Raw genomic sequence first — 232,500 nt, forward strand, 5'->3', positions numbered from 1 at the left:
GCGATTGCAGTTGAGTACAGCCTCACCGGCGCCGCTCACCGTCTGTCCTGACCCGCCCCGCCAGCGATATGTGGCGCTGCTTGTAAACAAGTCAATCCAGGTATTTGTAAGCAAGAGTGAGTACAGTAATCAAGAGTGTTGGTACGGAACACAAAATTTCGGGTACGGAACACAAGAGTGCGGGTACGGAACACAAAATTTCGGGTATGGAACACAAGAGTGCGGGTACGGAACACAAAATTTCGGGTATGGAACACGGGTACGGAACACAAAATTTCGGGTACGGAGCACAATACTGCTGGTACGGAACACAAGAGTGCAAGTACAGGCTATCTATAACCTTTCTAGAGAGCATAGGTTATGTTGATGAACGAGTCACATATGTAACCCATGAGTCACACATGTCTCATGCCTGCATAGTAAAGATACCCAGCATGTGGCATCATGGCAGACACTGCAGTGAATACGGATCTTTCTCACAGAGAATACCTGGACCTTCTTCTCTAAGTTTAGGTACTCCGCAAAAAGACACATTTGATACGTGACTGTACCCAGGTGTCGCACAGGTGTCCTGTTGATCAACACGTTGGCACTGTATACCTTTAATTTAATAGCAGAGGCTATGTTAGATCCAAACAGCTATTTGAGCTACAGTAGTAAAAGGACACATGCACCAATACAAGTTTTTATCTAGAGAACGTTTCGATCTATTAAGATCTTGATAAAGATCTTAACAGGCTGAAACGTTGTAAGAACATAAGAACATAAGAAAGAAGGAACACTGAGGCAGGCCTACTGGCCCATACGAGGCAGGTCCAAGTCTCCTACCGGTTTAAGCCAATGCCCCAACCTAGTCAGGTCAGGTCACATTCACTTAAGGAAGGAACACGGCAATTGACCTAGTAGCACAAGCTAGTCAGGTCCAACTCACACCCACCCACACCCACTCATGTATTTATCTAACCTATTTTTAAAACTACACAACGTTTTAGCCTCTATAACTGTACTTGGGAGTTTGTTCCACTCATCCACAACTCTATTACCAAACCAGTGCTTTCCTATATCCTTCCTGAATCTGAATTTTTCCAACTTAAAACCATTGCTACGAGTTCTCTCTAGGTTAGATATTTTCAGCACGTTATTTACATCCCCTTTATTTATTCCTGTCTTTCATTTATACACCTCAATCATATCTCCCCTAATTCTACGCCTTTCTAGAGAGTGCAGATTCAGGGCCCTCAGTCTATCCTCATAAGGAAGATTTCTGATACATGGGATCAACTTTGTCATCCTCCTTTGTATGTTTTCCAGAACATTTATATCCATTCTGTAATACGGTGACCAAAACTGAGCAGCATAATCTAAATAAGGTCTAACCAAGGATATATAGAGTTAAAGAACAACCCGAGTTGTCGCGATAAAAACTACCGGGACAATATTTCGCTCTATGTAGAGCTTTATCACGTCTACACTGAGCTAAACGTTGTATTAATCAAAACTTGTACTGTAACGTGTGTATTTTTTCTTCTCTACTATTCTCCAGAGTACACCAGTGGAATACATCTACTGGACTGCCGTTCAACCGGAAGATTACGCCAGGGGCTCTGGTGGCCTGGTGGTTAACTCTCTCGCTTCACACGGTGAGGGCCTGGGTTCGATTCCCAGCCAGAGTAGAAACATTGGACGTGTTTCTTTCCACCTGTTGTCTATGTTCCCCATCAGTAAAATGGGTACCTGGGTGTTAGTCGACTGGTGTGGGTCGCATCCTGGGACACTGACCTAAGGAGGCCTGGTCACAGACCGGGCCGCGGGGGCGTTGACCCCCGGAACTCTCTCCAGATAAACTCCAGAAACTCTCTCCAGCTACAGTTGCGTCACTTGTAACCCATGAGAATGTTAACATGTCACTTTCCCACATCGTAGATCGTCTAATCGTAGGGCGGACAACGATCCGTGAGAGTGAACAAACTAATATACATGAACATAATGTGCTGATCCACTTGGATATTATATTCTAACTGCTTGGTATAAAGTCGTGGTGCGGGAGGCGAGGTCACGGTTGAGGTAAGAGGTCAGGTAGAGGGAGGTGAGGTCGGGGTGAGGTAAAGTGCATTTAGAGTGAATATGATAATGGTATACAATGAGGGCCGGATTTAGACCTTGGGGGGCCCGGGGCACTTTAGGTTTGGGGGCCCTCAACATGGAAAGTAAATTGAAATGCAAATAAGAAACTAACTAAAATGAGTGAAAAACAGCAGTTTTTGAAAAAAAAATATGTTAGGTTTCAAAGAAAACGTCTAATTTTATTTTTCTCAATTTTAATGCTTTAAGAATAACTGACTATAATTTTCAGTTTGTAATATATTCCATCACACTATACATTATTTACCAATGTGTATTTATTTACATCTTTGGTGTCACGTTTTCGGTATCTATCTATATGGTGACAGTTGACCAAAAGGACACATGGGAACTACATGGCTGCGTCTGAATCACATGGCGGCGCTTCACTCTCCATGTCTACACAAGCATCTTTAGAATGTGGTTGTGGTGATACATCACCTTTACTATCTTGATCTGGTGTGTTCTTTTTATTTTCTGCAGATGTACTTGGGAATGCGGGTGTGTCCTCAGAAGAAACATCATCTGGTAGTGGTACTGGTTCTTCATTAGTAGCTTCTAATGTTTTCCACTATGGAAAGATGTTTTGTCTTTGCCAAGACTGCAGCATTTATTTCGTGTGATTCTTTGGAAATCTTTCTTTACTGAGCTCCTGACAGCTAAATTTTCCGTGGCATACTGGGTCTTCTGAAAAAACAAATATTCAGATTTTTTTGACATTTAAAGACAATGTAGTTAATGACACACACACACACACACACACACACATATATATATATATATATATATATATATATATATATATATATATATATATATATATATATATATATATATATATATATATATATATATATATATATATATATATATATATATATATATGTAATGTGTGTATGTGTGTGTGTGTGTGTGTGTTTGTGTGTACTCACCTAATTGTGGTTGCAGGGGTCGAGACTCATCTCCTGGCCCCGCCTCCGTGTGTGTGTGTGTGTGTGTGTGTGTGTGTGTGTGTGTGTGTGTGTGTGTGTGTGTGTGTGTGTGTGTGTGTGTGTGCATGTGTGTGTGTGTTTGTGGATTTGTGTGCATGTGTAAGATGTAATTGCAAAACGATGATATATCGCAAACTTTTGTGAGCAGCACACTGATCTTAAGCACAGACACCACTGCCCCACACCATTGCCTAACACACTTTGGTCATTGACCTCTACACTGACACTAACCAGAAATAGTCCTTCTGAGGTTGACATAGCCACTCAAACCCATACACGCAATAGCTACCTCACACACACAGACAGACACAAAGGGTACAAAGGGTACAAAGATGCAAGGAGGAAGAAGAGGCAATGAAAGAGATAAGCAAGAGAACCCAGACTCAGGAGGAAGAGCAAACACAACCTCCCTCAGAAGCTCCTACAGAAGGACCCCATCCATTACAACCCCAAAGCAACAAAACAATCTAAACCAAAACCTACACACTGTACCCTCTGCTCCCACCCCCTTCATCACAAACTCCACCCCCACAGCAGCCCCCCATAGGTCCCCGCCAGGGCTCCCACTCCCCAACCCAAACATTCTCCCTGGACCAGTTTTAGAAAAGAAGTTGAAAGTTTGATATAAGAATGCAGATGGAATAACAAATGAATGTGAGGAGTGGCATGAAAGAATCTTTCCACTCACCGGAATAACAGACACAATCTTCCCACTCGGATACCAGGTCCCAAGGAAAGATAGAAGGAGCAGAGGGGGAGTAGGAGTTGCACTGTTCATTAAAAACCGATGGGGGGTTGAGGAAATGAAAGGAATGGATGAAATTCGTGAAAGAGATTACATAGTAGTTACACTTTAATCTGGGGGACATAAGGTAGTCATTGCAGTGATGTATAACCTGCCATAGAACTGCAGGAGGCCAAGAGAAGAATATGAAAAGAGCAACAGAGCAATGGTGGACACACTAGATGAGGTGGTCAGAAGAGCTAACATGGGCAGAGCAAAGTTACTAATTGTGGGTGATTTCAATCACAAGGAGAGTGATTGGCAAAACCTAGAGTCACATGGGAGCCCCGAAACATTGAGAGCCAAGATGATGGATGTGGTACTGGAAAACCTCATGCATCAACATGTTAGGGACACTACCAAAGAGAGAGGGGAGAATGAACCAGCAAGACTGGACCTCATGTTCACCCTGAGTAGCTCAGACATTGAGGATATAACATGAAAGGCCCCTTGGAGCTAGCAATCAAGTGGTTCTGAGCTTTGAATACATAGAGTTACAAGTGGAGAGGGTAACAGGAGTAGGATGGGAAAAGCCAAACTACAAAAGGGGGTGCTACACAGGTATGAGGAACTGCCTGCAGGAGGTTCAGTGGGAAAGAAAACTGGTAGGAAAGTCAGTAAACGAAACATTGGCCTACATAACAACAAAATGCAAGGTGCGGAGGAAAGGTTTGCTTCCATGGACAACAGAAATAATGGGAAGACCAGAACGAGCCCTTGGTTTACCCAAAGGTGTTGGGAGGCAAAAACAAAATGCACTAGAGAATGGAAAAGGTATAGGAGAGATAAGTCAAAGAGCTAGAAATGAGTATGCACAGATAAGGAGGGAGGCCCAGCAACAGTACAACAACGACATAGCATCGAAAGTCAAGTCTCACCTGAAGCTGTTGTATAGACACATCAGGAGGAAGACAACAGTCAAGGACCAGGTAATCAGGCTGAGGAAAGAAGGTGGGGAGCTCACAAGAAACGACCATGAGATATGTGAGGAGCTCAACATGAGATTCAAGGATGTGTTAAAAGTGGAGACAGGAAGGCCTCTGGGATGTCAAAACAGAGGGGTACACCAACAAAGGTTATGCCAACAAGTGGTAGATGAAATACACACAACCAAGGAGGAGGTGAAGAGCCTGCTAAGTGATCTTGATACCTCAAAAGTGGTTGGCCCAGACATCTCTCCATGGATCCTTAGAGAGGGAGCAGAGACACTGTGTGTGGCATTAACCAGGATTTTCAACTCATCCACTGAAACTGGGCAACTACCTGAGGAATGGAATATGGAAAATGTGGTCCCCATTTTTGAGAAAGGAGACAGAAGCAAGGCACTAAACTATAGACCAGTGTCACTGATGTGTATAGTATGCAAAGCCATGGAGAAGATTATCAGGAGGAGAGTGCTGGAGCACCTAGAACTGAACAAGTTTATTAACAACAACCAGCACGGATTCAGGGAGGGCAAATCTTGAGTCACAAACCTACGGGAGTTTTATAACAAGATCATGGAAGTAAGACATGAGAGAGGGAGGAGGGTAGATTGCATTTTTTTTTGACTGCAAGAAAGCCCTCGACACAGTTCCTCACAAGAGGTTCATGTAAAAGCTAGAGGATCAGAGATATTTAACAGGAAGGGCACTGCAATGGATCAGAGAATACCTGACAGGGAGACAACAACGAGTCATGGTACATAACGAGGTATCACTGTGGGTGACTGTGATGAGTGGGGTTCCACAGGGGTCAGTCCTAGGACTAGTGTTATTTCTGGTATATGTGAATGACATGACAGAAGGGATAGACTCAGAAGTGTCCCTGTTTGCAGATGATGTGAAGTTAATGAGGAAAATTAAATCAGATGAGGACCAGGCAGGACTACAAAGAGACCTGTACAAGCTGCAAGCCTGGTCCAGCAACTGACTCCTTGAATTTAACCCCGCCAAACGCAAAGTCATGAAGATTGGGGAAGGGCAAAGAGTACCGCACACGGAGTATAGGCTAGGTGGCCAATGACAATAAGCCTCACACATCAACCAGATTTACTGCTGCAGCATATGGGTGCCTGGCAAACCTGAGAATAGCATTCTGATATCTCAGTAAGGAATCGTTCAAGACACTGTACACTGTGTACATCAGGCCCATATTGGAGTATGCAGCACTAGTTTAGAACCCACACCTGGTCAACCACATCAAGCAATTAAAGAAAGTGCAAAAGTTTGCAACAAGGCTGGTTCCAGAGCTAAGGGGAATGTCATACAAAGATAGGTTAAGGGAAGTTGGCCTGATGATACTAGAGGACAGGAGGGTTAGGGGAGACATGATAACGACATACAAAATACTGCGAGGAATTGACAAGGTGGACAGAGACAGGATGTTCCAGAGATGGGACACAGAAACAAGGGGTCACAATTGGAAGCTGAAGACTCTAATGAGTCAATGATATGTTAGGAAGTATTTCTTTAGTTACAGAATTGTCAGGAAGTGGAATAGTCTGGCAGATGATGTAGTAAAGGCAGGAACCATACATAGTTTTAAGACGAGGTATGATAAAGCTCATGGAGCAGGGAAAGAGAGGACCTAGTAGCAATCAGTGAAGAGGCAGGGCTAGGAGCTATGTCTCAATCCCTGCAACCACAATTAGGTAAGTACAAATAGGTGAGTACACACACACACACACACGTGCGTGCACACCCTGGTCACCTCTGACCTCATGGTCTGGTCATTTACCTCTAAACTGACACTAACTAGAAATAGTTAAGTCAAGTTATTCAAAGAGAGAGAGGGTTTTGGGCACCCTTTCTTTCTATTTTCTGATACCCCCACACACTTTACTTGTTAATTTTTTTTATTAGTTTTAATTAAACTAATTTTTATTACATTTTGTTATAAAGGAAGCCCTTTGTCTGGGGGCCTTCTGGCAGGGGGGCCTGGGACTGTTGCCCCCTTTGCCCCCTTATGAATCCGGTCCTGGTACTAGTGGTGCAATAGTAGTGGAGTTTAGCACCTCTGGTGGTGAGAGTGGTGGCTTTGAGAGAGGTTCCTTGAAGGTGGTGGTGGCATAGATCACATCCAAGGAATGTGATCTATGCCACCTGGGAGTGAACTTATCCTCCCAGGTGGTCCATGACCCCCACGGTTTGAGCGCTCCACCATGAGTAGTACTGATAGTGATGGTGTAGTAGTGCCATCTAGTGGTGGTAATCAGAATTAGTCAAGTTATCAGTGATGGTGTTATAGTGAAGGTCGGGACAGTGACCAACCTCAAGGGCACTAAAGGTCAGTTGAAATTCAGTGGCCTTACTGTTTCCTCATCCTTTTAATACACCTAAATAACGTAAGTATTGTCTAGTGACGTATTTGTCAGTACAACAGCAGAGCTGAGCTACAGTTCCTGGTTCTCACCACAAGTTTGGTCACCAAATTATTAATATTTTAGTAGTCTTAATTTTCTTTGGGGTCTAATGTTTTAGAGGGGAGAGGGGGGTTTAGTGCTTTGTTTAGATCATGGCCGGATTTAGACTTTGGGGGATGTGGGGAGAGAACCTTTAGTTTTTCCTGAGGTACATTTATTGTCTTTGAAGATGTGGGTCCCCAGTAAAGCTCTAGAGGTGGTACCTTCCTATATTATACATATGCAATAAGATCACAGTAAACAGGTGATATCACAATATATATAACAATCACTATGAAAAACAGCGAAATTCCAAGGGTAAGATGTAATTACAAAATGATGATATATCGCAAACCTTTGTGAGCAACACGTAGATCTATAACAGACACCACTGTCCCACATTAAAAGCAGTCGATTAACACACACACAGACACGTATATAGCCCTAGGCCACCAACTGACACTAACCAGAAATAGCCCTTCTGAGGTCGACATAACCAATCAAAGCCATACATGCAATAGCTACCTCACACACACAGATGCACGCGTGCGCGCACACACGTGCATGCACACCCTGGTCACTTCTGACCTCATGGTCTGGTCATTTACCTCTAAACTGACAGTAACTAGAAATAGTTAATTTAAGTTATTCAAAGGTTGAGGAGGTTGGGGACACCCTTTCTTTTTATTTTCTGATGCCCCCACACACTTTTTGTTAATTCCTTTTATTAATTAAATAAAATTTTTATTACATTTTGTTATGAAATAAGTCCTTATTCTGGGGGCCTTTCTGGCATGGGGGGGGCCAGGGGCAGTTGCCCCCTTATAAATCTGGCCATGTATACAATGCTGACAAGTTGGTAAGTAAGACACGTGTGCAACAGTCAAGCATCTTTATTTCGAAACTTTTTGCCTGCACAATAGGCTTCTTCCCTCGAATATAGACCTACGGGTTTAGCACCCCCCCCCCCCATTGATTATAATAACTCGGATATAGAAGAGGCAGCAAAATTAGCAGAGATGTAGAGTCCATCACCCTCGAAGACGTAGTACCTGACAAGTAGTTATGAGTAGTAAAGACTGGATTTGAGAAGGACCTACCCAGTAGGTTTGCTACACTTCCTCTCAATGATTACTTCTACAGATATCAGTAGTAGAACTCAACACACAACTCAGGATATAAATAACCATAATTTAAACCTAGAAGATGATTGATCACGTTGACCCTGATCTAAACCTCCATAATCTGACACCCAATCAAAACCTATTGGAAAGTAACTGCCTTTATTACACAGCATCACAAGCCACCACTATCCTAAACAATGCTAAAAGTCTATCAGTACTTAACTACAACATCAGGTCCTTAAGCAAACACTATGATGACCTCCTAGCACTCCTTGAATCACTAAAGACACCCTTCTCCTGGCTTAAGCAGGACACAATAGATATCTACCCTCTACCAGGATACACAGCAATTCACAACTGCAGAACAAACCAAGTTGGGGGTGGTATTGCAATCTATTACTCTAACCAATTATCTTGTCTTAGCACCACTTGCTTTAGTGATGAATATGGGGAATACATTTTTGCTAATTTTACTGTAAAAAACCTTAAGACGCCTATAACAATCGGTGCCATTTACCGGATACCTCACACAAACATCCCAAATTTCAGTGAGAAATTAAAGTCACTAATAACAAACAGGCAAATGAATAAGCACCACCTTCTCTTAGCTGCAGACTTCAACATCAACCTTGGCTTACTAGATGATCAGCCTGTAACTGATTTCATCAACAATATGAACAACACACTTCTCATACCAACAATAACTAAACCAACCAGGCTCACTGAGACAAGTGCAACCATAATAGACCACATATGGACCAATATACTATCCCCCCTTAAATCAGGGATAATCACAGATAGCACTACAGACCACTACCCTACCTTCCTCCTGACAAACATTAGTAAACCACCACTTGAATACAACAAAGTCTCATTTAGACTCCATGACGAGGCCTCAGTAAGGAAGTTCACAGCTGACCTAGAGACTGTTGATTGGCCTACAGAATTCTCCAAGGCCAATGGTATTGATGACTGGACAGACATTTTTCTTAACAAATTACTTAGACTATACAACAAACATTGTCCTATAAAAACAAAACAGATCACAAACAAACGGCTTGGTTGCCCATGGCTAACCAGCACCATTCTGAAATCCATTGACAAGAAACACCAATATGAAAAGCAATATAGACAGGGCTTAATACACAAAGATACTCTTAAACACTATTCATCAGCTCTCACCAAAGTGATAAAAAAAGCCAAACAACTATACTACTCCAGTAGATTCACAGACACTAGAGGAGATATAAAAAAGACCTGGAAAACACTCTCTCAGATTCTAGGGACCCACAAACTGAGAAAAACCAAGAATATTGTCCTAACTAAACCTAATGAAACACCACTACATCCCACTGACACAGCTAACAAGATAAACGACTTCTTCTCAAACATAGGATCTAATCTCGCCAGTAAAATCCCACATACCAATGCCCATGCCGGGGACTACCTAGATGGAAATTTCCCTAATTCCTTCTATCTTGCACCAACTGAGCCCACGGAAGTCATTGAGATCATAAAGTCACTTAAAAATAACTCGGGGAATCTGTCTCATGTCCCACCATTACTGTACAAGCGAGCGGCCCATGTCCTTTCGCATGCTATTTCATTACTTTTTAACAAGTCAATAGAGACTAGCACCTTCCCGAAACTACTCAAGATGGCAAGGGTTACACCAATACATAAGTTAGACAGTCCTCGATGACGCACTGACTTTCTTGGGTTATCCTGGGTGGCTAACCCTCCGGGGTTAAAAATCCGAACGAAATCTATCTCTCTCTTACATAAAGGTGGTGACCCTACAGACTTAAACAACTATAGGCCAATATCTAACTTACCATTGCTATCCAAAATCTTTGAGAAACTCGTGCACAGGAGACTGTATTCATTTATAACGGCTCAAAACATACTCAACCCCTGCCAGTTTGGATTCAGGAAAAATAAAAGCACTAATGATGCAATCATAAAAATGCTAGTTCTGCTTTACACAGCATTGGAAAATAAGGAATATCCACTAGGAATTTTTATTGACCTAAGAAAAGCTTTTGACACAGTAGACCACGACATCCTACTCCACAAACTTGATCACTACGGTATAAGAGGCCATGCGCTTGCTTATTTCAAATCTTACATTACTAATAGGTATCAGTACGTCACCATTAAAGACACAGCATCAGCAACACGGCCACTTGATACTGGAGTTCCGCAGGGAAGTGTCCTTGGTCCCCTGCTCTTCCTCATATACATCAATGACCTTCCAAACGTATCCCAACACCTGAAACCCATTCTCTTTGCTGATGACACGACTTATGTCATCTCTCACCCTAATCTTGCCACCCTCAACACCATTGTGAATGAGGAGCTGATTAAAATATCGACTTGGATGACAGCCAATAAACTTACGCTTAACACTGACAAAACCTACTATATTATGTTTGGTAGCAGAGCAGGAGATGCACAAATTAACATTAAGATTGACAACACTCTAATTACCAGAAATAATGGGGGAAAATTCCTAGGCTTATACCTTGACAACAACCTGAATTTCAGCACCCATATCCAGCATATAGCCAAAAAAGTATCCAAAACGGTTGGGATCCTCTCCAAGATACGATACTACGTGCCGCAAAATGCCCTTCTCACACTATACCACTCACTTATTTATCCATACCTCACCTATGCTATTTGTGCTTGGGGATCAACTGCAGCAACACACCTAAAGCCAATAATAACCCAACAAAAAGCTGCAGTAAGAATAATCACTAAATCCCATCCCTGGCAACACACCCCCCCCACTCTTCATAGATCTAAACTTAATCCCAGTTCAGTACATCCACACTTACTACTGTGCAATCTACATCTACAGGGCCTTAAACTCTAATATCAACCTTGACCTAAAACGCTTTCTTGATAGTTGTGACAGAACCCACAGGCATAACACCAGACACAAACATCTCTACGACATTCCCCGTGTCCGACTAAACCTTTACAAAAATTCAATGTATGTCAAAGGCCCTAAAATCTGGAATACCCTACCTGAGAACTCTAGAACTGCAGACACATTCATCACCTTCAAAACCACCATTAGAAAACATCTTATCTCCCTGATACACCCCGTCAACTAACTACACGAATACCACCTGGTGGTTCACACTTACACTCACTCACTCATTTGACCATAAACAGAAATATTAATCTCAGTCTTAAAATAATGAATCCTGTGATACTCCAATACTGAAACTATGTACTGTGCCAAAACAAAAGCATTCATATTGCTAAACTCACAAACTAGTATTTAGTCACTTAGCCATAATACCAACTTACCTCATAATTTGTAATATTTTACAATTAAGAATAAAACTAAGTATGCCCGAAATGCCTAGCCATGCTAAGCGTTCTAGTGGTACACTCTGTAATCACAATTTTACTACATGTAAACCAAACAATAACCAAATTTCTGTAAACTCAGCATTGTAATCCTTATAGAGAATAAACTTTGAATTTGAATTTGAATTTGAACATGTGGGCCCAGTCTCTTCTGTCGTCAAGATTTTCTCCGCCTCACCTTGATAGTATACAAGTCACCATTAGGTTAGGTAAGATTTGTCAGGAAACAGGACAAGTGTTTCCTGATGCTCATCTTTGTCATATGATGACCTGCAGTTGGAGCTATTGGTCATCTGACCAAGGTCTCCCGCTGGCTTACTGGTCCACCCCTTATAAAATTATGTTTATGATTATAACCATTTTGCCCTTTCTGTCGCTTCAGCTTCTCATTATTCCAGACTATGGAGCAGAACTCTTCTCCAAGCTGAGAGAATGACCACCTTGTAACTAGGTTTTCGAGGGTGAAGGACTGGTTACAACGTCTTCTCTACTGATTCTGCTGAGTCCTGTGTATGTTGAGGCTGGGGTAGGTAAGTGAGATCAGAGTGGAAGTAGAGGTCGGAAGGGGGATTTTTTTATTTAGCAAAACTGAACACATTAGCAGTATGTTACTAAGTTACTCTGTCTGATAGTTACACAGTGGAAACAAAAGATAGCTATGTTTCGCCTAGCATATTCCATCACACAAGATTATTTTGTACATACATAGTGTAAAAATGTCAGCCTGAATTAGACTTCAGTAGAGCAACGAGGATACTGTCAAGTATTCCAGGAAAGGCTCATCAGTCACAATGAGATTTAAGTTTCGTTCCAGAGGAGTTGGAGTTACTATCAGTTGGGATTGATCATCTCTCAAGACATCCAATGCTATGGAGAAATGGAATTTCCATGAGGATATCTCCAACATCACATTATCTTTACCAGGCAAGGAGGGATTAATACTTAGTATGTTTCATTAAATACCTGGAGAGTTTACCTGGAGAGTGTTCCGGGGGTCAACGCCCCCGCGGTTCGGTCTGTGACCAGGCCTCATGGTGGATCAGAGCCTGATCAACCAGGCTGTTACTGCTGGCTGCACGCAATCCAACGTGTACGAGCCACAGCCCGGCTGGTCAGGTACCGACTTTAGGTGCTTGTCCAGTGCTAGCTTGAAGACAGCCAGGGGTCTATTGGTAATCCCCCTTATGTATGCTGGGAGGCAGTTGAACAGTCTCGGGTCCCTGACACTTACTGTATTGTCTTTTAACGTGCTAGTGACACCCCTGCTTTTCATTGGGGGGATGTTGCATCGTCTGCCGAGTCTTTTGCTTTCGTTGTGAGTGATTTTCGTGTGCAAGTTCGGTACTAGTCCCTCTAGGGTTTACCAGGTGTATATAATCATGTATCTCTCCCGCCTGCATTCCAGGGAGTACAGGTTCAGGAACATCAAGCGCTCCCAGTAATTGAGGTGTTTTATCTCCGTTATGCGCGCCGTGAAGGTTCTCTGTACATTTTCTAGGTCAGCAATTTCACCTGCCTTGAAAGGTGCTGTTAGTGTGCAGCAATATTCCAGCCTAGATAGAACAAGCGACCTGACGAGTGTCATCATGGGCTTGGCATCCCTAGTTTTGAAGGTTCTCATTATCCATCCTGTCATTTTTCTAGCAGATGCGAGTGATACAATGTTATGGTCCTTGGAGTAATATTTGCTTTTAGTTGTGTATATTGCGACCGCTGGTAACTACAGGTTATATGAATTTCCACTGTATACGTCTAGTATTTCAAGAATGAAGAAAAAAATAATTACATGAAATTACATGAAAAAAAGTTATAAGAATGCAGATAGAAGCCTGAGTAGATCTATCACCCACTGATAACCTGAAAGTAAATAAGTACACTTATGGAGCAACTTACAACGTGAACAGACTAACTGATGTTGTAGTAGCCAGGCTTAGGCTTGGTTACAAGTACTTCTGGCAGTTTGGCAAACACATATGATAATCAAACCAAATGAAAGTATGTGGCCAGCCCTATGGACACTTTCTCATTAATAAAAATAAGATTTCAGAAATATTAAGCTAATTTCCTAAATTTCCTTGCAAGAGATTAGTCAACTGTAGATGCAGATCCAGATAAACTCCCGTTAACTCTTTTGGGGCATAGTTCCCAGGACTTGCGTATCCATGCGCTACCCTCCACTGTAAGTTTACGAGGTGCATAATAAACTAGCTGCTTCGGTGGAGGCAAAAATCTATATGTATTCTAAATTTAAAGTTTTATGTTATATTGTAATCCTCGTACTTGAATATAGATTCTAAATACGTCTATATGAGATGATTATATAAATTAGCATAAGACTATCTGGTTACTGGTGCCCAAATGAAGAGATTCGCTTGTTATATATATATATATATATATATATATATATATATATATATATATATATATATATATATATATATATATATATATATATATATATATATGTCGTGGGGGTTCGTAGGAGATATGAAGGTTGGAGATAAACACACTTGTTGGATGGTAACACTATATTGCAGAGTGTGTAGGGAGAGAGCCCAAACTGCCCTGTTGCCTGTTGTAGACCTATGCGTGGACTGAGGCCGATGCAGCGTGTCCCACGCACTCATGCCGCATCACGTGACATCATACAAACTAGTCACTAGGCCTAGCAAAGGGGTCGTGTATGTAAAACATATGGATGGTACTAACTATGATACTCAGATAAGCTATACAACACATGTAGGGGATCAGCAACTATGCTGACATATATACATAAATTATATAATGTCATATACCGTTCTCTGATCACTCCAACTATCTTATAAATAACCTTAATATATAGATGGGCTCCACCTCTAGTGCAGATTGTGGGGACCCATAGCCTGGGAGAACTAAAGAGGCTCCCGAGACAAATATTTGGAGTCTCTCTGAGGTATGTTATTGTATATCCATATGCCTAAAGTGCTGTATTATGCAAAATAATCACAGAGGTAGTTGAATGATTGCTCTAGTCCTTTCGTGTTGCAATCAACACATCAGGTGTTTTCAATGTTGCAAAAATAGAACCGCAAATCCAGGAAGATCGTTTATGTGAATGAGCCATTCACAACGGATCTTTCTAAATTTTCTGTTCTATTTCTGCAACACTGCAAGCTCCTTATGTGTTAATTGCTACACGAAAAGCCTAGAACAATCATTCAACTCTCCCTGTGGTTATTTTGTATCTTGTGTCGCTCGTCTGTAATTATGGCATATTGTATTATATACGTAAAAATCAATATAAAAATACTTTATTTTTCTCGTCTGAGGAATAGCAGGTAATCAAGTCTATTGCAAGGAAGGGGATCCTAATTCATGGGATCAAAAGCCCTTCACCAGCTCCAAGGAACCCTGCCCCTTGAAGAGTGAGGCGGAGAGAAAGCTGTGAATACAAACCACTTGTCAGAATATGGTAATTATCACCAACAATTACATGAAAATGGCAAGTGTGCAATTATAATTGTCTTGATAACTGCATACGTGTGTTTTCACGTGAGACTCATGTGCAGCAGTTAGGTGTATTTAGTTCTCAACGTTTCCATTTCACAGTAGGTTTCATCGGTTGAGACAGCCGATGTGATCAGCCTTGAGAAGTGCTCGTCTCCATAGTCTTGAACAATGTTGAACATTTGTCTCACTCACATACTTGTCGATATTGCACACCATCATCATAGCAATGTACAATACCGATGTGTACACACATCATTGCTACGCATATCACAACTACACACTCCACAACTACACACATCACAACTACACACATCACAACTACACACAACACTATGTTGAAGGAGAAAAATTGAGTCGTAACAAAGAAGGAGAAGGTCCGGAAGTCAGTACTTCATCAGGTGGTTATCAGAAGGAAGAGTGTAGCTTCGTAAGCGGTTGAATCAGCACAGTATTTATTAAAAGAGTGAACAATTATCTTATCTTATAGTGCGGGTGGTAGTGTTGTAATAATAATGGTATGTGTTATGGTAGTGGTAGCGGTGGTTATCGTGGTTGCATCATAACAACACATCAATATAGCCATACCATACCATACCAAGGTGGTTGAGATCCGGGGAAAAGGTCACAGAAAAAAGGTCACAAAAAAAAAGTCACAGTATAACGTAACCTAAATAAAAACCTTTTTTTCCAGTGACTTTTTTTCTAGCCCAAAATTGACATATTTTCTGTGACCTTTTTTTTCCTGTGACTTTTCAGACCGTCTCTCGAGCCCAACACGCCACCATAGCCACCATTGACTACAGGTAACCTACTAGTAACCATCTTGACCTCAACGTGCCACCATAGCCAACAGTGGCTACAGATAACCTGCTAGTAACTATCTTGAGCTCAACACCTCACAACACTCCACCATAACCACCACCATACCTTGAAAGAGCTCAACAAGAGGTGGCCCCTAGCTGGCGGTGTGCTCCGTGTAAACACCACGGGCTGGGTGATCTCAACACACAAGCATGTCCACTTACCTACCCACTACTCCCTTCCTGTTGCCTTCAAGGGTGATCTCAGCACACAAAAATGTTCACTCCATTGTTAAAAGTTTGAAACCGACCAGAAGAGACGTTCTATAGTTATCGCATGTAGTCCAACAATTACTGTGTTAGAAACTTCAAATTTTCTCGAAGCATTTCCTCGAAGGATGAAATGACTGGATGAGTGTCCGGTCCTACAGGAGTCTTGCCAGTCAATACTTGTTCTCGGTAGCATTGATCACTCATAATGAGGAACACTTAGGTATCTTTATTCTGGAAACGTTTCGCCAGCCAGTGACTTCATCAGTACATTACAGAGAAAAACGGTGAAAGATGAGGAGTTTGAGGTAATCAGTCCCTCAGCATGGAGATGTGTTCTGTCTATCATCTCCAGGCTTAGGGACTGAATAGCTCTAGCTCCATCTCACCTTCCATCGTTTTTCTCTGTATCGGACTGATAAAGCCACTTGTTGGCCATACGTTTCCAGACTGAAGATACCTAAGTATTGTTCAAATGTCTCATTTATCAATTTGTCGATTTCTAAATCATTTATATAATAACTCGTAATGACCCTATTAGAGGTAAACCGTTTAAGGTGAAGAGAGAATGACCACCAACCATCCCACTCAAACAACCCTGTCACTGAAGACTTAACACGTAATTACTTGAAGATTAAGACACATGTACAGCAGTTGGGTATCCTTATTGATGAAAGTTTTCGCCTACACAGTAGGCTTCTTCAGTCAAATACGGAAGGAGCAGTAGTAATGAAATAAAGATGATATAATCAGTCAATCATGGAGAAAAAAGTATTTGAGGTGGTTAGTCCCTCAACCTGGAGAAGAGATCAGATCCATGATCTATCGGTATTTTATACCATTTTCAACGTAATTAATTGTTACAAATAGAGTAGAACAATGTTAGTGGAGTTTGTAACTTATTCTTAAATTTCTATTAGTTGCGCTTACTATTTCCTCGTTTAATTCATTTCATTGAGTTACCACTAGGTTTGCGAGAAAATATTACTTAGTATCGCTTCAACTCCGATTTGTTCCCTCAATTTACACTTGTGGTCTCTTGTTATTCCTTTTGCAGGTGCGACAAAATCCTTTTTATCTAATCTTTCATGTTCTTTTATGGCCTTACATTAGCTTATCAACACTCCTCTCTTCCCATCAGCCAACCTGAGTATGCTGTGTTTTTTTCCCCCATCTTTTATCATAACGCAGATATTTGAACTCTGTAGCTCTTTCTTGGCCGTCACACACTCGCACAACCCACCTCTTCAAGGAGAGCTCCTTGGTGTGGTAAACAGGCTCTTGGTCCGAGGAATTAGACCTTTTGGTCTCCTTCCTCAGACCGAACCTAATTACCCCTGAATCCCCCCTACCCTACCCCTTCCTCCCTTTTTCCCTTTCCTCCTCCTCCTCCCTCCCCTACTCCCTTCCTCTTTTCGGCCTTTGGGATTCTTCCCACAGGCAATCTAGTTCCTAGATAGGGGAAAGGGTACCGGGGTTCATCCCATTCTGTTGAGGTCATTGGTGGTGGTGTAGTTTGCCGTGGAATCTGGATCACCTAGGGATGTCCCGTTCCCTCTCCAGTCTCCCAGGGAGGGGGGGGGTGGCTTTGGGTGTCTTCTGGGTGATGGGTGCATCTCTGGAGGCTGCCTGTTTGATTCCAGGGGGTTGTGGCAGGTATCCGGCCGCCCTCTCTTTCGTCCATCGTCCACTGAGCCACCTCGGTGGATGTGAGATTGCTATTCTGGATTGCTGGTTTACTGGCATGAAGGGTAGGGTATTGAACGGGTTCCATGCTGCATCTGCACTGCTTGCGGTGCTGAGGTCCTCTTGGGTGCAGAGGGGGATTTACGGCCCCTTTTTTTTTGCCTCCTAGGAGCTATTCCTCCATGTTCCCCCTTTTTTTCTTTCTTATTTTCTAAAAAACAAACAAAGAAGCGATCTAACTATGGAGTCCCCAATCCATGAACCTGCTCCCCCTGGGCCCTTTCTTGATACCACACCCTGTTCTGACCCTGCCTTATTTTTTGACCACTCTTCAGACACTTCTAATGCCCTTGTACCTCTTGTTGGTGCTGTTTCATCACCCACTTCAGGTACCGGGGTTTTTGACTGACTCCTTTGATACATCTGACCTCCGCTCTTCTTTGACTATGTTTCCGGCCTCTCCCTCTAAGGTGTGGCAATTTTTGAATCGCCAGCCCGTCCCACGTTAAACCCACTCCTAAACACCCATGACACCTGCCTGATAGTACTACTTCGCTTCCTTCTTGTTCTACTCAGAAAAGACTGGCATATCAGGCACACCCTTTCCACACTCAGTTTCGGAAAGCACAATGGACTAAATTCTTTACTTTATGTCCGACTTCCTCTACTACCTATCTTTCCGACCATAGGCACTCCTACGCCATGTTGGTAGAGATGTATCCTTTCATGCTCATAGTGGTACACACATCATCACTGTCCTGAATGCTAACCAAGCTCATGACCTTTCTCTTCTTTCAAGTATCAATACTATTCCTGTCACAATCAAAAAACATCATTCCCTCAATTCTTGTAGTGGTACTGTCATTCTGCCCCAAACCATTGTCCAACATCTGGCAATGACATTCTAGAATAGCTGGAACTCCAAGACCTCCCAACCCTCAAAGTAAACATTTATGTCCTCCTTGCCCATGGGCAGAGATGATACCCCTGCAATGTAGCTCAATTAACTTTTGACTGCCGTGAACTCCCATCCTCTGTTTATATAGTGGAACATCATTTACAAGTTCAAAAGGTGATCCCTACACTACAACAGTATAGAAATTGCTGGTGTTTTAGTTATCCAGCAAAATATTGCAGGTCTATAGCCGAATGCCCAGTCTGTGGCACCGATGACCATTCCAATACGTCTTGTATTCTACCTCCCTCTTGCCTTAATTGTCATGAGGCTCACCCATCTTACTCTCACCGTTGCCAAGTTTACCTAAATGAACGAGAAATCTGTTGCCTCAAAGAGGAAGAAGGTTTCCCCTATGCTATGGTAGTTTCTCATCTACGCCTCCAAGGAGACTACCCCATATTTCTTATTCTCGTGTTTCTGAACGTCCCCCACCTCTGGGGTCCCATCTTCTCAAGCCTTCTCTGTTGTTACCCCTTCCATAGTCACACCTGTCTCTAATTCTTTTGCTGTCCAGGACTCAGAAGTCCCTACCTCAACAACTCAGTCTGTTCTCGCTTCTTTGTGTTCTCCCTCACAAGTTCCGGTATCGACAAGTCCTCATACAACACCACCTCCCCATTGCCCCTCTACTTCTCAGAAGTCCAAAAAATCCCCATTGCTCAAATCTCCTTTAACCCCTCCTTTCCTTCTCCTGCCTCCACATTTTACCTTTCCAGTCTCTGTACCTGATTCTTCACCTCTCACTGGCTCTGTTACAAGTGTGGAGGTTCACCCTCCTCCTCATATTGTACCTTCCTTCCCTGTCCCTTCCCAAGTTTCCTCTTTTTCTGCCTCCTCCCAGGTTTCTTCCTCTTCTGTCTCCTCCCACACTTCTCCAGTTCCCTCTACCCTTTCATCTCCCCCTACTTTGGTACAGTTCATTGCTGTCCCAGTCTTTACTTACCTTCCTCCTTCCATCTCCAATATTGTCTCCCATACAATGTCTTCCAAAACACTTGAAGCTATCTCAGAATATATTGAAGAGACTAGACCATCAATGGACACTAATCCACCTTCTGTTCCTCCTCTTCCCTCTCCTCCATCTGCACAGCTCCTATCTTCACAGCGTCCCATTCCTTCCCTGCTTGAATGCTTTCTGCTGCCGCCACATGTGAACTTTTCTGACTCCTCTAGTCTATAAATATCTTTACTTGTAGATTTCTTATATCTTTCTCGTTACCAATCATGGCCTATTTACAGTGGAATATCCGCAGCTTAAGAGGTAATTGGGGTGAGCTTCAGATGTTGCTCTCCCAGTTTTCCCTGTTTGTGTTTGCTTACAAGAACGAAAATTACACTCCGCTGTTATCCATCCCATCTCAGGCTATGATTTATTGTATTCTTCGGATCCTTTTTCTGATGGAACCTTTAATGAAAGTGCCCTTCTTATACGCACTGATATTCTGTACTGTCGGCTATTTGTTCATACTTCGCTGCATTACACTGCAGCCCATATCCACTTGAATAAGTGGTATACAATCTGTTCTTTGTATCTCTCCTTCTTGGGCATTATCTATCCCAGATGTTGCCTTTCTTGTTTCATCCTTACTGCCACCACTTCTGTTACTTGGCAATTTTAATGCCCACCATTTCCTCGGGGGAGTGGGGTTTCACTGTGACACTGTGGCATTCAGTTAGAGGATTTTCTCGCTTCTTGTCCCCTCCACGTTTTAAATACAGGTACTCTCACCCATTTTGATCCTCATACTCATACTCATTCTCTTGCATCGATCTCTCTGCTCTCCCTCCACTACACTAGACTTCACCTTGTCTGTCTTCCTGGACTTACATGACAGTGATCATTTTCCAATCATTCTTTCTTCTTCATAATCACCACCTCTTTGTAGCCCACACTGGCAATTTGATCGAGCAAATTGGGACCTTAACCCACAACTAGCTGCTTTTAGTGAGGTTCCTTCTTTGTCCTCCATTGATGAGCTTTTACACTTCTTCTCGACCTTAGTTTTAACCGCAGCTTCTCATTTCATATCCCAAACCTCAGACAGGCATTCTCAGAAGTGCGTGCCTTGGTGGTCTCCCGCTTGTGTTTGGGCAGTACATTTGAAATGCACTGCATGGGGCAGGTACCAGTACAATAGAACCACAGAGAGACTTCTTGATTTTAAGCAGAAGTGAGTGGTTGCTCGCCGTGTCATCCGTGACGCTAAAGGCACTTGCTGGCGAGATTGTTTCCACCATCACCTCTGCTTCCTCTGTGAGTGCAGTCTGGAAAAAAGTACTGAATCCTGACCCGGTTGCCAGTGTTGATATAGCAAACCCTCTTGACGTTGCCATTGAAATTGGTAATCATCTGGTCCGGCTCCATCTGTGCCCCTTGTTTCTTTCCTCAAAGTCTGCCAGAGAGTTAGTGCCCTTAGCCTTTTCTTATCTCAAAGAAGAATCTTATGTGCCTTTTACACTTCTGGAACTGGAGGCAACACTCTCAGCTTGCCAGTCATCAGCAGCTGGGCCTGACAGCATTCATATTCGGATGTTGCAACATTTACATCAGTCAGCCCTTGCAGTCCTCTTATGACTCTTTAATTTTATTTGGTCACAAGGAGTTCTTCCCCAGCTGTGGAAATCTGCCATTGTTCTCCCTTTCCACAAACTGGGTACTACGGGACATGCCTTCCATTATCGTCCCATTGTTCTTACCAGTGCAGTTTGCAAGGTGATGGAACGTCTAGTAGATCGATGTTCAATGTGGTATTTAGAGACAACAGTCTCGCCACTAGTCAATATGGCTTTCGTAAGGGCCCTTCTACCATTGACCCCTTACTATGCTTGGATATGTATGTTTGTAATGCTTTTGCGAATAACCACTCAGTTATTGCCATATTTTTTGACCTTGAGAAGGCATATGACACAACTTGGAGGTATAATATTTTGGCCCAAGCCCACTCCTTAGGCCTCCGAGGCACTCTACCATCTTTCCTTAAGAACTTCTTAACTGACAGACATTTCTGTGTTCTGGTTAATAATATGATCTCCCTGGACTTTGTTCTAGCTGAAGGTGTCCCTCAAGGATGTGTTCTGAGCACAACACTTTCTCCTTGCTATAAATGATTTGGCCTCTCTTCTTCCATCCAATATTTGGTCATCACTCTATGTTGATGACTTTGCTATAGCTTGTGTAGGCACTGACTGTCACCTCATGGCAATTTCTCTCCAACATGCACCAACCGTGTTTTCAATTGGGCCACCATGCATGGATTTAAATTTTCCAGCACTAAAACTCGCCAAATTACTTTCACTAGACACTCTGTCATCTCTGATCATCCATCGTACCTCTATGGCTCACGTACCCCAAAACGTGATACAGTCAGGTTTCTAGGCCTTCTGTTTGACCATAGGTTATCCTGGAAACCTCACATTACCTCTCTGAAGGCAACTTGTCACAGCCGGCTGATCCTTCATGGAGAGCTGATCGTAATACTCTCCTTCGCCTACATTCAGCCCTAATTTTATTGAAACTCGATTATGGTGACCAGATCTATTCGGCGGCCTCTCCTACTACTCTCTCTAGCCTGAATCCCATCCATCACCAGGGATTATGCTTATGCCTTGGTGCTTTTCGTTCTTCACCTGTTGAGAGTCTATGCAGAAGCGAATATTCCATCCTTGTCCAATCGCCGTGGTGCTCATTGCCTTCGTTATTATGTTTGCTCTCATGATCTCTGCAATACTTCCATATATAGAATAGTCACTGATGTTAGTAGACCTTCTTTATTTGTTCATTGCCCCTGTTTACTCTGTCCCTTTTCTCTTTGCCTACATTCGCTCTTGCCTTCCCTTCAGTTACTACCTTTCTATGTTCATGTAGCATCTCACTTTTCCCTACCCCTTTGGGAAGTTCCAGCTGTTCATGTCTGTTCCTTCTCACTGCCATGCGCAAAAGCCCAACTTCCCACTCTCTTTTTCTTGACCACTTCCGCTCTCATTCTCATGCCATCGCAGTGTACACAGATGGTTCTAAGTCTTCTGACGGCGTCAGATTCACAGCACTGTTTCTGGACAGTGTCATGCAAGGGCATTTACTATCCTTGGCTAGCATTTTTACTGATGAATTGTATGCCATTCTTGCAGCACTTATCTGTATTGCATCTATGCCTGTGTCACCATTTGTGGTTGTTTCAGATTCCCTTAGTGCTTTATAGGCTATATGAAAATTTGATACACCTCACCCCCTAGTTCTTTGTATTCAACTTTTGTTATGCCGTATCTCTACCAAGCACAAATATATTGTTTTTTGTTAGGTCCCTGGTCATGTTGACATACAAGGCAATGAACAGGCAGACACTGCTGTGCGGTCAGCAGTACATGACCTCCCAGTTTCATATAGAGGTGTTCCATTCATGGACACTTTTGCTGTAACTGCTAGCCACCTGCACACCCATTGGCAACAACGTTGGTCTGATCTGCTCTATAACAAACTTCATTCTATTACACCGAGTATAGGTTACTGGCCATCTTCTTGTCAGCAATGTTGAGGTTGGGAGACTACTCTCTCCTGTCTTCGCATTGGCCACACTCGTCTTACTCATGGGTATCTCATGGAGAGGCGCCCTGTTCCTCTCTGTGAGAATTGTCAGGTTCCAGTATCTTAGCCACATTCTGTTGGATTGCCCACTGTATCAACGAGCACGCAGAATTTACCTCCGTTGTCGTTTCCGCTCTGCTGCCCTTTCTTTACCTTCCCTTCTTCCTGATGGACCCTCCTTTAATCTGGACTCTCTCATTGACTTTTTGACATCAACTGATTTATTCCACTATGATGGTGATACTTTTAGCACTCCCCTCAGCCCTTTCTACCTCAATTTCTTGCTACCCTCTACCCCTGTACTATCCACTGCCCAGCTGTACTCCATAACCTACTAATCATCCCTCCCCCCCCTTGCTACCCGATACCCTCACATCCTTCCCTGCCCTGCAGCGCTGTATAACCCTTGTGGTTTAGAGCTTCTTTTTTATTATAATAATCACACAACCCTGGCTCAGGTCTTCACACGTATGGTCCGTCACACACCGAAACAGGTTTTCCAACCAGTAATTGTCAAGATTATTTAAACATTGGAGGGCGAGGGAATGACTGCTCGAATTGGAGCTGGCATTTCCACGACCGGTAAGCACTGGTTTACCGGTCGTGGCCTTCCACAAGGCTGGCAGCTGCCTCAATCGAATAGGTTAATACATTCCCCTCTGATACTATTGCTGGGTCCTGACACTACACTCCCGCCTGGGATGTTGGAGGATCGAGCCTCCAGTGTTACACTTACACACTCCGATATGTACAGCACTGCACGCCAGCGAATGTGTTAACAGTGTAATACTTGTGTAATATTATATAAGTGATAGTAACATGGTATGCTTCTTGCCTTGTCCCCACAGAACGGTTCACCAAGTCACAGAGACGTGTCAGGTGATTTTCCTAACGTATAGAAAATTAACAGCATAACTTAGCGTGACAGGAGAGGCGAGGATTCTGTGACTCGACACATCCGCTCATTGTTATGGGAAATAATGCTTGGTTCCGCCACAGTAACTGTGTTAGTGAGAGTTGCCGTGAGGTTGTAGAGCAGTTGTGGCCTCAGTGACAGAAAATAAGCTGATACCATTATCATATTCAAGACGTAGTGAGCATACGCGTGGATGAAAGGAATACGCAAAACAGCATAAGCTGACGTGGCTTCCCTTGAGCGAAACTTTGTTAAAATAAAAGCTAACAATGTTTCATGTCTCTTCATCCAGATAACAAGGTGTATTAAACGCATCAAGCCAGCGTTCACACCAACAGGTGATTTTGTTTTCTAATTAACAAATTTGGTAACTATGCCCAGCTAATTTATTCTATGTGATAGCTACATTGTGAGAAGAAAAGCCATATTCCTACACAAGATGGATATCACTCATGAGATAATGAAATGTCAGCCTGAGCTGGGGAGACTTCAGGAGAGTGATAAAGACGTGAAGTATTTCACTTTGGGTTCACTGAAGAAAGAAAAAAGTATCAATATTATGTCTGGAACAATTCTTGAATAACCCTTGGCATGATGGTCTTATATACAAACTCATTGACCTACCAGACCATAACTGGACTTTTCTCAGATTAATATATAATTTCTTAACTCAAAGAAAAATCATTCCCACCTTTCATGGCAGGTCGACAGAGCCTTTTATACCGACAGCTGGTGTCCCACAAGGTTCTTGTCTCAGTCCAATTCTGTTCAACATTTATGTGAATGACCTTCCTCAACCAGAGTTTAATGATACAATTGTGACACAGTTTGCAGATGATGTTATTCATGTCGTCTCATCAACTCCGGTAACAGGAAAATACAAGTATGAGAGAGTCATAGAAAAAATGAATATTGAACTTCGTAGAACATCTAATTGGGAAAAGAAATGGAGAATTACGACTAATCCTGACAAAGTCCTTGTTAGCACGATAGGATGTTTTGCATCAACCATCGAAGATAAAGGGGGTATCTCCATCAGAGGTACACCTGTAGCCATTAGAAACCCTAACAAGATCTTGGGATATGAAATAGACAGGCTGCTCCACTCAACATCTCATGTAACTAAAAAGATCAACATAGCCAAAGCCGGTCTTAGCAGTCTCTTTCGATTCAATCAAGCCCCTCAACATGTCAAAAAAACATCTGTATAAAATGATAATAAGACCTATACTCGAATACCCTTGTGTCCCAATGTCATTAACAACAAAGACCAACATGCTACGGTTACAAAGGGTCCAGAATAGAGCTCTTCGCTTCATTACGGATACCAGGAGGAGAGACAGAGTTAAAATGGCAGATTTACACGTACAAGATATTACTGCAATAAATGTACGCCTTGACACCCTGAAAAAGAAACAACTCTATACAATGCAAGAACTATACATGCCAGATAGAGAACATCCTATACAAGTGGTAAATACCACGGATTATATCATCTATACTCCTCCTCACAGGACTCAAAGAATGACTCTCCCACAGAGGGTCCGTCGTTTTATCCATAAAGATGTTTACCATCGACCCATGATATTGAGTAACCTTCCTGATGAAGAAGATTGGGTAACACCAGAACCCTTCTATGTGTACTGAGAAAATCATCGCCCCCAGTTAGGGAGACATCTTATATAACAATCTAATGTAAAAATTATGCTATTTACTATGGCTGGACCACCTGTAAGAAGCCATTGTCACGTAATTCTATAAACTGGCCAGAAAATTATTGCCTTCATTGTCGCATAAATATCCGTTGTGCAATCGCATAAAAAAAAACGCAATTGCAACTTGTATAATTACTACCAATTCAGAGTCATGTACTTATATATCTGTTATATCTATGTGACTCTGATGGGTTAGTATTATACCCCTTAAAGAATATCTTATCCTTTCACATACACTTTTTAAATTACACCAAAGTGGTTGTGTCACTTACCTTTTATATCCTACCTCTCTCCCCCCTCCCACCCTTTTCCAATATTTCTATCCTTACCCATCCTTCTTCCTTACCCATCTTACCAAAGCTCTGGTCATAAAAAGAAGACCGGATTACTATTGCTGCTGCCGCTACTATTGCTGCTGCTGCTACTACTACTACTACTGCTGCTACTACTGCTGCTACTACTGCTGCTACTACTGCTGCTACTACTGTTGCTACTGCTGCTACTGCTACTACTACTACTACTACTACTACTACTACTACTACTACTACTACTACTACTACTACTACTACTACTATTTTCTTCCCTTTCCCGCTCGCAATATCGTCTGGCCTTCTCCATTTTTTCCTCATCTCTGATGTGACTTGACATTGGTCCAGGGCGGACCGAAACGTCGTCATAAGTACGAGTTATCCGTCAACGGGTTCAGTAGCTACGGCAATTTCAGTCGTTTCGTTTCAGCTGAGTTGGAGCTAATGTTACTTGGGGATTACCATCACTGATGAAGGCAATGGTCAGGAGATAGTCGTATTAACGCAGGAGAGAGAGAGAGAGATTGCGGAGATGTGCAGACCAGCTAGCAGCACCTCTGCACCTCTAAATAACAAAAAAAAAAAGGCACAATACCGTGACTGGAAAATGTACACAAATAACCCGCACATAAAAGAGAGAAGCTTACGACGACGTTTCGGTCCGATTTGGACCATTGACAAAGTCACACTGTGTGACTTTGTCAATGGTTCAAGTCTGACCGAAACGTCGTCGTAAGCTTCTCTCTTTTATGTGCGGGTTATTTGTGTACTCTGCACCTCTATCTTGCATCTTTCAGCACTGCCTAGTACAGTGTAAATGGCCTTCTTTGTGGAAAGAGGCAAATGTAGTCCCTGTTTACAAAAAGAAGAGAAGAGCAGAAATCAGCAACTACAGACCAGTGTCACTCCTGTCAATCACTGGCAAGATCCTTGAGACAATAGTCTCAAGACAAATGACAGAGTTATTTGACTACCACTCACTACTTTGTGACCGTCAACATGGCTTCAGGAAAGGTTACTCCGCTGATGATCTGTTGTTAAACACCTCCACTAACTGGCACCAGTCACTGGATGAATCCAAAGTCAGCTGTGTGGTAGCACTGGACATTGCTGGTGCTTGCGACCGAGTTTGGCACCAGGGCCTCTTGGCAAAACTGCAAGCACTGGGAATTGCACTCTCTACGCTACGTCTCCTCAGTGATTACCTTCATGGTAGATCTCTAAGGGTAGTTCTCAATGAAACACAATCAGCAAGGCATCCCATTGGGGCAAGTGTTCCACAAGAAAATGTGCTGGGACCATTGTTATGGAATGTCTACTTCAATGACCTTCATCTCCTCCCAGAATCCCATGCATATGCAGACGACTGTACTCTGACATTTACTTATCCAGGAGATGAAATGCCAGCTGCTCTAAGCTACATCAATCACCTGCTAAGAGCTATATCAGCTCTTAGCAGGTGATGTAACATTTGCACCTGAGAAAACACAAATGATGATGGTCTCTTGGCACCATGATGGTAATGCCAGAGCAGTAGTAAGTATGAATGGGAGTGTGTTGGTACCTGGGGAAGAAGTTGATATCCTTGGAGTGAAATCTGACTCCAAACTGACCATGAAGAACCACGTTGTAAATCTTGCAAACAAGGCAGCCAGGAAGCTTACAGCACTTCGACGTATCTCACATCTGCTTGACAGTAGAGGTTACAAGATTCTGCATGAGGCACAAGTACGCTCACTGGTACGCTCTACTTTCTTGGTTTGCCTGCAACTCCCTCCCTCTGATCTGCGACTGCTAGACAGAGTAGAGGACAGAGCAAGACGTCTCATCTCTCTCCTGGACTCATCTTGGATAGATCTGTTATTTCAGCAGAGCCTTCAACACAGGAGGGATGTGTGCAGCCTTACTGTTATGTGCAAGGCCAACATTGTCAAAGTACCACACTTGGATCCACTTCGAGGACAGCGAGAAGCAAGCTTCCATACAACAAGATGGGCAGGAAGCAGCAACTTAACTCTGGCTGTACCCTTCTCCAGAACATCACTTCATCTGAGATCATTTATCATTGGGATGACTCGAGTCGGGAACACATTCGTACAGTATTATGATGTCAACGAGATAGTCAGTTGATCAAATGAAAATGCTGGCCCACAGATGGCTTCAACTTCATCCTGTTCCCTACTTGTATGTTTCATAATAAAAATACTCTCAAATGAGTTGATGAGAGAGGGAGAGGGAGGGAGAGAGGGAGGGAGGGAGGGAGGGAGGGAGGGTGCTTTCGACCAGGTGTGGCACCAGGGCCTCTTAGCAAAACTTCAAGCACTGGGAATTGCAGGCTCTACGCTATGCTTCCTCAGTGATTACCTTCATGGTAGATCTCTAAGGGTAGTTCTCAATGGAACGGAATCAGCAAGACATCCTATTGGGGCAAGTGTTCCACAAGGAAGCGTTCTGGGACCATTGTTATGGAATGTCTACTTCAACGACCTTTTTCATCTCATCCCACAATCCCATGCATATGCACACGACTGTACACTGACATTCACTTACCCAAGAGAAGAAATGCCAGCTGCTCTAAGCTACATCAATCACCAGCTAAGAACTATATCAGCTTGGGGAAATAGATGGCAAGTAACATTTGCACCTGAGAAAACGCATATGATGGTCTCTAGGCACCATGATGGTAATACTGGTGCAGTAGTAAGGATGAATGGGAGGGTGTTGGCACCTGGAGAAGAAGTTGATATCCTTGGGGTGAAATTTGACTCCAAACTAACCATGAAGAACCATGTTGCAAATCTTGCAAACAAGGCAGCCAGGAAGCTTACAGCACTTCGCCGTATATCGCATCTGCTTGACAGAAGGGGTTGCAAGATTCTGTACCAGGCACAAGTACGCTCACACCTTGAGTATGCTCCACTTTCTTGGTTTTTGCCTGCCCCCCCCCCCTCTCATCTGCGACTGCTTGACAGAGTAGAGAACAGAGCAAGACGTCTCATCTCTCGCCTGGACCCATCCTGGATAGAACTGTCATTTCAGCAGAGCCTTCAACATAGGAGGGATGTGGGTGGCCTTACTGTTATGTACAAGGCCAATATTGTTAAAGTACCACACTTGGATCCACTTCGAGGACAGCGTGAAACAAGCTTTTATGCCACAAGACGGACAGAAAGCAGCAACTTCACTCTGGCTGTACCCTTCTCCAGAACATCACTCCATCTGAGATCATACATACCCAGGATGACTCGAGTATGGAACACATTCGTACAGCATAATGATGTCAACGAGATAAAGTCAGTTGATCAAATGAAAATGCTGGCCCACAGATGGCTCCAACTTCATCCTGTTCCCTACTTGTATGTCTCATAACAATAAAAATGCTTTCAAATGAGCTGATGTAGGTAACAGCTCTTAGCTTACCAATAAAGTTAGGAATCCTTAACCTGTAAATAGCTTGCCAATAAAGCTAGGGATCCTTAACCTAACCTTGTCAAACCCTATGTAGAAAAAAAAAAGAGAGGGAAGGAGAGGGAGGGAGGAAGGGTGGGGGTGTGCGTGTGTGGTCGTCACTTAACGTCTGGTCAAACATTAACTCCCAGGTCGTCATCATAGCCTCCCTCACCCTGTGATCTGCCCCGCCGGTCCTACCTGACAATTTCTTCATTGAGATCTTTGATTCTGCCGCAGCACCTGCAGAGCGCAGACTTCTCCTGGGCATGCCGCAGCACCTGCCTAGCAGAGCCATCTCTCGGACATAAATAACATCACCTGCATATCATCCCGTCTCATAGACAATTAACACTATATCCTGTTTTTTTTTTTAATGTACCTGCTGGCAGTGCAAGAGCTGGCGGCGACAAGAACATACACCAAGCGTGAAATTACAGCTGAAATTGCAAGCTACATACACCAACAGCTTGATTGGACAAAGACCAGGCCACAGCAGACAGAGGCTCAAGTCTCGACCACTTTTTGAGCTAGAACTACCCCCACGGGTTTACCGCTTCATAAAAGTAACAGTTACAAGTCTCAATGATTTTTCTGTAAGTAGTTAATTTTTTTATACAGATTTTTTTCCACTGTGGAGATGAGCGTTGCCTTGCACTGTCAACCTCAGCATCAGTGCTACACTGATCTCATTCACATACTACAGAGAAAGGTATACACTAAGTGATACACGCCTATTAGTGTATAGTACATACGTGCTTGCCATGGCAAGCTAGTCCTAAAACTCGGAGACCACAGGTTCGATCCCCACCCGTTCTGTGATTTGCTTGCTATCGTGGTATTACGAGTCACCATATGTTGGTCTGCACACAGTCATGCACTGTGACATACACAGACATACACACAGGACATGCATACATATAAATACAGATATGCTTATAGATAAATACACAAACATATAAACAGACGTATACACAGAAATACACACAAACATGTATACAGATATGCACAGATAGACATACCAAGGTCTCGTAATATTAATAGCATACTTTACAAATAGATAAAGAAGACATATCAACAACAGTTTATCTTCACTGATGAGACGTTTCTTCTGTCTCTTCTGTATGTCAAGTGAAGCAGCCTAATGAGCATGCGAAACATCATGTTAATAAAGATACCTGTTGCATACATGTGTTATACACAGAGGTCTCTCCAAGGCACTGACGTTGGGGGAGCGTGTCAGGGCGTCGACAAGCTGGTCCCAGCTTCTCCAAACATCACCTTCTTTGCTCCAGCACCGCGATTACCCCAGGCGCGGTGCTGGGGCTTCATGCTTAACGGGATAATTGGCAGCTTCACCACCTATATCATGAAGCAATTTCGACAGGCGCTTCGTGCTTGTGAGAGGCGAGAAGCCTCGGGTGCAGCGAGTCATTCCCAGCCCTGTGTTCCAGACCCTGACGTGAGTCTGGTAAAAAAAAATTGGACCTCATCACGGCAACGAAGTGGGTGGCCTAACAAGCAGTAGCGCCTTTGTACATCTCTCTTGGTATGTATGTTCTGAGTGTAGCAGTGTATATATACATGTGTATATAATGTTAGAGAAGTGTGTATCTCAGTTTAACACTTGGAGGTTACTTGAATATATCTATTAGCAACAAAAATATTCTTGACTGTTGGTGTGCGGGCGACATGTAATCTTAATGGTAACCCACACCCATCTCCTTTCTCTGTGAACTCTGGTGTATAGTCTAAACGTTCTGTCTGTTGGTAACTGATGGTATATTTTCGTACTCATTTTCTAGCAGTTTATCAAGGCACTGAGTTCACAAAATGGATGCCAGGAGAGGTTATTAAGCCACGATGGGCTCCAGATGACGTACTCCCGGCAATGATGAAGAAAAGACAGAACAAGGTTTTATTGTGACCGATCTGAGTTTACTTGTAGGGTCAACGCCCCTGCGGTCCGGTCCATGACCAGGCCTCCCGTGAACCAGTGCCTTATCAACCAGGCTGTTTCTGCTGGTCGCACACAGTCCATCGTACGACCCACATCCCGGCTGGTCAGGAACTGACTTTAGGAATCTATCCAGTTCCTTCTTGAAGACAGCTAGGATGTCTATTGGTAATCCCCCTTATGCATGATGGGAGGCTGTCGAACAGTCTTGGGCTCCTTACTTTTATTGCGTTGTCTCTCAGTATACTCATGGCATCCTTGCTTTTCATTTCAATGAGCGAAACGATGTCCTAATAAGAACTTGTTCTGTAACCTGTCTTTTTAACTTAGGATAACACAGGAAAGACAAGTACTGTAACTTGTCAACGACGAGGTTCTTCCCAAGGATCTTTCTGATTATAATAATAATAATCTTCCCAAGGAGAGACCCACGATAGCTGACTAGCTCCAGGGTACCTATTTACTGTAAGCTGGTTGATCATGGACAGAAGATATTGGGGGATTCTCCCATGTGATGTCTTAAGACTGGCTCTTCAGTATCTGATACAGTAGTATCAGTAGTGCTAATTCCCCTATACCTTCACACACTACTACTCTCAGGGGCTTCTAGCCTCCACGGAGACCACCTGGTTAATTTTCCCATGGGCGCTGACCTTTAGCTAGAAGTTATGAGAGGTGTGGAGGCCTTCACATGTGAGGTCTAGAGACCTGGGGGTAGTGGTCTGGCTGGTCTTCTAGGAGTGATCTACTAAGGGCTATTTTATTCTGTAAGTGAATACTCAGGTTCTTCAGCTAATTGTATTCCCCTATCTGAATTTTCTTTTCTTTCCCCAGTTTTCTTAGCATCATATTCCTTTCTCTCTGACGAATTATATTTTTGTAATAATTAAGTATAAATAAATTATAACAGTGTAAAATATAGTATACACTTTCCTTATCTTTTATTTGTTGTTGTGTATAAGACGGATTAGTGTGCGCCTACCTACCTGGAGTCTACCTGTACGGTAGGTAGGTAAACACTAATCAGTGGATGATAAATTAGACACATGTGCAACTCATGGGGCTTCATAGAACTTTATTGAGGAAACGTTTCGCCACACAGTGGCTTCATCAGTCCATACACAGGTGAAGCATGATGAACAGGAGAAGAATGAGGTAATCAGCCCCTCAACCTTGAGTCGATGTGGTCAGTCCATCAATCTTGAATAGAATGATTGATGGACTGACCACATCGACTCAAGGTTGAGAGACTGATTACCTCATTCTCCTCCTGTTCTTCATGCTTCTCCTGTGTATGGACTGATGAAGCCACTGTGTGACGAAACGTTTCCTTAATAAAGTTACCCAAGAGTTGCACATGTGTCTAATTTATCAACGTGTCGGTTCTGTGAACCATTCATCTACTAATCAGTGGACTTGAGTCGAGTCCTTGATAGTGTCGTGAAGCGAGATGGTGTACCAGTCTTGTCTCATTACTTCCCCACATAGAGGGTAAGAAGAATCCACCTTCTTTGCCGTGATATTACACTCATAGGTAGGGACCCATCTGGGAATTGAGCCCGGGTTCTTTTGGTTGTGAGCAGGACGCTCTGCGACTGAGCTGAAAGTCACCTTGAGGTGACCTAGAGATGGCCTTGAGGGAGAATTGTCTATTTTAAGGCACCCTTCATGGAAGTATACTGTATTACCCGAGTTGTGCTTCCGGGGATCACCTCTCCTCTCCAGGTCCAGCCTCTTCACCTATAACTGACCGTCATTATTGGTTCCTGGCTTTTTGATCAGTCATACATAATCTTGAAACTGTAACTGGAAATTACCTTCAACACAAATTGGATTCTCTAGTTCATTCTACTCATTACCCTGAGATTGAAGAAATATTTCCTAACATCTCTAATGGCCTATCTGTTTCTTTTCAGTTTTCATCTGTACCTTCTCGCTCATATCTCTCTTATTTCCAACAGCAAGTTTTAATCCGCCCTACCAAATTCTCCGAATATCTTGTACGTCATAATTATGTCTTTCTCTCTACTAAGGTTGTCAGGTTTAGTTCCTTTAGTGTCTCCTCGTGTTTGGGCTCCATACTCACACATCATGCTTTATAATAAGCTTTACAAACAGTATGTCGAGGAAAAGAAAGAATTCTGCATTAAGGTATCTGACAACAATACCAAGATTGCCTTACCTAGCATATCATGCATATCTTAAGTTCTTCGTGTGCATCTCTCATATGGTCAACGTAGTATTTACCACCACACCTTTTTCTTCGTGCAATATTTGTTCTCTCTCACCTTTTAGACTGTATTTCGTTTCTGATCTCCTTCCCCACCATTTACATTTTATATTTAATTTGGTTTAACTCAAGTAACTTGCCTCTTTCTTCTTTATACTCTTCTTATTAGCCTCCAGTCATCAGAACGAGATAGGATATTGGTGAATTCTCATAGGCTTAGGCACGAACAACAGTGTTTGGGAAAGCATAAAAGAAAGAGGAGATAAACATTCGCCTTCATTTGTTACAGAATTGCTATTTGCCTGATTTTCCTGATAACCGGTTGTGTTATTATCCGTTTGGCACCAGGGAAAACAGTGTGAGCACCCAGATGTTGACTTTGTTCCCTGATGTTACATAAAATTCCCGTTCCATGTTGGTTTCGTTGATGAGAAGCGTGTGTCCCTTTAACTGATGATTTGTTTCTGTAAATATAATGAAATGAGAGAATATGTGTACGTTCTTGGAGAGAATGTGGGTCTCAGCTTACCCACTGAAACGTATTCTGTGGTGTCAAGTGGATAAGGACACAGACAGACAGGTAGACAGCGCGCGCGCGCACGCGACTGCGAATGTTGGCAGTAACCTTAAATTAGTGACCCACTTGATTATGTACAACATCAGAGCTTCGTGACTAAACTTGTAATGAACCTGTAAATGTAATCAAGAGTAATTAGTGCGAACCGGCTGCAACTTGATTTATGGCCCATATATAGCAATAAAACATTTAATAAATTGCTAGGAACTAGTCAAAGTCCTAAATATGTATTCAGTGGAGCGAAGGAGATAGATAGATATGCAGGGCCTAGTCCCATACCTGCATATTGATATAATAGCATACTGAAGTGAGAGAGACGGGAGGAGACGCAAAATAAACCCAGTAAAAAGCTAGCGCGCAGTGAGCACAATATGAGAACATCGTATCAACATCCGTGGTCCCTGACCTTGCTAGAAGATATCAGAAACATTTCTAGGAGAAGTGTTGAGTCTATAAGAGGAAACTCCACAAGTATCTCGGCTAAGTGTCGAATCATCCAAGCTGTGATGGATATGTAGGCCAGCAGGCCGCCTGCAACAGCAGCCTGATTGACCCAGGTGAGCACCAGGCAAACTTGGCCCAGGACTGAGCCTCGGGAGCAGGAAAACCTCTCGAAACCCATCGAAGGTATAGGGCACTAATCTGAGAGAGAGAGTGAGAGAGTGAGAGAGTGAGAGAGAGTGAAAGATAGTGAGGGATAGTGAGAGTGAGAGAGTGTGAGAGAGAGAGAGAGAGAGAGAGAGAGAGAGAGAGAGAGAGAGAGAGAGAGAGAGAGAGAGAGAGAGAGAGAGAGAGAGAGAGAGAGAGAGGCAGGGAGGGATGAAGGACTGATCCAGCAATGATAGAACTCCATTAAGGCCTTTTATCCACTTGACTGTGTAGTGGTGTGACTGTCGAGGCTGGGGTAGAGGGAAGAGCATATCTCTGTTACCCCTCTCACGCGCACGCACGCACACGCACGCACACGCACGCACACGCACGCACACGCATGCACACGCACGCACACACACAAGCCACCTACTTTTCAGACACATAATAAACTCACACATAATTCGACACATAATTACACACACATACACAAACGCACACACACACACACACACACACACACACACACACACACACACACACACACACACACACACACACACACATATATACACACACATATACACACACATACACAAACACACACACACACACACACACACACACACACACACACACACACACACACACACACACATACATACACACACATACACACAGGAGCTCGGACTCGACCCCCGCAACCTCAACTAGGTGAGTACACACACACATACACACATACACACAAACACACACACACACACACACACACACACACACACACACACACACACACACACACACACACACACACACACACACACACACACACTGTAAGTAAGTGCGGTAAGTCCCAGGAGGTTGGGGGTCAGGTCACAAGAAGGTGTGGGCAGCCAAGGACCACTGAGACTTACATTACAATGCACAAGCCACCTACCTTTCAGTACATAATAAACCCACACATAATTCCACACAAAATTACACACAAAATTACACACACACACACACACACACACACACACACACACACCACACACACACACACACACACACACACACACACACACACACACACACACACACACACACACACATATATCCAGACACACATACACTCCCCCCTCACCACCGACATCTCACTACTTCCCCTGATCCCTCCCCTCCCTCGATCACCCTCCCCTTCCCCGTTCACCCTAAACCCTCCCCACCCCTTCCCACTCTGCTCCCACATAGCCACAGTTCCTCCACTACTTCCCCCCCCCACACTCTGACATACACACTACTAACCTAACATACAGAACTACATAGGTTTCCCACTCTGAGACAATCAGGATAAAACAAAAATGGGTTGCCAGAGAGCAACAAGAAAAACCAAGGGACAGGAGGAGAAAACTGCAAAGGAAGATTGGGCAGCAGAGCTCATAAAAAGGGATCATGAATGGGAAAAGAAACTAGAAGAACTTAGCATGAGAATGGAAGAGAGGATAGATATGGAAAGCAGGAGGTGGGAGGTGCATGTCAAAGCAGCAGAAGCTAGGATACAGAGTTTAGAAGAGGAATTGAAAAATCTGAAACAGCCTAAAGAACTAAAGAACATTTTGGGATTGACAACAGAGACTGCTACCTCAGCTACAAATAAGGGGACTGTAGGGAAAGAAGGGGCACAACTGCATGGAGAAGCTCTATCAGAGGAGACTGTAGCAAATGAGAGAGCTAAGCTTTATGTGGAGGCCCTAACAGACAACAACAGAGCCCAAGGAAAGCCGAGAAGGGGAAATAACAGTCCACCGAGCCCAAGTACATTAGCCAGTGAAACTGATGAAAGGAAAGCTGCAGTGGAGGAAACCAAATTAAATGAGGGGATACACAGGGATATGCAGTGGGAGAATGAAAGGGTGAGGTCAGTCTTTGTGTATGGGCTCCAGGAAGTCGAATTGGAAACATATGAAGCAAGAAAACAAGGGAAAAAAAAAGCAATTGAAAGCATCATGAAAGCAATAGGAGAAGATGATATGACCCAGCTGGAAAATTTTCGGAGAATAGGGGGGTTTGTAAAAAAAAGAACCCGGCCAGTGAGAGTGACCTTCAAGGCAGAAGCAACTCGGACCAGGATCCTGCAGGAGAAAGCACGATTAAGGGACATGACGGCATACAGGAAGGTGTATCTCGACCGCGACAGAACACAAGAAGAAAGGCAGAAACTGAGAGAGATGGTACAAAGGCGAAAGGAGGAAAGAGAGGGGATGGAGAAGACAGACAGGAGATCCCAGACCCAGGAAGAAGATCAAATACAGCCTCCCTCACAACTTCCTATAGAAGCCTCCCAACCAGGTCAACCCCAGTGCAACCAAACACTCTAAATCAAAACACCCATGCCACATCCAATGCCCCCACCCACTACATTACAAACTCCACCCCCACAGCAACAACCCATAGTTCCTTACCAGGTCTCCCACTTCCCCAACCCCAATATACCTCCCAGACCACAGTCTTAGAAAAGAAGTTGAAGGTGTGGTATACAAATGCAGATGGAATAACAAACAAGTATGAGGAGTGGCACGAAAGAATCAAAGAGACATCCCTAGACATAATAGCACTCACAGAAACAAAACTCGCCAGAATAATAACAGATTCAATCTTTCCATCCGGATATCAAATCCTCAGGAAAGACAGAGGGAGGAGAAGGGGAGGAGGAGTTGCACTGCTCATTAAAAACCAGTGGGGTTTTGAGAAAATGGAAGGAATGGATGGCACGGGCGAAAGGGATTACTTAGTAGGAACAATCCAGTCTGAGGGACATAAGGTGATAATTGCAGTAATGTATAACCAACCAAAGAAATGCAGGAGGCCAAGAGAAGAATACGATGAGAGCAACAGAGCAATGATCGACACACTAGCCGAGGTGGCCAGGAGAGCACACATGGGGGGAGCAAAGTTACTAGTTATGGGTGATTTCAATCACAAGGAGATTGACTGGGAAAACCTGGAGCCCCATGGGGGTCCCGAAACATGGAGAGCCAAGATGGTGGATGTGGTACTGGAAAACCTCATGCATCAACATGTTAGAGACACTACCAGAGAGAGAGGAGAGGATGAACCAGCAAGGTTGGACCTTGTATTCACCATGAGTAGTTCGGACATCGAGGGTATCATGTATGAAAGGCCCCTGGAAGCTAGTGATCATGTGGTTCTGTGCTTCGACTACATAGTTGAGCTCCAAGTGGAGAGAGTAGCAGGAATAGGCTGGGAAAAACCAAACTACAAAAGGGGGAACTACTCAGGCATGAGGAACTTCCTTCAAGACATTCAGTGGGAGAGGGAACTGACAGGAAAACCAGTACAAGAAATGATGGACTATGTAGCAACAAAATGCAAGGAGGCAGATGAGAGGTTTGTTCCCAAGGGAAACAGAAATAATGGGAAGAACATAACGAGTCCTTGGTTCACCCAAAGGTGTAGGGAGGCAAAAACTAGGTGTACTAGAGAATGGAAAAGGTACAGAAGACAGAGAACTCAGGAAAATAAAGAAATCAGCCGAAGAGCCAGAAACGAATATGCACAGATAAGAAGGGAGGCTCAGAGACAATATGAAAATGACATTGCATCAAAAGTAAAGACTGACCTGAAGCTGTTGTACAGCCACATCAGGAGGAAAACAACAGTCAAGGACCAGATAATCAGACTGAGGAAGGGTGATGGGGAATTCACAAGAAACGACCGAGAGGTTTGTCAGGAGCTCAACACAAGATTTAAAGAGGTATTTACAGTGGAAACCAGTAGGACTCCAAGAAATCAGAACAGGGGGGCACATCAGCAAGTGCTGGATGAGGTACATATAACCAAGGAGGAGGTGAAGAAGCTGCTATGCAAACTTGACACCTCAAAGGCGGTGGGACCAGACAACATCTCTCCATGGGTCCTTAAAGAGGGAGCAGAGATATTGTGTGAGCCATTAACTAAGATCTTCAACACATCATTTGAAACTGGGCAACTCCCTGAGGTATGGAAAATGGCAAATGTAGTCCCAATTTTTAAAAAGGAAGACAGACATGAGGCACTAAACTACAGACCTGTATCACTAACGTGTATAGAATGCAAGGTCATGGAGAAGATCATCAGGAGGAGAGTGGTGGGGCACCTGGAAAGAAACAAGTGTATAATTGACAACCAGCACGGTTTCAGGGAAGGAAAATCCTGTGTCACAAACCTACTAGAGTTTTATGACAAGGTGACAGAAGTAAGACAAGAGAGAGAGGGGTGGATCGACTGCATATTTTTGGACTGCAAGAAGGCCTTCAACACAGTTCCTCACAAGAGGTTACTGCAAAAGCTAGAGGACCAGGCACACATAACAGGAAAGGCACTGCAATGGATCAGAGAATATCTGACAGGGAGGCAACAACGAGTCATGGTACGCGACGAGGTGTCAGAGTGGGCGCCTGTGACAAGCGGGGTTCCACAGGGGTCAGTCCTAGGACCTGTGCTGTTCTTGGTATATGTGAACGACATAACGGAAGGGATAGACTCAGAAGTGTCCTTGTTTGCAGATGATGTGAAGTTAATGAGAAGAATCAAATCGGACGAGGATCAGGCAGGACTACAAAGAGACCTGGACAGGCTACAAGCCTGGTCCAGCAACTGGCTCCTTGAATTTAACCCTGCCAAATGCAAAGTCATGAAGATTGGGGAAGGGCAAAGAAGACCGCAGACACAATATAGTTTAGATGGCCAAAGACTGCAAACCTCACTCAAGGAAAAAGATCTGGGGGTGAGTATAACACCGAGCATATCTCCTGAGGTGCACATCAATCAGATAACTGCTGCAGCATACGGGCGCCTGGCAAACCTATGGATAGCGTTCCGATACCTCAGTAAGGATTCGTTTAAGACTCTGTATACCATCTACGTCAGGCCCATACTGGAGTATGCAGCACCAGTTTGGAATCCACACCTAGTCAAGCACGTCAAGAAATTAGAGAAAGTGCAAAGGTTTGCAACAAGACTAGTCCCAGAGCTACGGGGATTGTCCTATGAAGAAAGGTTGAGGGAAATCGGCCTGACGACACTGGAGGACAGGAGGGTCAGGGGAGACATGATAACGACATATAAAATACTGCGCGGTATAGACGAGGTGGACAAAGACGGGATGTTCCAGAGATGGGACACAGACACAAGAGGTCACAATTGGAAGTTGAAGACTCAGATGAATCAAAGGGATGTTAGGAAGTATTTCTTCAGTCATAGAGTAGTCAGGCCATGGAATAGCCTAGAAAGTGATGTAGTGGAGGCAGGAACCATACATAGTTTTAAGGCGAGGTATGATAGAGCTCATGGGGCAGGGAGAGAGAGGACCTAGTAGCAATCAGCGAAGAGGCGGGGCCAGGAGCTGTGACTCGACCCCTGCAACCACAAATAGGTGAGTACAAATAGGTGAGTACACACACACACACACACACACACACACACACACACACACACACACACACACACACACACACACACACACACACACACACACCATAGCTAGGGAAGGGACTGAAGGAAGGAACACTCCACGGGAAGGAACTAAAACACATCAGAGGATGCAATGGGAGTCACAGTGGGAGGTGGAAAGGGAGAGATCGGTGTTTGTCTATGGGCTAGACGAAGCTAAAGGGGAAACTTATGAGGAAAGAAAGCAGGAGGAGAAAAAAGCGATTGAAGGTATCATGAAGGTGATAGGCGAGGGGGAAATGACCCAGGTGGCAAATTTTCGGAGAATCGGGTGGTTCACAAAGAAAAGGAATCGGCCTCTCAAAGTAATTTTCAAAGGCAGAATCAACCCGAACCATGATCCTGCAGGAGAGAGCACAGCTGAGAGGCAGGCAGGAGTTCATGAGTGTGTACCTCGATCGAGACAGAACACAGGAGGAAAGGAAGACGATGAAAGAGAGAGTTCAGAAACGAAAGGAGAAATGGGAGGAAATGAAAAAGGAGAGCAGAATAACCCAGGAACAAGTGGAAGGACAAGCACACCCCCCAGAAACACCTGCAGAAGGACCCCAGCCACGACACCCCCAAGGCAACTGAACAATCCAAACCAACCTTCACACACCGATTCCTCTATTCCCACCCCCCGCACCACAGTTACAGTATTAGAACAGAAGTTGAAGGTTTGGTACACAAATGCAGATGGATTAACGAATAAACATGAGGAACGGCAAGAAAGAATTAATGAGAAGTCCCCAGACATCATAGCAGTTACAGAAACAAAACTCACGGGGACAATAACAGATGCAATCTTCCCACCAGGATACCAGATCACGAGGAAAGATAGAAGGGGCAGAGGGGGAGGTGGGGTTGCTCTGCTAGTAAAAAACAGAAGGAAATTCGAGAAAATGGAAGGCATAGATGAGATGGGAGAGAGACTACATAGTAGGTACACTTCAGTCTGGGGAACACAAGGTGGTCATTACAGTGATGTATAATCCACCACAGAACTGCAGGAGGCCAAGAGAGGAATATGAAGAGAGCAATAGAGCAATGGTGGACACACTTGCTGGGGTGGCAAGAAGAGCTCACTCCAGCAGAGCAAAGTTGCTGGTTACAGGGGATTTCAACCACAGGGAGATTGACTGGGAAAACCTGGAGCCACATGGGGGTCCCGAAACATGGAGAGCCAAGATGATGGACGTGGTGCTGGAAAACCTCATGCACCAACATGTTAAGGACACTACCAGAGTGAGAGGGGAGGATGAACCAAGAAGATTAGACCTTGTGTTCACCCTGGGCAGTTCAGACATTGAGGACATCACATATGAGAGTCCCTTAGGAGCTAGCGACCAAGTGGTTCTGTGCTTTGAATATACAGTAGAGCTGCAAGTGGAGAGAGTAACAGGAGTTGAATGGGAAAAGCCTGACTATAAAAGAGGGGACTACATAGGGTTGAGGAACTTCCTGCAGGAAGTCCCGTGGGACAGAGAACTGGCAGGAAAGCCAGTAAATGAAATGATGGAATATGTAACAACAAAATGCAAGGAGGCAGTGGGAAGGTTTGTTCCCAAGGGCAACAGAAACAACGGGAAGACCAGAACGAGCCCATGGTTTACCCGACGGTGTAAGGAGGCAAAAACAAAGTGCAATAGAGAATGGAAAAAGTACAGAAGGCAGAGAACACAAGAAAATAGGGAGATCAGTCGCAGAGCCATGAACGAGTATGCACAGGTAGGGAGGGAGGCCCAGCGACAGTATGATAATGACATAGCATCGAAAATCAAGACTGTCCCGACACTGTTGTATAGCCACATCAGGAGGAAGACAACAGTCAAAGACCAGGTGATCAGATTAAGGACAGAAGGGGGAGAACTCACAAGAAATGACCAGGAGGTATGTGAGGAGCTAAACAGGAGATTTAAGGAAGTTTTTACAGTAGAGACAGGAAGGGCTGTGGGAAGTCAGCACAGAAGGGAACATCAAGAGGAAATATACCACCAAGTGTTGGATGACATACGAACAACCGAGGAGGAGGTGAAGAAGCTGCTAAGTGACCTTGATACCTCAAAGGCGATGGGACTGGACATCTCCCCATGGGTCCTTAGAGAAGGAGCAGAGATGCTGTGCGTGCCTCTAACCACAATCTTCAACACGTCCCTTGAAACTGGGGAACTACCTGAGAAATGGAAGACAGCAAATGTAGTCCCCATATTTAAGAAAGAAAACAGAAACGAGGCGCTAAACTACAGACCTGTGTCTCTGATATGTATTGTGTGCAAAGTCATGGAGAAGATTATCAGGAGGAGAGTGGTCGAACACCTGGAACGGAACAAGATTATAAATGAAAACCAGCATGGGTTCATGGAAGGCAAATCTTGTATCACAAACCTCCTGGAGTTTTATGACAAGGTAACAGAAGTAAGACACGAGAGAGAGGGGTGGGTTGATTGCGTTTTCCTAGACTGCAGGAAGGCCTTTGACACAGTTCCCCACAAGAGATTAGTGCAGAAGCTGGAGGATCAGGCGCATGTAACAGGGAGGGCACTGCATGGATCAGGGAATTCCTGACAGGGAGGCATCAGCGAGTCATGGTACGTGAAGAGGTATCACAGTGGGCGCCTGTGACGAGCAGGGTCCCACAGGGGTCAGTTCTAGGGCCAGTGCTATTTTTGATATACGCAAACGACATGATGGAAGGAATAGACTCTGGAGTGTCCCTATACGCAGATGATGTGAAGTTGATGAGAAGAATTAAATCAGATGAGGATGAGGCAGGACTGCAAAGAGACCTGGACAGGCTGGACATGTGGTCCAGAAACTGGCTTCTCGAATTCAATCCTGCCAAATGCAAAGTCATGAAGATTGGGGAGGGGAAAAGAAGACCGCAGACAGAGTATAGGCTAGGTGGACAAAGACTACAGACCTCACTCAGGGAGAAAGACCTCGTGGTGACCATAACACCGAGCACGTCACCGGAGGCACACATCAACCAAATAACTGCTGCAGCATACGGGCGCCTGGCAAACCTGAGAATAGCGTTCCGATACCTTAATAAGGAATCGTTCAAGACACTGTACACTGTGTATGTTAGGCCCATACTGGAGTATGCAGCACCAGTCTGGAACCCACACCTGGTCAAGCACGTCAAGAAGTTAGAGAAAGTACAAAGGTTTGCAACAAGGCTAGTCCCAGAGCTCAGGGGAATGTCGTACGAGGAAAGGTTGAGGGAAATCGGACTGACGACACTGGAGGACAGAAGGGTCAGGGGAGACATGATAACGACATACAAGATACTGCGGGGAATAGACAAGGTGGACAGAGATAGGATGTTCCAGAGAGGGGACACAGGAACAAGGGGTCACAACTGGAAGCTGAAGACTCAGACGAGTCACAGGGACGTTAGGAAGTATTTCTTCAGTCATAGAGTCGTCAGGAAGTGGAATAGCCTAGCAAGTGAAGTAGTGGAGGCAGGAACCATACATAGTTTTAAGAAGAGGTATGATAAAGCTCAGGAAGCAGAGAGAGAGAGGACCTAGTAGCAATCAGTGAAGAGGCGGGGCCAGGAGCTGAGTCTCGACCCCTGCAACCACAATTAGGTGAGTACAATTAGGTGAGTACACACGCGCGCGCACGCACATACACACACATACACACGCACACACACACATGCACACAATGCAACCTATCGGAACATCATCTCAGAGTTTTACCAGCCTGTGAGGAGCACAAAGGAATCTCCACAATAAAATACCAAACACCAGTTTTGTATGCAAATTAATTGGCCCCGAAAAATCCTATTCTGTGGCAGACACTTTCGTCACCAGGTACTGAAGATAAACAATATATGGTAATGTGTAACGCAGTGCTGGAGTCCTCAGCTCACAACACTGCTTTCTGGCCTTATTCACTTCAGGTTTGAATCATCCCATTAATTTTTTTACTTAGTTCACCTCAGAGCGTTGCCTCATATAACGAATATTACCAACCTTAGGATTCTACCCACGGCAGCTAGCTAACTCCTAAGTATTTATTTACTGCTAGGCGAACAGGGGCAGGGGGTGTTAGAAGACTTGCGCATGATTGAGCCCAGGTTCTTTTGGTTGTGAAATGAAGGCTCAAACTTTTTTTTTTTTAGGTTCTTTCGCCGAAGCGGCTAGTTATTTGCTCATCCCATATTCATCCTGTGGACGGTAGTGGAGGATCGTATTTATACTCAGAAAGTTTAGGAATTAAGTCCTAAAAGTGTTAACAAGAGTACATTTGGATTTAGCTCTATAGTTGTTAGGTAAGACACATATGCGACAGTTAGGTATCTTTATTTCGAAACGTTTCGCCTACACAGTAGGCTTCTTCAGTCGAGTACAGAAAAGTTGATAGAAGCAGAAGAGACTTGAAGACGATGTAATCAGTCCATCACCCTTAAAGTTTTGAGGTGGTCAGTCCCTCAGTCTGGAGAAGAGCATTGTTCCATAGTATGAAACAATATAGAGTAGAAGTGACAGGATGGAGCCTTATATAGCGCCAGGAGGTGAGACGTAGGTCACTTTGGGAGGTCAGGTCCCTCTCAAATCCAGCCGTTCTCACTAGTAGAGGTTGTCGAAGTTGATTTCAGGTCTGTACCAAGATACCCTTGTGTTGCAGTGTCTGACAGATTGATCATTAAAATGGTATAAAATACCGACAGGTTGTTAGGTAAGACACATATGCGACAGTTAGGTATCTTTATTTCGAAACGTTTCGCCTACACAGTAGGCTTCTTCATATGTGTCTTACCTAACAACCTGTCGGTATTTTATACCATTTTAATGTTCAGCTCTATAGTTATGTGTTGCAAGAAAATATAGGAAATTTTCTCAGTATGTCTGGTATCTTGTTTTCATTATTATAAGTGACCTTAAGTGAATGTGACCTGACCTGACTAGGCTGGGGCATTGGCCGATAGTAGACTTGGACCTGCCTCGCATGGGTCAGTAGGCCTGCTGCAGTGTTCCCTCTTTATGTTCTTAAGATATCGTGACATATCTCTATATTCCTCAATACCTTTCAATTGGTTCGATCAACATCTGTGCCAAACAAATTGCCGGAAGTACTTGTAACCATGCCTAAGCCTATCTACTACAACAACAGTAAGTCTGTTCAGTGCTCACATTACAGGTTGCTCCACAAACGTACTTATCTACGTTCATATTATCATAGCATGTGACAGATCTACTCAGGCTTCTAACTGCATATCTATAACATTCAGTGTCATTATTTACTTCTCTCCTGATATTGTTCGTGATGCTAGACACAGACACACCAAAGTTATATTATACGTTGTCATTCAGGGTACTCAACCAGTGAGCTATAAAATACTGTACCCTAAATAAGACCTCAATGTGCAGTGCTCGTTGTACCTGTTAGTTTGTTGTTTCCAGGTGGGTTTGCTGATTCCATTAATCCGTTTATCACTTTATTTTAACTCCCTGTATCAAGAATGCATTAAGGTAAAAATAAGGGGATATCTTAGTATAGTGTAGTCGTATGGAAGTCCTCTAACACCTACTGTCCATGTTCACCTAAAAGCAAATGAAGAACCTGGATGTTAGCCGACTCTTGCTGGTTGCATATATATATATATATATATATATATATATATATATATATATATATATATATATATATATATATATATATATATATATATATATATATATATATATATATATATATGTCGTGCCGAATAGGCAGAACTTGCGATCTTGGCTTAAATAGCAACGTTCATCTTGCCATATAGGACAAGCGAAAATTTGTGTATGCAATAATTTCGCCAAAGCCATTCTGAACCTAACGAAAAAAATATATTTCGTTGTGTTTGTTTAGTATTAAATTATTGTAAACAAATCTAAAATATATTTGGTTGGGTTAGGCTAAAATAAATTGCTCTTGTTATAATAAGGTTAGGTAAGTTTTCAAAGTTCCTTTTGGTTCACAATTAAAAAATTTACATTAACATTAATGAAAAAAAATATATCTTTAAACGTATAAGAGAAAATTTCAGAAAGGACTTAATTTTAAATGAGTTCTTGCTAATTGACCAGTTTTACATATTCGGCACGACATATATATATATATATATATATATATATATATATATATATATATATATATATATATATATATATATATATATATATATATATATATATATATATATATATATATATGTCGTGCCTAATAGGCAGAACTTGCGATCTTGGCTTAAATAGCAACGCTCATCTTGCCATATAGGACAAGCGAAAATTTGTGTATGCAATAATTTCGCCAAAATCATTCTGAACCTAATGAAAAAAAATATTTAACTGTGTTTGTTTAGTATTAAATTATTGTAAACAAATCTAAAATATATTTAGTTGGGTTAGGCTAAAATAAATTGTGCTTGTTATAATAAGGTTAGGTAAGTTTTCTAAGTTCATTTTGGTGCAAAATTATAAATTTTTACATCAACATTAATGAAAAAAAATGTATCTTTAAACGTAAAGGAGAAAATTTTAGAAAGGACTTAATTTTAAATGAGTTCTTGCTAATTGACCAGTTTTACATATTCGGCACATTTATATATATATATATATATATATATATATATATATATATATATATATATATATATATATATATATATATATATATATATATTATATCACATCATATATATCATATATATGTTATATTCTCACTCCACTTAATATATCTGACATAGATAAGGACATAAATCATAGTACTCTATCAACCTCTGAAGACGACATTAGAATTTGTATGCAAGTGGCGTCCACAGAGGGAACAGCGAGCCTCCAAGCTGGTGTAAACCAAGTCCTCCAATATGATTTTCAGTGAAGACAAATTTCAGTTACTACATTACGGAAGAATGGAGGAAATATAAACAAGACCGGAGTACAAAACAAACTAAAACCATTCAATGAAATGTAAGTCAGTTGTGAAAGACCTGGTGGTGATAATGTCAGAGGAATTCGCATTCAAAGTGCACAACATTGTTGGTATGACAACTGTAAGAATAATGATAGATTGGATAACTATAACTTTCAAAACAAGAAATAGCAAGCCAGTAATGATACTCTTCTGGTCGTGAATTCTCTCTGGGACATTGCTGTGTACTAATGATCTGGTAGCTAAAGTTCTCGCTTCGCACGGCGAGGGTCTGGGTTCGATTCCAGCCACGGTAGAAACATTGAGCGTGTTTCTTCACGCCTGTTGTCTATGTTCACCCATCAGTGAAATGGGTACCTGGGTGTTAGTCGACTGATGTGGGTCGCATCCTGGGACATTGACCTAATTTGCCCGAAATGCTCAGCATAACAAGGGGATTTCTATATAGTAGTATGTCATTGTTGTCAGCTAGGCCTATATACCATGTACATGTACTTGTAGTAAATAAAGATATTACATTATTCAAGGCAGGCGAAATTAACGAGCTGGAAAATGTACAGAGAACCTTCACAGCTTATGTAAACTGAGGCACCTAAATTGCTGGGAGTGCTTGAAGTCCCAAGAGCTGTACAAATTAGAATGACACTCAACGTCATAATAAAAAAAATACTTTTGAAAACTATAAAATAGGTTGGGATCTCGTGTTTGTAAACAAGAGCTGCTTCCCATGGGCCAGTAGGCCTACTGGCCTATTGTTTTCTAGAATATTATACAATAAGTATGATAGTTCATGGCAAACCTTGGTAGTAAATTACAGATTTAATCTCATTTCATTATATTTATCTGATCAGTTGGGCTGTGGTTCGTACGTTGGACTGCGTGCGCCTAGCAGTAACTGCTCGGCTGATCAGGCTTTGATCCATCTAGGAAACCTGTTCTGGGACTGAACCGCTGGGGCGTAGACCCCCGAAAATACCCTTCAAGCATTTATAGTATTACTATGATATATATTGTTACAATAACCCCATTTATGTGTATATATTCTCTTAAAATACTGTATCAACCTTATAGTCAAATTACTGTCAGGTATTGAGGAACAACACACGTGAACTAAGCCTATTTTCGAAGGCCTCCCTGGCAGTACTGACCACAAAAGTACTGTAACTACATTCCAAGAATACTCTGGTCCACGCCACAGACCTCGGCCCATATGGCTACTAGCACTCATCCGATTCCTCTTGTGAGGGGAAAACATTACTTCGTTACTTATTTTTTTATCAGTGGTGTTGCCAAGATTTTATATCATCTCGAAGATAAAAGGATTATTGAAAATATGTGACGAATTATAATGAGCGTTAATGTAAAAGGATATGTTACGGGTCAAAGGGAGAACAAAAAATCGTTGTTCCGGACACTAAGATGTTTTCTTAGTCCTGTTTACGTCTAATTCCATGTTTATAACAGGATTAACTACAAGCTGACCACGGCAGTGTTCTCACCCTCATTAGTGCCGTGTGTGACAATACTGACACAGGCGATGTCGCTCTCTCAGTGAATTATAACTAGGAAAAAGATGTCGCAAAATCCCGGTAGAGGCACCTCATACATACTCCCCTCATTCTCCTCCACCACCGCCCTCTCACACACCTCGGGCATATACACCGATTGGAGTAAGTAAATAAATAAATATCTTTATGTCTACAAGTACATGTACATGGTATACAGGCCTAGCTGACATCAATGGCATACTACTATGTAGAAAGCCGCTCGTTATACTGAGCATTTCGGGCAAATTAGGTCAGTTTTGCCCCAGGATGCGACCCACACCAGTCGACTGCACATCAGCGTAAACAGGAACACCAGGTGTCTTACGGAAACACGTCCCTAACCATTTTTCAGCCTTACCAGAGATTCAAACTCCGAACCTCAGTGTGTGAGCTGAGTGCACTAGCGATCGAGCTACGGGACACCGTGGCTGCAGGGGTCGATTTACAGCTCCTGGTCCCGTCTCTTCGTTGGCCGTTACTAGATCCACGCTCTCCTAGCTTCAAGAGCCTCATCGTGAGTGTGTGTGTGAACTTACCTATATTTGGTTGCAGGGGTCGATTCATAGCTCCTGGCCCCGAGTCAGCGTGCCAGAGTGTGTGTGTTATTTTTATACACTTGAATTTGCAGGCTAAGAGCTGTTATCCTGTCTCAGCTCATTTCAAAGCCTAGCCCTATCGAGTGAAAAGGGGCAAGAGGTGTAAGATGACTTATCACCCAGGTACCTACTTAATACTGAGTGAACAAGGGCAAGAGGTGTAAGGAAAGATTTCCAGTATTTCCACCCGTGCCAAGGATTGACCAACGGACCGTCATTGAGCTGAGGGCTATGTATTCACGTAAATGTGGTTGCAGGGGTAGATTCAAAACTCCTGACTCCTGTGTGTGTACACCCAGAGGCGTGTGTACCTCTCGGTGTATATACATCAACTTTAGGTTAATGTACTGTATATTTTAGGCATTAAACTACTGTAAGTGTTTAGATTAACTGCAGCCTAAATAGTCCTCTATTTTTTTAGTGTTTTCCCTCATTAAATCTGCATAGTTTAGTACCAGTGTATATTACGTGATTGTCGCAGCTATTTTATGTATAATAATAATATCTTTATTTCTACAAGCACATGTACAAGGTATACAGTCCTAGCTGACATCAATGACTTACTACTATATAGAAAGAATCTTGTTATGCAGAGCATTTCGGGCAAATTAAGTCAGTTTTGTCCCAGGATGCGATCCACACCAGTCGACTAACACCCAGGTACCCATTTTACTGATGGGTGAACATAGACAACCGGCGTAAGGAAACATGCCCGATGTTTCTACTCTCGCCGGGAATCGAACCCGGACGCTCGCTGTGTGAAGTGAGAGCTTTAGGCACCAGGCCACGGGGCACCATGAAACCTATATAGTGATGTTAAATATAACTTATCCTAAAATCATTTACTGTCACTTGAACTGTCTAGTCTCCGAAGGCGACTGGTCCAAGCAGCTTCATAGGGACCATCTGCTATACCAGCTTAGTATGTAAATAAGTTTATGCAGGTATACACAAACACAGTTACATAGATTATCATACAAAGCAGCATATGTAGAGAACCTAGGATAACCCAAAAAAGTCAGACAAATTGACTATCTGCCAAATCAGCTTATAGCGCGACCATCTGACAGAGCAGCTTAATGTCTGTGAAAATAACTCAATACGATCGTGACCGGATATAAACATGTACATAGTTCATTACCACTGTAACTAATTCAGCTATCAAAACCTTGCGGTCCAGTTCCCTGGACCCATTATGTACCTCAGTAATCCTTTGACTAGTGCCCACAGGATGGGTATGGGGTACAAAATAAAGATGCTAAACTACTAACAACGCGACCATATGACAAACTAGCTTCACAGTGACTATCATCCGCCAAAGTTAATTTTACTACAATGCCTTTTTCAAAATAGAGGAAGGAGAGGGAGGGATGATACATATACACACACTAACATGCTCATACACCTGGAAAACAAACTCCTTACCCAAGTGGACTGACCACTTTAAAGCCTCATCTCTATTCACGAAGCTGTAATAACACGACTGCAAACAAATCACGAAGCTTTACTAGGTTATCCTAGGTTAATTTATACATAATTTACTATATAAAACAACTGTAATGAACTTTCAAGCTTATTTCTCCTTCTACCGGGAAGGGCGAGACGTATGGGCAAGTGTCCTTACGGAGCCCAGTGGCCTGGTGGTTCAAGCTCTCACTTCACACTGTGAGTGTCCAGGTTCGATTCCCGGGGAGCGTAGAAAAATTGGGCGTGTTTCCTTACACTATGTCCCTGTTCGCCCATTAGTAGAATGAGTACCTGGGTATTAGTCGATTGATGTGTGTCGCATCCTGGGACAAAACTGACTTAATTTGCCCGAAATGCTCTGTATAATAAGCGGTTTTCTATGTAGTAGTATGTCATTAACGTCAACTAGGACTGTATACACAAATAACCCGCACATAGGAGAAAGAAGCTTACGACAACGTTTCGGTCCGACTTGGACCGAAACGTCGACTTTTGTAAATGGTCCAAGTCGGACCGAAACGCCGTCGTAAGTTCCTCTCTCCTATGTGCGGGTTATTTGTGTATTGTTCCAGTCACGGTATTGTGTCTTTTTGTTATTGAGGCCTGTATACCTTGTACATGTACTTGTAGAAATAAAGATATATAATAATAATAATATAATTATTATTATCATTATTATTATTATTACACTGCCTCAGTTACCCCAACAGTAAATACATGGTAGGTAGTACCTGAGTGTTAGGCGACAGTTTGTGGGTCGCTTCCTGGGGAATGGCTAAATGCTACAATAAACATCTGAGAAACTCCTATTACCTCAAAATGACCTAAGCACTACTTGCTCTATATGAAAACTATTAAAACTGTTCACTCAGTAAACAAAAAATACTGTCGCAAGGCAATACTGACATAATGAACTGATGCAAGGTAAGACCCGACTACTGTCAGCCAGAGTGGTGGTCAGGCCTACAGACCTAGAGCCACTACACAATTCACATTTCAGGCCTAGAGTCACTACGGCGTTCGAACTTCAACCCAAGGTCGGTGTTGGTCCTGAGAATGAAAACACCTGCATCGCACTTTACTAAGGCCATTCTACACAAACTGCTAACCGCTAGATTTCTATAACCTTGCAGGAACGTAGCCACGCTCACTACGAGGCCAGGAGCAATATCCGAGTTACCACTATTACCACTGCGCCAGTTGGGGACCTCACTAAGAATAGGTCCCCACTTAACACTTCCACTAGAGAATGGAGGGTACACCATCCTCTGTAGGTAGTGTAACGAAGTGTACGGGGGTAGGGGAGACTGGGAGGGACTTGTACACTACAATTTATGAACAGAGATATGCCTGCAGCAGGAATGACGCTAGTAACGCGTGTTATAACAGGTAACACTGAAGGACTTATATTACTGTCAAAGATGAGGCGCAGCCCACTAGTAGAAGAAAGAACGTAATCATTGAAGGTAATCATCAAGGGTGATGGACTGATTACATGTCTTTACATCTCTACTGCTTCTGCAGACTCTCGAACTCGACTGAAGAAGCCTACTATATAGGTGAAACGTTTCGGTATAAAGATAACTAACTATTGCACATGTTTCTTACTTATCAACGTGTCGATATTGTATACCAATATCACACAACACAACGGTATCTTGGTACAGAAAACGTCTTCGACAACTTTTTTTGCCCGACCACTAGGTACAAGTGAGAAGGGACCTGCCCTCTCAATGATTACAAGCTTTCTTTAACTAGTGGGCTGCTCCTCATCTTTAACAGTATATGTCTCCATACTGTTGCTTCAACTTCAACACCGAAGGACATTTCATGAGTTGGAAAGATGCTAAGCTGCAGGGAACCACCCCTCATGGAAGGTTCCTTGATGTTGGTGAGGGGCTCTTGATTTATGGAATTGGATCTGTGCTCCAGTTCCCCGAATTAAACCTGAATGCCTTCCACATCCCCCCCCAGGCGCTGTATAATCCTCCGGGTTTAGCGCTTCCCCCTTGATTATAATAATAATAATAATGCAGGGAACCAGATTTAAGACATCATTGCCTTAAACCAACTCCAACACCATCGTTCAAAACGTTGGCAATTATAACATTTCTTATGACTGCATCTCAGCAATAAAATAAATTCTTCTCCACTTATAATACAACCATACAGGGAAAACTGGGGAGAGTTCCAGGTGCTGATCTCCCAGTTTTTTCCTTTGAGTATTTCTCTCCCAGAAACTAAATTTCACCATGTTACTAGCTTTCCTATCACTGGCTGCCTTCTTTTACAGTTTGGCCATCCTTACCCCGATGCCTCCTATAATGAAAGTGCACCCTTAGTGTGGATAGATAATCCATATATTAGACTTTTTATCCAAAGTCCACTTAATTATAACGCGGTTGGCGTCTATTTACATGTTTACTCTACAATTTACTCACTGTACATTTCTCTTTCTCACCCGTTCGGACACCCTACGATACCTAGTGTCATCCTGACGTCAATTATTACTTATTTTATGATATTTTAATTGCTATCGTTTTCTTTGGGGTGAGCCCCACACTGGATTTTTTTTCTTTTCCCTTGACCTTCATATATCTTAATCATTGGGCCCACAACTCATGTAAATCTTCAAACTCGGACGCCTCTAAGTATTGATCTCTTAATCAATACTTGAAGGCGCTAGACTCCGGACAGTTGGAAATTATCTCCATTATGGCAACCACCTCCCTATCATTCTTGCTTCTCATTCCTACACCCGTCCTTATCACCACTCTCGGTGACAGTTTAAATTTGTGATTTTTTTTTTTAAACATTGCACCACTTTGTCTTTATGTCATCACAGATGCATCCATCACTGACGAGTACATATATTTATTTGTTACATCTCTTCCTTCAGCTGTTGGAATTGTTATTCCAACTTTGTCAAACATTTTAGTAAATGAGTACCTTGGTGGTTATCAGTTTGTGCCAAGGCAACAGGGGCCTGATGTCATTATAACCGTAGCATTACCGGCTTTTAAGATTTCAAACAAGCAAGAGTTCATGCTGACGTGTGAAACGAACAGCAAAGTGTGCTTTGTTGGTTTGCTTATGTTCATCCTTTAATTACCCTGCGATTTATAGAATAATCACAGATGTTAGTAAAACTGACAGTTTCAATCTCATTGTCCTTCTGTATTACGTATTTTTAATCTTTGCTTTCAGACTGGTGCTTCATCAGTCTGCCCTCCTTCTTTCTCTATTCATAATGGTCATTTATTTTCTATTCCTCCTAGGGAAGTACCGATGATTTGAGTATGTCACTCCTTCCTTTCCTGAGTCTTCTACCTCTGCTATGAATATGTGCTTCTTCCTTGGTCATCTTCAGGTGCACTCACGCGCTATTGCTGCCTACACCGGTGGCTCTGAATCCTCGGATGGTGAAAGAGACACGGCTGTTTTTCTGGATAGTGTAATACAGGGACGCTTGCAAGTTCCAGCTAATATTTTCAGATCAGTTATGAGCTTCTCTTGCAGTCACCATCCGTACCGTTTTTCCTCCTACTTCTTTGTTGAAATCTGATTCTCAAAGTGTATTACAAGCTCCGTTGAGAGCCTTGACTCAACGAATTCCATCGCCCTAGCATTCAGCACTGGAAACAAACCATACACGGGTGGGGATAGAACCCGCGATCAGAGAGTCTCAAAACTCCAGGCCGTCGCGTTAGCCACTGGACCAACTAGCCACAATAAGATTCGTCCAACTAGGTATATTTCTACACCATAGGAAGGATAGCATAGGCACCACTGTGACCACAAATGCAAGTTTTTACAGAATAAAATCTTGGCTTAACCCCCTCCCCAGATTAAAATCCTGGCTTAACCCCCTCCCCAGAATGAAATCCTGGCTTAACCCCCTCCCCAGAATGAAATCCTGGCTTAAACCCCTCCCCACAAAGAAAACCTGGCTTAACCCCCTCTCCAGAATGAAATCCTGGCTTAACCCCCTCCCCAGAATGAAATCCTGGCTTAACCCCCTCCCCAGAATGAAATCCTGGCTTAACCCCCTCCCCAGAATGAAATCCTGGCTTAACCCCCTCCCCAGAATGAAATCCTACTGCACTACATGACTCTTCCTCAGAATAGGTGCAGCTAGATTAACCTCCCATTCTCCAGGCGCAGTGTGATCCCTGTGGGCTTAGTTCATCATTAGCTTCATAAGAAGCGCTAAACTCGTAGGGGTCATACGGTGCCTGGGGGAAAATGGAAGGCATTCAGACTGGAAATTCAAGGAATTAGAGCTGATGTCCATTTTCTCAGATCGAGTTCCTCACCAGCACCAAGGAACCTTCGTCGAAGGAGCTGGTTTAGCCCAACCCCATGAAATTATTTTTATTTTGTGAGAGGTGATGTGTAGAGAAGTATTGTGTTGAGGAGTGTTGAGAGGCATGATAGATGAGTACTTGCCAGTGTTCATGCGAGGCTGGCCAAGCACTAAAGAGATGGCAATCTCTCTCAAGTGGCGCGCAGCAATACTATTTAAAATTCCACGTTCTTTCAATGTTTACGTTTGTCCTCGTTGAATCTATTTGAAAGTAAACCGTCGAATGTTGCGAGTTTCGTATCATTTGCTGCGTATATAATTCATGGCGACGGCACTGAGCGCTATCAATCAAAATAGATTAGAGAAAATTTCCCTCTTGCAGAGATGCTGCCTAGAAGATGGCGTATATTACATCGAAACAGTTGTATAAGTATTCAAGGATATTCGGAGGTGGTAATAGCAAAAGAATATTCGAAATAATGGAGTAAAACCGAGGGACTAGATTATGGTGCGGAGTGTGCACCTGAGCGTCGACTCAGTGGCTCGATCGATGCAGGAGTGTGAGGAGGTGTGGAGGTGGCGCTCAACCACTACATTCTTACTTATTACATATATTCCGTACACCATCGGGATTTTTCGCCAACAGAGGACTCGATAAACGTGCAGAGGAGGGTGAGTTGTGATTTGGTGTGGCTGGAGGCGCGAGGGGGGTCGGGTATATGCAGTACAAAGTGAAGTGAAGGAGTTTGTTGTTATGGATGTGAGGGGCTGCTGGATATCTCTACTTGTCCATTTCCCTTGTGACTCATCCAACTCTATGGCATTTCCTGCTGTTTGTGTCTTCCCGGTGGATGCCAGGAATGGTAGTCATGGTGCAGGATCTCGTAGGGTGTCCCTGAGTCACTAGATGAAGCAGTTTAGGGCCGTCTTAGCCACTTTCTTGGAGTGGTAAAGGCTGTTGGGTGTGGTGGGAGGGTGAGGCTCTAGGGCTGTTATCTACGTTATCTGGTTTATCATACTCTCTACCATGATAACACCCCAGCACCATGATAACCTCCCACCACCCTCCTCTCACTCCAGCAGCAAGGGTTTGCAGGAGAGAGTCACGGTGTGGGTGATGGATGTTAAACAAGCAGTGTTATCACCGTGATTGTTTGCTGTCACCAACTAGACTGTTTAATTGTTACCAGCTTGAGAGCGTGACTCTTTACTGTCACCAGATTGACTGTTTACTGTCGCCACCGTTATATTGTCGCCACCATTAGTCACCAACGTGTCACTGTCAAGAACGTGACCCAGTCACCAATGTGACTGCTCACAATCACTCTTGGACTGCTCGCAGTTGTCCTGCCCCTGGACTGCTCACTCACCCTTTATTTACTGTCACCTCCATGGATTGTAAAGGACCTGCCTAGTATGGGCCAACAGGCCTGCTGCAGTGATCCTCCTTTCTTATGTTCTTAATTGCTGTCACCACCATGGAGGGGTAGGCCAGTGGAAGGCCTCGGTCAGATGACCAAACAGTACAGTGGTGGGTCATCGTATGACTAAAACACGCGTCAGGAAACACTTGGTCTGTTTCCTGACGAATCTTATTCTTAACTTAAGGGTAGGTTAGGTTAGGTAAAATTCGTCAGTTAGCAAGTGTTTCCTGATTCGGATCTTAGTGTAGTGCAGTGTCACCCCATGTCACCCATGTTTACTATCACTCCCATGAGTTAATTTACTGTCACCTCGCAGTGTGTTTGTCACCACCCTGAGTGTTTATTTTTTGTCACCCCCAAGAGTGTTTACTGTCACCATCTGGAGCATTTGTTTACTGTCACCACCCTGAGTGTTTACTGTCATCACCCAGAGCATTTGTTTACCATCACCACCCGGACCATTTGTCTACTATCACCACCTGGAGCATTTGTTAACCATTACCACCCTGAGTGTTTACTGCCACCACTGTGATTGTGTACCTTCCCCATCTCGATTTGACTGCCCTCTCTGCCTTGACTGCCCTCTCTGCCTTGACTGCCCTCTCTGCCTTGACTGCCCTCTCTGCCTTGACTGCCCTCTCTGCCTTGACTGCCCTCTCTGCCTTGACTGCCCTCTCTGCCTTGACTGCCCTCTCTGCCTTGACTGCCCTCTCTGCCTTGACTGCCCTCTCTGCCTTGACTGCCCCCTCTGCCTTGACTGCCCCCTCTGCCTTGACTGCCCCCTCTGCCTTGACTGCCCTCTCTGCCTTGACTGCCCTCTCTGCCTTGACTGCCCTCTCTGCCTTGACTGCCCTCTCTGCCTTGACTGCCCTCTCTGCCTTGACTGCCCTCTCTGCCTTGACTGCCCTCTCTGCCTTGACTGCCCTCTCTGCCTTGACTGCCCTCTCTGCCTTGACTGCCCCCTCTGCCTTGACTGCCCCCTCTGCCTTGACTGCCCCCTCTGCCTTGACTGCCCCCTCTGCCTTGACTGACCCCTCTGCCTTGACTGCCCCCTCTGCCTTGACTTCCCCCTCTGCCTTGACTGCCCCCTCTGCCTTGACTGCCCCCTCTGCCTTGACTGCCCCCTCTGCCTTGACTGCCCCTTCTGCCTTGACTGCCCCCTCTGCCTTGACTGCCCCCTCTGCCTTGACTGCCCTCTCTGCCTTGACTGCCCTCTCTGCCTTGACTACCATCTCTACCTTGACTGCCCCCTCTGCCTTGACTGCCCACTCTGCCTTGACTGCCCTCTCTGCCTTGACTCCCATCTCTGCCTTGACTATTTTCTGTCACCCCTTGAAGTCATTCCCAAGAATGTGATCTGCAGTGGTCGACTTCTTTGATACCTTTGATGGGTTTCGAGAGTTCTCCTACTCCTGCAGCCAACCCCTAGGCCAGGCTTGGCAGCCTGCATAACCATCACAGCCTGGATGATCTGGCAAAATGCAGTTGGAATTGTCAGGTTTTCTGTCTTCTGCATTTGTTCTAGCAGCATTTTTGATGAAAATACCCAGGATTAGATATTCACAAATAACAAGGAACTACTCATAGATATACCAGTTACAAAAACAATATACTCTGACTACAACATCATAGAAGTACAAATGAGTATAAACTCAGGAATACAGCACTAATGTAAGGGATGGGATGTTCAGTAAGTTTAACTTCAACAACCATAGGGTTGCGATGAATGGTTTGAAAAACCGACAAGTTGAAGATTGAGAGACTTATGCAACATATGGGAATCTTTATTCAGGAAACGTTTCGCCACACAGTGGCTTAACGTTTCCTGAATAAAGATTCCCATATGTTGCATAAGTGTCTCAATCTTCAACCATAGGGTTGACTGGGACAAAATAAACCAAGAATTGTCAGACATATCCTGGGGAACACACATGAACATTCTAAATCCTCACTAGTACCTGGAGAAGCTGAGTACAAAAGCATAGAAGGTCTGTATTTATTACATACCATTGAGGAAACCCAAGAGAATATCGGTTATAGAGAGAGGGAGAGAGAGCGAGCGAGCATAGGAGATGGTACAACAGAAGAAGGCAGGTTACCAGATTTCTTAAAAACACAAATGTGTCACACCAAAGGAAAGATAATCTTAGCCAAGGGATAACTGATTTAGAACAAACACTTCAGAGGTCATACCGATCAGAAGAAGCACAAAGGGAACAAATAGCTATCCAGGATATTGCAAGAAACCCAAAATATTTTTATTCATATGCAGAATCCAAGCTAAGAACTACCTGTAAAATTGGAACAGGAAATGAGCAAAATTCTAAAGGAACAGTATGAGTAGGTGTTCAGCATTCCTCTAAATGACAGCATGATAGAGAATGCAGAAATGTTTTTCACTCCAGCAGAAGGCCGCACAGACTGACTGTCGGCACCAGTCCCATAATTTTGTTAAAAAAGAAAAACTTGAAATCATACCCACTCACTCAGCACCTGGACCAGATTCATAGAATGCCCAATTTATGAAGAGTGCAAAGCACTACTAGCAAGAGCCCTCATTATTCTCTGGAGAAAGAGCCTAGACATAGATGAAATACCAGAGTGCAGACATAGCTCCTGTGCACTAGCTAAAAGTTGCAGACCAGTAGCACTAACTTTCCACATCATAAAAGTCTTTGAAAAAGTGATAAGACAGCAGATTACAAATTTCGTGAAACAGCAGTCGGCATAGCCCAAACCAGTATGAGTTTTAGAGCAGGATGATCATACCTACAACAACTACTGAACCACTATGACAGAATTATGGAGGCTTTGGAAGACAACCAAAATGCAGATGTGATATACACAGACTTTGCAAAGGCATTTGACAAATGTGATCATGGTGTGATTGCACACAAAATAAGGGCCAAAGGCATTATGGGGAAGGTACACTGATGGATTTTCAGGTTCCTAACACGCACAACACAAAAAGTGGTTGTACATAAGCAGCAAAATCCAGCATCAGTGAAGTTTTAAAAAGCTCAGTTCCCCAAGGCACTGTTTTGGCACCTGTGCTGTTTCTTATCCTTATAGCAGACATAGATATCAACACCCATCACAGTTTTGTATCATTATTTGCAGAAAATACTAAAATAAGCATGAAAATTACTTTGGTAGAAGATAGTGAAAAAATTACAGGAACTTAATGTTCAGTAACACTTACAAAACTCAAGAGGATTGTCAAATAGAACGAAAGGAACGCTTGAAACATTTGGGAATAATTATGTCAAGTGACCTTGCTTTCAAAGAACAGAATAAGACAAAGGTTACTACAGCCAGGAGTATGACAGAGTGGGTAATGAGAACTTTCAGAAGAAGGGAAATAATGCCATGGTGACACTTTTCAAATTGCTAATTCTCCCTCGTTTGGAATATTGTTCAGTGTTGATGGCCCATTCAGGGCTGGAGAAATACCAGAGCTGGAACAAATACAGAGATCATTTATGGCCCACATAGAGCCAGTAAAGCATTTAAATTACTGGGAATACCTTAGTCTTAAAAATGTACTCACTGGTGTGGAGGAGAAAGAGAGACATGATAGTGTATACCTGGAAAATACTTGAGGGCCTGAGGGTGTGGTGGGCACAATAAGTAAAAGGACACAAATGCAACTAATGTGACATTTTATTGTGGCAACGTTTTGCTCTCCAGGAGCTTTATCAAGCCATTACAAACAATACATGGACACAGGGTATGTATATACCCTCTGTCCATTTTACTTAACATCTGTCCTTTTACTTAACATCTTTACCAGGTGCTGGATCAGCCAGGCTGTGTTGGATATGTGGGGCAGCAGGCCTCCAGCAGCAACAGCCTGGTTGATCAGGCTAGCACCAGACGAGCCTGGCCCATGGCCGGGGTCCAGGAGTAGAAAGACACTTGAAACTCATCAAAGGTAAATCATAGGTCGATATCTTCTGGTAAGATGTTATGTTCTCTTATTGTGCCCATGGCACTTCTGCCTTACACTGGGTTTATTCTACACATTCTTCCATATCTTATTTCTTAGTCCAGTATGTTATGGTTGTGTGTAGATTTGGGACCAGGCCCTCAAGCACCTTCCGTGTATATGTTGTCATGTATATCTCCTCCGCTTTAACAAGCACATATTTAAGATTTTGAGGTGTTTCCAGTAACTTAAAAGCTTTATTGGCTCTGTGTGGGCCATAAAGAATTTTTTAATCTATTCCTGCAATATCTCTTATGCCCTAAATGGAGCTGTCAACACTGACCAATATCCTAAGTGAGCTAGCACGAGCAATTTGAAAAATGTCACCATTGGGGCTATTTCTCCTTGCTCTGAAAAGTCTCAGTATCTACCGTCATGATATGCCTTACTGTATACGAGGGCCCCGCTTATACAGCAGGTTAGGTTCCAGGCTGCTGCTGTAAAGTGAGAATCACTGTAAAGTGAAACATAGCCTTTTTTTCTCTTTCAAATGTATACAAAAGCCTGATAACATGTTTACACTATCATATATTAAGTGAACAATAGAGCTAGGCCTAAAAAATACATATACATTACACATATTACAACACTTTGTAATTTTTTTTTATAGTATTAGTTTATACCTAGTTGTACTTTAGCTCATTCTAGTACAACACATAGACAATATCAATTTCATTATGTTTATTAGTGACTATACTCTATATGACCAAAGTGCTTTAGCGGTATACTTATCCAAACCTCCCACCACTACAGAAATCAGTATTAGAACTCACCACATAATACAGGATATAAATAACCACTATTTAAACCTAAAAGATGAATGATTACATTGACCCTGATCTAAACCTCCATAATCTAACACACAATCAAAACTTATTGGAAAGTAACTGCCTTTATTACACAGCATCACAAGCCAGCACTATCCTGAACACTGCTTAAAGTCTATCAGTTCTTAACTACAACATTAGGTCCTTAAGCAAACACTATGATGACCTCCTGGCACTCCTTGAGTCACTAAAGACACCCTTCTCCTGCATTATTCTTACTGAGACCTGGCTTAAGCAGGACACAATTGATATCTACCCACTACCAGGATACACAGCAATTCACAACTGCAGACCATACCAAGTTGGGGGTGGTACTGCAATTTATTACTCTAACCAACTATCTTGTATTAGCACTAATTGCTTTAGTGATGAATATGGCGAATACATTTTTGCTAATTTTACTGTAAAAAACCTCAAGACGCCTATAACAATCGGTGCCATATACCGGATACCCCACACAAACATCCCAAACTTCAGTGAGAATCTAAAGTCACTAATAACAAACAGACAAATGAACAAGCACCACCTTCTCTTAGCTGGAGACTTCAATATCAACCTTGGCCTACAACATGATCAGACTGTAACCGATTTCATCAACAATATGAACAACACACTTCTCATACCAACAATAACTAAACCAACCAGGCTGACTGAGACAAGTGCAACCATAATAGACCACATATGGACCAATATACTAGTCCCCCTTAAATCAGGGATAATCACAGACAGCACTGCTGACCACTACCCTACCTTCCTCCTGACAAACATTAGTAAACCACCACTTGAATACAACAAAGTCTCATTTAGACTCCATGATGAGGCCTCAATAAGGAAGTTCACAGCTGACCTAGAGACTGTTGACTGGCCTACAGAATTCTCCAAGGCCAATGGTATTGATGACTGGACAGACATTTTTCTTAACAAACTACAGTGGACCCCCGCATAACGATGGCATCACATAGCGATTAATCCGCTTACCGCTTGCTTTAATCGCAAAAATTTTGCCTCACATACCGCTTAAAAACCCGCTCACCGATTTTCGTCCGAGACGCGTCCAATGTGCGGCCTGAGCCACGCTCACATGTTCTGCCGGTGGCATTGTTTACCAGCCAGCCTCCGCGGTAACATCCAAGCATACAATCGGAATATTTCGTATTATTACAGTGTTTTCGGTTCTTTTTCTGGAAAATAAGTGACCATGGGCCCCAAGAAAGCTTCTAGTGCCAACCCTACAGCAATAAGGGTGAGAATTACAATAGAGATGAAGAAAAAGATCATTGATAAGTATGAAAGTGGAGTGCGTGTCTCCGAGCTGGCCAGGTTGTATAATAAACCCCAATCAACTATCGCTACTATTGGTGGTACAGCTGCTGCTGCACTGTCAGCTGCTGCTGCTGCTGTAGCATCGTCTGCTGCTGCTGCTGCTGTAGCATCGTCTGCTGCTGCTGTAACATCGTCTGTTGCTGCTGTAGCATCGTCTGCTGCTGCTGTAGCATCGTCTGTTGCTGCTGTACCACCATCAGCTGCTGCTGCTGCTGTAGCATCGTCTGCTGCTGCTGTAGCATCGTCTGCTGCTGCTGTAGCATCGTCTGTTGCTGCTGTACCACCGTCAGCTGCTGCTGCTGCTGTAGCACCGTTGTTGGTGTGGCTTATTTAGAATACCAAGAAACAATTAACCCCAGAGGATTTGCCACCCAGGATAACCCAAAAAAGTCAGTGTCATCGAAGACTGTCTAACTTATTTCCATTGGGGTCCTTAATCTTGTCTCCCAGGATGCAACCCACACAAGTCGACTAACACCCAGGTGAACAGGGAAAAATGCCTGGAACTAGTGCTCATATTGGTGAATTTAAAGCCAGCAAAGGTTGGTTTGAGAGATTTAAGAATCGTAATGGCATACACAGTGTGATAAGGCCTGTTCTGGAAGAAAATGCCAAACAGGACCTACAGTACTCAGGAGGAAAAGGCACTCCCAGGACACAGTGTCTCATCAGTCATTGCTGCATCTTCAATAAAGGTAAGTGTCATTTATTCTTCATTTAGTAGACTAGTACATGCACAATATATACTGTGCATGTACTACTCTACTATTGTGCATGTATCCTTCTCTTTGTGTGTAGGAAAATGTATATTTCATGTGGTAAAAATTTTTTTTTCATACTTTTGGGTGTCTTGCACGGATTAATTTTATTTCCATTATTTCTTATGGGGAAAATTCATTCACATACCGATTATTTCGCATAACAATTACCCCTCTTGCACGGATTAAAATCGTTATGCGGGGGTCCACTGTACTTAGACTATACAACAAACATTGTCCTATAAAAACGAAACAGATCACAAGCAAACGGCTTGGTTGCCCATGGCTAACCAGCACCATTCTGAAATCCATTGATAAGAAACACCAATATGAAAAGCAATATAGACAGGGCTCAATACACAAAGATATTCTTAAACTCTATTCATCAGTCCTCACCAAAGTAATAAAGAAAGCCAAACAACTATACTACTCCAGTAGATTCACTGACACAAGAGGAGATATAAAAAAGACCTGGAAAACACACTCTCAGATTCTAGGGACCCACAAACTAAAAAAAAAACAAGAACATTGTCCTAACTAAACCCAATGAAACACCACCGCAACCCACCGACACAGCTAACAAGATAAACGACTTCTTCTCAACCATAGGTTCTAATCTCGCCAATAAAATCCCATGTACCAATGCCCATGCCGGGGACTACCTAGATGGGAATTTCCCAAATTCCTTCTATCTTGCTCCAACTGAGCCCACGGAAGTCACCGAGATTATAAAGTCACTTAAAAATAACTCAGGGAATCTGTCTCATGTCCCACCATTATTGTACAAGAGAGTGGCCCATGTCCTCTCGCATACTATCTCATTGCTTTTTAACAATTCACTAGAAGCTAGCACCTTCCCGAAACTACTCAAGATGGCAAGGGTTACACCAATACATAAAGGTGGTGACCCTACAGATTTAAACAACTATAGGCCAATATCAAACTTACCATTGCTATCCAAAATCTTTGAGAAACTCGTGCACAGGAGACTATATTCATTTATAACGTCACAAAACATACTCAACCCCTGCCAGTTTGGATTCAGGAAAAATAAAAGCACTAACGATGCAATTATAAAAATGCTAGATCTGCTTTACACAGCATTGGAAAATAAGGAATATCCACTAGGAATTTTTATTGACCTAAGAAAAGCTTTTGACACAGTAGACCACGGCATCCTACTCCACAAACTTGACCATTATGGTATAAGAGGCCATGCGCTTGCATATTTCAAATCTTACCTTACTAATAGGTATCAGTATGTCACCATTAAAGACACAGCATCAACAACACAGCCACTTGATACTGGAGTTCTGCAGGGAAGTGTCCTTGGTCCCCTGCTCTTCCTCATATACATCAATGATCTTCCAAACGTATCTCGACACCTGAACCCCATTCTCTTTGCTGACGACACGACTTATATCATCTCTCACCCTAATCTTGCAACCCTCAACACCATTGTTAATGAGGAGCTGATCAAAATATCGACTTGGATGACAGCCAATAAACTTATGCTTAACGTTGACAAAACCTACTACATTATGTTTGGTAGCAGAGCAGGAGATGCGCAAATTAACATTAAGATCGACCACTCTAATTACCAGGCATAATGAGGGCAAATTCCTAGGCCTATACCTCGACAACAACCTGAACTTCAGCACCCATATCTAACACACAACCAAAAAAGTATCCAAAACGGTTGGGATCCTCTCCAAGATACGATACTACGTGCCGCAAACTGCCCTTTTCACACTATACCATTCACTTATATATCCATACCTCACCTATGCTATGTGTGCTTGGGGTTCAACTGCAGCAACACACCTAAAGCCAATAATAACCCAACAAAAAGCCGCAGTAAGAATAATCACTAAATCCCACCCCTGGCAACACACCCCCCCACTCTTCATAGATCTAAACTTACTCCCTGTTCAGTACATCCACACTTACTACTGTGCAATCTATATCTACAGGACCTTAAATTCCAATATTAACCTTGACCTAAAACGCTTTCTTGATAGTTGTGACAGAACCCACAGGCACAACACCAGACACAAACATCTCTATGACATTCCCAGTGTCCGACTAAACCTTTACAAAAATTCAATGTATGTCAAAGGCCCTAAAATCTGGAACACCCTACCTGAAAATTCCAAAACTGCAGACACATTCATCACCTTCAAAACTACCATCAGAAAACATCTTATCTCCCTGATACACCCTGTCAACTAATAATACGAATACCACCTGGTGGTTCACACTTACTCACCCATTTGACCATAAACAGAAATATCAGTCTCAATCTCAAAATAATGAATCTTAACTAGTCAAAAGTTGGCCTGTGATACTCCAATACTGAAACTATGTATAGTGCCAAAACAAAAGCATTCACATTGCTAAACTCACAACTAGTATTTAGTCACTTAGCCATAATACCAACTTATCTCATAATTTTGTAACATTTTAAACCTTAGATTTAATATAAGTCTGCCCGAAATGCCTAGCCTTGCTATGCGTTCTAGTGGTACACTCTGTAATTATTATTTTACTACATGTAAACCACACAATAACCAAATTCTGTAAACTCAGCATTGTAATACTTATAGAGAATAAAGTTTGAATTTGAATAATTGGGTACCCTTCCTGCAGCTGACTGGGTTGATAGGGTTCTTGCATCTGATCTAATATTAGGCAGAAATGCTGTATATTAGGCAGTACCATCTATTCATTATTTTCTTTTCTTCATGTAGATTTGTGTTATTGACCAATGTGTTCGGGCAATATGTATCTTGAATTCATTGAGGAAAACATGTGAAATATGGCAAGTACTATGAGCCTTAATAATTTTTATTTTAATTTAAACGTTCAGGTGGTCTATTTCAATGTTACTGTTTCTATGTAAGTATTGAAATTCTATTGAGAACTAATATCTAGGCATGGCTAGTGTCTATTTGTTTCATAATTCCTAGAGATTTCATTATTTGTTTAGCAGTCATGATGATTTTGGTTAACCGCTTGTGATTTGAATGACTAAAGCTTACTGCTGTTTTAGCTTAGCTGTAAATTACCAGCAGGCATCTTTTATTGGAATCCCTTGTTTTCTGTAAATCTGGTGTACAGGTTCTATGATATGCTTTCATGTAGGAACATTTTTTAACCCTTTCAGGGTTTTGGTCGTAATAGTACGGCTTACGCACCAGGGTTTTTGACGTACAGTGGACCCTCGCATAACACTATTAATCCGTTCCTGAGAGCTCAATGTTAGGCGAAATTATCGTTAGGCGAATGAATTTTCCCCATAAGAAATAATGGAAATCAAATTAATCTGTGCAAGACACCCCAAAGTATGAAAAAAAAAATTTACCACATGAAATATTAATTTTAATACACACAAACTGAAGAAGACATGCACAGTTACATGACACTCAACTTTATTGAAGATCTGGTGATGATTGATGGAATGGGAGGAGGGGAGAGTGTTGATGGGGAATCCCCTTCCATTACGACTTGAGGTGTCAAGTCCTTTTCCGGGGTTACTTCCCTTCTTTTAATGCCACTAGGACCAGCTTCAGAGTCACTGGACTTCTGTCGCACAACATATCTGTCCATAGAGGTCTGTACCTCTCGTTCCTTTATGACATTCCTAACTTATCTGTCCATAGAGGTCTGTACCTCTCGTTCCTTTATGACATTCCTAAAGTGTTTCACGACGTTGTCAGTGTAATAGTCACCAGCACGGCTTGCAATAGCTGTCTGAGGGTGATTTTCATCCATAAGGGTTTGCACTTTAAGTCACATTGTGCAGATTTCCTTAATCTTTGAAGTAGGCAACTTCTTCAATTTCTCTCTCCCCTCCTCCTCTTGCTGTTGAAGTTGATTTAGCAGCTCATCAGTGGTTAGTTCTTCATTGTCCTCCTCCACCAACTCTTCCACATCCTCCCCACTAACCTCCAACTCCAAGGACTTCCCCAGTGCCACAATTTATTCCTCAACTGGCATACACCTCTCAGGGTTAGCCTCAAATCCTTCAAAATCCCTTTTGTCTACACATTCTGGCCACAGTTTCTTCCAAGCAGAGTTCAAGGTCCTCTTAGTCACTCCCTCCCAAGCCTTACCTATAAGGTTTACACAATTGAGGATATTAAAGTGATCTCTCCAAAACTCTCTTAGAGTCAGTTGAGTTTCTGAGGTCACTACAAAGCACCTTTCAAACAGAGCTTTTGTGTACAGTTTTTTGAAGTTTGAAATGACCTGCTGGTCCATGGGCTGCAGGAGAGGAGTGATATTAGGAGGCAAAAACTTGACCTTAATGAAGCTCATGTCCCCACAAAGTCACTCTGCTAAGTCTGTAGGATGACCAGGCATTGTCTAACACCAGGAGGCACTTAAGGTCTAATTTCTTTTCAGTTAGGTAATTTTTCACATTGGGGGCAAATGCTTGGTGTAACCAGTCATAGAAAAAGTCCCTAGTGACCCATGCCTGTTTGCCCTCCACAGCACACACAAATTAGCCTTGAGGATATTCTTTTGCCTGAACGCTCTGGGAGTTTCAGAGTGATACATTAATAAAGGCTTCACTTTGCAATCACCACTAGCATTGGCACACATTAACAGAGTAAGCCTGTCTTTCATAGGCTTATGTCCTGGAAGTGCCTTTTCCTCCTCAGTAATGTAGGTCCTGCTTGGCATTTTCTTCCAAAACAGGCCTGTTTTGTCACAATTAAACACTTGTTCAGGTTTCAGTCCTTCACTGTCTATGTACTACTTGAATTCCTGCACATATTTTTCAGCTGCTTTGTGGTCCGAACTGGCAGCCTCACCATGCCTTATCACACTATGTATGCCATAACGCTTCTTAAATCTCTCAAACCAACCTTTGCTGGCCTTAAATTCACTCACATCATCACTAGTTGCAGGCATTTTTCTAATTAAATCCTGATACAACTTCCTAGCCTTTTCACTTATGATCGCTTGAGAGATGCTATCTCCTGCTATCTGTTTTTCGTTTATCCACACCAATAACAGTCTCTCAACATCTTCTGCCACTTGCGACCTCTGTTTCGAAAACAAAGTTGCACCTTTGGGAAGAACAGCTTCCTTGATTGCCGTTTTCTTGGACACAATAGTAGCGATGGTTGATTGGGGTTTACTATACAACCTGGCCAGCTCGGAGACACGTACTCCACTTTCATACTTAGCAATGATCTCTTTCTTCATCTCCATAGTAATTCTCACCCTTATTCCTGTAGGGTTGGCACTAGAAGCTTTCTTGGGGCCCATGGTCATTTATTTTGCAGGTGAAATCACTAAAAATGCTGTAATAATACGAAATGTTCCGATTGTATGCTTGGATGTTATCGCGGAGGCTGGCTTGTAAACAGTGCCACCGGCGGAACATGTGAGGCTGGCTCAGGCCGCACATAGATGCGTCTCGGACGAATCGCGTTGAGCGAGTTTTTTAGCGCTATGCGAGGCCAAATTTTAGCGATAAAATGTAACACTAGGCGGATTTAACGTTATGTGATGCCAACGTTAGGTGGGGGCCCACTGTACGTACTAGTATGCCTAAATTCTAGCGTCCTCAAATCTAATGAGAGAAAGCTGGTAGGCCTACATATGAAAGAATGGGTCTATGTGGTCAGTGTGCGTGGTATAAAAAAAATCCTGCAGCACATAGTGCAGTGTTATTCACTAATTTTTGCAAGAGAGCCACTTCGGTTAAACACATTGATTGAGAGAGCCGCAGCTACTGCAAGTTAGCGTAACTCAACTAAATTAAGTAGTACTGAGCTGCTAGTGCAATATAGTAAATGAGAAAAATTAGACATGGTAATATTAGCCTGCATATCTTGTTATTACGTAGGTAGTAGGTTGGTAGACAGCAACCACCCAGGGAAGTACTACCGTCCTGCCAGATGACTGTGAAACAGAAACCTGTAACTGTTTTGCATGATGGTAGGATTGCTGGTGTCTTTTTCTGTCTCATAAACACACTAGATAACAGGGATATCTTGCTACTCCAACTTAAGCTTTGGTCACACGTCACAGACATGCACATACATTTAGGTTTTTCTCCTTTTTCTACATAGCTCTTGTTCTTCTTTATTTCTTCTATTGTCCATGGGGAAGTGGAAAAGAATCTTTCCTCCGTAAGCCATGCGTGTCGTATGAGGCGACTAAAATGCCGGGAGCAATGGGCTAGTAACCCCTTCTCCTGTAGACATTTACTAAAAAAGAGAAGAAGAAAAACTTTATAAAATTGGGATGCTTGAATGTGTGTGGATGTAGTGCAGATGACAAGAAACAGATGATTGCTGATGTTATGAATGAAAAGAAGTTGGATGTTCTGGGCCTAAGCGAAACAAAGCTGAAGGGGGTAGGGGAGTTTCGGTGGGGGGAAATAAATGGGATTAAATCTGGAGTATCTGAGAGAGTTAGAGCAAAGGAAGGGGTAGCAGTAATGTTGAATGATCAGTTATGGAAGGAGAAAAGAGAATATGAATGTGTAAATGCAAGAATTATGTGGATTAAAGTAAAGGTTGGATGCGAGAAGTGGGTCATAATAAGCGTGTATGCACCTGGAGAAGAGAGGAATGCAGAGGAGAGAGAGAGATTTTGGGAGATGTTAAGTGAATGTATAGGAGCCTTTGAACCAAGTGAGAGAGTAATTGTGGTAGCGGACCTGAATGCTAAAGTAGGAGAAACTTTTAGAGAGGGTGTGGTAGGTAAGTTTGGGGTGCCAGGTGTAAATGATAATGGGAGCCCTTTGATTGAACTTTGTATAGAAAGGGGTTTAGTTATAGGTAATACATATTTTAAGAAAAAGAGGATAAATAAGTATACAAGATATGATGTAGGGCGAAATGACAGTAGTTTGTTGGATTATGTATTGGTAGATAAAAGACTGTTGAGTAGACTTCAGGATGTACATGTTTATAGAGGGGCCACAGATATATCAGATCACTTTCTAGTTGTAGCTACACTGAGAGTAAAAGGTAGATGGGATACAAGGAGAATAGAAGCATCAGGGAAGAGAGAGGTGAAGGTTTATAAACTAAAAGAGGAGGCAGTTAGGGAAAGATATAAACAGCTATTGGAGGATAGATGGGCTAATGAGAGCATAGGCAATGGGGTCGAAGAGGTATGGGGTAGGTTTAAAAATGTAGTGTTAGTGTGTTCAGCAGAAGTTTGTGGTTACAGGAAAGTGGGTGCGGGAGGGAAGAGGAGCGATTGGTGGAATGATGGTGTAAAGAGAGTAGTAAGGGAGAAAAAGTTAGCATATGAGAAGTTTTTACAAAGTAGAAGTGATGCAAGGAGGGAAGAGTATATGGAGAAAAAGAGAGAGGTTAAGAGAGTGGTGAAGCAATGTAAAAAGAGAGCAAATGAGAGAGTGGGTGAGATGTTATCAACAAATTTTGTTGAAAATAAGAAAAAGTTTTGGAGTGAGATTAACAAGTTAAGGAAGCCTAGAGAACAAATGGATTTGTCAGTTAAAAATAGGAGAGGAGAGTTATTAAATGGAGAGTTAGAGGTATTGGGAAGATGGAGGGAATATTTTGAGGAATTGTTAAATGTTGATGAAGATAGGGAAGCTGTGATTTCGTGTATAGGGCAAGGAGGAATAACATCTTGTAGGAGTGAGGAAGAGCCAGTTGTGAGTGTGGGGGAAGTTCGTGAGGCAGTAGGTAAAATGAAAGGGGGTAAGGCAGCCGGGATTGATGGGATAAAGATAGAAATGTTAAAAGCAGGTGGGGATATAGTTTTGGAGTGGTTGGTGCAATTATTTAATAAATGTATGGAAGAGGGTAAGGTACCTAGGGATTGGCAGAAAGCATGCATAGTTCCTTTGTATAAAGGCAAAGGGGACAAAAGAGAGTGCAAAAATTATAGGGGGATAAGTCTGTTGAGTATACCTGGTAAAGTGTATGGTCGAGTTATTATTGAAAGAATTAAAAGTAAGACTGAGAATAGGATAGCAGATGAACAAGGAGGCTTTAGGAAAGGTAGGGGGTGTGTGGACCAGGTGTTTACAGTGAAACATATAAGTGAACAGTATTTAGATAAGGCTAAAGAGGTCTTTGTGGCATTTATGGATTTGGAAAAGGCATATGACAGGGTGGATAGGGGGGCAATGTGGCAGATGTTGCAGGTGTATGGTGTAGGAGGTAGGTTACTGAAAGCAGTGAAGAGTTTTTACGAGGATAGTGAGGCTCAAGTTAGAGTCCATAGGAAAGAGGGAAATTATTTCCCAGTAAAAGTAGGCCTTAGACAGGGATGTGTGATGTCACCGTGGTTGTTTAATATATTTATAGATGGGGTTGTAAGAGAAGTAAATGCGAGGGTCTTGACAAGAGGCGTGGAGTTAAAAGATAAGGAATCACACATAAAGTGGGAGTTGTCACAGTTGCTCTTTGCTGATGACACTGTGCTCTTGGGAGATTCTGAAGAGAAGTTGCAGAGATTGGTGGATAAATTTGGTAGGGTGTGCAAAAGAAGAAAATTAAAAGTGAATACAGGAAAGAGTAAGGTTATGAGGATAACAAAAAGATTAGGTGATGAAAGATTGGATATCAGATTGGAGGGAGAGAGTATGGAGGAGGTGAATGTATTCAGATATTTGGGAGTGGATGTGTCCGCGGATGGGTCTATGAAGGATGAGGTGAATCATAGAATTGATGAGGGGAAAAGGGTGAGTGGTGCACTTTGGAGTCTGTGGAGACAAAGAAATTGAGCTCAAAGTAGCAAAAATGTTTGATTGGAGGCAAAGAGGGGAATGTATGAGAGTATAGTTTTACCAACACTCTTATATGGGTGTGAAGTATGGGTGATGAATGTTGCAGCAAGGAGAAGGCTGGAGGCAGTGGAGATGTCATGTCTGAGGGCAATGTGTGGTGTGAATATAATGCAGAGAATTCGTAGTTTGGAAGTTAGGAGGAGGTGCGGGATTACCAAAACTGTTGTCCAGAGGGCTGAGGAAGGGTTGTTGAGGTGGTTCGGACATGTAGAGAGAATGGAGTGAAACAGAATGACTTCAAGAGTGTATCAGTCTGTAGTAGAAGGAAGGCGGGGTAGGGGTCGGCCTAGGAAAGGTTGGAGGGAGGGGGTAAAGGAGGTTTTATGTGCGAGGGGCTTGGACTTCCAGCAGGCGTGCGTGAGCGTGTTTGATAGGAGTGAATGGAGACGAATGGTTTTTAATACTTGACGTGCTGTTGGAGTGTGAGCAAAGTAACATTTATGAAGGGGTTCAGGGAAACCGGCAGGCCGGACTTGAGTCCTGGAGATGGGAATTACAGTGCCTGCACTCTGAAGGAGGGGTGTTAATGTTGCAGTTTAAAAACTGTAGTGTAAAGCACCCTTCTGGCAAGACAGTGATGGAGTGAATGATGGTGAAAGTTTTTCTTTTTCGGGCCACCCTGCCTTGGTGGGAATCGGCCAGTGTGATAAAAAAAAAAAATAATCTTGTTATTAATAGCAAAATAAAGACCAAACTTACTTAATGCTCCTTTTCTACTGGTCGGGTCTGGGATGGCTGTTCATCACTATTGCGTTTTTGTTTAACCACAAATCGATCCATCATAACGGACACTACTTGACTGCACTTTGGTTTCAAGTAAAACTAGCCCATCGCAGCTAGCTTCCACAAGCAGCAATAGTTAAGTCGTTACTTTCATATATGTTGCCGCAGTCTCAAATATCTGTTGCCTATTTTCAAACACAAATCTCCAAGAGTAACGAAATACGAAAAGCTTGAACTCAACTGATTCAGTGAGACCACCGACGCCTAGAGCCAGACGTGTCCCTGATCAGTTTCCCGTAGTGGACACGTATGATTTCTGTACGACTAGGGTAGGGATGTTAGAATGTTATCTCTTACTGTGACTTCGTCTTCCATCTCACCTCATGAAAATATGTATCTTACTTGAAAAATTATTTTTCTATATATTTTTTTTATTAATTAATTTATATATTTTTTGAGAGCCGTGAATTCAGTCATCGCGAACCGCCAGCGGCTCGCGAGCCGCGCAGTGAATACCACTGACATAGTGCGTAATGAGAAAAAAACTTTGACCGTGTGTTTGGATTAAAACAGCGACTTTGCACTGTATTTTCGTTTGGTATTTATTGTTGTATTCTAGTTTTTCTGGTCTCATTTTATAGAATGGAAGACATATTGCAGAAATTGAGATGATTTTGACTGGTTTTACAATGAAAAATAACTTGAAATTGAGCTCAAAGTAGCAAAAATGTTTGATTTTTACCAAAGTTCAAAAGTAAACAAATCATGCTATGTGTCCAATACACATCAACTGGCGAGTCTAATATTCTTTCACAAGTGCACTGATATTATTTATACCATTTCTACACTAATGCAGTAGTATGCATAACAGTAAATCTTCTATTTTTTTTTTTTTTTTGTGAGAATAAAAATTCAAAGTGGAAAGCAAAAGAATGTAAGAGGGGCGTGGGGACGTGACTAATGAACAGAGGAAATGTTATTTTAGTGCCAGGAATGTCTCTTGTTTATTCTGGACACCCTATTCGGAAATTGGCAACTTTTGGAATTTGTGTGAAATTGGCAAAATTACTAAATTCTGACCACTGTATTGGATAGTTGAAATTGGTAAATGGGTGGTTTCTTGTATTCATTTAATAGAAAAAATGGAGTTCTAACAAAATAGTTATGATTTTTGTCGACTAGTACACTGGAATTGGCTGAAAATAGGGCTCAAATTGGGCAAAATCGCCGATGCGTAAACATCGTCGAGACAGCTAACTTTGCGAGAGCATAATCCCATATGTTTTCCATCAAATTTCATACTTTTGGTGTCATTATGATCGGGAAAAGATTCTCTCTTTTCATAAGAAAAAATAATAATTTTTTTTTTTTAAATTTGGCCGACCCTGAGAACAAGTCTCTGAAAGGGCCTGTTGACCCTGAAAGGGTTAAAATAATTCTGCACTATAGTTTAAAACATTTTTTGGCTTGTAAGTTGGAAACATCCTCTTTCATTTGTTCTTATGGTATTTTTTCTCATGTACATTATTGCTTTGGTTTTACCTAATATCTTGGCAGTCACAGTATATTAAAGTGCTGTGCAAGGGACATTACCGAACAGTTCTGATGTCGATTTTTTTTTGTTGCAGTGCCGAGCTGAGCCGGCGCCATGAGTTATCAGATGCCTCAGCAAGCACGGCCTTGTAAGTTGCCTGCCCAGTTATTCATATACCATAATAAAATTTATTTGTTATAAGAATTGTCATGGTCAGTTTGGTTTTGATGAATATTTTTAGTTAAAATTTGTTCATGTAGGATGGGGATCACAGTCATTGATTAGCAATTGTGTATAGTTATAGTGCAGTATATTATTGTGATTTTTCTTACCTGGACTACTTTTTCTTATTTTGTATTTATATAAAAACTGTTATTGACTTTAATCTTTATGCAGTACTAATGTATTTAAATTTTGAATTTCTTAATGTCAGTGTTAATTCTACAAAATCAATGTTTGTTACTTCTTTGGTAGAAGGTTAACAATCCAGAATAACTCAAGAAAACCAGCAGTGTGACTTATTTTGATAGGTTTTTTAAATCTTCTTCCCTAAAATGACTCACAACAGCCAACTAATTCCTAAATACTGTATCTACCTACTCATTGGTGAACAGGGGCAGCTGAGTAAGACTTGCCCATACATTTGAATTTGCTTTTGTACTGATTCTGAATCTTTCTGCTCTTGAGCTGTTTGCTCTACCATTTACTAGAATCACTTATGTATAAATTTGCATATTGTACTTCAGAATTATTAGTTACAGTAGACCTTTATATTACATGGTAGTTACGTTTCTGAAAACGCCATGTTAGGTAAAACAGTGTTAGATAAACTGAAGAACTTACGGGAAAAATAGGGTTATGTTCCTGGGAGCCCCCAAAAAGCCAAACAACTTTTTTTTAGACCAACAGATCTTACAAAAACAAAAGTGAATATGTAATTGTAGTTCATTGTCATGGTATATTATGTTTTTACTGCTTACGACTACACTTGAAACAAAAATAATAGTATTTATTACCTTAAATTGTGGTTGCTGGGATATGTCAGTGATTGTGAAGACAGTGGAGATGCATGGTTTGGTCCTACTGGGTTGAGGTGGATGGTTGTTGATTTTTCGGCAGAAGTGGATGGTAGAAGTTCTGGTACTGAAGTCGATCGTTGTATTGGAGTGTGCATAAATTCTGTAATGGATCTATGGGTTCTTTTACCCTGCAGTACATTATACAGTGTAAGGCATCATCAACTGGTCTAGACCTCATTTCAAAGCACTGCTTCTAGATTTGTCAGGGTCCTCTTCAGTGAAAAAAGTCTGCTAGTTTAGCCGTAACATGGAACTGCTCATGGAACTGCTGCAGTGTTAACTGTTCTTCAGGTTCTTAATCTTTTGTTATGTGGCTCCCTTGTATCTGTGCACCGAGCTCTGCCAACATTTCCTCGGAGCCCCTGTCTTCATCATCATCATCTTCTAAGAGTTCATTCACATCATCATCATTCGTATCTTCAGAACCACCACCTGGTACTCTCCTTGCCAGCTGAACAATTTCCTGAACCTGACTCAAGCAAGGGAAAAGAACTAACTAGAGAAGGCCATAACTTTCCCCAGCCTGCATTTAATGTTGATTGGGGCACTTCATTCCTTGCACTTCTAGCATAGCTGATGGCATCTGCTGTGTTAAATTTATTCCAGCAACTTGGTACTGCCAGGTTGGAGTCAGAGTCCATTGATGCAGCTAGTTTTTTCTTAACTCTTTTTGTGTAGTAACACTTGAATGACTTAATAACTCCCTGATCCAATGGCTGTATTAAAGATGTTGTATTTGGAGGTAAAAATACAACTTTTACATGTGGGGTCACATCCAGCAAAGCTTGTGGATGAGTACAGGAATTATCAAGAATGAAGAGAGCCTTGAATGCAGGTTCTTGCTGTGCAAGTAAAACTTGACTTCAGGAATAAAGTGATGCTTAAACCAATCAATAAATATTTCCTCTGTTATCCATGCTGACTGGTTTGACTTCCAGATTACTGGTAAGGTGTTTTTATCTACACCTTTCAAAGCACGAGGATTCATAGAGCAACAGTCCAAATTTTTTCCCCTCCTGCAAACCGAACCATGTTAAGTTAATTTTACAAAGTGTTACATAAAATAGTGCTGCAATTTTTCAATAGTTCGATAACCGAAACATGCCAAATAGAACCGTATAATATAACGGTCTACTGTACATTAAATATATTTAGAATGGATATACGTACATACTGTATTTTACTTTGTTTTAGGTAATACAGTGGAACACTAAAAATCTAGAACAATTAGGTTATGAGGAATTTTGAAACAAATAAAAATTCGGGTTTAAAAAAGAAACCAGGCTCAGATACCTGCACCAGCAAAACGGTAAATCTACAAATACATATATTGTTCTCTTTCAGGTACATTTGCTCAATACTGTATGTACATCATGTGGGGTAGTATTAGCAGACATAGGAAGCAAGTAATTGCAGTGTAACACAGTATATCTGTGCAACAATGGCTGCTGATCAGATAACTGATCACTACATCATTGTGTTGTCTGCATGTTTTATTTTTGTGGCATGACAGTCAATTGATACTTGATGCAACTTTTGCTGCTTTAACACTTACTTTCATTATGTGCCATACCAAGTATCAACATACAGATCAAGTGTAAAATTAAGGTTAAGTAAATATATGTGCGTGATACACTGAAATTCTTTGACAAGTATGCGACATTCAGACATAAATACTTGGTGTTAGAAACAATAAAGTTTGTTCAATTAGCACTAATTTTCTCACAATAATTATGTGCCTTACCAAGCACATACATTTTGATTAGGTGTAAATTAAGATTAAGCTTCTGTACCATACACTAGAATATTGCTTGTCAACTTATTGCTAGGATTGGTTTTATTATTACCTTGACCTGCAATGTTACAGTTTGGGGGAGACTTTCTAATTCTGATACATGCACACTTCTGGCAAGATAACTGTTCATGGAATGATGGTGAATGTGTTTTATTTAGTTTCCCCAACATTTTGGAAATTGGTTGACAGGATTGTAAAACAAAAAATAAACAAGCTCCTTTTATGTTCATATGTAATTTGTACATTATACTACAGTAGAATGTTCTATTCAAATTGAAAATAATGTTTTTAGCTTTCTTTGAAAGCAAGCATCCTTAGAAATTCTGCTAACAATCTTTCATTGTATTTGAAATATGAATATATTCACTGAGTGGATATACAGTACTCGTCCACTGAAATGTTTTGCACTAATTTTGTACGTGTCCAAATTTCTGCACCTGCTCATTATATTTTATTTGATGTTCTTTATTTAGTATATCTAGAAGACCTTGAACTAGTTACTTATTGTGTTTACACTTGCAGCTGGGTCACTGGTACTTTCCTGCTTTGCAAATGTAAGCTGTAGTATCTAGTTGTCTCAAAATGGAGTGATTAAATATATGTACTTGATAATCTTTGGAGTGAATGACAGCACCTCTAACACACTGTGCACTTGTATGGAACTTTGGTATTAATTTTGTGCACTTATTAATTTGAATATTTCTAACTGTGGAAATATGAAATAGGTAATCTACATTGTAATTTTTCCAATTGTAAAATTTTGGAATAATTTTCCTGTTGAATTACCTCATTTCAGTTTTGTATCATGCAGTTTGTTCTACTGTGTGAGTGTATGAGTAGCATGATAAAGCAACATTGTAGAAAATGCAAAAGATGAGTGAAGTTTTTATTAACAGTTCTATATCCAAGTTTTATTGAGGATGTAAGTAGCATTTTCTCAGTCTGCCTAACTATCCAGATACAGTGGTACCCTGAGTTTCGAACAGCTCCCAACTCGAACAATTATGTAAGTGTATTATTGTAAGTTCTTTAGTGAGTGTATTTTTGGGGGTCTGAAACGGGCTAATCTAATTTACATTATTCCTTATGGGAACAAATTCGTTTGGTAACGGCACTCGAACAGCCTTCTGGAACGAATTATGGCCAAATCTCTGGGTACCATTGTATCATATAGTGACACACATCCTTCAAACTTGGAAGGAGTAAAATACAGTGGAACCTCAGTACTCGAACAGCTCCATACTTGAACAGTTCGGTATTTGAATGCTTTGTTTGGTAAACAAATCGCTTGATAGTCGACTGTTTGCTCGGCACCTGACCAAACAAACACGACCTGCCAGAACTTCGATGTAAACTATTTTGTGTTTCTTCGCATTTTTTTTTTTTTATATTTTATAAATAAGTCACCATGGGGCATGAGAGGGTTAGTGATAACAGCCAACCAAAAAGAAAATTGGTTTGGAAAAATTTGTTCTATACTCGAACAGATTGGTACTCGAGCAGCCTTCTGGAACCAATTAAGTTCAAGTGCCGAGGTTCCACCGTAGTCATGCATTGAGAGACGTATGCAAGAGGTCCCAACTTAAAAACAAATTGCATTCCTGTTTTATTTTAACTGGCAAAAGTTGTATGTGTATGTTTTTTTTTATTTGTAAATTTTTGGGTCCTGAGTGATCAGTTTTTAAGTGAATGTGTGTGCATGGCTTGGGGCATTTGTAAATTTAGACCACCTGTATTGGAACTCGATACATCTTGTACATTGCCAGCAGTCAGTGTTTCCCGAGAAAATCTATAAATTGCCAATAAATTGGAAGTAATGATAATTATGGACTTAACAAAGGAGTTAACAAATTCCTACAATTATAAGATTTGCTTTACTGACACTGCATGTTAGGCCTTAAAATTGTGCTGTGAAGCTAACTGTTCTTTGAGTGTTATTGTTATTAATGAAAGCAAACTGATGTCCTAGCACTTACTGAAACAAAATTAAAAGTGTGTGGAGAGTTTGAATGGGATTAAATGTTTTATATCTGAGGGAATGAGATCTTAAGTAGGAGTGGTAGTAATACTGGCTAAGTCAGACTGTGCTTTCAACACTGGCAGTGTGTTGTGATGGTGAGGAAACCTGCCTGCTGAAATACAGTAATCACCTGCAGATTTGTGGCTGCAGGTAATGAATTAAGATCCCACTTCCAAAATGTCCACTAGATTAGATAAATGTGTACAGACTGGCGAAGTATCTGAAGGCTGCAAGGAAAAGGCCAACATTTGCAAATATAAGAATCATAGTGCTGTTATTAGACCAAAAGGCTCATTACTGAGGTAAGGAATGTTCATAACTCAGTATATCAAAACCAAAAGAATGGTCTTGTAGAGGTTAGTGGAAGTAGAATGACCGAGGGAAAACGCAAACTCCCAGTTAAGTCTTATCAGTAGCATGTACAAGCTGAGGGCTTTTAACTCCAGGAAATAAGATTTTCCATACTGCTGCATGAGAAAAGGCAGGAAAAGAATCTCTAAAAAGTTTAATCACTTGATGCTTTCATCATTAATGAGGTTTTGAAAAATCTGAGGTAGGCGAAAAGATAGACCTACTGGGATGATTGGGAGTGGCAAAAGGACGACGTGCCTTTTTTGAAGAACCATTAGATCTCTTGCACAGTTGAAAGGATATGGGAGTAGTTTAGAGCCTTCCCTGCTGACTGGTGGCCCATCAATCTTCTCTTCATGGGTATTTCATAACCTGTTTGTGAAAGCATGGTCTGGAACCACATGTAGAGCAGTCCCAGGAGGAATGGGGCAGAAACCAAGGATTGTCAGGCTGTGACTCATCCATTTTGGAAGGCTTAGGCCAGTTTAATAAGCAACTGGAACAGTCCTAGCAAAGAGTGGGAATGAGACCTATTAATCTGGTCGGTCCTGAGGCATGATTAGGAGTGGGTGGCCTTTTGATGCTGGTGATAGGCTCCATGAAGATGTGTTGATAGGCCTGGGGTGGGTACTCCTTTTCTGTAGGCAGCCAGAAATACCTGAGGACCTAAATCTTGCTGGCTGTGGCAGTTCTGAGGGTGCAGAAATGACATTGAGCAAAACCTGGACATCTGATTCAATGAAGGATGAGAGAATGGGTCCTCTTGTCCTATGCCAGTCTCATTAGTGCTGAATGCAATTGCTGGTCTCAGAGTAGTGCTAACCAACCTTGCTTGCAACTTAATTGAGGTGCTACCTTAGGTATTGACCTTCACTTTGTCATGCTTGGGATAAAGGATTTTATAAAGTAACAGCTGGTTTTTGTCTCCCTCAAAAATTATTTCACCACTGCGTCCACATAAGCTTGAAGGAATAAGCAAAGAAGGCATTCATGAAGGAAAGCACCTGAAGGTCAAATTGCAGAGCACTCATATCCTGGGACAGTTGTAACCTATGTGGGTTAACACTTGCAAACAGCCTTAAAGTCTAGGAATGATTCATTGACTTGCCATGAGAGTTGATTGATTGTGTGGGAACCCAAGCCCTCTACGGAATTGCAGGAGTGTGCATGCGAACTGCAGGTGCAATACATAGGCTTACATTAAGGAATGATGTAAGTGTTTTAAGTATTGCCTAAGATTACTCTGAGACTCCTTTCATTGCCAGCTGTTTGTTCAGCATCTGAGTTGTAGGTTGTTTGCTAAGCAGTGAAAATAGATGAAGGACTGCACACAGTTAAATGAGGACCCACATACAATACAGGGTCTGTCAAGCTCTCGGTGAATGGGGAAGTACATTGAGAAATGCCTGTCAATGACTTAGAATGTACTTTGCTTCCCTCTTGAAAAGTACACAAACTCCATCAGAGGAAGAGGTCACTTTATGCCTATGACTTTAGGAAAATCAAAATCACAAAGGATCCTTAAAACAAGGCAATTGTAGAATTCCTGCCTTGTACCAAACTTTTGGGTCTGCCAAGGTAGCCCTCATGACAGGCCAATTTGTGATCCCAAGAGAACATATGGCTATCACTATCAGGTACTGTTATGGGCAGGATGATCCACCACATGTCCTGCCTAAGGACAGACTCAACAGGGGACTGAGAAAATGAGATGCAGGCTATAGAGGTAACTCAAATAGTGAGTGGAAGGTGTTGACACTAGTGCTTCTGGATGAAAGCTAATGGTTCAGTTGACAGGTAACTACCTGATGGCTTTAGCCATAATAAGCAAAAAAAAAATATGAAAACAGAGATGAAACCGAGTGGAAAAGCAAGACTTTGTTTTCGTTTTACCGGCCTACCGATGTTAGTACGTATTTCTATTGTAGAATAAAATTAAAATTGAAAGTTGTAGTTTTCTTTTTTCTGCCACTGTAAACATTTTCTTGGTTATAGGAATTTTCCTTAGATATTTGGAAGTTTTTTACTAGGGATTAAAATTTCTGGAGAATTTGGTACTTTTCTAATTACGTTTGAAATATCAAATCTTTTCATATTTTATTAATGAGAGGCTTTTTCAAATGTTTGTTGAAAGGTTTTAAAAATGACCTAGCAATAAAACTTCCAAGAAAAAATTGAGTCCCATTTATACATATTTAAAATGTCTTTATATTGAATGTCTTAGATTTTGATATGATTCCCATCCTTGACTTTGAAATCTCGAAAAAAAAAAAAATTACTTGTAAAACATAAAAGAAGTGGCCTTTTTGAGTTATTGTTTGTGAACTGTATATATAATCTTGTAATGTAGGGAGCTACTCACACACACCTTTAGGAAAGTGTGTTAGTATACCACCACTGCTTTCACTACCACCAATACTACTTCCACTACCTCTACATAATGTCTTTTGATCTTTGTGTGTTATTAACATACTGAGTAGTCATAGCTATGAATCTGTATCAAGTCATTGTTATTGTTTGTGCATTGTCTTAAGCTATGTAAAATTCTATAGTGTATCACTGTTTTCTTCTCTATACACTTATGTAAACCCTGTCTCATTTCTTTAAATTTTTTGTAATCACTTGTACCAAGCTTTGTATTATCAAGCCTATATTTTTGTATTATAGTTCTGATCCAGATACTGTACTATATCACAGTCACATCCATTATTATTACTGTTTATTATTATAAATATTAATTATTATTAATTTTATTCTTATATTAGTTATTGTTATTAATTATTATTGTTGTTTAAACCTTGATATAACAGATGAAATATTTGGCCAGACAGATGTCCAGTGCAAGGGACTTGGATCATTGCATTGAAATTTTCTTTTAGTAGTAGTAGTACAGGTCCTCCATCACAAATCCGGCATCATTGGGACCTGTAGTGTGCCGGATTACTGAGCTTGCCGGATTACAGAGTTAATAAAATTAACCAACTTGACTGACGCAAAACTCGAACATTTCTGGTACTTTGAGCTCAATTTCAAGGTACTTTTCGTCATGAAAGCAATCAAAATCATGTCTATTTCTGTAATATATCTTCCATTCTATCAATGAGTCCAAAAAAATGAGAATACAACCATAAAAACCATACGAAAATATACTGCAAAGAGGCGGCTAATGGCTGAGAAGTGAACTCCCTTATTTATCATCCATCTTTTTTATTTTTGTTGTACGTTAAGAAGCATCTTTCCATCATACATTGCCCAAGTTTCAATGAGATAGCCCAACAAACAACTGAGAAAAAAAAATATTTACCAAAAATCATATATGGCAAGCCCAAGCCAGGTACTGGAAATAAGTCACTTTTTCTGACTTTTCTGGGTTATCCTAGGTTCTCTATACATACACTGCTATGTATGATAATCTATAACTGTGTGTATTCCTGAATAAACTTATTTACTTCTAGTCTGTCAACCGAGTACAAGAAACCGCCCATTCACTTATTTCAACTACCCAAAAAAGTGGTCAGAAATTGGCAGTTTGGCTGATTTCACACAAATTTCAACAGATGCCAATTTCAAAATAGGGTCCAGAATAAACAATGCAGACATTCCTGGCACTAAAATAACATTTTCTTTGTTCATTAGTCATGGCTCCAGGCCCCTCTTATATTCCTCTTGCTTACCATTTGGAATTTTTATTCACACAAAAAAATAGAAGATTTGCTGTTATGCAGACTACTGCATTATTGTAATAATTGTATAAATAATGTCAACCCAGACGATGTATTAGAATTTGGACTGGCAGGCGGACAGGTATTGGACGGTGACGTCATTTGTTAACTCTTGAGCTTCGCTAAAGAACAGAACATTTTCGCTACTGTGAGCGCAATTTCAAGGTACTTTTCGTCATGAAAGCAATCAAAATCATATCTATTTCTGTAATATATATTTCATTCTATCAAATGAGACCGAAAAAATGAGAATATAACCATAAAAACATACAAAAATATACCGCTTAGCGGCTGCTAATGGCTGAGAAGTGAACTCCGCTATTTATGGTCTGATTTCTTTCATTTTTGGTGTACGTTAAGAAGTATCTTTCCATCATACATTGCCCAAGTTTGAATAAGATAACCTAACAAACAACTGAGAAAATAATAATAATAATATAATATCTTTATTTACTACTCGTACATGTACAAGGTATACAGCCCTAGCTGACATCAGTGACATACTACTGTATAGAAAGCCGCTTGTTATGCAGAGTATTTCAAGAAAATTAGGTCAGTGTTCCAGGATAACACCCACACTAGTCGGCTAACACCCAGGTACCCATTTACTGATGGGTAAACATAGACAACAGGTGTAAAGAAACACGCCTAATGTTTCTACCCAGGCTGGGAATCGAATATTTACCAAAAATCACATATGGCTAACCCAAGCCATGTTGACTTTTTTGGGTTATCCTAGGTTCTCTACACATATGCTGCTATGTGTGATAATCTATATAGAGAAAATAACTTTTTTGTTTCAGTTTTATGGTGCAGTACGAGTGTATATCACAGTTAGCCCTGTGCTATACTCCGTTTTCTCTAATATAAGCCCCCAAGACAGGGATAGGAGAATGGTATTTGTATACCATATATCCTCTTCATACCTTCGTCGAACTGCTCGGTGTTATGCCAAACATTATTTATTCTGGAGTATTTAACATGTTTTATGTTATTTATATTGTTTATTATGTCATATTAGATCAATTGTGATAGGCAAATAAGCTGTAGTGTTGATATTAGCATAATAAAGCATATTCTCCTGCTTCGTGAGACTGAGCTCATGGCATCCGACAGTGGCTTCAAAGCCACCTTATCTTTAATGGATAATGTACTGTGTAGGTGCTTTACATAATGAGAAGCATTTCTTTTATTCATTGGAACCATGACTAGGGCTAAAAGTAAGCAGGTTAAAACAATAAATGGAGAAAAAGAAACTAGAATGACTTATGCAGCAAGTAGCACCACCAAACAGTACCAGCAGGTTGGTGTGGCGACCCTGGAAATTTGAAATTATGCTAGCCAAAATTAGTGCCGAATAACTGAAGGAACCGAATAACTGATTGCCGGATTTGTGATGGCGGACCCGTAGTAGTGTCTGGTTGGTTCTCCCTTCCAAACCTACTGCATTGAGGTTTTGTCTATTAGCAGTACAGGTTGGTCATCACTAATCCTGCAATCAGTTATCCGGTTCCATCAGTAATCCGACACTAATTTCGGCTAGCATAATTTCAAATTTCATCATTATACTGACTCAAATTTCATCATTATACTGACTCATAAATTGTGCAGATGGTTGTAAATCCACAGCAGGAAGCCAGTGGAGGAGAAAGCAGTGATGAAAATGAGGAAGAAGTGGCAGAAAGAGTCTCTATTGATAGGTTAATTAAGTGTATTCTAACCTAACCACTCTGTAATCCAGCAAACTCGCTAATCCGGCACACTACATGTCCCAGTGATGCCAGATTAGTGATGGCCGACCTGTATCATGTTTGTGTGTTTGATAAGCTCTCCATACAATGGACCATGTTTGTTGCATCAGAATTTTTTTTAAATGGCCACCCCCTGCCCTCTACTGGTGCATTTGTTATACCAGGTTTTACTGTTATTACTGATGTTTTGTTTTATGATTATTATTATTATACAGTATATTATACTGAAGTTTTATAATTTCTATTATTATTTTTACTGTTATTATTATTATAGCATTAGCTATTATTTTTATTTCTCTATTACATACCTGCTGTACTGTTTTTCAACCTTTTTAAACCATGTACTGTATAAGACAATTTTAGCTTTAGTTTTACCTAAAATGCTTTGCGTAATATAGGCTTAACAGATCATAGCTACCACAACATATTGTAGGTCTTCCAGAATTCGTAAGTCTTAATGATGTATTTTCTCTAAATATTTGTTATAATTGATGAAACTCTTGAAGTAAGTGGCAAAAACTTAACCAGGCTGACCACAGGAGGCTAGGTTTGAAATCATGCTGCAAGGGCAAATATCCCTGGAATCAACAGGTATGCAGGTAGATGCAGCATTAGAGCATAGCGACTATTTCTTAATTTTACAAGGTATAGTTTTACAGCGAGAAAAGTGAAGGTAGTTGACAGGCTTTGGCTTGAAGCATTATATATTAAGTGGACAAATACATTTCTAACATTCTTTAGCTAGTTCTTGCCATCCACAGTGTTAGTGTAACTTTTTTTTATGGAGTTTAATATAAAAGTTTTTATGAAAATACAGGTTTTTGGAAAGGAGTGAATGCCTTAGATATTAATGACTTCTTACATTATTTTCTTTTTCTCCGACAGTGTCACAGGGTGGTTACCACAACCCTGCAGATATGCCTATGCAGAACCCCAAAGAACAGATTGCCATGTGGCAACAGAATACCTATATGAGTGACTCTGGCATCCACTCTGGTGCCACCACAAATGCTCCGTCCCTCACTGGGAAAGAGGAGGAGATGGATGCTGAGTGGATGGAGGGCCAGGCACAGCAGGGCTTCAACCAGGCAGCATTCACTACAGAACAGGTAACAAAAGATTTCCTATATAAAATGTGAAATCTTGTGGGATAATTGACTTTATATAGAGCAGAAACTTTTTGTTAAAACTGGCTGTCTCCCACTGCAGTAGGATGACTCCAATGTCACAGTTCAGATGATCCCTTCCAACTGCAACAATTCCATCCTTCCTTCAGAGTGCAAGCACTCTACCTCCCTCTTCAGGATTCAAGTCTGGCTAGCTGGTTTCCATGAATTCCTTGATTCCTTGCTCTCACTCCAACAGCATGTCAAATCATAAAAACTACTTGGCCCCCACTCCTGTCTAGCACATTTACAGAAGTCTGTTGGATGTCCAAGCCCCTAGCACTCAAAACCTCCTTTACCCTCCTCCCTTCAACCTTTCCTAGGATGACCCCCACTCCTTATGGCCACCCCAAAGTCATCCTAGTCCTCATATTTTTGTCCATCCTTTCTAAATGTCCAAACCACATTGACAGCCCCTCCTCAACCCTCTGAATAATACTTTTGGTAACTCTACACCTCCTCCTAATCTTCAAACTTAGAATTCTCTTCAAAATATTTACACGACACAGCTCCCTCAAACACAATATCTCTGCTGTCTCCAGCCTTCTCCTTGCTGCAACATTCAAAACCCATGCTTCACACCTATACAACAGTGTTTGCACCACTGTACTTTGATAAATTTCCCTTTTTTCCTCTATATATAATGTTCTTTGTATCTAGGGTCACTCAATGCATCACCCACCTTTTTCCTATCATCATTTCTATGCTGCATCTCAGTTATCTGCTGACAAGCCCACTTCCAAATATTTGAAAACGTTTACTGCCTCCATATTTCCTTCCTCCAATCTGATATCCATTCTCTCATTGCCTATATTTTTTGATACTCTCATGCTTTTCCTGTGCTCGCTTTAAATTTCCTACTTTTACACATCCTCACAGAATCATTTACCAACCTTTGCAACTTCTCTTCATAATCCAAAAGAACCATGTTATTGACCCAAAGCAACTGTGATAACTCCCGTACCATACTAGATTTACACCCTAGCATTCACTTCTTTTACAAATTCCCCCTCTATAAATATGTTTAACAATCATGGTGACATCACACATCACTGTCTAAGGTCTACTTTTACTGAAACGTAATCTCCTTCTCTCTTATATGCCCTAACTTGTGCCTTGCTATCTACATAATAGTTGCTTGCATCTTTTCACATCCTAACCATTTTGCTCTTATGAACTTGTTTCAGTTTTATATATTTTGTCATCTACTGGCCATCTCATTTCAGTCTTTTATTTTTAACCTTTCATTAAATTAAAAATTATAATTGCAATAAAGCTCTCTATTTTTCTAGGTAGATGACATGAACCAACAACTGAACCAGACTCGATCCCAGCGAGTCCGAGCTGCCATGTTTCCCGAGACCCTGGATGAGGGTATGGAGATTCCCTCTACCCAGTTTGATCCTCAGCAACCCACTGCAGTACAGAGGTTGGCAGAACCCTCACAAATGCTCAAGCATGCAGTTGTGAACTTGATTAACTATCAGGTTAGTTTATAATGATGATAACTGTTGCTGATCATCAAGGCTTTCCTGAAATGTGCTTAATTTAGTCTTCTGTATATTGGTTTCATTATATGAATATATACCTAAATCTTCTCATTCATCAGACTAATGTTCAGGTTTTAATTTTTTTTTTCTTCACCAGAGGTTTTGATGTACATTAGTAAAAAATTTTTTTTTACAAGTTAGATTTTTTAACACATTTGTCATTCCCTGCCAAAGCAAATATAGCCAGGCAAGGAAAACACATGCCATATCACTGCTTCCCTTTAGTCTTTCAAAATGTACACAGAAATCACAGTCCATGTTATCTACTGAATTGTCACTTCCCAACCCATCCACGTAAAGGCACTGTAAGTCATTCATCCAAAATTGAAGTCTGGTTACCAAGCTTCCTAAATCATATATAAATATTACCTTTCTCACATTCAAATAACACTCCAAATCCCAAAAACCACTTGTCTGCATTCGGTCCAGTCTAACTCGCTCACACGTGCTTTCTGGATACTCAAGGTCCTGTTTAAAACCACCTGGGAAGGTCCTTACTCTGTCCATCACAGATTTATACACTTTGTTATTCTCTTTTTCTCAGTCATTTCTAAATGACCAGGCAGTGAAAACAAACTGTTATTTTGCTTCCTGAATTAGATTGTTTCCTGGTTTCTTCTTTCAATGTCTTGACACGTTTTCAGCTAAATAAATAATCTGCATATAATACAGGGTAAGGAATTGTATCCACTTAATGTTTTGTAAGTAAATATTTGAAGTAGAGTAGAATATTTGAGATAGTTCATTCGGAAATATTGCCTGTAGTATTGTGTATATATCTGTATATTTGATATAAAACAAATCTTTAGGAATGTCTTATGCTCTTTTAATTTTCAAATATTCATACCAAAAATATTTTGCGGCTATATTTTTTTTATGTATGTGGTGATTGCAAAATCATGCCGCTCACAATAATACAGAATTATGGCAGCATAAAGAAAAATGTTTGGTTTTCATAATTTTCAACACTGTAAATCTGCTGATCATAATTTTTCTCTGCATGCACTGTAAAATATAGTAATCCCTTGATTTAATAGACTTTGGCAATATGGGGGATAAAATTTGCTGTGTCAGTTGATTAAAAAAAGACTGATTGTCTGTTGGTTACAGAATTGTCTGTTGTTTGTCATGACAAACAATCTCATCACTGTTCACAATCACCACACAGTATTCAGTACATTGCTCGTATGTGGGTTGGGTAACTTTTTGATCATCTCTTTTAACACTTTCCAAGTAATCTTTTAACACTTCCTGCTTCATAACACATGATATAGGTTACTTAACTCAGCTGATAATGAGTTTAATTCTTAATAACTTTGTTCACAGGATGATGCTGACTTAGCTACACGAGCCATTCCTGAGTTAATTAAGCTTCTGAATGATGAGGATCAAGTTGTGGTGTCACAGGCTGCCATGATGGTGCACCGTCTCAGTAAGAAGGAAGCCTCACGCCATGCCATTATGAACTCTCAGCAAATGGTCGCAGCTCTTGTTCGTGCCCTCTCCAACTCGAATGACTTGGAGACTACTCGAGTGACTGTTGGAGCACTGCACAACTTGTCCCACCATCGTCAGGGTCTTCTTGCAATTTTCAAATCTGGCGGCATCCCTGCTCTGGTTAAATTGCTAAGGTAAAGCAAAATACATCTCTCTCTGTTTGCTACCTAAGATGTGACAAAAAATGAAACTCTTGGCATCCTCATAAACATGGATCTAGCCCTCCCTGTAATTCCTACTTCATTTATGGATTGTACTTTTGTTTGTTGTCTATATATAATGACTCTTCTTGATTGTTGCTCTCCAGCTTGCTATGTTATTTCTAGCTCACCAGTGGAGTCTGTCCTATTTTATGCCATCACTACTCTGCACAACTTATTATTGCACCAAGAAGGCTCAAAAACGGCAGTGCGTATGGCAGGCGGGCTTCAGAAAATGGTTGCTCTCCTCCAACGTAACAATGTCAAGTTTTTGGCCATTGTTACTGACTGCCTGCAGATTCTGGCTTATGGCAATCAAGAATCAAAGCTCATCATCCTAGCTTCTCAGGGACCACAGGAGTTGGTGCGCATCCTACGTTCTTACACATATGAAAAGCTTCTCTGGACAACCTCAAGAGTTCTGAAAGGTAATGCTTACATTTTTATAGGATATAATCAAATTATGCTGTCTGCAAGTAAAATGGTAGTACAAGTACATAATAACCACAGTAATAATAATAATAATAATAATAATAATAATAATGGTAATAATGCATTAATAATAAAAACTAAATAATTCTAACATACTGGTAGGTAGTCATAAGACTTAATTGCCATTACGACATAAAATAATCCTTAAGAAAGAAGTTGATGAATAAGTATAATTATATACTGTACCATGATTTATTTATCCATAAATATATAGACAGAGTAATGGCCAGTGAATTAATTTATTGTATATTTTTAATAAATTAGAAAATTAAGTAAGAGTTTAATAATTGAATTAAAGATGTTAGTTTTTATGTGGGTTGGTAGCCTGGAAGATTTCATATTTGCTTTTTAATTTGTTGCCACGGTTCTTGAAGTGCCATCTGAGTTCCATAAACTTTTATCCAGTTTTCTGGATCTATTGAAAAAATCTTGGTTAACATGTTTAACCCTTTGACTGTTTCTGACGTACATATACGTTTTACGAGCCATTATTTTTGATGTACTTATACTCCAAAATTCTAGTGGCTTCAAATCAAGCGGGAGAAAGCTGGTAGGCCCACACGTGAGAGAGTGGGTCTGTATGGTCAGTGTGCGCAGTATAAAAAAATCCTGCAGCACGCAGTGCATAATGAGAAAAAAAAACTGACTGTTTTTGGATTAAAAAGCTGACTATGAGGTGTATTTTTGTATAGTATTTATGGTTGCATTCTCATTTTCTTGGTCTCATTTGATAGAATGGAAAACATATTACAGAAATAGAGATGATTTTGATTGGTTTCACAATGAAAAGGACCTTGAAATTGAGCTCAGAGTAGTGGAAATGTTCGATTTTTGTCGATGTGCAAGAGTAAACAAATGATGTCATTGTCTAATAAGTGTCCAACTAACCATTCTGATATGCAGTCACAAATGGGTTGACATTATATATACAGTTATTACAATAATGCAGTAGTCTGCATAACAGTAGATCTTCTATTTTTTGTGTGAATAAAAATTCAAAATAGAAAACGAGTAATACAAAAGGGGCCTGGAGACATGACTGATGAACAGAGAAAATGTTATTCTAGTGCCAGGAATGTCTGCATTGTTCATTCTGGACCCTATTTTGAAATTGGCATCTTTTTTAATTTGTGTGAAATTGGCCAAATTGCCAATTTCTGACCACTTTATTGGGTAGTCGAAATCGGTAAATGGGCGGTTTCTTGTACTCAGTCGATAGAACAAATGGAGTTCTAAAGAAATAGCTATGAGTTTGGTTGACTGGAACAATGGAATTGGCTGAATATAGGGCTCAAAGTGGGCAAAATCACCAATGCATAAATATCGCATAGATCGCTAACTTCGCGAGAGCGTAATTCCATAAGTTTTCAATCAAATTTTGTACTTTTTGTGTCATTACCATCGGGAAAAGATCATCATTTCATAAGAATTTTTTTTTTTTTTTTTTTTTTTGAAATTCTTCGACACTGAGAGTAAGTTTGTGAGGAGGGGTCTCGACAGTCAAAGGGTTAATTAAGAAAAATACAATATACATTTTAATACAGGATGAAGGAAAAATTTTCTTAGTGTAGTGAGACAGGCTAAGAAGGCAAAAATTAAATTTTTGATAAGAATGAGACAGATTGTAAGATTATTAACATTTTGAAGATGCTTGCGAAGGATAAGTAAGTGTTGTTGAGCATTAAATTTCCCAACAGTTTTGTCTGTGTGCTCGAGCAACAAACCAGCCATCGTAGAGTCTGGGGGGATGCAGGCTCTTGCTATGCATCTAACTCACCAGTCAACTCGACTAGTGCAGAACTGCCTCTGGACTTTGCGTAATCTTTCTGATGCAGCTACTAAAGTTGTATGTTTTAATTAAGAGATTTACTTTATTGTAAATAGCTAATATTTTTTATATTTTTTGGAAAATTTTTATTTAAAAAAATTGAGCAAGAATGACATTGATATACATAATTATACATACAAAACTGAATTCTATTTACCATAAGGTTATATATACTACAAATTTATTTCTATTTTGTCAATAGCTTCTTAAAATTTATTGATATTGCAGGACAACATGGACCAGCTTCTTCAGAACTTGGTACACTTGCTGCGTGCCAGTGATATCAATGTGGTGACTTGCGCTGCTGGCATCCTGTCGAACTTGACATGTAACAACCAAAGGAACAAGATAACAGTTTGCCAGGTTGGTGGTGTCGAGGCACTCGTAGCCACGATCTACAATGCTGGGGAACGAGAAGAGATTACTGAGCCAGCGGTAAGTTAAAAACATCGAGAATTTGTTGTTTGCAATATTGTCTATTTTAGTCTTAACCATTCAATCTTTAAAGTAGCAGATGCATTGTTTCAGCCTGTAAATTGAGTGTTGAGGTGTTGTGTCAAGCTTTCTATAAGAACACATGCCAGTCTGATTTAGATTCTATACATGATAGTCGAGTCCTCTTCTAACCTCTTATGTCATCTGTGCTAATGTCATCAGTGAAATTTAGATCTTCATATTGTTGATTATTTTATATATGAAAAAATATGTGCACTTGGTGAAGGGCCAGATAATTTAACAAAAATGTAAATATTACCCCTTAACATTTGTTGAATATAGGGAAGAAATAATCTTTTATGTATAACAATATTAAGGTAACATGAAAGGGTGTACAATAACTAAAACTAATGGTAATTTTTTTTTTTTTTTACATAGGTATGTGCTCTGCGTCATTTAACTGCTCGGCATCCAGAAGCTGAAGTTGCCCAGAATGCAGCTCGCCTGAAGAATGGCATTCCTATAATAGTGAACCTACTCCATCCACCATCTCGCTGGCCATTAGTAAAGGCTGTGATTGGATTAATCCGCAACCTGGCACTATGCCCAGCCAACCATGCACCACTCAGGGAGTCAGGTGCTATTCCTAGGCTGGTGCAACTCCTCATAAGGGCTTTCCAGGACACTCAAAGGGTAAAGCTTAACTTTTTTTGATGTTAATTTTTCATCACTTTATTTCAGTAAAGTTCAATGGTTATATAATTTTGGTAAAACTACAGTGCTTGTAATTAAAGTATGTCAGGTGGAGATACCCAACATACATTAATGTCAAAATAATACCCAACTATGTTAGGGTGTTTTGGTGCAACAAAAATTAATACTTGCCTGGAAACACACAGCACGATGTCATTGGGTTCTCTAAGGCTGTTGGCTGCATTCTCTAGTCTCCCTGCACTGTGTGATCTTGAGTGCTGAGCTTGTTTCACATTTTTAGCTATAAACAAATTAATAAGGGAAAGAATAAGTTGCTGATACAACAGTTTCACAGATCATTGGATTACATAAGGCAGGCCATCAAACGAAGGAAATAGTAGTCATCGATGTGTATGAGCATTCAGTAATTGACTGGGTGCATTAGTTCTGTAACAATGATGGTGATGACATGTGCACACCATGAACATGTCCAGGGAAGCCTAGACAAACATCCTATGTACATTATCTGTAATAACGTATTACAGTTAACGTACATAGGGGCATTTGTCTAGGCTTCCCTGGACATGCTCTTGGTGTGGGCATGTCATTGCTGCTATCATGGAACTGGTGCAACAAGTTCCTTATTGAACACTAATGTCATTAGTCTTAAAAAATCCTGAGACATCATCCCTATAAGTTGCCAGGCCAAAATAACCTTTAGTCTCACCGAAACACCTACCAGGATAGGGTATTATTTTTAACATTAAAGTATGCTGGGTGTCTTACACATGGCACACTTCAGTGATGAGCACTGTAGGTGTGGGAGACATCCCAGAAAGAGTTGGAGGGAGGATGTGAAGAGTATTTGAAAGGTTGGTTCTTGTTAGATCATAATGATTGGGGACAAGTTGTATTTAGGATTGAACAGGTTGTTGGAGTGTGAGTAAAGTAACATCTATGAGGGGGTTCAAAAAACTATTTAGCTGAATTAGGTGTTCTGGAGATGGAAAGTTTCAGTGGCTGCACTTTAACCATTTTAGGGTTTCGGCCATACTAGTACGGCTTACGCACCAGGGTCCATGACGTACTAGTACTCATAAATTCTAGCGCCTTCAAATCTAGTGAGAGGAAAGCTGGTAGGCCTACATATGAAAGAATGGGTCTATGTGGTCAGAGTGTGCAGTATTAAAAAAATCCTGCACTTTAAAAAAATCCTGCAGCACACAGTGCGTAATGAGAAAAAAAGTGTTTTTGGATTAAAACAGCGACTTTGCACTGTATTTTCGTATGGTATTTATTGCTGTATTCTAGTTTTCCTGGTCTCATTGTATAGAATAGAAGACATATTACAGAAATTGAGATGATTTTGACTGGTTTTACAATGAAAAGTACCTTGAAATTGAGCTCAAAGTAGCAGAAATGTTCGATTTTTACCAAAGTTCAAAAGTAAACAAATCATGCTAAGCGTCCAATACACGTCAACTGGTGAGTCTAATATTCTTTCACAAGTGCGCTGATATTATTTATACCATTTCTACACTAATGCAGTAGTTTGCATAACAGTAAATCTTCTATTTTTTTGAGAATAAAAATTCAAAATGGAAAGCAAAAGAATGTAAGAGGGGCGTGGGGACGTGACTAATGAACAGAGGAAATGTTATTTTAGTGCCAGGAATGTCTTTCTTGTTTATTCTGGACCCTATTTGGAAACTGGCATCATTTGAAATTTGTGTGAAATTGGCAAAATTGCTAAATTCTGACCACTGTATTGGATAGTTGAAATCGGTAAATTGGTGGTTTCTTGTGCTCATTCGATAGAAAAAAACGGAGTTCTAGCGAAATCGTTATGATTTTTGTTGACTAGTACATTGGAATTGGCTGAAAATAGGGCTCAAAGTGGGCAAAATCGCTGATGCGTAAACATCGTCGAGACCGCTAACTTCGTGAGAGCATAATTTCGTAAGTTTTCCATCAAATTTTATACTTTTGGTGTCATTATGATTGGGAAAAGAATCTCTATCTTTTCATAAGAAATTTTTTTTTTTTTTTTTTTAAATTTGGGAGACCCTGAGAACAAGTCTTTGAGAGCGCCTGTGGACCCTGAAAGGGTTAAAGGATATCTTCTTTCAACAAACCGTCCATATCCCACAGATGAGGCTCAAAAACAAAAAATGAAAGTTTCTCATTTTAAATTTAGTAATATAGTATATGCAGTTGGTTGTTTAATATATTTGTAGATGGGGTTGTAAAAGAAGTAAATACTAGGGTGTTGGGGAGAGGGGTGGGATTAAATTATGGGAAATCACATACAAAATGGGAGTTGACACAGTTACTTTTTGCTGATGATACTGTGCTTATGGGAGAATCTAAAGAAAGGTTGTAAAGGTTAGTGGATGAGTTTGGGAGGGTGTGTAAAGGGAGAAAGTTGAAAGTGAACATAGATAAGAGTAAGGTGATGAGGGTATCAAATGATTTAGATAAAGAAAAATTGGATATCACATTGGAGGGAGGGAGTATGGAAGAAGTGAATGTTTTCAGATACTTGGGGGTTGACGTGTTGGCGGATGGATTTATGAAGGATGAGGTTAATCATAGAATTGCTGAGGGAAAAAAGGTGAGTGGTGCGTTGAGGTATATGTGGAGACAAAAAACGTTATCTATGGAGGCAAAGAAGGGAATGTATGAAAGTATAGTAGTACCAACACTCTTATATGGGTGTGAAGCTTGGGTTGTGAATGTAGCAACGAGGAGGTGGTTGGAGGAAGTGGAGATGTCCTGTCTAAGGGTAATGTGTGGTGTAAATATTATGCAGAAAATTTGGAGTGTGGAAATTAGGAGAAGGTGTGGAGTTAATAAAAGTATTAGTCAGAGGGCTGAAGAGGGTTTGTTGAGGTGGTTTGGTCATTTAGAGAGAATGGATCAAAGTAGGATGACTCGGAGAGCTTATAAATCTGTAGGGGAAGGAAGGTGGGGTAGGGGCCGTCCTCGAAAAGGTTGGAGAGAGAGGGTATAGGAGGTTTTGTGGGCAAGGGGCTTGGACTTCCAGCAAGCATGTGTGAGCGTGTTAGGAGTGAATGGAAATGAGTGGTTTTTGGGACCTGATGAGCTGTTGGAGTGTGAGCAGGGTAATATTTAGTGAAGGGATTCAGGGAAACCGGTTATTTTTTACATAGACTTGAGTACTGGGAATGGGAAGTACAATGCCTGTACTTTAAAAGAAGGGTGTAAGATATTGGCAGTTTGGAGAGGTGTGTTATATATCTTTACATATGCTTCTAAACTGTTGTATCTGGGCACCTCTGCAAAGACAGTGATTATGTATGAGTGAGGTGAAAGTGTTGAATGATGATGAAAGTATTTTCTTTTTGGGGATTTTCTTTCTTTTTGGGTCACCCTGCCTTGGTAGGAGATGGCTGACTTGTTGAAAAAAAAAAATATACAGGAAAATTCCATGAGGATGTGGAACAGAATTCTTCCTCCATAAGCCATGTGTGTCGTAAGAGAGGATTAAAATGCTAGGAACAAGGGGCTAGTAACCCCATCTCCTGTATAAATTACTAAATTTAGAAAGAGAAACTTGTTTTTCATTTTGGGCCACCCAGCCAGGGTGGGATACATCCGTTTTGTTGAAAGAAAGATATACAGGAGAAGGGGTTACCAGCCCCTTGTTCCCAGCTCTTACGACACTCATGGCTTACGGAGGAAGCATCCTGTATTAAAGGATATATAGGCATTTTTTTTTTTTTTGTGGATCATTGTAACTGTGATGCCATTGCTCTTCTGGAAAGACACTTAAGGAATAAATGATGGTGAATATATTTTCCTTCTTTGAGTCACCCTGACTTGGTGGGAAATTCCCTAAATGTTAAAATTAATTTCCCAGGGAAACATGGTGTTCAACTGTTAATAAATATTTCTGAATGTGCCCCTTACAAATATTAATTTTTGAAAATACAGTACTTTTACATAGTGTAAGTAATAGTATTTAATTTGTGTGTGTTTTTATTTTTGGTAGCAACGGTCATCTGTGGCCAGTGGTGGCTCTGGAAGTATTGGAGCCTATGCAGATGGCGTACGTATGGAGGAAATTGTGGAGGGGACAGTTGGTGCCTTACACATACTAGCACGTGAGTCACACAACCGTGCCATTATTAGAGGACTCAACGTTATTCCCATCTTTGTTCAGGTGAGCTCGTCCTAATTTTACTATGTTTGGCAAGTTTATTAAGTACTTTCTTAGTGTTTGCAACATGGTTATAAAAAAAATGTTGATGAAAGCTATGCTTGGTAAATTTTATGATTAGGAGAGATTTTAGTGAGTTAGAACTATAGAACTAATGTAGGTTGGTAGACAGCAACCATTCGGGGAGGTACTACCGTCCTGCCAAGTGAGTGTAAAAAGGAAGCCTGTATTTGTTTTACACGATGGTAGGATTGCTGGTGTCTTTTTTCTCTCATAAACAAGCAAGATTTGAGGTACATCTTGCCACTTCTACTTACACTAAGGTCACACCACACATACATGTACACATTCATGTATACACACTCATCTGAGTTTTCTTTGATTTTATCTTAATAGTTCTTGTTCTTAGTGCTTTTCATTTCATATCCATGGGAAAGTGGAACAAGAATCTTTCCTTCGTAAGCCATGTGTGTTGTAAAAGTCAACTAAAATGCCGGGAACAATGGGCTAGTAACCCCTTTTCCCGTATAGTTTACTAAAAAGAAAAAGAAGAAAATCGTCAAAGTGGGATGTTTGAATGTGCGTGGATGTTGTGCGAATGATAAGAAAGAGATGATTGTGGATGTTATGAATGAGAAGAAGCTGGATGTCCTGGCTTCAAGTGAACCAAAGCTGAAGGGGGTGGGAGAGTTTCAGTGGGGAGAAATAAATAGGATTAGATCAGGGGTTTCAAATAGAGTTAGAGCTAAAGAAGGAGTAGCAGTAATGTTGAAGGATAAGTTATGGCAGGAAAAGAGGGAATATGAATTATGTGGTGTAAAATAAGGGTTGGATGTGAAAAGTGGGTTGTAGTAAGTGTTTATGCATCTGGAGAAGATTGAAGTGTAAAGGAGAGAGAGAGATTTTGGGAAATGTTGAGTGAGTGTGGAGAGTTTTGAACCAAGTGAGAGTGCTTGTGGTTGGGGATCTCAATGCTAAAGTGGGTAAAAATGTTGTGGAGGGAGTAGTAGGTAAATTTGGGGTGCCAGGGGTAAAAGAAAATGGGTAGCCTTTACCTGAGTTACCTCAGGATGTACATGTTTATAGAGGGGCCACAGATATATCAGATCACTTTCTAGTTGTAGCTACACTGAGAGTAAAAGGTAGATGGGATACAAGGAGAATAGAAGCATCAGGGAAGAGAGAGGTGAAGGTTTATAAACTAAAAGAGGAGGCAGTTAGGGTAAGATATAAACAGCTATTGGAGGATAGATGGGCTAATGAGAGCATAGGAAATGGGATCGAAGAGGTATGGGGTAGGTTTAAAAATGTAGTGTTAGTGTTCAGCAGAAGTTTGTGGTTACAGGAAAGTGGGTGCGGGAGGGAAGAGGAGCGATTGGTGGAATGATGACGTAAAGAGAGTAGTAAGGGAGAAAAAGATAGCATATGAGAAGTTTTTACAAAGTAGAAGTGATGCAAGGAGGGAAGAGTATATGGAGAAAAAGAGAGAGGTTAAGAGAGTGGTGAAGCAATGTAAAAAGAGAGCAAATGAGAGAGTGGGTGAAATGTTATCAACAAATTTTGCTGAAAATAAGAAAAAGTTTTGGAGTGAGATTAACAAGTTAAGGAAGCCTAGAGAACAAATGGATTTGTCAGTTAAAAATAGGAGAGGAGAGTTATTAAATGGAGAGTTAGAGGTATTGGGAAGATGGAGGGAATATTTTGAGGAATTGTTAAATGTCGATGAAGATAGGGAAGCTGTGATTTCGTGTATAGGGCAAGGAGGAATAACATCTTGTAGGAGTGAGGAAGAGCCAGTTGTGAGTGTGGGGGGAAGTTTGTGAGGCAGTACGTAAAATGAAAGTGGGTAAGGCAGCTGGGATTGATGGGATAAAGATAGAAATGTTAAAAGCAGGTGGGGATTTAGTTTTGGAGTGGTTGGTGCAATTATTTAATAAATGTATGGAAGAGGGTAAGGTACCTAGGGATTGGCAGAGAGCATGCATAGTTCCTTTGTATAAAGGCAAAGGGGACAAAAGAGAGTGCAAAAATTATAGGGGGATAAGTCTGTTGAGTATACCTGGTAAAGTGTATGGTAGAGTTATTATTGAAAGAATTAAAAGTAAGACTGAGAATAGGATAGCAGATGAACAAGGAGGCTTTAGGAAAGGTAGGGGATGTGTGGACCAGGTGTTTACAGTGAAACATATAATTATTTTTATTATTTTATTATCACACCGGCCGATTCCCACCAAGGCAGGGTGGCCCGAAAAAGAAAAACTTTCACCATCATTCACTCCATCACTGTCTTGCCAGAAGGGTGCTTTACACTACAGTTTTTAAACTGCAACATTAACACCCCTCCTTCAGAGTGCAGGCACTGTACTTCCCATCTCCAGGACTCAAGTCCGGCCTGCCGGTTTCCCTGAATCCCTTCATAAATGTTACTTTGCTCACACTCCAACAGCACGTCAAGTATTAAAAACCATTTGTCTCCATTCACTCCTATCAAACACGCTCAAGCATGCCTGCTGGAAGTCCAAGCCCCTCGCACACAAAACCTCCTTTACCCCCTCCCTCCAACCCTTCCTAGGCCGACCCCTACCCCGCCTTCCTTCCACTACAGACTGATACACTCTTGAAGTCATTCTGTTTCGCTCCATTCTCTCTACATGTCCGAACCACCTCAACAACCCTTCCTCAGCCCTCTGGACAACAGTTTTGGTAATCCCGCACCTCCTCCTAACTTCCAAACTACGAATTCTCTGCATTATATTCACACCACACATTGCCCTCAGACATGACATCTCCACTGCCTCCAGCCTTCTCCTCGCTGCAACATTCATCACCCACGCTTCACACCCATATAAGAGCGTTGGTAAAACTATACTCTCATACATTCCCCTCTTTGCCTCCAAGGACAAAGTTCTTTGTCTCCACAGACTCCTAAGTGCACCACTCACTCTTTTTCCCTCATCAATTCTATGATTCACCTCATCTTTCATAGACCCATCCGCTGACACGTCCACTCCCAAATATCTGAATACGTTCACCTCCTCCATACTCTCTCCCTCCAATCTGATATTCAATCTTTCATCACCTAATCTTTTTGTTATCCTCATAACCTTACTCTTTCCTGTATTCACCTTTAATTTTCTTCTTTTGCACACCCTACCAAATTCATCCACCAATCTCTGCAACTTCTCTTCAGAATCTCCCAAGAGCACAGTGTCATCAGCAAAGAGCAGCTGTGACAACTCCCACTTTGTGTGTGATTCTTTATCTTTTAACTCCACGCCTCTTGCCAAGACCCTCGCATTTACTTCTCTTACAACCCCATCTATAAATATATTAAACAACCACGGTGACATCACACATCCTTGTCTAAGGCCTACTTTTACTGGGAAAAAATTTCCCTCTTTCCTACATACTCTAACTTGAGCCTCACTATCCTCGTAAAAACTCTTCACTGCTTTCAGTAACCTACCTCCTACACCATACACTTGCAACATCTGCCACATTGCCCCCCTATCCACCCTGTCATACGCCTTTTCCAAATCCATAAATGCCACAAAGACCTCTTTAGCCTTATCTAAATACTGTTCACTTATATGTTTCACTGTAAACACCTGGTCCACACACCCCCTACCTTTCCTAAAGCCTCCTTGTTCATCTGCTATCCTATTCTCCGTCTTACTCTTAATTCTTTCAATTATAACTCTACCATACACTTTACCAGGTACACTCAACAGACTTATCCCCCTATAATTTTTGCACTCTCTTTTATCCCCTTTGCCTTTATACAAAGGAACTATGCATGCTCTCTGCCAATCCCTAGGTACCTTACCCTCTTCCATACATTTATTAAACAATTGCACCAACCACTCCAAAACTATATCCCCACCTGCTTTTAACATTTCTATCTTTATCCCATCAATCCCGGCTGCCTTACCCCCTTTCATTTTACCTACTGCCTCACGAACTTCCCCCACACTCACAACTGGCTCTTCCTCACTCCTACAAGATGTTATTCCTCCTTGCCCTATACACGAAATCACAGCTTCCCTATCTTCATCAACATTTAACAATTCCTCAAAATATTCCTTCCATCTTCCCAATACCTCTAACTCTCCATTTAATAACTCTCCTCTCCTATTTTTAACTGACAAATCCATTTGTTCTCTAGGCTTTCTTAACTTGTTAATCTCACTCCAAAACTTTTTCTTATTTTCAACAAAATTTGTTGATAACATCTCACCCACTCTCTCATTTGCTCTCTTTTTACATTGCTTCACCACTCTCTTAACCTCTCTCTTTTTCTCCATATACTCTTCCCTCCTTGCATCACTTCTACTTTGTAAAAACTTCTCATATGCTAACTTTTTCTCCCTTACTACTCTCTTTACATCATCATTCCACCAATCGCTCCTCTTCCCTCCTGCACCCACTTTCCTGTAACCACAAACTTCTGCTGAACACTCTAACACTACATTTTTAAACCTACCCCATACCTCTTCGACCCCATTGCCTATGCTCTCATTAGCCCATCTATCCTCCAATAGCTGTTTATATCTTACCCTAACTGCCTCCTCTTTTAGTTTATAAACCTTCACCTCTCTCTTCCCTGATGCTTCTATTCTCCTTGTATCCCATCTACCTTTTACTCTCAGTGTAGCTACAACTAGAAAGTGATCTGATATATCTGTGGCCCCTCTATAAACATGTACATCCTGAAGTCTACTCAACAGTCTTTTATCTACCAATACATAATCCAACAAACTACTGTCATTTCGCCCTACATCATATCGTGTATACTTATTTATCCTCTTTTTCTTAAAATATGTATTACCTATAACTAAACCCCTTTCTATACAAAGTTCAATCAAAGGGCTCCCATTATCATTTACACCTGGCACCCCAAACTTACCTACCACACCCTCTCTAAAAGTTTCTCCTACTTTAGCATTCAAGTCCCCTACCACAATTACTCTCTCACTTGGTTCAAAGGCTCCTATACATTCACTTAACATCTCCCAAAATCTCTCTCTCTCCTCTGCATTCCTCTCTTCTCCAGGTGCATACACGCTTATTATGACCCACTTCTCGCATCCAACCTTTACTTTAATCCACATAATTCTTGAATTTACACATTCATATTCTCTTTTCTCCTTCCATAACTGATCATTTAACATTACTGCTACCCCTTCCTTTGCTCTAACTCTCTCAGATACTCCAGATTTAATCCCATTTATTTCCCCCCACTGAAACTCTCCTACCCCCTTCAGCTTTGTTTCGCTTAGGGCCAGGACATCCAACTTCTTTTCATTCATAACATCAGCAATCATCTGTTTCTTGTCATCCGCACTACATCCACGCACATTTAAGCAACCCAGTTTTATAAAGTTTTTCTTCTTCTCTTTTTTAGTAATTGTATACAGGAGAAGGGGTTACTAGCCCATTGCTCCCGGCATTTTAGTCGCCTCATACGACACGCATGGCTTACGGAGGAAAGATTCTTTTCCACTTCCCCATGGACAATAGAAGAAATAAAAAAGAACAAGAGCTATTTAGAAAAAGGAGAAAAACCTAGATGTATGTATATATATATATGCATGTGCGTGTCTGTGAAGTGTGACCAAAGTGTTAGTAGGAGTAGCAAGATATCCCTGTTATCTTAGCGTGTTTATGAGACAGAAAAAGAAACCAGCAATCCTACCATCATGCAAAACAATTACAGGTTTTTGTTTCACAGTCATCTGGCAGGACGGTAGTACTTCCCTGGGTGGTTGCTGTCTACCAACCTACTACTACATATAAGTGAACAGTATTTAGATAAGGCTAAAGAGGTCTTTGTGGCATTTATGGATTTGGAAAAGGCGTATGACAGGGTGGATAGGGACGCAATGTGGCAGATGTTGCAGGTGTATGGTGTAGGAGGTAGGTTACTGAAAGCAGGGAAGAGATTTTATGAGGATAGTGAGGCTCAAGTTAGAGTATGTAGGAAAGAGGGAAATTATTTCCCAGTAAAAGTAGGCCTTAGACAAGGATGTGTGATGTCATCGTGGTTGTTTAATATATTTATAGATGGGGTTGTAAGAGAAGTAAATGCGAGGGTCTTGGCAAGAGGTGTGGAGTTAAAAGATAAAGAATCACACATAAAGTGGGAGTTGTCACAGTTGCTCTTTGCTGATGACACTATGCTCTTGGGAGATTCTGAAGAGAAGTTGCAGAGATTGGTGGATGAATTTGGTAGGGTGTGCAAAAGAAGAAAATTAAAAGTGAATACAGGAAAGAGTAAGGTTATGAGGATAACAAAAAGATTAGGTGATGAAAGATTGGATATCAGATTGGAGGGAGAGAGTATGGAGGAGGTGAATGTATTCAGATATTTGGGAGTGGACGTGTCAGCGGATGGGTCTATGAAAGATGAGGTGAATCATAGAATTGATGAGAGGAAAAGGGTGAGCGCTGCACTTAGGAGTCTGTGGAGACAAAGAACTGTGTCCTTGGAAGCAAAGAGGGGAATGTATGAGAGTAGAGTTTTACCAACACTCCTGTATGGGTGTGAAGCATTGGTGATGAATGTTGCAGCGAGGAGAAGGTTGGAGGCAGTGGAGATGTCATGTCTGAGGGCAATGTGTGGTGTGAATATAATGCAGAGAATTCGTAGTTTGGAAGTTAGGAGGAGGTGCGGGATTGCCAAAACAATTGTCCAGAGGGCTGAGGAAGGGCTGTTGAGGTGGTTCGGACATGTAGAGAGAATGGAGAAAAACAGAGTGACTTCAAGAGTGTATCAGTCTGTAGTGGAAGGAAGGCGGGGTAGGGGTCGGCCTAGGAAAGGTTGGAGGGAGGGGGTAAAGGAGGTTTTGTGTGCGAGGGGCTTGGACTTCCAGCAGGCATGCGTGAGCGTGTTTGATAGGAGTGAATGGAGACAAATGGTTTTTAATACTTGACGTGCTGTTGGAGTGTGAGCAAAGTAACATTTATGAAGGGGTTCAGGGAAACCGGCAGGCCGGACTTGAGTCCTGGAGATGGGAAGTACAGTGCCTGCACTCTGAAGGAGGGGTGTTAATGTTGCAGTTTAAAAACTGTAGTGTAAAGCACCCTTCTGGCAAGACAGTGATGGAGTGAATGATGGTGAAAGTTTTTCTTTTTCGGGCCACCCTGCCTTGGTGGGAATCGGCCAGTGTGATAAAAGAAAAAAAATGTGTAGTAAGAGGTTTGGTAATAAGTAATACATATTTTATGAAAAAGAGGATAAATAAGCAAAGAAGGGAATGTATGAAAGTATAGTAGTACTAACACTCTTATATGGGTGTGAAGCGTGGGTTGTAATTGCTGCAGCAAGGAGGCGGTTGGAGGCAGTGGAGATGTCCTGCCAAAGAGCAATGTGTGGTGTAAATATTATGCAGAAAATTCAGAATGTGAAAATTAGGAGAAGGTGTGGAGTTAATAAAAGTATTAGTCAGAGGGCTGAAGAGGGGTTGTTGAGGTGGTTTGGTCATTTAGAGAGAATGGATCAAAGTAGAATGACATGGAAAGCATATAAATCTATAAGGGAAGGAAGGCGGGGTAGGGGTTGTCCTCGAAAGGGTTGGAGAGAGGGGGTAAAGGAGGTTTTGTGGGCAAGGGGCTTGGACTTCCAGCAAGCATGCGTGAGCGTGTTAGATAGGAGTGAATGGAGACGAATCTGTTGGAGTGTGAGCAGGGTAATATTTAGTGAAGGGATTCAGGGAAACCGGTTATTTTCATATAGCCGGACTTGAGTCCTGGAAATGGGAAGTACAATGCCTGCACTTTAAAGGAGGGGTTTGGGATATTGGCAGTTTGGAGGGATATGTTGTGTATCTTTATATGTGTATGCTTCTAAACTGTGTATTCTGAGCACCTCTGCAAAAACAGTGATAATGTGCGAGTGTGGTGAAAGTGTTGAGTGATGATGAAAGTATTTTCTTTTTGGGGATTTTCTTTCTTTTTTGGGTCACCCTGCCTCGGTGGGAGACGGCCGACTTGTTGAAAAAAAAAAAAATGTATGAATGAGGAGATGGTACCTAGGGATTGGCAGAGAGCGTGTATAGTTCCTTTATATAAATGGAAGGGGGACAAAAGAGATTGTAGAAATTATAGAGGAATAAGTTTACTGAGTATACTAGGAAAAGTGTACGGTAGGGTTATTATTGAAAGAATTAGAGGTAAGACAGAGAGTAGGATTGCAGATGAGCAAGGAGGCTTTAGAGTGGGTAGGGGGTGTGTAGATCAAGTGTTTACACGAAAGCATATATGTGAACAGTATTTAGATAAAGGTAGGGAAGTTTTTATTGCATTTATGGATTTAGAAAAGGCATATGATAGAGGACAGGGGAGCAATGTGGCAGATGTTACAAGTGTATGAAATAGGTAGTAACTTACTAAATGCTGTAAAGAGTTTTTACAAGGATAGTGAGGCTAAGGTTAGGGTGTGTAGGAGAGAGGGAGATTACTTCTCAGTAAAAGTCGGTCTTAGACAGGGGTGTGTAATGTCACCATGGTTGTTTAATATATTTATAGATGTGGTTGTGAAAGAAGTAAATGCTGGGGTGTTGGGGAGAGGGATGGGATTAAATTATGGGGAATCAAGTACAAAATGAGAGTTGACGCAGTTACTTTTTGCTGATGATACTGTGCTTATGGGAGATTCTAAAGAAAAATTGCAAAGATTAGTGGACGAGTTTGGGAGGGTCTGTAAAGGTAGAAAGTTGAAAGTGAACGTAGATAAGAGTAAGGTGATGAGGGTATCAAACGATTTAGATAAAGAAAAACTGGATATTACATTGGAGAGAGGGAGTATGGAAGAAGTAAATTTTTTTTTTTTTCAACAAGTCGGCCGTCTCCCACCGAGGCAGGGTGGTTGACGTTTCAGCAGATGGGTTTATGAAGGATGAGGTTAATCATAGAATTGATGAAGGAAAAAAGGTTAGTGGTGCATTGAGGTATTTGTGGAGACAAAAAATGGTATCCATGGAGGCAAAGAAGGGAATGTATGAAAGTATAGTGGTACCAACACTCTTGTACGGGTGTGAAGCTTGGGTTGTAAATGCTGCAGCGAGGAGGCTGGAGGCAGTGGAGATGTCCTGTCTAAGGGCGATGTGTGGTGTAACTATTATGCAGAGAATTCAGAGTGTGGAAATTAGGAGGTGTGGAGTTACTAAAAGTATTAGAGGGCTAAAGAGGGTTTGTTGAGGTGGTTTGGTCATTTAGAGAGAATGGATCAAAGTAGAATGACTTGGAGAGCTTGTAAATCTGTAGGGGAAGGAAGGCGCGGTAGGGGTCATCGTCGAAAAGGTTGGAGAGAGGGGGTAAAGGAGGTTTTGTGGGCGAGGGGCTTGGACTTCTAGCAAGCATGTGTGAGTGTGTTGGATAGGAGTGAATGGAGACGAATGGTTTTTGGGACATGACATGCTGTTGGAGTGTGAGCAGGGTAATATTTAGTGAAGGGATCCAGGGACACCAGTTATTTTTATATAGCCAGACTTGAGTACTGGAAATGGGAAGTACTTTCAAGGAGGGGTGTGGGATATTGGCAGTTTGGAGGGATATGTTATATATCTTTATATATGCTTCTAAACTGTTGTATCTGGGTGCCTCTGCAAAGACAGTGATTATGTGTGAGTGAGGTGAAAGTGTTGAATGATGAAATTATTTTCTTTTTGGGTCACCCTGCCTCTGTGGGAGACGGCGCGACTTGTTGAGAAGAATAACTTAGACATGATGGGTTGCGCAGTTTTGAAAGAAATACGAAGGAAATACATGTAGGGAATATGTGGGTATGTTATGGAAAAGATTGAAATTTATTTTAAAATTTTGTTCTCCATTACCTAAAATACAGTAATTTCATTTTTTGCCTACATAGAGGGTACATCTGTTGTGGTTAATTGTATTTTATATTTTCTCAGTTGCTGTACAACGACATTGAGAACATTGAGCGTGTGGCAGCAGGTGTGCTCTGCGAGCTGGCGGCAGATAAAGAGGGAGCAGAAATGATTGAACAAGAAGGCGCTACAGCTCCTCTCACTGAGTTACTGCATTCACGCAATGAGGGTGTTGGTGAGTGGCATCTGTCATCACTATTTTTTTATTCAATTCTATACTATACTTAATACAAGACAATGTGTTGGCACTTTAAGTTTAATGTACCTTTGACAGTTGGGCTAGTTACTATGGCATACATGACATTGGGTGAATGAAAGAGGTGCATTTTTCAGGGGCTGTTGCTAGATTGTATTTGGCTTTAAACTGATGAAAATTAATGGTATGAGTGTGGAGTATTAAAAAATGGTGAGGGAATAGGCTGTAATGTAGTGGGCAGTAGTAAGAATTATCTGGATAGTTTAGTAAAATATTTAGAAAATATCAAGGCAGTTCAAAAGATATACTGATGAGAAAAAATGAAGTGATTTAAAAACAGAGGAGGATAGAGAAAGGAGAGATACGCTTTGCAAACTCCAGTACTTCTGTTGCAAGACTGCAGTACTGAGTTATAAGCAACAGCCAGCAACAGTCACAAATACCACTCGGCATGGAAAGAAGTTACTTAGAAATAATTTGTGTGATTTACATGTTCATTAGATAAAATGGAACACATACTAGCGAAATAGCTAAGAAATTTTTTAATGGAACAGTGTAATTGGTTGAAAAAGGACTCAAATTGGGCAAAATTGCCAATGTGTAATTATCACTGACACAGCAAAATTTGCGCGAGCATAATTTCGTCAATTTTATATCAAATTTCATACTTTTTGCTTGATTACTTTCAGAAAAAGATTCTCTACCATTTCATAAGATTTTTTTTATTTTTTAAATTCTTGTTCCCTGTGGGGAATTTTAGATTTGGGGTCTGGACCCTCAAAGGGTTAATTTATTTTTTTCTGTCAAATTTTGTATTTTTGTTGTCATTACCATTTCAGTCTTTTTTTGTTGTGGGAACTGTGAGTACTTAATTTTGGGGGTCTGAACAGTGAAAGGGTTAAGGGACCACTCATCTAGTGTTGGACTCATCTAACTAGGAGTAATCATGAAGCAGATCTGACAAACTGTAATAAATATTGTTGCTTGTAACTACTTTTCCCAGAGTATTGTAAAATCTGCCCATGAGGCATATATTCATTAAAGAAATATTGGACTAAATAAAAATTACCCAAGTTTATGAATAGGAATCCAACACACTTCTTGGCTAAGAGATATATACAAGTTTTCTTTCCAATGTATGGGATAGTGATTCAGGAAAATGTAGGTATGCTAAAGTCAAACTGTGGACAGCTTACTGATAGTAACAGGAGTGTCTCACTTTTTATAATAATTTCCTCTTCATTCTCAAAAAAAAAAAAAAATAAAAATTAAATACAAGAAATTAACAGTTGTAGAGGATACGAGGAAAACAGGTTATGAAAGATCAAGCAGGAGCATACGTGGTTTTCCTGTAGTTATTTTTAAAATAATCTGGTAATTGTTGGTACTAATATATAAAATTGTAAAAGCTGGTAGAGGAATTTTGGAGGATATGTAAAGGAAGGAAATTAAAATTTAATATAGAAAAGAGCAAAGTGATGAGAGTAAAAAAAAATTGAGGCAGTGAAAAAATGGATATCAGATGGAGGGAGGGAATTGGGAGGAAGTGAATGTATTCAGATATTTGGGAGTGGACATGTTGGCAGATGGATCTATGAAAGATGAGGTCGGGGGAGGTAGGTGATGTGTTGCAGCATCTTTTAAAAAAAATATTATTCATGAAGGCAAAAAGGGAAGTGCATTAGAGCATAGTGGTACTAACACTTTTATGGATGTAAAGCATGCTATAAATGCTACAGCAAGGAGGAGGCTGGAGACAGTTGATATGTAATGCTTGAGAGCACTGTGTGGGGTGAATATTATGCAGAGAATTTGAAGCAGTGAAACTAGAGAATGAGGTGGGGGTTGCCAAAGGTATATTTCAGAGGACTTAAGAGGTGTTATTGAGGTGGTTTGTGCATTTATAGTGGATGAGAGTGGGATTGGATGACCAAGAGGGTGTATAATTCTGGGATGGAGGGAAAGAGGAATAGAGGTTGTCACAGGAAGGGTTGGAGGGGGGATTAAGGGGGTTTTGAGTGCTAGTAGCTTGAGCATCCAGCAGGCTTGTGTGACCATGTTAGAGCAAAAAAATGGAGACATTGTTTTTGATGTGCTGTTGGATTGTCAGTAAGTTAACATTTGTGAAGAAATTCACTGAAATTGGTTAACTGGGCTTGAGTCATAGAGTGGGAGGTACAGTGCCTGCAGTCTTTAAAGTTATTTGAATTGTAATGACCTCACTCGTGGTCAGACAGCTGTTTGAACGAGTGATGGCTAATGTTTCATTTTTAGGGTCACCCAGCCTTAGTGGAAGATGGCTGTTTGTTAAAAAAAAAAAAACTTGCACATCCCATTTTATCCTTTTTAATCAAGTCAGGAGAGCACAAAATGAAATTGTTAAATATTAATAATACAGTATATGTATTTTTGCTGTTGCAGCCACATATGCAGCAGCTGTGCTGTTTCGCATGTCAGAGGATAAACCTCAAGATTACAAAAAGCGGCTGAGTATGGAGCTTACTAATTCCCTGTTTCGTGAGGATGGTTCCATGTGGCAAGGAGACATGGCTGCTATGCCCCCGGACCTTCAAGATTTTATAGCTCCTCCTGAAGGTCATTATGATCCCATGTATGCTCAGGGGCCACCAAGTGTTCACAGTGGCCATGCTGGGCCTAACTACCAAGGTAAAGTTGCTTGTGAATTTCCTTAAACTATAGTTAATATGGTAAAAAGGAGGGAGGATTATAAAGAATAGAACAAAAAAGTATATTGTTTTGCTATGCTGTCATCAGTAGAACAAGCACATAAATATACCCAATAGAGCAAGAAGGACACAGTTGAACATTGATTACTGTATTTTTGGGATGTTTTTGTCTTTATGACCTTTAGGTCTTTTAATTATGAATATTGTACATCTATTTTTCTATGTTAGTGACTGTAAAACACACATGGCACCTTGTGTAAAAAATGCATTACTTACACTGTGTACTGATACACAGATTTTGAAATGCTGTACTGAAATGTAATTACAGTCCAATTATTTCTGTACCTTATTAACCCTTAAACTGTCCAAACTTAGATCTACGTTCACGTGTGTAGCGCTTCAACCTTATTTTTTTTACATTTGAAAGCATGTAAAAAAAAAAAGTCTATCTACATTTGGAGCGCAATGCACATGAATGTAAATCTATGTGTAGACAGTTTAAGGGTTAATAATGTTTGTTTTATATTCATTAAACATTACCCTCCAAGGAGGGGAAGCCAAAAGGAGAAAGTATGTTAATTTCCCTTCATCTTGGTTATTAATATGGGTGAACACTGCTTGTTTTTATAACCTGTTCATGGTTTTGTGGGTCACTACCTCACAGCCCAGTCCTGGAAAAAGAATTCCTGATCACTGGTTCAGAACTGGGCTTTGGTATTAGTGTCTCCTGAAAAAAATCAACAAGTATACCTGGAGGGTGTTACATGGGTCAACGCCCCTGTGGCCCACTCCATGACCAGGTAGTTAATAGATATTCCCTGCAATTAACCATTTAACAGGGATTTTGAAATATCTTTTTATTTTTTAGGCCTTACCAAGACATTTTTGTTCTTGAAAATTTTTCAGTTTGTTTTTGGTATAGCCCATATGGGATAGAGATCTTTAATCGGGAAAACCACATTTAGCCCTACAGCTAAATGATAGAGGTAATAAATCTTAGCTTTCATGCTTATAGAGTGCTCTCATGAAGAAAGAATAGTAAAACTATTAATATACACAGCTACATGCAGTTATTTTAGTAATAAACTTTGTTTAGATAAATAAGACTTAATTGTTGAATGTAACTTAATGCCCAAAATGCAGTTAATATTGACATAAGAGTACAAAAAAAAATTTTTTTTGCCATGGGAATACAATTGTTACATATTAAGAATATATCATACAATTATTCATTACTCTTCTTGGTGGAATGGGATAGAGTAATTTCTTGTCTGATAGGGAAAGAGCTATCTTGGAGACATCAAAGACATATGAACCATGTGTGTCTTCAGCTGTGGACCAGAATTTAGAGGTCTGCTTGTCCTTTGTAAAGATTGGAACATGGAATAATGAACTGTTGTGCCTAATGGTATTTGGAGTCAATGAAACCTTTCTGCACGTTTCGTTTAGCTTTGGTAAAAGAATAAAACAGAGGGTTTTCCAATAAGAATCTGGATGACCTGAGTGGCTTGTGTGTTCTTGCACATAGGGATATATTCATTTTGAGTTCATTGAGTAACATGTGATCAGTCTGGAGAGATTTTCAGTCCCTTTTGTACAGAAGCCAAGAGTTAGTCACAGGTCATACACAGCCAAAGAGCCAAACATACTATCTTCTAGTCCTCAAGGGAGTCTTGTAAAGATAACTGAGCAACTTTTGTCAATACCACCCATATTAGAGTTGTAAATTTTGATGAATTTGGGGCAGGAAACCTGTTCTTAGTAGTGTCATCATACTTGAGGACATTGGCAATGGGTTCAGTCTCAGAAAAAGATAGCATAGTGACTATTTTTCTGTCTTTCCACTTTAAGATTAATTAAGACTCCATCAGCTGAGCAATAATTCAGTGATTCTCTCTCTACCTTCATCTGATTCATCTCTTTGGAATCCTGTAGGGGTAGATCACCAACCTGGTTTTCCTTGGTGCATCTCCATGCCCAGTGCTAGGCCACTTCTGTGTTATGGTGGGGTTTAAGTGGATTGTGCCTAGGCCTCTTCTCTGAGAGGGTTGCTACTTTCTGGCACAAATAGTGGGGAGATTTCCCCTTTTGTTACAGGCAACATTTTTTTATGCACAGTTTACACATACCTTAATTTTTTTTATAATTTCTTGTATCAGCGCTATTGGCTTTGTTGTGTAAAATTTTCAAGCACTTAATCCCATGGTGAATGGCACGGTGGTCCTGAACAAGAGGATAACTTATGGTGAAAAATCCTCTCTGAGGTTTGGAACTAGACTACTTCCTATTTTGCTGCCTCATCCAGCCCAGGCAGGAGTTAGTGTGTGTAATTTGTTCTCAGACGATGAGTACTTTTATCTTGAGGTAATGTGATTTATTTTATGTGCTGTGATAATTCCCTGGAAATTTTCAAGGTTGGCCTATAAAAGTAATCCATCTAGGCTTGATGAATGCTAAAGAATACCTTCCCCCCTTCTCCCCCCAAAAAAGGACAATGAAATTAACACATTTGTTTTTGGACTACTTTGCCTTTCTTCTGGTATTTCATCTACCTTGTATGACACACAGGGCTAATAAGAGAAGGATTCTCACTTGTTTTCCTGTGTTCATGGTATGATTACTGGAGCAAGTATGTATATTTGATGTTTCTGCTTTTGCAGTTTATCTTGAGACCTAATGTTTTGAATACTACTATAAAATGGAATAGCTTTTCAACCAGTGTCAGTTTCTTAATAGCTATTCATTATCTATCATTTCTCATTTTATTTACTTATACCCAACTATGAGCAACAGTTGTTTTATGTGAGCCTATTGTATGTTATGGGAAGGTGTAGCCTGTGTTTATTCCAGACTATAGCTAATTGCCTGAATTTGCATTTTCAGGAGGTTACGACCATGTACCTGTGGACTCGATGCAAGGTTTGAATATTGGTTCTCAGCATGGGGGTCCAGGATCAAATTATGGTCCTATAGACCCCAGGGATCTACCTCCAGGTCATCCTGGCCATCCGGACTTAACATTTGATCAGCAAATGCCACCACAACCTCCTCGTGACAACAATCAGATGGCAGCTTGGTATGATACTGATTTGTAAGCCATCAGTCAAAATTTAATTTCTTCAGTTATACATACAGTAAAATAAATAAAATGACCCATAATCATACGAATGCATTCGACCATTGGCTGCCCATTAATTCAGAGTAATTCAAGCATACTTTTAATATCTAACCTGCAGGATAGATACCCAAATTTATACAATATACATAATCTAAACAGAGAAAAAGGAGTTAGATTTTTGTGTAAAAGAAGCCTCTGTGGGGAAACAGGTTATTAGCACTCATTGAAACTTGATAAAATATAATGGTAAATTAATCCTGGGCAACTACTGATTTTGTGAAGTTTCTTATGGTCGAAAATCCTTCATAATTCAGCAAATTTCAAAGTACCGGTACTAAATTTCGTATGCCCTTTCTAATTATTCTTTTATCTGTTTAAAACTTGAGTGCATGTGAGGAAGGGCCTTTCCAATTTTTCATTTGTCTCAGGTGCTGCAGCAGCTTTCTGGCTTTTAGTTTTGAGTATAGGCAGCTGTACAGCAAATATGATGTAATGTTGTGCAGCTTGTAAGATAGCTGTTTTCACGGACATACCATTACTGATTGAATAATATGCATTTACTTGTGGAATTATGGTTTGTTAGATCTAGTTGAAGTATTGTGTAAAGGACTTTGGGAGAGTGTTCAAAAATTTATATAAAAGTTTGGAAGTTGTATCATTGCACAAAGTGTTCAGAATAGTCTTTTACCATTGTATTTGTATACAGATTCAGTTTAATTAAAAAGTAGATGCAAATTATGATGAATTTGCATAGAATTTATTCATGACATTTTTTTATTTTAATAATCATAATAATAAAACTATTCTGTATTGCGTGGTGAACCATCAGATAGTTGTAAGGTTTGGTCAGTGTTTGCTCTGAATGAGCTTGTGGACTCCAGAAACTCATAAGAACTTGTTGGTATTGGTCCACCATAATATTTTTTACAATTTCTCTAGTTAGCTTTGTTGTAACAAAATGTTCTTAATACACTGTAGATTTCACATGTAGAATATGAACTGAGTAGAAGTTCTTAGCTTCTCTTGCTGTAAAGAAAGGACAATCACTTGTGAGCAAAGTTGTAACGGTGATTATTACGTGTTATTTACAGACAGGTTTTTCTGTACCATTTAGAATTTTTGTAGAAATTGTATTCATTTATTAGATCATGAATCATCCTTCTCAGCCTGAGGAGCGAGTGAATGTATCCAAAGTCTTGTTTCATGACTCGCTGACCCTCATCCCCCAATGTCCCCTCCCCTTCCCTTTTTCTTGTGTTCTGCGAGTCATGTGGAAGCATTTTAATTTCACTTGTTAAGAGGAGTGATTCAAATTTTAAACTACAGTACTTGAAGAATGTAAATGTTAAAGGCAACTACCCAATTTCAAGTGATGGGATTAGTTATTCTGATTTTGCAAGAGTATTTTACTAAAGCCTCTTTTTCTACCAGTTCTAAAGAATTACAAGCCTTAGTGAGATACTTAGTCTCTCAGGACAACCAGTCACAACACAAATTTTTGTGAGAATATATTCTCAACTTGCTTGAGTTGCCTTTATCATTTTTATTCATGTAGTTGCACATATTCTGATAATATGAAAAATGTAAATAGCCAGAGTTAATTTCTTTGTTTACAATCTCAGTAAGTTATTACTGATATCACTGGTAAACATAGTGTTATCTCTGTCTGTTAACTTTTATCACTAGTTTTGGAATACACATGCACTCCTTCCCACCATATCCTGATTTATAATGTGCCACAGTATTAAAGTATAAACTGATTTGCAAGTGAATGAAGTCATAAAAGTTCACTTCTGCCTAATTTTATTCACAGCATCTTGTTTCTAAAATGCATAGTGTGTATATGGGTGGAACCTGACACATTTACCATCATTTACACCAGCAGCTCATATACACACTATGGATTCGTTGAAACTTTTGTCATTCATAATTGATTTAGTTTGCATCATATCTAGGAATCACTGGTTAACAACACAGCATTCAAACAGTTACAAATGGACATTATTTATAGCAGTCTTTGACACTGAGTGTTGTGGTTGTTTCTCAGTTTTTTTTTTTTAGTATATCCTGTCAAAACACCGCATTTGTTAGATTTGTAGTCTATGTATCAGTTTCATCAGATTATCCAGTGTAAGTGAAGTGAGAAATAGAATGTTTTTTTTTATGATTGAGAATATTATTTTCCTCTTAACATTATTTAGCATATAAAGACTGTATTCATGTGCAAACACATTAAATTGGTATGATTGGAGACTAAGTGGCTTTGGGAGTTTGAGTGTAAGCAAAGTAACATTATTGAAGAAATTCAGGGAAACTGATTAGTCAGACTTTTAATTCTGGAGGTGAAAAGTACAGTGCCCACACAGTGAAGGATGAGTGGGGATGTTAGTTAGAGGATCATTTGAATTGTGATATTCACATACTTCTGGGAAAACAACATCTGATTGAAGGACGGTAAATGTACTTCTTTCAGGCTATCCTACCTTGATTAAAAACAGAAAATGTAAAAAAAAAAAAACAAATTATTTGTCTTAACACCACTGTCAATGTTCTGTCCAGAAGAGCATGGGTATCACAATTTTCCCAGAACTGCAACATCCCCAGCCATCCTTCAGAATGCTATGTACATTATATCCCACTTCTAGAATTTAACTGTTTTTGTCTGAATGTTTCATAAATGTTATCTTATATTGAAAACTGCATGTCAAATCTCAAAAGCTACCTGTCTGTTAGAAGCTCAAATTGGCATAGTCTTTCTACTCCTGTAGCCCAGCCTGGGCCAGGCTTTTCTAGTGTTTGCTTGGATAAGCCTGGCCCAAGATGGGCTTGGAGTAGAAAAACTCAGAACTTAAAAATGGTATGATCAACCAGGTTGTTGCTGTTTGAGGCCTACTGGCCCAACATGTATCACAGCCCTGTAGATCTGACACTTAAGAGGTAGTAACTCAGTTTTCTCTTGAAGGCTTGTACACTTGTTCTTGCAGAAGGAAGACTCTCAAAAGAGGTCACAGCATATATGAATGGGCCCATTCAGTTGAATGTTACATATCGTTTGCAGATAAGAAAACCATCTCGACAGAGAACACGAAAAAATTTCAGTGGAGAATAACATGATCAACAGTGATGAGTTACGGAAAACATGAATTCAAGAGGTTCCTTGATACTGGTGAAGTGCTCTTTACTTAAGGAATGAGATCTATGCAATTCTTCCTTGGACTGCATCTAAAAGTCTCCCATTCCACCAGGTGCTTCCCCATCAGACTACAGTAGACTGTTATATAACACAGATTTATTTGCCATGTTTTGGTTATTTCACTATTGAAAAATTGTGGCACAGTTTTATGCAACACTTCATAAAATTAACTTAATACAGTTTGGTTTGCAGGAGGAAAAAAAATATGGAGCATTGCCCATGGGATATTTTCCCAACTCGGGCTGCTGCCTGGCTGTGGGTTAGACCATCGAGTCAACAAGGGAGACCTACTGCCACCTTTGTCCCAGCCTTCGGTTCATACACATGTTGGACCATTCTCTCCTAGGAGCTAGCTGTGTTTGTGGATTGTGTTTTGATCTTTTAATTGCTATATCTTTTATCTGCCAAGCAATCATGGCACACAGTAGGCATACAAGTGTTGCTGAAAGTCGCAAGAAAAGGTTTAAGTCTTGAAGTTATGAAGAAAATTGAGGTATTAAGATAGGCTTAAGAGGGCTCACGTGTGGTGGATATAGCGAGAGCTTATGGCCTTAATGAAGTGTCAGTTTGTACAGTTAAAGAGAATGAGGTGAATATATATATATAAGCTTGTGTAATGAATAACCCAGGATGTCAACTCATGAAAAGAATGACATGTAGATCACAAGTAAATGGAAAACTGAGTGGATTGAACAAACAACAAAGGTGCATCACTTAATTTCAGCGTAATTAGGGAAAAGACCTTGCAGTTGTTTAAAACAGTGTGTAGTGAGTGATAAGGAAGGCTTGAAAAAGAGTGCATGTTTAGCACAGCCTGGTTCCACAACTTAAAGTTGTGTAATTACTTACATATTAAGTTTTCTGGTGAAAGTGCTTCAGCTGATCATACAACATCAAGTGTTTAATGCTGATGAGACAAGTGTTTTTTGGAAGAAAATGCCAGCAAGAACTTATATCAGTCAGCAAGAGAAAAGTGCACTGGGCTTTAAGACAGCAAAGGATCACTTCACTTTGCTTCTTTGTGATAATTTGTCAGGTGATTTAAAGTGTAAGCCCATGGTTATTTACTGCTCTAAGAATCCTCGTATTTTGAAGGGTGTAGATAAAAACACCTTACCAGTAATTTGGAGGTCAAACCAGTCAGCATGGATGACATAAGAAATATTTATTGACTGGTTTAAGCATCACTATTTCTGAAGTCAGGTTTTACCTGCACAGCAAGAACCTTGTATTTAAGGCTCTCTTCATTCTTGATAATTCCCATACTTATCTAGAAGCTGTGCTGGATGTGACTCCACATCCAAAATACATCTTTAATACAACCACTGGCTTAGGGAGTTCTTAAGTCATTCAAGTGTAACTATATAAGTTATGAAAAAACTAGTTGCATCAAAGGACTCCAACCTGGCAGTGTCAAGCTTCTGGAATATATTTAACATTGCGGATGCCATCAGCTGTGTTAGTAGTGCATGGAATGAAGTGCCCTAATCAACATTAACCCTTTCAGGGTCCGTCCCGTAGATCTACGGCTTTGCGTTCAGTGTCCAAACCGTAGATCTACGTCATGAGCTCAGCTCACTTTGATAAACTGTGAGTGGTACACTTGGGCCTAGATATGAGAGAATACATCTATGTGGTATGTGTGCACCACATAAAACAAATCCTGCAGCACACTGTGTATAATGAGAGAAAAAAAACTGAAACCAAGATTTTTGATTAAAACAGCAACTTTGCAGTGTTTTTTCGTATGTTTTTTATAGTTGTATTTGCAATTTCTTGGCCTCATTTGATAGAATGGAAGACATATTACAGAAATAGAGATGATTTTGATTGGTTTTAGCACCGGAAATGGCTTGAAACTGAGCTCAAAGTAGCGGAAATGTTAAATTTTTGTCGATGTTCAAGAGTAAACAAACGACCTCACGCGTCTAATACATGCCAGCTGGTGGATCTAATACACATTCACAAATGTGGTGATGATATTTATACAATTATTACAATATTGCATAACAGTAAATCTTCTATTTTTTGGTGTGAATAAAAATTCATTATGTAAATAAAAAATAAAAATGGGATTTATTTGTAAAGCCTCAAAACGTAACTAATGAACCGAGGATATGTTAGTTTAGTGCCAGGAATGCCTACATTGTTTATTCTGGATGCTATTTTGAAATTGGAATATTTTGAACTTTGTGTTAAATTGGCCAAATTACCAGTTTCCGATCACTTTATTTTGTAGTTGAAACAGTTGACTTGGCGATTTCTTGTGCTCAATTGATAGAATAGAAGTAATACTAGTAAAATAGCTAAGAATTTGGTCGACTGGAATGATGTAATTGGCCTAAAATGGAAGTCAAAGTCGGCAAAATCGCCGATTCGTAAATATCGCTGACACATCAAAATTCGCAAGAGCATAATTTCGTCAATTTTCCATCAAATTTCGTACTTTTTGTTTTATTACCTTCACAAAAAGATTCTCTACCATTTCATAAGAAAAAATAACAAATATTTTTTTGGAAAATTCTTGGACACTGGTGCGTGACTTCAGATTTTGGCCTTGGACCCTGAAAGGGTTAAATGCAGGCTGGGGAAAGTTATGGCCTTCTGTAGTTAATTCTTCACTGGTTTTCCCTTGCTTGAGAGGAGTCAGGTTCAGGAAATTGTTCAGCTGGGATAATTACCAGGTGATGGTTTTGAAGATATGAACGAAGATGTCAGTGATGATGAAGACAGGAGTCTAGAGGAAATACTGGCAGAGCTCGATGCACATATACAAGGGAGCCAGATAAAAAACAACCCGAAGAAAAACTTAACATTGCAGCAGTTCCATGTTGCTGCTAAACTAGCAGACTTTTTCACTGAAGAGGACCGTGACAAATCTAGAAGCAGTGCTTTGAAATGGGGTTTAGAGCAGCTGATGATGCCTTACTATCAGCTGTATAATGTACTGCAGAGGGAAAGAGCCCAGAGATCCATTATAGAATTTATGCACATTCCAATACAACCAGAACCTCAACCATCCACCTCAGCCCAGTAGGACCACACCATGCATCTCCACTCTTCACAATCACTGACATACACCAGAACCACAATTTAAGGTAAACAATATTATTTCTGTTTCATTTGTAGGTTAAGCAACAAAAACATTATCATTTTTATTTTTTTAAGATCTGGATATCTAAAAAAAAATTGTTTGACTCTTTGGGAAGTCCCAGGAATGTAACCCTATTTTTCCCATAAGTTCTTCCATTTATCCAACATGGATTTACCTAACACTACATTTTCAGGAATGTAACTATTGGGTAATATAACTATCTACTCTACATATAAAATGCAATATCATGAAATAAACATGGGACACCTCTGGGTGTAATAATGTTGGCTAACCTTTCAAGGAACACAAATCAAACCTCAGGAAACTAATACATATGCATACACAACCATCTGAATTTTTTTAACAAATTGGCCACATCCCACCGAGGCAGGGTGACCTAAAAAGAAAAGTTTTTCTTTTTAAATTGAGTAACTTATACTGGAGAAGGGGTTATTAGTCCCTTGCTTTTGGCATTTTCATTGCCTCTTACAACACACACAGCTTATGGAGGAAGAATTCTGTTCCACTCCCCCATGGCTATAAGGGTAAATAAAGAACAAGAACTATTAAGACAACGGAAGAATTTTTTTTTTTAGGTTAAGCAATTCGTATATGACAATGTATGGTAAAAAAAAAAACTATATCTTGGCTGAAATATATATATTACCACTTCAAAGAGCATAACTGAACAGAATATACAATATATTAATGGTTAATTTTGTCACTGTATGCCTTACAAGAGTAGTACCAAGTAAGTTTATTCTGGTACAGGTACACATGAGCACAATTATCATAGTAATGTGTGTAAAATGCCTAGAATAGCCCAAAAAAGTTTCTCTTGCAGTTATGGAGGGAAGGTCAAGCCTCTACCATATAAAAACAGTACTATTATAAAAATAAATTTACATAAAACTTCAAGAAAACTTTCATCTCTATAATCCTATAACATGAAAGTAGAGTAAAATGTATAAAATCCTTTTTTATATAAACTATCAATAACAAAAAAAAATTCAGATGACTAGTTTCTAACCAGATTATATATGGCTTATTAAACACACTGGCTGTCCCACCAAGGAAGGGGTGACCCAAAAGAGAAAAACTTTCACCATCATTTGTACTATCACTGTCTTGCCAGAGGCATGCAGATAGGACAGTTGAGATGTCCCTCCAACAGCAAATATCCCCTCCTTTAAGGTGCAGGCACTGTACTTTCCACCTCCAGGACTCAAGTTTGGCTGCTGTATGTTGAAGCCCCTTGCACACAAAACTTTCTTTACCACCACCTTCCATTCTTTCTTAGGATGACCCTTACCCTGCTCCAGCCTCTCTAAATGACCAAACCTCCTCAGCCCTCTGGATAATACTTTTAGTAACTCCACACCTCCTCCTAATCTCCAAACTATGAATTTTCTGCAAAATATTAACACCACACATTGCCCTGAGACACAACATCTCCACTCCCTCCAGCCGCCGCCTCGCTGCAACATTCACAACCCATGCTTCATGCCCATATAAGAGTGTTGGTACTACTATACACTCAAACATTCCTCTCTGTCTCCATAGATAAATTTTTGGTCTTCACAGACACACCAATGCACCACCTTCAATATTATGGTTTACCTCGTTTTTCATTAACCCATCTACCGATGCGTCCACTCACAAATATCTGAACACATTTACTTTATACCCCTTCCCTCCAATCTGATATCCAGTTTTTCATTATGCACTCGTTTGATACCCTCATCACCTTACTCTTATCTCTCCTGCAGAGAGACCACAAAAAAAAAAAAAAAAATATATGTATATAATTCAGTACTGAATGGAGTGAATGGAGACAAATGGTTTTTAATACTTGACGTGCTGTTGGAGTGTGAGCAAAGTAACATTTATGAAGGGGTTCAGGGAAACCGGCAGGCCGGACTTGAGTCCTGGAGATGGGAAGTACAGTGCCTGCACTCTGAAGGAGGGGTGTTAATATTGCAGTTTAAAAACTGTAGTGTAAAGCACCCTTCTGGCAAGACAGTGATGGAGTGAATGATGGTGAAAGTTTTTCTTTTTCGGGCCACCCTGCCTTGGTGGGAATTGGCCAGTGTGATAATAATAATAATAATAATCATAAATAAACTCTAAATATATGGAAAATTGTGTGTCTGCAGAAAAGTAATAGAGTATTGTGCTGATACATCACAGGTATATATATATATTTACATTAATTATCGTTACATAATTTTAAAATAAAGTACAATACAGCCTCTCCACATTTAACAACAGAGTTCTATTTCTGAGATCACATTGGTAAACGCATTCGTTGCTAAGTGAGGAGCATGCTATAATGGTAGTGGATTTTTGATATTGTTTTAATGTCATCTTTGCATCATTTATAACATTTCTGGTATATTTTTAAATGTTTTACTTTACTGTATATTGTAATAAACAGAATAGAAGAAATCAACTCTAATATACATCATTTAGGTCTGCATATTGGTCAGAGAGCCCATTGCAAGTCCGAGTTGTTGGGGAAACGAGTACATTGCTAAGTGAGGAAAGGCTGTATTCATAATATTGCATAATAAGAAGCATGCCTCCCACTGAGGTAGGGAAACCCAAAACAGGGAAAAACATTCACCCACATAGTTGCCATAGAATAAGTTAAGGATGCATTAAGAGTTATGGAAATTTACCCTTTCACTGTCCATACCCCTTGCTCTGAAACTTGTCCAGTGTCCAAGAATTTTCAAAAATGTTTTTAATTTTTTTTCTTATGAAATGGTAGAGAATCTTTTTCTGAATGTAATACAACAAAAAGTATGAAATTTGATGGAAAACTGATGAAATTACGCTTTTGTGAATTTTAGTGTCAACGATATTTATGCATCGGCGATTTTGCCCACTCTGAGTCCTATTTTAGGCCAATTATGTTGTTCCAGTCGACAAAATTCTTGGCTATTTTGTTAGTGTGCCTTCCATATTATCGACTGAGTACAAGAAATCACCCAATTAACTATTTCAACTATCCAATTAAGTGATCATAAATTGGTAATTTAGCCAATTTCACAATATTCCAATTTCAAAATAGAGTCCAGAATAAACAATGTAGGCATTCCTGGCACTAAAATAACATACCTTCATTATTAATTATTGAAATATATTAATCAAGGTGCAGCTAATAAATAAGAAGGAATGGGTTACAATAAAATTGATTTAATATGGATTAATGAATGAAGTATTGTTATGAAGGAGGATTTAACTGTAATAGTAACTGAATAAGTTATTGTAATATACTGTGGAACCCCAGATATCAGATGTTTCGGATTTAAAACACTTTTTTGGGTGAAATTTTGCTCTGGATTTCATACCTTATCCCGAGAATCATATGTATCAGACACGTCCGCCCGCCGAGACACCGCCTCAGTCTGGCTCTGTCACTGGTTGAGTGAGCACTCATCTGAAGCATTTTGCAATTTTTGTGCTTGTTTATTGATTGCAACTGCAAAATGAGCCACCATGGGCCCAAAGAAAGTTCCTAGTGCCAGCCCTTTGGTAAAGAAAGTGAAAAATACGATAGAATTCAAGAAAGAGATTGTAGAAAAATACGAAAGTGGTGTACGTTTAGCCAACCTTGCCAGGATGTATGGGAAGTCAAAATCAACAATCTGTTCCATCCTGGCAAAGTAGAAATCAAGGAAGCTAAAGTTGCGAAAGAGGTGAATTTTTTTTTTTCAACAAGTCGGCCGTCTCCCACCTGCACTTTAAAGGAGGGGTTTGGGATATTGGCAGTTTGGAGGGATATGTTGTGTATCTTTATACGTATATGCTTCTAAACTGTTGTATTCTGAGCACCTCTGCAAAAACAGTGATAATATGTGAGTGTGGTGAAAGTGTTGAATGATGATGAAAGCATTTTCTTTTTGGGGATTTTCTTTCTTTTGGGTCACCCTGCCTCGGTGGGAGACGACCGACTTGTTGGAAAAAAAAAAAAAACACGAGTGAGAGGGGTTGGATTTGAGTCGGACTTGCACCTGAGCTTATTGCTTGGGTAGCATTTGTTCTGTTAGTGGGTTGGATTTGTGAAGGACCGGCCTAGTATGGGCCAGCAGGCCTGTTGCAGTGTTCCTACTTTCTTAAGTTCTTATTTAACATCACACTTACCAGTAGGGTGATCGAGGCTAGGACCTTGGGTAGCTTTAAGAAGAGATTGGAGAAATATATGAGTGGGAGGAGCTGAGTTTGATTTGTGTCACTGGGTACGGGAGTAAATTCTTGGATAGCTTTGGGTAGAGGTCATTTTGATAAGGGCCTGCCTTGTATGGGCCAGTAGACCTGCAGTGTTCTTCCATTGTTATGTTCTTAGTGGGAAGGATTGTAAAGGACCTGCCTAGTATGGGCCAACAGGCCTACTGCACTGTTCCTCCTTTCTTATGCTCTTATTGGAGACTTGTTTGTGTGAGGGAGGGATGGCAAGTTTATTGTTGGAGAATATGACACTAATATCAACTCTTTGGCTTATTTATCTATCATAATTCAACTAATATGACATAAACAATATTAATAACATAGAAACATGGAATATACTCTAGAATGAATAAAATAAGTCATTACGTATATCACGAGAGGTGTTGTGTATATAAGGGCCACTGAGAGTAAGCCGTCCATAATGGTGAAGCAACAGCTGAGGCGGTGGTGTTTTCTGTAGCCCTATATAACTCCAACAACATTGGAGGAGTTGGTAGAATCGCTGAATCGCTAATGATTTTATTGACGATGATCAAACTTATGATTATGAAGGGATCTGCTTTTATGATTTTTTTCTTAATAATGTACACCGTGCCCAGAGTACATACATTCCCCAGAGAGAAATTAGGTCTAATAATAACAATCCCAAATGGGTTAACAGTAGGCTAAAGCATCTAATAGGGGAGAAAAGGGGAATTTATAGGCGCATCAGAAGAGGAGAGGTTAACCTTACTGACCAATATGTTCAGCTTAAAAGAGAAGTAAAAAAGGGGATTAGAAAGGCTAAACGTGACTATGAAATTAGAGTTGCTAATGACTCAGACTAATCCAAAGGGGTTCTTTCAAGTGTATAGGACGAAGGTGAAGGAAAAAGTAGGACCTCTGAAAATTGGGAATGGACAGCTGATGGATAATGAACTGGAAATGTGTTCCTTATTTAATGACTATTTTTTGTCAGTTTTTACACAGGAAGATGTAAATGAGATTCCAGTAATTAACAATTATTTAGTTCCTGATGAATTTAAATTAACTAATATTACTGTCACGAGGGACATGGCTATTAAACAGATAGACAAACTGAAGCAAAATAAGTCCCCGGGACCCGATGAGTTGTTTTCCAGGGTACTTAAGGAATGCAAGACGGAGCTTAGTCAGCCATTAACGAGTGTGTTTAATGTGTCCATCCTTACTGGTGTTGTGCCAGAGTTGCGGAAGATGGCTAATGTGGTTCCTATATTCAAATCAGGGGATAAGTCCACTCCTTCAAATTACTGTCCAATAAGCCTGACATCTATAGTGGGCAAGTTATTAGAATCAATTATAGCTGACATTATTAGAAGTCACCTTGAAGAGCATAACTTGATAAATGAATCTCAGCATGGATTCACGAGAGGTCGTTCCTGCCTGACAAACTTACTGACATTCTTCAATAGAACATTTGAGGCAGTTGACAGTGATAAGGAATATGATATTGTTTATCTGGATTTTAGTAAAGCCTTCGATAGAGTACCTCACAAGAGACTCTTAAGAAAAGTGGCAGCTCATGGTATAGGAGGTAAAGTTCTGGCATAGATAGAGGCATGGCTTACCAATAGAAAGCAGAGAGTTACCATTAATGGAGTGAAATCTGAATGGGGTTAGTCACTAGGGATTACGAGTGACATGAGTAAGTTTGCTGATGATACAAAGATAGGCCGTATAATTCACTCTGAGGAGGATAGCAATGAACTCCAGGAGGATTTGGACAAATTAATGTCTTGGTCTGAAAAATGGCAGATGAAGTTCAATGTGGATAAGTGTAAGGTACTAGCCCTTGGTAATGAAAATAACCCTCGAAGCTATAATCTAGGTGAAGTAGAGCTTGATCATACAGAATGTGAAAAGGACTTGGGAGTCATGGTGAGCAGAAATCTAAAGCCAAGACAGCAGTGCCTTAGTGTGCACAACAAGGCCAACAGATTACTTGGATTTATCTCAAGAAGTATAATTAACAGAAGTCCAAAAGTTATTTTACAGCTCTATACATCACTAGTGAGGCCTCATTTAGATTATGCTGCTCAGTTTTGGTCCCCTTATTACAGGATGGATATAGACTCATTAGAGAACATACAGAGAAGAATGACTAAAATGATTTACTGTGTAAGGAACCTCCCGTATGAAGATAGACTTAAAGCCTTAAATCTCCACTCTCTGGAGAGGCGTAGAATGAGAGGAGATATCATTGAAGTGTATAAGTGGATGACGGGCATAAACAAGGGAGATATTAATAAAGTACTGAGGGTGTTGAACCAGGTATGAACCAGAAATAATGGATTTAAGTTGGATAAATTTAGATTTAGAAAGGACATAGGTAAGTACTGGTTTTCTAACAGAGTTGTAGATGCGTGGAACAGTCTTTCCAGTGGGGTGATAGAGGCTAGGACCTTGGGCAGCTTTAAAAAGAGACTGGACAAATATATGAGTGGGAGGGGCTGGGTTTGATTGGTGTCATTGGGTAGCTTAAGGTAGAGGTCGTTTTGATAAGGACCTGCCTTGCATGGGCCAGTAGGCCTTCTGCAGTGTTCCTCCATTCTTATGTTCTTATGAATCACTAAAGGAACCCTCTACCACCATCACTACGACCTTCTACCACTGTTACCACCATCAACCACTATCACAACTGATTCCACTCTACCACCACCACCTTTGTATTTGCAAGCCAATGTTTAGACGAAATAACGGGACTATTTCCGAAATGGACGACTTTCAGGCCGGACGATTATTGAGGGACCACTGTACTACCGTCCTGCCAAGTGAGTGTAAAACGAAAGCCTGTAATTGTTTTACATGATGGTAGGATTGCTAGTGTCTTTTGTCTGTCTCATAAATATGCAAGGTTACAGGTACGTCTTGCTACTTCTACTTACACTTAGGTCACACTAAACATACATGTACACGTTTATTTATACACATTCATCTGAGTTTTCTTGGATTTTATCTTAGTTCTTGTTCTTAGTACTTTTCATTTTATATCCATGGGGAAGTGGAATAAGAATCTTTCCTCTGTAAGCCATGCATGTTGTAAAAGTCAACTAAAATGCCGGGAACAATGGGCTAGTAACCCCTTTTCCTGTAATAATTACTAAAAAGAATAAGAAGAAAATTGTCAAAGAGGTGAATATGCTAATAAAACAGAGATAACAAACAATCAAAGATGTGAAGTTGTTGTTGGTGTGGATCAAAGAAAAAGTTAGTAGGAGATATTGTGGAGTCGATCATTTGTGAAAAGGCAAGGCAGTTGAATGCAGATCTCAAAAAAAAAATGCCTGGAATGAGTGCTGCTGTTAGTGAATTTAAGGCCGGCAGAGGCTGGTACAACAGTGTTGTAAGGCATGGTGAGGTTGCAAGTTCAGACAAACCTGTGGCTGAAGAATTTGTTGATGAATTCAAGGAGTATGTAGAGACTGAAGGTTTCCTTCCCCGAAGTGTTCAATTGTGATGAAACAGGACTCTTTTGGAAGAAAATGCCAAAGAGGACCTACATCACACAGGAGGAAAAGGCACTGCCAGGACACAAGCCTATGAAGGATAGGCTAACACACTTTTTCTGTGGTAATGCTAGTGGGGATTTCAAAGTGAAGCCTTTACTGGTGTATCACTCTTAAAATCCCAGTGTGTTCAAGAAAAACAATATCATCAAGAGTAAATTGTGTGTTGTGGAAAGCTAATAATTAGGCATGGGTCACGACTGGGTCCATGAAGTGTTTGGCCTGAGTGTGAAAAAATACCTCCTGGAAAACAAATTACCATTCGAGTGCCTCCTGGCTCTGGACCAGCAGGTCATTTTTAACTTCAAAAAACTCTACACCAAAGCAACGTTTCAAAGGTTCTTTGAAGTGACCTCGGACACTGAATTGACCCTAAAAGAGTTCTGGAGGGATCACTTGGCAGGAAGTGACTTCCAGGACTTTGAACTCTGCTTGGAGAAAATTGTGGCCAGAATGTGTCCTCGACAAAGATTTTGAAGGGTTTGAGGGTGACCCTGTGCCTGTTGTGGAATGTATTGTGTCTTTGGGGAAGTCCATGGGGGTTGGATGTGAGTGGTCAGGATGTGGAAGAGTTGGGAGAAGAGCTAACCACTGAAGAGCTGCAAGACCTTCAACTGCAACAGCAACAGACTGCAGCTTAGGAAATTGCTTCAGAGGAGGGGAGAAGGTACCTTCTTCAGTGATTAAGGACATCTGTGGAATGAGGTGCAAACTTTTGTTGAAAAAATATCACGCTGATACAAGCCATATCCGCAACATGTTCAGTGACAATACCTTGTCCAATTTTAGGCAAATATTAAAGAGAGATGCCAGAAACTGAGCTCTCTGGACAGAGTTCTATTGTGACAGGGGTCCAGTGCCAGTAAAAGACAGAGGGATTTGAGACCTGAAGTCCTTATGGAGGGGGATTCCCCCCAAACAATAACCTCAACCCTCTCTTCCCTCCTCGCCTTCTTCAATACGCCAACGAGAGTCTTCAATAAAGGTATGTAATGTTTATTTATTAAAATTAGTGAAGGTAGAAAGTTGAAAGTGAACATAGAAAAGAGTAAGGTGATGAGGGTATCAAATGATTTAGATAAAGAAAAATTGGATATCAAATTGGGGAGGAGGAGTATGGAAGAAGTGAATGTTTTCAGATACTTGGGAGTTGATGTGTCGGCGGATGGATTTATGAAGGATGAGGTTAATCATAGAATTGATGAGGGAAAAAAGGTGAGTGGTGCGTTGAGGTATATGTGGAGTCGAAAAATGTCATCTAAGGAGGCAAAGAAGGGAATGTATGAAAGTATAGTAGTACCAACACTCTTATATGGGTGTGAAGCTTGGGTGGTAAATGCAGCAGCGAGGAGACGGAGGCAGTGGAGATGTCCTGTTTAAGGGCAATGTGTGGTGTAAATATTATGCAGAAAATTCTGAGTGTGGAAATTAGGAAAAGGTGTGGAGTTAATAAAAGTATTAGTCAGAGGGCAGAAGAGGGGTTGTTGAGGTGGTTTGGTCATTTAGAGAGAATGGATCAAAGTAGAATGACATGGAAAGCATATAAATCTATAGGGGAAGGAAGGCGGGGTAGGGGTCGTCCTCGAAAGGGTTGGAGAGAGGGGGTAAAGGAGGTTTTGTGGGCAAGGGGCTTGGACTTCCAGCAAGCGTGCGCGAGCGTGTTAGATAGGAGTGAATGGAGACGAATGGTACTTGGGACCTGACGATCTGTTGGAGTGTGAGCAGGGTAATATTTAGCGAAGGGATTCAGGGAAACCGGTTATTTTCATATAGTCGGACTTGAGTCCTGGAAATGGGAAGTACAATGCCTGCACTTTAAAGGAGGGGTTTGGGATATTGGCAGTTTGGAGGGATATGTTGTGTATCTTTATACGTATATGCTTCTAAACTGTTGTATTCTGAGCACCTCTGCAAGAACAGTGATAATGTGTGAGTGTGTTGAATGATGATGAAAGTATTTTCTTTTTGGGGATTTTCTTTCTTTTTTGGGTCACCCTGCTTCGGTGGGAGACGGCCGACTTGTTGAAAAAAAAAAAAAAATTAATTCTCATTGTTTTCTGTATGTAAAATTAGTTATTCTAAAAAATTTTTATTTTTTTGTGAATATTTTTGGGTATCTGGAATGGATTAATTGGATTTACATTACTTCGGTTTTTGTACTTTTCAGATTTAGAATGACCTGGAACGGATTAAGTACGAAATCCGGGGTTCCACTAAAATACACCTACCATCCGACTTTCGACTGTTTTTTATGCCAAATTTCTGGGGAATAAACAAGTGTTTGTGTTGTACACGGTGTTTATCCTAAACCTTACAGTACAAACAGCATAAAAAGTAAAGTAAAACATGAAATAAAGTCATTACAAAAATGTTTTGTTGATATTCAGTATTTACTAAAGTTCGACTTACGACCGGTTTCTCGGAACCGAACTCGGTCGTAAGTCGGATGGTAGGTGTATCTGGAGTTTATCTGGAGAGAGTTCCGGGGGTCAACGCCCCCGCGGCCCGGTCTGTGACCAGGCCTCCTTAGGTCAGTGTCCCAGGATGCGACCCACACCAGTCGACTAACACCCAGGTACCCATTTTACTGATGGGGAACATAGACAACAGGTGGAAAGAAACACGTCCAATGTTTCTACTCTGGCTGGGAATCGAACCCAGGCCCTCACCGTGTGAAGCGAGAGCGTTAACCACCAGGCCACCAGAGCCCACCAGGTGTATGAACATTTTTTTTTTAACAAGTCGGCCGTCTCCCACCGAGGCAGGGTGACCCAAAAAGAAAGAAAATCCACATTCAACTCTTTCACCTCACTCACACATAATCACTGTTTTTGCGGAGGTGCTCAGAACACAACAGCTTAGAAGCATATACATATCATTACATTTCCAGGCTTTACACACAAATTCCATTTTAAATTTTTATTTACTCATTGCATAATAGCGCATTCGCAAACACATTAAATAGACTAATTAAAGTGTACTGGACACAAATATTGAACATTTCTGCTACTTTGAGCTCAATATCAAGCTATTTTCATGACTAAAACCAATTAAAATCATCTCTATTTCTGTAATGCTGTATAGCCCTTGTGGTTTAGCACTTCTTTTGATTATAATAATAATAATATTTCTGTAATACACCTACCATCCGACTTACGACCGAGTTTTTTATACCAAATTTCTGGAAAATAAACAACTATTTAGGTTGTACACAGTGTTTATCCTAAACCTTACAGTATAAAATACAGTCTGTATAGCCCTTGTGGCTTAGCGCTTCTTTCTGATTATAATAATAATAATAAAATACAGTACTAACAGCATAAAAAGTAAAGTAAAACATGAAATACCAAAATAAAACAATAAAATAGTCATTACAAAAATGTGACTTTGATATTCAGTAGTAAATTTCGACTTACGTCTGGTTTCTCGGAATGGAACTCGGTTGTAAGTCGGATGGTAGATGTATATGTATCTTCCAATCAAATCATCATCTTTCAACGTACCAGCCGTATCCAACCGAGGTGGCCCAAAAGGAAAAACAAAAGTTTCTCCTTTCAAATTTAGTAATATATACAGGAGAAGGGGTTACTAACCCCTTGCTCCCGGCATTTTAGTTGCCTCTTACGACACGCATGGCTTACGGAGGAAGAATTCTGTTCTACTTCCCCATGGAGATTCCAATCAAATGAGACCAAAAAAAAAAAAAAAAAATACAACCATAAAACCATATGAAAATACACTGCAAAGTTGCCATTTTAAACCCAAAAAAGTTTTTTTTTTTTTCTCATGCACAGTGTACTGCAGGATTTTTTTATATGGTGCACTCTTACCTCATTGATCCATTCTGTCATATCTAGGCCCAAATTTGCCACTCACAACTTATGAGCAATATGAGCTCATCACGTAGTACTACAACACAGCGAAAGGGTTAACAATCTCATTCTTTTCTGCTCCAAAAGGTTCTGGCTTGTTACAAACAACATAAGCAGTACTCACAAGTGTATAAAAGACATTTATACAATATTAGAATAAAAAGTCACAATACTTTGACTGGAACAATAAATAACCTGTACTATGGAGGTAAAGTAATGATATTTCGGTCTGACTGGCCAGTTTCTAACAAGCAAACCCAGTTGGACCAAAACATCATGATTAATTTCCCTCTGCTAAGTGCCAGTTATTTGTGTATACAATGTTAGGTTACATTCTTATGGAAATGTTTTGCCTAATAGGGAATAGATCAATTCAATGATTGACAAAGCCCTGCCTAACCTAGATAAAAATTCTGGCACTCAATTTAGTCTGATGGCCAGATCCGTAGTTGATATTTATACCAGTCTTTAATACGGTCTATTGGATTTTTCACTTTGGATAGAGTTCGGGCAGCTTCCTCAAACTTTTTTTCATTCTTTCTTAAGTAGAGTCTTGTGTCTTCCATCATTAATTCTAAGCGCTCTGTGCCAATCTCGTCTAAGCCTATTTCATCGCTGAGGTATGGGTTGAATCGATAATACACATTGAAGGGGAGCAAGTCATGCATTGTAGTATGTACACCTAATAAGAGAAATTGTATTAAGAAAATTATAATTAGTAAATATACATTTTATAACCACAAATCTTCAAACTTGAACTGAATGAATGATGATAAAATATTAATTTTATTTACCACAACAGCAAAGAAAGGCTAGTCACAATTAAAGATAAAGATGTTTATTTTGACAAATTACATGGTTGTACAGAGGAATATAATAGCTGAATGTACATGCCAAAAGCCCCTTTGCATGCAGAGCATTTCAGGCTAACTTAAGATTATTAAGGCAATAATACATAGTTCATATGGTGATTAGATGAGTTACAGTGAGTACAGGAGAATTGTATATTCTATTGTACAACTTAAACAAGTAGTCAGTAAGCCATTAAATTAAGTTTGCCCATAATGCCTAGGCATGATAGAGGCTCTCTTTGCACTGCAACTCTTTATTGTAAATACATAATCTCAATGTACTACTTGTAAAGAAATAAAATTGACTGACTGATAGTGAGTCTAGTAGAGACTTATTACACCACTGAATTAGTTAATACAGTATTACAATTTACAATGTGATGTATTACAGTTTAGTACTATTTAAAACAATGGAAAAAGAGACATCCTAATTTTGAAGTAGTAAGTAGTTGAGCATTCATCAGCACAATATGAGTAGTTTTGAGAAACTGGTAGTGATTAGGTACGGTTTATCTGGTTAATTTTAGGTGATGAGGTGATTTCTTAGTAGGGCCTTAAACTGATTTGCAAACAGGGGTCCTTTTATGTGCATAGCATTTTTGCATAGGGAGAAATGAACATGAGGGATATCGAAGAGTGATCTGTGTCTCGTATTACGGTTGTGTGTTCTGTTATAATTATCAAGAAGGAGGGTTTACATTAGACTTTAGAGTATAGTGTTCTGTGTATGTAGTAGGCACAAAAATAAGTGTGGATGCTTTGTATACTTAGCAAGTTAAAACTCTTGAAAAAAGATGGAGTGTGTTGTCTAATGCAGCTTTCTGCTGGGTTATTAAAGGCTTAAGGTGATTTGCCATGGTTGAGCCCCATGTACAAATACCATAGGTGAGGCAAGGGTAAATGAAAGTGGTACAAAGCTAGAAGAGCTGATTGGGGTACATAGTACCATATCTTTGAAAGGATGCCTACTGTTTTGGAAATTTGCTATGTCTGAAATTTGAGACTAGTCAAGGTGGAAACCTAGAAATCTGCCCTCTGCTTGTCTCAAGATAAGTAAACCATTTATCAATATGTTTAACTGTACATTTGAAGCTCTGTTTATAAAAAGCATGAAGTAGGCTTTGTCTATGTTGAGAATAAGTTTGTTGGTAATCATCCAAGTAGGTATTTTTAGCAGTTTAGCATTTACTGTGTCTGAAGTTGTGTCATCTGCAAATAAAATGGGTTTAAGGAGATTAGATGCGTTTGGTAGGTCAATGATGTAAATGAGAGAAGTGGGCCAAGAATGCTTCTCTGTGGGACTCCAACAAGAACAGGTTGTGTAGTGGAGATGGCTCCATATATGCATACATACTGAGCTCTATTGTTAAGATTTTAGGTAATCGAGTGTGTCCTCTGACCCCATAATGTTCGCGTTTTTGGTGCAAAAGATCATGGCCAGCTGTATCAAAATCCTTTCGTAAGTCTATGAAAAGTCCCAAGGGAAATTAATTTTTCTCGAGTGCAGAGTATATTAATTCAAGCATATGTATAATAGCATCATTAGTACTTTTTTTTTTTGGTCTGAACCCAAACTGACAAGGGTTGAGTGTGTTGTGGGATACGAAGGAGAAGACTTGTTTGAGAATTAATATTTCGAAGATTTTAGATAGTAGGGGCAGGTTTGATATAGGCCTATAGTCATTCAAGTTCAATTCAGTTGGGGTGACTCTTGCTGTCTTGGGAGGGTGGAAGATTCAATGGATTTGTTAAAAAGAGTTGCAATAATTGGTGCAACACATTAGAAGCTTTTTTATACATGAGTGGTGGTAAGTTATTTAGGTCTCCTGTTGTTCTTCAGTGTTTTGATGATAAGTGAGATTTCAGTAGGGTCTGTTGGGGCTAAAAATAGAGTATTTGGGTAGTTGCCAGTGAGGTAGTCTAATGGCTGAATGTTTGTGCTTAGGATTTTACTTGCTAGTTTGTTCCTACAATAGAGAAAAAGACATTAAGTTTGTTGGCAGTATTGGTTGGCTGAAGGAGAGGTTCGTCTGGTTTAGTTAAGGTAATCATTCTGTTATTTGATCCTAGAATTTCAGATAAGATTTTCCAGGTATCTTTTTCATATCACCTTTTATGTCATGAAATCTGTTTTCATAATACAGTTTTTTGGACCTCCTTATTAGATTCATTAGTACTGACAAGTAACGTTTCATGAGATCCTTTGTTATTAGACCCATTCTGTACTGTTTTTCGTCAATAGATTTGAGGATACTGTTTGTAAGCCAGGGGCTGTTTAGTCTCTTTGCTGTGATCTGCTTAGTTTTTTGGGGCAATGTATGTTATAGAGGTTTTGGGTTTTTTGTAAAAAAAAAATATTAACACAGTCATCAATATCTAAGTTGTCTGCTAGTTTGTTACGCCAGTCAATGTCACTAAATGCTGAAATAAAGTTATTAATAAATGACTTTGTCATGTAGTCGGAATATGATCTTAGTTGTGTCCTGGGGCACTTTACACAAGTTAGTTATGAGAAAGATGGGATTGTGGTGTTATCTGTGATTGCCTACTGAAGTACTGTATGACCATGGAAAAAGTATGTGGTGTGCTCAGTTCCTTGAGAATTGTATTTTCTCTGGCTTCATCCACACTGTAGCACAATACCAATGCAAAAGTTTTTTGAAGGAAATAATTCATTCATATACATATCTCCACTTTACTATTGAGCAGACTCGTTTTTTTATTCTGTACAGAATTTACAGACTGTAAAATGATTAGTGACAGGAATGACAAAAATAATAATGTAGTCAATAAGAAGTTAAATGTGCATCTTCCACAATATCATCACCATGGACAATAAGGCCAGATAAAAATCTTCAATATGAGGAAACTATCTTGGAAAATTCAGCAAAACTAACCTTCAGTATCTGTTGCGCTGTTTAGAACAGTTCTGATGCGTGTAGCCCAGCTGATGGACGTCTCACTAGTATTTGCAATAGGCTCATGTCTGCCTGTGCCTACAGACACCACACACTGAAGGTCAACATCTGGCCACAGTTTTTTGGCTTCATGTACAGCAATTGCAGTTGGGTTATTTACAAATAGCCCTCCATCCTATAAAAGGTAAAATAACAAAGTAAAACATACAAGAAATTACTGTACTTGGAAAGGCTTAATTAAATTGACAGTAGGGTCCCACTTATATGGCAGGTTAAGTTCCAGGCTACCACCTGAAAGCAGAATGCCATTTTTTCCACTTACAAATGCATATAAATGCCAGATAACAAGTTTACACTAATATATACAGCCTCTCCTCACTTAGCGACTTAAGACAGGCTCTCTGACAAGTATGCATCCCTAAATAATGTATATTAGAGCTGATTTTCTCTATTCTATTTATTACAATATACAGTACACTGCTGTATAAACATTTAAAAATATACCAGAAATGTTTTAAATAGTTCAAAGGTGACATTAAAACATTATCGAAGATGGTTGACACAAACCCACTACCATTATAGTATGCTCCTCACTCAGTGACGAATTCATTTACTGACGTGGTCTTAGGAACAGAACTCCACCGTTAAGTGAGGAGAGGCTGTATTAAGTTAGCAATAGAACTAGGCATTAAAAAACAACAAAAAGTAAAATACAGTACACACACAGTACACTCATTATTTACCTCAAAATATTTGTAGTCATAATGTAGAGCAAAAAGTGAGTAGTATTTATTGTAAGAAGTCAGGCGTGGTAGGTATGGTAGCCCTCCTGGCCACCCCACCCACACATAATACATACAGTGGAACCTCGGCTTACGAATGCCCCACCATGCGAATTTTTCAGGATATGAACAGTCGCTCGGTCGAATTTTTGTTTCTGGATATGAACGAAATTTCAGGATGCGAACTTCCCCCCTCGAGGGAGATTCCTGGGTGAGGGGCTCTTGATCTAGGGAATTAGATCTGTGCTCCAGTTCCCTAAATTATTATTAATAATATTATTGTAATAATACGTACGTACTACTAATAATACTACACTGCAGCAGGCCTGTTGGCCCAATACTGAAGAATCCTGGAATCATCTCTACATCCAACAACTTCAACCAGAACAACGGCTTCAATAACACAGCTGAACCACTTGCCAAGAAACTTTTTCATTGCTATCCCACATAAGAATGGACGAACACTGCAGGTCTACTCATATACTTATCCAATCTCTCTTCCAAGCTACCCAAGATTTTAGACTATAACCCCACTCGGTAGATCATCACGTGCAGCATTCTCAACTTGACTATAAATACTCTCGTATCTTCCACCCAGGTAGTTCTGTTTGTGACTTGAAAAAGCCCATTGTGGGGTCGAAACATTGTCAATAAAGGATCACATTATACTGCATATGTGTTTATATTTCCATTGTGTTGGTATTTTATACCATTTATTTCCATGGCCCATATTAAGCAGATCCTTCACAATCCATCCCACTAACAGAATATTTGCCCAACTCAGTTTTCAATGCTACCCAAACAATAACCTTTGATAATTCAATTCTCATGTGCAAGTCCCACTCACATCCAACCCCTCTCACTCATAAGAACATAAGAAAGGAGGAATACTGCAGCAGGCCTGTTGGCCCATACTGGGCAGGTCTTTTACAATCCATCCCACTAACAAAACATTTACCCAACCAAATTTTCAAAACTACCCAAGAAATAAGCTCTGATAACTCTATCCACCCATATGCAAGTCCCACCCCTCTCACTCATGTATTTATCCAACCTAAATTTGAAACTACCCAAGGTTTTAGCCTCAATAACCCAACTAGGTAGACTGTTTCACTTATCAACTACCCTATTTCCAAACCAATACTTTCCTATGTCCTTTCTAAATCTAAACTTGTCTAATTTAAATCCATTACTGAGGGTTCTCTCTTGGAGAGATATCCTCAAGACCTTATTAATGTCCCCTTTATTAACCCTTAAATGGTCCAAACAGATCGATGTTCAAATCCGTAGTGCTCCAAAAGTTGATCTACGTTTTTTTACACAGTTTCAAATGTAAAACAAGAAAGAAGATCTACATTTTTTTACATACTTTCAAATGTTGAAAAAACGTATATATACGTTTGGACCATTTAAGGGTTAATACCCATCTTCCACTTATACACTTTGATTATGTCTCCCCTCATTCTTTGTCTAACAAGTGAATGTAATTTAAGGGTCTTCAATCTTTCTTCATAAGGAAGATTTCTAATGCTATGTATTAATTTAGTCATTCTACGCTGAATGTTTTCTAACGAATTTATGTCCATTCTGTAATATGGAGCTGCATAATCTAGGTGAGGCCTTACTAATGATGTACAAAGCTGTAATATGTAATTATCCAACCTAAATTTGAAACTACCCAAGGTTTTAGCTTCAATAGGACCTTGGGTAGCTTTAAAAAGAGATTGGACAAATATATGAGTCAGAGGGGCTGGGTATGATTGGTGTCGTGGGTACATAATAACATAAAGGAGGAACACTGCAGTAGGCCTGTTGGCCCATACTTGGCAGGTCCTTCACAAATCCAACCCACTAACAGAATAAATGTACCCAAGCAATAAGCATTGACAATTCAATTTACTCATCTTGAGTGTGTGCTAATGGAGTTACAGGAAGCTGACAATGATGCACCTGTTGTGCATTCCTTGAGTGATCGTGAAATTAGATGAACTGTGATAAATAAGCTGTAGAGTTGATATTAGCGTCATATTAAAGTATGTATTTTGTCGTGCCTCCTGAGAGCAGGATTTCCACTGGAACGGATTAATGCCATTTCAATTAATTTAAACGAGGAATATTGACTCAACCTACGAACAAATCGGGATACGAACAAGGTCATAGAACGGACTAAATTCGTAAGCTGAGGCTCCACTGTATACTGTGATGTTTAGAGTGCCCTGGAATAATAAAATGCACATACAGTACACTCATTACTTAAAATATTTATGGTCTTAACCCTTTCAGGGTCCAGAGGCCAAATTTCAAAGTGCGCACCAGGGTCCAAGAATTAAATTTTTTTTTTTTTTTCTTATGAAATGGTAGAGAATCTTTTTCTGAAGGTAATAAAAGAAAAAGTACGAAATTTGATGGAAAATTGACAAAATTATGCTCTCGCGAATTTTGATGTGTCAGCGATATTTACGAATCGGCGATTTTGCCAACTTTGACTCCCATTTTAGGCCAATTACATTATTCCAGTCGACCAAATTCTTAGCTATTTCACTGGTATTACTTCTATTGAGCATAAGAAATCGCCAAGTCAACATTTTCAACAAAATAAAGTGATGGGAAATTGGTAATTTGGCCAATTTAACACAAAGTTCAAAATATTCCAATTTCAAAATAGGGTCCAGAATAAACAATGTAGGTATTCCTGGCACTAAACTAACATCTCCTCTGTTCATTAGTTATGTTCTGAGGCTTTACAAATGAATTCCATTTCGATTTTTTATTCACATAATGAATTTTTATTCAAACCAAAAAATAGAAGATTTACTGTTATGCAATATTGTAATATTTATTATTATTATTATTATTATTATCACACTGGCCAATTCCCACCAAGGCAGGGTGGCCCGAAAAAGAAAAACTTTCACCATCATTCGCTCCATCACTGTCTTGCCAGAAGAGTGCTTTACACTACAGTTTTTAAACTGCAACATTAACACCCCTCCTTCAGAGTGCAGGCACTGTACTTCCCATCTCCAGGACTCAAGTCCGGCCTGCCGGTTTCCCTGAACCCCTAAATAAATGTTACTTTGCTCACACTCCAACAGCACGTCAAGTATTAAAAATCATTTGTCTCCATTCACTCCTATCAAACACGCTCACGCATGCCTGCTGGAAGTCCAAGCCCCTCGCACACAAAACCTCCTTTACCCCCTCCCTCCAACCTTTCCTAGGCCGACCCCTACCCCGCCTTCCTTCTACTACAGACTGATACACTCTTGAAGTCATTCTGTTTCGCTCCATTCTCTCTACATGTCCGAACCACCTCAACAACCCTTCCTCAGCCCTCTGGACAACAGTTTTGGTAATCCCGCACCTCCTCCTAACTTCCAAACTACGAATTCTCTGCATTATATTCACACCACACATTGCCCTCAGACATGACATCTCCACTGCCTCCAGCCTTCTCCTCGCTGCAACATTCATCACCCATGCTTCACACCCATATAAGAGCGTTGGTAAAACTATACTCTCATACATTCCCCTCTTTGTCTCCAAGGACAAAGTTCTTTGTCTCCACAGACTCCTAAGTGCACCATTCACCCTTTTCCCCTCATCAATTCTATGATTCACCTCATCCTTCACAGACCCATTCGCTGACACGTCCACTCCCAAAAATGGAATAAATTAATGGAAATATCTATATATATCCTCCATGGGGAAGTGGAACAGAATTCTTCCTCCGTAAGCCATGCGTGTTGTAAGAGGCGACTAAAATGCCGGGAGCAAGGAGCTAGTAACCTCTTCTCCTGTATATATTACTAAATGTAAAATGAGAAACTTTCGTTTTTCCTTTTGAGCCACCCCGCCTCGGTGGGATACGGCCGGTGTGTTGAAAGAAGAAAGAAAGATCTATATATATATATATATATATATATATATATATATATATATATATATATATATATATATATATATATATATATATATATAGTTTACTGAGTATACCAGGAAAAGTATACGGTAGGGTTATAATTGAAAGAATTAGAGGTAAGACAGAATGTAGGATTGCGGATGAGCAGGGAGGCTTCAGAGTGGGTAGGGGATGTGTAGATCAAGTGTTTACATTGAAGCATATATGTGAACAGTATTTAGATAAAGGTAGGGAAGTTTTTTATTGCATTTATGGATTTAGAGTGGATAGAGGAGCAATGTGGCAGATGTTAAGATAAGATAAGATAAGATTTCGTTCGGATTTTTAACCCTGGAGGGTTAGCCACCCAGGATAACCCAAGAAAGTCAGTGCGTCATTGAGGACTGTCTAACTTATTTCCATTGGGGTTCTTAATCTTGTCCCCCAGGATGCGACCCACACCAGTCGACTAACATCCAGGTACCTATTTGCTGCTAGGTGAACAGGACAACAGGTGTAAGGAAACGTGTCGAATGTTTCCACCCGCCGGGAATCGAACCCGGGCCATCTGTGTGTGAAGCGGGAGCTTAAGCCACCAGGCCACCGGGCCACCGGGCAAGTATATGGAATAGGTGGTAAGTTACTAAATGCTGTAAAGAGTTTTTATGAGGATAGTGAGGCTCAGGTTAGGGTGTGTAGAAGAGAGGGAGAATACTTCCCGGTAAAAGTAGGTCTTAGACAGGGATGTGTAATGTCACCATGGTTGTTTAATATATTTATAGATGGGGTTGTAAAAGAAGTAAATGCTAGGGTGTTCAGGAGAGGGGTGGGATTAAATTATGGGGAATCAAATTCAAAATGGGAACTGACACAGTTACTTTTTGCTGATGATACTGTGCTTATGGGAGATTCTAAAGAAAAATTGCAAAGGTTAGTGGATGAGTTTGAGAATGTGTGTAAAGGTAGAAAGTTGAAAGTGAACATAGAAAAGAGTAAGGTGATGAGGGTATCAAATGATTTAGATAAAGAAAAATTGGATATCAAATTGGGGAGGAGGAGTATGGAAGAAGTGAATGTTTTCAGATACTTGGGAGTTGACGTGTCGGCAGATGGATTTATGAAGGATGAGGTTAATCATAGAATTGATGAGGGAAAAAAGGTGAGTGGTGCGTTGAGGTATATGTGGAGTCAAAAAACGTTATCTATGGAGGCAAAGAAGGGAATGTATGAAAGTATAGTAGTACCAACACTCTTATATGGATGTGAAGCTTGGGTGGTAAATGCAGCAGCAAGGAGACGGTTGGAGGCAGTGGAGATATCCTGTCTAAGGGCAATGTGTGGTGTAAATATTATGCAGAAAATTCGGAGTGTAGAAATTAGGAGAAGGTGTGGAGTTAATAAAAGCATTAGTCAGAGGGCAGAAGAGGGGTTGTTGAGGTGGTATGGTCATTTAGAGAGAATGGATCAAAGTAGAATGACATGGAAAACATATAAATCTATAGGGGAAAGAAGGAGGGGTAGGGGTCGTCCTCGAAAGGGTTGGAAAGAGGGGGTAAAGGAGGTTTTGTGGGCTAGGGGCTTGGACTTCCAGCAAGCGTGCATGAGCATATTAGATAGGAGTGAATGGAGGCGAATGATACTTGGGACCTGACAATCTGTTGGAGTGTGAGCAGGGTAATATTTAGTGAAGGGATTCAGGGAAACCGGTTATTTTCATATAGTCGGACTTGAGTCCTGGAAATGGGAAGTACAATGCCTGCACTTTAAAGGAGGGGTTTGGGATATTGGCAGTTTGGAGGGATATGTTGTGTATCTTTATATGTGTATGCTTCTAGACTGTTGTATTCTGAGCACCTCTGCAAAAACAGTGATAATGTGCGAGTGTGGTGAAAGTGTTGAATGATGATGAAAGTATTTTCTTTTTGGGGATTTTCTTTCTTTTTTGGGTCACCCTGCCTCGGTGGGAGGAGGCCGACTAGTTGAAAAAAAAAAAAAATAATAATAATTTGTCAGAGCATCATTCCTTCTAAAAACTACATGAGAATGGAAGTGTTGGTCTTTATTTCTTCAACTGTACCACTGTGGAGACAACTTGTACACAATGTAAGGTGTTTGTATGAATGTTTATGATCCATAACCAGATGCATGGTCTGTTTACATAGTGGGTGGGGTGGTCAGGCTGGCTTCCCTACACTACTCTACCTACCACACCACTTTCTACAAATTAATACTTTTCGCCTTTCATCCTACATTAAGAATACAAATATTTTAAGATAAATAATGAGTGTACTGTATATGCAATTTATCACTATGGAGCTTTAAGCATCATCGTATTATATTATAGGTTGGTGGGGTGGCCAGGAGGGCTACCACACCTAATTTCTTAGAGTAAATACTACTCACCTTTTGCCCTACATTAAGACTACGAATATTTTGAGGTAAATAATGAGTGTACTGTGTGTGTATTTTACTTTTTTATTGTTTTAATGTCTAATTCTATTGCTAACTTAACATATGTTAGTGTAAACTTGCTATCTCGCATTTATATGCATTTATAAGTGGAAAAAATGGCATTCTGCTTTCCGGCGATGTCTGCTTTCCGGCAGTAGCCTGGAACCTAAACTGCCGTATAAGTGGGGCCCTACTGTACTATATTTGGTATAGACAAGAGTATTCAATGCAATTTTTCCACAGTTTTTTAACAGTATGTATTCTGATAATGGACACTAGGAAAATCCCTCTATTAATCAATTATTCTTAGAGAAACATCAGAAATAATGCCGGGATAAATGAAGAAGTCTTCAAGAAGAAACTGGATCATAACTCTATAAGTGCCAGATCAACCAGGGTCTGATTGTGATGTGAGTCAGCAGGCTGGCAACAACAACAGCCTGGTTGAACTGGCACCCAACAAGGAAGACTGGCCCCAAGCCAGCCTGCAAGGATGGAGAAATCCTCAAAACTGGTCACAGGTATATAACCCTTATAGGTTTATTGCTTCCCCATGAAGAATAGAAAAGTCACAAAACTGTGGCTAGAATGATTCACCAAAAGCCCGCACTCAGGAGAGGAACCTTATGATGACATTTTGGTTCGTCAAGGACTATTGTTAAGGATGGACTGAAACACTGTCATAATAGTCCTCTCCTAAGTGCAGGATGTTGTGGTGAATTTCCCAGGAATACCGTAAAATAACAATAAATAACATCAATCATACAAGACTCACCAACAAAATCAGGTCTCCTATTCTGAACTCTGAGAAGTAGCCAGGGGCTGCTGCAGAAGCTCTCACTGCTTCCCACAGCAGGGGAGATGATGTTCCCTGGTAGTGGCTAGTGACTCGATAAGGAAGGTTGTAGTTGCGGAAAAGGTATGCTTGAATCCTGTTTGTGTTGGCAGATGTAGCAACAAGACAGATCTGGAAACCTAACCCTTATTAAATCATGAACAAATAATGAAACCATAATTTAATGTGGAACCAAATATTGCTATATTTATATTCATGGAAAGCACCAAGCCAATGTTGGCCATTCATCACTACATGGCAAGTGTTAGGGATATGGGAGCAGGAGACAGGTGGTGTTGATCACAATTGGGTTAACAAATCAGTGTTAAGACATCATGTAGAGAATCTGTATTAAAGAAGGAGGTATTCAGACAGGAGGACATGTAAAGCACTTCTTTTCTTTTTGACAAACCAGCTGTATCCCACTGAAGCAGGGTGGCCCAAAAAGAAAATTGAAAGTTTTTCTTTTTAATTTTAGTGAGCTATAAAGAAGAAGGGGTTACTAGCTCCTTCCTCCTGGCATGTTAGTAGCCTCTTACAACAAGCATGGCTTACGGAGGAAGAATTCTGTTCCACTTCCCCATGGAGATAAGAGGAAATAAACAAGAAGAAGAACTAGTAAGAAAATAGAAGAAAACCCAGAGGGGTGTGTGTATATACGTACAAATATATATGCTTGTACATGCATGTGTAGTGTGACCTAAGTGTCAGTAGAAGTAGCAAGACGTACCTGAAATCTTGCATGTTTATGAGACAGAAAAAAGACACCGGCAATCCTATATCATGTAAAACAATTACAGGCTTCCGGTTTACACTCACTTGGCAGGACAGTAGTACTTCCCTGGGGGGCAGCTGTCTACCAACCTACTACGCAAGAGGCCTCTTGCTCCCGGAATTGTAGTTGCCTCTTACGACATGCATGGCTTATGGAGGAAGAATTCTGTTCTACATCCCCATGGAGATAAGAGGATATAAACAAGAATAAGAACTAGTAAGAAAACAAGAAAACCCAGAGGGGTGTGAATATATATATATGCTTGTACATGCATGTGTAATGTGGCCTAAGTACCTGAAATCTTGCATGTTTATGAGACAGAAAAAAGACACCAGCAATCCTACCATCGTGTAAAACAATTACAGGCTTCCGTTTTACACTCATCCGGCAGGACGGTAGTACTTTCATGGGCAGTTGCTGTCTACCACCCTACTACCTAGGAGAAATAAATATAGTATTATACAGCCTCTCCTCACTTAGTGACGTACTCGTTTACCAATGCCTCAGACTTATGACGGGCTCTCTGATCAGTATTCATACCTAAATAATGTACATTGGAGCTGATTTCCTCTGTACTGTTTATTTCAGTATACAGTACACTACTGTATAAACATTTAAAAATATACCAGAAATGTTATAAATGGTGCAAAGGTGACATTAAAACAATATCAAAGATGGTTGACACAAACTCACTACCATTACCAGTGCAATATTGAATCCAAATAACTGTTCTTAAAATTTAATATTTGAAATAAACATTACTTTTTCACTTTTTTTGTAATCATTATTACTTACTAAAATTTTATTAAACACCATATTTACTAGGTAAGACACATATGCAACAGTTAGGTATCTTTATTATGAAACGTTTCGCCTACACAGTAGGCTTCTTCAGTCAAGTACAGAAAAGTTGATAGAAGCAGAAGATACTTGAAGACGATGTAATCAGTCCATCACCCTTAAGGTTTTGAGGTGGTCAGTCCCTCAGTCTGGAGAAGAGCATTGTTCCATGGTATGAAACAATATGGAGATGAAGTGACAGGATGGAGCTTTTATAGCGCCAAGAGGTGAGACGTAGGCCACTAGGAGAGGTAAGAACTCAGATGTTGAAAGGTCAGGTCCTTCTCAAATCCAGCTGCTCTCACTAGTGGAAGTTGTCGAAGTTGATTGCAGGTCTGTACCAAGATACCCTTGTGGCGCTATAAAAGCTCCATCCTGTCACTTCATCTCCATATTGTTTCATACCATGGAACAATGCTCTTCTCCAGACTGAGGGACTGACCACCTCAAAACTTTAAGGGTGATGGACTGATTACATCGTCTTCAAGTATCTTCTGCTTCTATCAACTTTTCTGTACTTGACTGAAGAAGCCTACTGTGTAGGCGAAACGTTTCATAATAAAGATACCTAACTGTTGCATATGTGTCTTACCTAACAACCTGTCGGTATTTTATACCATTTTAATGTTCAATCTGTCAGACACTGCAACACAAGGGTATCTTGGTACAGACCTGCAATCAACTTCGACAACTTCCACTAGTGAGAGCAGCTGGATTTGAGAAGGACCTGACCTTTCAACATCTGAGTTCTTACCTCTCCTAGTGGCCTACGTCTCACCTCTTGGCGCTATAAAAGCTCCATCCTGTCACTTCATCTCCATATTGTTTCATACCATGGAACAATGCTCTTCTCCAGACTGAGGGACTGACCACCTCAAAACTTTAAGGGTGATGGACTGATTACATCGTCTTCAAGTATCTTCTGCTTCTATCAACTTTTCTGTACTTGACTGAAGAAGCCTACTGTGTAGGCGAAACGTTTCATAATAAAGATACCTAACTGTTGCATATGTGTCTTACCTAACAACCTGTCGGTATTTTATACCATTTTAATGTTCAACCATATTTACTACCAGTCAATTTTACTTTTGTGCATTAATCATTATTTTATACTTTTCATAACATTTTGTTGCCAAATTTTCAAGTTTGTATATTCAACTCCAACCTTTATATTATCCTTTGTACCTGTGTACCTGTCTACCATCTTACTATCATTTTATAACCAAGTCATTGCCATTGTTATTTTTTACTTATTATTCTTTTGGTACTTTAATTTGTGAATTTTATTTTGTCAATTTAAATCTAGTTATACTCTTGATCTTGTTAACAACCTATATCAGACCCTAGTGCAATTGCAAGTACCATTTTAATTTGTATTTTTATATTGTAAGTTTGTACCTAGTTGTACTTTAGCTCATTCTAGCTCAATACATAGACAACACCTAAACTAACTATACCTAGTTGTACTTTAGCTCATTCTAACTCAATACATAGACAACACTAAATTCATTATATTAGACCTTAGTGCAATTACAAGAGTGAGTCTGGTGCCACTTGTAATTTTTTTTTTATAGTATTAGTTTATACCTAGTTGTACTTTAGCTCATTCTAGTACAACACATAGACAATATCAATTTCATTATGTTTATTAGTGACTATACTCTATATGACCAAAGTGCTTTAGCGGTATACTTATCCAAACCTCCCACCACTACAGAAATCAGTATTAGAACTCACCACATAATACAGGATATAAATAACCACTATTTAAACCTAAAAGATGAATGATTACATTGACCCTGATCTAAACCTCCATAATCTAACACACAATCAAAACTTACTGGAAAGTAACTGCCTTTATTACACAGCATCACAAGCCAGCACTATCCTGAACACTGCTCAAAGTCTATCAGTTCTTAACTACAACATTAGGTCCTTAAGCAAACACTATGATGACCTCCTGGCACTCCTTGAGTCACTAAAGACACCCTTCTCCTGCATTATTCTTACTGAGACCTGGCTTAAGCAGGACACAATTGATATCTACCCACTACCAGGATACACAGCAATCCACAACTGCAGACCATACCAAGTTGGGGGTGGTACTGCAATCTATTACTCTAACCAACTATCTTGTATTAGCACTAATTGCTTTAGTGATGAATATGGCGAATACATTTTTGCTAATTTTACTGTAAAAAACCTCAAGACGCCTATAACAATCGGTGCCATATACCGGATACCCCACACAAACATCCCAAACTTCAGTGAGAATCTAAAGTCACTAATAACAAACAGACAAATGAACAAGCACCACCTTCTCTTAGCTGGAGACTTCAATATCAACCTTGGCCTACAACATGATCAGACTGTAACCGATTTCATCAACAATATGAACAACACACTTCTCATACCAACAATAACTAAACCAACCAGGCTGACTGAGACAAGTGCAACCATAATAGACCACATATGGACCAATATACTAGTCCCCTTTAAATCAGGGATAATCACAGACAGCACTACTGACCACTATCCAACCTTCCTCTTAACAAACATTAGTAAGCCACCACTCGAATACAACAAAGTTTCATTTAGACTCCATGACGAGGCCTCAATAAGGAATTTCACAGCAGGCCTAGAGACTGTTGACTGGCCTACAGAATTCTCCAATGCCAATGGCAATGACGATTGGACAGACATTTTTCTTAACAAAATACAGTACTTAGACTATACAACAAACATTGTCCTATAAAAACGAAACAGATCACTTATAAACGGCTTTGTTGCCCATGACTAACCAGCAGCATTCTGAAATCCATTGATAAGAAACACCAATATGAAAAGCAGTTTAGACAGGGCTTAATACACAAAGATATTCTTAAACAATATTCAACAGTTCTCACCAAATTAATAAAGAAAGCCAAACAACTGTACTACTCCAGCAGATTCACTGACACAAGAGGAGATATAAAAAAGACCTGGAAAACACTTTCCCAGATTCTGGGGACCCACAAACTGAAAAAACAAGAATATTGTTCTAACTAAACCTCATGAAACACCACTGCATCCCACTGATACAGCTAACAAGATAAACGACTTCTTCTCAAATATAGGATCTAATTTCGCCAGTAAAATCCCACGTACCAATGTCCGTGCCGGGAACTACCTAGATGGGAATTTCCCAAATTCCTTTTATCTTGTACCAAGTGAGCCCACGGAAGTCACCACGATCATAAAGTCACTTAAAAATAACTCGGGGAATCTGTCTCACGTCCCACCATTATTGTACAAGCGAGCGGCCCATGTCCTTTCGCATGCTATTACATTACTTTTTAACAAGTCACTAGAAACTAGCACTTTCCTGACACTACTCAAGACAGCAAGGGTTACACCAATACATAAAGGTGGTGACCCTACAGACGTAAACAACTATAGGCCAATATCAAACTTACCATTGCTATCCAAAATCTTCGAGAAACTTGTGCACAGGAGACTATATTAATTTATAACGTCACAAAACATACTCAACCCCTGCCAATTTGGATTCAGAAAAAATAAAAGCACTAATGATGCAATTATAAAAATGCTAGACCTGCTTTACACAGCATTGGAAAATAAGGAATATCCGCTAGGAATTTTTATTGACCTAAGAAAAGGGTTTGACACAGCAGACCACGGCATCCTACTCCACAAACTTGACTACTATGGTATAAGAGGCCATGCGCTTGCATATTTTAAATCCTACCTTTCTAATAGGTATCAGTATGTCACCATTAAAGACACAGCCTCATCAATACGGCCACTTGATACTGGAGTTCCGCAGGGAAGTGTCCTTGGACCCCTGCTCTTCCTCATTTACATCAATGATCTTCCAAACATATCCCAACACCTGAAACCCATTCTCTTTGCTGACGACATGACTTATGTCATCTCCCACCCTAATCTTGCCACCCTCAACACCATTGTTAACGAGGAGCTGCTCAAAATATCGACTTGGATGACAGCCAATAAACTTGCACTTAACACTGGCAAAACCTACTATATTATGTTTGGTAGCAGAGCAGGTGCTGCGCAACTTAACATTAAGATCGACAACACTCTAATTGCCAGACATAATGAGGGCAAATTCCTTGGCCTATACCTTAACAACAACCTAAATTTCAGCACCCATATCCAACACATAACAAAAAAAGTATCCAAAACGGTGGGGATCCTTTCCAAGATACGATACTATGTGCTGCAAACTGCCCTTCTCACGCTGGGGTTCAACTGCAGCAACACACCTAAAGCCAATAATAACCCAACAAAAAGCCGCAGTAAGAATAATCACTAAATCCCATCCCTGGCAACACCCCCCCCCCACTCTTCATAGATCTAAACTTACTCCCTGTTCAGAACATCCACACTTACTACTGTGCAATCTATATCTACAGGAGCTTAAATTCCAATATTAACCTTGACCTAAAATGCTTTCTTCATAGTTGTGACAGGATCCACAGGCATAACACCAGACACAAACATCTCTATGACATTTCCCGTGTTCGACTAAACCTTTACAAAAATTCAATGTATTTCAAAGGACCTAAAATCTGGAACACCCTACCTGAAAACTCTAGAACTGCAGACACATTCATCACTTTCAAAACTACAGTTAGAAAACATCTTATCTCCCTGATCCACCCCGACAACTAACTACATGATAACTACCTGGTGGTTCACAATTACACTCACTCACCCACTGACTATAAACCCAGAAATACTAATTTTTATCTTAAAATAATAAATCCTAACTAGTCATAAGTTTGCCTATGATACTCCAATATAGACACCTTGTATTGTGCCAAAACAAAAGCATTCACATTGCTAAACTCACAAATTATGATGTAGTCACTTAGCCTTAATACCATAATCTGTAAGGATTTAATGTTAAGAATTAATCTAAGTCTGCTCGAAATGCCTAGCCATGCTAGGTGTCCTAGTGGCCTCCTCTGTAATTAGTATTTTATAACATGTAAACCACACAATACCCAAAACCTGTAAACCCCACATTGTAACCCTTATAGAGAATAAACTTGAATTGAATTGAATTGAATTATAGTATGCTCCTCACTTAGCGACAAATTCGTTTAATGACGTGGTCTTAGGATCAGAACTCCATCACTAAGTGAGGAGAGGCTGTATTATTATTATTATTATTATTTTAACAAGTCGGCCATCTCCCACCGAGGCAGGGTGACCCAAAAAGAAAATCCCCAAAAAGAAAATACTTTCATCATCATTCAACACTTTCACCTCACTCACACATAATCACTGTTTTTGCAGAGGTGCTCAGAACACAACAGTTTAGGGCATTAAAGTTGAAAATAGGAATCTGGTAATTATCCTTGTATACAAACCATCCCCAGCAACTGCTGAGGAATTCACAGATCAGTTAAGGAAGATTGATAGCTATGTGGATAGGCTAGAAAATCCCACACCAAATATTTTACTCCTTGGAGATCTTAATCTCCCTCTTGTAAAATGGAAGATGGCAGAACATAATTTTATGCCAGAAATACCTCTGGGAAGCACCCTGGCTCAACATGTACATACCAGGGAACTAATGAGGCTTTGTGAAAAGTATTCAATGAATCAACAGATAATTGATCCTACTAGGAATGAAAATACCCTGGATTTGCTATTCACAAACAATGAGGAACTAATCAGAGACATAGCAGTTAAAAAAAATATACTCTGATCACAACATCATAGAAGTTCAAACGAGTATTAACTGAGGGTTAGGTAACTGCGTCACTAATAGGATGTTCAGTAAGTTTAATTTTAACAACCATAGAATAGACTGGGAAAAAATATACCAAGAGCTATCAGATATATGGGAATCAGGCATGAGCACCCTAAATCCCCACCAGTGCCTAGAGAAGCTGAATATAGAAGCATACAAGGTATGTATGAAGCACATATCATTGAGGAAATCCAGAAGAAGATCAGATATAGAGAGAGAGCGTAGGAGATGGTACAGAAGAAAACGGGTTACTGAATTGCTAAAAAAACACAAATACATATGCTGCAACAGAGGAAAGATAGTCTTAGCCAAGAGATCACTGAATTAGAGCAAAAACTTAGGATGTCATACCTAACAGTAGTAGTATAAAGGGAACAGAGGGCCATACAGGATATTGCAAGAAAGAAACCTAAAATACTTCTATTCATATGCAAAATCCAAGCTAAGAACTACCTGCAGAATTGGACCATTATTGAGAAGAGACTCGTATATTGACAATGAACAGGAAATGAGTGAAATCCTAAATGAACAGCATGAGTCGGTGTTCAGCAATCCACTAAATGACAGCAAGACAGAAAATGCAGAAATATTTTTTCACTCCAGCAAAAGGCCGCACAGACCAACTAACTGACATTAGTATAAATCCCATAGATTTCGATAAAGAAATGGACAACATGCCCACTCACTCAGCACCTGGACCAAATTCATGATGGAGTGAATGATGGTGAAAGTTTTTCTTTTTCGGGCCACCCTGCCTTGGTGGGAATCGGCCAGTGTGATAATAATAAAAAAAAATTCTATTTATAAAGAAGTGCAAAGTACCATTAGCACAAACCCTCAGTATTCTTTGGAGAAAGAGCTTAGATCTTGGTGAAATACCAGAGGCCTTAAAGAGTGCCTTAAAGAGGCCTTAAAGAGGTCATTTCTCATGGTTGCATGAAGCTTTGTACATGATATATGGGATGTTTTACCACATATTTCACAATCAATGCCCCTAATATTTCTCCCATAATTTTTTTCACATATACAACAGACTTTATTTCTGGCCATGTTCACTCTTGGGCAGGTGTATGTGGCGGGTAGTGGGTTGTTATGGGTGGGCTGGGAGGTGGGGGGCTGGGCGGTGGGGGGGACTGGCTGCTGGGGATCTGTGGGAAGAGGGTAAGGGTGAGAGGAGGGGAGCTGTGAGGTGGGGCTCCATGGAAAGAAGGTGGGGGTGTGAGGAGGGGGGCTGGGAGGTGGGGATCTGTGGAATGGGGTGGGGGTGCACATGGCACTTGCACAATTTGTTCCCATATAATTACATCATAAATTGTACACTATCACTCGGGATTAATTAAGATTACTCTTATCCACAATTTCAGTTCACTATATCACTGCCTATTCATATTCTTTTCCTTTGTTATATCACTTATGCAATAGTTCAATATTTATTTGATTAGTCCTTTTTCGTTTCTTAACTTTTCTGCTCCTTGAATTTATGCTAGTCCTTGATCTTTCTTATTTCCCCTCATTGATCTACGCTCACTGCTAGTCACACACCATTTCCTGTATGGCACCCTCCAGTAACAGCTGTTATTCTGAGGCCTGGCACTCTACACTTGACACTATAATCTATATTTTTTCTCTTCAGTGATCAGTGATATTTCCTTTATGTGGGTTTTGCACACACCTATTTTCTGCACTCTGGCCCCTCTGGAACTGTCAGAGAACTGCAAACTTGATGGAGCTCAAACACACATGACTTCTTCACCCGCCAGCCAAACACAATACCCCACAATGGTAGCTGGGCAAGCTACCACACCTACTACACCTGACTTCCTACATTAAATACAGTGGACCCTTGACCAACGATGGCATCGTATAACGTTAAACACGATTAGCGATACATTTTAACACAAAAATTTTGCCTTGACTAGCACTAAAAAACTTGACCAACGCTGAGCGCGCCTCACTTGTCCCATGGGTGCCAGTGTTTACAAGCCAGCCACCGCGGTCGCATCCAAACATACAATCGGAACATTTCATATTATCACAGCGTTTTTAGTGATTGCACCTGCAAAATAAGTCACCATGGGCCCCAAGAAAGCTTCTAGTGCCAACCCTGTGATAAAAAGGGTGAGAATTAGTATGGAAATTAAGAAAGATTTTGAAAGGTTTGGGGCTAACCCTGAGATGCCTATGCCAGTTGTAGAATCCATTGTGGCTACTTCAAAGATTAAGGAAATGTGTGCAATGTGGCTTAAAGTACAAACCTTTTTTGATGAAAATCACTCTCACACAGCTATTGCAAGCCGTGCTGGTGACTATTACACTGACAATGTTGTGAAACACTTCATGAATGTCATAAAGGAACAGGAGGTACAGGCCTCTATGGACAGATATGTTGTGTGACAGAGGTCCAGTGACTCTCAAGCTGGTCCTAGTGGCATTAAAAGAAGAAGGGAAGTAACCCCAGAAAAGGACTTGACACCTCAAGTCCTAATGGAAGGGGTTTCCCCTTCTAAACACTAACACCATCCACACACTCCCCTCCTCCCATCCCACCAATCATCATCAGATCTTCAATAAAGGTAAGCGTCATGTAATTGTACATGTCTTCTTCAGTTTGTGTGTATTAAAATTAATATTTCATGTGGTAATTTTTTTTTTTAATACTTTGGGGTGTCAGGAACAGATTAATTTGATTTCTATTACTTCTTATGGGGAAAATTAACTTGACTAACGATAATTTCGACTAACGATGAGCTCTCAGGGAACGGATTAATATCGTTGGTCGAGGGTCCACTGTACTACTCACCTCTCACCCTACATTAAGATTACAAATATTTTAAGGCATGTAATAAGTATACTGTATATGTGTTTTACTTTACTTTTGTTTAATGCCTAGTTCTATTGCTAATTTAATATATGATAATGTAAACATGTTATGAAACATTTATATATATTTATAGGTGAAAAAATGTGTGATTCATTTAACAGCAATTTCCACTTTTATGGCAGTAGCCTGGAACCTAATCCGCTGTATAAGTGGTGCCCTTCTACATACCTACTTGTAGATTCTTGACAATCATGTGGTAAGGAAGAGTAGGTGTTAGTGGTGGCTCCACAATTATCATAGCCACACTGGCTATTTCCCATTAAGGCAGGGTGACCCAAAGGAAACATATTCACCATCATTCATTCATAGTTATCTTACCAAGTGAACAGACATCACAATTCAAATGACCCTCTGATATTATTAATTGATGGGGTGCACTAAACCCATAGGAGTTATAGAGTGCCTGGGGAACTGGGAAGCAATCAAATTTGATCAAATGAAGGGAAAGTTGGGTCCAGTTCCTCAGATTAAGTCTCTCCCTGGCATCAAGGAACCTCTCACAAGAAGTACCCTCTGAACTGCAACATCCTCACTCTTCCTTCGGAGTACTGGCACAGTACCTCCAGCCACCAGGATTCAAGTCTGTCTAGCCAATTTTCCCTGAATCTTCATATATGTTACCTTGCTCACAAGTGAACAGCACATCAAATTCTAAAAGCCATTTGTCACCACTCAATCTGATCTAACATGTTCTGGCATGTTTGCTGGATGCTTAAGTTTCTAACATTTCAAACCTACTCCTCCTGCCCATCCTGGGATGATCCCTACTCTCCCTTTTCTTCCACAAAGGCTTCATACATACTCTTGGTCACTCAGTTTTGCTCTATTCTTTTTAAATAACCAAACTGCCTCAACAAACTCTCCTCTGCCCTCACTTGTACTCAGAAGGAGGGATGAGGATGCTGCAGTTCAGAGAACAAGATTAGTTTGCCCAAAATGCACTGCATGCTAGTGGCTTTTCTTCTATGCCTAACAATATTTTATTAAATGTAAACTACATTATCTGTATACTGCATAAAAGAAATAAAACTTGAAATTTGAACTGTGATGTCTGCACTTTTGGCAAGACAGCTATTGAATGATGGTGAATGTGTGTCCTTTTGTTTTGGGTCAACCTACCTTGATGGAAGGCAGCCAATGTGTTAAAAAAAAAAAAAAATAAGACAATACAGCATGAAGATAACCATGCTGTTAAAAAATCTTTTATTTTCACATACAAGCACAAATTAAAAAAAGAGAGAAAAAAAAAAAGGAAAAAAGCCATATAAAGATCATGAACAAAAGAATATGTCTTACCTTAGGAGAACACGTATCACGAGCTGTTTCAATCAAAGACTTGTCTCCCATGTGTTCTTTAAGTATTTCTGTCCATGAGGTAGAGTTATAGAATGAGTTATGCATAACGAGACCGGTAGCTCCTTTAAGGGCTGTTTGTGTAAAGATCTGTGTGCTGAGCTCCCTGTACAATGTTTCACACTTGTCCAGTGGAAACCGATGTACTCCTGCAAACATAGAGAAACCACTATTATTTAGACAGTGCACGGTACATTGCAAATGACAACTGCATTTTAATTACCTTGAAATAAAGCCCCTGTTATTAATATAATATAATACAATAAATAAATAAATAAATAAATTTTTTTCAACAAGTTGGCCGTCTCCCACCGAGGCAGGGTGACCCAAAAAGAAAGAAAGAAAATCCTCAAAAAGAAAACACTTTCACCTCACTCACACAAAATCACTGTCTTTGCAGAGGCACCCAGATACAACAGTTTAGAAACATTTATAAAGATATATAACATATCCCTCAAAACTGCCAATATCCCAAACCCCTCCTTTAAAGTGCAGGCACTGTACTTTCCATTTCCAGTACTCAAGTCTGGCTATATAAAAATAACACTCCAACAGCTTGTCAGGTCCCAAAAACCATTCGTCTCCATTCACTCCTATCTAACACACTCACACGTTTGCTAGAAGTCCAAGCCCCTCGCCCACAAGACCTCCTTTACCCCCTCCCTCCAACCTTTTTGAGGACGACCCCCTACCCCACTTTCTTTTCCCTACAGATTTATATGCTCTCCAAGTCATTCTACTTTGTTCCATTCTTTCTAAATGACCAAACTACCACATCTCAACTGCCTCCAGCCTCCTCCTTGCCTCCATGGATAATGTTTTTTTGTCTCCACAGATACCTCAATGCACCTCTCACCTTTTTTCCTTCATCAATTCTGTGGTTAACCTCATCCTTCATAAACCCATGTGCTGACAAGTCAATTTGCAAATATCTGAACACATTCACTTCTTCCATACCCCCTCCCTCCAATGTGATATCTAATTTTTCTTTATCTAAACTGTTTGATACCCTCATCACCTTACTCTTATCTATGTTCACAAAAGTATAAAAAAAAGAAACATTTAAATTTTTATAAATTCTCATTCTGTGTCTCCCCTTAATGATTCTCAGCAACTGCCTGATTGTATGATTGTTTAATGATAGGTACTGTAGTCTGTAGTAACCATGTCAAGAACAGGTTCTAGGGTGAGTATTGGGATTTACTGTTAAATGTGATATGCTACAAGTAGTATCACTTTGTTGATGAAGAGATTGTTCAACATTTCGTTCCCTGACTACTGAGCTGTTTTTAGAATAGGTTTCACCTTTGTCCAAGAATGTATGAAACCAATAGTAGAATAAAAATGCTTGAAAAATTTCATATGGGTTAAACAAACCATAGTACGGGTGGGGTTAAAACCCAGTGCAAGTGTGTAAGCCACTGGGTCAGCTGACCTGGAGTTTTATGACTCATATGCTATGGGTTTTAACCCTATCTGTACTGCAGTTTGTTTGCAATTGTGTCATTATGATTTTGTGAGTCTTAATATGGGTGACCTGACAAGTTTTGAATGATGTGCTTAAAACATAAATGAAGACTAGAGTGATACACCCCACTGAAAACCAAGTGAAAATGATGTGCAAACAACTGTAACGAAAAAGCTCTCTCTCCTATCTTGAGATATAACACACAGAGCAATCAGTGTGAATGTGAAACACTGTGTACAGCTTACCCATCATAACTGCAAGAATGGCTCCTGTTGACACGCCACATATATAATCAAAGAGCTTGTGGATAGGCTGGCCAGCTTTCTCCTCAATTTTTCTCAACACTTCCAAAGCAACCAAGCCTCTGAAAGGGTTATAAAGAATGTTTAAAGAGAAAGCAACATGAACCTACCTACTGGCATTTTATAACTGAGAGAAATGCATAAATAACTGATGATGACATCTTGGTCCAACTTAGACCATTAACCAGTCAAACAGGTGGGACTAGATAAAAACATCTTTATAAGTTTCTCTCTGCTATGTGTGGGTTACTTGCGTAATGTTCCAGTCACGGTATTGTGCTTTTTTATTCGTTCTTCTTGAGGGAAATAAATGTTGTGAACACCATTTTACTAACCATTAAACAAAATGCTACTTGAAAGTTAATCTCTGTTGCATATGACTTTCTCACTCCTTCATTAACCCTTTCAGAGTCAGAACCTCTGATCTGAAACTTGCTCTCGAGGTTGGAAAATTAAAAAAAAAAAATAATTGTGAAATGATAAGGTTTTTCTGAAGGTAATGAAACCAAAAGTACAAAATTTGATGGAAAGCTTACAGAATTACGCTCTTGCAAAGTTAGCGGTCTCAGCAACATTTACGCATTGGCGATTTCACCCACTTTGAGCCCTATTTTTGGCCAATTCCATTGTTCCAGTCAACCAAACTCATAACTATTTTGATAGTATTCCTTCCATTCTATTGACTGCATACAAGAAATTGCCCATTCAACTATTTCAACTATCCAATAAAGTGCACAGAAATTGGTAATTTGGCCAATTTCACATAAAATTAAAAAATTGCCTATTTCAAAACAGGGTTCAAAATAACAATGTGGACATTCCTGGCACTAAAACAACATTTCCTCTGTTCATTAATCATGTCCTCAGGTCTCTCCTACATTATGCTTGCTTTCCATTTTGAATTTTTATTCACACAAAAAATGGAAGATTTACTGTTAAGGAGACTTCTGCACTATTGTAATAATTGTATAAATAATGTTAGTGTATTTGTGAAAGCATATTAGACTGACCAGTTGGATGTATATTGAACGAGAGATATAATTTGTGTGCTCTGGAATACAGTGGACCCCCGGTTAACGATATTTTTTCACTCCATAAGTATGTTCAGGTGCCAGTACTGACCGAATTTATTCCCATAAGGAATATTGTGAAGTAGATTAGTCCATTTCAGACGCCCAAACATACACGTACAAACGCACTTACATAAATACACTTACATAATTGGCCGCATTCGGAGGTAATCATTATGCGGGGGTCCACTGTACTGGCAAAAATTGAACATTTCCACTACTTTGAGCTCAATTTCAAGATACTTCCAGTCAAAATCATGTCTATTTCTGTAATATATCTTCCATTCACTCAAGTGAGACCAAGAAACCGAGAATACAACCATAAAAAACACACGAAAAAACACCGCAAAGTCGGTCTTAAACCAAAAACATGGTCGCAGTTTTTTCCCATTATGTACTGCATGCTGCAGGATTTTTTTTATATGGTGTGCATTTACTGAAAAGACCCATTCTTTCATATCTAGGCCCAAATTTACAGCTCACAGCTTATCTGAGAGAGCTGAGCTCATCACGCAGAACAATGTGACAGACCCGCGCTTCAAAGCCAAAGTACAACGAAACCCACTCTGAAAGGGTTAATATGATCTCAGGTGACAATATTTGGTTAGTGATAAATCAAAGGATCCTCAATTAGTCTGAAGGCTTGTTTTCACTTACATTTCTATTACAGGGATCCACATTAAATTCCATCATGGGTGTATTCATGTGTTCATGAAATAATTTACCTATGTATATTAGCAAGATAGTATAGGTTGGTAGACAGCAACCACTCAGGGAGGTACTACCGTCCTGCCAAGTGAGTGTAAAACGAAAGCCTGTAATTGTTTTACGTGATGGTAGGATTGCTGGTGTCCATTTTTCTGTCTCATGAACATGCAAGGTTTCTGGTATGTCTTGCTACTTCTACTTACACTTAGGTCACACTACACATACATGTACAAGCATATACATACACACCCCTCTGGGTTTTTTTCTATTTTCTTACTAGTTCTCGTTCTTGTTTATTTCCTCTTATCTCCATGGGGAAGTGGAACAGAATTCTTCCTCCATAAGCTATGCGTGTTGTAAGAGGCGACTAAAATGCCAGGAGCATGGGGCTAGTGACCCCTTCTCCTGTATAAATTACTAAATTTAAAAAGAGAAGCTTTCGTTTTTCTTTTTGGTCCACCCTGCCTTGGTGAGATACGGCCAGTTTGTTGAAAAAAAAAATAATTGCAGGATGACTTTGCATACAATGCTCCTATTTTTGGGGTAGTAAAGGGAATTGGAGAAAGACACAAAATGCAAACACTAGAACATTTTATTGGAAATGTTTTGGTCCTGGGAACTTGGTCACTCCAAATGTAGTGACCAAGGTCCCAGGTCCAAAATATTTCCAATAAAATGTCCTAGTACAGTGGACCCTTGGTTATCAGCCGCAATCCGTTTCAGAAACTTGGCCTAAAACCGAAATGGCCAAAAACCGAAATAATGTTTCCCATAAGAATTAATGTAAATACAATTAATCCGTTCCAGACACCCAAAAATATTCACAAAAAATGATGTTTTATTAATTAATGAATTAAAACAAATACATGAACAATTAAATCAGTATTACATTCCTTTATTGATGACTCTTCCTGACTTATGGAAGATAGGGAGGAGAGAGGGAGTTGGGGTTACTGTTTGGAAAGGGAATCCCCCTCCATAATGACTGCAGGTAACAAGTCCTTCTCTGGGGTTACTTCCCTTCTTTGTCTTTTAATGCCACTAGGACCAGCTTGAGAGTCACTGCACACCTGTCACACAAATTAACTGTCAAGAGTGCTCTGTTTCTGGTATCTCTAAGATTTCCCTGAAGTGAGACAAAGCTTTGTCACTAAACATGTTGCAGATATGGCTTGTTTCAGCTTGGTCAAGGTGGTATTTCTCTACAAAAGCTTGCACCCTAGTCCACACTGCACAAATCTCTTTAATCTCCGAAGAAGGCACCTCCTTCACTCCCTCTTTCTCCTCCTCTGAAGCAAGTTCCTCTGCTGCAGTCTGTCGCTGTTCGAGTTGAAGCTCTTCAGTGGTTAGCTCACCCTTGTGGTTGTCCACCAACTCTTCCACATCCTTGCCACTAACCTCCAACCCCATGGACTTCCCCAGTGCCACAATAGAATCCACAACAGGCAGAGGGTCCTCAGGGTCAGCCTCAAACCCCTCAAAATCCCTCTCGGACACAACCTGGCCACAATTTTCTCCAAGCAGAATTCAAAGTCCTGGATGTCACTCCCTGCCAAGTGATTCCTTCAGAACTCTGTTAGGGTCAAATTTGTGTCCGAGGTCACTTCAAGGCACCTTTGAAACACTGCTGGTCTATGGGCTGGAGGAGAGGAGTAGTGTTAGGAGGCAATAACTTCAATGTTATAAACCTGAAGTCCCTAAACAACTGGTTTTCCAAGTCTGGAGGATGAGCAGGAGCATTGTCCAGTACCAGGAGGCACTTGAGTGGCAATTTATTTTCCAGGAGGTATTTTTTCACACTGGGGCCAAACACATCATTGACCCACTCTTTGAAAATATACCTTGTGACCCATGCCTTATTGTTAGCTTTCCACATCACACACAATCTATTCATGATGACATTGTTTTTCCTGAACACTCTTGGATTTTCAGAGTGATATGCCAGTAAAGGCTTCACTCTGAAATCCCCACTAGCATTAGCACAGAACAAAAGAGTAAGCCTGTCTTTCATAGGCTTGTGGCCTGGCAGTGCCTTTTTCTCCTGAGTAATGTAGGTCCTCTTTGGCATTTTTTTCCAAAACAGGCCTGTTTCGTCACAACTAAACACTTGTTGGGGTTTGAATCCTTCAGTCTTTACGTACTCCTGGAATTCCTGTACGAATTTTTCAGCCACACATTTTTCAGAACTTGCAGCCTCGCCATGCTTTACCACACTGTGTATGCCACTACACTTCTTAAATTTCACAAACCAACCTTTGCTGGCCCTAAATTCACTAGCATCAGCACTTGTTCCAGGCATTTTCTTTACAAGATCTGCACGCACCTGCCTTGCCTTCTCACAAATAATGGATTCCACAACACTGTTTCCTGCTAATTGTTTTTCGGTGATCCACAACAACAATAACTTCTCCATATTTTCAATTATTGGTTACCTTTGTTTGGTTAGCACGTCTGCCCCTTTCGCCACATAAGCTTGCTTGATTTGTTCTTTCTTTGCCAGGAGAGAAGTGATTGTTGATTTGTTTTTCCCATACATCCTGGCAAGGTCAAGCACTCGAAGGCCACTCTCATATTTTTCAACTATTTTTTTTATCATTATTAACACACTGGCCGATTCCCACCAAGGCAGGGTGGCCCCGGAAAAGAAAAACTTTCACCATCATTCACTCCATCACTGTCTTGCCAGAAGGGTGCTTTACACTACAGTTTTTAAACTGCAACATTAACACCCCTCCTTCAGAGTGCAGGCACTGTACTTCCCATCTCCAGGACTCAAGTCCAGCCTGCCGATTTCCCTGAATCCCTTCATAAATGTTACGTTGCTCACACTCCAACAGCACGTCAAGTATTAAAACCCATTTGTCTCCATTCACTCCTATCAAACACGCTCACACATGCCTGCTGGAAGTCCAAGCCCCTCGCACACAAAACCTCCTTTACCCCCTTCCTCCAATCTTTCCTAGGCTGACCCCTGCCCCGCCTTCCTTCCATTACAGACTGATACACTCTTGAAGTCATTCTGTTTCGCTCCATTCTCTCTACATGTCCGAACCACCTCAACAACCCTTCCTCAGCCCTCTGGACAACAGTTTTGGTAATCCCGCACCTCCTCCTAACTTCCAAACTACGAATTCTCTGCATTATATTCACATCACACATTGCTTTTAGACATGACATCTCCACTGCCTCCAGCCTTCTCCTCGCTGCAACATTCATCACCCATGCTTCACACCCATATAAGAGCGTTGGTAAAACTAGTCTCTCATACATTCTCCTCTTTGCCTCCAAGGACAAAGTTCTTTGTCTCCACAGACTCCTAAGTGCACGGCTCACCCTTTTCCCCTCATCAATTCTATGATTCACCTCATCTTTCATAGACCCATCCGCTGACACGTCCACTCCCAAATATCTAAATACATTCACCTCCTCCATACTCTCTCCCTCCAATCTGATATCCAATCTTTCATCACCTAATCTTTTTGTTATCCTCATAACCTTACTCTTTCCTGTATTCACTTTTAATTTTCTTCTTTTGCATACCCTACCAAATTCATCCACCAATCTCTGCAACTTCTCTTCAGAATCTCCCAAGAGCACAGTGTCATCAGCAAAGAGCAACTATGACAACTCCCACTTTATGTGTGATTCTTTATCTTTTAACTCCATGCCTCTTGCCAAGACCCTCGCATTTACTTCTCTTACAATCCCATCTATAAATATATTAAACAACCACGGTGACATCACACATCCTTGTCTAAGGCCTACTTTTACAGGGAAATAATTTCCCTCTTTCCTACATACTCTAACTTGAGCCTCACTATTCTCGTAAAAACTCTTCACTGCTTTCAGTAACCAACCTCCTACACCATACACCTGCAACATCTGCCACATTGCCCCCCTATCCACCCTGTCATATGCCTTTTCCAAATCCATAAATGCCACAAAAACCTCTTTAGCCTTGTCTAAATACTGTTCACTTATATGTTTCACTGTAAACACCTGGTCCACACACCCCCTACCTTTCCTAAAGCCTCCTTGTTCATCTGCTATCCTATTCTCCGTCTTACTCTTAATTCTTTCAATAATAACTCTACCATACACTTTACCAGGTATACTCAACAGACTTATCCCCCTATAATTTTTGCACTCTCTTTTGTCCCCTTTGCCTTTATACAAAGAAACTAGGCATGCTCTCTGCCAATCCCTAGGTACCTTACCCTCTTCCATACATTTATTAAATAATTGCACCAACCACTCCAAAACTATGTCCCCACCTGCTATTAACATTTCTATCTTTATCCCATCAATCCCGGCTGCCTTACCCCATTTCATTTTACCTACTGCCTCACGAACTTCCCCCACACTCACAACTAGCTCTTCCTCACTCCTACAAGATGTTATTTCTCCTTGCCCTATACACGAAATCACAGCTTCCCTATCTTCATCAACATCTAACAATTCCTCAAAATATTCCTTCCATCTTCCCAATACCTCTAACTCTCCATTTAATAACTCTCCTCTCCTATTTTTAACTGACAAATCCATTTGTTCTCTAGGCTTCCTTAACTTGTTAATCTCCCTCCAAAACTTTTTCTTATTTTCAACAAAATTTGTTGATAACATCTCACCTACTCTCTCACTTGCTCTCGTTTTACATTGCTTCACCACTCTCTTAACCTCTCTCTTTTTCTCCATATACTCTTCCCTCCTTGCATCACTTCTACTTTGTAAAAACTTCTCATATGCTAACTTTTTTCACCAATCGCTCCACTTCCCTCCCGCACCCACTTTCCTGTAACCACAAACTTCTGCTGAACACTCTAACACTACATTTTTAAACCTACCCCATACCTCTTCGACCCCATTGCCTATGCTCTCATTAGCCCATCTATCCTCCAATAGCTGTTTATATCTTACCCTAACTGCCTCCTCTTTTAGTTTATAAACCTTCACCTCTCTCTTCCCTGATGCTTCTATTCTCCTTGTATCCCATCTACCTTTTACTCTCAGTTTAGCTACAACTAAGAAGTGATCTGATATATCTGTGGCCCCTCTATAAACATCTACATCCTGAAGTCTACTCAACAGTCTTTTATCTACCAATACATAATCCAACAAACTACTGTCATTTCGCCCTACATCATATCTTGTATACTTATCCTCTTTTTCTTAAAATATGTATTACCTATAACTAAACCCCTTTCTATACAAAGTTCAATCAAAGGGCTCCCATTATCATTTACACCTGGCACCCCAAACTTACCTACCACACCCTCTCTAAAAGTTTCTCCTACTTTAGCATTCAGGTCCCCTACCACAATTACTCTCTCACTTGGTTCAAAGGTTCCTATACATTCACTTAACATCTCCCAAAATCTCTCTCTCTCTCCTCTACATTCCTCTCTTCTCCAGGTGCATACATGCTTATTATGACCCACTTTTCGCATCCAACCTTTACTTTAATCCACATAATCCTTGAATTTGCACATTCATATTCTCTTTTCTCCTTCCATAACTGATCCTTCAACATTACTGCTACCCCTTCCTTAGCTCTAACTCTCTCAGATACTCCAGATTTAATCCCATTTATTTCCCCCCACCGAAACTCCCCTACCCCCTTCAGCTTTGTTTCGCTTAGCGCCAGGACATCCAACTTCTTTTCATTCATAACATCAGCAATCATCTGTTTCTTATCATCCGTACTACATCCACGCACATTCAAGTATCCCAGTTTTATAAAGTTTTTCTTCTGGTTTAGTAAATGTCTACAGGAGAAGGGGTTACTAGCCCATCGCTCCCGGCATTTTAGTCGCCTCATACGACACACATGGCTAACGGAGGAATGATTCTTTTCCACTTCCCCAAGAGCTGTTTAGAAAAAGGAGAAAAACCTAGATGTATATATACAGTGGACCCCCGCATACCGTTGGCATCACATAACGATTAATCCGCATACCGCTTGCTTTAATCGCAAAAATTTTGCCTCGCATACCGCTTAAAAACCCGCTCACCGCTGTTCGTCCGAGACGCGTCCAATGTGCGCCTTAGCCAGCCTCACATGTTCCGCCGGTGGCATTGTTTACCAGCCAGCCTCCGCAGTAGCATCCAAGCATACAATCGTAACATTTCGTATTATTAGTGTTTTTTGTGATTTTATCTGGAAAATAAGTGACCATGGGCCCCAAGAAAGCTTCTAGTGCCAACCCTACAGCAATAAGGGTGAGAATTACTATAGAGATGAAGAAAAAGATCATTGATAAGTATGAAAGTGGAGTGCGTGTCTCCGAGCTGGCCAGGTTGTATAATGAACCCCAATCAACCATCGCTAGTATTGGTGGTACAGCTGCTGCTGCTGCTGCACTGTCAGCTGCTGCTGCTGCTGTAGCATCGTCTGCTGCTGCTGTAGCATCGTCTGCTGCTGCTGTAGCATCGTCTGCTGCTGCTGTAGCACTGTCAGCTGCTGCTGCTGCTGTAGCATCGTCTGCTGCTGCTGTAGCATCGTCTGCTGCTGCTGTAGCATCGTCTGCTGCTGCTGTAGCATCGTCTGCTGCTGCTGTAGCATCGTCTGCTGCTGCTGTAGCATCGTCTGCTGCTGCTGTAGCATCGTCTGCTGCTGCTGTAGCATCGTCTGCTGCTGCTGTAGCATCGTCTGCTGCTGCTGTAGCATCATCTGCTGCTGCTGTAGCATCGTCTGCTGCTGCTGTAGCATCGTCTGCTGCTGCTGTAGCATCGTCTGCTGCTGCTGTAGCATCGTCTGCTGCTGCTGCAGCACTGTTGTTGGTGTGGCTTATTGAGAATATACCAAGAAACAATTAACCCCAGAGGATTTTCCACCCAGGATAACCCAAAAAAGTCAGTGTCATCGAAGACTGTCTAACTTATTTCCATTGGGGTCCTTAATCTTGTCTCCCAGGATGCAACCCACACCAGTCGACTAACACCCAGGTGAACAGGGAAAAATGCCTGGAACTAGTGCTCATATTGGTGAATTTAAAGCCAGCAAAGGTTGGTTTGAGAGATTTAAGAATCGTAGTGACATACACAGTGTGATAAGGCCTGTTCTGGAAGCAAATGCCAAACAGGACCTACAGTACTCAGGAGGAAAAGGCACTCCCAGGACACAGTGTCTCATCAGTCATTGCTGCATCTTCAATAAAGGTAAGTGTCATTTATTCTTCATTTAGTAGACTAGTACATGCACAATATATACTGTGCATGTACTACTCTACTATTGTGCATGTATCCTTCTCTTTGTGTGTAGGAAAATGTATATTTCATGTGGTAAAAATTTTTTTTTCATACTTTTGGGTGTCTTGCACGGATTAATTTGATTTCCATTATTTCTTATGGGGAAAATTCATTCGCATACCGATTATTTCGCATACCAATGAGCCCTCTTGCACGGATTAAAATCGCTATGCAGGGGGTCCACTGTATGTATGTATGTATGTATGTGTGTGTGTGTGTGTGTGTGTGTGTGTGTGTGTGTGTGTGTGTGTGTGTGTGTGTGTGTGTGTGTGTATATATATATATCTATATATATATATATATATATATATATATATATTTTTTTTTTTTTTTTTCAACAAGTCGGCCGTCTCCCACCGAGGCAGGGTGACCCAAAAAAGAAAGAAAATCCCCAAAAAGAAAATACTTTCATCACCATTCAACACTTTCACCACACTCGCACATTATCACTGTTTTTGCAGAGGTGCTCAGAATACAACAGTCTAGAAGCATACACATATAAAGATACACAACATATCCCTCCAAACTGCCAATATCCCAAACCCCTCCTTTAAAGTGCAGGCATTGTACTTCCCATTTCCAGGACTCAAGTCCGACTATATGAAAATAACCGGTTTCCCTGAATCCCTTCACTAAATATTACCCTGCTCACACTCCAACAGATCGTCAGGTCCCAAGTACCATTCGTCTCCATTCACTCCTATCTAACACGCTCACGCACGCTTGCTGGAAGTCCAACCCCCTTACCCACAAAACCTCCTTTACCCCCTCTCTCCAACCCTTTCGAGGACGACCCCTACCCCGCCTTCCTTCCCCTATAGATTTATATGCTTTCCATGTCATTCTACTTTGATCCATTCTCTCTAAATGACCAAACCACCTCAACAACCCCTCTTCTGCCCTCTGACTAATACTTTTATTAACTCCACACCTTCTCCTAATTTCCACACTCCGAATTTTCTGCATAATATTTACACCACACATTGCCCTTAAACAGGACATCTCCACTGCCTCCAACCGTCTCCTCGCTGCTGCATTTACCACCCAAGCTTCACACCCATATAAGAGTGTTGGTACTACTATACTTTCATACATTCCCTTCTTTGCCTCCATAGATAACGTTTTTTGACTCCACATATACCTCAACGCACCACTCACCTTTTTTCCCTCATCAATTCTATGATTAACCTCATCCTTCATAAATCCATCCGCCGACACGTCAACTCCCAAGTATCTGAAAACATTCACTTCTTCCATACTCCTCCTCCCCAATTTGATATCCAATTTTTCTTTATCTAAATCATTTGACACCCTCATCACCTTACTCTTTTCTATGTTCACTTTCAACTTTCTACCTTTACACACATTCCCAAACTCATCCACTAACCTTTGCAATTTTTCTTTAGAATCTCCCATAAGCACAGTATCATCAGCAAAAAGTAACTGTGTCAATTCCCATTTTGAATTTGATTCCCCATAATTTAATCCCACCCCTCTCCCAAACACCCTAGCATTTACTTCCTTAACAACCCCATCTATAAATATATTAAACAACCATGGTGACATTACACATCCCTGTCTAAGACCTACTTTTACCGGGAAATAGTCTCCCTCTCTTCTACACACCCTAACCTGAGCCTCACTATCTTCATAAAAACTCTTTACAGCATTTAATAACTTACCACCTATTCCATATACTTGCAACATCTGCCACATTGCTCCTCTATCCACTCTATCATATGCCTTTTCTAAATCCATAAATGCAATAAAAACTTCCCTACCTTTATCTAAATACTGTTCACATATATGCTTCAATGTAAACACTTGATCTACACATCCCCTACCCACTCTGAAACCTCCTTGCTCATCCGCAATCCTACATTCTGTCTTACCTCTAATTCTTTCAATTATAACCCTACCGTACACTTTTCCTGGTATACTCAGTATATATATATATATATATATATATATATATATATATATATATATATATATATATATATATATATATATATATATATATATATATATATATATATATATATATATATATACATATATATATATATATATATATATATATATATATATATATATATATATATATATCTTTCTTTCTTTCAACACACCGGCCGTATCCCACCGAGGCGGGGTGGCCCAAAAGGAAAAACGAAAGTTTCTCCTTTTACATTTAGTAATATATACAGGAGAAGAGGTTACTAGCCCCTTGCTCCCGGCATTTTAGTTGCCTCTTACAACACGCATGGCTTACGGAGGAAGAATTCTGTTCCACTTCCCCATGGAGATAAGAGGAAATAAACAAGAATAAGAACTAGAAAGAAAATAGAAGAAAACCCAGAGGGGTGTGTATATATGTGCTTGTACATGTATGTGTAGTGTGACCTAAGTGTAAGTAGAAGTAGCAAGACGTACCTGAAATCTTGCATGTTCATGAGACAGAAAAAAGGACACCAGCAATCCTACCATCATGTAAAACAATTACAGGCTTTCGTTTTACACTCACTTGGCAGGACGGTAGTACCTCCCTGGGTGGTTGCTGTCTACCAACCTACTACCTACAACTTGTTTCTTAAATTCCATATTGTTTCTCACTTTCTTTACCAAAGGAACTTTACTAGGAACTTTCTTTGGGGCCATGGAAACTTATTTCGCAGTTGCACTAAATGAAAAACCTCCATAAACAATGGAAATGTTTGGATGAATGAGCACAAGCTTCCTCACTCGCCCAGACACACAGCTAGACTGGCACGCAAGCCACGACAGCCGGCTGGTCGATGCGTCCCATAAGGCCGCTAACCAAAATAGTGGCCAATAACGGGAGCCAAAATCCCGGCCAATAACTGAGTTGGCCGATAGCCAAAACGGCCGATAACCGAGGGTTCACTGTATAGTGGAACCTCCACCTGCGAGCACATCCACGTGCGAGTTTTTCTAAATACATACGAGCAGTCAATCAGTCAGTTTTTTGCTTCTATACACGAGCAAAATTTCCATAAGCGAGAGGGCCTCAAAGGAGGTTCCTTGATGCTGGTGAGGGGCTCTTGCTCTTGACCCAGGGAACTGGATCTCGTTTGTTGGGCTATCTTATTGAAACTTGGGAAATGTATGATGGAAAGATGCTTCTTAACGTACACCAAAAATGAAAGAAATCGGACCATAAGTAATGGAGTTCACTTTTCAGCAATTAGCCGCCCCTTAGCAGTATTTTCATATGGTTTTTATGGTTGTATTCTCGTTTTTTTGGTCTCATTTGATAGAATGGAAGATATGTTACAGAAATAAATATGATTTTGAATGGTTTCATGATGAGAAGTACCTTGAAAATGAGTTCAAAGTAGCAGAAATGTTCTATTTTTGCCGATGTTCAAGAGTAAACAAATGACGTCACCTCCATTCCAATATGCAGTCATGAATGGAGTGACATTATTTATACAATTATTACAATAATGCAGTAGTCTGCATAACAGTAAATCTTCTATTTTTTGTGTGAATAAAATTCCAAATTATTTATATTGTAATAATAATAATAATAATAATAATAATAATAATAATAATAATAATAATAATAATAATCATAATAATCATAATAATAATCATAATCATAATAATAATAATCTAGGTAGTAAGTTGGTAGACAGCAACCGCCCAGGGAGATACTACCTTCCTGCCAAGCGAGCGTAAAACAGAAACCTGTAATTGTTTTACATGATGGTAGGATTGTTGGTGTCTTTTTTCTGTCTCATAAACATGCATGATTTTAGGTACGTCTTGCTACTTCTACTTACACTTAGGTCACACTACACATACATGTACAAGCATATATATACACACCCCTCTGGGTTTTCTTCTATTTTTTTCTAGTTCTTGTTCTTGTTTATTTCCTCTTATCTCCATGGGGAAGTGGAACAGAATTCTTCCTCCATAAGCCATGCGTGTTGTAAGGGGCAACTAAAATGCCGTGAGCAAGGGCCTAGTAACCCCTTCTCTTGTATAAATTGCTAAATTTAAAAAGAGAAGCTTTCGTTTTTCTTTTTGGGCCACCCTGCCTTGGTAGGATGCGGCCGGTTTGTTGAAAAAAATAAATAATAATAATACGTACAATAATAATGTACAATATAACAATAATTATAATAATAGACGGCTTCAAAAGGCTGTCACTAGATGGCAGTGTTTACCACAACAATGCTGGAGTGGTTAAGGCCGCCTCCACTTGTCTCATAATGACATACGTATTTTATTCATTCAAGAGTATATATAAGGTTTCTATGTTATATACAGTGGACCCTCGACCAACGATGGCATCGATTAACGATAAATCTGACCAGCGATACATTTTAACGCAAAAATTTTGCCTCGACTAGCGCTTAAAAACCCGACCAGCGCTATTCGTTCTGTACCATACTTAGGCCTGAGCGCGCCTCACTTGTCCCTTTGGTGCCAGTGTTTACAAGCCAGCCAGCCACCGCGGTCGCTTCCAAACATACAACTGGAACATTTCATATTATCACAGCCTTTTTAGTGATTGCACCTGCAAAATAAGTCACCATGGGCCCCAAGAAAGCTTCTAGTGCCAACCCTACAGCAAAAAGGGTGAGAATTACTATGGAGATGAAGAAAGAGATCATTGATAAATATGAAAGTGGAGTGCGTATCTCTGAGCTGGTCAGGTTGTATAATAAACCCCAATCAACCATCGCTACTATTGTGGGCAAGAAAACGGCAATCAAGGAAGCTGTTCTTGCCAAAGGTGCAACTATGTTTTCAAAACTGAGATCGCAAGTAATAGAAGATGTTGAGAGACTTTTATTGATGTGGATAAATGAGAAACAGATAGCAGGAGACAGCATCTCTCAAGCGATCATATGTGAAAAGGCTAGGAAGTTGCATGACGATTTAATTAGAAAAATGCCAGCAACTAGTGATGTGAGTGAATTTAAGGCCAGCAAAGGTTGGTTTGAGAGATTTAAGAAGCGTAGTGGCATTCATAGTGTGATAAGGCATGGTGAGGCTGCCAGTTCGGACCACAAATCGGCTGAAAAATATGTGCAGGACTTCAAGGAGTACATAGACAGTGAAGGACTGAAACCTGAACAAGTGTTTAATTGTGACGAAACAGGCCTGTTTTGGAAGAAAATGCCAAGCAGGACGTACATTACTCAGGAGGAAAAGGCACTCCCAGGACATAAGCCTATGAAAGACAGGCTTACTCTGTTGATGTGTGCCAATGCTAGTGGTGATTGCAAAGTGAAGCCTTTATTGGTGTATCACTCTGAAACTCCCAGTGTTCAGGAAAAACAATGTCCTCAAGGCTAATTTGTGTGTGCTGTGGAGGGCAAACAGTAAGGCATGGGTCACTAGGGACTTTTTCTATGACTGGTTACATCATGCATTTGCCCCCAATGTGAAAAATTACCTAATTGAAAAGAAATTAGACCTTAAGTGCCTCCTGGTATTAGACAATGCTCCTGGTCATCCTTCAGACTTGGCAGAGCAACTTTCTAGGGACATGAGCTTCATTAAGAACATAAGAACGTAAGAAAGGAGGAACACTGCAGCAGGCCTGTTGGCCCATACTAGGCAGGTCCTTTACAATTCATCCCACTAACAAACATTTGACCAACCCAATTTTCAATGCTACTCAAGAAATAAGCTCTGATGTGCAAGTCCCACTCAAATCCAACCCCTCCCACTCATGTACTTATCCAACATAGCCTCAATAACCCAACTAGGTAGACTGTTCCACTCATCAACTACCCTATTTCCAAACCAATACTTTCCTATGTCCTTTCTAAATCTAAACTTATCTAATTTAAATCCATTACTGCGGGTTCTCTCTTGGAGAGATATCCTCAAGACCTTGTTAATATCCCCTTTATTAATACCTATCTTCCACTTATACACTTCGATCAGGTCTCCCCTCATTCTTCGTCTAACAAGTGAATGTAACTTAAGAGTCTTCAATCTTTCTTCATAAGGAAGATTTCTAATGCTATGCATTAATTTAGTCATCCTACGCTGAATGTTTTCTAACGAATTTATGTCCATTCTGTAATATGGAGACCAGAATTGAGCTGCATAATCTAGGTGAGGCCTTACTAATGATGTATAAAGCTGCAGTATGACCTCTGGACTTCTGTTGCTTACACTTCTTGATATAAATCCCAGTAATCTATTTTCCTTATTACGTACGTTTAGGCATTGCTGTCTTGGTTTAAGGTTGCTGCTTACCATAACCCCCAAGTCCTTTTCGCAATCTGTATGGCTAAGTTCTACATTATTTAACTTATAAGTGTTAGGGTTATGGACACTCCCGAGCTTCAGAACCTTGCATTTATCTACATTGAACTGCATCTGCCACTTTTCTGACCAAGAGTAGAGTTTGTCTAAATCCTCCTGAAGTTCCCTAACATCTACGTTTGAATCAATTATCCTACCTATCTTCGTGTCATCGGCGAATTTGCTCATATCACTAGTAATTCCTTCATCAAGATCATTGATATATATTATAAACAACAACGGGCCCAAGACTGATCCCTGTGGAACGCCACTTGTTACTGATCCCCACTCAGATTTAACCCCATTTATGGACACTCTCTGCTTCCTGTCTGTGAGCCATGATTCGATCCACGAGAGCACCCTTCCTCCAATGCCATGAGCTGCTACTTTCTTCAACAGTCTTTGGTGCGGAACTCTATCAAATGCCTTACTAAAATCTAAGTAAATAATATCAAATTCTTTATTGTGGTCAACAGCCTCAAAAGCTTTACTGAAGAAAGTTAATAAATTAGTTAGACAAGACCGGCCTCTTGTGAATCCATGCTGAGTATCATTAATCAAGCTATGCTTATCGAGATGGCTTCTTATAATCTGAGCTATAATTGACTCTAGTAATTTGCCTACAATTGAGGTCAGGCTTATTGGGCGGTAATTTGACGGTAACGACTTGTCCCCTGTTTTAAAAATAGGAATTACATTAGCCATCTTCCACATATCAGACACTACACCTGTTTGAAGAGATAAATTAAAAATATTAGTTAATGGTTCACAGACTTCCATTTTGCATTCCTTTAGAACCCTTGAAAAAACCTCATCAGGACCCGGTGACTTATTTTGCTTCAGTCGGTCTATCTGCTTCACAACCATTTCACTAGTGACTGTGATGTTACTTAATTTATCTTCTTCTGGCCCACTATAAAAATTAATTACCGGAATATTATTAGCGTCTTCCTGTGTAAAAACAGAGAGAAAATAATTATTTAAAATCGAGCACATTTCATTCTCTTTGTCAGTAAGATGCCCATAGTTATTTTTAAGGGGACCTATCTTATCTCTGACTTTTGTTTTATATACCTGGAAAAAACTTTTTGGGTTGAAAAAACTTTTTCAACCCAAGTTTTTGCCTCCTAATACAACTCCTCTCCTGCAGCCCATGGACCAGCAGGTTATTTCGAACTTCAAGAAACTGTACACAAAAGCTATGTTTGAAAGGTGCTTTGTAGTGACCTCAGAAACTCAACTGATTCTAAGAGAGTTTTGGAAAGATCATTTTACCATCCTCAATTGTGTAAACATTATACGTAAGGCTTGGGAGGAAGTGACTAAGAGGACATTGAACTCTGCTTGGAAAAAACTGTGGCCAGAATGTGTAGACAAAAGGGATTTTGAAGGGTTTGAGGCTAACCCTGAGAATCCTATGCCAGTTGAGGAATCCATTGTGGCATTGGGGAAGTCCTTGGGGTTGGAGGTTAGTGGGGAGGATGTGGAAGAGTTGGTGGTGGAGGACAGTGAAGAACTAACCACTGATGAGCTGCTAGATCATCTTCAACAGCAAGAGGGCACACCTGAGGAAACTGCTTCAGAGGAGGGGAGAGAAATTGAAGAAGTTGCCTACTTCTAAGATAAAGGAAATGTGTGGAAAGTGGCTTGAAGTGCAAACCTTTTTTGATGAAAATCACCCTGACACAGCTACTGCAAGCCGTGCTGGTGACTATTACACTGACACTGTTGTGAACCACTTTAGGAAAGTCATAAAGGAACGAGAGGTACAGGCCTCTATGGACAGATATGTTGTGCGACAGAAGTCCAGTGACTCTGAAGCTGGTCCTAGTGGCATTAAAAGAACAAGGGAAGTAACCCCAGAAAAAGACTTGCTGCCTCAAGTGCTAATGGAAAGGGATTCCCCTTCTAAACACTAACACCTCTCCCCTCCTCCCATCCCATCAATCATCACCGGATCTTCAATAAAGGTAAGTGTCATGTAACTGTGCATGTAATCTTCAGTTTGTGTGTATTAAAATTAATATTTCATGTGGTAAAATTTTTTTTTTTCAATACTTTTGGGTGTCTTGCACGGATTAATTTGATTTCCATTATTTCTTATGGGGAAAATTAACTTGACTAACGATAATTCTGACTAACGATGAGCTCTCAGGAACGGATTAATATCGCTGGTTGAGGGTCCACTGTATATTGTTTATTATGTCATATTAGATGAATTGTGATAGATAAATAAGCCATAGAGTTGATGATAGCGAAATATTCAAGGAGTATTTTGTCTTGTCTCCAGGCAAACTCTCGTCGCCACATATATAATGACGTATTTTATTCACTCTAGAGTATACATCAGGTTTCTATGTTATTTATATTGTTTATGTCATATTAGATGAATTGTGATAGATATACATATAAGGTGCAGAGTTGATATTAGGGAAATTACTGAAGTATTTTATGGTGCTTGGAATTCCACTGGAATGAGTTAATTCCATTTCAATTAATTTAAATGAGGAAAATTGACTCTGCAAATGAGCAAATCCAGATGCGAGCAAGGTCACGGAACAGATTAAACTCGTTAGTGGAGGTTCCACTGTATTTGTATTTTTGTGTCTTTTTTCAACTACCTGTCCATATCATATACCATTTTTACCAGTAGAGAGAATTAACAAATAAAAAGCATTTTACCTACCTAACACCACCACCATCAATTGTCAGCAGTCGCACACCATGAGCTTTAACAGGTGATATGTAGCCTAGCAAGGCTAGAGCTTCACGAGCCTCACATTCAACAAATCGGTCGTTTGTCTTCTCTAAAATTCTCAGCAATCGTTGAATACTCCCTCTCTGAAAAACAGGAACAGTTCTATAGAAATAATGCCTACAACAATTAGAATTACCTCTGCTAAGAGATTTACATGATTCTGATCATTATAAAACCTCTCCTCATGACAGAGTTCTGTTCCTAAGACCACGTCAGTAAACAAATTTGTTGCTAAGCAAGAAGCATACTATAATGGTAGTGGGTTTGTCAATCATCTTTGATATTGTTTTAATGTCACTTTTGCACCATTTAACCCTTAAACTGTCCAAACAGATCTATGTTCACATGCGTAGTACTCCAAAAGTAGATCTACATTTTTTTACATATTTTCAAATATATGTACGTACAACAAAAAAAAAAACGTAGATCCAAGTTTTTTTACACGTTTTCAAATGCAAAAAAAAAAAAAAGAAGATCTACGTTTTTTTACATACAGTGGTCCCTCGATAATCGTTGGGCTCGATAGTCGTCCTTTTCGAAAATCGTCGTGTTATTTTTGTCCAAACACTGGCTCGCAAATGGTCGGTTGACTCGCTAATCGTCGTTCGTCCTGGACGCGTACTCATGGCTCTGAGCCGCCTCGGCCTCCCTTCCCAGCCAGTGTGCCATTGTTTACCAGTGAGCGGCAGTCCCCTCACTTGTTCATACGAAATATTTCATAATAGTATTCCATTCATTTTAGTGCTTGCAAGTGCTAAATAAGCTACCATGGCTCCAAAGAAAGCTCCTAGTGCCAAGCTTTTGGTAAAGAAGGTGAGAAATACGATTGAATTTAAGAAAAACTTCATTGAACAACATGAGTGGGTGTGGGTGGGTGTGAGTTGGACCTGATTAGCTTGTGCTACCAGGTCGGTTGCCGTGTTCCTCCCTTAAGTCAATGTGACCTGACCTGACTAGGTTGGGTGCATTGGCTTAAGCCGGTAGGAGACTTGGATCTGCCTCGCATGGGCCAGTAGGCATGCTGCAGTATTCCTTCGTTCTTATGTTCTTATGAAAGTGGCATACGTGTGGCCGAACTGGCCAGGATGTATAACAAACCCCATACAACCATATCTTCCATTGTGGCAAAGAAAAAGGAAATCAAGGAAGCTGTTGTTGCTTGGAGAAAATTGTGGCTGACCCTGATGAGCCTATGTCAGTTGTGAAATCTATTGTGGCATTGGGGAGTTCCATGGGGTTGGATGTGAGTTTGGAGGATGTGGAAGAGTTGGTGGAGGACCACAATGAAGAGTTAACCACTGAAGAGCTGCAATAGCTTCAGCAGGAACAGCAACAGATCGCAGCTCAGAATCTTGCTGCAGAGGAGGAGGAAGAGAGTTGGAAGAAGGTGCCTTCTTCAGAAATTAAGGAGATTATTGAAATGTGGGATAGGATGGAAAGATTTATGGAGAAACATCACCCTGAGAAGGATATTGCAAGCCATATCGGCAACCTGTACAGTGACAGAGTCTTGGCCCATTTTAGGGAAGTTTTAAAGAGATGCCAGAAGCAGAGCTCCCTGGACACTTTTTTTGCGAGACAGGACTCCAGTGACTCTCAAGCTGGTCCTAGTGGCATTAAGAAACAGAGAAGAGAAGTACGTAACCCCAGAAAAGGACTTGGTTCCTGAGGTGTCGATGGAAGGGGATTTCCCTTCCAAACAGTAACTAATCCAATTTCTCTCCTCCTTCGGTCTTCCATACACTAAGAAGAATCGCCACTAAAGGTAAGTGTTATGCTGTTAATGTTTCATTCATCATGTCCCATTGTATTGTTTATGTACTACATCTATATTTCATGTAAAAAATTTTTTGTTTTAATACTTCTGGGTGTCAGGAACAGATTAATTGTATTTACATTATTTCTTATGGGGAAAACTGATTCGAAAATCGTCTATTTCGATAACTGTCGCACTTCCAGGAACGGATTAACGACGATAAACGAGGGACCACTGCACTTTCAAATGTTGAAAAAACGTAGATATACATTTGGACAGTTTAAGGGTTACAACATTTTTAGTATATTTTTAAATATTTATACAGTAGTGTACTGTATACTGTAATAAACAGAATAGAAGAAATCAGCTCTAATAAATGTTTAATATTTAGGTATGCATACTGGTCAGAGCGCCCATTGTAAGTCCGAGCCATCGCTAAACGAGTACGTCGCTCAGTGATGAAAAGTGGTATTTGTCAAACACTGAATGAATGAACAAGAAAGATTATTATTACAGGTATAGTAAGGTCCTAGACTTACGATGTTCAGCCTTTAGAACAATGGAACTTTGCAAATTAATAACTTATAAACATGGAGTTGTTCTTTCAATGTGTGAAAGTATTTATGTTTGCTGTACTTCTTTTTACAATATTTCTTACAAAATCATTCTAAACAAATTTATAACAATATTAATAAGAACTGACCAAAAAAAAAAAAAAAAAAATATGGGTGTGGAAAATCTAATGAAAATATTTTGAATGAAATCCTATGATCAGTTTTCAATTTAAGAAATCTTGCCCCAAGGAACAGCATGAAATACAAAATATTGGGTCATTTATTTTTTACATATCGCCTGTCTCCCACTGAGGCAGGAGTGACCCAAAAAAGAAAGAAATGCTTTCACCATCATTCAATGCTTTCACCATTATTCACACACAATCACTGTCTTTGCAGAGGCACCCAGATACGACTGTTTAGATGTCACTCCAAACAGCCAATATCCCAAACCCCTCCTTTAAAGTGCAGGCATTGTACTTCCCACCTCCAGGACTCAAGTCCAGCTAACTGGTCTCCCTGAATCCCTTCACAAAATATTACCCCTGCTCACACTCCACCAGCTCCTCAAAACCCAAAAACCATTTGTCTCCATTCACTCCTATCTAACACAAACACATACACACATGCCTGCTATATGTCCAAGCCCCTTGCACACAAAATATCTTTTAGCCCCCTCCTCCATCCTTTTCTAGGATGACCCCTACCCCTTCCTTCCCTCCACTACAGATTTATGCACCCTCCACATCATCCTATTTTGCTCAATGCTCTCTAAATGACCAAATCACTTCAACAACCCCTCTTCAGCCCTCTCCTCATTTAATGAAATACTCATTTACCGACGCCTTGGATTTACAACAGGCTTTCTAACCAGTATGCATACTTAAATAATGTATATTAGAGCTGATTTCCTCTATTCTCTTTATTACAATATACAGTACACTACTGTAAAAGCATTTAAAAATATACCAGAAATTTTATAAATGATGAAAAGGTGATATTAACCCCTTGACTGTCGCAACCCCCAATCCTGAGGTGTCTCCTGGTGTCAAAAAATTTAAAAAAAAAAAAAATATTATTTTTTCTTATGAAATGACAGAGAATCTTTTCCCGATTTCATTGTAACGAAATTTGATGGAAAACTGACGGAATTACGCTCTCGTGAAGTTAGCAACCTTGGTGATATTTACAAATCGGCGATTTCGCCCACTTTGAGCTCTATTTTCGGCTAATTCCATTATTCCAGTCGACCAAACTCATAGCTATTTCTTTAGAACTCCGTTTTTTCTGTCGATTGAGTACAAGAAACTGCCCATTTACCAATTTCAACTACCCAATAACGTGGTTAGAAATTTGCAATTTGGCCAATTTCACGAAAATTAAAAAAAAATGACAATTTCAAAATAAGGTCCAGAATGAACAATGCAGACATTCCTGGCTCTAAAATAACATTTTCTTTGTTTATCAATCATGTCTCCAGGCCCCTCTGATATTACTCTTGCTTTCTATTTTGAATTTTTATTCAAACAAAAAATAGAAGATTTACTATTATGCAGACTACTCCAATACTGTAATAATTGTATAAATAACATCAACCCATTCATGACTGCATATTAGAATGGCTAGTTGGACATTTATTGGACAATGATGTCATTTGTTTACTTTTGAACATCGGCAAAAATCAAACATTTCCCCTACTTTGAACTCCATTTCCAGGTTCTTTTTATAGTAAAATCAATCAAAATCATCTCTTTTTCTATAATATGTTTTCCATTCTATCAAATGAGATCAAGAAAACTAGAATACAACAATAAATACTATACAAAAATAGACCACAAATTCGACATTTTAATTAAAAAAAACGGTCGGAGTTTTTTTTTCTCATTATCCACTGTGTGCTCCAGGATTTTTTTTATGTGGTGCACACTGACCACACAGACCCATTCTCTCACATGTAGGCCTACCAGCTTTCTCCTTCTTGATTTGAAGCCACTAGAATTTATGAGTATATATACGTCAAACACGGTACCTCGTAAGACGTATATATACGGCCGCGACAGTCAAAGGGTTAAAACAATGTAAAAAGATGGCTGACACAAACCCACTACCATTATAATGTGCCCCTCATTTAGCAACGAATTTGTTTACCAACGTCGTCTTAGGAATGGAACTCCGTCGTTAAGTGAGGAAAGGCTGTATACTGAAGGCACAAAAATAAATAGGCTCACCTTAACAGCAACTCCTTTAGTCTGTGGGTGTTGTCTAAGGTGGTTACACAGTTCTTCAAGCTTCCTCAAGCGTCCTCCCTCAGTTAAGTGGTCACCAAGACCACTGACTAAAAACCGTGTTCGTGCATCGATGGTTGCCTGAAACAGATTTACAAGAACATTGATGCAGGTTGATTTTACCATTATTGTACCATAGTGTAAAACAATTACAGGTTTCCATTTCAATGAATCTTAATATACAGCCTCTCCTCACTTAACGACGGAGTTCCGTTCCTAAGACCATATCGTTAAACAAATTCGTCGCTAAGTGAGAAGCATACTATAATGGTAGTGAGTTTGTATCACCCATCTTTGATATTGTTTTAATGTCACCTTTGCACCATTTATAACATTTCTAGTATATTTTTAAATGTTTATACAGTAGTGTACTGTACGTATATTGAAATAAATAGAGGAAATCAGCTCTAATATACATTATTTAGGCACGAATACTGGTCAGAGAGCCCGTCATAAGTTCAAGGCGTCGGTAAGCAAGTACGTCGTAAAGTGAGGAGAAGCTGTATAGAGTGAATTGTCACAATACTTCTTTTGCAGATGATAATTACTATTAACAGGAGATTTTGAATAAGGCTGTAGAGGTAGTGGAAGAATTTAGAAAGGAGTGTAGTAGTACTTTGAGAGCAAATGCAAAAAAAAAAAAGCAAGGTAATTCAAATGAAAAGAAGCACAGTAATGGGAATGAAATGATAGTAATCAGACTGTAAGGATGAAGTATGAAGGAAGTGAATGTATTTACATATATACAGTACTTGAGGAATGTATATTACAGCAGGTAAGTCAGTGAATGATGAGATAATTCACAGATAACACAAGGAATAAAAATTTGCAGGAGTGATAAAGAATCTATGGAAAGAGAGATGTTTTTTCAATGAATGCAAAAATTAGATTGTATTGAGGTATATTGATGCTGGGCCTTTTTTTTTTTATGGGTGAGAGGTGTGGTCTCTGAATGTTGCTATGTGGAAAAGGATGGAGGCAGTGGAGATGTTATGTCTGTATCTTTAACAAATGTGTAGTATGAATATTACACAGAGAATAAGACAAAGTAGCAAAAAGTGTAGTAATATGAAATATATAAATCAGAGTGAAAAAGGCATTGCTGAGATAGTTCTGCCTTGAAAGAATAAAGCAAGGTAGGTTGATTAAGAGCATATATGAATCTGGAGCAAATGGAAGATGGTGTAGGAGACAATCAAGGAAGGATAGTGTGAAAGAAGCATTTAAAGGTAGGGGTTTGACCATCCTGAAGGTTTGTGTGTTCACATGGACAGGTGAATGGGTTATCTGTTCTTGTGTGTGATTAGATATTGGAGAGTGAGCATGGTAACAGCTATGAAGGAAACTAGAGAAACCAGTTAACTGGGAATGAGCACTGAAGGTGGGGAAGAAAATATTTGTGATCTGAATGTCAGGTGAGGCTGTTGCAGTTCAGTGGGCCATTACTGAACTTTGATGTCTGTGCTATTCTGGAAAGGCAACAGCAGGAAAATGTATTTTTTTTCTGCAGGTCATCCTGTGTTTGAGCAAAATGGATGATGTGCTAAAAATAATCTTAATGGACAACTGTGTTAAGCTGTAACAAGACAAGAATTGTTACATACCTTTGAAATGACATTCTTTTTTACTTTCCACTTTGGTATATTTTTTTGTGAGCCCTTAGGGTCCTCGTTTTTCGAAAAATTTAAGCGAACTTGTGAGAAATACAATGGAATATAAGTATTAACGGTTTTTAGTGCTCTCTGCAGTTCAGATAAGTTCTCAGTGTTCATGTCTGTAAAAGAATGGGTTAATATCAATACACAAGGGAACATTATAGTAGAGTTAATATTCTGACTACCTAAGCTAAGGTGTGCACATTAGGAACAAAATATGTAGTCTTTTTTTAAAGATAAAATAACAATGCCATAATATCCTGAAATAACACAATATCCACATATTAGCATATTTTCTTGTTTATCAACATCAAAATATTTCACATGTTTCAAGTAAATATTTTGGATTATAGATTATATATGCATGTGGATGGTACAATAAACTCAGAAATTGAGAGTAACTGACCTACAGGTTTCAAGGTAATTTCTTTCTTGTTTTCATTATCACTTTCAAATTTATTCACCTCTGGTTTAGGATTGGCCTCTGTTCCAGCTTGCAATGAACCTTGAATGCTTTTAAGCACTTGAGGAAGGTCTCTTTGAAAGGCTGCCAAAGCACGTGTAGTGCGGACAATGTAGTCCCGTAGCTGTACCCAGAGACGCCACTGAGTCAAACTGCTCCCTCCCGATGCCATTATATTAAATCTGAAAAATATCAACTTTAAATTTCTTTAAAATAATTATATCTCTTGCAATAAATGCCTAGTAAAAAAAAATAGTAACAACTGTTCCTATACATATATAATTAAGGACACAACGAAAGAACTGATTAATAAGGAATATAAGTTAAAGACAAGCAAACAAGAAATATGATAATCACAAGTTTGGAACACCCAGAAATGCACTACAGTATTAAAGAAATTGAAAAAACACCTTAAGATGTAATACTGAATTTTTAATGGGCTGGAGCAGTAAACCAGCAGAAGGTCTCTGCCAAATTACTAAATGCTCTACTGAGTGGAGCATCATATGGATATGATTATCTCTTTCAAAGATTTCAACAAACTATTGACTGCCTTTATTCTGCACAGGCCCTTTCATAGTTGACAAACTTTCGACAACGCTGCTCGTTTATGTTCAGTTCTTCTCGCTGATCTCAACTTGGAGGTCAGAAAACTACATGGAGAGACATTTCTGGAATTTTTTACAACAATTTCAATGGTAATTCTCAATTATTAGAGTTAAGTAATCTGGATGTCGAAATTTTTGATGAATTCATAAAAGGTAGTCTTGAAGAAATATATTAGCCTGAATCAACATGAACCCTTTGGGGGTCGACAGGTCCTCTCAGAGACTTGTTCTCAGGGTCGGTCAAATTTAAAAAAAAAAAAAAATATTTTTTCTAATGAGAAGATAGAGAATCTTTTCCCGATCATAATGACACCAAAAGTATGAAATTTGATGGAAAACTTACGGAATTATGCTCTTGCGAAGTTAGCGGTCTCGACGATGTTTACACATCGGCGATTTTGCCCACTTTGAGCCCTATTTTCGGCCAATTCCAGTGTACTAGTCGACAAAAAACATAACTATTTCGCTAAAACTCCATTTTTTCTATCGAATGAGTACAAGAAACCATCAATTTACCGATTTCAACTATCCAATAAAGTGGGCAGAATTTAGCAATTTTGACAATTTCACACAAATTTCAAAAGCTGCCAATTTCCGAATAGGGTCCAGAATAAACAAGAAAGATATTCCTAGCACTAAAATAACAAGTTCTCTGTTCGTTAGTCACATCCCCAGGCCCCTCTTATATTTCTTTGGCTTTCCACTTTGAATTTTTATTCTTACAAAAAAAATAAGATTTACTGTTATGCAGACTACTGTATTAGTGTAGAAATAGTATAAATAATATCAGCGCACTTGTGAAAGAATATTAGACTCGCCAGTTGATGTGTATTGGACACTTGGCATGATTTGTTTACTTTTGAACTTTGGTAAAAATCGAACATTTCTGCTACTTTGAGCTCAATTTCAAGGTACTTTTCATTGTAAAACCAGTCAAAATCATCTCAATTTCTGTAATATATCTTCCATTCTATAAAATGAGACCAAGAAAACTAGAATACAACAATAAATACCATACGAAAATACAGTGCAAAGTCGCTGTTTTAATCCAAAAACACGGTCAAAGCTTTTTTTTTTCTCATTACGCACTGTGTGCTGCAAGTTTTTTTTTATACTGTGCACACTGACCACATAGACACATTCTTACATATGTAGGCCTACCGACTTTCTCTCACTAGATTTGAGGGCGCTAGAATTTAGGCGTACTAGTACGTCAAAAACCCTGGGTTGTAAAATGTACAGTACTAGTACGTCCGAAACCCCCAAAGGGTTAATGCAGCACTGGTATATCCAGACAAGAACAAACACAATTCTTCAATTAGCTCAATTAACAAAGTACTGTACAGTAATAGCATTATTTGATGAGCCATAGTAATCATTTGTACCCCTGAATGTTAATCTTTGGGATTAATAATCAGGGATACAAATGATGAGCCATAGTAATCATTCAGGGGTACAAATAATGAGCCATAGTAATCATTTGTAGACATGTACTCGGCTTCCACTGAGAACGTATATGTCTACAACATTATTTCCTTTTTTTGCTACTTTTCAATAATCATATAAATTCCATCACACTTATATGACTTACTGTTTAAGTTCAATTATTATATTCAGAGGGGAACCACTAAACACACAAGGGATATATAAAGCCTTGGAAATGGGAGGTATTCAGGATCAATTCAAGAAAGAAAGGTTCAGTTACTTGGATCAAGAGCTCCTCACCAGCATCAAGGTACCTTAAGAAATTCAAAACAGCTTTTATATACTACAGTGCTCTACTTCTGAATATTCATGTTCTCTCTGATAAGAAGCACATAAGAATAAATGTATGCATGGTGGGGCTGTGGGATGGGTCAGTATGGTCACAGTTGGTGCTGCTGATACAACTCCATCAAATTAGTGCTGGTTGTAAAATCATCTAATTGTAAGCTATGGAGCTGAATGATTAGTGTTGGGCCTGCTATATGCAAGGACTACAATTTGAGTCCCCATTCAATCATCTGTTTAAAAGTGACCATTTTTTCAAGTCTTGAAACACTTCAATTTCCAAAAAAAGGCACCAAAGTGCACAAAATAATCTTCCTACCTACCTATTCTGAATACAAGTATGCTATACATTTTTTGTAGCTATGCCTAAATAAGAGATTCCAAAATATATCTAGTTCTGTCAGAACAATCCTTCACTGATACAAAAAAGGCTGTATTCAGACAGATGCCATCAAGAGCAAATAAATCTATTAGATTAATGCTTATATGCCAGTCTATGGATTCTCTTAATATGGTTATGATTATATGTTATTTTACTAAGTTACAGTCCATTCAAGGGGAAGGGGGTGCCTTGATGCTAATGAAGGCCTTCCGTTCCAAGGAATTGAGGTTATCCTCCTCTATCTCAGATTAAACCTGATTACCTCCTATTCCTCCACCTCTTCAAGGGGGGCTCCTTGGCGTGGTGAAGAGGCTCTTGGTCTGAGGAATTAGCCCTGTCGGTCTTCTTCCTCAGACCGAACCTAATTACCCCCCATTCTCCCCTCCCCTATCCCATCCTCCCCTTTTTCCATTCCTCCTCCTCCTCCCCACCCCTCCCTTTTGCCCTTCCTCTTTTTGGCCTTTGGGATTTCTCCCACAGGTGCGCTAGTTCCTAGGTAGGGGAAAGGACACCGGGGTCCATCCCATTCCGTTGAGGTTCTTGGCAGTGGCGTAGTTTGCCGTGGAATCTGGATTGCCTGGGGATGTCCCGATCCCTCTCCGGTATCCCGGAGTAGCTTTGGGTGTCTTTCGGGCGACTGGTGTATCTCTGGAAGCCACTTTTCGGATTCCGGGGGGTGGTGGCCGAAGGAGGTATGCTTTGTGGCGGATATCTGGCCGCCCTCTCTTTTGTCCACCAAGGTAGCTCGGCAGATGTGAAGTTGCTATCCCGGATTGCTGGTTTACTGGCATGAAGGGTAGGGTATGGCACGGGTTCCATGCTGCATCTGCGCTACTAGCAGTGCTGAGGTCCTCTTGGGCGTGGAGGGAGATTTCCGGCCCTTTTATTCCTCCTGGGAACTATTCCTCCCCGCTCCCCCCTTTTTTTATTCTTTTTTTTTATTTTTATTTTCTTTTCTTCTTTCTTTTTTTTTTTCTTAAAAACAAAAAGCAAAGGAGTAACCTAACCATGGAGAACCCAATCCATGAACCCACTACCCCCGGGCCCCTTCTTGATACTGCACCCCATTCTGACCCTGCCTTGTGTTTAGACCACTCTTCGGACACTCCTGATGCCCCTGTACCTCTTGCTGGTGCTGTTTCCTCACCCGCTTCAGGTACCGGGGCTTCGACTGACTCCTTCGATTTGTCTGAACTCCGCTCTCCTTTGACTATGCTTCCGGCTTCTCCCTCTACGGTACGGCAATTTTTGAATCGCCCGCCCATTTCACGCCGGACCAACTCCGGTCCTACTCCTAAACGCCAACGTCAATCTCCTGATGATGCTCCTTCATTACCTTCCCATTCTACTCGGAAAAGACCGACACGTCAAGCACTCCCTCTCCACGCTCAGTTTCGGACCACACAATGGACTAAATTCTTTACTTTAAGACCGACTTCTTCTTCTACCTACCTTTCTGACCATAGTATTGGCAAAGCGCTCCTGCGTCATGTTGGTAGAGATATTTCATTTCATGCTCTCAAGAGCGGTACGCGCATCGTCACTGTCCAGAATGCTACCCAAGCTCATGATCTTTCTCTCCTTTCGAATATCGATACTACTCCTATCATTATTGAAAAACATCTTTCTCTCAATTCTTGTAGTGGTACTGTCATTCTGCCCCATACCATAGTCCAACAGAATTTCCAGTCATGTGGCAATGACATTTTTGAACAGCTGGAACTCCAGGATCTCCCAATCCTCAAAGTAGACACTTATGTCCTTCCTGCCTGGGGGCGGAGACGTTACCCTTGCAATGTGGCTCGTTTAACTTTTGACAGCCGAGAACTCCCGTCCTCTGTATATGTCGCGGGACATCGGTTACAAGTTCGAAAGGTGATACCTACACCGCAACAATGTAGAAATTGCTGGCGTTTTGGCCACCCAGCGAAATATTGCAGATCTATGGCCGAATGCCTAGTCTGTGGTGCCGACGACCATTCTAATACATCTTGCAGTCAACCTCCATCTTGCCTTAATTGTAATGAAGCTCACCCTTCGTACTCCCGCCATTGCCAGGTCTACTTAAATGAACGTGAAATCCGTTGCCTCAAAGAGGCAGAAGGTCTCCCTTATGCTATGGCAGTTACTCATCTCCGCCTCCAAGGGAGACTACCCCGTGTTTCTTATTCTCGTGTTTCCAAACATCCCCCCACTTCTGGGGTCCCATCTTCTGCAGCCTCCTCTGTTGTTACCCCTCCCATAGCCACTCCGGCATCTAATCCTTTTGCTGTCCTTGGCTCTGACGTCCCAACTACAACTCAGTCTGTTCTCACATCTTCGCGTCCTTCCTCACAAGCCCCAGTATCGACAAGACCTCGTACGACACCTAATACCAATCGCCCCTCTACTTCTCAGAAGTCCAAAAAATCCACATTGCTCAAATCTTCTTTGCCCCTTCCTTCCCTTCTTCCACCTCCACACTTTACCTTTCCAGTCTCTGTACCTAGTTCTTCCCCTCTCTCTGGCTCTATTACAAGTGTGGAGATTCACCCTCCTCCTCGTACTATGCCTTCCACCCCATCCCCTCCCAAGTTTCTCCCTCTTCTTCCACCTCCCAGGTTTCTGCCTCTTCTGTCCCCCCCCACACTTCATCTCCCGGTACAGTCCATTACTGTCCCAATCTTTACTCACCCTCCTCCTCCTATCTCCAATATGGTCTCCCATACATCTTTGAATTCAGAAACACTTGAAGCCATTTCAGAATATATTGCAGAGACTAAACCTTCAATGGACACTGATTCACTTCCTGTTCCTTCTCTTCCCTCTCCTCCATCTTCACAACCCCATTCCTCGCAACGCTCTGTTCCTTCGCTACTTGAACGTCTTCCAATGCCACCACACGTTGACTTTTCTAACCCCTCTAGTCCGTAGGTGCCTTTACCTACATATTCCTGGTATTTTCTTCATCGCCAATCATGGCCTATTTACAGTGGAATATCCGTGGCCTCAGGGGTAATCGGGGTGAGCTTCAGATGTTGCTTTCCAGGTTTTCCCCTGTTGGTGCTTGCTTACAAGAACCAAAATTACACTCGGCTGTCTTCCAACCTATCTCAGGCTATAATTTATTGTATTCTTCGGATCCTTTCTCAGATAGGACCTTTAATGAAAGTGCCCTTCTTCTAGGCAATGATATTCCGTACTGTCAACTATTTGTCCATACCTCGCTGCATTACACTGCAGCCCGTATCCACTTGAATAAGTGGTTTACAATATGTTCTTTATATCTCTCTCCTTCTTGAGCATTTTCTATCCCAGACTTTGCCTTTCTTGTTTCATCCTTACCACCACCACTTCTGTTACTTGGTGATTTTAATGCCCACCATTTCCTCTGGGGGGGGGGTCTCATTGTGACTCACGTGGCATCCAGTTGGAGGCTTTTCTCGCTTCTCACCCCCTCCATGTTTTAAATACGGGTACTCCCACCCATTTTGATCCTCATACTCATACTCTCTCTTGCATCGATCTATCAGTCTGCTCTTCCTCCACTGCACTAGACTTCACCTGGTCTGTTCTACCGGACTTACATGACAGTGATCATTTTCCGATCATTCTTACTTCTCCTTCCTATTCACCACCTTTCCGTAGCCCTCGCTGGCAATTTGATCGGGCAAATTGGGATCTTTACTCACACCTCACTGCTTTTAGTGAGGTTCCTTCTTCATCCTCCATTGATGAGCTCCTACACATCTTCTCGACGTCAGTTTATACCGCAGCTTCTCATTCTATACCCCAAACCTCAGGCAGGCATTCTCAGAAGTGCGTGCCTTGGTGGTCTCCTGCTTGTGCTCATGCAGTATGTTTGAAACGTGCTGCATGGGGCAGGTACCGGTACAATAGAACCGCTGAGAGACTTCTTGATTTTAAGCAGAAGCGTGCGATCACTCGCCGTGTCATCCGTGAAGCTAAACGCACTTGTTGGCGAGACTGTTTCCACCATCACCTCTGCTTCTTCTATGAGTGCAGTCTGGAAAAAAGTGAGGAAATTGAGTGGTAAATACTCTCCTGACCCAGCTCCTGTTCTACGGGTCGCTGGTGTTGATGTAGCAAACCCTCTCGACATTGCCATTGAACTTGGCACACATCTGGTCCGTATTTCCCGAGGGCTCCATCTATGCCCCTCGTTTCTTTCCTCAAAGTCTGCCAGAGAGTTAGTACCCTTGGACTTTTCTTCTCTCAGAGAAGAACAGTATAATGTGCTTTTTACACTTCAAGAACTGGAGGCAACGCTCTCAGCTTGCCGATCATCGGCAGCTGGGCCTGACGACATTCATATTCGTATGTTACAACATTTATATCGGTCAGCCCTTGTAGTCCTCTTACACCTCTTCAATCTTATTTGGGCACAAGGAGTTCTTCCCCAGCTGTGGAAATCTGCCATTGTTCTCCCTTTCCGCAAACCGGGTACTACAGGACATGATGCCTCCCACTATCGTCCCATCGCTCTTACTAGTGCAGTTTGCAAAGTGATGGAACGTCTCGTAAATCGACGTTTAATGTGGTATTTAGAGACACACAACAGTCTCTCCGCTAGTCAATATGGCTTTCGTAAGGGTCGTTCTACCATAGACCCCTTACTACGCTTGGATACGTATGTTTGTAATGCCTTTGCGAATAATCACTCAGTTATTGCCATATTTTTTGACCTTGAGAAGGCATATGACACAACTTGGAGGTATATTATTTTGGCCCAGGCCCATTCCTTAGGCCTCCGAGGCAATCTACCATCCTTCCTTAAGAACTTTTTAACTGACAGACATTTCCGTGTTCGAGTCAATAATGTTCTTTCCCCGGACTTCGTCCAAGCTGAAGGTGTCCCTCAGGGATGTGTTCTAAGCACAACACTTTTTCTCCTTGCTATAAATGATTTGGCCTCTGTTCTTCCACCCAATATTTGGTCATCACTCTATGTTGATGACTTCGCTATTGCTTGTGCAGGCGCTGACTGTCATCTTATTGCAGTTTCTCTCCAGCATGCGGTCGACCATGTTTCCACTTGGGCCACCACGCATGGGTTTAAATTTTCAAGTACCAAAACTCACCAAATTACTTTCACTAGACGCTCTGTTATCTCCGATCATCCTTTGTATCTCTATGGCTCCCGTATCCCCGAACGTGATACAGTCAGGTTTCTAGGCCTTCTCTTTGACCATAGGTTATCCTGGAAACCTCACATTACCTCTCTGAAGGCAACTTGTCACAGCCGGCTAAACCTTCTTAAAACCCTTGCTCATCTTTCCTGGGGAGCTGATCGTCGAACTCTGCTTCGCCTGCATTCAGCCCTCGTTTTATCGAAACTCGATTATGGTGACCAGATTTATTCCGCGGCCTCTCCTGCTACTCTCTCTAGCCTTAACTCTATCCATCACCAAGGATTACGTTTGTGCCTTGGTGCTTTTCGCTATTCCCCTGTTGAGAGCCTCTATACAGAAGCGAATGTTCCATCCTTGTCTGATCGCCGTGATGCCCATTGCCTTCGCTACTATGTACGCTCTCACGATCTACACAATCCTTCCATTTATAGAATGGTCACCAATATTAGTAGACATTCTTTATTTGTTCGCCGCCCCTGTTTGCTCCGTCCCTTTTCTCTTCGCCTACATTCACTCTTGTCTTCCCTTCAGTTACCACCTTTATATGTTCATGTAGCATCTCACTTTTCCCTACCCCCCTGGGAAGTTCCAGCTGTTCGGGTCTGTTCTTTCTCACTCCCTTGCTCGAAAGCTCAACTGCCTACGGTGGCTTCCCGCTCTCTTTTTCTTGATCACTTCCACTCCCATTCTCATGCCACCGCTGTGTACACAGACGGCTCTAAGTCTTCAGACGGCGTCGGATTCGCAGCAGTGTTTCCGGACAGCGTCGTGCGGGGGTATTTACTATCTTCAGCTAGCATTTTTACTGCTGAACTGTATGCCATTCTTGCAGCACTTATTCGTATCGCATCTATGCCTGTGTCATCATTTGTAGTAGTCTCAGACTCCCTTAGTGCTCTACAGGCTATACGAAAATTTGATACATCTCATCCCCTAGTTCTCCGTATCCAACTTTGGCTACGCCGTATCTCTACCAAACATAAAGATTTTGTTTTTTGTTGGGTCCCTGGTCATGTCGACGTACAGGGCAATGAACAGGCAGACACTGCTGCGCGGTCAGCAGTACATGAGCTACCAATTTCCTATCGAGGTGTTCCATTTCTGGACTATTTTGCTGCAATAGCTACCCACCTTCGCACCCGTTGGCAACAACGTTGGTCAACTCTGCTCGGTAACAAACTTCATTCAATTAAACCGAGCATAGGTTACTGGCCGTCTTCTTGTCATCAGTGCCGAGGTTGGGAGACCACTCTCTCCCGCCTTCGCATTGGCCACACTCGTCTTACTCATGGGTATCTCATGGAGAGGCACCCTGTTCCTCTCTGTGAGCAGTGTCAAGTTCCAGTATCGATTAGCCACATTCTGTTAGACTGCCCTTTCTATCAATGAGCACGCAGAATCTACCTCCAACGTCGTCTTCGTTCTATTACTCTCTCTTTAACTTCCCTTCTTGCTGATGGACCCTCCTTTAATCCTGACTCTCTCATTGACTTCTTGACAACGACTGATTTACTCCACAAACTCTGATGATACTTTTCGCACTCCCCTCAGCCCTTTCTAGTTCAGTCTCTTGCTGCCCTTTACCCTTTCACCATCCACTACCCCGCTGTTATCCGTAACCTATTACTCATCCATCTCCCTTTTGCCACCTGATGCCCTCGCTTCCTTCCTGCCCTGCAGCTCTGTATAGTCCTTGTGGCTTAGCGCTTCTTTTTGATTATAATAATAATAATCCTATTCCTCCAACAGATTAAGCATTTTCCCCATGAATATATGCTGTAATGACAATAACAGTGCGTGTAAAAGAAGCAACATGGCTAATATATGTCAAACACTGAAAGAGCAAGGGACAAGTGGGAGATATGATCATGACATATTCAAAACTCTTTTCCAGGAATACAACAAGAACAAGTTAATATTTGTGGAAATTGTAAACCCAAATGAGCTCCAAGGATATTAGAAAATAGGTCTGCAATGTAAGGTTGGCAAATGAGTAAATTATTATAAAGATGTGCTATGCTAAACCCATAAGGGTAATACAGCACCTATGTAATAGATATGAATCAGGTTTGATGTCAAGTGGAGGGAAGTTCCAATTTCCTGGATCAAGATCCCTTCCCTTGAAAGGAGCAAATAAGTAGAATAAACCGAGACAAAACATAGTGGCAATAAATATAACATAGGTGTTCAAAAATAGATATGAGAGGGCAACATCACATCAGTCAGCCAGAAGTTAAGAGGCAGGACCAAATGCTAGAGTTCAGAACTACAAATGCAAATAGGTAATTACTATGAGCACAGCTATAAATAATAAGTAGGTTATGCTGCCAGTTTTCAGAAAAAACTTTAAAGAATGACATCATCTTCATAGACTCTGCTAATTAATGTATTATTGTATTCATATGGGGTGGGACGGGGGAGGTGCTAAACCTGTAGGGGGTTGTATTGTGCCTGGGTAAATGCGAGACAATCATGCTAAATCCAAGGACAGGGAGGTTAGATTCAATTCCTTGGACCAAAAGCCCCTCACTGTAATCAAAAAACCTCTCTCAAGGGGACTTAGCTAAGTCATCACTGAGGGTATGGAACACAGCTGCATATGGACAAGTACCAGGGATCGTGGAAGTTGATGTAACCTTCACTTGGTACAGTACTAATAATATCCTGTGTGCCAGCCTTCCAAAATCAGCTACTGAGCATATGGTAAACACATACATATCTCCTTGCATGTAACCATTTTCCTAAGTTATTAGAACAATTACTTTTATGTGCTGTATGATGCTTGCTATGATATAAATGTGTACTGAAGAGGTGAAGAAATATTGGGATTCCAATGGATTTAAAATCTTTTAAGGAATTGTTGGGAAATCCTAGGTTAAGTCGTCATAAAATGCCACCTTTGTTCTGTATATCTACAATAACCATATGGAATAGTGGAAGTTTTCAATTCTAAATATATTGCCTCTATGGAGAGTAATACCTAAGTGTACAGTTTAATCTGAATAAAGAACTATCTATAGGAATGAACGTTTTAAGTGTCTTGTAAATAATTATTATGGGTCTATTTTATGCAGGGAGAACACTTCCCAAACAGCTTTAGAAATTATCATCACATTCATGGGACTGCACTAAACCCGTGCGGGTCATATATCACCTGAGGGCTGATGGTAATGAAATTTGACCTGAGTGGAGGGTAAGTTTATTCTGGTACAGGTACACATAAACTTACATAAATCATCATACATAGCAGCATGTGTGTAGATTACCCAAGATAACCCCCCAAAAAGCCAGATAAAATGTCTTATTTCCATTGGAGTCCTCCAATTCCTTGGATCAGAAGCCCTCACTGCACCAAGACGCTTCTCTTAAAGAGGCAGTATTAATAACGTGGGAATTTAACGTTCTAGTCACTGTACCTGATAATTTTAGAATAACACTAACAAAGAATATCCTAGGTTCTTTACACACATACTGTTATGTATGATAATTTATATAACTGTATTTGTGTATATCTGGCTAAACTTAATTATAAACGAGCTGAGTGAGGTACCGGTTAAAAACAAATGAGTAATTAGAACATTTTATTATGGAAACGTTTAGGTCCTGGGACGTAATTCACTCCCAGGACCTGAAAGTTTCACATTAAAATGTATTTAAAAGAGAGAAGCTTACGACGACGTTTCGGTCCGACTTGGACCATTTACAAAGTCACATTGTATCGTTCCAGTCACGGTATTGTGCATTTTTTTATTTAAAATGTATTAAATGTTTCTTATGTCAACCTGGTTTTCACCACAACAGGTTCCGCTTCTCTCTCTCACACACACACACACACACTTCACCACAATGCACGTACTGACGTAACTTTTCCAAACCATAACGTAAAGCTTCAATAATTACTAAAAACAGAAGGAAGCTCCAGAGAAGACAAGAGATGGAGTGACCATTGAACGTCGTGGTCAGCCAGCAGCACCCAGCTTCACACCACCGCCTCCACCACTATAATGGAGGAGCACACGCTGCCATACTGACGTAATTTGTTGGTATTAGTGAGGCAGTGCCTGGCATAGTGCCCATATTCTCGCCATCACCTTGGCATTGTTTACCAACACCTCACCAGCTGAGAACCCAGTGACATCATCGTACCATGGCGCTTCCACCAATCAGTGTGCCCCAGCAATCGGTGACGTAATCGCCTCACTGCTTCCGCTAATCAGCTTAGCTAGCCCAAGTGACGTCATCAATTCTTCCGCCAATCAGCTCAAGTTCAACTTGGCGATGATTGGTTGCTCATTCACACACACCCAGCAGTGACCTTCACTCAGTGTAAATATATATTTCACAACGACAGAAACTAGTTATGGAGCACATAGCATGCGCAGTCACTGTATGGTGTCATCCACATAATGTGCTATATAAGACTAACGTAAAAAATTAAAATTTACTTGAAACATAAAGTAAAACCTTAGTTTCTCCAGCGATAAAATACAGGAACTTATAAGGATAAATCAGTTTCTATAACTATTAGATTATCATAGGGTTAAATCTACGTAATTTACTAATATGCATAGGCCCATAATACGTGCGCCTTCAAGATCATTGTCAAAAAAAAAAAAAACTTACATAAAACGCAAGCAGAAACATACTAAATCATCTTAGATCTGGCCAGTTAATGGAGAAGTGACCTTGTACACAGCCTTGGCTAAGGGAACTTGCATTATCCAAGGTCTACTGTACCCAACATAGATATGCTACATTAAGGACAGAACACAGCAAAACGCAATTACAAATCATTATGTATAAAAAGCCGTGGATTCATGGCATATGATTATAGGCTTTAATGACAACACTGTTGTTTTTACTAACATTCAGATACCGTGTATGGGAAAAGTTATTTTCATATTCATTTTATTATACGTAATACAATATGTTTAAGTTTAATTATATAATATTAAGATTAAATATAAGGTAGTGTAAAAATCGTTTATAGGTAATTCATGGATTCAAGACACTTAGCCTGATCCGAGTACTACTTGACATATACATGTACCGTTCATGGGGTAGTGTGGATAGTCTTAAAAACGTTGTAGGCCATTACGGAGACCTTTTAGATAAACAATGTCAGTAGGTGTGAAAGTGGATGAGCGCCGTATACCTCTGAGCGGTCCCTCCTCTGAGCGGTCCCTCCTCTGAGCGGTCCCTCCTCTGAGCGGTCTCCTCTGAGCGGTCTCCACGGTACGGTCCCTCCTCTAAGTGATCTCCTCAGAGCAGTCTCCTTCCGCACCCACGCGCCCGCCCGCGCCGACCCGCGACATTGACCTCACCCTCGACCACCTCATCCTCAACCCCCCACCACGCCCTTCAACCCCCCACCAACGCCCCCCGCGCGCCGCGCCCGTGCGCCCGCCCGACCGGGGCCCGACCCGCACCCGCCCTCGCGCCCGCCCGCGCCTTCTGCACTGCCTTCTGCAGCGTCGTCCGGATCGCCCCCGCTCCCCGAATTTTTTTCCGATTTTTTTCGATTTTTTTTTATTTTCTTGTGCTCTCCATCTCCTCGGATCAAGTTTTTCTCGATATCAATAATACAAAGATTTCCCCCACCACCCACTTCTACCCCAAATATTCCTGCTCCACTTCCTCGGATCAAGTTTTTCTCGATATCAAATAATACAAAGACTCCATCTCCTTGGATCAAGCTTTTTGGATTTCCCCCTCTGGGGGTAAGCATTCAAATGACCTCCCCCCTATGGGGCATGATACTTTCTCTTACTAGAGGTCTAAACAAGTGTGATGTCACCCCACCTGTGTTTACTCAGCAGTCAGTGACGTCACGTGATGACCTCACACACACAGGCTGAATCTTGTCGACCAAACATTAACTTAAAATGCAGGATAAAACTAATACACAATATTTTCATTTATTTATTTATTATACAACCAATACATTTCATATACATTTCATATACATCCAACAAAAAAAATACAAATTCATTGAAAAAAAAGGTATAATTCATTGACTAAAATCTTGAAGAAATTCTGTGCATTTTGTTCTGGATCTTCTTCGTCGTCACCATCTCAATATTACACATTTCATATACAACGTAGGGAAAACATTACACATTTTCACTCTTAACCGAGGATAACCCAAATAATTCCACATTTTTTCGTTAATACCCACAACATCCCACAATTTCTTTACAAAAAATTCACTCTCCTCAAGTCTAGACATTTTTCTCGTTTTAACTATTTCATCAGAAAAAGTCTGGCGAATCTTATCTGACCGATCTCAGATAACATCTCAGGTCACTCCCCACGAAGTAACCTTCTCTCCTTACCCCTTCTCCCCACCCTCCCAAACGCTCACTCTCCCACCAACATCTCGCAACAACACACAATTTTCACTCATAACCCACAATTTTTCTCGTTTTAACCAATTTCATCAGAAAAAGTCACCACAACACTTACAACTTATAATCACTTTTCGATAAATTCACTGGACACAATTTTACATATTACGAAGTTAACACACACACACACACACACACACACACACACACACACACACACACACACACACACACACACACACACACACACACACACACACACACACACACTTTTCTCAATATCTCTTAAGAAATATTCTCTCATCAACATCCTTTATCAACTCACTACAGAACAATCCCAGATTACTTCGATCACTCTCATAAATCATTTGAATACTCACAAAAGCACCTTTGAACATTTCCAAACAACACCAAAAACACCATCAATTACATTAGATTTATCTACACTTACATATTTCATTAAATTACATCTCATCCACCAAACTCCTCCCTCATTCTCCAGACTTTACAACATTATCACAAAAACTAACCCAAACACTTATAACATGAGACATTTTACCAAATCTAACACAAAAACACCCATACACACCACACTTTACTTTGATCAACACCAAAAACACCATCAATTACCATTGAATACTCCAAAAACATCATTCGAACACCGGCAAATCACCACTGAATACTCCCAGAACTCCTTCATAAATACTCTTGCACATCATTTGAACACCTTCAAAAACACCTTTGAATAGTCTCAAACACCATTTGAGTACTCCCAAATACACCACTGAATACTACTAAACACCACTGACTACAGTCAAAACACCACCAAAATCACAGACTAACACCCATTTTCACACAAATCCCCTCAAATCACTATAACCAAGACGATTACCAATTTCTGTGAGTACACTCACCTCCAATTAAGATATAACATGAGCGCAAAAAAGACATGAACACAAAACACACACGAACACTTACAACAGAATCGCCTCTTTTTCGGTATCTCTAGTTCGACAACAACGCCCACAACCCACAACACCCACATCCCCACAGCACCCACAACCCACATCACCCACAACACCCACAACAACAACCCACAACTTATAACCACTTTTTCGGCATCACTAGTTCGACAACAACACCCACAGCCCACAACACCAACAACCCACATCACCCCACAACCCACATCACTCACAACAACAACCCACTTACATCTTTTTTGGTATCTCTAGTTCGACAACAATACCCACAACCCTCATCACTTACCAATTTATTCACAATTTTTCCTCTTTCGATACAAATTTTTCCCATTCTTTTTACTGAATCTTAAATGTAATACACATTCCTCCCTACATTACTAAAATTCTAATAAAATCCTCTCCATACCCATCTCCTCGTATCCACATAAATTGATATTATACTCACAACAACTAATCATCTCACTACCCAACTACTGCGGCATGTTTCTACACCATCCAATCTTTTCCAGTGCATCATAACTTTTCACTACTATAATTTCTTTTAAAATATTCACACATTACCTTTGTTTTCAGTAAAATCCCCCCATATTTCATTAAATTTCTAATACAACCCTCCCCATACCCCTCTCCATCTCACCCACATTTCTTCACATCCACTCACGCATCTCCCAAGACACCTCTTCAGAACACACACAAAAATCACATTTCAAACCCACAAATGCATCTCATCACCCATCTCAAATCCACTAAAATCACTGTAACCAAGACATTCACAAAATTCTATGGCCACCTAACACACACACACACACACACACACACACACACACACACACACACCTCACTTTACTTTGAACACCTTCAAAACACTCTCATACATCATCATTTGAGACCACCTTTTCTCAATATCTCTTAAGAAATATTCTCTCATCCACAACCTTTATCATCTCACTACAGAACAACCCCAAGATGTCTTCGAACACTCATAAATCATTTGAATACTCACAAAAAACACCTTTGAACATTTCCAAACAACACTGAAACACTTCCAAAATATAATTTTTTGAATAATTTCTTCACATCCACTCACCCGTCTCCCAACACACCTCTTCAGAACACAAAAATCACATTTTACATCCACAAATGCATCTCATCACCCATCTCAAATCCACTATAATCACTGTATCCAAGATATTCACAAAATTCTATGACCACCTAACACACACAGACAACTCACTTTACTTTGAACACCTTCAAAACACTCTCATACATCATCATTTGAGACCACCTTTTCTCAATATCTCTTAAGAAATATTCTCTCATCGACAACCTTTATCATCTCACTACAGAACAACCCCAAGATTACTTCGAACACTCTAATAAATCATTTGAATACTCACATAAACACCTTTGAACATTTCCAAACAACACTGAAGCACTTCCAAAATATCATTTTGAATACTCCCAAATAAGATTTGTCATCTCTAATTTATCTACACTTACACATTTCATTAACTGAAATTTTACATCTCATTCACCATACTACTCCCTCAGTCTCCAGACTTTACAACATTATCACAAAAACTAACTCATACACTTATGACATGAGACATTTTACCAAAACTAACACAAACACACCCACACACACCACACTTTACTTTGTACAACAAAAACAACATCAATTACCTTTGATTACTCCAAAAACATCATTTGAACACATTCAAAAACATCAACAAACTCCTTTGATTACTCCCAAAACACCACTGAATACTACCAAAACAGCACCGAACACTGCCCAAACAACACTAAAAATCACCAGAAACTAAGATAAACACCACCACCTAACACCCATTTTATAGAAATCCACTGAAATCACTATAACCAAGACGATCCCGCTCACCTCAGACTAGGCTGGAATATTGCTGCACACTAACAGCACCTTTCAAGGCAGGTGAAATTGCTGACCTAGAAAATGTACAGAGAACCTTCACGGCGCGCATAACGGAGATAAAACACCTCAATTACTGGGAGCGCTTGAGGTTCCTAAAACTGTATTCCCTGGAACGCAGGCGGGAGAGATACATGATTATATACACCTGGAAAATCCTAGAGGGACTAGTACCGAACTTGCACACGAAAATCACTCACTACGAAAGCAAAAGACTTGGCAGACGATGCAACATCCCCCCAATGAAAAGCAGGGGTGTCACTAGCACGTTAAGAGACCATACAATAAGTGTCAGGGGCCCGAGACTGTTCAACTGCCTCCCAGCATACATAAGGGGAATTACCAACAGACCCCTGGCAGTCTTCAAGCTGGCACTGGACAAGCACCTAAAGTCGGTTCCTGACCAGCCGGGCTGTGGCTCGTACGTTGGTTTGCGTGCAGCCAGCAGCAACAGCCTGGTTGATCAGGCTCTGATCCACCAGGAGGCCTGGTCACAGACCGGGCCGCGGGGGCGTTGACCCCCGGAACTCTCTCCAGGTAAACTCCAGGAGTGCAAAAGAAAACATTCTCATAAATCATTTGAATACTCACAAAAAAAACACCTTTGAATATATCCAAACAACACCGAAACACTTACAACAGGATCACTACCAACTGAAAACATAACATGTACACACACACACACAAAAAAAAAAATAAGACTTCCATCAACTATCATCAATGACCACTCACCTCGAAACCACTAAGATCGCAGAAAACACTCATTTTTATAAACATTCGCATAAAAAATCACAATCACCAACTCCATACAATATCTAATACACTCCCCTTACTACCACCAACACATACCAACACAGATAGGGATACCTCCCATGACATCACACTCCATCCTGCGTTTACTTGGCTATCAGTGACGTCACACCCCACTTTTACTTCATTTAACTTAACGAGAGGAAGTTACTTGTTTCAACCTGTTATATCTCCAATATCTAAGATCACCACATTCAAGACGTTTGCCAAATTCTATAACCCCACCACTAAGATCACACATTTTTGTACACATTCTCTTAAAACATCATCTTAACAAAGTTCACTAAAACTATCTATACTTTTACTAAGATCACATAACATTTTGTCTTCTCTAACTCATACACTAATTTACATTCTCATTCATACATACACATTTCATTAACCGAAATTACATCTCATCCACCAAACTCCTCCCTCATTCTCCAGACTTTACATCATTAGCACAAAAAAAAAACTAACTCATACACTTATGACATGAGACATTACCATAACTAACACACTGACTAACTTTGAACCAACTCTGAACACCAAAACGCCACTGATCATCTTCAAAAAATACTCTGTACATCATTTGATCACCTTCAAAATCATAAGAACATAAGAACATAAGAAAGGAGGAACACTGCAGGAGGCCTGTTGGCCCATACTCCGAATACTCCCAAAACACTACTGATTACTACCAAATGACCACTGAATACTACCAAAACACCGTCAAAATCACCAGAAACTAAGTTTAACATCACCAGCTAACACCCATTTATAGAAATCCCCTCAAATCATTATAACCAAGAACTCCCTCCCCATTAATGAAAAAAAATATATCTTTAAACGTATAAGAGAAAATTTTAGAAAGGACTTAATTTTAAATGAGTTCTTGCTAATTGACCAGTTTTACATATTCGGCACGACATATATATATATATATATATATATATATATATATATATATATATATATATATATATATATATATATATATATATATATATATATATATATATATATATATATATATATATATATATATATATATATATATATATATATATATATTATTTTTTTTTTTATTATCACACCGGCCGATTCCCACCAAGGCAGGGTGGCCCGAAAAAGAAAAACTTTCACCATCATTCACTCCATCACTGTCTTGCCAGAAGGGTGCTTTACACTACAGTTTTTAAACTGCAACATTAACACCCCTCCTTCAGAGTGCAGGCACTGTACTTCCCATCTCCAGGACTCAAGTCCGGCCTGCCGGTTTCCCTGAATCCCTTCATAAATGTTACTTTGCTCACACTCCAACAGCACGTCAAGTATTAAAAACCATTTGTCTCCATTCACTCCTATCAAACACGCTCACGCATGCCTGCTGGAAGTCCAAGCCCCTCGCACACAAAACCTCCTTTACCCCCTCCCTCCAACCCTTCCTAGGCCGACCCCTACTCCGCCTTCCTTCCACTACAGACTGATACACTCTTGAAGTCATTCTGTTTCGCTCCATTCTCTCTACATGTCCGAACCACCTCAACAACCCTTCCTCAGCCCTCTGGACAACAGTTTTGGTAATCCCGCACCTCCTCCTAACTTCCAAACTACGAATTCTCTGCATTATATTCACACCACACATTGCCCTCAGACATGACATCTCCACTGCCTCCAGCCTTCTCCTCGCTGCAACACTCATCACCCACGCTTCACACCCATATAAGAGCGTTGGTAAAACTATACTCTCATATATTCCCCTCTTTGCCTCCAAGGACAAAGTTCTTTGTCTCCACAGACTCCTAAGTGCACCACTCACTCTTTTTCCCTCATCAATTCTATGATTCACCTCATCTTTCATAGACCCATCCGCTGACACGTCCACTCCCAAATATCTGAATACGTTCACCTCCTCCATACTCTCTCCCTCCAATCTGATATTCAATCTTTCATCACCTAATCTTTTTGTTATCCTCATAACCTTACTCTTTCCTGTATTCACCTTTAATTTTCTTCTTTTGCACACCCTACCAAATTCATCCACCAATCTCTGCAACTTCTCTTCAGAAACTCCCAAGAGCACAGTGTCATCAGCAAAGAGCAGCTGTGACAACTCCCACTTTGTGTGTGATTCTTTATCTTTTAACTCCACGCCTCTTGCCAAGACCCTCGCATTTACTTCTCTTACAACCCCATCTATAAATATATTAAACAACCACGGTGACATCACACATCCTTGTCTAAGGCCTACTTTTACTGGGAAAAAATTTCCCTCTTTCCTACATACTCTAACTTGAGCCTCTCTATCCTCGTAAAAACTCTTCACTGCTTTCAGTAACCTACCTCCTACACCATACACTTGCAACATCTGCCACATTGCCCCCCTATCCACCCTGTCATACGCCTTTTCCAAATCCATAAATGCCACAAAGACCTCTTTAGCCTTATCTAAATACTGTTCACTTATATGTTTCACTGTAAACACCTGGTCCACACACCCCCTACCTTTCCTAAAGCCTCCTTGTTCATCTGCTATCCTATTCTCCGTCTTACTCTTAATTCTTTCAATTATAACTCTACCATACACTTTACCAGGTACACTCAACAGACTTATCCCCCTATAATTTTTGCACTCTCTTTTATCCCCTTTGCCTTTATACAAAGGAACTATGCATGCTCTCTGCCAATCCCTAGGTACCTTACCCTCTTCCATACATTTATTAAATAATTGCACCAACCACTCCAAAACTATATCCCCACCTGCTTTTAACATTTCTATCTTTATCCCATCAATCCCGGCTGCCTTACCCCCTTTCATTTTACCTACTGCCTCACGAACTTCCCCCACACTCACAACTGGCTCTTCCTCACTCCTACAAGATGTTATTCCTTCTTGCCCTATACACGAAATCACAGCTTCCCTATCTTCATCAACATTTAACAATTCCTCAAAATATTCCTTCCATCTTCCCAATACCTCTAACTCTCCATTTAATAACTCTCCTCTCCTATTTTTAACTGACAAATCCATTTGTTCTCTAGGCTTTCTTAACTTGTTAATCTCACTCCAAAACTTTTTCTTATTTTCAACAAAATTTGTTGATAACATCTCACCCACTCTCTCATTTGCTCTCTTTTTACATTGCTTCACCACTCTCTTAACTTCTCTCTTTTTCTCCATATACTCTTCCCTCCTTGCATCACTTCTACTTTGTAAAAACTTCTCATATGCTAACTTTTTCTCCCTTACTACTCTCTTTACATCATCATTCCACCAATCGCTCCTCTTCCCTCCTGCACCCACTTTCCTGTAACCACAAACTTCTGCTGAACACTCTAACACTACATTTTTAAACCTACCCCATACCTCTTCGACCCCATTGCCTATGCTCTCATTAGCCCATCTATCCTCCAATAGCTGTTTATATCTTACCCTAACTGCCTCCTCTTTTAGTTTATAAACCTTCACCTCTCTCTTCCCTGATGCTTCTATTCTCCTTGTATCCCATCTACCTTTTACTCTCAGTGTAGCTACAACTAGAAAGTGATCTGATATATCTGTGGCCCCTCTATAAACATGTACATCCTGAAGTCTACTCAACAGTCTTTTATCTACCAATACATAATCCAACAAACTACTGTCATTTCGCCCTACATCATATCGTGTATACTTATTTATCCTCTTTTTCTTAAAATATGTATTACCTATAACTAAACCCCTTTCTATACAAAGTTCAATCAAAGGGCTCCCATTTTCATTTACACCTGGCACCCCAAACTTACCTACCACACCCTCTCTAAAAGTTTCTCCTACTTTAGCATTCAAGTCCCCTACCACAATTACTCTCTCACTTGGTTCAAAGGCTCCTATACATTCACTTAACATCTCCCAAAATCTCTCTCTCTCCTCTGCATTCCTCTCTTCTCCAGGTGCATACACGCTTATTATGACCCACTTCTCGCATCCAACCTTTACTTTAATCCACATAATTCTTGAATTTACACATTCATATTCTCTTTTCTCCTTCCATAACTGATCATTTAACATTACTGCTACCCCTTCCTTTGCTCTAACTCTCTCAGATACTCCAGATTTAATCCCATTTATTTCCCCCCACTGAAACTCTCCTACCCCCTTCAGCTTTGTTTCGCTTAGGGCCAGGACATCCAACTTCTTTTCATTCATAACATCAGCAATCATCTGTTTCTTGTCATCCGCACTACATCCACGCACATTTAAGCAACCCAGTTTTATAAAGTTTTTCTTCTTCTCTTTTTTAGTAATTGTATACAGGAGAAGGGGTTACTAGCCCATTGCTCCCGGCATTTTAGTCGCCTCATACGACACGCATGGCTTACGGAGGAAAGATTCTATATATATATATATATATATATATATATATATATATATATATATATATATATATATATATATATATATATATATATCTCCACTGCACTAGCCAAGGAGTCGAACCCATGCTGTTTTGGCCTGCCTCATGGTGAGAAAAAACGCATGGCGCCCTTATAAACACAAACAATAAATATAAAACAAACTCCAGGAGCGTACTCCGGTAAGCTGTCCTGATATAAAAGTACAGTTAGAAAAGAAATACAGATAGCTAGAGCTTTACTTAAAGAGGTTATTAATAGAGTATTCAAGAGGTTGCTAGTAGAATTACAGTAAATCAACCATTCAAATCATTATGAAGCTGTGTGTAGTCTGCAATAAATCAAACAAACGGGCTTCCACATGGATAAATTGTCATTTTTGTGGAATTTGGTGTCACGCCCCTTGTGCAGATATCCAAGAACTAGCTACAAGCAGTATTAAAACAGGGAAGTGTTTTTGGGTATGCCCAAAGGAGATAAATCTGTGGACTAAAATCACAAGGGTATTAAAAGAGGATAACATCAAAGCTGCTTTCATAGACAACCTGGAAGCTTTCTACAACAGATGGGAACATAAAAAGTCTGGGCTGAATGGTACTGCCCTTGATACTGGCCATGTAGTCAGAAACTGTAAGGCTGGAGGTGATGTCCTGGTAGTCAGTAAATGGGGGGCTGATAGTGCTGTCCTGGGAGACAGTAATGGTGAAGCTGGAGGTGCTGTCCTGGGAGACAGTAATGGTGAAGCTGGAGGTGCTGTCCTGGGAGACAGTAATGGTGAAGCTGGAGGTGCTGTCCTGGGAGACAGAAATGGTGAAGCTGGAGGTGCTGTCCTGGGAGACAGTAATGGTGAAGCTGGAGATGCTGTCCTGGGAGACAGTAATGGTGAAGTTGGAGATGCTGTCCTGGGAGACAGTAATGGTGAAGCTGGAGATGCTGTCCTGGGAGACAGTAATGGTGAAGCTGGAGATGCTGTCCTGGGAGACAGTAATGGTGAAGCTGGAGATTTTGTCCAGGTAGTCGGGAATTATACGCAGGAAGGAATGCCTATAAATGACCTCATAGGGGACAGGAGCCGTAGTGGGGAAACAAGTGTAGTCAAAGATAAGATAAAACCAATATTGCAAACAAGAAATACAACAGGAAATAGCAAACAAGAGGACTCCACTAGCAATAGTGAGGATATATTACCAAAAACAACTGGTGGGAGCTCCATTGTTGGTGCTAGGGAAGATAGGAATAAGACAGGTAAACATGCACCAACAGGGAATACAGTCACAGAAACCCAAGGCAAATGGAAACCAAGCCTGTGCACATACTATGCACTTGGTATCTGCAGACATGGGAAATCTGGAAAAACAGATGGGACGTGCAACTATGACCACCCTAGAAAATGCCGTGCCCATATGACAACAGGAAAATGCAAACTCCCTTCCTGTAAGCTTTTTCACCCTGAAATGTGTACCTCTTCAGTACAGGAAAGACTGTGCTATAACTTAAATTGCCAGGCACACCATCTAAAGGGGACAAAAAGATACAAAACATCCAGGCCATGGGAAAACCTGGGTAGCCACAGCCACCTAGCATTACTAAATTCCTTGCATGCCAATATGTCCATCATTACACTAACTGAAACCTGGCTAAAGCCTGATACTACAGATGTCTATGCCATTCCTGGTTACACAGCCATACACAACTGTAGGCCAGACCAACAAGGGGGTGGCACAGCCATATACTACTCAGACCAACTAGAATGTATCACTAATACTTGCACAAGGGATGAACATGGGGAATATATAATAGCTAAATTCAAATCCAGATACCTACAAAAATCTCTCACAGTGATAAACATTTACAGAGTTCCACAATCAAACATTAGCCAATTTAGTCAAAACCTAGGAAGTATGATAACTGATGCACGCATAAACAAAGATCACTTACTACTCTCAGGTGACTTCAATATAAATCTCCTGCAAGACCAGGACCCACATGTTACTGAATTCACAAACACAATGAGTAACTGCATGTTGCTACCAACAGTAACAAAACCTACAAGAGTTACAGAGACTAGTGTTTCCCTACTTGACCACATCTGGACCAACACCATATCCCCTTTAAAATCAGGCATAATTACAGATAATACCACAGACCACTACCCTACTTTCCTCATAACAACTCTTGGTAAAATACCCCAAGACACTACTAAAGTCACCTTCAGACTTCACAATGAGGCAGCCATTAATAACTTCACAACAGCAGTAACAAACATTGACTGGCACACTGAGCTAGAAATCTATACAGATATTGACGAATGTTTTAATAATTTTCTAAAAAAGACCCAATACCTTTATAACAAGCACTGCCCTAAAAAAAACTAAACAAATGACAGCTAAGAGACTGAACAGTCCCTGGCTAACACCCAGCATTCTCAAATCAATAAATACAAAACACCGATATGAAAAACAGTACAGAATGGGTCATATAACCAGAGACCAAACAAAACGTTACTCGTCAATCCTAACCAGCCTGATAAGAAGGGCAAAAAAATTGTATTATGAGAACAGATTATCCAACTTACGAGGTGATATAAAAAAGACCTGGAAGACCCTATCAGAAATTCTGGGAACAAAAAAGATATCACGACATAGCGAAATAAAATTAGCAAAATCAGATGAACCCCAACTCCCACCAACAGAAACAGCAAACAGACTCAATGATTTCTTCTCCACTATAGGACAAAACCTTGCCAATAAAATCCCAAGCTCAGATACCCCACCAAATGACTACCTCACTGGCAACTACCCGAACACACTGTTCCTAGCTCCGACTAATCCGTACGAAGTCTCCCTTATTATCAACGCACTGAAAAACAAGGCAGGAGATTTAAATACCTTACCACCCTTTATATACAAAAAAGCGTCACAAGTACTATCACCAATCATTGCAACACTCTTTAACAAATCCATTGAATCCTCCACCTTCCCTACAGTTCTCAAAATAGCAAGGGTCACCCCGATCCATAAAGGAGGAGACCAGAGTTGAATAACTATAGGCCAATATCCAATTTACACCCTCTCTCAAAAATCTTCGAAAAATTAATTCATAAACGAATCTACTCCTACCTCATCTCCCAAAACATTCTCAACCCCTGCCAATTTGGATTCAGGCCTAATAAAAATACTAATGATGCTATTATACACATGCTAGAACATATATACACTGCAATAGAGAAAAAAGAAGTCCCACTGGGGATCTTCATTGACTTACGTAAAGCTTTTGATACAGTTGACCATGACTTGCTCCACGTAAAATTGTCACACTATGGTATAAGAGGGCACTCCCTCAACTACCTCAAGTCTTACCTCAGCAACAGAAGCCAATATGTGTACGCAAATGGGGCAAGCTCTTCCGCACAACCAATTACAGTTGGTGTCCCACAGGGAAGTGTCCTTGGCCCTCTTCTCTTTCTCCTATACATAAATGACCTACCAAATGCTTCGCAATTACTCAAACCCACACTTTTTGCAGATGACACTACATACGTCTTCTCTCACCCGAGCCCAGTCACGCTAGCCAATACTGTAAACACCGAATTACAGAAAATATCTACCTGGATGAGGACTAACAAACTTACACTAAACATTGACAAAACCTACTTCATTCAGTTTGGTAACAGAGCTACAGATGTACCTCTTAACATAACAATAAACGGATCACCTATCACAAAGCTAACAGAGGGAAAATTCCTAGGAATCCACCTCGATAATAGACTCAAATTTCATACACATATACAACAAATTTCTAAGAAAATCTCCAAGACTGTAGGCATACTATCGAAGATACGGTACTATGTTCCACAGTCAGCCCTCCTGGCTCTTTATCACTCTCTTATTTACCCCTATCTCACCTATGGAATTTGTGCATGGGGCTCAACAACAATTAACCATCTCAGACCACTAATTGCCCAACAAAAGGCTGCAGTTAGAATGATAACAAATTCTCACTACAGGCAACACACTCCACCAATATTCAAAACACTCAACCTACTCACCATACAAAACATCCATACTTATTATTGCACCTATTACATACATAGAACACTTAACTCTGATATTAACCCTCCCCTTAAACATCTCCTTGCCAACCTCAACAGAACACATGACCATAACACAAGGCACAGATCACTCTTTGATGTTCCTCGTGTCCATCTCACGCTATGCAAAAACTCAATGCACATAAAAGGCCCTAAAATCTGGAATTCATTACCTGTAAATATAAAAGAAACACTACCTGTTTATAAATTCAAGTCTCTTCTCAAAGATCACTTACTCACTCAAAACCAAATAAATACTGAATAACTGAACCTTATAAATTGTATATCTTAAATGTTTCTCACAATTATATCACATAAATGTTAAACCTAGGACCCAATCTAACTTTATTATTTTTTTTAAATACACTACCTAACAGAATACTCCATTCTACTGAATGTACAGCAATGCAAGCAACCATATGACCTGTCTTTGTAATACTCATTTGTGCTTTATAGTTATCTGTTTACAATAATGTTTTATCACTGATTTCATCATTGCTTAGTTAATCTTAAGTTAATTTTAAGCCAGCCCGTAATGCTATGCATATAAGTGGCTTTGGCATGCTGCTCTTACCTGTATTTTTTGTACCTCTGTTTGTATGCTTAAATTACTAAATAAATAAATAAATAAATAAATAAACTCAAGAGGGAGAGGATTTTTAGTGCCAGGAAGGAAAAAAAACTGGCAGGAAATGGCAGAAATTGTACACCAAATCCAGTCATTCCTGGAGTGGAACCACAGTCGATGGCCTCCACTCCAAACCAACAGATACAGATACTAATGCCGGAAAAAAATCCCCCCCCCAGTACCAACAATACCACCAGTCCGATGACATTCTTCTTTGCAAATATACAGGGTCTAAAGCCAGCAACAAACAACAAAATACCTTTCATCCGTGGACTGCTTGCAGAGGCAAAGGCAATGTTTGCGGCTTTCACTGAGACCCACATAAAGATCACTTAGACAACAATATATGGATCCCAGGTTACAACCTATACAGATGTGACAGAGTGAACAGGCAAAAGGGGGGGGGGGTTGGCCTGTACATTGCAGAGTCACTTGTTTGCACAGAACTGCTCAATGCCTCAAATGATGTAGTGGAAGTTTTAGCAGTAAAGGTCGAGAACCAAAACCTAGTCATTGTGGTAGTCTACAAGCCTCCGGATGCAACATCCCAGTAATTCCAGGAACAGCTGTTAAAAATTGACCACTGTCTGGAAAATCTTCCAGCTCCTGCACCCAACATCTTGCTCCTGGGGGATTTCAACTTAAGGCACCTAAAATGGAGGAATATAGCAAATAATATTGTTGCAGTAATAACACCAGGAGGCAGCTCTGATGAAAACTCACACTCACATGAGTTTTTAAATCTCTGCACAAAATTCAATTTAAACCAGCAAATAATAGAGCCTACTAGAATGGAGAATACACTAGACCTCATCTTCACTAACAATGATGATCTGATAAGAAATGTCACCATATCAAAAACAATATACTCAGATCACAACATAATTGAGGTTCAGACATGTATGCGCAGAGCCCCAGACCGACAAAATGAGATTAGTCACGAGGGAGCATTCACCAAATTCAACTTCAATAACAAAAACATAAAGTGGGACCAAGTAAACCAAGTCCTAACCGATATAAGCTGGGAAGATATACTAAGCAACACAGACCCCAACTTATGCCTAGAACAGATTAACTTGGTGGCACTCGATGTATGCACAAGACTTATTCCTCTAAGAAAAAGGAGGAGTAGATGTAAAATAGAAAGAGACAGGCGCTCTCTTTACAGGCGACGGAAAAGAATAACAGAGCGGCTAAAAGAGGTCAATCTATCTGAAATGCGTAGGGAGACACTGGTCAGAGAAATAGCAAACATCGAACTTAAGCTAAAGGAATCTTATAGGAGTCAGGAATCGCGGGAAGAACTAAAAGCCATAAATGAAATCGAAAGAAACCCAAAGTATTTCTTCTCCTATGCCAAATCAAAGTCGAGAACAACGTCCAGTATTGGGCCCTTACTTAAACAAGATGGGTCCTACACAGATGACAGCAAGGAAATGAGTGAGCTACTCAAGTCCCAATATGACTCAGTTTTTAGCGAGCCACTAACCAGACTGAGAGTCGAAGATCAAAATGAATTTTTTATGAGAGAGCCACAGAATTTGGTTAACACAAGCCTATCTGATGTTATCCTGATGCCAAATGACTTCGAACAGGCGATAAATGACATGCCCATGCACTCAGCCCCAGGGCCAGACTCATGGAACTCCGTGTTCATCAAGAACTGCAAGAAGCCCCTATCATGAGCCTTTACCATCCTATGGAGAGGGAGCATGGACACGGGGGTCGTCCCACAGTTACTAAAAACAACAGACATAGCCCCACTCCACAAAGGGGGCAGTAAAGCAACAGCAAAGGACTACAGACCGATAGCACTAACATCCCATATCATAAAAATCTTTGAAAGAGTCCTAAGAAGCAAGATCACCACCCATCTAGAAACCCATCAGTTACACAACCCAGGGCAACATGGGTTTAGAACAGGTCGCTCCTGTCTGTCTCAACTATTGGATCACTACGACAAGGTCCTAAATGCACTAGAAGACAAAAAGAATGCAGATGTAATATATACAGACTTTGCAAAAGCCTTCGACAAGTGTGACCATGGCGTAATAGCGCACAAAATGCGTGCTAAAGGAATAACAGGAAAAGTCGGTCGATGGATCTATAATTTCCTCACTAACAGAACACAGAGAGTAGTAGTCAACAGAGTAAAGTCCGAGGCAGGCACGGTGAAAAGCTCTGTTCCACAAGGCACAGTACTCGCTCCCATCTTGTTCCTCATCCTCATATCTGACATAGACAAGGATGTCAGCCACAGCACCGTGTCTTCCTTTGCAGATGACACCCGAATCTGCATGACAGTGTCTTCCATTGCAGACACTGCAAGGCTCCAGGCGGACATCAACCAAATCTTTCAATGGGCTGCAGAAAACAATATGAAGTTCAACGATGAGAAATTTCAATTACTCAGATATGGTAAACATGAGGAAATTAAATCTTCATCAGAGTACAAAACAAATTCTGGCCACAAAATAGAGTGAAACACCAACGTCAAAGACCTGGGAGTGATTATGTCGGAGGATCTCACCTTCAAGGACCATAACATTGTATCTATCGCATCTGCTAGAAAAATGACAGGATGGATAATGAGAACCTTCAAAACTAGGGAGGCCAAGCCCATGATGACACTCTTCAGGTCACTTGTTCTATCTAGGCTGGAATATTGCTGCACTCTAACAGCACCTTTCAAGGCAGGTGAAATTGCCGACCTAGAAAATGTACAGAGAACTTTCAAGGCGCGCATAACGGAGATAAAACACCTCAATTACTGGGAGCGCTTGAGGTTTCTAAACCTGTATTCCCTGGAACGCAGGAGGGAGAGATACATGATTATATACACCTGGAAAATCCTAGAGGGACTAGTACCGAACTTGCACACGAAAATCACTCACTACGAAAGCAAAAGACTTGGCAGACGATGCACCATCCCCCCAATGAAAAGCAGGGGTGTCACTAGCACGTTAAGAGACCATACAATAAGTGTCAGGGGCCCGAGACTGTTCAACTGCCTCCCAGCACACATAAGGGGGATTACCAACAGACCCCTGGCAGTCTTCAAGCTGGCACTGGACAAGCACCTAAAGTCAGTTCCTGATCAGCCGGGCTGTGGCTCGTACGTTGGTTTGCGTGCAGCCAGCAGCAACAGCCTGGTTGATCAGGCGCTGATCCACCAGGAGGCCTGGTCACAGACCGGGCCGCGGGGGCGTTGACCCCCGAAACTCTCTCCAGGTAAACTCCAGGTTCAGTAGAAGTTTGTGGTTACAGGAAAGTGAGTGCGGAAGGGAAGAAGAGCGATTGGTGGAATGATAATGTAAAGAGAGCACTAAGAGAGAAAAAGTTAGTACATGAGAGGTATTTGTAAAGTAGAAGTGATACAAGGAGGGAGGAGTATATGGAGAGGAAGAGAGAGGTTAAGAGAGTGGTGAAGCAATGTAAAAAGAGAGCAAATGAGTAGGTGAGATGTTATCAACAAATTTTGTTGAAAATAAGAAAAAGTTTTGGAGTGAGATTAATAACTCGAGGAAGCTTAGGGAACATATAGATTTGATTGTAAAAAACAGAAGAGGAGAGTTATTAAATGGAGAATTAGAAGTATCGGGAAGATGGAGGGAATATTTTTGAGGAATTGTTAAATGTTGACGAGGATAGGGAAGCTGTGATTTCGTGTATAGGGCAAAGAAGAACAACATCTTGTAGGAGTGAGGAGGAGCAAGTTGTGAGTGTGGGGGAAGTTCGTGGGACAGTGGATAGAATGAAAGTGGGTAAAACAGCTAGGATTGATGGGATAAAGATAGAAATGTTAAAAGCAGGTGGGGATATAGTTTTGGAGTGGTTGATGCTCTTATTTAATAAATGTAAGAAAGAGGGTAAGGTACTTAGGGATCAGTAGAGAGCATGCATAGCTCCTTTGTATAAAGGCAAAGGGGACAAAAGAGAGTGCAAAAATTATAGGGGAATAAGTCTGTTGAGTATACCTGGTAAAGTGTATGGCAGAGTTATTACTGAAAGAATTAAGAGTAAGAGGGCAAGTAAGATAGCAGATGAACACGAAGGCTTTAGGAAGGGTAGAGGGTGTGTAGACCAATCGTTTGCAGTGAAACATATTGGTGAACAGTATGTAGATAAGGGTAAAGAGGTTTTTGTGGCATTTATGGATCTGGAAAAGGCGTGAGACAGGGTGGATAGGGGGGCAATGTGGCAGATGTTGCAAATGTATGGAATAGGAAGTAGGTTATTGGCAGAAGTGAAAAGATTTTACGAGGATAGAGAGGCTCAGGTAAGAGCATGTAGGAGAGAGGGAGATCATTTCCCAGCAAAAGCAGGCCTTAGATAAGGATGTGTGATGTCACCGTGGTTGTTCAATATATTTGTAGATGGGGTTGTAAGAGAAGTGAATGTTTGGGTGTTGGCATGAGGTTTGGGGCTAAAAGATAAAGAATCTAACACAAAGTGGGAGTTGTCACAGTTGCTCTTTGCTGATAACACTGTGCTTTTGGAAGATTCTTAAGAGAAGTTGCAGAGGTTGGTGGATGAGTTTGGTAGGGTATGTACAAGAAGAAAATTGAAAGTGAATATAGGAAAGAGTAAAGTGATGAGGCTAACAAAACAAAACAAAAAAATAGGTAACGAAGGACTGGATATCAAGTTGGAGGGTGAGAGTATGGAGGAGGTGAATGTATTCAGATATCTGGGAGTGAACGTGTCAGCAGATGGGTCTATGAAAGAAGAGGTGAATCATAGAATTGATGAAGAGAAAAAGGTGAGTGGTGCACTGAGCAGTCTATGGAGACAAATAACTTTTTCAATCAAAGAAAAGAGGGGAATGTACGAGAGAATAGTTATACCAATGCTCTTATATGGGTGTGAAGCATGGGTGGTGAAGGTTGCAACAAGAAGGCTGGAGGAAGAGGAGAGATCGTGTTTTTAGGGCAATGTGTGGTGTGAATATAATGCAGAGAATTCGTAGTTTGGAAATTAGGTGGTGTGGGATTACCAGACTAATATCTAGAGGGCTGAGGAGGGGTTGTTGAGGTGGTTCAGACATGCAGAGAGGATGGAACAAAATAGAATGACTTTGAAAGTGTATGAATCTGTAGTGGAGGGAAGGCGGGGTAGAAGTCGGCCTAGGAAAGGTTGGAGGGACGGGGTAAAGGAGGTTTTGTGTGAGAGAGGCCTGAATTTCCAGCAAGCATGCCTGAGCATATTAGATAGGAGCGAATGGAGACAAATGGTTTTTAGGACGTGATGTGCTGTTGGAGTGTGAGCTGGATGATGTTTATGAAGGGATTCAGGGAAACCGGCAGGCCGGACTAAAGTCCTGGAGATGGGAAGTACAGTGCATGCACTCTTAAGGAGGGGTGATGATGTTGCAGTTTTATAACTGTAGTGTAAGTGCACCTCTGGCAAGACAGTGATGGAGTGAATGATGAAAGTTTTTCTTTTTTGGGCCACCACATCTGCTAGGAAAATGATATGGATAATGAGAACCTTCAAAACTAGGGAGGTCAAGCCAGTGATAATTCTCTTGAAATCGCTTGTTCTCTCTTGGCTGGAGTACTGCTGTACACTAACGGCCCTTTTCAAGGCCAGAGAACTTTCACTACAGTATAAGTACAAGAAAACACCTAAATAACTGGGAACAGTTGAAGTCCCTTGACCTGTACTCTTTGGAATACAGGACAGAAAGATATATGATAATGTAAACGTGGAAAATCCTAGAGGGACTAGTCTCAAAGCTGCACACGGAAATAACTCCCTACGAAAGCAAAAGACTTGGCAGAGGTGCAACATCCCTCCAATGAAAAGCAGGGGTACCATGAGTACGCTAAGAGACGGCACAGTTATTGTCAGGGGCCCAAGCTTGTTCAACTGCCTCAACAGACCCCTGTCTGTCTTCAAGAGGGAACTGGACAGACACCTATAGTCAGTACCTGACCAGCCGGGATGTGATTCGTACGTCGGTTTGCTTGCGGCCATCAATAACAGCCTGGTTGATCAGGCCCTGATTCATCGCGAGGCCTGGTCGTGAACCGGGCCGAGGGGACGTTGACCCTGGGAATACACTCCAGGTAGATGTATATCACCACTACCGCCTCCACTACACACACGAACCACCACTGTCACTACCATTACCACCACCACCACTGTCACTTCCATTACCACCACCACCACCACCACTGTCACTACCATTACCATCACCACCACCACCACCACTACCTCCACAACACTTACCCACCACCACCACCATCTTCCTCCCAACACATCACTGTCATCACCCTCACCAACACTTCCCCACCACCTCTTCCCAGTGCCCGAGACATTTAATTTTCTCTCATATTTTTATTCTATTTTTATGGCACAAAATATTTTTTGACCCCTTCACTTCCCTGAAGCAACAAAACTCTCTAACGAGCTTTGTTTTTGTCTCCCAAAATTTCTGCTCTCTGGTTTTTCCTCGACACATTTTATTCGGTCCACTTTGCTGCATGGTCTGGAAGTGTCCTGTTGCCTTGGCAACCCATCCTAGCAAATTCTATATGGATTTCTCACATACAGTTTACAGCAAATTTCTCGATTTACATTATTTAGGTTAAAGTGTCTAATAGTAATTTATTCGATTTCATACCACAACTCAAATATATTTGAAGTGAAATAAATGTTAAATGAAATTTTACAGTAGAACAGAAAATTGGACCCAAAAAGCATAGCAGAAAATACAAAATAATAATAATAATAATAATAATAATAATAATAATAATAATAATAATAATAATAATAATAATAATCTGTATTTCTACATGTACATGTACAAGGCATACAGGTCTAGCTGACATTAACGACGTGCTGCTATACAGAAAGCGCCTTGTTATGCAGTGCATTTCGGGGAAATTAGGTCGGGGTTGTCCCCTATAATGCGTCCCACACCAGTCGACTAACACCCAGGTGCCTATTTTACTGATAGGTGAACATGGACAGCAGGTGACTCAAGGAAACACGTCCTAATGTTCCCACCCGTACTGGGGATCGAACCACTGTCAAGGCTCGTTGATCAGTCATCCGTTTGATGAATAAGACACATGTGTAACACCTAAGAGTCTTTACTGTTACAACGATTTGTTTCTTCAGTCGAATACAGGCTCGAATACCGTCTGCAGTATTATATCCGACTGAGAAAGCCTGCTGTGCAGACGATACATTTCGTCAATGAAGATTCTTATGTGTTGTACATGTCTCACTCATCAACATTCATAATATGACAGTCACCCGCTTGACTGTCATAGCAACAGTGAAATACTCTCTGTTGCTATGGCGATGGGTAGCCCTTGGTGGCTGTTGCTTGTATTTCATTTATGTATTTAAGAACTGTAACAACGTACAGTTAAACAGCGTGCAGTCGCAAAGTCATACGGGTTACAGAGGAGTACGACTGCAAAATTATGGCACTGTAAAATCCTTCAGTTGCGAAAACAAAAGTTACGAAAAACATACGATTTAAAATTCATGCAATTGCAAAAGTCATAACAGTACAATATAATTAAATATTATTCAATTAAAAATATCATACAGTTTTAAAAACTCATTTAATTTACCACAGAGGATATATACCCTTAGGGATATATTCCTCTCAACGTATACAACCTGATGCAGTGTATCAGAATGTATTGGTTATTGTGGATTGCATCGAGAGGCATGTCTAACGGAAAACGCATTATTACGCCTTTTGTCACCCGCTGTTTGGATTTTAGCTCTGCGAGAACAATTGGTGAATAGAGGTCGTTAACTGCAATACTTCATATGACTGTTTTTGGGAGTGAGAATGATCTGCCCTTTCAGATCTGGGGACACTGATATTTTCAGTACGGATTTCCTCTCGAGGTGAATTATAGCATCGTACTGAGAGTCGTGGTGTCCTTTGTTGATCCGCCTGAAGGCAAGGAAACAGTGTCTCTTCTTAGACTTCGGGGTCCGAACTTCCTGCCAACCTTCGCCATCCAGTATCTGTGGTTGGGATGGGCATCTCATGATTCATCTCTGTCTCACTATCTCGGCTGGTTTCACTTGTCTCACTGTCCGGTGAGTCTAGGGAGTGGTCTCGCTGTCCGGTGAGTCCAGGGAGTGGTCTCGCTGTCCGATGAGTCTAGAGAGTGGTCTCGCTGTCCGGTGAGTCCAGGGAGTGGTCTCGCTGTCCGATGAGTCCAGGGAGTGGTCTCGCTGTCCGGTGAGTCCAGGGAGTGGTCTCGCTGTCCGGTGAGTCCAGGGAGTGGTCTCGCTGTCCGATGAGTCCAGGGAGTGGTCTCGCTGTCCGGTGAGTCCAGGGTTGGTCTCGCTGTCCGATGAGTCCAGAACTTATACTGCCGAAGTCAAAGCTCCACACTAGTAACATCACTCCCCCCCCCCACACACACACATACAGCAGGCCTAGTGTCTAATCGACATGTGCCTAGGACAAAATGGTAGCTAACACACTAACATACCGGAGCCAGTCACGGGCACCACCATCCTCATATTATTACTGCACCATTCATGGGAAGCGCTTAAATCGTATGAATTATACAGCGCCTGGGGAGGGATGATTGGGAGACAATCAGATTCAATCAAAGAAAGGGGAGCACAGGTCCAATTCCTTAGATCAAGAGCCACCCATCAACGGCATCAAGGATCCTTCCTTGAGGGGACGGAGAGGGAGCGGGGGGGATGGCACCATGATCATAATGCCAACAAATACCCCGCCAGAAAGCGCTGCCCTGAGTCTCCATCCTTCAGGGACTTATTTGTGCTCATCATCGTATAAAAACCTGGCCGCCGCCACGATACAACACTTGCTACCTAAGTGAAACAGCCACACGTGTGTACCTTAGTCAACAGTTATACACCCCGCAGATCCTGACAAAATAGTTATAATTATAACCATAATTTTTAAAAAGGGGTGGACCGGTAAGCCAGTGGAAGGCCTCGGTCAGATGACCAAATGCTCCAACAGTGGGTCATTATGTAACTAAGACCCGTGTCAGGAACACTTGTCCTGTTTCCTGACGAACCTTATCTAACGTAACCCTGCCTCAACCCCAGACAATCTTCTCATGTATCATAGAAGTCAGGGGTTCTTAACCTTCTTACGATTACAGACCCCTAGTGGATTGCCCAATATGTCCCCGCACCCCCTTCACCAGACTCTGGAAATCATCACCATCTCCAGTCCTATTAGGTACCAATATGACTTCAAAAGATGTTCATAATGTACCGTGGCCTGCTAGGTAGCGTTCTCGCTTCACACGCTGAGTGCCCTTGGTTCGATCCCCGGAAAGGGTGAAACACTGGGCGTGTTTTCTTACTCCTGTTGTCCCGTTTACCTAGCAAGCAAGTAGGTACCTGGGTGTTAGTCGACTGGTGTGGGGTCGCATCCTGGGGAACAAGATTAGATCTGGGTCCAGGAGAGCATGTAGGCCAGTATGAATTACAACAATTGGATGTTTTTTAGTACCCACAGTCAATGGCAAGGCTTCAAACGCCTTTTATTGTACAGCAATAATGGAATGGAACAGACTGCCTGTACATGTCAAAGCCAGTCATAGCATGAGCCTGTTCAAGACGAGAGCCAAAAGGTGTCTAATGAATGTAGCGACAGTATCAAGGGATGTATTGAAGATTGAAGGTTGTGGTTAGTGGCGCGCACAGCATCTCTGCTCCTTCTCTAAGGACCCACGGGGAGATGTCTGGTCCCATCGCCTTTGAGGTATCAAGGTCACTTAGCAGCTTTTGCACCTCCTCCTCCGTTGTTCGTATGTCATCCAACACTTGTTGGTATATTCCCTGTTGATGTTCTCCTCTGTGCTGTCTTCCCAGAGCCCTTCCTGTCTCTACTGTAAATACTTCCTTAAATCTCCTGTTTAGCTCCTCACATACCTCCTGATTGTTTCTTGTGAGTTCCTCAGCTTCTGTCCTCAGCCTGATCACCTGGTCTTTGACTGTTGTCTTCCTCCTGATGTGGCTATACAGCAGTTTCGAGTCAGACTTGACTTTCGATGCTATGTTATTTTCATACCGTCGCTGGGCCTCCCTCCTTACCTGTGCATACTCGTTCCTGGCTCTGAGACTAATCTCCTTATTTTCATGTGTTCTATGCCTTCTGTACTTTTTCCATTCTCTATTGCACTTTGTTTTTGCCTCCTTACATCGTCGGGTAAACCAGGGGCTCGTTCTGATCTTCCCATTATTTCTGTTGCCCTTGGGAACAAACCTTTCCTCTGCCTCCTTGCATTTTGTTCATACGTATTCCATCATTTCGTTTACTGACTTTCCTACTAGTTCTCTGTCCCACGGAATCTCCTGCAGGAAGTTACTCAAACCTATGTAGTCCCCTCTTTTATAGTCTGGCTTTTCCCATTCATCTCCTGTTACCCTCTCCACTTGTCACTCTACTATGTATTCAAAGCACAGAACCACTAGCTCCTAGGGGACTCTCATATGTGATGTCCTCAATGTCTGAACTGCTCAGGGTGAACACAAGGTCCAGTCTTGCTGGTTCGTCCTCCTCTCTCACTCTGGTAGTATCCTTAACATGTTGGTGCATGAGGTTTTCCAGTACCATAGCTATCATCTTGGCTCTCCATGTTTCAGAACCCCCGTGTGGCTCCAGGTTTTCCCAATCTCCCTGTGGTTGAAATTGCCCATAAGATAAGACAAGATAAGATTTCGTTCGGATTTTTAACCCCGGAGGGTTAGCCACCCAGGATAACCCAAGAAAGTCAGTGCGTCATCGAGGACTGTCTAACTTATTTCCATTGGGGTCCTTAATCTTGTCCCCCAGGATGCGACCCACACCAGTCGACTGACACCCAGGTACCTATTTGCTGCTAGGTGTAAGGAAACGTGTCGAAATGTTTCCACCCGCCGGGAATCGAACCCGGGCCCTCCGTGTGTGAAACGGAAGCTTTAGCCACCAGGCCACCAGTAACCAGTAACTTTGCTCTGCTCGAGTGAGCTCTTCTTGCCTCCTCAGCCAGTGTGTCCACCATTGCTCTGTTGCTCTCTTCATATTCCTCTCTTGGCCTCCTGCAGTTCTGTGGCGGATTATACATCACTGCAATGACTATCTTGTGCCCCCCAGACTGAAGTGTACCTATTATGTAGTCCCTTTCTCCAATCTTGTCCATGTCTCCCATTTTCTCGAATTTCCATCGAATTTTACGAGCAGTGCAACCCCTCCTCCCCCTCTGCTCCTTCTATCTTTCCTAATGATCTGATATCCTGGTGAGAAGATTGCTTCTGTTATTGTCTCAGTGAGTTTCGTTTCTGTAACTGCTATGATGTCTGGGGATTTCTCATTGATTCTTTCATGCCACTCCTCATATTTGTTCGTTAATCCATCCACATTCGTGTACCAAATTTTCAACTTCTGTTCTAAAACTGTCGTCCTGGGAGAATATTGGGGGTTGGGAGATCAGGAGCCCTGGCAGGGGCCTATGGGGGGTGCAGTGGGGGTGGGGGCAGAGTTCTCATGGAGGGTTGCTGTAGGGGTATGGTTCGTGGTGTGGGGGGTGGGGACAGAGGGATCAGTGTGTGATTGATGGTTTAGATTGTTCAGTTGCCTTGGGGTTGTCGTGGTTAGAGTCCTCCTGCGGGTGTTTCTGGGGGGTGTGTTTGCCCATCCACCTGTGCTTGGGTTATTCTGCTTTCCTTTGTCATTTCCTCCCATTCCTCCTTTCGTTTTTGCACTCTCTCTTTCAGTATCATCCTTTGTCTTGTGTTCTGTCTCGATCAAGGAACACACTCTGGAACTCCGGTTTGTCTCTCAGCCGTGCTTTCTCCTGCAGGATCATGGTTCGAGTTGATTCTGCCTTGAAAATTACTTTGAGAGGCCGTTTCCTTCTCCTTGCGAACACCCAATTCTCCGAAAATTTGTCACCTGGGTCATTTCGCCCTCGCCTGTCTGTGTCACACACACCGCACTCCATCACAGACTCGCGGGGGATGCGTAGGAAGTTTGAATTAAGAAGGTAAGCCACTGTAGCCCAGTGCATTACCTTGTGGCGTCCGTCAGATGAAATATTCCCTCTCTCTCGATCACCGCAGGTCTCATATGTCGATTGAAAGATACCTTAATTTGATAGCGTTATAATGCATCCATACACCAATGTGGTTGGAAATTGTCAATTTCTATGCCCATGTGGCTGGAGGTAGTCACACTATATGTATGTGGTTGGAGGTGCTCACCACATACCCATCCCATCATGTTGAAGGGTGCCACCCCTTTCACTACCCATTCTGCCATGAAAAGATTAATTGTATCTTCACCAAAGAGCGGAGCAACAGAAAAGAATATGGAGGCAAGAGGAAAAAGAGGGAGAGAAAGAAATTTAGACGACTTAATATATCTAAATGTGAACATTCATTGCCACATACAGTTAAGTTTAAGGATAAAGGGAAAACTGGTAGACGATGAACAATATCACATTCCGTCCATGGTTTTATGGTACTCAGTGCAAGGTTCGTCACACACTGTCCATGGTTCATGGCACTCTGTCCATTGTTCGTGGCATTCAGTGCAAGGCTCGTAGCACACTGTTCATGGTTTCTGGCACTTGAAGACTCGGTCATGGTTGCTGTTTCTACCTCTCTATGGTTATTTAGCTTCTATATCACTACCACCCTCTCCTTTCTCCCTCCCTTGCTCCATCCAATGTCTTTCCGTCCCTCCCTGTACCATTTCTCTATCCCTCTCCTTCTTCCTCTCTTCATTCACTCTTCTGTGGTATCCTCTGTGGTGTGCTCACACTTAAAACTTGTATTATCAAATCAAAACTAACTTCCCTCCGCCGGAAGTCTGCCAACTTCCCGTGAGGAAGAAAAATATATATACCTTTGGCTCTCATCTGATATAAACTTTTGTCGTCCAAATTATTTTCTTTTCCAATAGCGTAATAATATTTTGTCTAGTCTTGTACGGAGAGGAAATGCTTCTTAGTGACACGGTCTGCGGATGTGTTGTTTGGTTTGTTAAACACTTTGTACCGCCCTCTGGTGAACGTAGTTGTTGACATTGTGTTCTGTATGCATTAACGTCATTTGTTACACTGCAATAGGAACATAACTGTTGATATTTTGTTTTCTTTCAGTAACATCATTATCTACACTTTAGTGGGCAGGCACCTGCTGGCAAATCCTTGATTACGTTCAGATGTTTGGAATTTTCTTACTCATTGGGATTTTTGCCTCGGACATGACATCCGTCAGGACTGGAGTTTCTAAGACGTTTGCATTTTTTTTCCTGGATGCTATCCACAACAGTCGGATAATACAAAGGTGCGTGTCTTTACCGTTCTATTGAGCATCCTGGATCCGCTGATAAAGTGATGTGAATGCCAATATTTTCCCATTTTTCATTCCGAATCTAATAGGTGTCACGTCTGTTCACATATGCACCGCTACTCACGCGCTCTGGTGACTGCCATCGCAGTTCTCCATCGCGTTCAGGAACATCAAATTTTATGTGATTTTTAATTTTTTTCTGTATGAAGACGCAAGTAGGCGGGCCTCACTCTAATGACCAAATAATCCACTGGGCGGATCATCATCATATGTCTATGACTCGACTCATGAGAAATATTCCCCATTTCTCCTGACAATTAAAATACGACCACTGACTAGTTAGGAACATAATTCATGCCACTAGTAAAACAGCTTCATGCGCTGCCCCGACCAGTAAGAGGTGCTTCTGGAGGAAGTGAGGCACTGAGCACAACTGTTAAGATAAACACGAAGTGGTAAATTAGAGACATGGGTAACATTTGGGTACCGTTATTGTGGAAACGTTTCGCCACACAGTGGCTTCCTCAGTCCATCAGTTCTGATGGACTGATTACATCGACTCCAGGCTAAGGGACTGATGACGTCAGACTCCTTTTGATCTTCACCTTTCGTCTTTGTATTGGACTGATGAAGCCACTGTGTGGCGAAACGTTCCCCACGAAACGTTGGAGGTTGTGTTCTACTTCACGTTAGTGTATTTGTTCATCAAGAAGAATTTTTGATTAAGAATTTACTCTTTGAAGCCCTTGTGACACATGATGGTAGCTGTGTGTACCATGATACAGCCACTGAAGACATGCGAGTCGAGTTACATAATGCCACATTAAGATTCTTGACCCCTCTAGCCTGTACAAAATAAATTCTCTCCAGCCTGAGTCGAGAGATGTTAGTCTCTGTACTTAGCAGTTAACAGGGATTCAAACAGTAGTGTTAATTATCTTTAAGAGGAGTCCACTGTTCAGATCATATCTTCCACCACCACCACTACCACCACCACCACCACTACCACCACCACCGCCACCAATACACCACCACCACCAGTACACCTCCACACCACAATCAGTACACCTTCACAACACAACCACCAGTACACCACCATCAGTACATCACTACCAGTACACCGCCACCAGTACACCACTACCACCAGTACACCACCACCACTACACCACCACTAGTACTCAACCACCACCAGTACACCACCACCAGTACACCACCACCAGTGCACCACCACCAGTACACCACCACCAGTACACCACCAGTACACCACCACCAGTACACCACCACCAGTACACCACCACCAGTACACCACCAGTACACCACCAGTACACCACCAGTACACCACCACCAGTACACCACCAATAGTGCACCACCACCAGTACACCACCAATAGTACACCACCAGTACACCACCACCAGTACACCACCAGTACACCACCACCAGTACACCACCACCAGTACACCACCACCAGTACACCACCACCAGTACACCACCAGTACACCACCACCAGTACACCACCAATAGTGCACCACCACCAGTACACCACCAATAGTACACCACCACCAGTACACCACCACCAGTACACCACCACCAGTACACCACCAATAGTACACCACCACCAGTACACCACCACCAGTACACCACCAATAGTACACCACCATCAGTACACCACCACCAGTACACCACCACCAGTACACCACCACCAGTACACCACCACCAGTACACCACCACCAGTACACCACCAATAGTGCACCACCACCAGTACACCACCAATAGTACACCACCACCAGTACACCACCACCAGTACACCACCAATAGTACACCACCACCAGTACACCACCACCAGTACACCACCACCAGTACACCACCAATAGTACACCACCACCAGTACACCACCACCAGTACACCACCAGTACACCACCACCAGTATACCACCACCAGTACACCACCACCAGTACACCACCAATAGTGCACCACCACCAGTACACCACCAATAGTACACCACCACCAGTACACCACCACCAGTACACCACCAAATAGTACACCACCACCAGTACACCACCACCAGTACACCACCAGTACACCACCAGTACACCACCACCAGTGCACCACCACCAGTGCACCACCATCAGTACACCACCACCAGTGCACCACCACCAGTACACCACCACCAGTACACCACCACCAGTACACCACCACCAGTGCACCACCACCAGTACACCACAACCAGTGCACCACCACCAGTACACCACCACCAGTGCACCACCACCAGTACACCACCACCAGTGCACCACCACCAGTACACCACCACCAGTACACCACCACCAGTACACCACCACCAGTACACCACCAGTGCACCACCACCAGTACACCACCACCAGTGCACCACCAGTACACCACCACCAGTGCACCACCACCAGTACACCACCACCAGTACACCACCACCAGTACACCACCACCAGTACACCACCACCAGTGCACCACCACCAGTACACCACCAGTGCACCACCACCAGTACACCACCAGTACACCACCACCAGTACACCACCAGTGCACCACCACCAGTACACCACCACCAGTACACCACCAGTGCACCACCACCAGTACACCACCACCAGTGCACCACCACCAGTACACCACCAGTGCACCACCACCAGTACACCACCACCAGTGCACCACCACCAGTACACCACCACCAGTACACCACCACCAATGCACCACCACCAGTACACCACCACCAGTGCACCACCACCAGTGCACCACCACCAGTGCACCACCACCAGTACACCACCACCAGTGCACCACCACCAGTACACCACCACCAGTGCACCACCACCAGTACACCACCGCCAGTACACCACCACCAGTACACCACCACCAGTGCACCACCACCAGTGCACCACCACCAGTACACCACCACCAGTACACCACCACCAGTGCACCACCACCAGTACACCACCACCAGTACACCACCACCAGTACACCACCACCAGTACACCACCAGTGCACCACCACCAGTGCACCACCACCAGTACACCACCACCAGTACACCACCACCAGTACACCACCACCAGTGCACCACCACCAGTGCACCACCACCAGTACACCACCACCAGTACACCACCACCAGTGCACCACCACCAGTACACCACCACCAGTGCACCACCACCAGTGCACCACCACCAGTGCACCACCACCAGTGCACCACCACCAGTACACCACCAACAGTACACCACCACCAGTACACCACCACCAGTGCACCACCACCAGTACACCACCACCAGTACACCACCACCAGTACACCACCACCAGTGCACCACCACCAGTACACCACCACCAGTGCACCACCACCAGTGCACCACCACCAGTACACCACCAGTGCACCACCACCAGTACACCACCACCAGTGCACCACCACCAGTACACCACCACCAGTGCACCACCACCAGTACACCACCACCAGTACACCACCACCAGTACACCACCAGTGCACCACCACCAGTGCACCACCACCAGTACACCACCACCAGTACACCACCACCAGTACACCAGGACCAGTGCACCACCACCAGTACACCACCACCAGTACACCACCAGTACACCACCAGTACACCACCACCAGTGCACCACCACCAGTGCACCACCACCAGTACACCACCACCAGTACACAACCACCAATACACCACCACCAGTACACCACCAGTGCACCACCACCACCAGTGCACCACCACCAGTACACCACCACCAGTACACCACCACCAGTACACCACCACCAGTACACCACCAGTGCACCACCACCAGTACACCACCACCAATACACCACCACCAGTGCACCACCAGTACACCACCACCAGTGCACCACCACCAGTACACCACCAGTACACCACCACCAGTACACCACCACCAGTACACCACCACCAGTGCACCACCACCAGTACACCACCACCAGTACACCACCACCAGTGCACCACCACCAGTACACCACCACCAGTACACCACCACCAGTACACCACCACCAGTGCACCACCACCAGTGCACCACCACCAGTACACCACCACCAGTACACCACCACCAGTACACCACCACCAGTACACCACCACCAGTGCACCACCACCAGTACACCACCACCAGTACACCACCACCAGTACACCACCACCAGTGCACCACCACCAGTGCACCACCACCAGTACACCACCACCAGTGCACCACCACCAGTGCACCACCACCAGTACACCACCACCAGTACACCACCACCAGTGCACCACCACCAATGCACCACCACCAGTACACCACCAGTACACCACCAGTACACCACCAGTGCACCACCACCAGTACACCACCAGTACACCACCAGTGCACCACCACCAGTACACCACCAGTACACCACCAGTGCACCACCACCAGTACACAACCAGTGCACCACCACCAGTACACCACCAGTGCACCACCACCAGTACACCACCAGTGCACCACCACCAGTACACCACCAATACACCACCAGTGCACCACCACCAGTACACCACCAGTACACCACCAGTACACCACCACCAGTGCACCACCACCAGTACACCACCACCAGTGCACCACCACCAGTGCACCACCACCAGTACACCACCACCAGTACACCACCACCAGTGCACCACCACCAGTACACCACCACCAGTACACCACCAGTGCACCACCACCAGTACACCACCAGTACACCACCAGTGCACCACCACCAGTACACCACCAGTACACCACCAGTGCACCACCACCAGTACACCACCAGTGCACCACCACCAGTACACCACCATCAATTCACCAATACGGATGAAATTTGTCATTCAGAAGTGTGATTTATGTTGACATAAATCAGCCGAGCCTCCTCTCACATCACCCTCGAGACACACACACACACACACACACACACACACACACACACACACACACACACACACACACACACACACACACACACACACACACTCCGCAGACGGAGTACAGTCTAGGGGGTCAGAGACTACAAACCTCACTCAAGGAAAAAGATCTTGGGGTGAGTATAACACCAGGCACATCTCCTGAAGCGCACATCAACCAAATAACTGCTGCAGCATATGGGCGCCTAGCAAACCTCAGAACAGCATTCCGACATCTTAATAAGGAATCGTTCAGAACCCTGTACACCGTGTACGTTAGGCCCATATTGGAGTATGCGGCACCAGTTTGGAACCCACACCTAGCCAAGCATGTAAAGAAACTAGAGAAAGTGCAAAGGTTTGCAACAAGACTAGTCCCAGAGCTAAGAGGTATGTCCTACGAGGAGAGGTTAAGGGAAATCAACCTGACGACACTGGAGGACAGGAGAGATAGGGATGACATGATAACGACATACAAAATACTGAGAGGAATTGACAAGGTGGACAAAGACAGGATGTTCCAGAGATTGGACACAGTAACAAGGGGACACAGTTGGAAGTTGAAGACACAGATGAATCACAGGGATGTTAGGAAGTATTTCTTCAGCCACAGAGTAGTCAGGAAGTGGAATAGTTTGGGAAGCGATGTAGTGGAGGCAGAATCCATTCATAGCTTTAAGCAGAGGTATAATAAAGCTCACGGTTCAGGGAGAGTGACCTAGTAGCGACCAGTGAAGAGGCGGGGCCAGGAGCTTGGACTCAACCCCTGCAACCTCAACTAGATGAGTACACATACGAAGTTTTAAGACGAGGTATGATAAAGCTCATGGAGCAGGAGGAGAGAGGACCTAGTAGCGATCAGTGAAGTGGAGGAGCCAGGAGCTATGAATCGACCGTTAAAACCACAATTAGGTGAGTACACATTACGGTGTCCCGTGGCCTGGTGGCAAAAGCTCTTGCTTTACACAGTGAGGGTCCGGGTTCAATTCCCGGCGAAGGGGTGGAAACATCGGACATGTTTCTGTGCACCGGTTGTCTATGTTGTTAGTCGACTGGTGTGGGTCGCATCCTGGGACAAAACTGACTTAATTTGCCCGAAATGCTCAGCATAACAAGCGGCTTTCTATACAGTAGTATGTCGTTGATGTCAGCTAGGACTGTATACCTTGTACATGTACTTGTAGTAAATAAAGATATATTATTATTATACACACCACTAGTACTCCCACTGAGGTATTACTTACCAACTCAATTTCCATTCAAGGTTGAAGTAAGTAAATCACTTTTTACTGAGTTAAACATGAATAAAACTTGTCCATATATCACCCAATAATCACATCATAAGCGTAAATAAAATAGGTATGAAATTATCAATATTGTCTTCAGCAAATCGAAAGCTATGATGCTACTACGTTAAAAATTCATCAAAACTTAATACGTGTGAGTTTTTAAATGTGAAGCATAAGCTGGACGATACAACTAAAAGCTAAAATCACGACAAATGCTTAACACATGTGGATCATTCTGCGCGAGGTGTACTGGAGGCTCGGTCCTCCGTCTGTGTTGTGTGGTTGAGCAGAGTGCGCATAAGGCTACGCAGTGCGGAACTGCGGATCAAACCTGTCTTTACTGCAGCGACCCGTGACTACAGGCACCGTCACTGTGCAGCGACCCGTGACTACAAGCAGCGTCACTGTGCAGTGATCTGTGACTACAGGCAGCGTCACTGTGCAGCGACCCGTGACTACAACCAGTCACTGTGCAGTGATCTGTAACTACAAGCAGCGTCACTGTGCAGCGACCCGTGACTACAAGCAGCGTCACTGTGCAGCGACCCGTGACTACAGAGTAATTGTGCAGAGACTCCAGGAAGCTCGTGGCTGTCTGAGGGATGGTGTTTCGGTCCCCGGACGGGTAGAAACGTTGGGCATGTTTCCTTACACTTCTTGCTCCCTGTTCACCTAGCAGTTATTGTAATCAAAACCAAGCGCTAAACCCACAAGAGTCATACAGAGCTGTCACCTAGCAGTATGTAGTTACCTACGTGTTAGTCGACTGGTTTGGGGTCGCATCCCGGGGGAAGAGGATTACAAACACCCAGTGGATATAATCCAGACATTCTAATGACAGTGACTTATATGTTATCTTGGGTCACTAACCCTGCGGTTTAATATAATCCGGACAAACGCTTGAAGGACATCAGTGGAAATAAGTCAATGTCTGACTTTTTTTTGGGTTATCCCAAGTAATCTACACATATGCTGCTATGTATGATAATTTATGTAACTGTATGTGTGTATACCTGAATAAACTTATTTCCTTACTCACTTACTTACTTACAAGTGATGTGGAGAGGGCTATTAATCGAGACTTCAAGTTACATCAGTTACCCCAAAACCAAATTCTCTCTTCCCAAAGTTTTCTTCTATTAACCAGTTTCTTTCGATTATTTGCTCGCTCTCTCCATAAGAGGCTCTTGATCCAAGGGATCTGACTTAGCCATCATTTCCATGAATGGAATGTAAATGCCTCCCTGACATGCACGCCCGGTTTCTTGATGCCGGTGAGGTGAGGGGGTTCTTGATCCCAGGAAATAGATCTGCTTTTCCTTGGATCGAAATTGATTGCCTCTTATACTACAGGGATGCCTAGATGCTGTTGCAACTTGCAAGGCTCGTGTTCCAAGGCACTAAAGTTTCGTTCCGTTTCATATGAAAGTGAACCCTATTACCCAACCGTTATGTTTGGGTTTTAGGGTTGCTAATAATTAGACCGAAACGTCGTCACAGGCTTTATTCTATGTGCGAGTTACTTGTAACTATGTGCATAGCTTTCAACCCCCGAAATACTCTGCATTACAAATGGCTTTCTGTATATTAATAAATCATTGATGTCAGCTAGGCTTGTACACCTTGTACAAGTGAAGTGAAGATTGCTATTATTATTATTGTTGTATACGCGCATATTTATCAGCAGAATTAATAACCCGTGTACAGTGGAGAACTATTCAGCTGTTACGCACAACGATGTAATCATTAGCACAATGGTTTTGTGCATCCAACTGTACTAATTCGAAAACGTTATTTAATATTATACGGAATGTGTGTAGCTGTATGTTTGCTTGTCTTCGTACTAATGTAGCAGCTACAGGTGGCCCGGTGGTCTGGTGGCTAAAGATCCCGCTTCACACACGGAGGGCCCGGGTTCGATTCCCGGCGGGTGGAAACATTTGACACGTTTCCTTACACCTGTTGTCCTGTTCACCTAGCAGCAAATAGGTACCTGGGTGTTAGTCGACTGGTGTGGGTCGCATCCTGGGGGACAAGATTAAGGACCCCAATGGAAATAAGTTAGACAGTCCTCGATGACGCACTGACTTTCTTGGGTTATCCTGGGTGGCTAACCCTCCGGGGTTAAAAATCCGAACGAAATCTTATCTTATCTTACATGCACTCCTGCACGGTACATCAGCTGTGTATTATGGTATAGGGCAAGCCTATTGCTTAATAGGCCTAGGCGTGGGCAGGGTTGTGGGTCGTAAGCTCACGACGGCGCTCACCAGGACAATCCTGCAAGGTTGTTTTCCTGCAATATTTCCCTTTCTTCTTTAGGAAGAGAGAAAACTATTTAAATGGTAATTAAATTTGGGTACTGCTGTGTGTACTCACTTAATTGTGGTTGCAGGGGTCGATACTCAGCTCCTGGCCCTGCCTCTTCATTGATCGCTACTAGATCCTCTCTCTCGCTGCTTCCAGAGCTTTGTCATACCTCGTCTTAAAGCTATCTATGGTTCCTGCCTCCACTACATCACTTGCTAGGCTATTCCACCTCCTGACGACTTTATGACTGAAGAAATACTTCCTAACATCCCTATGACTCGTCTGAGTCTTCAGCTTCCAGTGTGACCCTTGTTTCTGTGTTCCCTCTCTGGAACAACCTGTCTCTGTCTACCTTATCTATTCCATGCAGTATTTTGTATGTCGTTATCATGTCTCCCCTGACCCGCCTGTCCTCCAGTGTCGTCAGTCCGATTTCCCTCAACCTTTCTTCGTAGGACATACCCCTGAGCTCCGGAACTAGCCTAGTTGCAAACCTTTGCACTTTCTCTAATTTCTTGACGTGTTTGACCAGGTGTGGGTTCCAAATTGGTGCTGCATACTCCAGTATGGGCCTGATGTACACAGTGTACAGTGTCTTGAACGATTCCTTACTAAGGTATCGGAACGCTATTCTCAGGTTTGCCAGGCGCCTGTATTCTGCAGTAGTTATGTGGTTGAGGTGTGCCTCCGGAGACATGCTCGGTGTTATGGACACTCCAAGATCTTCTTGAGCGAGGTTTGCAGTCCTTGGCCACCTAGTCTATACTCTGTCTGCGGTCTTCTTTGCCCTTCTCCTATCTTCATGACTTTGCATTTGGCAGAGTTGAATTCAAGAAGCCAGTTGCTGGACCGCCTGTCCAGCCTGTCCAAGTCTCTTTGAAGTCCTCCCTGGTCCTCATCTGATTTAATTCTCCTCATTAACTTCACATCATCTGCGAACAGGGACACCTCTGAGTCTATCCCTTCCATCATGTCATTCACATATACCAGAAATAGCACTGGTCCTAGGACCGACCCCTGTGGGACCCTGCTCGTCACAGGTGCCCACTCTGATACCTCATCACGTACCATGACTCATTGTTGCCTCCCTGTCAGATATTCTCTGATCCATTGCAGTGCCCTTCCTGTTATATGCGCCTGATCCTCTAGTTTCTGTACTAGTCGCTTGTGAGGAACTGTGTCGAAGGCCTTCTTGCAGTCCAAGAAAATGCAATCAACCCACCCTTCTCTCTCGTGTCGTACTTCCGTAATTTTGTTATAGAACTCCAGAAGGTTTGTGACACAGGATTTGCCTTCCATGAATCCGTGCAGGTTATCGTTTATAATCTTGCTCCGTTCCAGGTGCTCCACCACTCTCCACCTGATAATCTTTTCCATAACTTTGCATACTATACACGTCAGTGACACAGGTCTGTAATTTAGTGCCTCTTTTCTGTTTCCTTTTTTAAAAGTGGGAACTACATTTGCGGTCTTCCATACCTAAGGTAGTTGCCCAGTTTCAAAGGATGTGTTGAAGATTGTGGTTAATGGCACACACAGTATATCTGCTCCCTCCCTGAGGACCCACAGGGAGATGTCCGGTCCCATTGTCTTTGAGGTATCAAAGTCACTTAGCAGCTTCTTCACCTCCTCCTCAGTTATGTGCATATCGTCCAGCACCTGTTGGTCTATTCCCTATTGGTGTCCCCCTCTGTCCTGTCTTCCCAGAGTCCTTCCTGTCTCCACTGTGAATACTTCCTTAAATCTCTTGTTGAGCTCCTCGCATACCTCTTGATCGTTTCTTGTCAGTTCCCCACATTCTTTCCTCAGCCTGATCATCTGATCTTTGACTGTTGTCTTCCTCCTGATGTGGCTATACAGCAGTTTCGGGTCAGACATGGCTTTCGATGCTATTTCATTTTCCTACTGTCGCTGGGCCTCCCTCCTTATCTGTGCATATTCGTTTCTGGCTCTTTGACTGATCTCTTTGTTTTCCTGGGTCCTTTGCCTTCTATACCTTTTCCATTCTCTAATGCACTTAGTTTATGCCTCCCTGCACCTTTGGGTAAACCAAGGACTCACTCTGGTCTTCCCATTGTTTCTGTTGCCCTTGGGAACAAACCTTTCCTCTGCCTCCTTGCATTTTGTTGTT

General features: G+C 41.0%; 2 protein-coding genes across 6 annotated transcripts; one reads left to right on the plus strand and one right to left on the minus strand.

Annotated features, from left to right (window-relative positions):
• Window positions 1-56,134: 56,134 nt before the first annotated feature.
• Window positions 56,135-115,810, plus strand: arm (armadillo). 2 transcript variants are annotated; one of them, XM_053786873.2, is made up of 13 exons: window positions 56,135-56,294; window positions 75,088-75,141; window positions 86,597-86,820; window positions 88,170-88,364; window positions 89,754-90,058; window positions 90,251-90,552; window positions 92,314-92,462; window positions 92,673-92,879; window positions 93,318-93,572; window positions 97,588-97,758; window positions 107,667-107,817; window positions 110,260-110,505; window positions 113,409-115,810. In XM_053786873.2, the coding sequence occupies exons 2-13, from the start codon at window positions 75,108-75,110 to the stop codon at window positions 113,618-113,620; spliced, it is 2,451 nt and encodes an 816-aa protein (XP_053642848.2). In that variant the 5' UTR covers window positions 56,135-56,294; window positions 75,088-75,107; the 3' UTR covers window positions 113,621-115,810. The 2 variants fall into 2 exon arrangements, with proteins under 2 accessions (XP_053642848.2, XP_069949148.1); XM_070093047.1 differs by lacking the exon at window positions 75,088-75,141 and having other exon boundaries at window positions 56,153-56,294.
• On the minus strand, window positions 93,653-193,533 carry LOC128695920 (calcium-independent phospholipase A2-gamma-like). 4 transcript variants are annotated; one of them, XM_070093049.1, is made up of 10 exons: window positions 193,291-193,533; window positions 181,442-181,680; window positions 180,985-181,154; window positions 179,324-179,461; window positions 174,714-174,868; window positions 156,648-156,766; window positions 154,878-155,083; window positions 143,241-143,432; window positions 135,311-135,506; window positions 93,653-93,873 (listed from the first exon to the last, which is right to left on the minus strand). In XM_070093049.1, the coding sequence occupies exons 2-10, from the start codon at window positions 181,668-181,670 to the stop codon at window positions 93,668-93,670; spliced, it is 1,611 nt and encodes a 536-aa protein (XP_069949150.1). In that variant the 5' UTR covers window positions 181,671-181,680; window positions 193,291-193,533; the 3' UTR covers window positions 93,653-93,667. The 4 variants fall into 4 exon arrangements, with proteins under 4 accessions (XP_069949150.1, XP_069949149.1, XP_069949152.1 ...); XM_070093048.1 differs by lacking the exon at window positions 93,653-93,873 and adding an exon at window positions 119,196-132,244 and having other exon boundaries at window positions 193,291-193,532; XM_070093050.1 differs by lacking the exon at window positions 93,653-93,873 and adding an exon at window positions 132,252-133,622.
• Window positions 193,534-232,500: the final 38,967 nt, after the last annotated feature.

The sequence above is a fragment of the Cherax quadricarinatus genome, chromosome 41, assembly GCF_038502225.1.
Source record: "Cherax quadricarinatus isolate ZL_2023a chromosome 41, ASM3850222v1, whole genome shotgun sequence".
In the NCBI taxonomy this organism is placed as follows: Eukaryota; Metazoa; Arthropoda; class Malacostraca; order Decapoda; family Parastacidae; genus Cherax; species Cherax quadricarinatus.

Excerpts from the sequence above, each read along its gene's own strand:
- arm (XM_053786873.2), top strand. The coding sequence starts at position 75,108 with ATGAGTTATCAGATGCCTCAGCAAGCACGGCCTT. Across the intron at positions 75,142-86,596 it reads GCCTCAGCAAGCACGGCCTT|TGTCACAGGGTGGTTACCAC; the intron begins GTAAGTTGCCTG and ends TTTCTCCGACAG. Across the intron at positions 93,573-97,587 it reads CTTTCCAGGACACTCAAAGG|CAACGGTCATCTGTGGCCAG; the intron begins GTAAAGCTTAAC and ends TATTTTTGGTAG.
- LOC128695920 (XM_070093048.1), bottom strand. The coding sequence starts at position 181,670 with ATGGCATCGGGAGGGAGCAGTTTGACTCAGTGGCGTCTCTGGGTACAG. Across the intron at positions 156,767-174,713 it reads ATTGATGGTGGTGGTGTTAG|AGGCTTGGTTGCTTTGGAAG; the intron begins GTAGGTAAAATG and ends TAACCCTTTCAG. Across the intron at positions 132,245-135,310 it reads CAGCGCAACAGATACTGAAG|GTGTACATACTACAATGCAT; the intron begins GTTAGTTTTGCT and ends TTCTCTTATTAG.